General features: G+C 38.7%; 2 protein-coding genes across 2 annotated transcripts; one reads left to right on the top strand and one right to left on the bottom strand.

Moving 5' to 3' along the window:
• The first annotated feature begins 56,376 nt into the window (after positions 1-56,376).
• PLEKHA7 (pleckstrin homology domain containing A7) lies at positions 56,377-199,731 on the top strand. The gene is made up of 29 exons (XM_063289405.1): positions 56,377-56,573; positions 56,726-56,802; positions 57,084-57,141; positions 127,584-127,667; positions 134,680-134,791; positions 137,511-137,615; positions 138,336-138,408; positions 140,369-140,469; positions 147,246-147,424; positions 149,822-150,277; positions 151,826-152,348; positions 153,114-153,200; positions 153,582-153,701; positions 160,052-160,105; positions 163,498-163,578; positions 166,137-166,205; positions 166,297-166,377; positions 170,654-170,803; positions 173,875-173,976; positions 174,787-174,895; positions 175,330-175,568; positions 175,911-176,099; positions 176,248-176,365; positions 181,581-181,660; positions 182,696-182,896; positions 192,508-192,660; positions 195,159-195,292; positions 195,993-196,132; positions 198,085-199,731. The coding sequence occupies exons 1-29, from the start codon at positions 56,485-56,487 to the stop codon at positions 198,174-198,176; spliced, it is 4,056 nt and encodes a 1,351-aa protein (XP_063145475.1). The 5' UTR covers positions 56,377-56,484; the 3' UTR covers positions 198,177-199,731.
• Positions 199,732-214,151: 14,420 nt separating this feature from the next.
• C1H11orf58 (chromosome 1 C11orf58 homolog) lies at positions 214,152-222,641 on the bottom strand. Its single transcript, XM_063289406.1, has 5 exons — positions 222,467-222,641; positions 220,216-220,299; positions 218,362-218,422; positions 216,933-217,042; positions 214,152-215,151 (listed from the first exon to the last, which is right to left on the bottom strand). Exons 1-5 carry the CDS (start codon positions 222,530-222,532, stop codon positions 214,939-214,941), a joined length of 534 nt encoding a protein of 177 aa, XP_063145476.1. The 5' UTR covers positions 222,533-222,641; the 3' UTR covers positions 214,152-214,938.
• Positions 222,642-288,358: the final 65,717 nt, after the last annotated feature.

The following is a 288,358-nucleotide window of genomic DNA, read 5'->3' on the forward strand; positions in this document are numbered from 1 at the left end:
TTATAAAGATCTTGGCAGACACAAGCATGTATGTATCACAGTCCTTTTTGACCAAGATTTAAGTTTATAATTCCTTTGCTCCTACAAAAATAGCAAGCACAATTATTGTACAGTCTTGGCTTCATGGCATTTAATGCCTCAAGCTTCTTTTTACCATATTCAATTCTATTTTAGTTATGAATGAATACTACTGGGTATATCTTATTATAATCAGCTCTAAACAGTTATGAAAACAATAACGAGCACTGTTTTTAGAATCTCTGAGTTAAGGTTTGCCATAATTATTTATGGAAAGCTAAATTGGATGTGAATTAGAAAAAGCCCAGTAGTCAACAGAATAAAAAAATCTTCATTAGGTAATCTGACCTGAAAGACCAAGTTAGGGACAGATCGTCATGAGGAAAATCTATATGGTCACTAAGAGTCAACACCAACTTGATTGATTGAATAATGTAGCCATTAATCAGTGGGATTTTTTAATTTTTTTTTCCTCTGAACCTTTCTGTAAGGTATGCAAAATTCAGGATGTGCAATCATTCTGTGCATGAATCAGCTGGTATCTGGTGGTCCGTTGTGGGACTAAAGCATATTTTTCATCCAGGCACAAATGGCAGGGGGCTCCAGGGTGGGAGACAGTAGTCAAGGAAGTTGATGTGAGGCAGCTAAGAAGGTAGATAAAGAATGGGAGGGCTAGGTCAGCACTTTGCAGATAACAAGAAAGATGGGTGGTGTGTAGTATCGAAGACTGGGAACAATTAAAGTGATCTAGGTTTCAGACCAGACCATGACCACCTGAAATGGTCTGGCTGAACTTCTGAGCCACAATATACTTGCTCTGCATAGAAGAAATTTGATCTAGAAACTACACTTTCCAATCAATACCACAACTATACAATATAATGCTGACTTCCTTTTCTGTCTTATTCCCTGATAGACTGTAATAAAAATTCTGTTGGAGCAGCATGTAAAATTTAGTTGGTTATATCTAACAGAAGCTAAAAATACACATTGCTCAGGAAATGCATGGGATGCGTAAAGATTCAACTCATTAATTTTCTTCTCTATAGATTGCTTTTTAATTCATCACTACTGCTTTTTAATTAGAAGTATATGCTATAATATGGCATTTAATAAATGCTTTATTCCACATCAAAATACGATGAAATCTTGTCCCCATTAGCATGCAAAAATTCTACCATCTTCTGCTTAAAATCATTCAACAAAAATACATTCAAAGACCATTTAAAATATATGCAAGTTACTCTAATTTATATATACATTATTGTAAAATTGAGACTATTAACTTCACAACAGCTGGAATAATAGCTAGTCTGGAATAGTTACAGCATCACAGCCTTAATTTATATATCAGACAATGAAATATCAGGAAGTAATCTAAACATACTATTTTTAGATGCTGAAGGAAGAAAAAAATAGTATTAACCTTCCTAAGGTTAATAAAACTCCATTTATCTGGAAGGTTAGTTGTATGCACGAATTCCAGCAAAATACTAGGAATATTAGGTAACAGTTTTACAATCTGAGAAAGGGATCCAGAATTTTATTTAGATCTAATACATTCCACCGATGTACTATACAAGCTTAGAAAAATTATGTATGAGTTCTAAAAAGTTTGTAGTTGAATCTGTATAAATACGGTAGTATTAATCATTGATTTTCCAATCTAACAATGAATATTTATTTTAAAAAACCTTGATTGGATATTTAATTTTCATCTTGAAAACGCTAATCAAAATTTCAGTATCTCTGTACGTTCAGATTTACCACTTGCAAATACCTCCTCCATCCAAGCTGTTCGCAACCACTGCTTACTCTTTAGCAGAGTATGTAATATTCCATATTACAAAAGAAACTGCCATTAAAATGAACTAAGAAACAGAGAACAAGAAAAGGCAATTGGTATATTGGTCTTGCGTATACAACTATGCCAACAGAAACCGCTCATACTCCAAGAAAATTTTAAAAATGAAAGACGAAAAATAATGTTTTAAAAATTGCCTTTTAATCAGGGCTAACTCCAGTGATACGCTTAGAATCATGGAGTCAGCCTTTGGGTCCAAATTAAAGCATCATGATACATAGCTGACCAGGTTCTGTTAAGAGTGTGTACAATGGTGCCTGCTAGTTTCCACAGGCAGCTGATTCCTTGATTGCAGGTTAGGAGGAAAGTTGCTGTGGAATTTCATTCTTGCATCTTGAACCTTATTCCATGTCTGGCAAAAAGGTTGTGGCCCTCTTAAGTGGGATACTCCTTTAGATATTTGAAGAATGCTATCCTATCCTCCCTCTGTCTTCCCAAACATAAGCATACCCAGTTCCTCAATCTCTCTTCCTAATGGCAATTCTCCAACCCCCCCAAGTCTGTATTGCAGCAGCATTTTTATTGCGCCAAGTCAAACGTTACCAATCGGATGTCAGCCTTTGCAGAACATGCTTTTTATCAGGCGTGTTTAACATACTAAATTAAGCAAAATGTGCTGTGCTGTCGCAACAGAATAAATGGAAAAGCCTTCACTGCTGTCTGCGGTGGTCAAAATACTACTGTATCCCGAAGACCAGCCATTGGGGCTGAGGAGTTTTAAGTAATAACATGCATACTGTATGTGGATACTGCTGAGAAATATCAGCAAAGGTCCCTTTGCTTCCAGCAGTCTCTATTTGGATCCTGGCCTGGAGCATTTTAGAATGCAAACCATGCAGTCAGAGTTATTTCGTTCTTTTCTGCAGCCAATTCTGCTTCATGCTGCCAAGGAGTATATTGAAAAAACAGAGGGTGGTGGTGGTGTTTTCTAAAGCCAGATCAAAGTCCTTGTACTTGTTCTAAATGGCAAAATCCTGGAGTTCATTGGCAAGCCTGTGAGCTGGCTTTCTGCTGCTGCTGTACAGAGGCACTGCTGATTTTATTTTAAAACAGCATTTATCCTCGTTCAAAAAAGGTTGCTGGGCAAGGCTTTGGCATTTCTTTCATTTGCATCATTACAGTCCTGGGCTGGAACTACAACTGGCTGAAGTTGGTCTATCTTTTTGAGAAACTGGGAGCAAGGTTTCCACAAAGGGTGCTCATTTCAGTATGTTGAATCCAAGCTAGGTTAGGCCCACTTAAATCCCAATGAAATCAACAGAAGTTGGCCATTAAACGTTGAATTCAGTGCATTTCAATGTGACAAAAGGATGCCAAATTTTCATTGCAATTCTAAAATGGAGGTTAGGTGAGAAATTTGGTGAAGGAAGAGACCAGATTTCTTCTACTACTTCCTATGACGAAAGAGCTTCCTCTTCACTTTTTTCCTGTTTTCCTTCCCATTGATACCAATGGGAGAATTGTAACTTCACCAGTTCCAGCTTGTGTCAAGTTTAAGGGTTCCTTCCATGGGAATTAGATTGTATGGCTCTGAGGAGCCTCTTGATACAGTGGACTTCTAGAACAGGCTTTCTGAATCCTATTATTAGAGATGAGTTCTGGCCATGTATATTTATTTTGTGTTTTAATTGTTTTAATTGTTTTATAGTTTGTATTGTTGTAAGCTGCTCAGAGTCACTTGCTGAGATGGGCGGCTTATAGCGATCGAATAAATAAATGTTACATCACGCCCATGAAGCATTCCATGGAAGTCTGGGAAAAGGATAACTTATGCCTCATCATTCCCCTCAGCAAGCTTTAGGAAAGTTTTGTTAATCTGGGTTGCACTCAAATGGGCTTATTCCATGTTTAAAAATGAATCTGACTATGACTTTCCTGTTTTGTTTTGTTTTTACATTTTAACAATACTGCAAATCATAAGTCTACTCCCGCTCCTATCCTCAAAAATCAACAGCAGACTTGTTAAATTATTTTTTCCCACTGGGATTTTTAAAAAAGTTATCTTTAGATCTGTTAAAAAATGCACTTCAGACTAATTGCACTGAAAAGCCTGCCATACTTCACTTCCTCAGCAATTAAAAAGCCAGGCAGGACAATGTATTTACAAGATATTCCTTCTTGCTTCTGATTAGAATGTAAGCTGGCTGCCTTACCAACATTAATCCAGTAATTCGTTTAATTTGTTTCAAGAGGTTGACAAGATGCTTCTGAAAAATTGCAAGAATGTCAGGACGGAGATTTGGTAATAATGAATTTATCAGCTGAGCAAGGCAGGGCCATGTGCAAAATGGCGCTAAGTCTCAACAGGGCTATGCACTAAGCAACTCTGAAATGAGGGCGGAGGACACATTTTTCTAAAGGAGCCGGTCAAACGTACCTAAAGCTAACTCATTCCTTGTGAAGTAAGGGCTGCATCTAACACCATGCAAGCAGTCTGCTGTTCATGTGATAAAGTTGCTCTTCCTTTCCCCCTCACAGGCCTGCAACAGCTTCAAGATTCTCCAAAGAATTCCACAGCTGGTAGGGTGTATCCCACAGCCTTGCCTACTCTATTTAAAGAGAGAGAGAGAGAGATTTTCAATACAGTAAAAGTCTATAAAACAAAAGAGAAAGTAAGAAAAATAAAGAACTGAAAGAAGAAGAAAAGATATAGTTATGCCTTTCATGCCTAAGGCGGGACTTTTCTTTCTATTGAGTAATTACCGTCCTATTCTTTTCCCCATCCTCTTTGGCCCTTTTTGAATCCCCAAATCCAGAAATCATCACTTCAGTCTTTTCTTCTTTCAACAAAAAGTCCATATAAGCTTTCCAGTCTTTCAAAAAAGTCTTGTTTTTTTCCCTGAGCCAACTGGTCAACTTCACCATTTCCACAAGTTCAGTTAATTATATAATTCAATCTTCCGCTGCAGGTATTTCATTACTTTTCCATCTTTTTGTATACAATAATCTTGCCACAGCTACCATATACATTGTTAATTTCCCCTATTTTTTTTTTTCTAATTCCACATCCATAAAACCAAGTAGGAATCATTCTGGTTTCATGGTAATGTTAGTCCACAGTATCTTTTTCCTTATTGTATGCATTTGCACCTACTCTGTTTCTCTTCTGCTGCCACCACCTGGAAGTCTGCCAGGAATCCCCATGTCCCCTGGATTCCCTGCTTCTCTTATCAGCACGCTTCCTCTCCATTGCTGTGCTGCTAAAACTGTGTTTCTCAGCCTTGGCAGCTTGAAGATGTGTGGACTTCAACTCCCAGAATTCCCTAGCCAGCCTTGCTGGCTGGGGAATTCTGGGAATTGAAGTCCACACATCTTCAAGTAGCCAAGGTTGAGAAACCCTGTGCTAAAGGATGAACACACAGGGATGGGGTATCTCTGGGGCTGCCCCATAAAGAGCCACATGTTCTGCATTTCAAAGTTTTACTTGCAGGATTGATAAAAACTGTTCTTATATGACATATTTAGCCATAGTTAAAAGAACCGTGTTTTTCTCAACTCAGTTCCTGGATTTGCACAGCTGGGTTTGCAGAACATGCTAGTTTAAAACATATGGTTGCTGAGTTTATGGTTCAGAAAAAGAATGGTGAGGGAAATGGGAGAAAAGACACAGACATCAAATCAAAATAAGAAGTTAAAAAGTATTTCCTTCTAACCCACATCTAATCACATCTAATCACTGCTCTCCCGGTCAGAGCCTGTTTCCTGGAGGGTGAGAAAAAAAACAACTGCCAGCTTTTCAGACATGACCTCCACTCAGGCAGAAAGCTGATTGACAGATGAATACTGTAGATGGAACCTCTCTTAAAGGGACAGTACCTCAGCTTGCTGAGAGGTTTAGAAGGACTGAGCTGGACACATTTCCTCCATCCAGGTTCTGACAAGGGTCATCTGCTAGTGCAACCACTGCTGTCTCTGTTCCATGTTTGGGCCTGAACCCTGACTGCAGACAGTCCAGATAAACCATTTCCTTTAGCTTGCTTTCTGGGTGATTTCCTCTTGATTATGAACACATAACATGTGCACTAAAGTTCCTACCAGAGGTCTCTGTATCTCCCATCATCCAGATTTTTGCTGCCCAGACATGATGGCCTTGAGAAACTTTCTTTGATGTACTTCTTCTCTGAGGTGGCAATGAGCCAGTCACACATAAGAAATGCTCCAGTCCCTTGCAGGAACTGTGTTCTGAAAAAATATTTTACTCTTCAAGCAATGTAGTAGCATCGGACAATTTCTCCTGTATATTTAAAGTTTGAAAAGGGGGAATCTAATTTTTATTCTTTTACGTATTCCCTATGAAGGCTCCAGATATTTTATGATGCTAGTTCATATAATAAAAGGCACCCTAAGGAACACCTACAGGACTGATAGATGATCTTTAGCTCTATAGCTAAGCATCCTGGTTCTTGTGAGTGTGTGTGAGACAAATGAATAGAAGGTCATCTGTTTCAACAGCATAGTGCTGTTTAGATAGCTGGTTTCACTGAGATACTTAGGTGCCACTTTGGGATAAGGCACTGAGTTTATATGCTCAACCAATCATGGCTGGTCCTTTGATTACATGTGGTTTTAGAAGCTCAAAATGACTGTGGATCTTAGCAACTAGGTGAATTGCTTTGTCAGCGATTTAATGAGAATGGGAAATAAATCTCATTGATTACAGTGGAGCTTATTTCTGAATAAGCTTGGGCAGGATTGGGCTGTTCGTGGCATCACAGATGTTATAGGGGTTGTAATGTCAGTCTTTAATGTAATATTTTGACCTTCCTTTCAAGTCATAAAATATTTTGTTAAGGAGTATCTCAGAAAACAATAGCAATGCTGGTCAATTTCTTTAGTTAACGTATATACTGTAATCTTTCTCCTGCCATAACAACTGGGTTCACACATGAATTTGTCTTTCTTTTACTACATTGTGTTAATCGAACCACTGATTTATAAACTTTTTTTTTGCCTAGTATCTTCTGGATCTCAACCAATGGTAATTTATTCAATAAACCATACTTAAATAAACCATGTCTGATCACAATGTATGGATTCAGTCCTTGGCCTTAGGACAATTTTGTTTCTCAATAATCTCTCTATATTGTATGTGGTTTGAGTTGTAAGTTGTCTTTATGGTGAAATTACCCATCAGCTATCAAATAAGCACAGCTCAGTCTATTCAATGACCTCTCTCTCTTTCCCACTGTGTCAGTTCTTTGCACAAATTCATTCATTCATTCAATTTATATGGCCACCTACTGTATCTCACCAAAGCAATTCTGGGTGGTTAACATTATTTAAAATTAAAATACAAACAACAAGGAATATCAATACATATAGTAGCAACCAAGGTAAAACCAAATCAACAACTTCACAGGCTCCAACTAACAGTCTGGATCCCATGCCTGGGAACAAATCCATGCCTTCAAGGCTTTACAAAAAGCTGGCAGGTCAGAGATAATCTAATCTTGGGGAGAATGGAGTTCCAAAGGGCAGGTACTGCAACAGAAAAGGCATGCTTTCTGGGTCCAGAAAGATAACATTACTTAACCAATGGGACCCAAAGCATACCTATCCTACCAGATTGAATGGGATGGGTAGAGACAGTTGGAGAGAGGAGGTCCTGCAAATAACCTGGCTATGTGCCATGAATGGCTTTATAGGTGCCAACCAGCATCTTCAACTGCATCTAACAGTACACTGGCAGTCAATAACTGCCTGTGCTGCTGCGTTTTGAACCAGATGTAGCTTCCAGATATTCTTCAAGGGCAACCCCATGTACAGTACATCGTAATAATTCACTCAGGAGGTGACCAAGGCATGAGCGGCCAAGAACAGTGCCCCTGGTCCAGGAAAGGGTGCAATTGGCACACTAAACAAAGTTGTACATAAGCCCTCCTGGCTAGAGCTGCACCTGCTCCTCAAACAGGAGCCTGCAAGTCCAGGAGGACTTCCAAATTGCACAGTGGTTCTGCTTGCAATTGTGCAACCCTATCCAGGCAAGAGATGGAAAACCCATGGATTGAAGGGACCCTAAAACACAAAGCCACTCAGTGTTGTTAGGGTTGAGCTGAAGACTATTCTTCCCCATCCAGGGCTCTAAACATTGAGACAGAACTTCCACAGCATTACTTGGCCAGCATACTGATGATACCACACCTGGGGCAATTGAATGGCTTCATCAGGAGCTTTATGTGGATGTTAAACAGGAGTGGGGACAGAGTCAAGCCCTGCAACCTCCTGCAAAGCAACAGGCATGGGCTTTCCTCCCATCAACACCAACTGTAACCAGAGGAAGGAGGAAAACCAGTGAAACACTGCATCCCCCACTCCCAGCCCCCAAAGCTGGTCCAGAAGGATATCACAATCAGTGGTATCAAAGACCACTGAAAGTTCAAGGAGACCAAGGATGGACACATTACCCCATCCAGCTCCAGCCAGAAATTATCCACAAGTGCAATCAATACTGTTTCAGTCCTGTACCCAGGTTTGAAACCCAATTAGAAAGGGTCCAGATAATCTGCTTCCCCCAGAGTACTTTGAAACTGCAGTGCAACCATCTTCTTAACAAACTTCCTTAAAAAGAAAAGGTTGGAGACAGGATGAAAATTGTTCAGCATGGTTGAGCCCAGCAATGACTTCTTGAGGAAAGAGCAAACTACTACCTCCTTAAGTGTCAGTGGGACCACCACCTCTCTCAGAGATGCATTCACTGCTGCCAGATCCAGCTACCCAACTACAAGTCATCTCCTGGGAAGCCTTAGCTAACCACAGGGACTGGGGTCTAACACACATGTGGCCAAACTTACAATTTCAAGAACCCTGTTCACTTCACAGGACCAACAGGATCATACTCATCCCAGATATCCAAGCCAGACTGAGCCTCAGTCACCTCCATGGGAGCTACCTCAAGGCCAGAGTCCAACTTGAAATGAATCTGGGCAACTATCTAGTAGTTACCTACCATATTCCTCATAGTAACCTTGCAAGTAGCCACCAACTCCACCTTCTCCAGGAGGGGCACTAAATGGCTATCCATGGATGCAATAAGGGTGGAGAAATATTGCTGTCACCACCCTTGCCACCTCAAAGTATGCCTTAATAGCAGCTCTAGCTCGTGCTTGATTGCATTTACTCTTTGTTTTCTTCCAGCAGTGCTCTAGGCATCTCTTCTTCCATTTCATCTCCTTCATCTCCTCTGTAAACCAGGGAGATCCCTGGGATCCCCATCGGCACAATCTGATATGAAGTCCCAGCCACCCTCTCTTCTAAGTGGCAACCAAGGGTTCAATTGGGCCATGTACCAGACTTTCAGGAACAGCCCCAAGCTTCCTCTGGAACCCAAATTTATTCCTACAATGATGTTATAGGTCATAGGTAGGCCATTGATCCAACTAGCACATTGTTATCTAAGGATTTAGGACAGTGTTCTTTCCCACTCCTACCTGAAGGCATCCAGGAGTAAACTATAAATTGTTTGCATGTACATCATGTGTTCTTTGAACACTGAGTTACAATCCAGCATACCACCTGACCTGTCACTTAGACTGGGACATGAGTCCCATTTATCTCATCTGATTCAGCTATAGCATACCTCAACTTTTCCATTTCTGCTATTCTATGCCTCAGTAGTGAGCTTCTTATGAGTGGCAGCTTCATATAGTTACATAATTTCCTTCAAGACACAGCCACTGGGTATAGCAGCTGGACTGGGAATGGGGAGATCCAGGTTCTTCATCCATAGAGCTCATGAAGGAATTTTGTTCTTTCAGTCTTACGCACAATGTTGTTGTGAAGATATTGATTAAATGAAGGGAGTACCTTGAGTCCTGGAGAAAAAGTGGGATATAAAATCTATCAAACCACATCTAAAAATCCAAATGGATTTACTGACACACAAATATTTGAAAAAAGCAGGCATAGGAGGAAAGTAGGCCTCAAATGCCAGCACATGGCACAGTAGTATACGAGCGCTCTGGCGTGCTAACCTCTGAGTGCAGGCCTTGACAGGCAGCTGGAGGGTAATAAATGTGCTGGAGGTGGGCAGGATTGCAGAGGGGTAATCAAAGAAGACACACTCCCTGGTGGGCAAGCTCCTCCACGCAGCTTTAAGGCTGCCGCCACTTTGTAAGGGAAACAGGAGGCGTCTACAGCTCCTGTTGCTTTCAGTGAGATTTGTGGTTGCTCTAAAAGTCAGGCAAACCAGGGATGCAGTAGTAGATGGTGCTTAAGGTTTCTAGGCGGCTAGATTAATGACTCCTGAAAAGAGCTTTTCAAAGCAAAGTGTGCAAATTAAAGTTGAACGAAAAGAAACCATGGGAGCAAGACAAAGCCAGGCCTTTGCAAACACAGCAATACCCTCCTCCCCCAGATTTCCTGAGGCAACGTGTTCTGAGCGCACTAAATGCTTCAGAGTTCGGGGAGCCAATTTCCCTCCAGCCTTGGGGCAAATAACAGGCCTGTTGATGCCACGGAATTTTTCTCCAAGCGTGCATTTGATGGCTAGAGCGCGAGGGGACAGGACTATGAACGTGCCGTTTCATTTTTCTATGAACTGAGTTATTATTAATAATGGAAATAAAGTGAAATAAAAACAGAAGGTAAGGATAGCTACAGTGTATTTCTAGAAGCAAGGCCTTTATTTCAAGTACTGTAGGTGGGAAATTTTAAAAACAAAAGGCACTGTATCAATCGGTCTATGAATGTGGTAGAAACAAGGAACATTTGCAAGAGAAAGGGATGGAGATGTATAGCCAAACTAGATTTAGGGTTCCTTTTCTTTTCTCTTATTTGCTGCCTTTAATTTCTTCTGCCCACTACCTCTTAATTATTCTTTGCTCTTTGTATAATGCTGCTTACTCTGAAAGGGAACACCTTGATGGGTGTGCATTAATGCACCTTTGTTCTGGATTAACAGACATTGATGAAGAACACTTTGTTTTACTTAGAATAGATTTGCATTTATATGTATGTGTGAACAGGAGACAACAGAGAGGAAATCTTTTAAAAAACACAATTCCTTTATCCCAGGATGCTAAAGTTTTATTGTTTGAAGTGTATAAGAGGAAAGTTTCAGCTGAAGTTTAAACCGCACCACTTCCAATGGAAACAAAACATGTCTGTTTGCTTAAAACTGCTACAAATATATCACTATATTCTTAATTTAAAAAAAAAAATCATTCTTCCTGTCAAGCTACTCCTTGGAAGCAAATGGGGAGATTTGTTTTCTGTAAAATTAAAGGAATAGTTTTGGGTTTTCAACTTGAGGAAATGTTTCTTCACAGTTAATATCTACAGTGGCTTCCTGATTTACATACAGTGATTTCACCAACTTCACCAAATGTCGTGGCACCCCAAGGTCTGCTAGGGCTCTCCATAGTTTCTCATGGTCAACACAATCAAAAGCTTTCCTGTAGTCGATGAAGCACATATAAATGTTCTTTTGAAATCCGCAACATTTTTCCATTATCCATCGAACGTTTGCAATGTGATCACGGGTGCCACAACCCCCTTGGAAACCAGCTTGGACATCTGGCAGTTCCATTTTGATGATTCAAGCCAAGTGTTGTTGTATGATTTTCAGTAGAATTTTGCTAACATGAGATATGAGAGCAACAGCGTGGTAGTTGCAACACTCCTTTGAATCCCCGTTTTTGGCAATGGAATAAACACTGATTGTTTCCAGTTATGTGGCCATGTGTTGGTTTCCCAAATTTTCTGGCCCAGAGCTCTGATAATTGCAGTTGGTACTTTAGGAAGGCCTAAAGCACCTAATCACAAAACTCAAAGAAGAAAGTGAGAAGTTTGGCTTCTTTCTGAATATCAAAAAGACCAAACTCATGACAAATACAAAGAATGGAAACATCAAAATAGTAATTGATGGAGAGGAGGTGGAATGTGTGGAAGAATTCACCTTTTTAGGATCACTGGTCAATCAAAATGGTGAATGCAGCCAAGAAATTAAATGCCGAATCATGCTGGGTCGCACAGCAATTCTGAGCATGAATCAAATTTGGAAAAGCAAGGATGTCAGCTTGATGATTAAGTGTAGACTAGTCCACACTTCAGCAAAGGATCGTTACCTTGTCGTGGTGTAGAGCTTGAGCACCTCAATGATGCTATGAGCTAAACCGTGAAGGGCCACCCAAGACGGGAAGGTCATGACAGAGAGGTCAGACTAAATGCGATCCCTGGGGAAGGTAATGGCAACCCACCCCAGTATTCTTGCCGTGAAAACTAAATGGATCAGTACAACCAGAGATATGTCGGTATACCATCGGAAGATGAGACCCCCAGGTCGGAAGATGGTCAAAATGCTACTGGGGAGGAACAGAGGATCAGTTCAACTAGCCCCAGACATGATGACGCAGCTAGTTCAAAGCCGAAAGGACAGCTAGCGGCCGACGGTGCTGGTGGTGAACGGCGAATCCGATGTTCTAAGGATCAACACACCATTGGAACCTGGAATGTAAGATCTATGAGCCAGGGCAAATTGGATGTGGTTATTGGTGAGATGTCAAGATTAAAGATAGACATTTTGGGTGTCAGTGAACTGAAATGGACTGGAATGGGCCACTTCACATCAAATGACCACCAGATCTACTACTGTGGACAAGAGGACCACAGAAGAAATGGAGTAGCCTTCATAATTAATAGTCAAGTGGCTAAAGCAGTGCTTGGATACAATCCAAAGAATGACAGAATGATCTCAATTCGAATTCAGGGCAAGCCATCTAACATCACAGTGATCCAAATATACGCCCCAACCACAGATGCTGAAGAAGCTGAAGCAGTTCTATGAGGATCTGCAGCACCTACTGGAGAACATGCCTAAAAGAGACGTTATTTTAATCACAGGAGACTGGAATGGTAAGGTGGGCAGTCAAACGACACCTGGAATTACAGGTAAGCATGGCATGGGAGAACAAAATGAAGCAGGACATAGGCTGATAGAATTTTGCCAAGACAACTCACTCTGCATAACAAACACTTTCTTCCAACAACCTAAGAGACGGCTTTATACATGGACTTCACCAGATGGACAACACCGAAATCAGATTGACTACATCCTTTGCAGCCAAAGGTGGTGGACATCTATACAGTCGGTAAAAACAAGACCTGGAGCTGACTGTAGCTCAGATCACAAACTTCTTATTGCACAATTTAGGATCAGACTAAAGAGATTAGGGAAGACCCACAGATCAGCTAGATATGAGCTCACTCATATTCCTAAGGAATATGCAGTGGAGGTAAAGAATTGATTTAAGGGACTGGAATTAGTAGATAGGGTCCCGGAAGAACTATGGAGAGAAGTTCGCAACATTGTTCAGGAGGCAGCAACAAAATACATCCCAAAGAAAGAGAAAACCAAGAAGGCAAAATGGCTGTCTGCTGAGACACTAGAAGTAGCCCAAGAAAGAAGAAAAGCAAAAGGCAACAGTGATAGGGGGAGATATGCCCAATTAAATGCAAAATTCCAGAGGTTAGCCAGAAGAGATAAGGAATTATTTTTAAGCAAGCAATGCGCAGAAGTGGAAGAAGACAATAGAATAGGAAGGACAAGAGACCTCTTCCAGAAAATTAGAAACATCGGAGGTAAATTCCAGGCCAAAATGGGTATGATCAAAAACAAAGATGGCAAGGACCTAACAGAAGAAGAAGAGATCAAGAAAAGGTGACAAGAATATACAGAAGACCTGTATAGGAAGGATAACAATATCGCGGATAGCTTTGACGGTGTGGTCAGTGAGCTAGAGCCAGACATCCTGAAGAGTGAGGTTGAGTGGGCCTTAAAAAGCATTGCTAATAACAAGGCAGCAGGAGACGACGGCATCCCAGCTGAACTGTTCAAAATCTTGCAAGATGATGCTGTCAAGGTAATGCATGCTATATGCCAGCAAATTTGGAAAACACAAGAATGGCCATCAGACTGGAAAAAATCAACTTATATCCCCATACCAAAAAAGGGAAATGCTAAAGAATGTTCAAACCATCGAACAGTGGCACTCATTTCACATGCCAGTAAGGTAATGCTCAAGATCCTGCAAGGTAGACTTCAGCAATTTCTGGAGCGAGAATTGCCAGATGTAGAAGCTGGGTTTAGAAAAGGCAGAGGAACTAGGGACCAAATTGCCAATATCCGCTGGATAATGGAAAAAACCAGGTAGTTTCAGAAAAACATCTATTTCTGTTTTATTGACTATTCTAAAGCTTTTGACTGTGTGGACCATAACAAATTGTGGCAAGTTCTTAGTGGTATGGGGATACCAAGTCATCTTGTCTGCCTCCTGAAGAATCTGTATAACGACCAAGTAGCAACAGTAAGAACAGACCACGGAACAACGGACTGGTTTAAGATTGGGAAAGAAGTACGGCAGGGCTGTATACTCTCACCCTACCTATTCAACTTGTACGCAGAACACATCATGCGACATGCTGGGCTTGAGGAATGCAAGGCTGGAGTCAAAGTCACTGGAAGAAACATTAACAATCTCAGATATGCAGATGATACCACTTTGATGCCTGAAAGCGAAGAGGAACTGAGGAGCCTTATAATGAAGGTGAAAGAAGAAAGTGCAAAAGCTGGCTTGCAGCTAAACCTCAAAAAAACCAAGATTATGGCAACCAGCTCGATTGATAACTGGCAAATAGAGGGAGAAAATGTAGAAGCAGTGAAAGACTTTGTATTCCTAGGTGCAAAGATTACTGCAGATGCTGACTGCAGTCAGGAAATCAGAAGACGCTTAATCCTTGGGAGAAGAGCAATGACAAATCTCGATAAAATAGTTAAGAGCAGAGACATCACATTGACAACAAAGGCCCGCATAGTTAAAGCAATGGTGTTCCCTGTAGTAACATATGGCTGCGAGAGCTGGACCATAAGGAAGGCTGAGCGAAGGAAGATCGATGCTTTTGAACTGTGGTGTTGGAGGAAAATTCTGAGAGTGCCTTGGACTGCAAGAAGATCAAACCAGTCCATCCTCCAGGAAATAAAGCCAGACTGCTCACTTGAGGGAATGATATTAAAGGCAAAACTGAAATACTTTGGCCACATAATGAGAAGACAGGACACCCTGGAGAAGATGCTGATGCTAGGGAGAGTGGAAGGCAAAAGGAAGAGGGGCCGACCAAAGGCAAGGTGGATGGATGATATTCTAGAGGTGATGGACTCATCCCTGGGGGAGCTGGGGTTGTTGACGACCGACAGGGAGCTCTGGCGTGGGCTTGTCCATGAAGTCACGAAGAGTCGGAAGCGACTAAATGAATAAACAACAACAAGTCTGCACTATCGTGTTCTCCATAACTACATATGGCTGTGAAAGTTGGATGATGAAAAAGTTGGATAGAAGGAAAATTGATTCTTTTGAACTATGGTGTTGGAGGAGGCTCTTGCGCATCCCTTGGACTGCAAAGATAACAAATAAAGAACTGTTGAAGCGCATAAAACCGGACATGTCACTAGAAGGAAAAATAACAAAACTTAGACTTAGTTACTTCGGTCATGTCATGAGATCAACATAGCTGGAGAAAGACGTTATGCTTGGAACGGTCAGTGGCAAAAGACGAGGACGCCAAAGAACGCGCTGGTTGGATGTAATCAAAGCAGACACAGGCCAAAATATAAAGAACTGAAAGAAGCTGTACAAGATCGGAAATCATGGAGAGAGCTGGCTTATGGAATCACCAAGGATCAGATACCACCAAATGGATAATTCAATTTGAATATCTACAGTAATCCAGGAAATCTTCCTGTCCACTTGTTCAGATAGTCTTCTGATTCTATGGAAACACTGATATGGTGTATCTCAGACTTGGCTGGTTTGCTTATGTATTATGCCTTAAACCATGGTTTAAAATCTTAATGGCAGGGTTCATGCAAAATGCAACATGCAGATTCACAGACTGCAGTTTGGTTAAGTACATTGTGTGAAAACGTATGGTGGGGTGTGTATGAAACACATTAAAAATGGCAGGGGGGGATGATGGCTAGGGCACTCCCATCTTGGGCTCCTAACATATTATGCAAATACAGCCCCAATAATTAGTTTGTGGATCAGTGTATTATGGAAATTCCAAAACCTAGATTAATTCAGTAAACAGTGGGTATATATGTCATATAAACACAGTAAAATGAAAAATATATACAGTAATCTAGTTTAATGTGTCATGTGAATTTGACCAAAGATTCTTCACAGTAGTTGTAGATATACAAGGCTCTGTTTGAAAAAGATATAAAGGTAAATTTTAATTTATTGTTATACAAATGAGCATAAGTGAGACTGCTTTACACTCTTCATCTCCCCTGCCAAGACTATGGAGAGATCAGAGCTTTTATTTCCATTTTTTACTAAACACAGTTTGCAGGTAGGTCTGAACCAGACTAGCTGTCATAAATAATGAATGGGAATGAGTGTTATCACCCATACACTCATTCCCAGAATAGAGTCAAGACACCAGTTTCTGGGGATTTAAAGAATCAAACTTTATTAGAAAATATAGAACTGTAACATATCAGAGATCCTTATCATTAGGATTATCTTATCTGGGCTGTAAAATCCATATGGCACTACAAAGCAGCAGAGAGTTGGCTTTTTCGGTATCTCTTTTCTCCTCCTACCAGTCATGTAGATTGTTTGTGGCACAGATATGGTAGACCTCTATCCCTGCAGTGCAGACATCCTAGCAGAATAGGAAAAAAAATCCCACTTCTTCTCAACTCATGGGTGAGCTACTCAGAATGAGAGCTCTCCAGGGACTAGATTTATGCCTAACAGCTTCTCACTGCCAGCCCCTCAAAGGACTGGGGATATGTCCTTTCCGCCCCCACCCCACCCCCAAATCTTGATTTGTTGGGGTGAAGCACGCAAAATCTGAGGCGGAGAGCTGTTTTAGGCAAACAGTGGGCATCTTCCTTCCATATGGTTTCCTGAAGTTAGCCCAGTTCAAAACCATTATTTACAAAACTCCATTGCTCCATTATACCATAATTAAAAATAACCCCCGTTTGGGGTTTAGCGGCTACATTGTGCCTGACTGAACATGAAAAGAAGTACTTTTTCTCTACTAGAGGCCATGCTAGTAGAGGAAGAGAGCATCACCAAGTTTATGGGAATTAATTTTGGCAAGCTCCCTCAATGTAGAAAGGAACTCAGTCCCATCGAGTTTTCTTGGCAGGGCTAGGGAAGTAGTTTGCCATTTCCTTCTTCCGTCCTCTCTGTGTAGCTTATTGTTATGTCTGAATGTAGCTATTATATGGCAGTCAAGTATGAGAGTTAACAATTCAATGTATGCTGCCAAGGAGATCTTTCTGATACCATAATATGGTTCTTGCCAATCAATATAGAATTAAGAGCAGTTTAGTCCTTTGAAAACAATAGGCTTAAACCTGCTTAACGCTGTTGGATGTTCAGTGGTAGCTTCTGAATTACACTGGCAGGCCACAGTAGTGAGGGAGAAAAAAAGGGAAAGGCGGGTATCTTTTTGCTTCCACTCTTCAAAGAGTATCAAAGCTAAGGGCTTTATTTATAATTTCTATGGAGTGCATGCATGTAGTAGGAAGTTTGAGGAAAAAGAGATCTTGCTTAAAACAGCTGGGGGAAGGAAAACCTGGAGAGGAGGTAATTTGTAAAGACCTGTTTTCTTCCAGCTCCTTACTGAGGTTCTTAAACACTCTTCTTTTCTTATCATGAAGTGAGCAGTTGACATTTTATATAATTGGTGGGACATACTTGAAGTATGAAATTGGGAAGCTCTATGCAAAATATTTATTCTCTGGACATTGTTATTTTGCTTGCTCGATATTAGCTTGCCCCTTCACATAAATTCATCTGTGGTTATTGGACTGCTAATGATCTCCTAACATCCTCCTGCTCTTTTAATTATTGGCTTGTAATCACATGATGTACTGAACCATAGACTGCCCAATCACATTTTAATCTACTTGTGCAAACCCAGCTTGTACTGTTTCTTTATGGATCAGTGTGTTATGAACTCAGAAAATCGGGTGAATTCACTAAACTGTGAATAAGTGTGTAATGCAGGCACAGACATTCTGTATTACAGACGCTGATTTATTATCTTGGATCTGGGATTGACTGAATATCCTTACCATTCTGTGACTCTACATTTGAACCACATCATGTTTGCAGTCTGGCCTGAAAAAGAAATTCTTAAATCTCAAGGGGATGCTTATTAACAGCTGTTCTAATACTTGTGCTCTGCTACATTTTTTAATTTACAGGTAGTTCACACTTAGCTACCACAATTGGGACCAGCAACTCCATCTCTAAGCGCTGAGGTCACTAAGTGAATAATCATGTAACCATGACAGGCTTATAACATCACTTCCCATTCAGTAGTTAAGTGAGACACAGCGATTGTTAAGCAAGACAACATGTGACTGCAACTTGAAATTTTACTTCCATGTTCTCCATTAACTGTGCTTGTCAGAAGCTGGTTGTGAAGCACACAAATGGCAACCATGTGACTGTGGGATGCTGCAACAGTCTTAAATGCCCACTGGTGTCAAAGTGCCCAAATGGAGATTACATGACTGCAGGACACTGCAACGGTCATAAATGTGAGGATTGGTAGCAAAGCTGGATTTTTTTATACCGTCATAACTTTGAATGGTCACTAAACAAGGCAGTTGGTAAGCAAGACTGCCTGTATTTTTAGCAATTCTATAGGAAACTTCAGTGTTAAAAACTAACGTTTTAGAATTTATTCACAAAAGTCTATGGGTACTGTAAATTAACATAGTGGGCAGAAGAAATAACCTTGAGGAACAGAAAGAAGAACTGCAACCAAGACAACAGTCAGATAACAAAAATCTGAGCCTGGAGCAGAAATGTAACTTCTCCACAGCTTTTCTGTACAGGGTAAGTACATATCAGCAAATTCTTCAGACACATTTGTCCTAGTATTGAAATTGTCAGCCCTGCAAGGTAGACCAAACTTGGAAACCAAAGACATGCAAGCTAATACTAATACTACTCATAATAGGTTACAGTAACAAAATTTTGCAAGTCTGAACATGCTTGCCCCCTCCCTCCTTTTATTTTCATGAGAACTAGGGAGGGTCATATCTGAGATGCAGAAATTACATTAAAGGTCACCTTTAGAATCAAATTCTTTTTTCAGCTTTTCCCAAAAGTTGAAAATATTTTCTAGATTTTTCTCCAACTCCATTTCCAAACAGTCTGAGCATACTTTTAGTATCAGGAAAGTATTATGCTTTTTGAAAAGATGGGTGTGGTAACAATTCTGACTGAAGAAGTTCCATTGCCTCAAATTTGCAACAATTTAATAGAAGAGTATTCATTTCCCACTGCGTGGTCTTCTGTGTGCTAGACTAGCCCTCTTACTAGTGATTGCTAGGGACAGCGGTAGTTTGAATTCAACACTGCTGGAAAGCACTAGGCCGTGAATTATGCTGGGCGTAGACCAGGTGTGTCCAACTGCAGCCCACGGTGTCATGCTCCCCGATCAAACGTTCCCAGAACATCTAATTGGATTCACATGCATGAACGGAGTTAACACGTGTCAGGACTTGCAGGTCAGTAGACCGGGAGGGGGGAACATACCAGGAATGTGAAAGCATCTTGTTTGGACTATCTCTGGTATCCAAGGTCAAGCTGCCGAGCTGTTGGAGACATCTGTGTGGAACTGGGCTGACTGGCACAGAGAGAGGGGATGCATGCCTGAGAATGGGAGGGGGTTTGAGTTCATTGGGTTATACAACTTGGGGAAAATGTGGGAACTTTCATTTGGACCTTTTTCACTGTTCTGTATACTACACTCCATTAAAGTGATTTCTACTAGAAACATGTTGGTATTTGGTTGTTTTGCAAGTGGCAAGCCACTAAGTTACTATGGTAACAAATCACTCTGGCAGAGTCCGAAGGTCAAACTTAAGTGTCCTCAGGTTGGGGTGTGAAAAGAATGACCAAATAAGATAAAGCTGCTCATTACCTAAGGGGAGGCTTGCCACCAGAGAGTTTTTTAGTTTTCTTTTAAGTGCAGCAGCAGCAGCAGCTTGTTCTCCCAGCTCATTTCTACTCAGAGCGTGCGTGGGCATGTATGAGCTTATAAAGCTTTTGTGCCTATCTGGGATATCTGGATATGAAACTGTTTATGTTTTTATGCTTTCTGTAAATACATTTATTTTTATAGAAATGCCTGGTGTGTGTTTTTTCTGATCTCTTGGGCCAAACGCTTTCCAGCACTCTGCACAAAACATGTATGAATTGAATTTGATGGCAAGTTGAGTAATACAGTCATTACACATGGGCCACATGCAGCTCTGAACAGCTAGTAATGTGGCCCCCCAAAATCGTAAACTTTTAACTTTATTTTGCAATTTTTTTCATGACTTGATCACACGGACTTGCTCAAGCACGGACTTGATCACACGGACTTGCTCAAGCACGGACTGTGTAGGTAGAAACAACGGAACACTGTGTAGGTGAAGGGGCAGTGCAATGCTAATGCCACCACTACCCACTACACACATCAGCTTGTGGCGACTTGGCGTTGTATATAATATTTCAGCCTACCTACATGTGTTCTGTGATGACAGGCATTTATTACTATTAAGTGGACATGCAAGTTTTCTTATTTGATTATTAAACTTTGCTTTGTTTATTTGCCTACCTAACAATTTACGATGGGCTTGTTAAAAAATATATTTATTCCTAAATAAATTTATTTCAGCATGGCTTCACTGTCATTTCAACAGAATCCAAAAAAGAAAATACAAAAAGAAAAATCACAGATAAAAGAAGAGTATTCAATGAAAAATAGACAGATGAGTACTTTTTTGTCAAGACAAATACTAAGGCTCTATGCTTAATTTGTAGGGAAAATGTGTCAGTTTTCAAAGACTACAATTTGAAAAGGGAAAAACATGCTACCAAATTTGACGTGAATCAAGGAATTTGTCGTAAAGACAAATTAGTGGAACTGAAAAAAATCTGTCATCTTAACAATTTTTTTTTAAAAGTCACAACTCAAAAGGACTCTATTATAAAAGCTAGTTATTTGGTAGCAAATCTGATTGCAAAAAATTCAAAACCATTTACTGATGGTGAGTTTATTAAGCAATGTATGGAAAGCGTGGCAGATACAATTTGTCCTGATAAAAAAAGCGATTTTTCTAAAATCAGTTTGTCTCACCAGACTATAGCCGGGCGAATTGAAGAAATATTGAAAGAAGTTTGAAGAGTAAAGTGCTAATTTCAAATTGTATGCTTTGGCGATGGATGAAAGTACTGTTGCTACAGATACAGCTCAACTTGCCATTTTTATTAGAGGTATTGATAACAAATATAATGTCACTGAAGAAATGGCTTCTTTGGTGCCATTAAAAGACACAGCTAAATCTCTTGATTTGTACAAAGCAGTAAAAATGACATTAAAGCGATTTTCTTTAACCATTGTCAACATATCTAGTATATCTACTGATGGCGCCCTGGTGATGGTTGGTAAAATGAGGGATTTACAAAATTGATAGAAGATGATGCAAGTGCTGCTGGCAACTCATGTTTGATGAAGTATCACTGCATTCTACATCAAGAAAATTTAAGCACGAAAGCTTTAAAGATGGATAATGTCATGCAAATTGTCATAAAAGCAGTGAATTTCATAAGGGCCAAGGGATTGAATCATTGCCACTTCCAGGAGTTCCTTAAAAGTATGGATGCTGATTATGGGGACATCATTTACTTTTCTGAAGTACGGTGGCTAAGTTGGGGTAAAATGCTGAAAAGATTTTATGATCTGTGAAATGAAATCAAGTCGTTTATGGAATCAAAAAGAAAATTTGTGCCAGAACTTGAAGATGAAAAATGGCTCACAGATTTAGCATTTTTGGTGGATTTGACCGTTCATTTAAATGAATTAAGCATGCATCTTCAAAGTGAAAAGCAACTTATCACTGCAATTTTTCAAACCATAACAGTGTTTGAGATGAAACTTAAAGTATGGCAAGCTCAAGTTATGGAAAATAATTTTATACATTTTAATACATTGGCTAAACACAGTCCTATGAACAGCAAGAAATATGCAGCCTTGCTTTTTGGTTTGATACAGGAATTTGAGAACAGGTTTCAAGATTTCTGGAAAAATCAATATTTTGGTATATTTTCGACTCCATTTTCAGTCAACATAACTACATTACCTCTGAATTTTCAAATGGAATGCATACAGTTGCAATCAGACATTCAACTCAAAGAAAAATTTGATCATGTCTCTCTACTGGACTTTTATAAGACCTATCTTCCCAGAGAAAAATATCCCTCACTTCACAATCATGCCTTATTCATGACATAGCTTTTTGGCAGCACATACATTTGTGAGCAACTATTTTCAAAGATGAAGCACACAAAGAGTAAAATTAGAATTAAAATTTCTGACGAGCACCTTGAGAACTCACTGAGACTTACAACCACTTTCATTGAACCAGACGTTGATGCATTAGTTTCACAAAAACAAGGTCAAATATCCCCCCAGTTTTATGTTGCCCTCTTTTTTTAAATTTTATAATAAAAAATATAAAAAAATAAATGAAGTTTGATTACTTATATACTTTAACTATAGTATATATTTTATGTGTGGCCCAAGACAATTCCTCTTCACTCAGTGTGGCCCAGGGAAGCCAAAAGGTTGGACACCCATGGTGTAGACCATTAAGGGATAGTATAAAGCCATTCAGATGGTGATTCACCTTGGAAGATCTGACTTCAACGTTCAAGTAAGCACATCTAAGGAAACTTTACTATATAGGTAGGTAGACAATATTAAGGCATGTTATTAATCCTTGTGCTAGTCCCCTCTTAATTTCTGCCGTGTAACTGCTACTATTGTTCTTGAGTAATAGGCTAATCTTCTTAGATTTATTTAGATTTCACAGGCCATTGGTTACAGCACACTTTCTAAGGCTCAGCTGTTTGCATTCTTATTCACTTTGGTTTTATAACGAATAACTAAAACTTACTAATATTTGACACTTGTCAGTGAATGTTGTTTAACATACTCCTTTTTTTTCTGAGATGATTAAAGAAAGTAATTATGAATCTTGTGCTCATCTTACAGAAAGAAAAAAAAGAGTCTTTTTGGCAGCAGAGGACACGGAGCAAGTAGTCAAGAGGGTAAATATAAATAATGCAGCAAGAGAACTGAGTGGCAATTCGAACATACCAGTAAGTCGGGGTAACCAAAATAGATTAATTTTGTTTGAATTTTCACAAATATGCAGTACATTATTGTGGATTACTAGTAAGTACATCACTGTCAAACATTTCAGATCCATCTCCTTAAATTCTGTAATATATTATTTGCATCCTTTATTTAGGATCTCCTGTGTATCTATTATGTCTGTCGAGCCATTTAGCTTCCAAGCTGTAGTCTAGGGGTAAACAACCTTTTTTTTCCAGATGTTGGCCTGAAATTCTCCAACCCTTTTACTACTGGCTATGCCACCTGATGGAAACCAGATTCTAAAATACTGGAGGGTAATAGCATGTCTATTGCTGCTATAGTCTTTTGCATAATTTCTTTTCCATGACATTGAAAGAGGTTTTCAAATATTCTTAGCTCTTCCTTAGAAAACAAAAGAGGTGAGAACTCCCATTTTATGTTGGTCAGCACAACTGTGCTATTATCATCAATACTTTTATTCTCAGATGCTGTCAGCAACCCATGATACAAATAAATGTAATGCATCGTTATACTAGTGGAAAGCTTCTACCGCTTGTAAAAAAAAAGCATCTTTGTGCATTTGTCAAATTCAACCATTCTGTTTACAAATGCACTTTTACAAGTCATTGCATCTTAGCTAAATTTGTCAATTTTTTGCATTAGTAATTCTGATAGCATAATTGCTGGTGAAATACCACCATCATAGAACTTTTCTGCTAGAGTTGCATGGAATCAATCCAAAGAGTACAATCCCAATGGGGGAGGGGGGGAGGAGCACAATATAAATTGAAATAATAAGTAGGAATAGCAGGAACGTTGATGAAAAGTGACCATGTAATGCTGGCATGCTCATCTTGGTCTCTATAATTTACACAGAGAGATTATTTGCCTATGGAGAGCCTGTTCCAAATCTTCTAGAACTCACACAGTTCCTTGAAGAACCCCAGCCCAACTTCTGTACCATGGCTCCTGATGAATATCCTTAGTTTGTTTTCAACAATCACAGCAATAGCACATCCGTTCTCTGAACTTGTGATTGTTCGAATACATATTGTTCCTTTGCTTTGCTTTGCTTGATTTATCTTATTTTTAACTTGCTTTATTCTAGTCTATTTTATGTATTTGTTTCTTCCCTGCCTCAAGAGGTTTGGGCAAGATATCATAGCCCCTCTTCTTTGTTAGCTTTATGGTCTTGAAAGCTCTCTGCTACAAGTAGTAGTGTTGTAGAAGCAAACTTCGCTTCTTGGGTGTACACAATTTTTGCCTATTCTGCCCTGGGGAATGGTCTGCTGTAGAGTCCTGCCAAGAGTTACTAAACACGTGTATTTGTTAGTATCCTACCTGAGACCAACACTTTGGGATTATGCTGTCAGAGCAACAGGTTCTGAAACTATCGTAGTTCCTTAGGCTTCCTCCAAAGCTCTGAATGACGTTGATCTATGGAGCTTCACAGAGTTCCATCTTTTCCTCCATGGTATTCAAAGTTTAAATGAAAACACTAGCAGAGATCATCCAGGGTTGGGGAGCAGGGTGTCAGTGGTACACACTCAGCTCTGTTATTTCTTACTATACAAGGAAGCAGTCAGTGTCCTTTAACATCACCTGCACTGGATAACGAGAGAGAAAACACTGAAAGTAAATCCAGAAAAGAAAGAGGCACTGTTAGCACATAGAAAACTGGATTTTGGGTTGAGGTTTGGCCTATTTTACATTCCCTCTGAAAGAGGAGGCTTGCAGTCTGAGAATGCTCCTTGGTGGCAGCTGGAGGGGATACGTCTCTTCCTAGCTGTCAGATTTGGTTATTCAGCTAGCATAATTGTGTACCATTTTATTTATTATGTACCATTTTATTTATTGCAACTTACTGTTCATGGGCCTTGAAAAATGTCTGGAAGTTGCACTGGTGCAATATAAAAAAACCAGGCTACTCTCTGGTACAAATTATAGGGATCGTATCCACTGTTTGTCAGTTGCTTACCAGGCCAGCTTCTGTAGCTGGCTAGAACTTGATTGAATTTCTTAGTACAGAACACAACATGAATCAGCTTGAACCAAAGTCCTCTCTCTGACAGTGTTTCATTATCTGATGAATCCCTTCCAATTTATGGAAATATTTATTATATTGATTTATAGACCTGCCTGTCTTGCAGTTGTGACTCTGGGCAGCACTATACTCACTTCACACACAATGCAAATACTATAAAATGTTATCTGCTACCTTATACTGCTTTATAACTGTATTAGATTTTTTATTTTTTTGTTTTTTTCCCCCTTTTCTTTTAAACATTTTAAAAATCTAATACAGGTAGTCCTCAGTTAATGACAGTAATTGGGACTGGGAACTCAGTCACTAATTGACACAGTCATAATGTGCAACGTCACGTGACCGCACCAACTTATGATGGCAGTTCTGGCAATTCCAGTTGCCATCATTAAGCGAATCCTGCAAGGTTGTTAGGTGCAACATCACATGATTGCCGTTCGCGACCTCCTGATGGCTTCCCCATTGACTTTGCTTGTCGGAAGTGGGCAGTGAAGGTCACAAATGGAAATCACATGACTGCAGGACACTGCAACCCTTATAATTGCCAGCCGGTTGCCAAGCACCCAAATCACGATCATGTGACTGTGGGGATGCTGCAATGGCTGCAACTTCAAGGACTGGCGGTAAGTCTCCTCGTTCAGCACCATCATAACTTTGAACAGTCGGTGAATAAATGGTTGTTAACCGGGGACTACCTGTACTGATTTCAGAGATTGTAAGTTGCCCTGAATGATGCCTTTGAATTAGATGAGCATATAAACATTTATAAATTAATATTTGGGAGAGTAGATTTCAGCTAAGCATCAGGGAAACCTACTTAAGGTAAGAGAAGTTTAACAATAGAACTATTTATGATAGAGCTGGGGCCCTCTTTTGCTGGAGGACCTAGTCATTTGCTGTGATGCTGTAGCTTTGCATTTCTTGTATCAAGTAGAACATTTGAATTAGTCGCTATATTGCCCCCTTCAAATGTTACATCCATTATTCGTTTTGGCATTGCCATTCTCTTTGAAAGAAGCACTTTATTTTTTACTGCTTGTTTTCTCTTTGCAGTTATTAGCATCCATATCACTCATTAAAGTTTGCTTTCCTTCAACCGCTGAAAGTATAATAGAATATTGTAGCTGGCTTTTCCTCCTAAGAAAAATGGTCTTTTTAAAAATAATACTTCCTTCTAAAGACATGGGTACAATTTTTGGTACAGCTGAGAAATATTTATTGGCCCTGTGCATAGTTTTTAGTTTCATATCCATCAAAGAGACCCATTATTATTCAGGTGGCTGAATCAGCAGATTGCATCTGTGCTGTACTGATGCCAGAGCAATAACATTATCAAAGTGATTAAATGTCAGTCATGCAGTTTGTGTTGCTTCTAGCAAATCTTATTGCACTAAAATATAAAGGCTGAAATCCTATGCATGTTTAAGAAAGAACATGTCCCATTGTCTTCAGTGGGCTTATTTCTAAATAGAGTTGTATAGGGTTATCCTTGGAAAAGGCATAATCTTCAGACAAATCAGTTGATTTAATATATTTTTCCATATTAAATGCAAGCCTTTATATATTCTATATGCTGAATATATATTAAGGGAAGCTGGATTGGAAGAAGGTGAGCATGGTTTTAAAACTGGAGGAAGAAACATCAATAACCTGTGCTATGCTGATGACACTACCCTGATAGCTGAAAATGCAAAGGATCTGCAAGCCCTAGTACTAAAAGTCAAAGATCATAGTAAAAAAATGGGACTAAAATCAAATATAAAGAAGACCAAACTAATGACAACAGGTAGAACAACCAAGCTTAAAATTGACAATGAAGATATCGAAGTGGTGGATTGCTTCTGCCTTTTAGGATCAACCATCAACAGTAAAGAAAAAGCAGTCAAGAAATATGCTGCAGTCTAGCACTTGGTAGAGCAACCATGAAGGCCTTGGAAAAAATATTCAAATGCTGTGATGTGTCTATACCTACAAAGATCAGAATTATGCAGGCAATGGTTTTTCCTGTGACACTCTATGGAAGTGAAAGTTGGACTCTGAAGAAGCAGGATAAGATGAGTACAGTATTAACGCCGTTGAACTTTGGTGTTGGAGAAGACTGAGAATACTGTGGACAGCCAATAAAACAAACCAATGGATCATTGAACAAATCAACCCAGAGTTCTCACTTGAGGCACAAATGACCAGGCTCAAATTACCTTACTTTGGACACGTTGCGAAGACCTACCTCTCTGGAAAAGGTTGTAATGCTGGGAAAGGTGGAAGGAAAGAGGAGGATGACCAGCAGCGAGATGGATGGACTCAGTTATGGTGGTGATATGCACTGTTGGAAGACCTGAAAGACCAGTTTAGGGATAGATCATCATGGAGAAAATCTGTCTGTCAAATTTATATGGCCACCCATCTCACCCAAACTGACTCTGGGCTGCGTACAATAAAACAAAAATTAAAACATTTTGTAAACCCTTTAAAGCAATAAATAGATAAAACAAGACTGCAAGAGGGAAAATGTTTACATACAGTATAACTGGTGTGCAGGCTCCCTATTGCCAGGTGATCTTATGTGGTCTCTAGGAATCGAAAGCAACTTGATGGCACATAATCATTAATTTATGTATTCATGAATTAAAACATTCACGGCACATTTTAGCTTTTTTTAGGGAAGAAAAAAAATGAAAAGGCTAAGTATAGGATGAAGGAGACCTGGGTTGGCAGTAGCATGTTGAAAAGGATCTGGATATTTTAATAGAGCACAAGCTGAACATAATTCCCTAGGCTAAGTGTTCTGAGAGTCAGACTAAGGAAGGTAAGAGTGCTATTTAGCCTCGATCTGCAAGTAATTATCCTTGAAAAGAAAAGAGCTTATAAAGCCTTATTAAAAAAAAATATTAGAGGCCCACCAACAGAGAGCAAGAGAGAAGGGTTACACTTTACTCTCTGGCATGTTTGTTGCCTCTTTGTTCGGTAAAGCTCCTGGCAAGCCTCATTGCTCGATTATTTCTGAGGTCTGGGCTGGATATTTCCTGGGCTGGATATTTTGTTCGGTAAAGCTCCTGGCAAGCCTCATTGCTCGATTATTTCTGAGGTCTGGGCTGGATATTTCCTGGGCTGGATATTATGCAGGCAATGGTTTTTCCTGTGACACTCTATTTCCTGGGCTGGATATTTCCAGGCCAGATTCAGTAATGTATCTAAGGTCTCCACTTGACTGGATCTCTGTCCCAATTTTATCAAACTGGTTCCCCATGTCTCCTCTGAAGACTGCCAAACTTACTACGCAGTTCAAAAAAGGTAAAGCAACTGGTGGTGATGTGATCTTACCAGAGGCACTAAAGACAAATGTGGACTGATGGGCCCCAGTTTTGGCATCCCTGTTCTGATCTAGACTGCAAAAATTTGGTGACCCCCCAAAAGCTCTCATTTTCTGTATTGCTTTGTGGCTCAGAAGCGATAGCCCTAACTGGTGTTCTGCATGGTGGCTCCATGTGACATTTAAACTGGAATAGTTTCCCCTATCAAAAGCAAACTACATTAGTGAGAAGGAGAATGCCTGCTCTGGGAATATAATCTTGGTGGTGGATAACTTCTCGTTTTTTAAACTATATTATTTACAAGCACACATTGCAAAGTAAAAGCAGGAGGAGAGCAGGGTGATCGCTCTTTCTTCAGCCTGCATTGCAGAAGCTCTATTGCAATGAGGCCTTTTCAAATGAATGGCAACCAGCTGGCATTGAGGCAAAGGCAGAAGAGCTGTTGCTTACCATGAATTTATCTGATTATTTTTTTTATTTATTTAGTAATTTTATATAGTCGCCCATCTCACTAAATGTGACTCTGGGCAGCGTACAACCAACCAGACAATTAAAAACAAATATAACCACCATTAAAAACAATTAAACATAAATAGAAACCAAGATTGTGGGAGAAGGAACAGTATCGTAAGCACAATGCAACCATCTCACAGGCTCCCCATGGGATTCCCAAGGTTGTTGGAAGGACCATGTTTTAATGGCTTTCTGGAAGGCTGGTAGGGATGGGGCTAAGAAGAAATGATTACATGGCCTGTTTCCTGTGGGAGGCTTCTTCCTGTCAAAAGGGACTCTGAAGTCTGCATATTTCATCCTTTTTTTAAAAAAAAATAGAAAAAGTATAGGTATTTGTGGATGTTTTTCTTGTATTTAATAGGAAAGTCATGCATTAGAAATAGAGAAAATTACTTTTTGACAAGTCCAGTTAGAGACAGCCCCTTCTCTTATCTGAGTGAACAAGACAGGTTTATTTTTTGCACAGTAAAGTTAGAACTAAGCATTGCCTATTTTCTTTTCTACAAAAAGTAGATGTAATGAATATTGGTCATGGAAATAAACATACGCATACCATGGCAACAACTTTACTTAACAAATCTGGACTGGAAAAAAAACGAGGGATTTTTTGCTGTACCTATATTCTCTGTTGGTGCATGGCTTCTAACCACTAGGCAGTTTTGCTTGGCTTAGCTTCTACTAACTCTTTAAATACAGCATTTAAAAGTATCTCTACTTTTTGAATATAGGGAATGCCTATATTCCTCAAGATTATGTCTTCTGCCCATGACAGTGGGTTAAACCCATCCATGAAGTTTAAGGCTCTCAACTGGTAATTAGTCATAACTGCCTATACTTCCAGCATAAAAATAAACACACAATCACATAAAAACACACAATCACCAGGACTGGGCAAATGCAGTGACATACAAATTTGATGAAGAGATAATGTGTCAAATAATGGAACTATTGACATAAATATACTTTGAAGATTTGAATGCTTAATTACTATAAATATTGGATCACCATGAACAGTGCTTGTATTGATCTTCAATAATGTAATTTTAAACTACTTCTTAGAAGATGTGGAATGAAAGAAATAAAGATTACCAATTGTCCTATTTTCTTCATGACAAGGAGAAAGGTGGATTGCATGGGCAAATATTCACAGCTTAATACAACCTATTATTGTGAATACAGACAGCTACTAGATCTTTAATTTACCTGGTTAATCCAGTAATAGGGATCATGGCCATCAGATGTGCAAAGCCTAGTATGTGAGACACATGGAGTATTCATATTCTTTAGTCCTCTTCAGGCTCTAGAGAAAAATCATGCAGGAGGAGGATAAGCTACAGTGCCTAAAATTGTCTTCTACACAACTCTTAAAGATGCCTAGATTAAGATATGCCATAGAATGTAAGGATTGGAACATACCTTATCATGTAAGGAATGTAAGGACTGGAACATAACAGATCATCTGGCCGAAATCCCTCCCACTGCAGGTATACCCTACTATAGCATGCTTGGCAGATAGCCATCCATCCTTTGTTTAAACACCTCCAGCAAAGGAGTGTCCCTCACCTCCCCAGGCAGTCGGTTTCACTGTTGCACAGCTCTTACTGTTAGGACTTTTTGTTTCCTAACATCCAGCTAAATCTTACTATTTACTCTCTTCCCCAGGCTAAACACACCCAATGCCTCCAACTGTTCCTTATAGGTTCTTTCTTCCAGGCACCTTATCACTTGGATTGACACATTCCGATTTGTCAATGTCCTTCCTAAATGTGGTGCCCCAAAATGCTGAAATGGAGTTTCTGTTCGTATCTGGAAACTGTTTGTTTGTTCGACTACAGGACTGTTTCCAAAATATTGCACTGTGAGACTTTTGCTCAACCCTCTGGCAGTTATGCTATAGCCATCTCTCAATGTTCCATGCCATGCCATGGCATTCCGTAGCATCTCCAAAGGTTCCCTATGCTCTTTAATGACATTACTGGGAGATATAATCAAGGGGTTTGAGATAAGGGACTATGAATCTGCTGACAACAATATTTTATTTCTCCAGTAGGATTGTGCCGGCACAGAATCAATAGGCAGCACTGAAGGAGATGACGGCCAATACAGTGTAATTACCACTTCCCATTTCCTCTGGATAGTTGTGAAGCCAGCTATTAAAACAGAGAGAATAGTCAGGGAAGACTGTGAGCTGAATAATGCCCTTCATCTACTAATTAACAAGAAAGCACAAAAATACAATTTATTTAGTGCTCTACCACACATTACTTCAGGGCCTGGAAATAAAATTTCCTCCATCCATATTTTACATATTGGGTTAGTCTGTCTTATTCTCTGCAAAATAAATAAGCAAGCAAGCAAGGTCTAAGCGTTTGAAACGGCTGGCTAGCAGACTATCATTCCTGTTTTACTGAAAAAGTCATTAACAGCCACATGACATGAATTTTGCAAGCACATGATTTTCCAAAAGCTTCTAATGCTGGTTGCAGGCTAAAGCAGCTGGTGAAGTGGCAGGATAGGAGGTAATAAATTCTGAACAATGCTGCACATAGGCACCAGGAACACATGTTAAAGCTTGCTTGTGTATATAAAAAAAGAGATAGAGGTGATCCTGTAACAACCAAAATCCCCTCATCTTGCTTCATCCCGCTGAACCATTTTTCCCCTAAGGGAAAAAAAGACATTGCCCACAGTTCCCTACATATGAAGCAGTTGCTTGAAACTCTCCCACCAAGCAGCCTGATGTATTGCATACCTTCAATTTTTAAAAAGTTGCTTGCATGCTGAAAAAAGGCAAAAGAAAAAAAAGAACCCAAAAGCAAGCATCACTTATGTGCTAAACAAAATCAGACACACATATTCATGTCACATCCCACATTTAAATTATATATTTAAATCATTCATCTATCAATAGAAAAAACAGGAAATTAGGCATATCTGCTAGTATATGCTGTCCCAATTTTAAAGCAGCCCTCCAGAATGGACTTTCTGGAGGTAAAATGTTTGTTCAAATATAGAAAGATGCGTTCTTGAGATCTAGTATAATTGATGGATAATACTATACTAGATCTATAAGATGGATGTCCTTCCATCTTTATAGTAAAAATTGCAATTTTAAAAGCATGGAATTTCCATTTCCATTATCCTTCTGTTATTTTCCAGATCGTTAGTATATAATTCAAAATAACATAAATATCTACATAAACCAAGGAATCTTCCAAAATTAACACATAAATAATGTTGGTCCAAATGGGAGTCACTATAGCAGATCCTTACATCATAAAACAGTGTGGCTGTTTAAGTACCCTCATGTACTTAATTACCCTCATGTACTTAATTATGGTAGCTGAATCTACCATAATTCCTGCAGAGATGCAGTCCAGTAGATGCAATATAATCATCTCTGAGAATTAATCACTATTTTGAAGCTACTGAAATGCAGTTGATAAAGGCCAGTGTGGTCTTCCATTCCATGCCACCCTGTGCACTTGAACTAAGTTGGAGTACAGTATTCAACCACCTTTTATAAATAGCAACTACAGGCTTTTTATTTTGTAAAGGGCATGTTGAATCTTCCAGTACCAGAAAGAGTTCAGAAACACTTAGGGCTGCAAGCCCATATTTAGATTTTTTTAAAAAAAAAGTGTTTTAAGTGAAGATACTGCCACTCTATATTTTTTGGAAATACATACATACATACATTGCAACTCCTCACATAACAACAATAACCGAAGTAATTAATAGTTAACTGCATTTAGTCAAAGTTATGTGGTCTTGTTAAGTGTGACTAAAGGTTTGGGAAGAAGACGACATGAACCTATTAGCTCCATTACTACACTTGATACTGACACTAAAATAGACTTGGATATCTGACCAAAATATTTTTTCTTATCTGTAACATGGAAAATACGTACAATCAAAGCCTTCAGTTTCCTTCTTTGTGCTGTGCAATGTAACACCACACACCCTACAGTAGATACGGAATGCATTACAGGTTCATCTTCCTTTAATACTGAAAAAAGTCTTTGTTAAATCATTAGTTTATGCATATACAATGTATAGACATGTACAGGAGATGGAAGGAGAAAAGAAAAATAAAAAACAATCTGCAGAAAATGTAATGCTGTGTCAGGAAGGCTAACCTCAGAATAAGCTGACGCTCACAAGAGATACTAAAAATAGTTTTAAAAGGGTTCTTTGGGTAGGTTAGAATTAAAAGGAAAGTCAGAGAGGTTTATGTCCATTGTGAGGCAAACATGATGATGAATTGGTAATGAGTGGTGGTAAGAAAGCAGAACTTCTTAATTCCTATTTTGTACTGTCTTCTCTCAGAAGAGAAACGAAGCCCTACCTGGTCATCATCATGCCGATGAGGGAGGGAAGGAATTGCAACTTGGGATAAGCAAGGAAAGGGTAATAGAGAACTTAACTAACGGAACAGAATGTCTCCAGGGCCAGATGGATTACTTTCTGGGTACTGAAGGAAGAGCAGAGGTGGATTGCTGGTAGAGGATTGCTAAAGGACTGGGGGAGTGACATACCGTACCTGTCAGCTTGACATCTGTACCAAGCAAGGTCTTTGAATAGATTACCAAACAGCATGTTTATCAGCATTTGGATAGACCTGCTGCAATTAATAGTAGCCAGCATGGGTTTGTTGCAAATAAATCATGCCAGATTAATTTTATCTCCTTCCTTGATAGAATAACTGGCTTAGTGAATCAGAGGAATGCTGTGGACATGGTGTACCTTGTCCTCAGCAAAGCCATCCCCAGAGTGAGAGTGCCTGTGATAGTCCCCTTAATAAAGTGCTAAAATATGAGCTAGATAATATTGTTCTTGGATGGGCTCACAGAATGACCTCACCCATAGGGTGCTCATTAATGGCTCCACTTCAGCTTGGTGGGAAGTACTGCGTGGAGTGCCACATAGTTCTGTCAGGGGCCCTTCGCTGTTCAACTTTTTATCAGTGACTTGGATGAGGGAGTTGAGGGGACACTTAAAAAGTCTGCAGATGAAACAAAACTGGGAGGGGTGCCTAATACTTGAAATGAACGAGAGGATGCAGAAAGAACTCAGCAGGCTTGAACAAGGGGATGAAATAAAAAGGGTGGAATTTAAGAAGGAGAACTGTGAAGTGCTACATCTGGGAAGGAAAAATGAGAAGCACAAATAAAGAATAGAAGAGGCCTGGCTTTGCAGGGTCATACGTGGAAGAGATCTGCATGTTCTTGCTGGCCACAGGTTAAACAAGAGGCAATGATGTGATGTATATTTCAGGCTTTGGCTCAAGAGGCTGATTTTTTAAAATTTTACTTTGTTTCAGTATTGTTTCAGACTGCCATGAGGGACTTCATTGCATTAAATTATTGGCATTAATATATTTATAAAATGGAACATAGAAAAGTAGAAATAGCTATACTGACCTGAATCCTAGACTCTCATAAACAGGATACCACTCATCTAGTATTCTCATAATTGTTTTATTGTCTCTTCTAATTTTTATTTATTTCCTGTTCCCTCTGCATTCCCTTATATCTTACTCCCTACTTCAATCAGTTCTAGGTAATGGGGTGGTGCACAGGGTTTCAGGACCAAAAGAAATAGTGAAAAATGCTTCCTCACCCATTCTGCAAGAAGCTTCCTCCTGTTTGGATCTAAGGCATGCTTTCTTTTTATTTGCACAAACTCTTTCAGACAGATAAATGTGTAAATGTTATGACAGGTGCAGTAACATTTAGTTTAATGTACTTGCCTTAGTACTGCTGCCAGAAAGCCTGAAATCCAGTTTCCACAAGGATAGTGATAATTGAAAAATTATCCCACAAAATGTATCTACCAAAATGACTAACCAAATTGGATTCCTTTTTATTGTATGGCACAAAATCAAGAATTAAGCACATTTTTGTAGCATCCAGAGTACCCTCTGACTTTACTGTTTAATTTCACTAGCATAAACATGGTGTTTTCTCACCATTTTATAGCCCCAAATGAAAAAATGGAAAATCCTATCCCCATTAATATGTACCTCTTCCCGTTTTTGATCACTGCATCATTCTTTGTATACTTTAGACCTCTCCAAACATTAAATGTGACTCCAAGCTACAAAACATTTGCCCTGCTCGGTCATCTGTCCACTTTCCATTCATTAAGTTAAAAGGTTAATCTATACTTCCTTCATACAGAATTTTACCTTATTTCCTGGAGTCATTCTAGTTTCACTCTCATTTCTTTCACGTCTTTCCTTTTCTTCTATGTTCATTTTCTCCCAAGATCCATTTTTGACACTACCAAAAAAATGGGGTATCCCACATTTAGAATCCATGTAGTATCCATCAGTAATCAACTCAATCTTTCATCATAAATAATCAAACCAGTTATGCTTTTAGATGTGTATTCCTTCACATCTATGTTAATGTTATGTTTCCCTACTACTGTCTGATAAAAATTATTTCTACATACGATGTTGCAAAATTGTGTGTGAGGCATGTAGAATCTGGCACAAGATAATATCTGGGGTCCCTTCCTGAATTGGGCATTTGATTATCAAATTATCAAATTGGACATTTGGTTATTTGATGGATCACAGTTTAATTTTTATCTTTTCTATCTTGAGTGGTTTAAGATTGTAAATGTAAATGTGTGTGTGTAGCTTGATTGTGCAAGTATATTCTCTAATAACAGATTTACATGTTTTTGTATTATTGCTTAGTATCTTAAGTGTTCTATCTGGCTGGCTTTGGCTTGTAATAAATCTCCTCCTCTTCCTTTCATATGTACCCACAAAAGCTTAGAGGAAAATGACACCTATTCACACTTTCTGACATACATTTTGGCCCTTTCTTTCATAATTAAACCTGCACCTTCATGTATTCTACCTCATAAGATCAGGCCACTTTCATTCAGACCTGTTGCATCCTTCCCTCTTTTCTTGGTTTCAGATTTTTATTTATTAATTCATGCTATTGATATCTACTCCTCTTATGTTCCAAGTTGCCATCTTCCATGTGCCATGGTAATCACTAGATGGACCCATAAATATTGACTGATGATGCCCATCATGGTACTGCTCAATCAAGGCTTTCACATAATTATTTTAATCAATTAGAGATGGCATGGACTAGATCACTAACTTAAATCATACCAGCATTCCATGCAGTATTCTCTGCTCAGAGTAAGAAATAGTTACTGGTCAGTTTAGGTACATTTTACCCCACAGCATCCTCAAACAATTCTATCTCAGCTAGGCTCATTCATCTAGAGACTAAATTGCAAGTGAATGTAGTGTGGCTGAGTTCCCACCAACTAAGAGGTACATTTAGTATATTGACATACACTGAAGGTATGCCTTGTAGTAGCAATGAACACATGACAGAGAATCTTGGAAGTTGCAGCTGAAAACATCTGAAGCTACCAAATTAGGGAAAGCTTTGCTACCTACCTAAAAATGCATATACAGATGGAGAACATTGTATACATTTTTACATATTTTTCCTTAATAAAATGTATTCTCACATGCTTTCTTCATTCATTTGAATGTGAACAACTTCAAAGATAGGAAAGAAGAAAGAGAGATGTGAAATCATTGTATGTAAGAGCATGCCTCTGCCAATTTTGCTATGTGGAAGTGAGATTTGGGTATGTCAGTTGAATGAGGTGGAAATTTAATACTTAAGACGTGCATGTGGTAAAAGAGATGGGTCAAGAATGACTGGATGCTGAATGAATGTGGATTAGAGTAACCATTACAAAAGAATTATGTTGAGGTGATTTAATGAGAGAGAGTGGGGAGGAAGAGTGGATGGGGTGAGAGGAAGGGAAGACTGAGAAAATCATTGTTGGATAGGACTATGAGATCCCAAAAGGAGAGGACCATTTAATGAACAAAATGTGACATATAAAGCAGTGTATACTGGTGGTGGAAGCAAGGATGTAAAGGAAGGAGAGGTATAGTGAATTATGCTGGTATACACTAGATTTAACTATGGAGTCCTTGGTGCTCTCTGAGCCTTGTGGTTTTCTTGCAGACATTTCACGGCCAGACTAGGCAACATCTTCAGTGCAAAGAGGGAGTGGGCCTTGCTCTCTGTTTATACAGTATACTGTGGTTTGTCCAGCCTGTGTTGGTGAGGGTGTTCTTCTCTCCCTGGGAGTTCCTTGATTGGGCTGTTGTTTGCTGCTTGGGTTGATTGATTGAATTAATAGTTCCTTGATTAGGGTATTGTGTACTGTTTGATTGTTCATCTGGAGTTAATCCTAATGTTAGTCTTTGCACATCTGGGTGTTGATTGCTGGTGGGGAGCGGTTCTGGTCTTTTGGCTTTTCTATTGTCTCTTTTGAATGATATGTAAATGTTGCTCACCTCTATGTGTCTGTTGATGGCTGCTTTGTCTGAGTGCCAGGCTTCCAGGAATTCTCTAGTGTTTTTGGATTTGGCTTGGTCTAGGATGCTCCCAGTTTCCCAGCTGAAACCATGGTTGAGTCTGTCCATGTGTTGTGCGATTAAGGAGTTCTCACCATGTCTTCTGACTGCCAGTTGGTGTTCATGGATGCGCTCTGCTAGTCTTCTGCCTGTCTGTCCTACATAGTGGTTCTACAGGCCTTATACTTTATGTTGTAGATAACTCCTGTTTTTTCTTCTTGGGCTACTGGGTCTTTTGGTTTGTTTAAGATGTTCTGAAGGGCTTTGGTTGGTTTGTGTGCTACAGTGATGCCATGTGGTTGTAACAAGCTGTTGGTAGTTTCTGAGATGTTTCTGATGTATGGCAGAGTTATCCTTTTCATAGCTTCTGTTGGTTGTGCTATAGTGGGTTGAGTGGTCAGGCACTTTTTGATAAAGTTGGGGGGGTACCCATTTTGCTGGAAGATGCTGTATAGGTGATCTGTTTCCTTTTTCTGGTGTTCTGGGTTGCTGCAGTGCGTTAGTGCTCGTCTGAATAATGTCCTTATGCAGCTCCTCTTGTGGGAGGTTGGGTTGTTGCTTTGGTAATGGAGCACTTGGTTAGTGTGGGTTGGTTTCCAGTAGACTTGTATTTCTAACTTGCCACAATTTCCTATGCTGATGAGGATGTCCAAGAATGGTGGTGTGTTGTTGTTTCCTTCTTCCCTTGTGAATTTTATTCCACTGAAGATGTTGTTGATGGTTTCATGTGTTTCCTTCAGTTGGTCCCTTTTTATTATGATGAAAGTGTCATCCACATACTGGATCCATACTTTGGGTTGTACGCATGGGAGTGCTATTCTTTCCAGACATCTCCGCTATGAGTCCTGGGAGTGGTGTTCCTTTGATCTGTTGGTATATTTGTCCTTCAAACTGAAAGTAGGTGGTGAGGCAGAGGTCAATGAGGTTTACTGTATTATCCTGGGTATTTCTATTTTGGTGTATTTGGCTAGGTCGTGTGCATTGCGTAGAACTGCTGCTATGGATTCTTTTGCTAGTACCGGGTCTGTGGATATGAAGAGAGCTGTGACATCGAATGACATCATAATTTCATCTTCTTCTATATTTAGGTCTTCGATTTTCTGGAGGCACTGTAGTGGGGAGTTGATAGAGTGTTCACTCTCCTCTGTGAGATGCCCAAGTTTCTTTGTGAGCTCTTTAGCTTTGTTGTATGCAGGAGTCCCTGGCAATGATACAATTGGCCGAAGCGGTATGCCAGGCTTGTGTATTTTGCGGCGTCCATAGAAGCGTGGGAGGAAGATGGGTCCTCTGCTTTTCATCTGCCTCTGTTCTTCTTTTGTGATTTGGCCTTTTTTGGTTAGGTCGTGAGGGTTCTTTTGACCTGGTTGTCCAGTTTCTGTATGGGTTGGTGCTCACTGGGGTGTAGGTTTCTTTGTCCTCCAGTAATTCTTTGGCCTTTTGTATATATTGGGATCTGTCCATGATGATGGTGGTGCAACCTTTGTCTGCTGGGAGGATGATGATGGTTTGGTCCATCTTTAGGTGTTTGAGGGCTGCTCTGTCCTCTGCTTTCAGTTGGTTCTGTTTCCGTGTTTTCTAGTTTGTGGTATGATGATCTGTCTTATGTTCTCCTGGGTTTCTATGATTTAACTGTGTTTCTGTGAGTTCCTGTGATTGGGTTTCTATGATTTAACTCTGTTTCCTTTTCTTTTTGTTATCCTTTAAGAAAATCTTACTTCTTACGCCTTTCATTTATTTGGCGTACTGTTTATAACTACTTTTCTGTGCCCTGCATAAAGTTGCTTGGCTGAATGGGAATATCATGATAGGTATGTATAACATTTTAGAACAATACTGAGACAAGATAATTAAGTCCAGAAGGGTACTCTCTTCTTCCTTGCATTGAAGATCTTTTTTGCCCCCACAAAGTAAAACAACAAGAACAATTGATCAGTAATACATTTTGATCACAATTCTTCCTCAATTTCTCAAATCTAAATTATGATCTTAAAATATATGATGTACACACAGCAGCACCCTGATTAAAAAGCTGATAGTTGAGTCATGTAATAATGACAAGGTAGTATGGAGTTTTTACAGAATGCCAAAAAATTATCATGACCAGCTAGCCTCTGGAGACACATTCCTTTGGGAAATGTTCTGTGAACAAGTACTATTAACCTGCAGAGCAGTGACATAGCCTTTCATTTTTTTCCTTAGGGAAGTAAGAAGCATTTCTTGCACTTATAAAAAATGATCATGCTGGAAGACAGAAACTGGAAGATAAGGATAATAAATGTGCTGCATAAACGTACTGAGTTCATCCACCTCCAACTTTGGGACATATATTTTATAAAAATATAAATCAGACAAATGTTATTGCACCACCTCATTTATTTTTAAACTAATTCAAGTTTAAACAAGTTACAGCTGCACTTGAGTAATAGAAGCAGATGGAGGGATTGTTATGTGCAACCACCCACCAATCATTGGAATTAGACACAGCTGGATGCTGCCGCAAACAGCAGAAGATCTTCTCAGAGTTGGGCCCTCTGTTTGGTAAGAGCCATTTTGAGTCTGTTATCAGAGATAATCATAGTTACACCAATCAGACATGTGTGCTTATATGCACTTGTAGGATAATGGTTGGGAAACCAACATCTGCTAAGATTACTTTGGGAAATGATGTCTGCCTGACATATCCTGAAATTAGATGTTTGGGCTGATGTTGTATAGGCAGATCACATTTGAGGGGCAGAAATCCAGGCTAATCTAGAAATCTAGATGGCAGCAAAGAGATGCAAAAAGCTCTAATTCTTTGCTGCCATCTAGTGGTCATTTGGATGTTTGCAGACCAGACATGGTATGCCTAGTTTTACCTCTTGTGATCGCAATTCTTGCTAGTCTTGAACTGTAATGTTTTAAAATGGGGGAAAGTGATCCTGTTCACAATTCTGAAGTTGGAACAAACATCCTTGAAAAAAGGAATGGAAACATATAGAAGTGTGAGAAGCATTGGAGATATAAATAATTTTAAATCCTGGATGTATATGGGTGCTTATTTTGGAAACCAATTTGTCCCTTCGGGAAGGACACTTTCTTCCACAATTAAAGCCCTCCCCCCAGCCCCCGAGGTTTAGCAATTCTCATGAAAAAAAATAAAGGTTTTGATCTTCTGTGTATATAGGGTTTGAGATGTGAGGTGGACAAATGGGTGTATCAGCATAATCCTAATCACCCACCTGACAATCAGTAGTGCTTATCCTGACATAACAAAATAACACTGCAGTGGAATGACTGAGTGATACCAACCTGCATGGGTGCTGCATTGCACTCATCATTTTATGAAACCAGTTTACATATGAATATCAACTATTGTGTTCAGGGATTTTTCTAGGCTTGCAACCAGTTTTTTTTTTCACTTTGTTTTGGTAATGCTTGTCTTTTTAAAGTCTCTAACATTCTTTGTATAAAATGGACTGAATCTAAGACTATCTAATTATTTTGTTTAAGGTAAACCATGGAGGGTGGTCAGCCAGTTGACAAACTTGGTAACTGGTGTAGAAGACAAGCATTAAAATCTTGTCCAGTCTTCAGCTTGAATAAATAATGGAAGTTAATTAGACAGACAGGAAAGATGTCCCCACCCCCACCCCCATGAGAAGAACACACAGAGCAAAGAAAAAATTGAACTGCCCTGTCTTCTTTTTAAAGCCCACCTGGGAGGGGAATATTTCCACTGTTAATTGGTTCTTCAGAATACCAATTTCCCAGGCCCTGATGATCTCTGCCCACTATCTAGAGCAATGTTTCTCAACCTTGGCAACTTCCCGATGTGTGGACTTCAACTTCTAGAGTTCTCCAGCCAGCAAGGCTGGTTGGGGGATTCTGGGAGTTGAAGTCCACACACCATCAAGCTGCCAAGGTTGAGAAACACTGCTCTAGACTTAGGCTTGATCAGTTTTAAGTTTTCCTTTAATTCTTTCATGTTTGGGCTTTGGGATTTCTCACCAGTTACTACAGTTTATGTAATAAACTTACGTTATATAAGAAACTGCATTACTGTATATAATACACTGTGGAGGTTTATACTAATAGTGGAGAAGAATAGAAATTTTAAAAATCTTTTGACCTATATAAATCTTGCTTAATGCCACACCAAATGGAATAGATAATGTCTATACTCTTTGCACCCTGTTTTTGCAGTCATGAGGACTTTGAACAAACAAGCAAACCAATACTGATTTTTCCAGACTAATTTCTGAGCCAAACACTTAAATTTTTTTCATATTAAAAATATATTATGTGAATGTGTGGTTCCAGCCAGAGTGGTGCAATCATTAGGAGAAAAATCCTACTTCCTAAATCCCTGCTCAATATAATGGTGACCTCATTAATATGTACCTTCTCTGGGGATTTACATTCAGAAACTAACTAATAAAACATGTAAGTTTTCTCAAGAAAAGTGGAATCACCTATGATTTATTTTGATATCTTATTTTATAAATAAAAATAAAAATAATTATAGGAACAGATCAGATAATCTAAGTTTCTATTATTAACAGACATATAGAAAATCTTTCTCTCTTTGCTATGCACATCTATCATACACCCTTCATTCATGATAGCCTGAAAAACAACTGAACCAATTGCCTAGCAATCATATTGATTATTCTTTCCTTCCCTTTTTTTATTGCCACAACCTTTTTTTTTAATTAGTTTGGGGTGATGGATTCATCATGTCACCTTCATGCTTCTCTGGGTATGGCATGAGTGATGCTGTGTTAAAGTGTACAAAATCTCCATAAAAATTACTTAACATCGCTGTTTCTGATGGATTTTCAAATATCAAGTATAAGTAACAGCATCAGGAAGCACTCGGGGCTAGTTTATCTTGCATAAGCGTATGTGTATCGGCTTTAATTGTTTCTTTTCCCTTCTTGTATCTTCTTCAGTTTTCAATGTTTTAGGATGCTTCCCGATGGGAAACACCTAATACTACTAATCTATACTTGGGGAAGTGAGGGACGTATGCTGCTTTATGGCTATTTTTTTCAAGCTGCTTCCTCTCCAATCCCATCTTACTGAAAATGTATACAACATTTACTACTTGGATTCCCGTCTCCCCTGTGTTTATTTACTTTTCTCATTTACAAACCACCAGAATCCAATAGCTCCTCCCCACCTTAGACACAAAGCCAGCCAGTCACTCTCTCTCAACCCTACGAAGCAGGCAACGGCAAACCACTTCTGAAAAACCTTGCCAAGAAAACTGCAGGGACTTGTCCAGGCAGTCTCCCAGAATCGGACATGATTGAACGGATAAAAAAAAATGTGAAAACAAACTGTTACTTAGATATGCCACAGAGATGGAACAAATTAAAAAATGGATGCAGAATTTCAAAGAAACAATCACGACAATGGGAACAACTATGGAACAAATCGATAAAATTTACCCCAAGTTACAACTTAAGAGAAAAATGGTATAAACTATTTATAGATGGGATAGAGCTCTGTCAATAATCGCCAAGATAGACAAATCCTATAGTAGTGAATGCTGGAAATGCCATGAGACCGAAGGAATATTTTACCATATGTGGCAGACATTTTTAAAAACTCAGAAGTACTAGAAAGCCATACACAGCACTATTCAGAGAATTTAAGAAATTTGAAATGAAACCATAATTTTTTTTTACTAGGCATAATTTCAAGATATATCAACCAAAGAAAAAAATATTGCAATTTACTAAGAGATGTTTACTAAGTTACATGTTCACGGCCACTAGGATAAACTTAGGACAAAACTGGAAAAGAGATACATTACCAACCATTTCAGACTGGGAACTTAAAAGTTGGAGAATATGCTGTAATTGAAACATTAACAGCATATACAGTATTTGTAACAGAATCTTGACCAAATTTAAGCAAGAATAGCTTCCGTATATATTACATATTATGCAGCAAGGCAAATTTAGAGTATTTTTTAAAGGGGAAAAAGAATTGACCAAAGAACTGAAATCAGAAATACATGAAAATGTTAAGTGTACAACAAAGGGGAAGTTAGAAATGAAATATTTACCTATAATGATTTTAGTAGTTCTCCTTTTTTTCAATGGTATCTTTAAATAACAAAGTAGTGGAGACTTGGCACTCAGCTCAGAGATCCAAAAAGATCTCTAAAATCCCTTTCCTTATTGTTAAAAATAACTTAATGTATTCTGTTTATGTTTAATTTTTCATCAACATACGGAGTCTTAACCGTGTAACTTTTGTAACTTCTTTGTCCACTTATTGATAGTATATCTTTGCATAATTTTTCGTTCTCTTTTTAAAGACTTGATTAATAAAATGATTAAAAAGGAAAAAAAAAAATAAAGTCCGATATCAGTGTGCTCTTCTAAAATATCTGTGCTGGCCATAACCTACAGGTAGGTCATGATTAATGGGAGCTCAAATAGTGCCATATTCGATTTAGTGCAAATTATAAATTGATACCACCAGGTAGTGTTCAACAGAAGCCAAAACTCAGTCAGTGAGACTACTGCATGTGCAGTTGCCGTTGGGGTTTTAGATGCTCATCGTCGTGTCTGCAAAATGGAGAAAAGGAAGGTTCCGTTCGAGGAAAGCTCAAAAAAGAAGAGGCTGGTTTTGAAGAACTGCAGCAAATACAGGAGATAGCAGGTACGCTTTGGATAGAGGTTTATCCCCCTCCTTGTCCTTTGTTCACTTGATTTATTTATTTTAAATATTTAAGAGATCTATCTAGAAGATCTCATAGCAGGTTATAATCTATTAGAAATTAATAAAAAACATTAAAACCTGTAAAAAATAACTGAAGGTGGTGTAGGTAACAATCTTCCTGCATTATCTACAAGATTTCCTGCATTATCTACAGCTGCTGAGCAGTCTTCAAGGGCAGACCTGTGTAGGACACATTGTAGTAATTCAGACAGGAGGTGGCCAGAGCAAGGATTATCGGGCCCAGGCTGTTCCTGTCCAGGAAGGGTGCTAGAGTAGAGCCAGTTCGCCAGATTGGGGATCTGTGGCTTCTGGGTAGAATTTTTGTTTTTATTTTGCTTTCTATAACTACTCTGTGACTTTGTTAAAAACAGATTTAAGTTGTAAGTATATTCTTTTAATCTTTTACTGTAATATTTCATCAATAAACATGTAAAAATTTATGTTTAAAATTGTTCGTCTGTTTCCATTGAGCTGGAACCAATTACCCTATTTTCCACAGAAATATCAGTTCAGATAGTGTGAATTTGAATAATGCAACCATTACATGGGATTCATTATCAGCCCTAATCAAGACCTACCAGTATATCTCTTGGCAATTTCATATGGCTGAACAGATATGAGTGCAATGATGATAAAGACTCCTTCCATGATGTGCAGTCATTAGATCCCACTGTCAAGCAAGCATGTCAGTCTCTAGAGTCTGCTTCAACTGTACATGGGACTTTTCATGTAAAAAACACGTTAGACTTTATACTGATAATGAAAATGTACTTGGACTTGTGTCTCAGCACCTTTCTAAAGTGCAACTAATGGCTCAGTTCCTCTGAGACAGTGTAACTCTACAATGTCGTAAGCGTAATAAAAATACTACTAATAGCAAATATTCCGGGTTTTTTCCTGTTAATTATTGCTTGGCTCATAATTATTGGTAATACTTTAGTTTTCCGTGCCTCGTTTTTTTTCAATACTGTGAACAATACAGCTAATAACTGTTAAGAATATACGTATAACCCTAGATGCATTACATTTTGTTCATACCTTTGCATGTAATGTGTTATGTCTGCTGTCACACAGAGACCGTATACAGTATAAGGCATTTCAAGCCATTTTGCTAGCAAATGTTTACTCTAAGCGGCTTTCATTTTCTTCTGAAATTTCAAAATGATTTGAATTAGTTGCTTGTTGTACACTTGCATGCTAATTTCATGCAGCAGTCATTTGGCAGCAAAATGTTATTTATTTTGATAGGACAGTTTTATTAGATTAAAAATGTCACCAGATGCAAGTCAAAATGTTTTGTAGTGCTATTTTAATAATGCAGTAGCTAGCTTGATAAATAACCCAGATTGTTTACACTTATGTTGCTGAATTTTCTTTTCTACCAACGTAAGAAAACTACAGGTTTAGCGACTGTAATTAGGACTGGCGACCTGGTCGATAAGCAAAGCAGTCGCTAATTGAAAATCACGTGACCGCAACTGTGCTTATGGTTTTACTTCAGTTTTCCTTTACTTCTTGCTACTTCCTTCAGCAGAACTGGAATTCTTTCTCTTCCTGTTCGAGGACATCTTGGTATGGGGTAAATAAGCAAGTGAAAATAAGAGCAGGGAGATGCTGAAAAGGTTGTAAATGCTAAGTTGTTTTTTTACCACCATTGTAATTTCAAATGGTCACTAAACGAGGCAGTCACTAAACGAGGACTACCTGTATTACCCTGTCAGTTGTTAAAAAATTGTAGGTGGTCTGCTCAGTTACTTAAAGTTGCCCTTAATCTTTTATGAAAAATTTTCCTCTGCTGGAATGCATATGAAATGCCATTATATGCCTGTGTATCTGTTCCCATTTTTTTTATCTTGGATTAAAATGAGTAGGTAGAGATAAACATTGGGATGTTACATTCCAGACCTGCTACATCATGGATATTCTGTGCTTCCTGAAGACAGCTGTATGATTTCCTCAACACTCACTCACTATTAATCCTAGAGATGCCTAAACAAAACACTACATGTATTTTAACTATTCATTTTAATTATGAACAAAGCATTGCATGTACAAAAATGTTCATTAAATGCTGTACAAAACTATAGAATCAGACCCTGCCTATGGTTTATGAGACACATTGGATAAGGACACTACATGGCATCTGTCACATAGCATATTCTACATCCACTAATTTTGCCTACTGGAAATTGTCTCCTGGGCCATCCTGGTGGGTTCAGCTAATTGTTGAAGATGTAGTCTCAAAATGTAGCATTGGTTCAAAAGCTATGGTTATGAGTAATAGTTGCTCCCTTTGGGATAAATGTTATTTTGCATACTAATTTTATTCTGGAAGACTTAATAGTTTTTGTAGATGCGTATGTTCCTCTGAATTACACACCAACCACTTGGAAATGAACAGGAAAAATAGTATAAACTTTTATGGTGAAGAAGAAGAAGATCCTTCAAAGCTTGAAGGACACAATTCCTTCCATATATGCACATAAAATTATTAATTTTAATGAAATGTAAGTGAAATCAAATCAAATCGTATTTATTTATTTATTTATTTAATAAATTTATTCACCGCCCATCTCTCCCCTATGGGGAGAGTTTAGTTTTTCTCCTAGTCACAGCCATTACTGTTTAGAATGCAATCCACAGTATATAATTGAAAACCAAATGCAAGGAAAGGGGGCACACATTTGCATTAAGTGCTTATTTTTCTTGTGTGGTGGAATCCTCATAATTGTGCCTGTGGTGGGATACAGGAAATCTAATCTGCCTATAGTTAAAATAATTATTATTTTTTTATATGAGGGAATGGAAGAAACCCATTTAGCAGACTGCCAATGTAACAGCATTTAATATTTCCTAATTTATTTTTTTCATTTATATCTCATCTTTTGATGTTAAAATATAATTTAAAAAGACACAGAATAAAAACAAACATATAACATGAAACATCTTTGCCAAGTCTAAAAACAAATGAAAGCATGAAACCAGCACAAAGCAAATTATGCCTATTTTCATCACCTATTTCCTCTTCCAGGTTGCTTAGTGACAAATAGTCCCTCTTCAGTCAGACCACTATTGATTTAGTACATTTCCTGCCCACTTACACTATATATCAATCCATTCTAAATATTTAACCATCATAGCTTTTCTTACACATCTGTGTTCTAAAGTTGTTTATATAAAGTAGCTACCTATGCCTCCATATGTAATGCATAGAGGGAGGTAGATGGCTTGCCTATAGACACTAGATCCCCATGATGGTCTGTTTTATCTGCCTTCATAGTATAATGTAGGGAGACTAGCATGGAATGGAATGGAATGCACTATTTGTGTATACTGCAAAAAGTACAGACGGGTTAAATGTAGCTTATGAGAAATGTTACAAGCGATAAGTTCCTTTTAATCCACAAAACTGATTTGATACTTGGATCTTAAGCCATATTTCCAATATATTGCTTTGTGTTGCTAGCCTTTAGCTATTCTCTACATTAGGGATATCCCCTGTATTAATATTATAAAGGACTATTGCTTAAGTGATAGTAGTGTGAAACATTCAACATCCCACATAATAACGGTTAATGGCTCAAATAAGTGTGTAGACATTTTACTGGAGAAACAAATAATGTAAAACTCTTCAGCTGAGTATAGAGGAATAATTATTGCTGCACAAATGGAATTAGCTTTATTAAGTTCTCACCTGATTATTTTCATTGTAACTGAATGACTCAATAGGCAAATCCAACTTAAAACTTCTAAAAAAAAATGTATGAAGCGTTAGGCAACTTGCCAAGTTGTACTGCCATCACAGAAGAAAGAGCAAGGAAGTGCAACAGTGTGGTCCGCTTTTCTTTCCTTACAAATGTAATATAAATTCCTCCACATCCATGCTTAGAGTTACTTAACAAGCTTTACACCTGCAGAGATGAGCAGCGACATGCTAAAAATGATGTGTCACTTAGGATATCTTTGGCAGTCAACTGTCTAAACTGTACCAAGCCATTGATAAGCTGTGTCACAGAACCACCTCCAGATGTTGTGCTATTTACATGTCCTGTCATTTGAAAAAGCAAGAGACCCCAAACATTTTGAATCTTGGCATAGACCTGAAGGCTCAGGAAAGTGCTATGCAGAAGCCAGCCAACTTACTGTTGCTTGTGGGAGCGGAGCGGTTCCTGACAAGCTGAAGGGACATAGTCTGTCATACATTTTTTTTCTGTAACCCTATTAATTTATATTCAATACAATCTCTTTGGCATTCACCCTGGTGTGAGCCTACTGTCTCTGAATCCTAGAACCTATTGGCTACCAACTGGCCACTGGTGCCAACACACAGGTCTTTCCTCTTTTCCATTTTTCTGTGTAGGAATCCAAAACAGTTATTAATGAACTGTAATTATGCTATCAGGGCAAGTTATTATTAGTCAGATGTGTGTATGTCTTTATTAATCATCAAAATAATTTGCTATAAAGAGTTTTGAAACAATACAAGTATGTAAATATAGATAATATATAGAATTTCTATGTGGCAATTTCCAATGCCGTTCTACATTTCCTTGTAGATAAAAGTCTGTTTTGTCCATTTAAATAAATGGAACATCTCATGCATGCAGTCACTCAAGCTTCTGTTAAGCATCCATTAACATAAGGTCCTCAAGATTAATTGGCAGGTAGGACTCTACAAACTACAGCTATTCTAATGAATTTTTGCTTGTAGAAGGTAGGTGTACGTATGTGTGTGTGTTATGTATATACAGTATGTATGCATACACACACACGAAGGCATACATACCCATATACAGTATGTTATGTATGTTACAACATAGTCAACTAACTGATGGTATTCATTTGAAGTTACGTGTATAGGTAATTGCTGGTTAATTGAATATATGATATTCAAGTCATCTATTGCATATAAGGAGGGGCATATTTTAATAAATTAAGCATCACAATTTAAGCTGGGAAATACTTTAATTAAAATAATACAAAACCTTTTGAGAGCTTAGTGTCATATTAATAAACATACTTATTATGCAGTCTATACTGTCAGTCAGTCTGACATGCCTGTTTTTTACAATCTACCTGTAAATGAAAGATGAAATATGTATGCAAGTGTTCTAAATTACAGAAGAGAATTCTGCACCCTACTGATCTATTCCATTATACAGAAAGCTCATGTACAGAATCTATTTTTGACCTACTGTATGGAAAAGAAATTCAAAGGGAAAAATTCTTCTAGCTTAACCTTTACTATAGCTGATTGATTCACCAGTTATACTTTTTTTCATATTACATAAACATGTATTTCATTGTCTACCTCAACTCATGTCTATTTATACAGCCAAAAAAACAAAATTATGTCAACCGCTAGTGCCTATCCATACTCCAGGAAATAAAGCCAGACTGCTCACTTGAGGGAATGATATTAAAGGCAAAACTGAAATACTTTGGCCACATAATGAGAAGACAGGACACCCTGGAGAAGGTGCTGATGCTAGGGAGAGTGGAGGGCAAAAGGAAGAGGGGCCGACCAAGGGCAAGATGGATGGATGATATTCTAGAGGTGACGGACTCGTCCCTGGGGGAGCTGGGGGTGTTGACGACCGACAGGAAGCTCTGGCGTGGGCTGGTCCATGAAGTTATGAAGAGTCGGAAGCGACTGAATGAATAAACAACATACTGTATCTTCAATCATCTTCAACATTCCTTTTATTATTTTATTATAGAGCCAGTTTGGTCTAGCGGTTAAGGCAACGGGCTAGAAACCAGGAGGCTGTGAATTCTAGTCCTGCCTTAGGCATGAAAGCCAGCTGGGTGACCTTGGGCCAGTCACTCTCTCTCAGCCCAACTCACCTCACAGGGCTGTTGTTTTGGGGAAAATAGGAGGAGGAAGGAGTATGGGGTATGTTCTTCGCCTTGAGTTTTTTATTAAAATAATAAAGGTGGGATAGAAAATAAATATTATTTTCCTTTTTTTAAAGGACACAGTCATAGCTGTTCCTCATAAAACTAATACTGTTAATCTGTGTTACTCAAAGAAACAATTAGGCAGATGATGGTCATAAACAAACTGATTCATTAAGTGTATAAACATGGCCTATTTCTCAGGCAGGTTTCAGCAGCTGGCAGCACCTGACTTTAAATAATTTCAGAAGCCTAAACAGGGTTGACCCTGTTTAATATCTGGATTGAGACTGCCTGAAATTCCAGAGCTGTGAACAAAGCAGGGAAGGTTTTTTTAAAAACCTGATGAAAGAAGGCAGTAAGAAACCACCTAACACTACATGGGTGTGGTCACCAGGCACTGAGCTCAACCTGAGCACATATTCATCTTTTAATTCATCAGATAAGGGATCTTTTGAAAGCATGACTGCTCTATCTACCTATGCATGGTTCCAATCCAACTGGAGTTTCATGAAATCTCCTAATGATTTACTTTCTAGACTTGCAAAAGAAAAATACAGCACCAGAAATAACCAAGGAGACAGTATCATTATAAAATTAACTTAGTACTAAATACCCATAGAAAAACCATTAGTATTCTTTCCAATCAAGTTTAAGACAAAAGCTTTCAGTAAAAAAAAAAAAAAACGTTGCAAAGCACTGGCCCAGATCTTCCTCCTCTTTTGTAAGAAATTCAATATTCAGGCGTGTAGCTTTCTAGCCATATTCTCCCTTTTTCATTCTCCCAGAATTCCTGTTTTTTTTTTTAAATCCTCCATCCTATTCTGCTGAGATTTTCATTTCTTTTCCAAGTGTTCATGCTCCTACCTGATATCCAGTTTGTATACTAGGATTACTGCCCCTTCTCATGCAAAAACAGAAATAAAATCCTATTTTTGTTTTTCTTTCTCCATATTTTTATTGTTCAACCTGAAGCCATATTGCACAAGTCACCACCAGAATCCTCCCTTTGATTCTTTTCTTTATCATAGTTAAAAGTATAATTGTGATTTAGTATATTACTTCAACAAAATATTTGGATTTTTTTTTACTTTTCTCCATTTCTGGGTATTGTACAAAGGAACTCCCTTATACACCCTTAACCATCACAAGTTAAGGGTGATGTATGCTTGCTTGCTTGCTTGAACCATTCAGTCATGTCCGACTCTTGGCAACTTTACGGAGAGCTCTCCATGCAGCCCTATCAAGCACAGCTTCTTTCAATTGCTGGATGTTCATCTTGGTATCTGTTTTGATGGGATTGAGCCAGCATATTCCTGCCCCTTCTTCTTGTTCCGCTAACAATTCCTAGCATCACCGACTTCTCTAGTGAGTTTGCATGTATGACATGGCCAAAGTAAGTCAGCTGTAGTCTTACAATTTTGGCTTCTCATGATGCATCAGGTTTTATATGTCCTGCACTTCTCTGTTGCTTACTCTGGCTGTCCATTGTAAACGTTAACAATCTACACCGGCATAATTCAAATGCGTCAATTCTTCGATCGTCCATTCTTACTGTCCAACTCTCACACCCATACACCATTATGGGAAAGACCATTGCTCTAACTAGTCTGCCTTTTGTATTTAGGGCGATATCTTTGCTCTTCTAGATCTTATTCTTGCTGACCATTGCAGTGCAGCCTAAATTTATCCTGCATTTTATTTCAGGTGCGGATTTGCCATCATAGACAATGTTTGATCCAAAAAGATGAAATCCTGGACTGATTCAGTTTCCTCATTATTAATTTTAAAGGTTCAATCCCATTTTTTCTTGATTTTCAGAATCATTTTTTCCAGGTCTTCCTTATTTTCAGCCAATAATGTTGTGTCATCTGCATACCTCAAATTGTTTATGGTTCTTCCATCAATCTTCACGCCAATATCAAGCAACTCAAGGTCTAATTTCCACATGATCACTTCAGCATAGAGGTTGAAAAGGAGTGGGGATAAAATGCATCCCTAACATCCTTGCTGATCCTGAACCAATCTGTGTCATCATAGAATGTTTTCATGGTTGCTTCCTGGTCAGTGTACAGTGATCTAACAAGTCTGATCAGGTGGGGTTGGACACAAAATCATGCAGAGCCCCCCATAGCTTATTGTGTTCTACACAGTCAAAAGCTTTGCTGTAATCGATAAAACACATATATAGATCTTTTTGGTATTCATGTGCCTTTTCCATAATCCATCTGATGTTGGCAATGTGATCTTGAATGCCACGCCCCTTTCTAAAACCAGCTTGAACATCAAGTAGCTCCTTATTGGTGACAATCTGTAGCTGCTGTTGTATAATCTTTAGTAGAATCTTGCTGGTATGAGAAATCAACGCAATTATGCGGTAATTGGAGCAGTTTCTGGCATCCTTTCTTCGCTAATGGGATAAAAACTGATCTTTTCCAGTCCCGAGGCCATATCTCTTGACACAAGGCAGTGATGACGTTGGCTGGCACCGGTCTTAGTAGTTCTGCAGATATCTTATCGATACCTGGGGCTTTTTTGTTTGGCAATTTCGCTGTGGCCCATTCTTCTTCTATTTATGTATACTTTTTTTTTTTTTTTGCTTTTGAGTCACTGTTGACTTCTGGTGACTGCTTGGGCTAGTCCCTGAACTGTAGTTTGGCAAGGTTTTCAGAAGTGGTTTGCCATTGCCTCCTTCCTAGGGCTAAGAAAGAGTGACTGGCCCAAGGTCACTCAGCTGGTTTTGTGCCTAAGGCGGAACTAGAGCTCACAGCCTCCCAGTTTCTACCCGATGCCTTAACCACTACACCAAACTGGCTCTCAGATATATTTGGTTAATATGTACTTTAATTGGAATAGAACCAAGGTCATATTGGAAAAAGCTTTTCCCTATCATAGCATTTAAGCTAAACTTTCACAAGTGTTCAAGCTTCAGAAGGGTTTATTTTCTGAAGCGTCATTTACAGACATATTTGGAGAAATATGTCCTTTGTTAATGGGGTAACATAAAAATGTGAACTTGCTGTCTTGTGTTTCATGTCTTTTTTCCAGTCATTAACCTGTTCTTTCTCTGCATTATCATTACTCCATATTGAAAAAAGGATAATTTTCTGCATTTCTTCCCATCCATTAACTTTACTGATTTGTTTAAAGTACATCTGAGAGAGCTTGATAGGGCTCATTCCTTATTTAGTACACACACAGTATAATTTGTTATTTCTATTTCATTATCCTACATATAATAACATCAGCAGGTCCCTATGTACTGTGGCTTATAATTGAAAGAAACAGGCAAAGGAAAACAGCACATAAAGGAGAGGAAAATAAAAGAGGGTTAAAAGAGGAAGGGTGATATTAAAAAAACGGTTTGAAGACACAATTGAGATAAATGGATATGGATACACAAAGATATTTTGAGAAGTGGTCAGATCCATAAGGGCAGAAAAAAATAGCAATCATTTCATATAATTTCATCTTTAGTTAAGTGGGGTAGTGAAACTAGGCAAGAAAAGTTCGTAAGAAGTGGACAGGTATTACAAGAATAGAGAGATAAAGTCGGGGGGGGGGGCGGTCAAGACCATGGATGGTTTTAAAGGGAAAGGCAAAAACTTTATACAGGACACAGGAGTAGAAGGAATAGTGTACAGAGTTTTAAAATATTGTCTGGGTTTTAAAACTCAAACATGGTCAGATTTAATTAGCTTTTGGATGGGAGAATAACAAGGAATAGTATGGGCTTTCTTCACTGCAGCCCTCAGTTTGTCTCCTGTGCATGAACAAACTGGAAATGAAGCCAGCTTAAGAAATCTTTTTCCAGATTTCACTCATTCCTCCACTCTGGCCATGGTGATTAGCCAGGTGTTCTGTTCGAAATGCAGTTAACCTGGCTCTGATTACAGGATTCCTGTCTTTTTAACTCCTCCACCCATAGCAGGAAAACAAGCAAAAATGCTTTCTCTTCTGTGGATGTATCTTCAGACAACTGGTAAAAACCAGTTTTACATTTCTTCCTTTCATTCTAGCTGGAGGTGAAACCTGGCAGAAGTCTTGTCAATTTTACCCAGTTGAACAATGAAGAAAGGAAGAAATGGGACTGGGGGTGGGGACAAAGAGGGAAAAAAAATCAGACGGAAGTGATCTTCCTAGTGGGCTATGAGTAGGTTGAGGACAATGTCATCAGATGTTGCCCTTCCAAAATGGTAGGTGGCCCAGTCTTGTGCTGGGGCAAGCAAGAAGTGTGAGTCATCAGCCCTAAGACTGTGAACTATATTGGGAAATACAACAGACCTTGGAAGAAAGCAGCAATAAACCATTTCCATACTGTTGCCCCCCAAAACTGCATAGGCATGTCCATGGAGTCCTCAGGATCTGAGCTCCACTTCATTTTTACATGAATCTTGATTTAGTGGTGGAGCTGAAAAAGAGTTCAGAAGAAAGTACTTCTTCTGTTCTGTATGATGAACACTCCTAATTATTTTTATTGCTTACATTATTTACTGATAAAAATTAACTGTTAATTTTAAAGCACCAGATTATAGAGGAAGTATTGGAATTAATAGCAGTTTCTGTATAATTTATAATTAATAAATTATATTGGAAGTAAATTGAAGTTACCCTTACACAAAATGAAAAAATAAAAGTATACGCTGTTTGCATAGAAAATGTAAGATATCTTTATACAGGACTTCAATATTTGAAAGATTATCAGTTATTTTAAAACTATATCCATAAATGATCATATGTATGTGGATGAAGAACTTATCTGTGGCATAAATATATTTATTTATTACAAAGATTTCTGAATTGCCAATTGTAAGAAATCTTTGTGCTGATGCATGTTGTTTGTCTTCTGAATTGATGGACAAATGTCAATCAACAATGTATTTTTCTTTTCTTTTTAAACTTTGAGTAATACTAAAATTTAAATGGGCTTTTTGGAACAAAGTTAACACAGGAAGTGAAGAGTTCTCTTGGGTCATATTCTAAAATAATAGAAAATTTAAACAAAACTAAACTGCTAGACATGTGCTTACTTGCTAATGAACTTAGAAATGCTAAGATATACATCAAAATTGTATCTGCTAAAATGTACTCTTTGTCTCCCATTTCTGGTAATCTGTAATGTAGTCCAAGTCTGCAGGCAAGATGACAGTTCTCGCAATGAGCTTCAACTGTCCTATGTTTTCAGAAAGAATGAAACAAAGTTATATTCACTCCCCATTTCTCCAAGTCTAATTTTTGAGTTTTTTCTCACACACACACAAACACACACACACAATTTTCAGCATGAACAGAAGAAGAGAAAAATAATTTATGGAGAGTAAGAACAAGTCACTAGAGAGAAGCTTGTGCGGATCTGGTCAACTTACATTAAGTGAACAATTGTGTATCGTCTTGTCTGTCTGTTAGTAATTCATGTATGATAGGCTGGAACAGAAGTCCACCAAAATATTTGAAGGGCCAGAAAAAACTACTTCATTTAACAAAGTTACAGAGCTAATTTTACCACGTGGACTACATTGCAGGCAGAGAAGCATATGAACTTCAAGTTCTTAAATTTTGTCCTCTCATCAGATTATGGTATAAAAATCAGGGCCATAATAATGCCCTCTTGGAAAGACCAATCTTTCTGCAGGATATGTTTTGTTTAAATAGGCAGAGGTTTATGTTTAGTGCTATAGAGGAAGAAGCGACTCAAGAAAAGGAATATAGGCTATCTTCTCACAAAACCTATCTGTTAAACCATGATTATTCAATTCAACCGATTTTCTGGGTTTGCATGACACAAAGTCTAAACGCAACACACTGTACTCATGGTAGTTTGGGGTTCTGCAAACTGACAGAGCGTTGCTGGAAGGAAAGGAATAGCTTTGCTCAGCTTTGTCATTCTAAGCACCGCCAATATGAATTCTCCCTTTCTTTAAATTATGCGACCTGTGTGGAATTTCAGCCCGGCATACTTTTGCACCCAAGGTAGTGTTATCTGGTAGTAGAAGTTAAAGACAGCCGGGTAGACGCCAAGTCGAAGGAGGCACCAACAATGAAGCCTCGGACCTTAAGAGTTGTTTTCTTCGAAAAGCTCTGTGCTCAGAGAGAAACGTCTGCCTCCGCTCACTTACATCAAGCCCTGACTTCACTTGGGAGTATCAAACTTTGAAGATGAAAGGGCACAACAAAGGGGGGAGGGGCGGCAGAACCTGTTGCCCGGATCGCTACGGGCGACCGAACGCTCTGCGCCTGCAGGCGGCTTCGTGGCTTTGCAAGGCGGGCAATGGACGTCCGTCCGGGCTGCCCGCGTCCGGGGAAATCTGCGTGTGCTCCCCTCCTCCCCACACGCCCAAGGGGAGCGGGAGGCGAGGCACGTTGCGCGGGTTTCGGGGCGTGTGCCTGCGTCTCCTGCTAACCGCTGCCCGGTGGCGCTGCTGAGCGGCACCGGGGCATCGGGCACCCGCCTGGCCTGGCCTGCCCTCCCGTTCCCCCGCAGCCCCCCTCCGGCGGGTAGGAAGGGCGCGCGGCGAACATGGCGGCGGCCAAGGCGGTGGGGCGGGACACTCTACCTGAGCACTGGTCTTATGGCGTCTGCAGGGACGGCCGGGTCTTCTTCATCGAGTAAGACACCGGGCGGGAGAACCAGGCAGGCAGCGGGGGGCGGGGTTGCCGCTCAGCTCGTCCCTTTCCCTCCGCTCCCCTTTCCCTCCTTGCCGACTTCTCCTTCCACGGGCTGGACTAACAGGTGCATGTTTGCCGCTTCTCCCTCTTAGCGACCTGACCCGCGCAACTACTTGGCTGCATCCTCGCACCGGGGAGCCCGTCAACTCGGGCCACATGATCCGCTCAGGTGGGTGCCCTACCCCGTCCTCGCGGAGAAAGAGCCGGCGGGGGACTCTTCGCCCCCCGCGCGTTGCTCCCCCTGGCGCGCCCCACGCTGGGTGTTTGTGTTTGCCTTTCTCTCTCTGGGGAAGGAGTGCGGGGGAGGATAACGACCTTTGTGTGACTGGGAATTACGCTCGTCTGTCTCCAGGGCACAAACATCTCACTTCTCTCCTCTTGGCCACTTTCTTTCCCTGCTCCCTCCCCACCCACCCCCACCCCGTCTTTCTTCTTTTCTTTTTCTTTTAGATCTGCCCCGTGGCTGGGAGGAGGGATTCTCGGAAGAGGGAGCCAGCTATTTCATTGAGTGAGTATTTCTCACTTTCGAGGCATTCGTTTTCCTCAGGGAGTAAACCGTACAGTAGTAGGAAAAAAGAACAATTGTGCCAGATTTTGTTCGGATTCCAGGCATCTGACTTTCGTTCAGTTGTCTCGACATCAAGGGTGGGGGGTGGGTGCTGTGTTACCCAAGTGAAATAAATAATTGTTTTTGTTAATGTGTAAGAGATTGTGGATTCTGGCACTTCTGTCGAGGGATACTTTTTTTTTATGTTAGCACCTCAGGTGTGCATATTTGTTCCTTTGAAACTTCTTTTGTGTTCTCTGACACACGCACCAGGTTTCACCTTTGTCGTTGTTTATATTGCTTCGAGATTACTACGGGCTGCGGTGACTTGTGGACTAAATGTCAGCCATACTTGGTCGAGTGACTTACTAACACACTGGCTAGAACCTGTTGCTACTGTTGAGTTGAATGAAGTGTTGCAGGGACATTGGAAGAAGGCAGGGTCTTACAATATGTGAAGGATTGTCCATTTTTATGCCAATAAGGGGTTTAGAGCAATTAAAGGTAGAAGCTATTAAAAGCATAATAAAAGGCCATTCTGATATATTACAAAATGCATACTGAAGATGCAAGATAGGAATATAACACTCAGTAATAGCAGAACAAAACACTGGGGGAAATAATGTAATGAAATTCTAACAGTAGCCTATTTAGAAACAAAACCAAAGAGACTTAACAATTTTGTAGCTTCTGTATTGCAGAAAGAGAAGCAGTTGTTTTCTTGGAGAGTAACATTTTGCAAGGCATAATGTCTTCATATTTATATCTGTTCAGTGATCTCACTGTTTTGAATAAAGCAGAGATATTGCTGCTTACTCTACTTATTCTGCTGCCATATAGAGCTGAATCTCTGGAATTACTTTGCTTTGTGACTTTCTTGTGTCACTGCAGCCAGCTTCCTTGTGGCACTGAAACTAAAACGGTTTTTGTTTTTGCTGTGATGGAGACAAGGCTTGGTTTCTACATGTATAATAGTCTAAAAAAGTTGAGAGAGTAGCACATTGTCTCTATCGTGTTATTACATAAAAGTATTCTTCCCATGATTTTTTTTGATAGATCATTTTGTAAAAGCTTGCATTCGTCTTGACAGATATATGTGCAGGAATATTTTTTTGTACCTGTTCAATACATAACACGTTAAAATTATTGAATTCCCATGAGCTGTTCTAGGGCTACCTTATGAATAAACTGATGCCTATGAAGGCTGTTTCAATTGAAAAACAATAGGGGTTGGAGGTGATTGGCATACTTGATTTTAGAAATTGTATTATGTGGGTTTTAAAAACGGGTTTGAGATGTATTTGTCATGATGTCTTGCTGCTATTCATAAATTAGCTTGCTGGTTCAGAATACAGCGTAAATGGAAACTTGGGGGTTGAAAATGATTGGCATACTTGACTTCAGAAGCTGTTTTTGTCACTGTGTCTTGCTGCTATTCATAAATTAGCAGGACCTTTCCATTTAGCAAGTATTATATGTTTACCTACTGTAGCTATTTTTATCTTAAGGTTAAATGTATAGTACATTTTGAGCATTGATTTTGGCCCCTTCATTGTTCCTTTGTCTCAAACTAGAATGCTGTACTTCATACCTAAGAAGATATACAGTATATTTCAACTGGTTTAGAAAGTGTTATCAGTTGAAGAATCTGTTTAGACATTAATCTAATAATTATCTGCTTATTAGAGTTGCAAACTTTTATTAATTGGGGAAGACCAATCTGAACTGTACATCTTTGTAGCTAAATATATATAAGAGTATATACATAAATTTGTCAAACTTGATATAAACATCCACTATACAATGATAATTCAAAGCTGACTGTTTAGAAATTTCATCCTTTTTCATGTTTACTTTTCTGTCATGGTGTGATTGTGTGTAGAGTCTGAACAACAATTCCAATAGTTTTTCTTTCTTTCTTTTTTTTAGATAGCCCCCAGTTAGAGTTTTTAGCCAGTATAATTTGTTTCTTTATGGATGTTTAGCCAAGATTTGCCTGACAGAATAGTGAGAAGGTACAGGGATGTAAAAGAAGGGAAGTGGAGAGAGTGTTAGGTAAATTGTTGAAGATGTAAGTATTGGATGTGGAGGGGTTGGAGAAGGCAAAGGGATCTTTAGGATAGACAAAATATGTCAAAAGAATTACAAACTAGAGAAGAGAGGTGGCAGTGAGACTCACACCCAGACCTGACTGGGAAGTAACAATACTCTCAGAGTCCTAAGACTGCAGTGGTGTTGGTGAGAATCAGTGAGCTGTATTATGGCACTGTCAACGCACTTTGCTGCAAGAGGATGGCAGAGGAATGTGCCAGCCACCATTAGTAAGTCAGAGATGATAAAGAAGACATTGAGTTGCCTGGAGAACCTGACCCCTGCTTTGAATCTAGGTGCCTTAGAAAAAGTCAGCAAGAGAAACACTTGAACAAAGGACTGGATGTGAAGTATGGTAGAAAACAGGGAATTGGAATGGCTGCTGGCAGCATAACAGCTTTTAATGCCTGGTCAGGAACGATTCAGCAGTGGGCGAGTAGATGGAGCAGACAGCTGAAAAAGCCCATAGAAAACAAACTTGGATTTCCTAAGGTTTTTTAGATCAAACCCCTCAGGTTAGGAAGTTCTTCTCTGTAATGAGCGAATGGGGTGGTAGAATTAGCATCTGTCATGTGTCCTGCTTACTGCACCTTAGGCTGGTACATGATTAGCAGGGATGGGGCTGGAAGGTTAATGAGGTATTTGTAAACTTCAAGGGAGAGATATGTAAAATAGAAAGATTTATTGGATTGGAAGATTATATCAGTGACTTTTCTTGGGTTGGAGTGAACTAGGGTGTATGAGAACCAGGCTTGGCCTGCAGAGGTGCCCAACACATAGCAGCCATGTGATGTGTCAGGGCCATAAAGGGATGGGGGATGACAAGTCAGTGTAGGATGCTGAAGTTGTTGCAGTGGGATCTCATATTGGGACTGTGATGGGAGAGAAAAATATAGTGAGAGTTATTAAATAGGCTGTTACAGGAGAATGGGATTTCTTGCTCTAAGCCAGTTGCCCCTATCCTGAGCCTGGATGGCTGAATTGCCAGGCACCTTGGTCTCTGGCTGCTGTTGGAAGTGTGGAGACCTGGTGTGTATTACTGAGACTAAGCCAGGCAGCAGTGGGGACATAGCTCTGTTGGAAATCTGTCCACCTGGGTTTCCGGTCTTGCAGCAGCCACAATGTCAGAATCAGAGAGGAGGGCTGGTTGTGATAATTTATGAAATTATTGTAATGACCAATAGCATTGCCTCTGAAGTGTCTAATTGCACTTTGCTGTGTGTTAAACTGGGCTGCAGAGACAAACTTGAGCTACTAGTGATGTACTGACTCCCTAGCTGCCTGGCAGTGGTGCTTCATGGGCTGGTTTTGAAATCCTCAGATATGATTTGTTGTCAATCTCCTTGCCCTAGGAGGGATTTCGGAGTGGCTTGTGAGTGCATAGCCGCCATGGTGACCATATCTTTTTCACAAGTAATTGCAGCTCCAACAAAATTAGGCACATGCATATGATCTGGTCTTTACTTGAGAGCAGATGAGATATGATCTGGATATGAAGGGCTTTGTCATCTGTCCTTTGCCATAGTCACATCATTTTCTGATCAAATTGTGGATTGTGAGCACCCTGATCCTCTGCAAAGGCCACATAACCTGGACTCTTATAAGAAAGGGGAAATGACAAGCTGCCTGCATGTCATCCATATGATTTTGGTAGTTTTCTTCTGAATAAATACATATTTACTCTGGTTGTACACCATTTTATGTTTTCTATTCATGTGATTTATCTGTCTATCTAGTCTCTAGAAGAAGTCATAGAAAACGACTTGATGGCACATAATAAAAAAATGTACACTATTTGGGCAGAGCCAAGTAATGTAAAGAAAACATCTTGTGTGATAATCTGGAATTCTCTTGAGTTTCTGGAACATGTAGAAATAGAAAGGGTTTTCTGTAGCCTGACCTGTGCAACCTGAGGTGTTCCTCCTGGTACCTTCTAGCTGTAGAGTGGGTCATGGGTGGCTCGATTTGGGAACTGGTTAATGCTTCTCTGAGGGAGGCTGGTGTGCCTCTGCAAGAGGTGGTAGCTTTGCCCTCTCTTGAAGAAGCCATCTCTCAATCCAGCTGTATTTTACAACCTTTGCCCAACCTTTTGTTTTGGGGAAGGTTGTTGGGAAGGTGATGGGAAATCAGCTACAGAGAATCCCAGAATGAATAGATTATCTTGATTCTTTCAGTCAGGGTTCAGGCATGGCCACTGATCTCCCTACTGGATGACTGTCATTGGGACCTGGATTGGAGGAATGTGCCTGGTCCTCTTAGGCCTCTCAGTGGCATTGATACTATTGACTGCCTACAGGAAGGATGGGGGACAGTTTTATGGTGGTTCCTCTCCTGCCTGAGCGGGTAGTTTCAGATAGGAGAGGAAGCATACCTGTGGTTATGGGGGAGGAGTACTCAAGCCCTTGGCTGCTCTAAAGTGGGTTGTGGCAGAGCTTGGTCTCCCCTCCCATAGTATTCGGCATCTATATGAAACTGCTGTGAAATGTCATCTATTTGTTTGGAGTGATGTGCCATCAATATGCCGATGACACTCAGTTATAAATCACTACCCTGGCCTGAGCTGGAGATGCTGTGGAAAACTTTAATTGGTGTCTGGAGGCTATAAGAGTCATGGCCAGACAGGCTTTTGCCTAGCTGCATCTAATACACCAGTTATAGCCCTACCTGGACTAGGAAGCTCTTCAAAAGAATGACTCTTGCAGAGATCACCATGTGACTGGGCTATTGCAATGCATTCTGCATGGGGCTGCCTTTGAAAACATCTTAGGGGCTGCAGCTGGTACAAAATGAAGTGGTGAGGGTCTTTGCTGGGAAAACCCATGGCAGCAGAAGTGTATGCATTTTAAAGCCACTGCACTAGCTGCCAGTAAGTTTCAAGGCTCAAAGGAAAGTGTTGCTTATTATAAAGCCCTGTATGCTATATGACTAGGATGTATCAGGGAACATCTTTCTAAACACAGTTCTGCCCCAACTAACCCATACAGTAATTGAGAGGAGGCCTGTTGAGAATCCTTCCTCCACAGGAGGTGCAATGGCCTTGGACAAGAAGTTTGGCCTTCTCAGTAATAGTCCACACACTTTGAAACATACCGCTCCTGGAAGTACAGTAAATTTGGCCCTGATTCTTCTCAACGTTTAGAAATGCCCTGAAGGCTGTTTAATTTCAGCTGACCTTTGGCCCACAATGAAGCTTATCATTTATTAATTATTAGTCACTTAATTATTTGCTATGTTTCTCATTGGATTCTTTATATTAGTTGTCTTTTGTCATTTTGCTATACAACACCCAGAGTTGTTTGCTTGGAGTTATAAAAAATTGTGAAGCATACCAAGAAATCATTTTCAGTCACTGTAATGTCATACTGAGTCATAGTTAGTATACACTTATTTTACACCATAAATTTTGATTCTAGTTTATGATTTATTGGAAACAGTGGGTTGTCAAGTTAGTCACCTGTCAAATCATATTTATTAACAATGATTTAACATAATGTTGGAACTCAGCCTATAGCTAAAGTATCTTTTACATTTCCAAAAACATTCACAGTAGCTTATAGTAATTTACAATCATGCAGTTACACTATAAACTAACAGTAATAGCAAAAATAACAATTAAATATTTAGACATGAAGACTGAAATTCTGGAAATTGGGAGTACTTTATTTCTATACTTTATTAAAGTAATCACTTGGCTGTTGAAGGAACCAGGAATTGTCAATACTGTCAGTGATGTATGGCTGGTTTTTTTTGTTTTTTTTACAAGATTGCTTTGCTAGGCTTGACATACGTATGACTTTGGGAAGCTTACATAATAAAACCAATGATAAAGAACAGACAATTAATAAAAGAATAACACTAAACTTTATTTATTTATTTATTTTAGAAGGCTTATAAGTGATTCCAATCAAAATGATGCTAAATGGTATTTAATTCCCATCTTCATAATTCAGATTATTATTAGATAATAACAATCCAGAGAGCCAGTTTGGTGTAGTGGTTAGGGTACAAGGCTAGAAACTGGGAGACTCTGAGTTCTAGTCCCACCTTAGGCACAAAGCCAGCTGGGTGACCTTGGGCCAGTCACTCACTCTCAGCCCTAGAAAGAAGGCAATGGCAAACCACTTCTGAAATCTTGCCAAGAAAACTTAGGGACTTGTCCAGGCACTCACCAAGAGTCAACACTGACCTGAAGGCACCTAAATAAATAAATATAAATGAAATAACAATCCAACAAATCCATAGAACAAATAAGATGTAAAAACTAGGAATATACAACAATCAAGAGCCCAATGCTAAAAACACCAGAGGGAGCAGTTATCACATTCTGCCCCCAACTCCTGATGAAACAGCCAAGTTTTACAGACTTTCTAAAAATCAGGAGGAAAGAGGCCATTCAGATGTCTTGGCTGTTCCACAGGAGGGTCACTGTGAGTTAAAAGCTCTTCGTTCACAATCCCTGCAGATGGCAGTCCCTGAAAGAGGGGAAGTGAGTGTGCCCACTCTACTCTATCTTACTGGACAGAGAGAAGGGATTGGGAGATGGCTGTCCCATGGATATCCAGACCCTGAACCATGACAGGCTTTAAAGGTGAAAACAACACCTTGATCTGTACCAGGAAGCCATCTGGTATCCAGTGCAGCTCTTGAAGCAGAGGCATTACCTAAGCATCATGAGGATGCCCATTATTGGTGGGTCTGTTGCAGAAAAGTGAACAGAACTGACTAAACATAGCAGCAGCATTCCCCTCCCACCCTCCACCTCCAAAATTATGATCCAAGGGGATTGCTTTCACTTCCATCCTGAAAGTTAACAGGGAAGAAGTCATCCTTACGTTGACAGCAAACTGTTCTGTAAGGCTAGGGCAGGTTATGATACTGTACAGGTACTTCATTCATATTTTGCCTGCAGGAGTACATTCACCTGCTTCTCTGTAACTGTAAATTAAAAATCATGCACACTCTCCCCAAGGCCAGTGCCTCCTAAATACTGTATTTGTGTATCTAGACTTAAGTTGCTTGCTACCACTTCTCTTTGCATGTATATCCCAATTAAGAACATTACTGTATATGCTGAGAATTTTTTTTTATCTCAGTGATGGAAATGTTTAGAGTTATTCTTGGCTATTGCATCATACATAGCTTTAAATAATATTTATTTATTTATTCATTCATTCATTCGAACATTCAGTCCTTCACAGTGGAAAGTGGGAGAGTGCAGGAAGGAGTGCCTGCGGGATTCTCTTACTCTATCAAAAGCCTCTCCCTCCCCCCAGACGAAGTCTTCTAACTGTGAGAGATTTACATTATGGCCAATCCAAAAAGTCATAGTAAGGAGGAGGGACTCTTTGGGGCTTCTTAGGACAAAACATAATGCTTTAACAGCTTTCTGCATCTTTTCATGCACAGTAAACATTGATAAAACATGTTTTGGTTGCTTACCACCTATTTATAGCTTTCTAAATATTTTGGGAACTTGCAGCTTCAAATTAATTAAACTCTCCAAATATTGAGGATATAAAGGCTTGAGTATGTGTTGCCATAACAAGAAATAAGCAAACAAAAATTCAGTTTTTTCTACTTGGTAAAAGTAAATAGATCTTATGATCTGAGATTCTGTGATTTCTGGCTGAAGGCATTGTGACCAATCTCTCATCAGACTTTTTTTTAAAAAAAGAATTACTATATATTGAAACTGCTTCTATTCAAGGACAAGAAAGGATACTGTGGTCAATGGCAGTGAAAGCCAGGAAACCAAACAGTTGGACCTGATTCTCCTCATGTTAAGAAAGGCCTCGAAGGCAAATGGGCTTTCCGTACTTAGTTCACAGCATAGATAATCTTCCAGGATGATCAAAACCAGGCTTGAAAAACACCTTGAAAAAGATCTAGATAAATGCTTTAATCCAAGAGTCAGTGGAACTTCAAGGCCATCAAACACTTCCTAGGAATCAACATGTTAGTGATCGAAGGAGAGCCAGTCAAATCTGTGTAGTACAGTAGAGGTTTTTCAACAGAAAACAAAACTATATTACTTTGGTGCAATTTTGTATGCTGAGTCATTAATACTCTTGGTTAATGAGTATCTCCAAATCTCTTTAGGTTGCTTTCACCAGTTAGAATGAACAAGATACATTGGACCTTTCTTCTCCAATGATTCTGTTTATGTCCTCAGGCTGCACAAACAAAAGGTAGCCATCAGTAAAAGATGGCACAATGACATAAATCCTACATTCATACAGGAATTTGTTGGAATGTATTTGTTTGTTTGTTTGGACAACAAAATGTGTATCACTTGAGTTCACAACCTTTATGAATGACTTCAAAATTGAGGGAGGAGATAGCACTAAATGGTCCCCATTACTCTACCTTCTTTTCCATCATATGTACTCTGAAATGTGAAACTGCCTTTGCCCAACATAGTGTTTTGACTTGTTATAGTTGACAAGGTCTACCACATTCTGTAATGCTGCTCTGCTTATATAGCCAGACTCTGCATAAGCTATTCTTCTTTCTATACACTCATGTAGATCATGGTTTGCAATCCACCCCCCCCCCAGCACAATAATGATCAGTGGGTACCAACAACTACATAATGTTGCCAGTGCAGAATTCAATCTGGCCATGCAGTGTTTAATTGGTTCAACAAGAAGTAAATAAATATTAATCATTTTAAAATGGGAAGTACTGTATTTCTCATTGGTCAAATACCTATTGATTCGTTCCATACTGCTTTCTTTATTTAAGAAAGGGTATTTCCCCTTTCAGTTGGATTTGTAGATTAGGATAAGGCAAAAAAAACCTAGTTTAATTTTATACAATGAGCCATTCTTATTTTTGTTCATTTCATTCCTTTATGTTTTACATATTTGAAACTTTGCTTTTACATATATTTGCTCATTTATATAAATGTTATAATAAATTTAGATTCGAGTTTTTGTTAATTATGAGTGCTTATTGTTTATATCTTGAAGTGTGCAGAAATTTTGTCTTTTTTCCCTTCAGTGAATTTTAGATACTAAAGCTATTGAAAATATTGTACTATAAATTGTAATTTAATTACTGTAAGCGTATCAGAATTGGTAATACCCCATAGAACCAAATGGTAGCTTACTGTAGTTGATTAGACTGTAAAATTGTTGAAAAGCATTTTTGATACAAGTATTAATTTGGCAATATAATTTCCTACTGGATATGGTTAATCAACAACAACAACAAAAGATTAGAATGATTTGTTGCATATCAATTCATTGACTGATAATTACATTATAAAGGTTTGGGATAGATAAAAATTGATATAATGAAAATTGAAAATATATTCAGTTTCAATTTATGAGGAAATTATTCTTTATTGCTCACATATTTTGAATCTGATACAGAGATTTAGCTATATATTACTGAGTTACCATAATATTACCTGAATTACCATAATATTGGCGAATTTCATGGTTTTTGCATGCACATGCCATTTATAAGTACCATCTCGTTTTTCCATATTGTTTCCCATTTTTACAAATCTTTAATGTAGTTAGGATGGTGTTTTCTTTAAAATTTCAGTACGTTTGTCTTGGCAGATAGATTTAAAGAGATTTTGGCATCAGTAGAAATGCAGGAACATGTTTTATCACTGAATAACAAACTATTTTAAGAGGATATTTCACTGTTGTGTTTCCTAGATGTTACTTTATTTGCTAAATAGAAAAGAAATGGATTGATAAGTGTGCATGCTGCTCAGGAATTATAAACCTGGATTTAGAAAAATATTTAAAATTCCTGGCTTCCAACCTTTTTTTAAGGAGCATGATAAGCTTGTTGAACAGCAAAAACAAAAACTATCAGCCTCTACTATGAACCTGCAGTCCATTGAGGTCACCTTTATATTTATCCTTCTATATTATACTTGTTTTTTTTAGAACTCTATTGAAACTACAGGTGTTACCAGGAAAAGCAGAGGTTGTCCACAACAACTTGCTTATTAAGAAGTGACTGAATTAAAAGGCTTGCTGGAAATTTTTATCTTCCAATTCATAATTCTCTTTCTCATTTTTGGCCTTCGGTGGTTTTTGTTTTTGTTTTTTTAGTATTAATTATATTAGATTCTAATCATGTTTAGACATTTTGTTCATAGTGCAACTGGTCAAATGCCATTATAATCTGAACAGTTTTAATATTACAAAAATAAAATCCTTTACTGCACATCATATCTAGGCCATCTGTATGAGAGCTGTTATCTTTACAGTGCTTCTTGTATTTTGTGAGATAGCTTGTTCTCTGTTCCCAAAATTGGCTGTCAGCTGCACAGAATCTTAAAACGATTTTCTTTTAAAATAGTATGGTTGTGTTTCCATTGGTCAGCTGTTTTGTGAATTTCATATATCTCCAGATTTGAGGGAGAACCCAGTGCTGAAGAAGTAAGTCTTGATGTGCAACACAAAGGCTATTGTGTCAAAATAATATGCCAACAGCCTGCAGCTTCAGAAGTTGTAGTTCACTTTTCATCTATCTTTCAATGGCATAGTTGATTTCTTTTGTGGTGGTTTGATCAGGTAATATGACAACATATGGCCTATAAGCAAGCAAGTTTGTCATCAAAACATAAGATAGCAAGGCATTATTTCTTGAATGATTATACAGGCATACCTCAGAGATATTGTGGGTTTGGTTTCAGACCACTGCAATAAAGCGAGTCACACAAATTTTTTGGTTTCCCAGTGCATATAAAAGTTATGTTTACACTATTAAGTGTGCAATAGCATTATGTCTAAAACAACAATGTCCATACTTTAATTAAAAAATACTTTACTGCTGAAAAATGCTAATTTTTAGATTAATTTCTATTTTTTATAATTTTTAGAGAGCCAGTTTGGTCTAGTGGTTAAGGTGCTGGCCTAGAAATCAGGAGGCTGTGAGTTCTAGTCCCACCATAGGCATGAAAGCCGGCTGGGTGACCTTGGGCCAGTCACTCTCTCTCAGCCCAGCCCACCTCACAGAGTCGTTGGTGTGGGGAAAATAGGAGGAGGAAGGAGTATTAGGTATGTTTGCCACCTTGAGTTATTTATAAAAATAATAAAGGTGGGATAAAAATTTAATAATTAAATAAATAATAATCATCTGAGCCTTTTACACGAGGTATTTGTGCTATTGATTCCTTGTGTGTGTGTGTGTGTGTGTGTGTGTAGATTCAGATAAAGCTTTGCTAAAATACTTAGTTGAGTGCCTTTTCAGAGCCATTGTTCCAATCCCAGGGGAGTTTTTCTAGCTTCAGGACCTCATCTCATTGGTGTCTTTATTGACAGAGAATAGAAAAGAACTATTTTTATGTACAGAGAAATACAGTTCATGTACCCAGCTGTATCCAAACAGTGTATACCAAATTCATTGCCACTTAGCTTTAAATTACATAAAAATCAAGTACTGTATAGCATTGTATGTGTTCTGTGTCTGCTGGATTAATCAAGGAATATTCTAATGGGTTTACAGTATCAATCACTTGCCTTAGTTATGTAGAGCAACTGAGATGTCAACAGTATTTTGACCAGCATTGTTGCGGTCTTGGATATGGCTCAGGTAATATGAGAAAAACTCAACTTAAAATATATTAAGATCCTTATTGTTCAGCTTGTGAAATGTTTACCAAATGTTTTGTGCCTCAACTGAAATAAAGAATCCAGATTCCACAAATTAAGTGATCCTAACAGGTTTTGCTACTTCAGCTGAATAATTTGGAGGCCTGCTTTTAACAACATTCTTGTCAGATTTGGCATGACTCAATGTGAAAATATGTTTTCCACTGCTGAAGACACACACTTTTTGCTTTGTTATGTTATGTGAACTTAATGCCTTTTTGTACCACAATCAATGAATCTTCCTGAGTTGCGACCAATATCCAGGTAGCCTATTGCTTATATGATTCTTCTAAACATCAGATTTATTTTTTTTTAAATGTGCAAGTAAATGAAATTTAAAAAAAATTCAAAGAAGATTTAACATATAAGGAGAATGTTAAAATGAAATGTAACTTAAAAAAATCATTGATGAATATTTTATATAGCTTTATGGTATATGTCTAAATGAATATTTTGAATATTCAAATAATTTTGAAACTTAATCAGTTTGCTTATAATAGCATTTTAATTCATTACTACTAAATAACGTAACAGAACAAATGGAAGGCTCTTATTTCTCACAGGAAAAATGACTGAAACATCTGATGTTTCAGTATTATGTTCAATAAAGAGTAAATTCTGTTAAACTATGTGGGATATATTTCTGTGTACAAGTGTTGGGACTCTTGGAATAGGTTTGAAGGACTGTCAGATAAAGTAAGAAACCATGTTAGATCAGCCTTTCTCAACCTTTTGACACTGGAGGAATCCTTGAAAAAAATTTTCAGGCCTCGGGGAACCCCTGCACATTCAGGTTCAAATATAAGCCAGAAGGTACAAAATTATTACATTTGTTTCATGTGTAGGCCTGCATATACTGTATGCACTAACAGTGTTCTTAAACTAAAAATAAAGAATGAAACTTACCTCTTTAATGTGAAGTTGCCCAATTTGAATTAATTTTTTAAATAAATTGTGATCTTCCAGGGAACCCCTAGTGACCTCTTGCAGAACCCTAGGGTTCCATGGAACCCCCGTTGAGAAACCCTGCATTAGATTAACAGATTTGTCCTCATTCTTAGGATTTCTGCTCTGATTTAAAAATCTTAACATGTTCTTGTTATTTTTGAATACAGAATTTCATCTTCTGATACAGATAATTTATTATACTCAGGAAATATGAAAAATGTTATGTAACAATTTTTATAAAAACTGAATTTGTTTAGGCACTGAGTAAGTAGGAATTACTAGAAAGTATAATAAACAAATATGAGGATTGTGGAATTGATTAACAACCAGTGCTCCAGTGTCTTCATTTTATGAACAGTTATGCCAGCCAACATAATCCCTGTATTGGGTTAATAATGTATTAACTGTATTTAACTTTGGGGGGGAACTATTTGTGGGATAGGCACAAAATGTAGCTGAATCCCAAATTGAATTACTGTAGGTAATTTCCATTGTACTCTTCACATGGTAAAGCAGGATTCTTATGGTGCCATATAGGTGGCATCTGTGAGTTATTAAATGCCTTCAGGTTCTGTATAACAACTATCAGTTTCTAATTCTACAGTTTGGGGGAAAAGTTGAGAAAAAAAGTTGAGGAATATAGGTAGTCCTTGAGTTATGACCATTCATTTAACGACAGTTCGAAGTTACAGTGGCCTCAGAATGGGTGCTTTATGGCCTGTAAAGCACTTCTGAGCATCACAAAATGTCACACCACCCCTGCAGTCACATGATCGCATTTCAGGCACTTGGCAACTGGCTCACATTTACGACCAGTTGCAGTGTCCTGCGGTCATGTGATTGCATTTTGTGACATTTTTTGCCATTTTCCAGCAAAAGCCCATTGGGAAGCTGGGTTCACTTAATGACCATGGTGATTCGCCTAACGACCACTGTAAAAATAGTTGTAAAATTGGGTGTGGTCACATGGTGACTTGACTTATGACCACAATGATTTACGATGGAAATTCCGGTTCCAATTGTGGTTGTAAGTCGAGGACTACCTGTAGGTCCATCTTCTAAACTCTTCATCAGAGGCTGTCCAATCACAATGCTTTGATTGCCAAGAGTTTGGCTTGCAAATGTTACTTTGTTCAAAAAGAAAAGTTGTAGGTATCTCTCTTGTTTTTAAAACTTCAGAATGTAAAGTTATTTAGTTGCCAAACTCCTGAACCACTTCTCTTGTAATTTGACAGGTTTCTTTCCAAAAAGCATCCCTACACTGTCTGCAGTTTTCATGGACATTACCCTTTAAACAACAGGGGACATTAGAAAACCTTTTGCCCCCCCTCACTATGTGGTCTTCTCTTGTGCAAAAAGCTAGGCTGTGTTTGACTCCCAATGAAAGCTCCTGTAAATGTCATGATTCTGTCCAAATTATTTTAAAAAAACATTGTAATATATACTATCTAAAAAAATCAACATTTAAAGGCTTTTAGCTCTAATCTCCCTGCAACTGTTTTTGGATGCAAATTTCATCTCATCCTGAAGACAACAACAAAGCTTGGTTGTTCATTCATTAACAAGTCATGCTTTTATATTAACATCTGTGACTCATCTTTGCAAGAATGGCAAATTGAAGGAGGTTCTACAGTTAAGAATCATCAAAAATATAATCACTGTAAAATTAGAAATTATAAACAACAATAATACATTGAATATTAATGGCTTGTAGAAGCTGTTTCACTTCCTTTCAACATTTTTAGAAGCAAAATTGCAACTTACACAGTATCATGTATAAGTGAATTAAAGAATGAAATCTTAGATGTTTTGGGTGGTAGTGGCAATGGATAACTCAAGCACTTATTAGCATTGGCATGATCTGTTTCACTCCCCTTTCTGTAACGCCTATTGAACTGTTTCCTTTCCCCATCACTGTATTCTCTTTTCTTAGCAGTTGTATTATGAACTAGAATTAGAAGGCTCCACTTCTTGAGCCAACTTAATAGGTGAAGTAATTTAGCATGCCTTGTTAGCTCAAATTTATACCCAATACTTGACGGACAGCAAAACTGAAATCAAAGTATTTAAGAGGCCATAAAGAGTTGGTTTTGTAATTTACTACTGCAGAGGACCAGAACATTGAAAGACACCAAGATTTATGGCCTTTGGATAAGAAAGAGAATCATCCTAAAGTTAAGATTTTTCTGGAAAAGTGAGGCATGCCAGGGCTGCAGTGTCCTCACTTATCCAAAGCAGTGTTGTGACAATATAGTTAATAGTCTTCTAACAAGCTAGCAAGTTTTGTTTAAACATTAAGTGCTTCTTAGCTTTTAAAGCAAAAACTTTTTTTTGTTAATCCTAATTTTAAATTTGGGTTTAACTTTAAAATATGGTTATATTTCCATAAGGTAAAGTAGACCGACAAAGGAAAAGTGTACACGTAATGGTTTTATTGCAGTATTGCCAAGTGTGTTAAAAAGAGATGATGGAAAATTACATTTCTTTGGACAGAAAAAAATATTTACATCTTTCATTTGGAGCATGTAATAATTGCTTCCCAGGGTCTAACAATGTTGTCTTTATGGAGCAAGATGTGGGTTGGAATAGATTACTGTGGGTGTTGAGACTGAAAACTTGAATGCAAACTGTTGTCTTGTTTTTTTAGTTAGCTCCCTATTTTACCTTTCATGACCTCAGTGTGTTGAATTACTACTTTACACCTCATGGATGCTGTAAATTCCGAACCTATTGTAATCAACACAGTTTGTGCATAAATTGAAGAACAGATCTTGTATGAGACAAATTAAGCTTCATTATGTGTGCCTCACAAACTCTATTCATGCAACAGGGTTATAATCAACAGGGAAAAAGACAGGAAGGACATTGTAGAGAGGAGCTGTCCCCAAGCTACAAAGTTATGCAGAAACAAAACAGTGTATTTGGGCCAGATAAGAACCACCTAATAAGAAAAAGCCCAGTAGTGAATTTAAAGAACATTAGATCAATTGTATTGCAAAGTGAAGTAAAAAAGGATTGAAAGATCCACTTCTAGGTGACTGAAAAACGAATGAAACACTTTTAGGACAAACTATTTGTTTATTCAAAAGGAGTTGGTATGACTTTAATTAGAAATCATTCTGAATCACTAGATCCAGACATACAGTAAATACCAAAAATCACATAGGAGTTTTTAAAATTAAATTGTGCTCCCACATTTTCTTTCTTTCTTTTTTGCATTTGAGTCAGATTTGATTCCTGGTGAGTACATGGACAAGTTCATGCAGGTGGTTTTCAAATGCTTTCTTGCTAGGCTATGAGTGAGTGGCTGGCCTGGAGTTGGCCAGTTGGCTTCCATTCCTAAGGCAGGTCTAGAACTCAGGTTTCCCTATTCCTAGTTCAGTGCCTTAACCACTAGATGAGACAGGCTCTCCACAATTTTTTACCAGATGTTTATTAACTATAAAATAATAAATACATTATATATTTTTCAGTATATTAAGTATACATTTTTTAAAAAAAATTCAGACATGTATTATGGCTGATTCTTTCAATAAGACGAAGAGACAGTAGGAGAAAACTTCTTCCACAGCAGCATTTGTAATGATAATGTAAAAAGAGAATATATACAAATTAGGCTAATAGTTGATACATGGTATTTTTCAAAAAAAGCTATTGTTAGAATGCTTTTGGAGCCACTTTTGTTCAACTCAGTTAATGCTCATTTCATTTTTTGAATGGATTTTGCTACAATTGCACTTAAGAGTTATTAAATGTAAGAACTCATATTTACAAACTCTTTTTCCTAATCAAAAACATAGTGAGGGAAATATGGACTGTTTCATTCTCTTGTGCACTGGACCAGGATGGTGATTGAGCCTGTTCTGTTGGAGTGGGAATGTCTGTTGTATCCAGCCTTGGCTATGTGTGTAATGACTGTGTTTGTTATATTGGCTTTATATTGGTTGGCTTAAATTATGAGCCATAAATTATGAGTTGGGCAGCAATACACATTGGACAAATGAATAAGGCCTTTCAGTAGTTATCTCAAGAGTAGCTGACCAAAAGTGAAAAGTTTATTGTGTTCACTCCTATAGTTTTTACTGAAACTCCTGCCACGATAACACACTGCCTTCCCAGTTTATGTGTTTGCTCAGTTCTTTAAAAACCATGTGTTTCTATGCTAATGCTAGTGTTGGCACTACTTTTGTTTTCTTGTAAAAATATGTAGGGATACAGCTGATGGGCTTTTGTAGGGATACAGTTGATGGGCTATGACAACAATGTATTTACTTTTAATTAAAGTCCAGAGTATTTTCATTGAATGGTGAGATGTTTATTTGTTTGTAAATGAACATTCTCATTATACTCATGGGAAATGGGCCTGCAATTTAAGTACATGATAATAGTATAATGTTTCATGGTACTTTTAACTTTTTATTTGTATTTCTTTTGCAGTTGAGCTTGAAGTTAAGGACTTTAACTTAAACTGATATTCATACTTTTTAAAGAGAGTCACTCTGTCAAAATTATTTCAAATTTGTATTGAGATTTAGTTACAATTTCTTTGTAATCACGGTGTTTTAAAATATCTGGTATTGTTAATGATTCTCAAATTGAGTAATACATATATAATCATAGAAAGAATTAAGTAAGTAAATAAGTTCATTGCTGTAACCATAGGTCATAACATAATATAAAAAATTATTTAACCCACGCTATATTGGTCTTAAACATCTAATGAAAATGATGATTGGGTTCTTTTAAAGACTGTGAATCCCTTGAAGAAGTGCAAACTCTTGTGGCACAAAACAACAGAATGAGCTCCCATCCCATTCTGCAGAGAAGCATTAATTGCAGTATATGCTGCTTTGTTAATAAATTGAGTATCTGTGTTTTAATGATTTCATATATTTAAGAGGCTTTAATAAGGTAAGACATTTAGGCACTGTAGGTTTTTATCCCAAAGTGGCTACTGCAAGTTTTGAGCCAATTGCTCATAAATGGCACCTTGAATACTAAGGATTTACCTTGTCAGTAGTTTAGATACAGTTCTAATCCAACTGGGTTTGTGCAATATAGATCAAGGCATATCACCTTTAATTTCTGCTAGAATGGACTAGATCCAGGTTTGGGGGTCTTGTTGGCATACTGTCCTCTGATAAGCTTTCTACATTAGGACTCCCATTATCTGCCCAGACTGATTTGGGTAGCAGCAGGTGTACGATGATCTGTGCCTGTAACCACTATTTTAATTACGTTGAACTGGAACCACGAATATCTAGGTTCAGATCTTCACTGAATGAGGATGAATGAGGTCACTGTGTGACTTTGGACCAGTCATTCTCTCTCAGCCCAACATACCCAAAATAGTTTCTGGGAGATAAAATGAAGGGAAATCTCAATGTACACCACATTAAGTTCCCAGATAAAAATTGGAATATAAATGCAACAAACAAATAAATTTAGTGCCAATCCTGGATAATAGTGTTCTGATGTCTATTCTATTCTTGAGGGCTTACCCACATGTCCAGGTTGGTGTGGCACAAAGAAGCTCCAGTAACTGTGTGCTATCTTGTTGATCTGCATCTGGAATGACAGAGATTAGACCTGGGTCTTTTATTTGCAAAGCAGAAGCTCTACACTTTAGCTCCAGCATTTCCCTTCATCTTGAGAACATTAGGAAGCATTCTGTAGACAGGAAGCATATAATCTTCAGAGCATATTTTTGAAATAGGGAGAAATAGACATGCTTGGCCAGGGCTCTCATATTTTCACAATGTTGGTCAGCACTATTTTTCAATTTTATCATTACTTGAATTTTATACTGAAGAAATGCCCTTGGCACTACATGTTTGTCACTAGAGCTGCAGATTTTATGCCTGATTGCTCATTTAATAAAGAAAAGTACTGAGAAAACAGATATACAATTTCTGGTAGTTTTGGTAACTGAGCAGCCTGAGCAGTAGGTCTACTAAAATAAATAATCTTGAGCTACAAAAATTGGTATTCTAGATCTCTTCTTGAAAAAGTACGTAAATCTGGGGTCTAGGGAGTATCTTTCCACTGTGATAATCCTGAATTTCTGAATATTGTTTTTCACTGAAGCATCAAATGCTTCCCAATAGCATTTTTTTAAACTAACTGCTCTTCCAGTAACATCCTTTTGTGGGCAGGTAGCTTTCCACAGTGTTGAAGTGTTTTTAGAGAGAAAAGATAAAATTGAAAAAAATATGTTTGCAGAAGGAATCTTGCAGACTCAGTGCTTGCATGAAAGAAAATAATAGCAAGATACCTTTTGTTTAGAAAGTGGCATTGTGATAGAAGAGTTCAAATTGGCTGGCCTATCAGTATCCTGGTATGAGTGTGGTGTTTCTCCATTAACAGAAAGGGAGCAGAGAATATTGAAGAAGAGAGAGGGAAGTGATGACAGCCTTAAGAATAACAGTCTGACCAATAAGAGACATGATATATAGAGACAAGAAAAGGAAGAATTTCTGTGCAAGGAAAGGAGGTGAAAGCGCTCACTTCCTCTGCTAGCTGTCATTCCATCTACTGCCCCTAAAGGTCACTAGGTTTGTAAAGTGCGAAATTCTGCTGCAGTCATTGTTGAATCTTTCAATGCCTTATCCAGAAAGTGTCCTAGTCATTGCAAGAACACTGAAAAGTAGGAACAAGCTATTCTTATAAAGCAAAAGTGTCAGAAAAGGTAATTACATGTTTATCACTTCCGTTGACTTCATAGAGATTACAAAGGCATTGAGAAGAACATCTGCCCTCCTGCCCCACTCCTTGGAGATGCTGAAACACTGGTGAAACAGTTCTGCATTTGTAACAACAGTAGCTGGTTGCAAAAAAATGACTTTGCTTCTATGCCATAAATCCCAAACTAACTCCCAATAGCATTACACCAGAGAAATGTGGATTGCTAAAATAGTGGCAGCTCCAAACTTCATGAGACCCAAAGCCCACATCACAATTAGATCCTGCCAGGATACTGGGTTTCTATATCATCCTGGAACTGCCAAGTACTTATGAAGACTCCCACTTCATATTGGAACTGAAATAAGTAATTACAATATTAGATTCATGTTTTTTCTGGAGCAGCACTAATGTACTGGGTTACTAACAGCACAAATTCTCTCAAGGTTGTTGAGTTAGTCATAATTGGCATATCCAAACTTTTTTTTATTGAGGCCCAGATTATATTTATAATGAATTCAATTTCCATGTTCAATTAGCCATTATAATAAACCAGGATGTTATATCAGTCTTGCAGGTATTAGTACCTAGCATAATTTTCAGCAGTGTGCTAGATGACCCAAGAAGATACTTCTAGAATGTTTATTTGACCTCTTACTATAATTATAGTCCTACGGTCCCCAAAGTCTCCCATCCTAGCACTAAACACAACGAGATAACTAGCCTTTAAAATCAGTTTGGTAATTACTGATTTTTGTTTGCATATTGAAAGTTTTAAAAATTCATGTTACATTTGTATTACAAAGGGAACAATAAAGAGAGCATTATATAAACAATACCCTATCATTCAAGAAGAAGTTAAATGAGTATAAGTTAAAGAGTTATAAAAATAAACTATATATCAATAAAATCAGGAAACAGCACCAGATAAAGAATCAGAGAAGAAACGGTGCTCTAATCAGGGAACCATCAAGGACAAAGTCACACCCTCACTAAACTGGCAGGGTAAACTATTATATATGAATAGCCAGCAGACCCCACTCTCCCTCACTCTGATGGTGTCACCTAGCTTGGTAATGAAAGGTCTGCAAGAAAAACCAAGCTCAGAAAACACCAAGAACTGAGCAGTTCAACCCTGTACATTGGGGAGAGGGAGAATGAGGGAGAGAGAGAGAATACACATGCACGCGCACGCGCACACACACACACACTGTTGCCAGGTTACTTGAGGGACCATCTCATCCCATTACATCAACCCATCCCACCCGGTCAGGCAGAGAAGGCATGTTCTGGACCCGGTCCATGAAAGAATGTCAATTGGTGGGGCCCAGGAAGACAGCCTTCTCTGCCATTACCCCCACCCTATGGAATATTCTTCCCCCAGAGGTAAGGCAGGCCCCCAGTTTCCCAGCCTTCAGGAAAGAGGTGATGGGTCTGCTATCTCACGTGGGGCATGAGGAGGGATAACCAACCCTGGGGGTGGTCAGTGCCCTGAAGATGCTCCCATAAATTGAGAACTTTTTAACATCTACATCTTGGACTATACTTTTTATTTAAGAATATTGTTTTACTGTATTTTAATGACTCTTGTTTTATTGTAAACCACTCAGTCGCTCTTTTCTCTAAATTATTTATATATATATATATATATATAATCATATATAATATCTATAATTTATACATAATACTATATTATATATTATTGTATATGTAATTATATATGTTATATATATATATTATATACAACTGGGGACTACCTAAAATAATTAATTAATTTACTATATACTATAAACTACTAAGTAATTATATAACATAATTATATAATATTCTAAATAAATAATAAATAAATAAATATAATAATACTTAAAAACTATAAAAGAAATGTGTCAGTTGTCCTCACTGTGCAAACTTTATATATATAAGTGCTAACCATTTAGTTTGGAAATTTCAAAAAATAATTTGAAAGACTATATTTTTCAGTTTCTAAGATTAGGGCGAAGTGAATTATTCAGCCATTCAATCATACACCTGTCCTTTATAGTATTTATTCAGAATTTGTCAGAATGATCAGCTTATTAAAAGTGTTCAGGTGCAAAGTGCAATAAGTCTTTGAATCTACATAGACGGGGCAGCCTAAGATGGTAGAATAAATTGTATCATTTCAGATCTGGATGTCAGGACCTTATTAATGTAAAAAAACTCTGCTTATAAAAACCTTCACTTTTTTCCACTAGATAGATATGTAGAGTAAAACTGTAATTATATAAATTTATCTGTAGTATAAGTAAAATGTAGCATTATTCCTGTTATGTAAAGTGATCCTGTCTATTTGCACCATCACCCCATTTAAGTAAATTCTATTTGAGTTCTCTATAGCTATCCAGTTCTTTCTTCTAAAATTGCAAAGATTATTTGGTATCCAATAATACCATGAATAGCCTTCTAAATAAGGTCTTAGTATTAACTAGGCTGTACATTTTTTTTTCCTAGTCTGTGTGGTACATAGCAAAAAAGGGATTGAGGGGTGTATTTCCATGCTAGATACAGAGTCTCATGTCCTCTGTTAGACACAAAGCATTTCAAAGCACCTCATTTCTTTCTACCAGCCACTCCGTTACCTGATGGATATATGTCAGTGAAGATTCTCAGTCATCCAGGTGGAATTGTCTGTAGGTTGAGTCATGGCAACTGGATTTCTTTCTTTTGGTAGAAATCCAAAAGAAAGAAATCCAGTTGCCATGACTCAACCTACAGACTTACCTGATGGACTTCCTGGTTTCCTGTGGTTTCCTGTGGTTATACCTTTTTTGGGTTGGTAAGCACATTTAGAATTTTGAAGAAAAAAAAAAGTTGTGGACACTCACAGAAACTGGTGAGGTTATTTTCTTCCTGCTTTCTCTCAAACCCTGCCCCAAGACAGGAAATTTTCTACCACTCCTGTATTCCTTTGGCTTTGTTTTTCTGGGCAATGGGTATTCTGGAAAATAATGGAGCTGTATTCACCCACCATTTTTACTTTTGAAGAATGTGGGGGCATAGACATTCTTGAGAAAAAAATTGCTGGAAGGTAGTGCTTAGAACCTCATTATTATTCTGCATTGTTGCTTGATCTTGTTCTAAATAATATTGAGAAACTCTATTCTGAGAAAAAAAGTGTCTGTTGCAAGAATTGTGAAGCCACTTTAAATGATTGCTTAGTAGATGTTTGATACCTTTATTTAGTATGTTCAGATATTTGAATATATAACAGTAATAATCCCAATACACAACAACTCTTTTTGTGAGTTATTTCAATTTTATATAAAGGTTTAGCCATTATCCAACATAATTTCAGACACAGAATTATAGAATGTAAGGGTTGAAAGAGACCTTGGAAGTAAATTATTCTAACCTCCTGCCCAATGCACCAACCCACCCTTACAGATCCCAGCAGACGCTCTTCCTCTTGAAGTATTCTGTTCATTTCTAAACAGTTTTACTGTTAGGATTTTTTATCCTGATATCCAGCTAAAATCTACCTCCTTGTAATTTAACAAGGCTATTCTTTTTGTCCTGTCTTTGGAAACAACTCTGAACAATTCTGCCCTGTTTTATACATGATAGCTCTTCAGGGAGTTAAAGACAGCTCTCGTGTCTCCCTCTTTTCTTCTGCAGGCTAAACATACCCAGTGCTCCCAACTGTTCTTTATAACTTTTTCCACCTAGGCACTTTATCATCTTGGTTGCTTTCTTCTAAACATAATTCCTATTTGTTAGTATCCTTTCTAAAATGTGGTGCCCAGAACTGGACACAATATTGTAGATGCGGTCTGACCAGCGTAGAATAGAGAGGAATAGTGTTTTCTCTTGATAGTTTATTTCTCTGGATGGAGCACTGCAGGGTTGGCTCATGTTTGGTTTGTGATCCATCAAGACACTTTTCAGTTGTTTGCTGTCCACTCTGTCTTTGTACCATGTGCATATTTGATAATCATATTTTCTAACCCTTCATCCAGATCATTTATGAATACGTTGCATAGCACAGATTTTGAAAGGAGCCATGTGGTACAATATTTGATGCTTCCTCCAGCTTCACATGGAATCATTTATTTATTTGTTTGTTTGTTTGTTTTCAAATTTCTGTTACTGCCCATCTCCCCCAAAAAGGGGGACTCTGGGCGGTTTACAGTAAAATCAACAATTAAAACCATAAAAATACAAATTACAGTATAACAAACCAATAAATAAGAATAAAATCATTGTTATAATTGTTGGGTGCAGCTTACCCTACATGAAAAAGTTCAAATGACAGTCTTCTTTCTTATTCAAATATATTTCCTCACAAGGTGTGTGGAAAATCATTGGCTTATATTCAGTGGAGAAGAATACCACTTTCAGGAACATATGTACATTGCATTGTTTCTAATAATCAAATGCAGCTTCAATTCTTATATTTAATTCCATTTTTACTATACAATATGGACATACTAAAATAAAAATACATTTTTCTTACAGTACTATGAACCTCTTAGTCATAAGAGTGACTGAGTCATAACTTAGTCATAAGAGTGACCAATTTAATCAGCAATTTTGAATTTTATATATAAAAGAAGTAGAAATCTTTATTGCAGTCAATGAATAATCGATAATTTAACTTGATAATATAGCAAGTTAATATAGACAGAGATAAGTGCTAATTGTAAAACTAAGCATATTAATACATTTTACATATAACACAGTAAAATTTGGCTACCCTTAAAATAAAGAATACATCATCTGGGGAAAAAGTTGTGAATAAAACTGACGGGGTGATTGGAGAATTTCTTTAAATTTGAGGTTATCAACTCTAAGAGTGTATCAACATAAAACCAGCAATATAATAAAACATGATTTATAGTTTTAGTAGCCTCTCTGCTGCATTGTTAGTCCAAGTGAAATGCCCTTCTGTCTCCCTTATAAATCTGCTGCAGCTAGGACAGATTTGCGGGGGGGGGGGCGGTTACCTTCGAGTCAGTGTTGACTCCCAGCGACTTCCTGGACAAGTCCCTGCAGTTTTCTAGGCAGCATTTCCCAAAGTGGTTTGCCATTGCCTCCTTCCTAGGGCTGAGAGAGAGTGACTGGCCCAAGGTCACCCAGCTGGCTTTGTACCTCAGGCAGGACTGGTTTCTAGCCTGGTGCCTTAACCGCTACACCAAACTGGCTGTCTATGAAGGAGAATGCCACAGTTTAGGGATTGTGATTTGGTTTAATTACCTGGCAGGTCTAAGGGTAAAGGAGCTAGTCAGGAATATTTCCTTAGGAAGAGATGCAAGATCTAGTAGAATACCGATATCCTTAATCCATTGCCTCAAAGCTGCAATTAGACACAGCAATACAGTTCTGCCACCTGCCTCATTTCTTTGCATTCACATTTTAAATTTAGTTCCCCTTTGAAGTAAAATCTTTTGTAGTTTTTCAGTCTGCCCATATGGAAAGTACAAAATGTTTTAGCCTTGAAAGCATGCTTCCATTTGGATTACTATCTTATCACTGTCTGTATTGACTTTTTTTAGTTTACATGACTAAATCTGTAAATTGAGCAATGAGAAGAGCTATCAGTTTACGCAAATTGATGTATGCTTACTTTCCAAATGTTTTTTATTATTAAAAAACAATTTCAGTAAAAGCTCTTTTGGTTTTTATTAGCTTCAGTGAGAAATTTAAAAATTGTTCTTGGAAATGAACAATACCAGTCCAGTAGAAAATAACCTGAACCTGGGCAAGCATATCTAGGGAGGACATCTGTAATATCTAAGCAGCCTAAATGGTCGTCCTGCCCAAATTAGGTGGAAACTATATGTAGTTAGTTCTGTCCCAATGACCCTGCCCACTATTCTAGCAGATTCAGTTAGCATCAGTTACCATCTATATTATAGATAAGAAGGTGAAAGATACGAACAATATACTGTACTGAAAATATGAGATAAGCAAAGCTTATCTTCAGAGGTTACATTTGTCATTGATAGTAAGTATGGTAAGGTGTATAGTTACATATACGTATATCTATATTGCCATCTTTCTAGATCTATAATTCCATAATGTAGGAACTTGTATATCATCTTATATATGACAATGTTCTGTACATTTGACAACGTATTAACATTTTCAGCCACTAGCAGAAACATCTGTTACGTCTCTAAACCCAAGACTTAGCAGAGCAGTTTACACATACTCAGAAGGAGAGCTATGAGGATTACCTTTGAAAGAGTATAGAGAAGACTGTATTCATCAGCTGGGAGATTTAAGCCTGTCCCTTTGGATGAAAGCCTCTTCTGTAGCCACAGAGAACCGCTAGCAAAACCAAAAGACATGCCAGTAAAGTGATGTTTAAAAAAAAAAAGAGGGATATAAAGTGAACAGAATATGGCAAGGGAAGATCAGTTGCTCCATAGCCAAATGCAGCCAGACAGAATGATGCCCACAACTATAATGTAGAGTAAAGCCAGGCTAAAGATAGTCCTAAGTAACTTCCAACACATTAAAATCAGTGGGACTTTTAAAAAAAAACTTTATTTCCTTTCCCCCCCCCTGATAATTTTGTCCCTATAGCCTCAAAGCATGTGCAGCAAGGTTAGCCTAAATGAATGTGCTGAATGAATAAACCAATACTATGTATTCTGTAAATTCAGTGGGATTCACAATGAATTTATGCACAGAGAATATGCACAGAATCTCCTGTAACTAAATCTGTGCGTTCAGACTCACAGATGCGACCCTCATATAACTGCGGATGTACATTTAACTATCCTATACTTTTTCCTGTTCATCATGTTAATTCACCTTTGTGGGGGGAGGCGGAGAGCTCCTTAAACAGTAACAGATTGGAAAACAACAAAATTTAAAGAGAATATCAGTTATTCTCTCCCATCTGAGATCTCTTTTCTGCACTAGAGTTAGATTCGAAAAAATATGTAAAATAATGCAGTTTGACTGTTTTGAGGGTGAATTGGCCCGCTGCAAGTGGTTTGCACTAAAAAAATCTACTTTACATCCACAGTAGTTCAGATCTGAAAAACGTTACATATTCTAAACCATTCATAACCTTACCGACAAATCTTAAAAGTGTAGAATTTGTAGCCATCGCTATAACTTGTGCTAATGAGCATACCCTGGATAAATACTTCGTTTTGTCTGTCCTGAATCTGTCACCCATTGGTTTTGTGGGATTATCCCAGGTTCTAATATTGTAAGAAAGAGAAAAAAATATTATGTTCGTGTATTATCTCCATGCGGGTCATATTTTTATAAATCTCTATAATAACAGCTTATGTCCTTTTTTTCCCCTAAACCAAAAGGCCCCTTACCTTATAAGAGTTATAAGGTAAACCTTTTTTATCTAAATCAAGTTTGGTTATATTCTAGTCATGTTGGAAGATATGGCTTTTTTAATTTGGAGAATTTATATTGTTTATCTAGAAGATGAGGAAAGTAATTTTCTTAAAATCAATTATCTTGCATATTTTTCATGAATAACATGTCAAAATAATTTGAGGATGAGAACGATAGATCAAATGATTTTTCATTATTTTGTAGCTATATTTATGGAGATGTAAATCACTGCCTATGATTCAGAGGAATGTAATGGGAAAAGATCAAGATCTATTTGGAAACAGAATGTGAAAGTCGCTGGGGCAATTCAAGTATATAAATGTGTGCATCATTTATAAACTTTTTAGATTATTGAGGAAGTTCTCAGGTTGAATGTCAAAGTTAAAAAAAAGTTCATGAGCTAATTACTGCTTTGTGCATACAATACTGTGAAAAAAGTAACAAAATGCAGTGTCTATTACAATTAGACTGTATGTACTGTATGTACTGCATTCATTGTAAATTTGAACAAATGTTTTATGCATAATGTCAGCATAAGTCTCATTGAAGATTAGATGGCATTATGCATTATATGCTTTTTTCCTTGTGTTTAGTGAGAGCTTTTTCATATAGTCTTTATAGAAATTAATCTTGCTATTTTTCTGATTTTAGTTTGTTAATAGTGGAGCTTTTCCCCTTGGTTTCCAGTTGTATAATCCAGCTCCACATTGGTCTACAAATCTTATGAGCCCACTTTCCTATAAATGTTGTTCATTGAGTGGCCTTAAAATGTTTGGGAGGAGGGGGAGGGTAAGCAGAGAATCATTCTTCTTCATTTAGTTGCGTAAAGAAAATTCTTTCTTCCTGGCAGATAATGTGATATGAAGCTTACGAATAACTTTGTAAAAAATGCTTCATATAATGCATTCCTGTCCAGCTTATTGTCTATGCAGATGAAACGTAGCTTCTGTGTAACATGCAGGAAAGCTTTTCAATTCAAGGTATATTTCTTTTTCCTGTTATACTTCTTATTCTAATTCTTCAGTAAACCATCCTGTATCGAACCAGTAAACCAACTATAATTAAGGAATTTAAAAGCCATCAAAATAATTCTGTATATAAAATAATTTTGGTTCTCTGCTATGGTACGTAAATTATTTGGCTTAGATCTCTGCAATTAAATATACTGGTTGTTGATGACTCATAAACTAGAGAAAAGTTCTGTTGCTTATAGCCTGTTTCAGATTTTTGTGAACACTGAGGCTGTGCAAAGCTTTGAATGGTACTTCCTGTCAACAGTGCTTTGAATACTTGTCCTCCTTATGCTCACACCACATTGCTTTTCTTCATATTACTTCTGTGGCTTCCTTGGGTACTTCTAAGAACCAGAAGAGGCTTGCACAAGCCTACTGGACAGTAAAAGATACATTTCAGATATCAAGCTGTTATATATTTAAGAACAAAATTTGGCTAGACTCGTTGTCACCAGATATGTCAGATTTGATTCTTCCAATTTACCCAGCAGTATTGCCGGTGATTGGATATGTTGATCTTTTGAAACAGTTTGAGACTAAGAAAACAAAGACTCCATCTGTATTAAATACCAAATATAAGATTCTATATATTATTTGCAAGAGTGGAAAATATTAAGAATCAAAGTATAATATATAAATATAATTGTATTGAAATAACATATTGTACCAAAACAGGGACGCGGTGGCGCTGCGGGTTAAACCGCTGAGCTGCTGAGCTTGCTGATCGGAAGGTCAGCGGTTCAAATCCACGTGACGGGGTGAGTTCCCGTTGCTAGTCCCAGCTCCTGCCAACCTAGCAGTTCGAAAACATGCAAATGTGAGTAGATTAATAGGTACCGCTTCGGCGGGCAGGTAACGGTGTTCCGTTTAGTCATGCTGGCCACATGACCATGGAACTGTCTACGGACAAACACTGGCTCTTCGGCTTGAAACGGAGATGAGCACCGCCCCCTAGAGTCGGACACGACTGGACTTAATGTCAAGGGAAACCTTTACCTTTACTACCAAAACTGAGAAGATGGATCAATAGATGGTCTAGATGGCTAGAATTAAAAGTATGTTAAAAGACTGAGCTAATTCTATATTAAATATATCAAATGAGAATCCAAATAAATGAACCATTAACAGAAGCCTTTTTGAAGCCAGCCGGATTTTTAAAGCTGATCTCTGGATGGGGGCGGTTAGATACTGTAGCTGAACAGGTGCCTGATGATACAAATGCTGTTGAAGGCCGAAATGGTCTAACCAATTCTTGCAGAGACATGGAGAAATGTGAAGAGGCAGAGGCAATAAACAGATTTCCGCTTTAAGGGAATCTTTGAAATTCTCAGATGGTTTGGGGAGCTGAAAATTATAATGAACCAAAACATTTAAATATAGTTGCATAAAATAAGACTATTTTAATTATTGACACACAACCATTTAATACTATGCTCAAAGCCAGTATCATGCTTAAGTTTTTTTATACATTTCATATAGACAAAAAGCTTTAAATACAAGGATTGCAATTCCAGCCTTTAAGAAAGAAATGATGAGTTTTGCTCATGCCACAAGAATAGCAGGCCGGTTTCTGTTCATAAAACCAGACATCTTGCTGGTGGGCAAAACCACAAAATTCCGCCTTACTCATTTTGGCCATGTCATGCCATCAAACTCACTGGAAAAGGCAGTTATGCTCAGAATGGTCAGCAGTAAAAAGGAACAAGGCCACCAAAAAACACGGTGGCTAGACACCATCAAAGCCGACACCAGCCAGAGTATAAAACAACTGAAGAAGTTGTACAAGATTGGAAAATGTGGAGAGAGCTGCTCCATAGAATCGCCGAGAATTGGATATGATTGAACAGATATCATCATCATCATCATCATCAATTCTAAATTAACAATTTATGGATATACTTTTAGTTTCTACAAATATCACCCATTTAATCACTGTTGTGTATATTCTTTATTTTATTAGCATATATACACATACACTGTGTGTGTGTGTATTTTTTATTTGTGTGTGTGTGTGTGTGATTATATATACATAACAATTTCAACAATCCTAGTCCTTCAGAGAGAGTTTGCACTGGTTATCTCCTCAGTTCCTCTCCAAATGGCTGCTGTTAAGTGTAGCCTTGACTACAGAAATTCCTTTGGGCTAGAAACACATAAGCTGAAGCAGGGATGAGATGAGGTCTAGAGTAAAACAAGGATGGAAAGAGCAAGAAGCCTGACAACTAAGAAAGGAAGTTCTTAGTTGGAATTGTTTGGGCTTTTCTTTCCAGACACATTCCTACCAGTCTGGGGACAGTGTGTAATATGGTATTCATGTTTGTTTTCATAACCAGCATTGATGCAAAAATGTCATGTGAAATGAAATGTGATGCTACATATTGTTCTGTATAAAAAATAAAAGCAATACAGAGTAAGTTCATGGCTAATTTAATTGATTGATTTTGTGCTAATGCTTATCAAAATAATTGAACCAATTTCAATTTAAAGCAGTCATGACCTAGAAGAGCATGTACATTTTAAATTTAATCTTCTAAAAATGTCTAGTTTCTTTCTGATATACAGGAAGTCCTCACTTAATGACCATTTGTTTAGCGACTGTTCAAAGTTACAACAGCACTGGAAAAAGTGATTTACAATTGGTCCTCACACTTACAACCTTCACTGCATCTCTGCAGTCACATAATTGCAGTTCGGGTGCTTGGCAACCATTGCGCATTTATGACAGTCATAGCATCCTGCCGTCATGTGATTACCATTTGTGACCTTCCTAGCTGGCTTCCAACAAGCAAAGTCAACGAGGAAGCTGGCAGGAGGTCACAAGTCACAGTCACATAATGTCTCACTTAACAACTGCAAGTGATGCACTTAATGACTGCAACCGGGACTGCTGGAACTGCTGTTGTAAGTTGGCATGGTCACACGATGTTTCGTTTAATGACTGCTTCACTTAGCGATGGAGTTACCAGTCCCAATTAGGGCCATTAAGTGAGGACTACTTACATATATTTTATAGATATATGTACAAGTACAGGTATAGATATGAGATTTTCCTGTGGGCTAAAATGACCTTCACTGTGCTCTTGAAGGTTGGAGCCAAGCAGTAAAAGTACTTCAAAATTTTTATCAGGAATATTTTAGACTGTGGAACTGTTTGTAGCTGAATGTCAGCCAACAGTTTCCTAAGCCTTAATAAGGAAAACTAATTTTGGAAGCTCTTTTGTTATCAGCCCATTAGGTCCAGGAGCTTTTCAGAGTTCTATCAGTTCCTGTCAACATTTCAGTGAGGTTTTTAACTCAGTTTTAAAATGTAAACACTTGTTGACACCTGTTGATTATTCCTTAAAAAATGTTAAAACTTTTCCATTACAAATACATGGTTTGAATATTGGAAGTATGCATGTGGTTTTGTGAAGATCAAAATTAATATCTAAATCGAGCTTTTTGAAATGTTAAATCTAAATTCTTAAACTAACTCAGGGGTTTGGCACTTCAATTTCTCCCTCCCATTTGGTGCTATCCAGTGTCCATAACTGCCTGTCTGGATAGCATTTTGCTTAATTTGTAATTAAATAAATAAAAGCACTTTGAACGCATGATCAGAAAGAAAAATAACAAACATAAAGCTTTGCAAATTTTACTGGCGGCAGACCTAAGGATCAACAAATGAATAGGGTTTTTGACCTTTTTGGAATAGAGAACTTTCTGTCTAATACAAAATAGATTCCTTGAATTTGGTTCAAACTCCATTTCACTGTAAGCCTAGTAATATCATCTGAGTCTTTAAAATCTTCACAGTCTTCCTCAGCATGCAAGCTATGGTGGTGTAGATGTATACTGTTTATGATAATAGAACAATAGAACCTGACACTGGAGCACTTCTTTCTACTCCCAAAGCAGTGTGATAAAACTTTTTTTTTTTTTTTGCTGAGTTAGGATAAAAGGAGAAAAAAAGTTTTCTCATACTACATTAAGGATGGGTGCATTTTTGAATAGAAGCATGTAGCAATCATTGTCTTATGGGATGGGCTGATGTTGCTAACAGCGAGGCCTTTTTTTAATCCCTGACAGCTATTTTGATTTCTTGTTGAATTGTCATCTGTGAGAGGCCAGTTACAAGCTAGTGGGGCAAATAAGATGAACTGCACTGTTTGCATCTACATCTTAATGAAAGAATTTGATCTTTCCTTTGAAATAAAGGGTAAAATAGATTTCTGTCTAAAGCCACTACTTGTCATGCAAAACTAGTTATATATTACTAGAGTTGAACTGGGATCTTTTTCATGATAAATTCTTTAGAGAAGAAAAGATCATATATTCACAGAGTTGGGAAGGGCCTTTTAGTCCATTGAATCTAATCTCCTTAAAGCATCCTCAGCAAGTTCTTCTTCTTGTTTTCCACGCTCTGCTTGAACACGTTCATCTCCCTGGTTAATTAGTTCCACTGGCAAATTGCTGTTACCATTAGAAAGTTTTTCCTATCTTACAATTGGAATATGGCTTACCATAGCTTAACATCATTATTCCTTGTCCGCTACTTTGGATTAGTGGAGAACACATTGTGGCCTTTTGTGGTTGGGGTCTTCAAACTTTTTCAGTCAGAGGAACTTATTACTGTAGTTAAAAAATATTCCCAGATCTCTGGATCAAATGGCAAAGTTCTAGTAATAGAAAATTGGTTGCATTTGAGTGAACTTTTTTTGGGGGGGGGGGCCTTAAGCTCTCATGGAACCCCATCAAGTTCTCATGAAACCCTAGGGTTCCACATAGTTTGAAAAACCCTGTTTTCTGTGGGACCCCACTTCATGTACTGAGAGAATAGTAACAGTTATCTTTTCTCAAGGTTAAACATAATCAGTTCTATCCATTCTCCTCATAGGACTTCATTTCTCCTCTTACTATCCTTTCTATTGCCCCAGTCTCGACTTGTTTGAATCCTTCTTAAAGGACACATTATTCAATACGTGTTTGGAAATAGTATTTCTATTCGATGCATCCTAATTTATTATTTTTTTTTGCAGCAGTTTTACACCGCTGATTTATATTTAGGATGTGATCAACGAACGTTCCAAGAAAATGCTAGCTGGTTGTTTTAACACAGATTTATATACTATACTAGTGTAATGATTGCCTATTCAAAATCACTATCAGACTCACACAAGGGTCTTACGGATATCTGATTTAATAATGAATAGTATGCAGGATCACAAGCAAAGCTGAGAATAGTAGAAGTGCGGGATGTCTCCCAATAAAACCCCAAATGGCTTCCAGTCCCTCCCGCCAAAGTCAGCACAATTCCATGCCCTGCAGGTGCCCCTAACGGTTCCTGCCGGTCTGCGGGAAATGTCCTTGACCAGGCAAGATAGCCCAAACATGCATTCTTCCCTCCTCGCATTGCAGCCTGGTACAAGGAACAGGAGCAGCCCCCTCCCGTACAGCAACTCGTGTCAGCACCATGGCATGGGAACCTGTTACAATGTTTTCCAGGAACATTGGAACAGGGACCATGACAACTAGCATAGTATCACAGTAAAATGGAATGTATGTTAAATACCACAAATAACTTGGGTTTCATACTGCTACTTTATTGATGTTATTAACCTTTGTTCAGAATATTATAGAATCATAAAGTTGGAAGGACCATATATAGGTCATCTAGTCTGATCCCATGCTTAGTGCAGGATCCACTAGTGCATCTCTGACAGATGACCATCCAGCCTGAATTTGAAGACCTCCAGTGTAGGAAAATACATCACATTGTGGAGCCTGTTCTACTGGCTGACTGTATAGTCAGGAAGTTCCTCCTGATGTCTATCCTGAACTTTCTTCCTTGTAGGCTCTGATCCTGCCCTCTGGGGCAATAGAGGATAAGTCTATCCTCTTTATGTGATAACCCTTCAGATATTTGAAGACTGCTACTATATCTCCCCTCAGTCACCTTCTCCGTTAGCTGAACCTGCCTAGATCCTTTAGCTGTTTCCCATAGGGCTTGGTTTCCAGTCTCTTGATATCCCTCTTCCGAACTTACTTCAATTTTTCACCATCTCTTTTGAACTGTGGTGCCCAGAACTGGAGTTCATATTCCAGATGGAACCAGAGAAGGCCAGAGTGGAGTACAACAATTACTTCTCTGCTTCTGTTAATGTACTGCAAGAAAGGCATTGCATTTTAGCAGCTGCATCACACTCTGGATTGTGTTTAACTTGCAGTTGATAAGGACAGCCAGATCCCTTTCACATGCCAAGCCAGCTCTCCTCCATCCTATACTTGTGTTTTACCTTTTTCCATCCCAGATGCAGAACTTTACATTTCTTCCCATTAAATTCCACCTTGTTTATTTCAGCTGAAAATTTTGGTGTTCAGGGAGAAGCAATCAGATATGCAGCCAGAATTCTAAGACCAGCTCAGAATGCACTTGGGTTTTCTTTGGGTGAACAATTTCTGTACAGATGGATGTGTGTGTTAATACTTCACTTTTAATACATGGAATTTGAAAGAGATGTGACTCCAGTATATGAAATGGGAAGTCAGTCTGGATTTTCAAACTCTGTTTCTTGGCCCGAACACCCATAAAGTGCAGTAAATTTCACCAGAGAAATTAAGCCAAAATAGTGACCTCTTAATATATTGAACATTAGAGTTTAGTAACTCTGATTGGTGTCAGAGTTGCCCCCCCCCCAGTATTTTAAATAAATTATTTTTTAAATTCATAAATCATACCAAAACGTCAAGAGATCTTACTAGAATTCAGAGATCTTGCAAGATTTTTTAAATTGTTTAATATTTTATATGCATTTTTTTAAAAAATTGGAGGTCAATACGTACCACAGCACTCAGTGCTGTTACTAACTCCACTTTTCTATTACAGACTCTTGCTGCTGCCTATATCTAAGATTAACTCTCCAAATATCTAAGACAGTGTTTCTCAACTTCAGCAACTTTAAGATGTGTGGACTTCAACTCCCTGGCTAGGGAATTCTGGGAGTTGAAGTCCACATATCTTAAAGTTGCCAAGATTGAGAAACACTGATGTCTCTTACAGCAACACCTGAAGCAACACCTTTTGCTTTACCAGACTGGTAGAAAAGGCCTTCTTGAAAATGCCTCTGCTGTCAGAGGTTTGTTTTTCTGGCATTCAGAAGGGGGCATTTCCAGGATAGCTCCTAGGCTATGGCGAGCACTCACTGTGAAGTTGGGTTTGGCTCAACACTCTCAGTGTTTAAGCAACATTACATTTTTTTTCACTACGCTTTTAATTGTTAGGCTATTTTAGCAATTATATTATTGCTGATTTTAAGCTGTATTTTCAAATTTTTATATTCTGTTTTGCCTTTGTAATTGGAGTCCTTGCCAGAGCAGAAAAGTGAAGTTAAGACAGACAGACAGACAGGCGGACAGATATTCCGGCATTTCCTTTTTTTAATTAAAAGCAAACTCTGACTTTCATTAGAGGGAAAGATATTACTTAACCCTTTTATTCATTTTTTTTTTCTTGCTGAGTGTTGGAATAGGTAATGGATATATGTGGATAAGACATTGTCTCTGTTATTGCTGTTTACCAAGTTAAATTTAAACATTTGGCTATGAACAAGAAAAACTTGGATAGGAGATACTCATGATTGAATGAACTGTCTAGCTTTGGTCCTTCAAACACTTGAATGGAGAGTTCAAGAGCAGACTTCAGGATATCTCTGTATGTAGAGATTACAGTCAACAAGGAGTTTCTATAGAAATTCTTATCATAGCTAATGAGAAGCATCTGAAAAGAATGATCTTCCGAATATTCTAAATTCTGTATGAACTTAGCATAAGATGTTATTGATCTTATATAGCAGAAATAAGATAGTAAGGCTGCTATATGTGAGATAGGTTGGAATCAGACTACATGACTTCCAGTTCCTGAATCTGTCTGCTGTGTGATTTCCATGGTAGCAGTTAACATATGGAAGCCTTTCTGTGTATTTTTCAGGCTCTTAACACTTATCCTTCCAGTTCCTTCCTTCTGCTTATTCTTCAAACACCCAGCAATCAGGGAGGTATGGGCAATTATTCTCTGTTCCTTACATTGTTTAAAATGTTTAAAATATACAAAAGAGAGAGAGAGAGAAGGAAGAGGACTTTAAAAAAGAAAAGAACAAAGAACAAAACACATTATAATTTAACTTTTATACAAATCATTAAATCTTGACCATACAAAATAATATTCATCAGTCCTTCCATCATGTTGTTAAAGATCCAGCTCATAAAAGGAAAATCTGTCTCAGGTCGACTCTGCCTTCCATCCTTCCAAGGTCGGTAAAATGAGTACCCAGCTTGCTGGGGAAGGTGATGACTGGGGAAGGCAATGGCAAACCACCCTGCTCTATAGTCTGCCAAGAAAATGTCACAAAAGCAGCATCCCCCCAAAGGGTCAGACTTGACTCAGTGCTTGCACAGAGGACCTTTCACCTTTCATAGCAGTCTAATTATCAATTAAAAAATTCTCAGTTCTCATTTCTGCTTCTCTGGCAGCTTCATAAGGAACGTTACTCTATAGTTCTGCTATTTCCAAATCTGTGATTCCTACTCATATTACCAGAATTTCACAATCAGAGTCACCAAAATCAATTGCCCCAATTCTGCATATCTGGAAGCAGGCATGAAGCCCATGATGATCAAGTCAGTGTATTCCAGCTCATACCTCTGTAAGGACTTGGCTCCAGGTGAGTCAGACATTTGTCCAACCTCTGCCAGGCTGCTTAGGAGGGCCACTTTATTTCAATCTAACTCATTTGCTGTTTCTAGACCAGATGCCATTGTCAAAGGTTCACTGAATCCTTTCTCTCTCTGACCTTGAGAAGGCACAAGCACTAGTGAACATAAGGCTAAACGTTCTGAAGAATCTCCCCATTTTGGTGTTTATCTGGTCACTCTGAGTCATCCTATCCCTTTCTTACACTAATTTTGGACATCCTTTGTTCCCTTTTCCACATCCTTGAAAGTGTCAGAAAAGTAAATTGTTTCCATCATTCAGGAAGCTTATTCCGTAGGATTCAGCCCCCTATCCCCCCACATTGGACCACTGGTTTTCATTATTTTTCTATTTCACAATTGCAAAGAGGATAGAAATGCTTTACACGTTGGCATGGTTACATAAGTGAACATTTTGCCCCTCCTTCATTTTGAGGACTGGTAAACTTCCTGGACCTTAAACTTGCCAACTTTAATATTTCCATCTGGAAAAGCTATGAAGTGTCCTGTCTTGTATTTGATAGCAGACCCAACTCTGTTGCAGTTCTCTCTTTGGCTTGGTAATAGCTTCATGGGTACTGACCAAGTGTATGACAGTTGCTATTATACAACTTTATATCCATATTTGGAAAACTGCTTCTGGTCACATCATTACAATTGCCTTTATTGAGATATCCATCCCATCTGTTGAGATACTCATCTTTGAAGCCCTGAGCCTTTTTGTGAATCAGAAAAATTTACCATTCCATCCATAACAGGTACAGCTGCAGAGGTACATGGGCACTGTCTTAGATCCCACAGTTAGAAGAACCTTCCTTCTAAAAGATGAGATTTGGACTGTAATCATTCTCTCTTTTCTTTATCTTTTTGAATCTGCATTAGGTGGCCACTTTCCTTCGCTGATAGAAGATGTAATGTGCATTGTGGTTTATTTACTGGTTCTGAGCCTAGCTAAGGGGCCGTTTGTCTAGACACAGCTGGGTTTGCTACCGCAATTGGCTGTGAGAATAACCTTGAGGAAGAGGAGGAAGAGCCACAGCCAAGGCAACAGTTAGGTAAGAGAAATCTCAGCCCAAAGGAGGAACGGAATTTGAGAAAGCATCTCAGACTTGACCCTCCCTAGTTCTCTTTAGGATAAAGGCAGGGGAGGGGGGAGGCACATTGAGAATTGGAAGATTGGTGTCAGCCCTTTGAGGTAGACCAGACTTAAATACCAAAGTCATGAATACTAAAACTACTTTTATTAGAGGGTTACAGCAACAGAATCTTGCATCATGAGGAAGCTCCTGATTTGAGCAAGTGCATGAAAGAATATTCACCTTTTTGTAAAAGAGTTATTTGAAACACATTTAATAGGAATCTTTTTATAGACCTTATAACAAATTGTCATACTTTCCTTAATTGTATAATTGTTCAGAAAGGATATTGTCCTTGATAACGGCAATTACAAGACTGGCTGACTACCTGTAAAGAGGATATGCTTCCTCAGTAATGTAAATGGAGAGAAGGGAATCCATAAAGAAAATTACAGTCTCATACTTGTATCTTTGTTCTTTCTCCTTTAGTCATGCCTTCTGAATCTCCTCCTTCCCATCGGCACAATACCCCTTCCTGATATGAAAGTAATTACTAGGTAGTTTTGGATAAGCAAACAATGCCTTCGAAAGAATGTCAACGTATTGCAATGAGTTGAGTTAAATCAATTTATTTATTTCAGTAGTGGATGCATTTCCAAGAGGAAACATAGAGTACAAACATACATTATATATTATGAGGCAGATTAATTGCAAATTAATTTCAATATAAATATCCTTCTCTGTACGAATTTTGAAATCTTCCCAATTATACTGGCAACGTCCTTCACTTTAGGGCTCTCTGATGGATTAAGCTGAAATCTCTATTTCCAGTGTGAATTTTCCTTCCTTCCTTCCTTCCTTCCTTCCTTCCTTCCTTCCTTCCTTCCTTCCTTCCTTCCTTCGTCTGTTACCTAAAAACATTGGCTGCATTTTCCTCTCTATGAACAGAATCCTGTTCATAAGCCAGCTTAATAAACATTACTGTATGTATACTTTTTTCTTCCTGAAATTCAAACATTTTTATTAAGGTTTTCTAAATGTGCATGTTCTGTAATCCGTTATGTTTTCTTGTTGCTTTAAATATTGTAACAATTTATTGGGGTTTGGATGAGGAGGAACAAACTTAAGCACAATCCTAACAAGATCAAGTGGTTGTTGATATATGGACCATCAGGGCCCAGGGATTTTCCATCTTTAGTTTTGAACGGGGTTGAATTTCTGTAGATGGAACTGGTGTGCAGTTTGGGGGTCTTCCTGGACTCCTGCTCAAAGAGCAGGTGACTGCTGTGTCCAGGAAGGCTTTTGCATAGATTTGTCTTGTACATCAATTGTGCCCATTCCTGGACTCAGAGGTCTTGTTCTCCATCACTCATACCTTGGTCAACCCACATGTGGATTACTGCGGTATGCTGTATTCAGGGCTGCCCTTGAAGACTGCTTGGAAGCTTCAGCTGGTTCGGAAAGTGGAGATGTGATTGGTTTGGGGCATACCATAGTATACCCATATAACACCTCTGCTCTGTGAGCTGCATTAGTTACCTGTAGGCTTCTGGGTGTGCTTCAGGGTGCTGGTTGCCACCTACAAAGCCCTGCATGGCATAGGACCTACTTGTTTGAGGGACGATGTGTCTCTCATTGTTTCTGCCTGAAATGTAAGATCAGGCAGAGTTGGCATGCTCTCGGTCCCTTCCGTTAAGTAATGTTATCTGATGGGACTCAGGAGCACATCTTTGCTGTAGTGGTGCCTGCCCTCTGGAACACCATTCCCCTAGAGGGCAGAATGGCTCTGGTTCTGGTCTCCTTTAACCATGCTCTGAAGACCTGGATTTTCCCCAAGCTTTGGGCTGGGATGGGATGTGGGCTTCCTCTGTGAGAGGTTTTGCAGCCTTTTAGTGGATGCTTGTTCCACTGGGATGACCAACCTTCTCTTCCTTCTGGTTTGATGTTTTATACCTTTGTTACTAATTCTGTATGTCATCCAGAGTGGTTGATGAATTGGGTAGTTTTAGACATTAAATAAATCGCTTGCAATTTCATTTTCTGGGATTTTTTTCAACTTCCTGTTCTATCTTGGATACTTTTAAATAATACAGCCGTCTCAAGAGAAGTTATTGATTGTCAGAAGACCAGATGAAGACCCTGACAGAACATTGTATGTAGTGAAATCTCAAGACAGAAAGAAAACTAAGACCGGATCTTTAGTGATCTTAGGCCGACAGTTACTTCAGACATTTGAGAAAACTGAATATTACAAAAACATTACAAAATTGATCTTTTGTGAGCATGATCAGTCACAATGTAGTTGTAGTCAGATATTGAGAGCAGCTTCTCCTCATCTATTTCTCCGTGGAAACTATGTATTTGTTTCTCTTTCTCTGACACAAACATTTTCAAACAGAACATACATGGAGTATACATAAAACAAAAGCAAATTTCCACAGTAGACATTTTTTCTTAGGCAAAATTCTATTCACTTGTATGGGAAGGATGCTACACTCTGAAAAATAGTATGAAGGTGAAGTCATTCCTGCCAAAGAGATTACTCGACAGATATGCCAGATATTTTTCAGCAATGCAGTCCCCTCCTCCCCTGTGTGCAAATAAAAGGATACCACAGTATGACCTTGTAGGTTCAGTGGGATGTATCAGGTGCAGGGAATATCTGTGTGAAGGCCATGCACGCCAGTCTCTACCAAACTCTTTCTTTGTGAAAACTCAGTGCTGTTACCTCGTAGTCTTCATTGCACCACTGGGCTTCTGAGTTGCAGATATGCTGTTATACAAATCATTATGCGTGGCAGCGATTGTCATCCAAATGGATTAAGTGTGCTGCTTTCAAACCACAAATCACCCTACAATAAATCCTCCTGCTTCTGTTGTGTTTAATTTTGTAAGGAATGTTTTGAAAATGTATTTCTCCTTAGCATATTAAACCCAGCCCCTTTTAATATAGTGTAATCCTGAACAATGTAACCCAGTGTATCTGTGATGCAAAAGTTTTGCTGGCAATGGATAATGCAGAAGAGGTTGGGGGAGAGGGAGAAGTGGCTGTTGCTCGTACTTTCTCTTGATAATTCAATTTATTTTTATTTTCCTCTGAAGAGATACAAAATAGAGACATTGCAAAGAAGGCAGAGCTTAATTTTGCACTTAATTTTACCTTCATTTTAAACCAAATAAATAAATGAAAAAAATAACATTAACACGAATTTACATAAAATCCGTAAAAATGTATGCATTGATTTATATGACCAAAGGCCTGATATTTTAAACGTACTTGGTTTAGCCGAAAGAATCCTTTTATGGTTATGAGTATGAAGAAACAATAGATCGGTTGAAACAACAGCATACATAGTACCATTCGGTGCAATTTATTTATTATTTGTTTTACAAACCAATTGCCTTACAAAATTCAAGGTCATCCGCCTTTCTTGTCCTGGAGATAAAATCATCTTTCACCTGCAGTCTTGATCTTCATTAGCTGATAGGGGGGATTTGCAGCATTGGCAATAAGTTCTGCTGGTGGTTGGCTGGCTGCCAAACCAGGCTGCTGTTTAAGATCTCTCGCTCTTTTCCTCGTCCTTGTTCTCCCACGACAGCATTCTGTGTCCCATCCTTGCAAAAAGAATAACGTATAAGGATTTTTATTCACTTGGAAAAGAGATGTTCGTTGTTCCTGCTTGAGAAATTAGACATCTCTAATTTTGTGATGGGTGCTCTTTAGGAGGGATTTGATTGTGGGAAATTTTGCTGTTCAGGAAGAAGCAATCAGATATGCAGCCAGAATTCTAAGACCAGCTCAGAATGCACTTGGGTTTTCTTTGGCTGGTCGCTGAGCGATTTCTGTACAGATGGATGTGTGTGTTAATACTTCACTTTTAATACATGGAATATGAAAGAGATGTGACTCCAATATATGAAATGGGAAGTCAGTCTGGATTTTCAAACTCTGTTTCTCAGCCAGAACATCCATTCTTCCAGTTTTCCTGCAGGTATGTACATGTTTAGGTTTTTGTTTTGTTGATGAATTTAAACTGTGCTGTAGTGCCTTGTTTTGCCAGGAGCCATATGAATAGTTGCCTGAAAACTCTTTGAATGAAGAACAAAGGGAACATTTAACAATACATTTCTGATGTGCTTTTCTGTGCTAATCTTTAGTTGCTTTTTTAAAATAGAAAACAGTGTTGTATATTAAACAGGCAGCTGATCATTCATGACTAGCTGTTCTAGGCTATTGTTTTCTATTGTTGCAAATAGAATTGCTTCAAGAGAGATCCTTTTACCATAGTGTTTTCTAAATGGTATACATTAGATGTGTGATAGTTGTTTTGTCAGGCTATTGCACTGCACCCTATTGCACAAATATATTTATTACATTACTCCACTAAAAACATTCTTCAGTCAATTTATGTGTCCCCAGAAAATCAGCTCTGCAATTACTAACTTGATTATACTTTCAAAGGTTAGAGCAAGATAGGCTTTAAATATTTTATGTGGAAAAATAATGAAGATTGATATGAAGAATTGTTGAATCCCTTTGTGAAAAGTAAGAAATAAATATATTTAAAATCTCTTCAGACGTACCTTTTGTAGGCGTGTTGTGACAAGACTTGTAGGTTTCAAGACTTAAAGAAATGACTTCTCCTTGTATTGATGTCTGAAGTATAATAAAGAACAAAAAGGAGCTAAGCAAGTCATATTCTCAGCTTTCACTAGCTGTCTTGGGTTTCTGGCACACCTTTCTAAAGGAATGCAGTCTTTGTTTACTATACATTTGATGCCTATGTCTCTCTAGTGCAAGACTGAAATAAGTGAGAACTAGAGTTTAGCTAGAGTTTCTGTACAATTACTCATGCATTTGAAATGTGTTTGAGGAAGAAAAAAAATCAAGTTAATCATTAATGCTTCCAAAAGACAATAATGTATTTGGCAATAGAACTTAGAATGTTTGCACTTACGTTAGTTTCTATTAAGTCTCATAAATCAATCATTGAAAAGTATCATGAATGGAGTACCTTGTTGTCCATAGCCCAGTTCTACAGTGTGAAGAACATCAACCATTCCTCTTCAGTCTGAGTTTCCACCAGTTTAGAATGAGACTCTAAAACTAAGATAGTGGTAAATAATTGGTGCATCCTCATTTCATGGATGTGTACAGATTTATAAATAAAAGAAATAATATTTTAAAAAATTCCCAGAAAGGTCTTACAGAAATCTGTATCCTTCCAGGATTTATGGAATGTGGCCTCACTGTCTGACGTTAATCTTTCTACTTCACATTGGATGGCAGAAATGGGAGTACCTGGGTTTAGTGCTGCATTTTCTTTGGGATGTTGAGGGACTTGATTAGCAGTTACATCTGTGCTAAAATCATTTGGAAAATAAAAAGATGTTCTGCATTGGGAAACTGACCTCATTCATTGTTTGATCTAGATGTTGGCAGTAGCTCTGATAGACCTTTTTCAGCCCAGTTTGGATGTGGCTTGCAAATCACTTCAGCAAGAGGCTTGTCCAGTTTTGATTATGGAGGCAGGGTCTAGTAGCATAGCTGATAACGGTTCCTTATAATAATCAATGAATCTGTGGCTATTTAGGTGTTTACATTTGATTTTTCATTTTTCATTCCTTTTTATCTAAATATTTCAAATAAGAGATGGGCAGTTTGAGACTTCAGTGCCATGTATTGCTCCCATTTGGATGGGAGGGGGCTCTATAATTACAATTGCCAAAAATCAGTGGTACAGTTTTGTGTCATGCTGAAGTGGGAAAAAGTGAACATTGCAGTGAAAGTGTTAAAATATATTTTATATGTTAACAATTTTTTTTTAAATTCCAAATCTCCCAACCCCCCCAAAATAATGATGATCGTGGACCCAAAACATCCATGACACAGCCCCATCCACTTTGTATTATTGCTGAGCCCAGTGCTGCCATTGTCTCCTCAAAACATTGTATACTTCCTGGCCACCAGAACTTTGCCCAACTCTGCTTTGGGATGGCTAATATATCCAGAAAGAGAGAGAGAGAGATACTACAGGTTGCTCTTCTGGCCTTATTGATAGACAAGCATTATTATTATTATTAAAATTTTTGTGCCAACTGACTCCCAGAGACTTTGGGCGGTTTACAATTGTTAAAACATTTAAAAATAAAGAAACGTTAGGTGGTGTAGAAGGACGCATATGATACTAAATAATGAAAAATGCTTTTGGCACCCTCAATTTGAGTTTACCTCCTGGTGATGTTATCTGTGCAGTTTTCTTAGCAATGTTGTTGAAGGAGTTTGCAATTTCCTACTTCCTTTTTGACTTCTCAGTATAGCCTACTATGTAGATAAGTCCTATTCTGCTTTGCAGTAACTTTAACATTGTTGGAGATAATTCTAGTGATCTAATGTCACCATTGTTCCTCTAGACTTTGATTGGAGAGATATTCTGTGATTCTTTTTACTCAGTATGCCACCTCTTAAAATATTCTAGATTAGAAAACCAGGTAAAACAGACTTTTAAACAACAACTTTCCTTTTAATTAATAGCTATTCATTTGGAAAGAAAAAGAGATGGAAATCAATTTTCAAGTATCAGTTTTCAATAGGACTCTGCACTGATCTTTTCAAATGTATATTCATATCTGCATTAAGATGGGACACATAGCCTTGAAGGCAAGGTAAATTGTCTCAGATTGAGCTCAACTGTTAGTGACTACAAGTAGTCCTTGACTTGTTGTTGTTGTTTATTTGTTCAGTCGCTTCCAACTCTTCGTGACTTCATGGACCAGCCCACACCAGAGCTTCCTGTTGGTCGTCAACACACCCAGCTCCCCCAGGGACGAGTCCATCACCTCTAGAATATCATCCATCCACCTTGCCCTTGGTCGGCCCCTCTTCCTTTTGCCTTCCACTCTCCCTAGCATCAGCATCTTCTCCAGGGTGTCCTGTCTTCTCATTATGTGGCCAAAGTATTTCAGTTTGGCCTTTAATATCATTCCCTCAAGTGAGCAGTCTGGCTTTATTTCCTGGAGGATGGACTGGTTTGATCTTCTTGCAGTCCAAGGCACTCTCAGAATTTTCCTCCAACACCACAGTTCAAAAGCATCGATCTTCCTTCTCTCAGCCTTCCTTACGGTCCAGCTCTTGCAGCCATATGTTACTACTGGGAATACCATTGCTTTAACTATGTGGACCTTTGTTGTCAGTGTGATGTCTCTGCTCTTAACTATTTTATTGAGATTTGTCATTGCTCTTCTCCCAAGGATTAAGCGTCTTCTGATTTCCTGACTGCAGTCAGCATCTGCAGTAATCTTTGCACCTAGAAATACAAAGTCTTTCACTGCCTCTACGTTTTCCCCCTCTATTTGCCAGTTATCAATCAAGCTGGTTGCCATAATCTTGGTTTTTTTGAGGTTTAGCTGCAAGCCAGCTTTTGCACTTTCTTCTTTCACCTTCATTATAAGGCTCCTCAGTTCCTCTTTGCTTTTAGCCATCAAAGTGGTATCATCTGCATATCTGAGATTGTTAATGTTTCTTCCGGTGATTTTGACCCCAGCCTTGGATTCCTCAAGCCCAGCATGTTGCATGATGAGTCCTTGACTTATAACCATTCATTCAGTGACCATTTGAAGTTACTGTAGTGCTGAATGAAGGATTTATGACCAGTTCCTGAAGTTACGGCCATTACAGCTCCCCCATGGTCATGTCAAAATTCAAGAGCTTGTCAGCTCGCCCGCACTTATGACCTTAGGGTGCTTCTACTCCCCCTGCCTATCCCCCCCCCAATCTATGCCCTCTGCCACCCTAGCTGACCTTCACCATGTTCTTGCTCCTGCTGCTGATCAAGCATGCCTGGCCTGGCTCTTCGCAAGGCAGCTGCTGGTCGCACGAGGCTTTCTTCCCCAGGTTGCCAAGAGTGGTTTCCTTGCAAGACTTGGGGAAGATGGCCTCAGGCGGCCAGCAGCTGCCTCGCAAAGGGCCAGGCCAGGCACTCCTTGTCAGCAGCAGGAGCAAGAGAATGATGAAGGTCAGCTGGGGTGGCAGAGCACAGGTGGCAGGGACCTCGGAATGCAAGGTGGTGAGGGCTGCTTGCAGCTGGGACTGGGCTGGGGCAGCTGCAGCTTCCCAGAGTGGCTGCGGGTTTGCATTGTGTTGCTGGGGCTGGGCTTCACGCTGTGGCTCAGGGGTTTCTTGCAGCCCCAGAGCTGCGGCACACCTAGAAGCTCCTGAGCCATGGCGTTTCTGTGGCTGCTTGCCACCCTGCAAGGCAGGGTGCAGGGCGGCCAAAAGGGCAAAGATGGGAGGGAATAGGCAGTTGTGGGGAGCTGAAGGGGAGGCAGTCCCTTACCTTGGAAGAAACGAGGCTCAGGGCTGGGAGGGACCAAGCCCAGAATGGCTTGGATTGGGATGGATCCTTGGCTAATGACCTGTGGAACTCAACGGGGAGTGCCGGGGTTGCTGTTGCTAAGCAATGTGGTTGTTTGATGTCGCACTTTACGACCGCATTGCTTAGCGATGGAAAATCCAGTCCCAATTGTGGTCCTAAGTCAAGGACTACCTGTACATGAAATCCAAGATAGATTTGGAATTCTCATTGTACTACTTTTAATGCACAGTGATTTAAAAGTTTATCTGGTGCTGTTGTTTTGTTTTCCTTTTTGTTTTAATTATTGTACTTTAAAATTGTAACATAATTCATGATGGTTTTTGTCTATCAGGCTATTAAACTATATTAAATAGATTGTATTTAATATAAGATATATCAAGAACTATTGGATTTGGCAAAAGCTACATTTCTATCTGGGTGCCTGGTTGAGAATGGTGGTCTCTCTCTCTCTCTCTCTCTCTCTCTCTCTCTCTCTCTCTCTCTCTCTCTCTCTCTCTCTATCTATCTAATTTGTCACCGCCTATCTCCTCCCACCAGAGGGACTCTGGGCAGTTTACAGCAAAATAAACAATAAAACAGGGGTTTTATTGGTTTTTATAGGGGTTGTTTGCAGAACTGACATGTCACTAATATCTTTATCAGTTTTTTTCATCAAATTCTGGCAAGACTTTGTGTGCCTTATATCGGTACCTGAGCACAATAATGTACCAGAGAAACAAGGTAATAATCGGAAGCTCAGTGTAGATAAGACGGATGACATAGTAAGTGATGTTAACTTTAGGCTATTCTGGAAAATGCTATATTCCGATAAAGTATGAGAAAATCTGCTAAAGTTTGGTAGTCTTGCTGAGCCAGCAATGTCATTAAAGCTGCAAATTGGCTAGGTAACTCTTGAGTGTCTTTTATATGCCACATATGGCCATATCTGGATGGAGCTAGTCCCTTTCCAGGCCTAGTTCATACACAGTTTTAATCTTTAATAGTTTAATGGTTGGGCTGCAGCATATCAGAATGATTATCTTTTTTATGTATATTTAACTAAGTCTTTGTGATCTGTACCAGAGGTTATTTCCATGAGTATCTGTTAATGCAGTAAAATGGATGCTGCCAAACTTTCTTGACAATGGTGCTCTAGTTGCATAATACCATCTACCAGAGACACTTGCCTGATGCTACTGTCACATAACTTCAGTGCTAGGTAAAGTTTGGCGGGGTGGGGTGGGGATTAAAAAATATTTTTAATGTTGCAAAGCACTACTTACCTGTTGCATATTTTTAGTAGTTCATTTATATTTGTCTCTTAAAAACTTTTACTTTGGAAATTTTTGCACTGTAAACATATTATGACACTATAATTGTAATTTATTGCATATTATCAATCTGATAACAAAGTAGTTGTGGAGTCCTTGGTGCTCTCTGAGCTTGGTTGTTTTCTTGCAGACGTTTCATTGCCCGACTAGGCAACATCTTCAATGCTTTTAGTGGTTTTGTGTAATAAGTAGGATTTTCTTCTAATCCTCACTTTAATAGCAAAATCAATAACTATGTTTTGGGTACCATCTCTATATAAAAGCAGGAGGGGTAACATTCTTGGATCTAACGGGTTAGGGTTTTTTAAAGGGGTGAAATGGGTGTCTTAAGCCTTGTAGATCTTAAGGCACCTGTAGGCTACTTAACCCCCTCCCTGATGAGAAAAAAAACCCAATTTTCTTTTGGATTTTCATTAATCTTAAGAAGTTAATAGATACCTTAAGGCTATGCAAAGTGGAAGGCATTTATTTTGCCCCTTAAGCTCTCAACAACAAAAACAACAGAAACTTGTATGCCACCTGACTCTCAGCAACTCTGAAAAGTACTGAAATATTGGTTCCATCCATACTGGAGGTGCTAGAGGAACCACAAAAGAGATGTTGAAGGGCTTCATGTGGGCCATGGGTTGCCGACTCGTGCATAAGAAGGTAGTATTTCTGGCTTTGGGATACTTGAAAAAAATAAAAGGCAGCCTTTCCCTAATTACTGAAGACTATGTATGCTCATTGACATTATGCTATTATGCTAAGAATTGGAGGCATAGTAGAAAACTCACAGAGAGGTAAGCAGAAGAGAGTATAATTACTATCATGATAACTGGCTGAAACCCCAAATAAGACATACCAAGCAACAGTGTTTCGTTGTGGAATCATTTGCATTGTTCTAATCAAGACAAAAAGTGGTGGGAGTCAGTTTGAGTCCATGGGGTGGGAAACTTTCCTGAATCATCCCAAAGTTCAGTGCCCTTGCTGAGCATTGCTATATTTTGCTAAGCAATATGCTGTGGTTTTTTTGTCTCCAAGTTATCGACTTCTTCATTTTGCGATTTCTGATTCAGCTGTAATTCCAGTTCTGCTCTATTTGTATAACATAGAATAGAAATGAGTCTGAGAGGAATTCTCTTCTATTCCTGATAAAGGCAGGCTCACCAAGCTGCAGTATACTATACATGGCTGAAATTTCAGCAGTATTTTAGTTAAGTAATTAGTAGGTGGAAACTTCTAAGGTTGGAGGGGTGAGGAAAAGAATTCATCCTGAAAGGATGGCAATGTGAACAACAATATTAATAATTAAATATTAAATCACCAGAAAAAAATGTGCATTAATTGAATAGACCAAGGGGAGATCAGATTTAGATTAGTCAGAGCATGATTTCTACCAATTGATAATGATAATTCCATTTCTTAATAATGAGTACAGTGTGTATATAGTAAATTTTTAAAAATAATAAAAATGCAATGTGATATAATCTAATACATTCATTGTTGGATATAGGAGCAATTTAATTAGAGAGTATAAAATATCTTTGCATGACAATTTAGAAGATTTATTTTGGGAAAAACAGTTTTGGCAGATAGTTAAAATGTAAGCATTTATTTAGACAACATAGAACAAACAACACATTTAACAATTACACATTACCAAAAATAACTTCTAAGCAGTAATGTACTGAAAATAAATACTAGCCCTAATTTGCTTGAGGTAATGAAGTCCTCAGAGTAGACAATCACCTCATGGGGAAATAATAGTGGAAGAAAATGTTTAAAATGTTGAAATATTATTTTGAGGTTTTGGAAATCAAAGAGAATGAGGGACATGAATTATTGTGAAATTCAATTAGTTGAATGAATGTTTGTAATTAAAGTGTTATTTTTCAGGCCTTGAGCTACCTTGCAGAGGATAACATATATAGAGCTTGTCAGTTTGGATTTTTATTAGAAATATCACAAAATAATTTCACAAATGTCAAAATTATTCTAGCATATAAAAATATTTATCCTATTATATTAATACATAATTCTGTTTTCCTGAAACAATGCACAGGTACCCAGCAAATGCTCATTAAAAGACCTGGCATCAACCTAAAAAGAGGTCTTTAGGGTTACGTCCTAGACTGTGAACTGTTCAACATTTTTATAGATAATTTTCATGGGTGTGGAGAGGGATTCATCAGACAGCGTCATAGAAGACAGAAGCAAAAGGATCTTCACGTGTTGAAACACTAGGCTAAGAGGATTTGGACATCTTAATTATAAACTAAAGCTGAAACAAAGGTGTGATAGTTAAAATCTAATATGATTCTGGGAGATGGATGGCCATATAAATTATTTAAATAAATGATGTTAGATTATATTGACATAGGTTTACTCAGCTCTTTCTGGCCAAAGACCTTACTTGATCTTCGAGTATACTGGAGACTGCATGCCAAAAAGTAGTGGAGGGAACCAAAACAGCGTTTAAATTAAATTATACTTTAAATATTATTAATTACTTTGTCTTCTGTCACATTACAGTTAAGTAACTACCTTTGGTGGTGTTTGGGGGCCATTTCCAAGGCTTTTAAGGGTGTAAGTTTTTTACCTTTGCAGTAAATGCATAGCCTGCATAGTTCCAGATTGTAGAAGCAATAGTTCCTCTCCTGTTTTCTTTTATTTAGGCTATGTTTGTAATACTATCTTTAACCAAGGTGGTGCAGGGACTGGGAAAATAAGTCCTAGAAAGAATATTTCAACTGTATGTTTGGCTTAGAGAAGAAAGATTTGGCAGAATTCCTCGACTCACTGTGCTGTTGTATTCTTGGCTATCTGAAGTCACTGGATTTGCTTCAATGGAAGCCCTGCATAAAGGGAAGCACAGTAGGTTGTGAGAGTTGCTCCCAAAAGTCGGACTAGAAATCATGTGTGAAAATTATGCATGAACTGATTTCGGCTAAACATTTAGAGAAACTGTATTTAAGCAGAGATCCCAGTTAATCCTGCATTGTAAATCCTGCACTGACCTCTGAAAGTTGGATTAACCCCTTCCTGTTCATTGGAGCAATGATAGTTTGTTGGTTTTGAACAGTTTGAACACATCATTTAACCACAAATTATTAGCCTCCCCCTTTCTAGTATTTAGCATGTATTTTGTCTGTAACATTCACATGTCCCAATAGTTCTGTATTATGAGACAATACTTTTCAGTAGTACAACAGAAACAGTTCTTGCCAGAAATAAATAAAATGCCAAAGCATCCAGTGCCAGTGTACTTTGTTTTTAATGTGTTGATACATTAATATCTAAAACGAATTCTTGCAAACCATCACGTTGTTAATGCATAATTCTTTTCCTTTACATGGATATATAACAAAAGAATAATGGCTTTTAGAGTATAAAATACTACTTGAAGATTGCTTAAGGTTTATTGAGAATCAGAACTTATGCTAATTCATTATGTGCATAATTTAATCCATTTTTGCTGGCATTTCAGTTTTAGCGGTATTAACAGCTGAAAGTCCTGACGCTTTGCACAAATTCACTAAGGCAACTGCTTATTCTAGTATTCTCAGAGAATATAGTCCAGTCTGGCTGAAAAATTGGATCTATGTTCCTGCAGGAATGCAAGGACATGATATTAAGAAAAGCTTTTTTCTCTCACCTTTGCCATCACCACTGCCTCAGAATAAGCTCTACAACGGGAGAGAAACCAGCTCCTCAGCTTCAGGAATTCCTTACCTTGATTTGCCATTGAGATTTGATGGAATTTTGAATGCTGTAACTTCTGAGAATTGTTTAAATGTAATGCTTTCTTAAGTTTTTTAAAAGAGTGTTTGACTTTTCTAGAATGTTTAGGATTATTTATTTTTCCCTGGGTATGCTGTTTTTTATTCATCAGAAGAAGTCTGGAAGCACCTTTACCATATCAGAGCATCTGATGACATGAGCTCACAAAAGCTCATGCCTTTTAATAAAATCTGTTGGTCATAAAAGGTGCTACTAGATTCCTCTAATTTTTGGCTGTCATAGACCAGGGTTAACTGTGGGTTAACCAGGGTTCCTTGGACCCCTAGGGTTCTGTGAGAGGTCATTAGGGGTTCCCTGGGAGATCACCACTTCTTTTAAAAATTATTTCAGATTCAGGCAACTTCACATTAAAGAGGTAAGTTTCATTCTTTATCTTTAGTTTAAGAACACTGTTAATGCATATATACAGGCCTACACATGAAATGAATATAATATTTTTGTACCTTCTGGCCTACATTTGAGCCTGAAAGCGCAGGGGTTCCCCGAGGCCTGAAAAATATTGAAAGGGTTCCTTCAGGGCCAAAGTGTTGAGAAAGGCTGCCATAGACTGACATCGCTCTCCTTCTACAATGCTCTTAGTTCACATGTCTTCTGATGTGTCTGTTAAAGACAAAGAGCAGCCTCTCCCTCCTCTAAGATAAACTTTTCTGTTTGGGTATGTTCACTTTGCTTTTTCCTCTGCATTTCCACTATCATCTCATCTGTTTTATTCCTTTCAACTTTCTGGGAAGCTAAGGAATAATCTCCCCAGAAAGAAGCTATTTAGAAACAATTACGTCTACTTTATATCAGAATGTCAGAGTTGGATGAAATCAACAGGTGCATTATCATCAATGTGGACTAGTAACTAACTGCAGGAATTTAGCTGCTTCCTTCAGCTGTTTCCCCAAACAGTTTATCAGATTGCTTACTTAATTGAAGTTCTATCCTATTGTCAGCCCTCTAAACCCATCCATACAAGGTCATATATATATCCGCATACACCCTGCAATAAATATACCGCTGTTCCTTCAATTTGTAGGAGACATACAGGTTAGAAGAAAGAAGCTTGAAATGCTGCTTTTCTTAGAGAAGCAGAGAGGAAAAGGCTTTTTAGCACAATTTTTTTTCCATTATGCTGAGAAAACAGATAAACTATTCTGATGACCTGACAGTGTTTTATTTTTCCTCTTACTCTAGTAAATGTGTGGTTTCAATCTTTTTAGTACCAGCTGCTTGTAAGTTTGTGATCAGAAGTGGGGGAGGGATTATCGAAGGAGCTGTCCAATCATCCTTAGCACTTTATCTCCCAAATATCTGGTTTTACTTTACTGGAAACCAGAGATCTGCATCCCCTACCCAACAACTTAAAGTCATAAACCTTAAAGCTGCTGGTGCTCCTAAGCTCCACACAGTATTCAGTAGACAGGGACCCTTATCCCTCCACATGCTTTGTTGTCTTTTACTGTCAGTTCTTTTCTCTCTTTCTGGAAAAATGTGCTTCACTGCCTCCTTGCCTTGTCTCCCAGTCAGTGTTGGTTAGGGACTGGCTGGGCTAGGAGAGGAGGATACTTTCTGCTGACTAGCTTTGAGCATCTTTTGGCTATTCAGACTGCTCCTTGTGTCACTGTCCGCTTGACTGAAAGAACCACGCACAGTGAGATTCTCTGTACTGAATGGAGAGGGTTCTATTCTGTTAGTATACTTTTTTTTAAATCCGTTCAGTCATGTCCGATTCTCAGAGACTGCCTGGACAAGTCCCTGCAGTTTTCTCGGCAAGATTTTTCAGAAATGGTTTGCCATTGCTTCCTTCCTAGGGCTAAGAGAGAGTGACTGGCCCATATTCACCCAGCTGGCTTTGTGCCGTAGGCGGAACTAGAACTCACAGTCTCCTGGTTTCTAGCCTGATGTCTTAACCACTACACTAAACTGGCTTTCTGATACACTATAGCTGTCCATAATAAAATTAGCTGCTGTCTTTTCAGCTTCAAGAACTCTTGTTATATCTTTACTATACATCAGAGAGGTGTGAGGAGGATCAGGTAATAGTATAGGAGATGGAAATTAGTTTCCCTCCCTATTCCATATTTACAGTTAAAATTACATTCCTAAGTCTGTTGCACCATCAGAATTTTCTAGTAACTCCAGGCATTTACATCTATAATTTATTTGTATCTAATCTCAGAAAATTGGGATCAACATTTTCTTTACTTTCATGTAGAAGAGCTATCTCCTCTCCACACTACATGCTCACTAATAAGCTGTAAGAAATAGAAAGGTAAGGAATACTCCCAATAACAAACATCTGTTTGTTATATGTGTGTTAGCATTAAGACTTAGATCTTAATGCTAACCTGCTCCTTAGTACTGAAATAAAAATGCTCTTAAATCAGCTAAAGCCTGGTAAAGCTCCAGGCAATTACTATTACACCCAAAATACTACGCAATAATTTGGAATGGTGGACCCCTGTTCTTGCTTCCCTGTTTACTTGCATCAATCACACTGCGCAAATTCGAGAGGACTGGTGCCTAGCCATTATCGTGCCCATCTACAAAAAGGGCTCCTGAGACCTAGCTGCTAATTATAGGCCCATTAGCTTGTTAAGTATAATAAGTAAGCTCTATGCTAGACACTTATACAACAAATTAGTTGATTGGATTGAGTTAGAGCATACATTGGCAGATGAGCAAGCGGGCTTCAGGTCTGAACATTCTATCTATGGACACGCCCTTATACTTCAACATCTGGCTGAAAAATATACATCTAAAACAGGCTCAACACTATATATCGCATTCATTGATTTTAGGTCTGCATTTAATCTAGTTCCCAGAGCAAAGCTCCTGCATACTACCATTGATGGACAGTTACTGTTGCTTATGCCTAATCTCTATAAGAACTCTAGAATCAATGTTCAATGCAGTATGCAGGGCCACCATACTAATGAGATTCCAACTCACAGAGGAGTGAGGCAGAGATGAAGTTTTAGTTCCTCTGTTGTTCGATATATATATAAATCCACTCATGGCCAAAATAAATCAGTCAGAACATCACCCTCCAAAACTATCAAACAAACGTATTGCAACTTTGTTGTATGCAGACAACATAGTATTTCAATCACAAATACTAATCAGACTTAAATGAGCTCTGAATGCTCTGGCCAGTTACTGCTCTGAAGAAGCACTTGAAATCAGCTACAGCACAACTAAGACTTTGATCTTTGCAAAGAGACCTAAACTGCGCGCCTGGAGGATAAATGGCCAGAATATTGAACGAGTAAAATCCTTTAAATACTTGGGCATGGTTTTCCATAGCTCCACTAAACGCGGTGTAGACCAGAACGATGCTATACAAAATGCTCAAAAAACAGTGGCCACAATTCAGTCCTTTCATTTTACCAGAGGAGCACAGCATATCCCAGCAGCACTGAAGCTATGTTCAGCTGAGGCTCGTGTACAACTACTCTTTGGTGCCCAACTGGGACCTTACCCTTCCTTTACTCCTCTTGAAAGAGTTCAGTCTAAATTCCTAAGGGTTATATCCCAGGTAGCCCCCCCCCTTTCCAAATGTAGTATTAAGGCGGGAGGCAGGGTTGTCTAAAGTTGAAACAGGCTCATGGACTTGTATTATAGCACATTGGCTGAAATTACTGTTCTTCCCCACAAATTTGAGCTCTTTCCTTATTGAGGACAATTATAAATCAGTATGGTTCAGGACTATTTCACAAAAACCACAACATCTTGGCTTCTCCAGGGAGGTATGTCTAATACTGGGCTATGAGCATGCACTTAGTGCATTTAAACAACATATCAAAGATCTGGAAGTCCAATAAGACCAGTTTGCTCTACCTAAGAATGTTTTCCTGAGCAGTCAAGCCCATTTTTATAAACCAGCGAGATACTTACATTATATAACTGTCTCTAAATTCCAAACGTTAACTCTAGCACGTTGCAATGTTCTTCCCATAGCAGTTTTGGAGGGCCGATACAAAAAAGTTCCATATGAGCTGAGATTGTGCCCCTGTGGACAAGGGACTATTGAAACAACAGCTCATGTCCTGCTATACTGTACCTTCTATAAGGACTCCCGGATCCATTTTAAACTCTTTATTTTATAAAATACCCAGGAAATTCTAATCTTTTGTTTGTACAGTTGTTGCTATCTGACCAGTATGATTCAGTTTCTTTGAACGTAGCTACATTTTGTTATACTGTCTGTAAAATTAGGCAGACTCTGATTGCCCACTGATGATCCCACCATTAATATTATCATGTCTTGTTTTATTTCATTTTAATGCATTTTTATTTGTATTTGTACAAATTTGTATTTTATTTGTAATTCTGGTCTGTGACAGTAATAAAATACTGATTGATACATGTGTCATGCTATACTTACTTTGCTTTTTATGCCATTAAAGTTAGATTAGAAGATGATTGAAATTGAAAAAGTGGTGTGAGAAGACATGCCAAATCCGCTTCTCCTGCTATGACTTTTTCCCCCTGGTTGAGTTTTTCATGTGGATAAAACAAGTTCCTTATTCACTTTAAACAATACGTTCAAAGAAGCAATTGAGTACTTTCCTACCATGTATTTGACTCTGAAGTAGAGGATTTTTTTTCTTTTTACTAAGATCACCTGAGCTAAGTAAATTCAAGTACTTTGGCCCTCATATGTTAATAATCAACAAATCATCTCAATAAAAAATAATTGGTAAATAGCATAGGCATAAATTTCATAAAATGTAAAAATAAATTTGTGAATTTTACTCATGGTGCAACTTCACTGAAATTTTAATTACATTGGCTGTATCTTTACTGTTGGCAACATTTTAAAACATTTTGATTTGAATTGTAGAATGAATGGGAGTAATTAAAATTTCTGTTCTCTTTCTAGTTAACAGAAGGTTTTTATTGTTGCCATGGTGATATTTGAGTGGCAATATAAAAGTAAATAATTTTTTCTAAGAATGATTACAATAAACTTAAAATAATTTGCTGAATAAAAATGTGGATGTTTGTTTAATGGGCTTCTTAAAATTTCATATTAAATTTGTGAATTAGTATACTGGAATATTTGAAATACTGTGGCTGCTTTACCATACAGAAGCATAGATAAAATTCCTGATTTTTGTGTCATGCTTCCCTAAAGGACTTGGTAAACCACTCAGAGTCCCTCCATGGGGGGAGATGGGTGGTAGTACAAATTTGAGGAAGAAAAAGAAAGAAAGAAGTAAGCAAGCTACTTATAATAGGAGTTTGAAAAATACTTTAGCAGTGTCTTTATCCACAGCGATTAGAATTAGAAGTTATACATACTATAAAAATTGTATCTGATAATCTTTGCATATTAACCTCCTATTAAATTCATACTAAATTCACAAAAGCAGGCCAACACTGTTGTTGTTGTTACTGTTAATCTGTTTTGACCATAGAAACCTTAATGTAAGATCATAAAGCCAATCAAACATGTGATTTTGGTACCAATGTTTGGTACTAAACATTCTGGGACTATAATTTTTGTGTTCCTCAACTCCCACCCACATAACCACCTGCTCACTAAGGGGACAAGTTTTACCTTGTCTCCATGAAAATTGGCATATTTTCCATTTCCTATTTGGCTGTTTGGAATGTGGAATAAGCTAAGATCTTAAATAATTCTAGATGATGATTTCTCCCTTTTTCAGTTAGTTTCCATCCCAGGTTGTTATCTCTTCTCCCCTAAAATGCAAACTTTTAATATGAATTCAATCTCAATAATTTGTTCTTGTTCATTTATCCTTCCTATTGTAATTGTTATTATTTCAATTAGTACAGTACTTTAGTTTGGCTTCATCTTTCTGTTTGTCTATTTATCTAATTCTTGTGTTTTATTATTTTTATAGGTAGCATCCATTCCCACAAGTACTATGGACCTATTATTACATGTACTTTTATCCACATCCAGGTTCTATGCTGTCTTGTATCCTCTGTTCTCTTGATGAAACACTAGACTCAGAGATACAGTCACCAATAGCTTTGGCTCAGAGCATTCCTCCTCAAAAATTAAGTAGACAGTATTTGGTGGCCATGGTATGTAGTCCTGCGTACACAATTTTGCTTCTTTACTCAGAGACAGGCAAGAAGGAGGAAGCAGATAGCAGGGCTACTGATCTTGTTGTCACTAATACAGTTTTGGCAATAGCAGCTCCAATATGTCTGAAAATATAAGAGTGATTCAGGTGTTACAGAGAAGTACAGCTGGATGCTTTATATCCATTTGAGACGAGATAGCACCTACTGATACCTTTTGGCATAATTGCCAGGTGTTTGAAAAATAATTGTCATGATTTTGTCTTATATTAGTCTTATATTTGACTTTAAAAAAAATTACAATAATCAACACAATTGTGAAATGTTTAGCTTGAGATTTAGTGCTACAGAAAATATGTTTTGAGAAGACTTAGATCATTGAAAGTATTTGATTCCTGATAAGCAATGCTATAAATAGATTTCAGATATGTAGTGTGAGGTTTTGGCCAACCGCTGACTCAGAAAATGAAACCCTTTCTGAGTCAGAAGGGGAAACAGAAACTTACTGGGCAGAAACCAGGAAAGCAAAACCCCGAAATGACTCAGCAGCACGCGAAAAGTCACAGGCGCTGATTGGCCAGTCTTTGGAGGAGGATTTGAATCTTCCAATCAGCATGCACGAACAATGTGCAGAAAAGCGCATGAAGGAGAAGGCAGCCCGATTGGCTGCAGAAGGGAGTAGGTGCGCAAAGGATTGGTATAAAAGGCAGACGCGTGAAGAGCAAGCTGCTGGAGACAACCGATTCTTCGAGCTTGCAGTTCCAGCAGAGGACTCCTTAACCTGCATCAGAAACCTCATCGCTAGCCAGAGGGGAATCAGCGCCAGTGTTTCCTATCAGAGAGGACTTGGATCCTGCACCCACTGCCACAAAGGATCTTCTCCCTGCCTAACCCAGCAACCTCAGCCTTGTGTCCAGCTTCGGATCTCTTTGTCGTCATTGTGCGCATTCCAGATGCGTTTCCAGCCTTGCTTCAAGCTTCCAGACATGTTCAGAGTCCTCAGCCCAGCTTCATTGTGCTTCAAGTCCTCAGGCTTGCCCAGGATCTCCAGTTCAGCCTTATCACGCTTCCAGCTCCCAGCCTTGTCCCAAGTCTCCAGTACAGCTTCGTTGTGCTTGCGACCTCCAGCCTTGCCTTGGATCCCCAGTCCAGCCTAGCTGCATCCCAGTTACTCAGCATTGTTCAGGAACTTCAGATCTATCTTGTGAATCGGGTTTTCAACTTAGTCTAGAACCTGTGGTCCAGTCCAGCCGTGTTTCAAGCTCTTCGCCTAGTCAAGAACCTCCAGTCCAGCCTAGTCATGTGCCAAGCTTCCAGCCCAGCCCAGAATCTCCAGCCAAGTCCAGCCTTGCTTCAAGTTATCTGCCTTGTTCTGAGTCTCCAGTCCAGTGTACCCAGTCCAGCCTGCGTTGCCCAGTTCGGTCCAGTCCTGCCTCTAGAGCAAAGCCTTGCCCAGTGGTTCCAGTTCGGTCTCATCCAGTTCTCTGGTGCCAGCCTAGTTTGAGTGGTGTTTCAGATTGTGGATGATCATCTCCAGTTCCAGTGGTGCCACGTGCCCTAGCTTCTTCCAGTTTTCCAGCTCCTGTCAGCAAATCCTGCTCCACTGTTTTACCACAGTCTCCTTCTGCAACCTTGCCGGTCCACCCATTGTTACCTGGGTAGTCTTGATCAGAACCAGCTGCCTCTTGATCATAAGGACTTATTTATTGTAAATAGTTACCTAATAAAGAGTGGTTTTGATAATAAACCTGCCTGGCCACCTCATGGTAGTCTGTTCAGCAGGACAAATATGAGAAAGCACTTTCTATTCACAAGGAATAGGAATATCTATTCATTGGTAGTTAGGCACTATCTAACTGACCTATATTCCTTGCAACATATGGACAAATACTGTATGTTGACTTTTTTTACCTGTCTTTAGTAATAATTTGTACCCAAGGATATTCCAGTAATGTCTTTAATCCAGATTCTCCAAATTAATAATTTTCAGTTTTGTCCATTTGTTTTCAATGTCCAGCTTTCACACTGGACATTGGAAAGACTATTCTTTAATTTATCCTTTACTTTGATATCATAGAAATATCCTTATCTTTGTGGTCTTCTCTACATTTGTCATTGACTTCCTCTCCAGGATTAATCTCTTTACTTTTCCATCACACTTTTCTTGTTATCTTCCTCTATGACATTCTTGACTGGAATATCTTTTTCATGTCTTGCTTGATGTTAGAAATCTGTGTTCAGGCAGTGTACATGTTTCTTAGCTTTCATCCTCAATCTTCCTTTGAATAGTATGATAGCGTGTCCTGAAAGCTGCTTGGATCTTTACCTGTTTGAAATTTCTGTTTCAATTTTTGTGATATGGTTTATCTCTTCGCATAGTTCCTTGGGTTCTCATTTGCATATGCTAAACGTACTAACTCTGTTCCTTGCACTGATCTTATATTCTGACCATAGGCATCCATGGCAGAGGGCAGGGAAGGGAAGTGATGAAATATGTGTCACAACATTGCAACATAAATTCTGCATCTTACGTACTTGCATGTGATATTGCGACAGAAATACAAAAGTTTGGATTGCGATGTCATGAAACATATTTCCTAGTGTTTTTGGATTTAGCTTGGTCTAGGATGCGCACAATTTCCCAGTTGAAACTATGGTTGAGTCTGCCCATAGTCAACTGGGAAGTCCATAGTCAACTGGGAAACTGAGCATCTTAGACCAAGCTAAATCCAAAAATGCTAGGTAATACTTGGAAGCTTGGCATTCAGACAAATCAGCTATCTTACCAAAATCTCAGTTATCAAAAGTTCTGGTATAGTGTTTTGTACTACTTGCCTTGTATATGTGAATGTATAGATGTCCATTTGGCAAACAATGACCACAGCTGCTCTGTGTAATAGTAAGCAAGTTTGTTTTGTTTTGAGAATGTAGGACACACTTATGGGGGATATATATGTTGTATTTTTTTCCGTGAGTCATAGATTCTTCCATTTAACAGTTACAAAATCCTTAAATATTAATCCAACTGTGTACAATTAGCTTCTGCTTTGACATTTTCATGTTTTCCCTGCTTGATGCTTCTCATATTCCATGATCAGATTATATTTGTCTTTCGGTGCCTTCCTTGTGGATCCTACCATACAATCATTGCCTTCTGACTTCAGGATTTCATTATATGTCACCAAAGGCTTTTAAATATTAAAGCCATGTTCATACAGTTTTCTTGGTATCAATATAGAAGTGGTTTTCCATTCTTTTGAATTTCATTTTGGAGTTCCTTCTAGTTTGGCTTCTTTCAGAACTACATAGCACTGCTCAGCTTCACCCATCCCCTTTTGAACATACTGTGAGGTTAATACATTAATGTAAATGTATAAGGCTATTTTGGAATAAGGAAAGCACATTCAGGTAGTTAACTAATTTAACGTATCATGAAGATAGGTATTACCATTGTGTCTGTTAGGCAAAGTTGATGGTATCTCTTTTGAGATAGTAAGTTAGTAACAGCCAGAAAACGAAGGAAATGTACATATTTAACAGAATTGTATATAGTAAAATTTAAAGAAATAACAAAGTATTGAGGGTTCCCCCCATAAAAATTTAGAGTATATCTGTCTGTGCAGCATAATGATAATACTTTGTTCACACATAGCATCCTGTTAGGGAAAATGTTATTGTGATTTCTTATATCAGATATCTGGGATATCTGTGCTTTTGGTTTGCATGAGAATATCCAGTTAAGACATCTATAATCACTTGGATGATAAAATATTCTTGCTATCTTAGATGTTTTTAGATATTATCAGTTGATACAGTCAGTGCAGCACTACTGATACAATGCATGGGGGTTTTAAAAGTTGAAATTAGTGCAGATATCACAGACACTCATAACTCTGTATTTCAGAATGGTAAATTCAGAGGTCCTGCCATAATCAATTAAAAATCAGCCCAAATCACTCTGGGGATCTAATCTTTATTATGCTACATTTTTCCTAAGTTTATATCTGTAGTTAGTATTGGAAGGGTTTACCACAGTTTCTTAAGGCATAATTTAATGAGGAATTGCATGTCCCATGTGGTTGATTGTATATATGTACATGAGCATCAGTTGATACAAGGACTTATACTTAGGTTATTCCACACTCAAGTGAATTACTTCAGCTTTCCATGCTCATAGGCTTTCTGTTCTTAGGCCCGTTTTATTCTTCATTGTCTCTGTTCACCTGCCATAGGATATTGTGCTTCCACTGTTTTTACTTCGGCTGTTAAATCGTTTGGAATTAAATAATCACTCGCTTGGGTTCTGTCCTGACTTCACATGATTCATTTGTAAGAATCATTGTGATTATTGCTCAGGGTCTAGCTGTGTCTTTCTTATATGCTTTAGCACAGAAGATACTTTACAAATATTTTCTGTTGCATAACAGCTATAAAGGCCATGGGTACTTCTACAGCAGCTGTTGTACCTTTGTATGGAACCTTTGAAAGATAGTGCTATAGTCCCAAGTGCCCAGTTTTGTGAAACATTACCATTTGGATGTTGCATCCTTTGGGGAACACTACCTTTCTGAATACTGTCTTGAGGCACTTGTCCAACCATCTGTTGGTAAACTTACTGTTTTTCTGTATACGTAATACACAAATGTAATAAAGAGTCAGAGACTGTTTACTCGTAAGAGTAGTCATTTCACACAACCCATTTCTGGTTTTGCTATAAATGCCCTAGGATCTAGTGGTTGTGTTGGCAGTTTGTAGGAATGGTACAAGAAGATGAGAGTAGATTCTTACCAAAATCTCAGTTACCAAAAGTTTGGTATAGTGTTTTGTACTGATTGCTTTGTATATGTGAATGTATAGATATCCATTTGGCAAACAATGACCACAGCTGCTCTGTGTGCAGTAGTTAGCAAATCAGTTTTTTTTCTGAGAATATAGGGCACACTTATGGAGGATATATATGTAGTATTTTTTTCCATGAGTCATAGATTCTTCCATTTAACAAAGTCCTTAAAGATTAATCTACCTCATTTCTAGAGTCTTTTTTTAATGTAGAGCTACAAATCAGTAACATTATATTGACTAGATATCTATCCCTAATCCACTTTGATGGAAAACTGATAGCAAATAATATAACCTTTCTAAAACTCACATATATACATGAATAGCCAGACTGGTCTAGTGGTGAAGGCACCAGGCTAGAATTCAGGAGACTGTGAGTTCTAGTGTTGCCTGAGGCATGAAAGCTGGCTGGGTCACTTTGGGCCAGTCACTCTCTCTCAGCCCAACTCGCCTCACAGAGTTGTTGTTGTGGGGAAAATAGGAGGAGGAAGGAGTATTAGTACCCCTGCCTTGAGTTATTTATAAAAATAATAAAGGGATAAAAAAAAAATTAAAAAAACCCTCAACTGAAACATTCATCTGCTGTGATAATACTCCTGATAAATTAATTTAGGGTACACTTTTAAAATCTAGTTACTTTCCCATTCTGCTAAGAAGCATTAATCACAGTGCTTTCACCCAAAAAGGGAAACATGACCACACTCTTGATCCCCAAGGATACACTAGTTGGCACAATCCAGGATGATTACTTTCCATGCAGTAATGCACCAAAATAATAGGTGCAAAAATTTAAATTGTTCTGGAAACAGGCTAGGAGAATGAATGCTGATTCAGAACAGAACTCTAAAAGTGCCACTGGATTTCCCAAAATAAGGTTGAGTCCCTACTTCCTAAAAAAGGGACACAGTGGCGCTGTGGGTTAAACCGCTGAGCTGCTGAGCTTGCCTATCAGAAGGTCGGTGGTTCGAATCTGTGTGACGTGGTCAGCTTCCATTGCTAGTCCCAGCTCCTGCTAACCTAGCAGTTCGAAAACATGCAAATGTGAGTAGATTAATAGGTACCGCTTCGGCGGGCAGGTAACAGCATTCCATTTAGTCATGCCGGCCACATGACCACAGAAGTGTCTACGGACAAATGCTGGCTCTTCGGCTTTGAAACGGAGATGAGCACCGCCCTCTAGAGTCAGACAGGACTGGACTTAATGTCAAGGGGAACCCTATTTCCTACCTTTTTAATCTTTTGCAAAAAGTATTTTTCTGAATGTGGAAGGAATGGTTAAAATGTTAACCACTTAATTTGCCAGTTAAAGGGGATTTGCAGTGCAATACATTTTCAGCAAAGTGCTTATAAAATATATTTTTTGCTCAGAAGGATTTTAAGACAGGATATCTTTAGCCCTTGACTCAATGTTAACTCCTGTTGATTGTTTGGACTAGTCCCTACAGTTTTCTTGGCAAGATTTTCAGAAGTGGTTTGCCACTGCCTTCTTCCTAGCATTGAGAAAGAGTGAATGACCCAAAGTCACCCAGCTACCTTGGTACCTAAGGCAGGACTAGAATTCAGTCTCCTGGTTTCTACCTAGATAGATAGATAGATAGATAGATAGATAGATAGATAGATAGATAGATAGATAGATAGATAGATAGATAGATAGAAGATAGATAGATAGATAGATAGATAGATAGATAGATAGATAGATAGATAGATAGATAATTTGAGCCTGGTCATTTGTGCCTCAGGTGAGACATCTGGGTTGATTTGTTCAATGATCCATGTGTTTGTTTCTTGACTATCCATGATATTCTCAGGAGTCTTCTCTAACACCAAGGTTCAAATGTCTCAATGCTGTTTCTGTTCTACTTCTTCAAAGTCGACTTTAGCTTCCACAGAATGTCACGGGGAAACCCGTTGTCTGCATTATTCTGATCTTTGTAGATACAGACACATCAGGGCATCTGAGGCCTTCAGTGAGTGTGTGTGTGTGTGTGTGTGCATATACCATATGTATGTGTGCATACCTTTTGAGTGACCACTGTGGATACCTGAAGTAAATTAAAACTGCAGAATGGAAAGAAAATAAAACAGAAAAACCAGAACACTGAAAATAAGTTATCTAAGACTGAACACACAAAATGAGGCAGTCATACCAAATGATGTCCGTAGGTTGAGTCATGGCAACTGCATTTCTTTCTTTTTGGTAGAAATGCTTGGTAGAAACGTTTCACTGCTTGTCCAAGTAGCTTCTTCAGCTTCTTGGACAAGCAGCAAAACGCTTCTACCGAAAAGAAATCCAGTTGCCATGACTCAGCCTACAGACAATTCTACCTGGATTACTGAGAATCTTCATCAACATACCAAGTGATGCTAATCTGTACCCAGCAGAAAAGAATTGTGGAAAATAAAGAGGTGGTGTCCTAAGCACATGTAGTTAAGTTGATACTTTCCCACATAAATGTAACTCTAGAACATTCATGAATGAGACACCAAGCCAGAACAAATGACCCCTTGAAGTACCAGAATTACTACTATGCAACCTGTTGTTATGAAAGATAAAGGTATAATTCTGTAGCTGCAGTTGAAAGGTTACAAATAGGCATCAGCTGCTAATACTTATGCCTATAGTTATTGTCTTTAAAATATTCAAAACCTAGCAACATTGTTCTTCAGCAAAGGATCGTTACCTTGTCGTGGTGCTGGAGCTTGAGCACCTCAATGATGCCATGAGCTAAACCGTGAAGGGCCACCCAAGACGGGAAGGTCATGACAGAGAGGTCAGACTAGATGCGATCCCTGGGGAAGGTAATGGCAACCCACCTCAGTATTCTTGCCGTGAAAACTAAATGGATCAGTACAACCAGAGATATGTCGGTATACCATCGGAAGATGAGACCCCCAGGTCGGAAGATGGTCAAAATGCTACTGGGGAGGAACAGAGGATGAGCTCAACTAGCCCCAGACGTGATGACGCAGCTAGCTCAAAGCCGAAGGGACGGCTAGCGGCCGACGGTGCTGGTGGTGAACGGCGAATCCGATGTTCTAAGCATCAACACACCATCGGAACCTGGAATGTAAGATCTATGAGCCAGGGCAAATTGGATGTGGTTATTGGTGAGATGTCAAGATTAAAGATAGACATTCTGGGCGTCAGTGAACTGAAATGGACTGGAATGGGCCACTTCACATCAAATGACCACCATATCTACTACTGCGGACAAGAGGACCACAGAAGAAATGGAGTAGCCTTTATAATTAATAGTAAAGTGGCTAAAGCAGCGCTTGGATACAACCCAAAAAACGACAGAATGATCTCAATTCGAATTCAGGGCAAGCCATCTAACATCACAGTGATCCAAATATACGCCCCAACCACAAATGCTGAAGAAGCTGAAGTAGAGCAGTTCTATGAGGATCTGCAGCACCTACTGGACAACACGCCTAAAAGAGATGTTATTTTCATCACAGGAGACTGGAATGCTAAGGTGGGCAGTCAAATGACACCTCGAATTACAGGTAAGTATGGCCTGGGAGAACAAAACGAAGCAGGACACAGGCTGATAGAATTTTGCCAAGACAATTCACTCTGCATAACAAACACTCTCTTCCAACAACCTAAGAGACGGCTTTATACATGGACTTCACCAGATGGACAACACCGAAATCAGATTGATTACATCCTTTGCAGCCAAAGGTGGCGGACATCTGTACAGTCGGTAAAAACAAGGCCTGGAGCTGACTGTAGTTCAGATCACGAACTTCTTCTTGCACAATTTAGGATCAGACTCAAGACATTAGGGAAGACCCACAGATCAGCTAGATATGAGCTCACTAATATTCCTAAGGAATATGCAGTGGAGGTGAAGAATCGATTTAAGGGACTGGACTTAGTAGATAGGGTCCCGGAAGAACTCTGGACAGAAGTTGGCAGCATTGTTCAGGAGGCGGCAACAAAATACATCCCAAAGAAAGAGAAAACCAAGAAGGCAAAATGGCTGTCTGCTGAGACACTAGAAGTAGCCCAAGAAAGAAGGAAAGCAAAAGGCAACAGTGATAGGGGGAGATATGCCCAATTAAATGCAAAATTCCAGAGGTTAGCCAGAAGAGATAAGGAATTATTTTTAAACAAGCAATGCGCGGAAGTGGAAGAAGACAATAGAATAGGAAGGACAAGAGACCTCTTCCAGAAAATTAGAAACATTGGAGGTAAATTCCAGGCCAAAATGGGTATGATCAAAAACAAAGATGGCAAGGACCTAACAGAAGAAGAAGAGATCAAGAAAAGGTGGCAAGAATATACAGAAGACCTGTATAGGAAGGATAACAATATCGGGGATAGCTTTGACGGTGTGGTCGGTGAGCTAGAGCCAGACATCCTGAAGAGTGAGGTTGCGTGGGCCTTAAGAAGCATTGCTAATAACAAGGCAACAGGAGACGACGGCATCCCAGCTGAACTGTTCAAAATCTTGCAAGATGATGCTGTCAAGGTAATGCATGCTATATGCCAGCAAATTTGGAAAACACAAGAATGGCCATCAGACTGGAAAAAATCAACTTATATCCCCATACCAAAAAAGGGGAACACTAAAGAATGTTCAAACTATCGAACAGTGGCACTCATTTCACATGCCAGTAAGGTAATGCTCAAGATCCTGCAAGGTAGACTTCAGCAGTTCATGGAGCGAGAATTGCCAGATGTACAAGCTGGGTTTAGAAAAGGCAGAGGAACTAGAGACCAAATTGCCAATATCCGCTGGATAATGGAAAAAGCCAGGGAGTTTCAGAAAAACATCTATTTCTGTTTTATTGACTATTCTAAAGCCTTTGACTGTGTGGACCATAACAAATTGTGGAAAGTTCTTAGTGTTATGGGGATACCAAGTCATCTTGTCTGCCTCCTGAAGAATCTGTATAACGACCAAGTAGCAACAGTAAGAACAGACCACGGAACAACAGACTGGTTTAAGATTGGGAAAGGAGTACGGCAGGGCTGTATACTCTCACCCTACCTATTCAACTTGTATGCAGAACACATCATGCGACAAGTTGGCCTTGAGGAATCCAAGGCTGGAGTTAAAATCTCTGGAAGAAACATTAACAATCTCAGATATGCAGATGATACCACTTTGATGGCTGAAAGTGAAGAGGAACTGAGGAGCCTTATGATGAAGGTGAAAGAAGAAAGTGCAAAAGCTGGTTTGCAGCTAAACCTCAAAAAAACCAAGATTATGGCAACCAGCTTGATTGGTGACTGGCAAATAGAGGGAGAAAATGTAGAGGCAGTGAAAGACTTTGTATTCCTAGGTGCAAAGATTACTGCAGATGCTGACTGCAGTCAGGAAATCAGAAGACGCTTAATCCTTGGGAGAAGAGCAATGACAAATCTCGATAAAATAGTTAAGAGCAGAGACATCACACTGAAAACAAAGGCCCGCATAGTTAAAGCAATGGTGTTCCCTGTAGTAACATATGGCTGTGAGAGCTGGACCATGAGGAAGGCTGAGCGGAGGAGGATCGATGCTTTTGAGCTGTGGTGTTGGAGGAAAATTCTGAGAGTGCCTTGGACTGCAAGAGGATCCAACCAGTCCATCCTCCAGGAAATAAAGCCAGACTGCTCACTTGAGGGAATGATATTAAAGGCAAAACTGAAATACTTTGGCCACATAATGAGAAGACAGGACACCCTGGAGAAGATGCTGATGCTAGGGAGAGTGGAAGGCAAAAGGAAGAGGGGTCGACCAAGGGCAAGATGGATGGATGATATTCTAGAGGTGACGGACTCGTCCCTGGGGGAGCTGGGGGTGTTGACGGCCGACAGGGGGCTCTGGCGTGGGCTGGTCCATGAAGTCACGAAGAGTCGGAAGCGACTAAACGAATAAACAACAAAAAGCAACATTGTTAGCTTTCAGCTGCCACTATCCCAAATAGGCCATAAAAATGAATCTTTAATATATTTCTGTCAGGCATGGCTGGGTGATCTTGAATTCCTAATCCTCAAATATATCTGTTTGATAGCAGCACTAGCTTTACACGTGTTTTAGCATGGATAGGGATAAAGGGTTTAAAATAACAGTTATATAAATACGATAAAACATAAACATTGGATTGTGTTTTTGGAATCACCAAAAAGTGATGCAAGTATAGAAGCAATATTTCAGAATTTAGCTATGCAGTAGGCTTTTGGGGGGAGGTGTCTTAGCATGATAATAAAGACATAATAAATAATCTGTGCTTTTAAATTATATGAGAAGTTAAAAGTTGGTTTTGGAAAGCTAAATCCAAAATGATGAGGCAGTTTTGTCTGAATGTATTTTATTCAGTAGAAATGAAGACAGTGAAGAGTCTTGTGACACCTTAAAGACAAATGTATTTGGAACTGGAAGTTTAAACATAACCAGTTTTGGCTTTTCTTTATTGATTTGTCTGCAGTGAAGAGAAGGTTAAAGAACTGGCCACATAGATTCTGAATATGGTCTTGGTACAAATAGCTAAAAACCTAAGAACGCTGATCATTATTCATACAGTAGATAATATAGTTGTTTGTTGTTCAAAGGAGGAACTGGCAGAAGAAAGAAAATTGCCATTCAAACAATTGAACTTGCTTAAAATTGCACGTTAGACCTTGGCCCTAGAAAATTGTTCTATATAATTCAGAATCTTTCAAATTTGGTTATTCTAAATAAGCGACCTATATTACAATATTTTATATGGATGGACTTGCAGCACTTTATATTTAATTCTGTGAATTCAGCATGATGAATCTCATTTCGTATTTCTATGTACATTTTTATGAATCAGATATAAACTTGGTTTTTCATGGATACCTCAAATTTTAATTAACAGATAAAAGGAAAGGGATGTGGGAATATATATTAAAAACAAATGAGGGTTTTTATGTTCACGCGGGAGTTAACCTGTCAAAACGTGGATATGCACAACCAGCTGTAAACCTTTTTCTCTGAATAGTTGTACTCAAGCTGATTAGAGCCTACTCTTCAGAAAATCACAGTTAACCTTGAGCCATGCATGAATAATTAACCAGGTGGAAAAGAAAGAATGTCAAGGCAGCTTACTGGCGGAAAAGAACAGCTGACCTCCATAACCAAGTGTGTCTTGTTCGAATGAACTTCAGCCAGTTTAAATATTTGTTCAAATTATGTGATGCAGTGTGTGTGTGTGTGTGTGTGTGTGTGTGTCTACGTATACATGCCCACGGGCGTGTATGTATTTTTCTATAAAGCAGCAGAAGCTAGTATTCTACTCCCCGCACATCAAGTATCGCAGCAAAGTAAACTTATCCAAATAAACATAAACGCAGCAACGGTGGCAGCTTCCCTGGTGTACATAGCAACTGTCCAGTTATCTCTGAAGCCTCCCCAGAAGTACACAAGAAATACCGGTGATATGGAATTCTGACAAGATTGAAAGTAAGCAATGAAAATGTGATTGTGAAGTGGAACTGCAATGACTTTTAAAGAATTGAACAGTGGCAGACCTCCTGCAAGATTGCAGGATGAACCCGATAAAAGAAAATATCTGTAGCTCAGGATTGAACTGCAGTACAACCTTGGACTCGTCCCAGTTCTCCCAGCTTGTCAGTTGCAGTTTGCAACCCCAACTGAAACCAGTTTAGAGCTTCCTCTCCCTAGTAAATGTGTGCATGTATTGTGAATCTAACTGAATGGTGTGCAAGTTTTCTTTCTTTTTTAGTGCCCTGGGACCATACTTGTGACTGTTCATTTAAATCTGCTTTATGAAGTCCAGGCATGGGTTTGACTACTCCTATGTGCCTATAGTGCAACAGGGCTTCCATTGGTCCGGATCCAATTAATTTTGAAAGTTAATCAGCTCAACTGCTGCTCCAAAAGAAAGAATAGCAAAAAAAAAAAAAAAGAGTGCTTTGCAGTGTTTCCATTGGAACTGTGGAAGGGGTGGTTGCCCATTGGCAGAACTTCCCTCTTTAGCCTACCTTGTGGCTTCTGAGGTATGCCCCCCTTCTTCCTCCAGCAGTCAAGGTACTGTGATGCCTGGTGCTCTTCCTGCCCTCCCATCAGTCTGTTCCATCCCATAGTATGGTGGCATTTGCCTTTTTTGCCCCCTCACTGAACTGTCTAGTGCTCCAAGTCTTTCCCTTATTTACTGGCCCATTGTCGCCAAGGGAGGATTCTCTGAAGTCATAGGGTGAGGACGCTCACATGGTGCAGCAAGTGCAGCTACAAAGGTTTAGGAGATACAAATGTTAATAATTTAATCTTTCAAAAACAAAAGCAGTGTATTTGAAAGTGAATATGGAAGCATGCATTGCTTGGTATTCTTAAATATCAGAAGTGGGACATAACAAATGGATCCTTGTTACAGACTTAAATAAACAGTAGTAGTAGGTCTGTAATACATTCAAGAAACTACTAGTATCTCATCTCTCCAGCTTATTTCAAGAAACATACCTTTACAAAGCAGAAGCCATTCAGATGTAATAATATTTTTGTAGAATGTTACTTTATGATATTTGTGCTTACATTGGTATTGAATTAGATTTTGATTTTCCTTTTAGCCACAACCACCAAATGACAACGTTTAAACATCCAGTGACTGGTCAGTTTTCCCCAGAAAACGTGGAGTTTGTTTTACAAGAGGAGTAAGTAGATTGATTTGTCTTACACATCTAGTTACTATTCTTAACCTCCAATTAGTGGCTGAAGTTCTACAAGCCTACTCTCTAACTGCTCATTAGTGTCTACTGTTGTTTCATTCCAATTGCTTATCAATGACTGGTGGAACAATTTTTTCCCATTGTGCTGATTTTTCATTCCAGGCTCCGAAAATAAGGGTACTGTCTCCATTAAAAAGCTGTTGCTGAATTATATTTTGTAATGTGACAAGGGAAAAATTATTAGATACATATGGAATAATAATACATATATTAATTGATTGATTGAATGACAGTGAAATCCATTTTAGTTTTTGTTCTAGTCCTAGTCCACTGTTTGTCCTGGTGGTCTCCCAAGGCAGTTCTCACCATGCTATTCAAAGGCCAGGTAAACCTCTCAGCCTGAAAAGGGTTGTGCACCCCTTTTCAAAAGGTGCAGAAGTTAGCAAAAAAAGGCAGCCTTTAGAACAGGGTTTTTCAACCAGGGTTCCATGACACCCTAGGGTTCCACAAGAGGTCACTAGGGGTTCTCTGGGAGATCACGATTTATTTAAAAAATTATTTCAAATTCAGGCAACTTCACATTAAAGAGGTAAGTTTCATTCTTTACTTTCAGTTTAATGACACTGTTAATGCATACATACAGGCCTACTCATGAAACAAATATAATATTTTTGTAACTTCTGGCCTATATTTGGGCCTGAAAGTGCAGGGGTTCCCCGACGCCTGAAAAATATTTCAAAGATTCCTCCAGGATCAAAAAGTCGAGAAAGGCTGCTTCAGAATATTGATTTGTGCCAAAACAAGGATAGATGCAAATGAAATGGAACTGTTTATGTAAAATACTAAAATATTTTCCTCAGATACAAACATAAGGAAACAAAGGCTTTTGTAACACTTATTAGATGTATCAGATGACCTGTTCAAAATTGTTACAAATATTATAGTATGTCATCCTTCTTTCAGTATTTTTCATATATAATATTGTATTTGGGATATTTAAAAATGTTTTATACCTTTAATCAGATGCTTTGTGATTGTGGAAAAAATAAATATTGCATTTAAAAACACCTCATATACTTCAAGTATACAATCAGTTAAATTGCTGAGTGCTGAAAACACATTAAATTCAAAATAGATAGCAGTTAACCTTCTGCTATCTTGAGTGAAACCATGAAATTCATTGTCAAGGTTTCACTAGCTGCTTTCTCCTGATAGTTTGCTCTTTTATAAGAAAAATAATGAACAATGACCCAATAATTGTTTTAGCTGCCTGTTTTTATGTATTCCTTGATTGAATATCAGTGACAACAATGGAAAAATTCTGGACATCCCATTTGTCAGACCTTTTATTTGGCTGTGTTGAGCTAGATAAGACTAGTGAGATTTCAGTGCAGCAATATGTTGTATTCCATGGCTTCGTTCAACCATAACCTTCAGTGGAAAATTCTGTTTGTCATGTTGCTTATTTGAGTCTCATCTTTCCTTCTGCAACCTGTGCTGTTGTCTGAAGATTTAAAATGCAATACAAGTAGTCCTTGACTTATGACAACTGCATCGCTTAGTGATGACAATCCCTGCAGTCCCAGTTGCCATCAGTAACTGAATCACAGTGGTCATTAGGCAAGGAGCTCCTTGCAACTTCCTGCCAGCTTCATACAACCATAGTCAGTGGGAAAGCCGGCAAGAAGTTGCAAGTTGCAGGCCGGCAGGCAGGTACGTGGCTGCTGCCAGGTGGGGGAGTCGGGGTACATGGGGTATGGGGGAGGGTCAGGGAGAGTGTACAAAGGTGTGAGGGGTGCATAAGAGGCACCATGTGGGTCAGAAAGGGTGTGCAGGGGTGAGTGAGAGGTGCCACATGGGTTGGGGAGGGTGCGTGGCGGTGTTGCATGGGTCAGGGAGAGTGTGTGGGGGTGCAGTGTGGGTCAGAGAGGGTGCATGAGAGGTGCCTTGCAGGTTGGGGAGGATGTGTGGGGGTACAGCATGCATCAGGAAAGGTAGTGGGTGCGGCATGGGTCGGGAAGGGTGTGTGGGGTGTGCAAGAGGTGGGGGTGCAGGTTGGGGAGGGTGGAGGTGCATGAGAGGCACTGTGTGGGTCAGGACAGGGGAACGGGGCACGGGTCAGGGTGGGTATAGGGGGTCACAAGTGCAGAGGGACTGGGGAAGCCAGCAGGGAAGGTTGCGAATGGCGATCACATAATCACAGGGTGCTTGGCAACCAGTTGTAAGTGCGAATGGGTCGCCAAGTGTCCAGATTGCAATCACGTGACCGCAGGGATGCTGCAACAGCTGTAACTTTGGGGACAAATCATCAGTTCCTTCATTCAGCACTGTTGTAATTTTGAACGGTCTGTAATGACCAGCATGCTCGAGCATACTCTCAGGGACAGTCTAGAGACTTGGGCTCAATTAACTGTTTAATGAAGCGAAGCGTTCTGATACAAAGAAAATTTGCGAATGGCCGTTTCCCACGCATTCTACGGTTTAAAATCACAAACCTGTGATTCCCCCCCCCACTCCCCGCCCAGTCATGCACCCCCTCCCTGGTGCCAGCAGATGGCTTGAACGGTTTCTGCCCGTTGACCTTGGCAAGGGTCATCTAACCCAAACAATATAATTCACACTCCAATCTTGCTTCCCTTCCCTGCTAGCGACTCACGGTCTGCTGACGCGGTTTCTGGATTTCTTAAAAATGGAAGCGAGTACGATCAGATGTTGTGGTAACATTTGGTCAAGGAGTCTGACACAGTCGCTGAACGAATGGTCATAAGTTGAGGACTACCTATATGGCATAAGAACTTTAATATAATATGGAAAAATAGCAGTAGTGGTTGATATTCTGTATACATTCCATATTATGAGTTTTTATAACCTACAGGATTTTCCTGCAGCAAAAAGATAATAAATTCAAATTAAGTAAGAACTCTGTAATAAATTAAACTTTTAAAACGCAATGTAATATTTATTTTTTTATGCAGAATAGGTTTAAAAGGCAAAAGTAAACTTTTAAATTAACATTTATTATTTCCATACATAAGAGTATCTTCATTCAGGAAGATTTATTGTTATACTGTATAAAACCCAATTTAAATTTATTAAATAAATACATTTAGATAAATTTGATTTTGTTAAGACTTGATTCTGCAAGAAATAATTAACTTAATGTAGCAAAATTTTTGTGTTTGTACGACAGAGCATCCTTGTTACTCTCCAAAGTTATTGTTCTTTTAATCTATTTTCTTCCCCTGAGTCCCCAAAATACTTAAGAACAAAACATAAAATAACAGTACTCCTGCTGGGTCATCTTAGGCTATATTTGCACTTATCATTTAAGCTGCTCCTATCCTGTGTTCATCTTGGCTTGATTCTAAGCTGGTGTAAGAAAATGCTGTCCAGATTGATATACTTTGGCAACAGCATGCCAGGTATTCACTCTGGAATACAGACTACAGTACCACATTGTCCCGTTGAACAATTCCTTTGCTGCTGTGACTTCCCAAATTTCTGTAGGTAGATCTTCCTAGAGAAATATAGATAGATACTTTCTTATCAGAGAAGATGTTTACAAAAACAGGGGGAAAAAAAAGAAAATGAAAAAACTGTAGCCTCAGATGGATTCTGTAAGTGGTCCATGTCCATGCAGATTGGATCTATCAAGGAAAGAGGTTGTATTAGTTTGTCCAAGAACTCTCCTGAAGCTTTCTAAGAAGAAAAAGCAAACCAAAAGTTGCTTCCTCATTTTGGGACTTCTGAGGGTGGTACAGTGAACTGAAGATGACTCTGCGAAAGCGGAGTGAACAACCATGGCAAAGACCAAGGAACCAGTGAGTAAACCGGTTCCTTGGAACCCCTCCAGATAAGGAGAGAATGGGAGATCGCTTGCATGTGCTCCGGATGACTGTTCCTCATGAGGAGACCTCAGGAGAGCGGTTTTCTGATGGTTTGAGCACCGGGAGATGACGGGATCAGCCGTCTTGCTTGCAACCACGGTGGACCCTTTTAAAGGACACTAAATTTGCAAATCTCCCTTTCTAACCACTTTCAGAAATTGCCTATTAACTATCTTAAAGCTATTAAAGACCTTCGGAACGACAAATTTGAAAAGTCTTCATCGGGTGAGTTTATCTTCAACTCTGAACGAAAGAAAAATTAATTACAAGCTTAAGAACTTAAAGTTTTTGAAATAAGCTGCAAAAAGCTAAATAAGATGTTGACCTAAGGAAGTTATAAATGGATTAAAGGTCCAGATAAATTTGGATTATTGACTTTTACTGTAAGATTTTGGAATTAACTATAAAAAAATAAACAACCTTGTGGAAAATAGACTTATTTTGGCTATCCTAGTTATTGCAAGTCATAACAAAAGATAAGTGATGATTTTAGAAACTGGACACTAGAGGGGACTACTCAGTTGCCTCCTACAGCAAAAGCCATGGTCTGCAAAGAGCTTATAAAGCATCAAAGGGATCTCATTGTTGGAAGGAATCATTCAGGAGAAGGGTAGAAAAAAACTTCCAAGGCATTGGATATACCATGGAACAAAGTGAGGACAGTCATCAACAAGTGGAGAAAATATGGCACAACAGTGACATTACCAAGAATTGGATATCCTTTCAAAATTGATGAAAAAACAAGAAGAAAACTGGTCTGAGAGGCTGCCAAGAGGCCTTGTTGTTTATTCGTTTAGTCGCTTCCGACTCTTCGTGACTTCATGGACCAGCCCACGCCAGAGCTTCCTGTCGGTCGTCAACACCCCCAGCTCCCCCAGGGACAAGTCCGTCACCTCTAGAATATCATGCCAAGAGGCCTAGAACAACATTAAAGGAGCTGCAGGAATTTCTGGCAAGTACTGATTGTGTACTACATGTGACGACAATCTCCCATATTCTTCATATGTCTGGGCTGTGGGGTAGGGTGGCAATATGGAAGCCCTTTCTTACAAAGAAAAACATCCAAGCCTGGCTACATTTTGCAAAAACCTACATCAAGTTTAACAAAAGCATGTGGGAAAATGTGTTATGGTCTGATGAGACCAAGGTTGAACTTTTGGCCATAATTCCAAAAAGTATGTTTGGCGCAAAAACCACACTGTGCACCACCAGAAGTACACCATACCTACAGTGAAGCATGGTGGTGGCAGCATTATGCTTTGCAGCTGCTTTTCTTCAGCTGGATCTGGGGCTTTAGTCAAGGTGGAGGGAATTACGAACAGTTCCAAATATCAGTCAATTTTGGAACGAGACCTCTGCTAAAATGCTGAAGATGAAGAGGAATTTCACCTTTCAACACAACAGTGACCCAAAGCATACCTCCAAATCAACAAAAGAATGGCTTCACCAGAAGAAGATCAAAGTTTTGGAATGGCCCAGCCAGAGCCTGGGCCTGAATCCGATTGAAAATCTGTGGGGTGACCTGAAGAGGGCTGTGCACAGGAGATGCCCTTGCAATCTGACAGATTTGGAGTGCTTCTGCAAGGAAAGGTGGGCAAAGATTCCCAAGGCAAGATGTGCCATGCTGATAGACTCCTACCCCAAAAGACTGAACGCTGTCATAAAATCAAAAGGTGCTTCAACAAAGTATTAGTTTAAAGGTGTGCAAACTTATGCAACCATGTTATTCTAGTTTTTTTATTTTTATTTTTTTGCCCTAAATTGGTGTTGATAGAGAGCGAAAGATCAGGCCTGCGGCCCCTCCTTTGTGGGGTGCCACAGGGTTCGGTACTCTCTCCACTCCTTTTTAACATCTACATGAATCCTCTTGGCGAGATCATCTGTCGCCACGGGGTGAGGTATCATCAATACGCAGATGATACCCAATTATACATCTCCATTCTGGTTACTTAAGTGATGCTGTGACCACCCTTTCTCAGTGCCTGGAGGCTGTAGGGTTCTGGATGGGGAAAAACAGGCTTCAGCTGAACACTGGTAAGATGGAGTGGCTGTGGGTCAAGAGCTCCCTGGAATCCAGGAACTTACCATTGTTGGCTCTGGATGGGGCTGCACTGCCCCAAACAGACCCAGTGCGGAACCTGGGGTTCTCCTGGATTCACAACTCCTGCTTGAAGGACAGGTGGCAGCTGTAGCCAGGGGAGCCTTTGGACAACTTCGTGTTATGTGCCAGCTCCACCCCTTCCTGGATTGGGAGTCCCTCCGAACAGTCACTCATGCCTAGTCATCTCCCGCATAGACTATTGCAACACGGTCTACGTGGGGCTACCCTTGAAGAGTATCCGGAAGCTACAGCTGATTCAAAATGCAGCTGCACGAGCAGTTTTAGGAGCCCCAAAGAGGGCACATATAACACCATTGCTGTGCGAGCTGCACTGGGTGCCAGTTTGCTTCCAGGTCCAGTTCAAGGTGTTGGCTATCACCTTTAAAGCCGTACATGGCACAGGTCCAGGTTACCTTAGGGACTGCCTCACCCCCATTACATCGACCCGTCCCACCTGGTCAGGCAGAGGGGGCATGTTATGGATCCTGCCCATGAGGAATTGTCGATTGGCAGGGTCCAGAAGGAGGGCCTTCTCTGCCGTGGCCCCCACCCTCTGGAATAAGGTACCCCTGAAGGTGAGGCAGGCCCCCTCTCTCCCGGCCCTCTGGAAGGGGGTTAAGACCTTGTTGTGCCACCTCGCTCGGGGTGGGAGGAGGGTAGCCAATCATGGGGGTGGTTGGCACCTTGATGGGGCCAATGATGAGATCGTTATTCACCATTTTGGATCTTATACTTTATATTTTGCATTTTATATTTAGGTGTATTTATATTTATGTTGTATGATCTTAACAGTATTTTAATCTTTTATTATTAATTGTTTGTAAACTGCCCAGAGTTGTCGTAATACGAGATGGGTGGTAAAAAAATATGATAAATAAATAAACAAACAAACTGGTAAGCTAGAAGCATGGAAAAGTTTCCAACACCATTTTATCCTTGTTCCACAGTTACACGTGAAGTTTTTTTAAAAAGGCTAACAATGAATTAAATTGTAATTTATTTATTTCAGTCATAATTCACATATGTCCAAGCATCAGATAAACCAAAGACCTTCAAGTATGGTCAGTGAAACATCTACTGCGGTAACTACATCCACTACAGATATAAAACATGGATCCAAGGTAAGTTTTAGTTTTTAATGAAATTTACAAAATGAAAAATATTTAGAGAATGAGCTGGATTTGGGAGCAATGTGCTAACTGTACTATATTAAATCCCTAGAGGTAGTTCATGGATGAGTTTAGATTTGAACTAGACATTCCCATGTTATGTATTTTATGTGTCCTTAAGGGTTTGTTTGTTAGTTTGTTTTTGTCCTAAGTGCGCATTGCTCTTGTACTATTTACCCTTCATAAGCATTTCTTCAAAATATTCAGTATACTTTGGTGCTAGGCCCCACAGTTTACTCCACTGGGCATTGTAATTTTATGAAAAATTTCTAAATCAAAGATAAGAATAACTGTCCTATTATACAACATAAATAGACATTTAAAAATAACAAATTGAATATTTTTATATTACATTATTTTATTTTTCTTACAAGCCCAATTATAAATCCCAAAATAACTTGAAAATGTTTCCAACAAAATTCTACCATAGCACCAGATGGCCCCTTGTGGCACTTTTGTACAGTATTTAGCTTATTTGCTTTCATTTATGAATGGAAATTTATATCAGGGCTTTTTTGTCCAAAGTGTCTTTACAATTTTACTGAAACATTATTCTGTAGGTTCGCATGAATATAAAAACAGAAAACTAGCAGTGATCTATCATTCTGAAGTGTAAAAATGGGCATATAAATTGGACCAGTTATTTAATAATATGAAATGACATATATGTTGTAATTTAAATCCATCAGAATTAATAGCTGAGATAGTTTATGTTCTTGAATGGTAATAGCACAACTCTACAAGCTTGCACTGAAGTATGTCCCTTTGGATTAAGTGAAGCTTATTCCCAGGTAAGCAATATAGGGAAAAAAAGTTACAGTAGTTGGAAACACACCTAAAATAGTTGCAATTTGAAAGAAATTATTTTGAGAGTTCAAAATGTCTATGTTGGCTGGACCAATGACATTTATCTTTCTTAAAAGATCATTGTTATAGAGGGTTTTTTTCAGAAAATATTTTGCATTCATTTTCAGTGGTTTCTTTTCTTCTCTGCAATTATCAAAGTAAATACTTGTCCTAATTAAAGTAGTATCATTTTCATTTTAATGCACTGTTGTATACCTTTGGCAGATTTAGCTTCAATTAGACTTATATCCCACAGGGTGGGGACGCGGTGGCACTGCGGGTTAAACCGCTGAGCTGTCGATCGGAGGGTCGGCAGTTCGAGACCGCGTGGCGGGGTGAGCTCCCGTTGTTAATCCCAGCTCCTGCTCACCTAGCAGTTCGAAAACATGCAAATGTGAGTAGATCAATAGGTACCGCTTCGGCGGGAAGGTAACGGCATTCCGTGAGTCATGCTGGCCACATGACCCGGAAGTGTCCCTAGGGACAACGCCGGCTCTTCGGCTTTGAAACGGAGATGAGCACCGCCCCCTAGAGTCGGACACGACTGGACTTTACGTCAAGGGAAACCCCCCACAGGGCACTTTTGGCCTTTACGTGCCAAAAACGTAGGGAGAAAATTTGAAGCCTCATATTAAGGGCTTGCTTTCTTTTAAAAAAATTATGAATGTATTACAGCATAATTTAGCATATCATCAATTATTTCTCCAATTCAGAATACAATAAACTATGCAAGGTCTTGACATCTAACTAAATATTGAACACTTCCATTCATAGATAGGAGTAGCAGAGAATCCCTTTGGCAAAAGGATAAAAGAATTTTCTATGATTCCTCTGCAACCTCTATTCTCATCACATACCCATACTGTTTCAGAGGATCCTCACAACCTGTTATCAGAAGCTCAGGAAATTTTGGAGGGAAGGGGAAAAAGATGAAAGCTGACTTCTTGCCATTGACAGGAATTTTTATGAGCATAAATCTACTTGGGAATGTTCTATTAGCCCAACCAATACATTCAACCAGTAGGGGTTAGGGTGAAACAAAAGCTCTGAATACGTTGACTGTTACAGGTGCTCAGGGGAAAATATAGATTCAGGTATTTGAAAACTATTTTGTTTTGATCGGTTTTGGTTCTACCCTAAGACATTGAGGCAGGCACCTCAGGCAATAGATGATGGGGAGCTTGAGGTGACAGCAGAATTGTTCGTGCTAGCTTATTTTTATCAAATATATGTACTAGAGGTTATTGTTGTTTCACTAGGTTGAAGTAAGAATCAGCTTTCAAAGTAATTTTCTGTAAGTGGATTTGGATAGGAGATATTATCTACTGGTTTATCTCAGTGAAATTTTGAGGGAGTCACTAAATCTATTTCACTTTAGACTTGAAATGGAAATTTACTTTGGTTTCCCTTTATTTTCTTGCTCTGAAGATATACATTTCAGCAGCTGTGAGAGGGGAAAAATAAATGTTCCATCTCAAAAAATAACAGAGGTGGAAAAGACACCTTACAGGCCCCCCATAGCCTCAAGGATCCATGGATCTGTACTGCAGTTTACTTTTTAACCACCTCCCAGTCTGCAGAGAGATCAAGCAATTGGATTTGAAGGGGGGGAAAGTTGTGAAAATGTAATTTAACAGTTCATTGTTATTATGTCAAATGTTTGCTTCTGCTAATTATTTTGTTAGTACTTAAGTCAACTACTACTGTAGTGTGAAAGACACAATCACTAGTAGAATATCAATGCTTGTATTTTTCCACTGTTGTTTCTTTGTGGTAATCCTAAATATATTTTGTACTTATTTATCCTCTGTATGCTTTTTTTTAGTTGGTAAAATCTGGCAATAAAATTCATAGCTTTGGGAAAAGGGATCAAGCTATAAGGAGGAATCCTAATGTTCCTGTTGTGGTAAGAGGCTGGCTTCATAAGCAAGTGAGTATTAAGCATTTTTTTAAAAATTGCTTTAATTTACAAAGAAAAGGGAGAGAAAAGAAGAAATGAATGATGAGGAAAGTCATTCAACTCACTTTTTAAACACATCATTAACACATCATTAAACCTTAATCACATTGAATCTTACTGATCAATCTTTCTGTTACACCAGTAGAGAGTCAGTTCACATATACCACTGATCCAAAACTGTAAATCTGGGGCCATATTGAAGGGTAAACTTTTTTTAATTGCACCCCATGTTGGTAAATCCAAAATTCTTCATAGTGGTAAATTCTACTTTTGGGATAACAACTGTATAATTAAGAAGTACATTCATGCTGTTAAACCATACTGATATTCATACTGATACATTAACAAATTTAAGAATATGAAACTACAGTGGAACAGTAGTGGGACAAAACATTTCGTATGAGTGTCTTCTGCATGTCTACTATCTGTCCATTAATCATTTCTGCCAAGATACAGGCTCTTCTTCCAGTGTGCTTTACTTTATGCTAATTTCTAACTTTCCCTACCTTCTGGAAGAACTGTAAAAACATTCCGAAGTTGGCTTGATAATGGTAAGCTACTATAGCTGCCTGTTTTTTCATACATTAAAGAGGCATATAGTCATTCTAAACTTTATTTAATACATTTCTGTGTTATTACTTTTATTTTATTCTAAGTTTACCAGATACCTCTTGTCATTTGTGTTTTCAGGATAGCTCTGGAATGAGATTATGGAAAAGAAGATGGTTTGTGCTGGCCGATTACTGTTTATTTTATTACAAAGGTTAGTGAATATAAGTCTTTGTTTAGCGATATTTCTGCAACTGAAAACTACTCCACGTTGCTTCTGTTGCCCAAGGTAAAAAAACAAAAACAAAAGTAATCTTCTCTGGAGAATATAGAAATCAGCTTTTAATTTATGCCTGTCTCCCACTTATCATATTTACCGCATATTAAGAGAAGCTTTTTCCCCAAATAATTACCAATTAATTTGGGAAGCTGTGTTGCACTCCTTAAGAATAAAATACAGCTGTTAAAAATAGTAGAGGTGCAAAAGAATACAAATGTTGTTAAAAGGAAGCCTGAAGAATGGCTTGGGAAGAATTATTTACCTAGTGAACTTAACTTTTTGTAAGGTACAAACAGGGCTTCCTTCTTTAGTCTTTCCTGCCCAGCCCAGTTCCTTCCCCTTTCCTCATCTCCACCATTTTTCCTTCTTTATTCTTCCTGCAGAAACAACAGAAATTAGGGCTATTATTTTATCATTTTTGTTCGTGAGAGTGGTTTGAAAGAGAAAGGTTAGTATATGCAGATGTGGATTAATTAATGTTAGACAAGGATAACCTATTTTTCAGACAATTCATTTTAATTAGTTATTAATTTATTTAATATGGGTTTTGTTCTGGCCTTTCTCCTTTTTTGGAGTGAGGCTTATAACAGCTATATATACATGTGTAGTGGTTAAGACTCCAGTCTAGAAACTGGGAGACTGTGAGTTCTAGTCCCACCTTAGGCACGAAGTCAGCCGGGAGACCTTGGGCCAGTCACTTTCTCTCAGTCCTGGGAAGGAGGCAAGGGCAAACCATTTCTGAAATCTTGCCAAGAAAACTGCAGGGACATGTCCAGGCAGTCTCTAAAAATTGGACACGATTGAACAGATTTAAAAAAATGAATTTAGGTTTGTCTTTTGTTTGGGTGAATATGGTATTTGAGGAAAGATTATCCTTAGTGGTTTTTATTTTGTATATGCATCCATTTCTGATACTGCACTGACAGATCAATTATCATATATAGTCCTCAGTGAGAAAGTAAGAATTACTGTTTATTTATGGAAGTGTAGCACATATCTTCACTGACACTCTTTTTTGTTTTGAATACTTTTAACTTTGAGAATGATGTTACATGGTCTCATTGAAGAATGAATAATCACAACAATCTGAAAAATACAAAGGCCTTGACCTTCTTATTCTGATGTGAAGTGGACTGTTAATGCATCAGTTCCTCATACATAATCATTTCTCTAATATGTTAGCTCTGTGCTTTTGTGTGAAAAATGGATGACAGTTTAATAAAATGTGTAAATGAATTACAAGAACATATTAATGTAATCGTTTAGATATTGACATGATCAAAGAACTTGAATTGGTATGAAAATTACTGGGGAGGGGAGACAATTCCAAGATGGGAAATGACTATTCTATTCTCTGCTGTAAGCTTTCCAGGATGATGTGGTCACTGTTGGAAACAGGATATTGGACTATATTCTTTGATATTGTTGGGAAGTAATTTGCATGGAATTATATATTGCGGAGTATTTGCAGAATATTTAGCAATGTAGGCAGAAATTGAAATCTTCTTTATACAAGGGTAGATAACATTTTATTCCAGTTCACAATTGACTACTCTTTTTATTGGAAATTCAAAAGAACGAACCTAGGACCTCCTGCATGCAAGCATGTGCTCCCGCACTGAACTATAACTGCTCCTTAGCTTTTGTAGTACTCACTATCTCAACTGGAATGCAGCATTTGAGTCTATTGAACATTTAGTACCTCAGGTGCTGCTCGTCATCTGGTGGAACTATCATGTGCATGTATTCTTGCTTTATCACCTCAATCCCAAATGAACCAGGTAAGTCGTTCACCTACTAGATTTAGGTATCTGCACCACACAAGTTAATTGTAAGTATATTGTGTTTTAATTGAAAAGTGGAAATTAACTTGATTATTTCTTTCATTCAAAAGACAGCAGAGAAGAATCTGTTCTTGGAAGTATACCATTACCTAGTTACGTAATTTCACCTGTGGGACCTGAAGATCATATAAATCGCAAATATTCCTTTAAGGTAAATTTAGTATTTGCAAAATATATGATTTCTTTTAAACAATCAGTGCATTGACTTTTGAGATATATATTACTTTTAGAAATTATGGGTCTCACTTCATGGTATATATTTAAAGGAAAGAATAGAATTGAAACATCTCTGTACCATTTTTTTCAACATAGTCCTTGTATTTCCTGGAAAAGCTGTCATAGAAAAGCTAGTTGACCTTCCGATGCATTGGGACAACTTGCAACTGAAAGAAAATCTAAAACACCTTTGAACAGATCTTGCAAAATGATAGGTTTTAGGCATTTATATTATGATGACATATTGTTTTTCCTGACTGGGCCCTAGAATTGAACCAGTCTGGTGGTGATTCCAACTGGCAAATTACATGACAAATTCTGATTTTGTAGTTAGAACAATGTATTTATAAACATTATTTAGCCTGTTTTTAAGCAACAAGCTCATTAAGTAAAGAGGATGGCTTCTGAAGTTTTGCAATAGCAGTCTACAAAACTCCAAAGTTTTCCCCTCCATGCATATGCAGGTTTTTTTTCTGCTTGCCAACAGATATGGGATTAAATTTAACACAACTAGCATTAGTTTGACTGCATTTAGAAAATCATTTCAACCTATAGTTAAATTTAGGATTTCTTGCTTTTACTTAATCTAAAATACTCAATACTCTGGCTTCACATTAAAACTCAGAAACATGTAATGCTGAATTTATAAGTACCGTAGATGTGAATTTATTAGCTCTGAACTTATGTAATCCGGTGTTCTTATCTTGGTCAATGTTCTTAAATACAAAACAGGTCCAAAAATGAATTGTAAAAAGTAAGCAGAAGTATCAGATTTCTTTTGCCGTAGGACTCTTTCCACTGCAGAAAGACTTCTTCTATCAGGAAGAAAAAAATAACTTTGGGATATAATACATTTAACCTATCTGAAACAAATAAATAATTACATAAGAGATGGGATTTTGAAAACCGGCCAATAAGAATGAGAGACTATTAAAATGGCAAATTGAAAACTAGCATTGATGGGGGAATAAAATGGTATCTTTTCAAAGAGAGAATGGACAGTTGGCTGAAATTCTGAATAAAACATTCCATGTTGCTTCAACGAACGTATTTATGATAAGATACCGTAAATACAATATTTTGGTTGGAAGTATGTTAACTTAAAAGAAAGTCTAAGTCAAATTAAGCATAGAGTGAAAGCCACTGAGAAAGTTAAAGCAATAATCTTGTTACTGTCTTTTGGAAATTAGCATTTTAAAAATACATGGCAAATACATGGCGTACTTATTTGTATACTGCTTTAAAAAAAATTAAATGCTACACTATATATAACACTGAAGATTTTGGCTAGGTGCTTAACAATAGAAAAGTGATTTAAGATAGCTCCGTGGCTACCTTTCTTCATTTTGTTTCAGGAACTGTTGTTAGCAGTGAATGTTCAGCTATGTTAACATAAACAGTTGTGAGCCTAAACTGCAGTTCTTCTGATTGCAAAGTGGTTTGTTGGTTTTATTAAGAACAGTACTGTTAGTGTGCATAATGCTAAACCGCAAACTGCACCCAAGCTGTAAGTAAGGCAGCAGTGCCTCGAGAAAAGATAATAGATTTATCTACCCATAACATACTCCCAAAAGTTAAATTACTATGGGTAATTAATTCGGCGGTATTACATTTTACCAGTGTGCATATTTTATAAATGAAAGAGGGATTCACATTTCTATGTAGAGTATATCTAAAAATATGATGTACAGGTAATCCTCTACTTAGGACCATTCATTCAGTGACTGTTTGAAGTTACAACAGTGCTGAATGAATGGTGATTACAACTAGTCCTCGGAGTTCTGACTGTCCCAGCATGTCCATGGTCACATGATGGTGATCTGGGCACTTGGCAACAGGCTCCCACTTACGACCGGTTGCAGTACCCTGCAATCATGTGATCGCTATTTGCATTCTTCCCTGCCGGCTTCCCCAGAAAGTCGATTCCCCACCCGCTCACCCTCCCCAGCCCCTCTGTGCTCATGCCACACTGGCTACTCGTGCACCCTCCCCGACCCTCGCCATGCCTCCCTTGTGCACCTCCATGCATCCTCCCTGAGCCTCACTGCACTTCCCTAACACCCTCACTTACCCTCCCCAAGCTTCCCTGTGCCTCTCACCCTCCCTGACTGCACCACACCTGATGCGCCCCCTTGCACCCTCACACACTCTCCCTGACCCTTTCCACGCCTCCCTTGCAGCCTCATGCACCCCCGTGCATTGTCCCTGACCCTCACAGACCCCTCACACCCTCACCCTCATTGTGCCTCCTTTGCACTCTCGTGCATCCCCTCTCACCCTTGCCCTCCCTCTCTGAGTCTTGCTGCGTGTCCCTCATGCATCTCTGTGTACCCTCATGCTCCTTCCCCCACCCTCACCATACCTCCTTTGTGCATCCTCCCCAACCCTCGCCGTGCCACCCTCGCATACCCCTGTGGATCCACACGCTCCCTCCCTGAGCTTCGCCACGCCTCCCTCGCTCACCCCCTTGCAGTGTCTCTGACTCTTGCACCCCTCACTCTCCCCCACCCAGCAGCAGCCACTCGCCTGCCTGCTGGCCTGCTTGCGAGCTGCCCAGGACTTTGAACTTCCTGCCAGCTTCCCCACCGACTTGGTTAGCCACTCACAGTTACATATGTGAGATGGGCGGCTAAATACTTTTACCAAATAAAATGAAAACTAGAATAAATAGAAATTTAGCAGTCAATGAAAACAAAAACAGTTAAAAAAAAGACAGTACCAATATACAATCCAAACCTCACCTTCATTGCCCTCTGTGAATACTAGGTAGCTACAACACCCTATAAAATAACTCAATTTTCACTTCTTTATAGAAGTAGGTCACTGATGGCACAAGGCTAATTTCTAAGAGGAGGTAGAGGCCATAATAGAGAAGCTTGACCTTTGGGCCCCCACCAATGTAAATTCTCGCATTCTGGGTACAGATAATATCCCTAGCTGTTGGATGGGATGGTTCTACCTAGAGCCAAGCCATGGAGGGCTTTAAAAGTCATAATTAACACTTTGAATTGTACCTGGAGACTATAGATAGCCTATGCAGTGCCCACAGAATATGGATAATATAGCTGATGAAGCACTTTTCGCTCTCCAGCATTCCCGGCATTGCATTCTGCACCAACTGCAGTTTCCGAGAAGTCTTTAAAGGTGACCCAAAAGAGAGTACATTGCAGTAGTCTATCCTGGTGGCAATATGAGCATGAATTATAATTGCTAATAAATTGTAATAACAGTATATTGACACATTATAATTTGCTATTCACAGGAAGAAATCGTAGAATAAACAAATAGCTTTCTCATTTCCTTGGTGGAAAATGTAGTATCTGAGTGAATCCTTAAAAGCAATCTGTCAGATCGGTTGTCATTATGCAACGCCTTTCTCTTTTCTAATCCTAAATCTTGAGCTCAGTGTAATTTATTTTCCACTGTTGCATCCAAATCAGTGTATGTATTAATTTAAATTAGTCTGTTTTTGAAGTCAAATACTTCTGTTTAATACTTCGCATTATTCATAAAAATTTAGGCAGTTCCTTTCCAAATGTTTATTTTGTCATAAATGCTACTTTCAGAATTATTTATCCTGTTGTACTTCAGCTTTATTTCATGGATAATATTCCAATACATAGATTATTATTAAATAATGTTAGTAGTGCAATCCCATATGTTTTCTTAGAAGTAAACCATACAACAGGACTTACTCCCAATGGCTATAGGTTTCCATTTAAAAATTAGAGAGTCCCCCCCCCGATTTTATGTAAGTTAGAAAACTGATTCCATACCTGAAAAGTATAGTTTCAAAAGCACTCTACTGCTAACCCTTCATACCTTCCTTCCTTCCTGAAATAAACTTTTTTCTCTATAAGAATCTGTAGAGTCCAATATGTATTCTTTATTCAGTAGCCAGAAAGCCTAGAGTCTACATTACATGGGTTAATATGAGTAATATTAGTTGGTGTTCTGTATTGTATATGAAAAAAAATCAGAATAATATATTGCTTATTCCTTATCTTAGGAGACTTTGCCCTGATCTATCTTGGATGGATGGAAATCTGAAAGGCACATTGCTAGAAATAATATGGCCTTTCTGCACTTTCTATTTAACTGTCTTCTCAACTGATTCTTAACTTTTTCTATCCAGGACTATCAACCTGATTTTATTTAGCGATCCTGCTCTTTTTCAATTCCAGGTTTTTGCATGAGAAAAATTGTGGAGGGCGGTATTTTAAATGAATTTCTGAGGAGTTAAGAGTCTATATAAGGCATTTTGTGAAAAGAGTGAATGGCTGTTTCTAAGGGTTTGAACTTACACCAACTTCCTATTAATGATTTAGGCTTCCATCTTTTTAACTTTTTCAACTTTGTCCTTGTTTTGTTCTTACTGATGTGTGCCTTGGGTTTGTTCTCCATTTCTTCTTCTGTGCAATATGGGAAAGAGACTGCCTTTCCTTCTCCCTCTTTCCAGAATAAGGGCATCTGAATGCATGAATAGGTACCAAATATTACTTTTTCATCCCTGTTGTGAGTGTGTATATGCTGTATTTAAAAATGGTTGTGAATTAGAATTATGTATCCTAATTTATGGTTCACAAAACTCTTGTGTGTTTTGCTGTCACTGATTGTCTCTGCACTTACAACCATAGCTTTTTACGTTGCTCATTTGGTGTGCTGCTAAGAGATAACTGGCATATATTTAGACATTGCTGTTTTATGCTATCAGCTACACAGGCTGGAGATAGTCTTTCTAGTGGCAGGGTAACATGCTGATAACATGACATGTGTTGCTTGCTCTAATTGTGTAAGCTTGCTTTCTTTTACTACCGAATGTGGATATTGGCAAAGTTCTGCTTGCTGCTATTTTAACTAGGCTATCAATGAAAAAACGTATGGTAGCTGTCCTATGGTCCCTCTTCTGGAAGAAGTGGTGTGCTACACTAGGATTCAGTCAATCTTTATTATGATTGTATGACCCATCTCAAAATTCAGAAAACTCATAACCGATAACAAATACAGTGTACTTATTGTTATCAACAGAAGCTGCACATGGCTCATTAGATCAGCTATGGTTCCTTTGGTCATTCCCACCATTACTTAGATATCTGTGGTAATTCTAGGGCTAATACATCTTGACGAGGACTGTCCGTGCTATTGTCACTAATTCATTAAAAAAAAATGAAGAGGCTCACAGTAACAAAGTCTATTCTAACAAAACGAGTTTCCTGTAATTTCATTTAAATGAAAAATAACCCACGTTCTGACATTTTCAGTGCTGATCTGTAAAAGAAGCATTCACCAAATACTGCATGTAGTGGAAAATTTGATTCCAGTCAATAAATAAATGTGCTCTTATCTATATGGTTTGGGGTAGTTGTCTTTAGGAAGGTTTAGTGGTCTGCTAATGGCCAGACACTTTAATCTCATTGTTCATACACAACAAAACAGATTAGAATCACCAACAGCTGCTTTGACAATATGCAATACTAAACTATATATGTGAATAGGTTTGCCCGTAGAAGGATAAGTGGAACTGAGCATCTTGACAGTGTTTCAAGATAATGAGCTTCTTCCAGCTCTTTGTTTCCATGAATATATGTGCAGCCTGAAAGTTGTGTTAGGAATTTGCCGAAAAGATAAAAATTGTTCCTTTTCCCATGGATTTTAAGTCTGTAAATCCCACCAGTTTATAAGTGCAACTTGCTAGCTTTATTTACTTACCCACACTTTTTCCCTCATGTTAAGGCTATGTGTTGGATGTAGTGTTACTATATGCCTCTACAACAAAACATATTTAGTTGTGGCATTTAATTCTCTCCCTTGTCTATGGTAATGTTGCATGCATGTATCTAGTGGCATCATAATTTGAACTAGTTTGTATGATCTTCCCTCTTGTTCTGATTCCCCCCAAATACCACATTTGGCCCTGTGTTTCACTGCATGTTGTGGCTCTTGGCAGCATGGCATGTAAACCCACTGTAATAAGAAACCGTTCCTTGTATGTAGGTTGCTCCAGATGTGATGTGATTCAGAGGTTGCTGACTATCACTATCTTATATAATACCATTATATTATGATATAATAAGATATAAGATATAATAATAATAATAATAAAAATGATGAGTTCTACACTATATTACAATATTTTGCATTGCGCAGTAAAATATTTTAGTCAAACTGTTGCTGCTCATACCCAATCTCAGTATTTAGCAACAGTTTTTAATAACTTTGCTTTATATTTTAATAAAAACAGCAAACAACTCTTTGAAAATACCCATTCTAAAATAAAATTGATGGCATTGTAAGGTTTTTACTTCTCTTCTTCTCAATAAATTATTCTTTACACAGCAATTTAATATTTGTTATTATAACCAAGGAATGAGCAAATGTAAACTCTGCTGGCCTATTAGTGTAATCCTTGCCATAAATTTCCTTGAGATAAGAGGACTGTTATAAAATGTTAAAATTACTAATGCAAAGGCCAGAAACAAGCTGTAATGTCATTAGAATTATATGAAAAAACCCACAAGTTTGCCCTATTACACAGAAACAGCAGGTGTTGTGCTGTAGTGATTTTTATATTTTGTAACAGAGGCCATACTGATTATTTTAAACATTTTGCAATGCTGTGGCATTTGAAACAGCTGCTCTACTTTCATAAGCATGGAATTTTGCATATCTTCTTTAACATTGCCTAAAATGCCTCTGTCTCTCTGTTTACAGGCTGTCCATACAGGCATGAGGGCTTATATTTGTAATAAGAGTTCTGTTATTGGCTCTCAGGCAGAGCATTCAGGGATGCGCACATACTACTTTAGTGCAGATACTCAAGAAGATATGAATGGCTGGATCCACGCTATGAATCAAGCTGCTCTTATGCAAACACATTTTTCACCGAAGAGGCAAGTTCAAGTATTTACATATATTTTAAATGAACAATATATTTTGAGTTGTACTAAAAAAACATTGTCTTTTTTTTTTTAAACTCTTTAACTTTTAATTTTAAGGTATCAGACATCACTGCCACCTGCATAAGTCTTTGCCCATTTATTGACAATAATGAGCAATAATAATTTCCATTCTGAAAATCTTGCCAAGAAAACTGCAAGGACTAGTTCAGGCACTCGCCAGTAATCAATACTGACTTGAAGGATAAATATAAATATAAATTGAATATAAATATTTTTTAAAAGCCTCATAGAAGTTAGCATATAATTAAAATTTTCTCTCCTTTCTCTTGCTCTAAGGTTGTATTAAATTTAATTTTTTGGTTTGGTAATTTTTGTATCTGAAAGGATTTCTTTAATGATGTGAGATAATTATTAAGATAAACATCATAAAAATAAATAATTACCAAGCATTAGCAAAGATTGGGATAAGTGGTAGAATAATAGGAACTTGAGTAAACTTTTTATTGAATTAATTGTATTGCCAAGGTGAATTTCACCTTGAAGTTTTTTTCTAGGAGTCTTTCATAATCAGAAACCTATTTCCATTAGAGTTGTTTATAAAAAGCATATAACAGATTTTTTAATAAGTAGTAAACATATGTATTTTGAATCATTTAAAACTCTCTGTCAAGCCATTTACAAATTGTTTAAAATAGATATTTCTGTAGTTCAGATACTATGATATCTTTATACTGTTATGCTAGAGACTGCAGGACTCTAGGTCCTTTGAATTAGTCAGAAGCATGTTCATCTGGCAAAAGAAAATACTGCAGGGAGAGTGAGTATCCCAGTTTTTCTTATTGCTTAAAAGCGCTTTATCTGAAATCTTCACAGGATCATAGATAGGTGATAACAGACTGCAGAAAAATAAGAACTTTTTATTTACTGGGTGGAAAATAAGTTCTCTGTATATTCACATTTTAATCCCTTTTTGACTGCCTAAACATTCTCCTTTTGCTAAAATAAAATATAAAAATAGATAATCAATAGATGCATGTTTATTCAGGCTAACCCTTGCAGTCCTTAAAATGGTTATCTTGGGATGGAATGGGGCAGATTTTATAGCAATTACTTAAATAATTTTCTCTTTAAGGAAGTGGGGATGGTCTTTTTAGAAATTACTTTAAGTGGGTCTTAAAAACTTTTGTTGTATTGGACCTTTTTTAAAATTTCCATGCAAGCAATATGTTAGGATAATAGGTTCTCTAGTCCTGACTGCCTTTTCCTTACTCCAAAGTGCCTTGCCTTTAAAATGATCAGTCAAAAAGTAAGCAGTAACAGCAGCTGTTTTGATGACAGCATGATGGAACAACACTGAATAATCTTACTCAGTTTCCTTCCTGTTCAGATTAATAATTGCATGGGCCAGGGGAAAGCAGCTTCCCTGTTTAGAGGTCAAGGCACTGGGTTAGAAACTGGGACACCGTGAGTTCTAGTCCTGCCTTGGGCACAAAGCCAGCTGGGTGACCTTGGGCCAGTCACATTCTCTCAGCCCTAGGAAGGAGGCAAGGGCAAACCACTTTTGAAAATCTTGCAAAGAAAACTTCAGGGACTAGTCCAGGCAGTTGCTAGGAGTCAAAAATTACTCAAAGGCAAAAAAAGAGAAAGAGGGGTATTTGAATAATTGAGAGGACAGGTTACATTTTGTAACCTCCTAGTTATTCTAGACTTATCACATCTGGAGAATTCTAGTCTTAACATATCTGAAGGCGTCAACTGGGGTAAGCTGCTTTAGTCGCTAGAATGAAAAATAAATTTGCAAATTAAAATACGCACTAATACAAAATAATGAAAATATCTTAAATATCAAGAGATCTTAAAGAATATAATAACTGAATATTCTTAATAATTTACACTTTTAGATTTCTGTCTTTGGTAGACTGTAGATCACAAGGAAAATATATAAAATAAATTCAGAAGGCTGTATTTATGTGGCACTTCCCCCCATATACAGTACACCAAAGCAATGTTTTGTTTGCAAATGCTCTTATGTATCATGCTAATACTCCGTGCTAATATTGTTGTACATGGTTATTCTTTTTTGCCAATGCTTTGGGACTGGCAAAATCACAAAGGAACCTGAGACTTCTAAAACTTATATAAAATTAAATTAATTGTAAACATTTTTTAAAACTCCTATTTTGAGATGAGAATGTCAATTTCATGAGATTTTGAGAGGGACTCGAAAGATAAGGGGAATTGAAAGGCCTGGGACCAGAAAGAATCGCCAGCCTCTGCAATAAAACAAAAAACTGTTCAATTAAATTATAAAACCTGATCAGAACATAAGTGAATTTTTACAGTCAAAATACTGTGCTGATTTTAGTGCCTGTGGATTTTTTTCCCTAGAGAAACAGGAAAAACAGATCAGCAAGCTGTCCCTCAAGCTAATCATATGGATGCCTGCAAAGAAGTTATGAAGTTAGAACCTGCTGATGCAAAAAGAGGCTACAGAAAATCACCCGAAAGCTCTGCATATGGCAAGCATGAAGAAATGAAAAAAGCAAGAGATGATGAACATTACACTGTAAGGAAGAACGCTGTGGATTCCAGATGGGAGAAACCTAAACATCAGTTAGAACCTGGTGGAACACTGAATCTGGCACCAAGTATCTCTCGGCCTCAAGCAGCTCAGACTCTTGAGAAGAATGGAGTGTTTCCCAATTCAAGTCCAGTAGAGCAGAATGGTGTCAGTTTCTATAAAAGAGGCTTTGTTCCCAGATCAACACAAAATGAGACACAAAGGAAAAGTAACATGGCTCACATAGAACATTGGGTAAAAGTCCAGAAGGGAGACCCCAAAAGGTTAGTAAGCTAGGACTGTTCGTTGTATACTTCACTGTTTTAAAATAGAGGCTTGGTACTTTTCTTAACTCCCCCAGTTAATATTCCTGATCTCATAATTCCCCCTTCTACCACAATTCTATAGGAGCAGCAATTTTTGGAGGAGCTCTGCGGTGCTACGCGGAGCCTCAGGATATATACCTCTGCTCTTTCGCTCTTTCGTCTTTCTTGGAATTGAGGAATTAGGATGTGCAGACCAGTGTAAATCCTGTCCATCTCAATGCCATATATATTCATACAATATTTAATTTGTCATTTTTTTCACGAAAGCCTTCTTAAAAGAACAACTCAGAGCTGTAAATTTTATATAGTTTTGGGATGCATGTTCTTCAGAGTTTCTTGGAAAGGAAAGTGATGGTAGTAGGAAATATCTCCAAAACATGATTGGGCATCTCACGTAGAGGAAGACGGTGATGTCCATATTATGAAGTCTAGAAAATTGGATGGGAAAAAGAAGTGCCTAATGTTCCAGCTGAAAAAACAGAACTATGGAAGTTTTAAAATCTCACGTTCATCAAGGATTGCACCCATTGAGAAACTATTGAAAGAAGAGAACAGGTTGAACCTTATCATCCTTTAATCCATTTTGGCTCTGGGTCAGAGCTGATAATGTTATAGCTTGTATAGACCACAACTTTAGACTAAAATATAATCGTTTTGTGTTTATTGAGGCAGTCAATAATTTTTGTCCATTCTTACCTGTACCCTTCTGTAACTTTACTTTGGGCAAGAGGTCATGCTTACCACTCTTAATTAATGTATGCTGTTGGTTGCAGTTAGGTTTTACAAGGCCTTCCTTGACTTCTTGAGGCATAAAGTCAAAGCGTTTCTCTGAAACCATGATTAAAAACCCAGAAGAGTTTCTGGACTTATTAAGTCAACCATCTCTTAATTGTGCAAAAGATTAGACTATGTGAGTTTATTACTTGTCATACTTTTTAATTCCTTTTGTCTTGGACCATAAACAATCATCCTGTCATGAAGCCAAGTAGTGAAATGATATGTTTACACTTGGACAGCAACTTCAGTTACTCTCTTTGTTTTTGATGAACGTCATATTTTAGCAATAGCTTTCCCCAGATAACATAATAAATATAATATAAATAAATGATTATATATACATAAGAGCTCTTTCTCCCCACTTAAATTCAGTGTATATATACTGATTGAGTAGTTAGGCTCTGGAATGTCTTTTTTTCAGCTTCAGTTGATAAAATGCTTTGTTGAATGGTATATTCCACCTCCTAGTGGCTAGTGTTCCTGGTGATTGTATACAAAACTGTAGTGAGACATAACACATTTGAGATTGTTATATTTTTTAAACACCGCAGTGACTTCTGATAAATACTGTTTCCCGTGGATTATACACTCTGACCCATTGTTATCTATATTCCAAACTTTGCAAAAATCTGCCAAAATCTGTTGTAAACTTCAATTTTGCAAATGTTTGGCTTTTTAAATTATAGCTGTTTGTTTGCTTAATCCTAACAAAACAATTTTCTTACACAGTCTTGCATCTGACCAGACTCTTATTCGCCAAGTACCAAGCCATTCTGTATCCTTTCCTGAAAATTATCATACTTTGCCAAAGAATACTAGGCAGCCTTCAGGAAGCTCACCTCCCTCAAATCGTGATTTGCCAAGTGACTACAAATATGCTCAAGACCGGGTAAGCCACCTGAAGATGTCCCATGATGAGAGAAAAGCTAACAAAGATGGTACTGTATGGCAGCTGTATGAATGGCAACAAAGAAAACAATTTAAACATGGGAGCCCAACTGCACCTGTTTATATCAGTTCTCCAGACTTTACAGATTGTAGTAAGGGAAGAAGTTCATTAGAAGTTCCACGTTCAGTTTCTGTTCCCCCTTCCCCATCTGATATACCTCCACCAGGACCACCCAAAGTTTTTATACCACGAAGACCACACACTCCCGCAGAAAGGGTTACTGTCAAACCATCTGATGGGAGACAAACAATAGATGTCCCTTTTGTTGGCTCGCCAAGGAAAATTCGAAACCAAACTGTAAAAGTGAGTAAATTGAACTAATTGTTTTTCTAGTTTACTAATCAGTTAGTTAATATTAATTGAATTAAATTACAGCATTTCTTAATCTGCAGATTATCTGATAATTGGGTACCATCAACGGCTTTATGCCACTGTTCTTATCAAGGTCAAATTCCCTGCTTTTCAGCACGTGGCAAATTATAGGTTTAGAGAAACAAGATTCACGGAATATGGGCTTAATTGCTCATTAGACCGAAGTTATCTGAATGAGAAACAAAAAAAAAATCTTCTTGAGAGAGAGAGGGTGAGAACACTGCATGATTATAAGCATTTGAACTTAATCTCATTGATTTCACTAGTTACTAAATTGTCCATGAGTAAACTTTTGTAAAGGTAGCTCATTGAATCAGGATTTAATCAATTAGATCAAAAGTATTTGTTATCAAGCAAAAGGTTCTTTTAATTCTTTAAAAGGCTGTTTAATTCTTTAAACAGCAGTACAGTTCTTTAAACAAAACAGTGATAGTTTTTAAACAGACATACCATGCAACAAATCAGTGACAATTCCACTTGATGGCATGATATACAAATTATACAATGATATTATGCAAAGATAGTAAATACTTTATATATTGTAAAATAATGTGTTATGTAATTTAATTAGCAAATTAATATTTTCTTGCTTGGGAAGAAAGTTGTATAAATCAGTTCAGGGTACAGTGTTAAAGAACAGAAAAATATTTTTCCCTCTTGAAATGTCTCTTTAATGCTGCCTTTCTATTTATACAGAATTCAGTACACATAGATAGGCGTTCCATGCCTACAATGGGATATATGACCCATACTGTAAGTGCTCCAAGTTTGCATGGGAAATCGGTAAGCATTTACTATATATTTCCTTGTCTGTGTACTAGTTGATTCTAATAGAACTTCTAAGGATATTTGAATCCAAAAGAATCTTTATTGATTTTTCATATCATGTTTATGGAATGAAGTAATTTGAATTTCCTGTCATTAATGGTGCCCTGGACTCTTAAGCAGAACTGTAAATGGAAGGGAGAGGGATTGGCCCTATTTTGTTTCTCTGTGTTCTGACATAAATTTGCAGCATTCAAGCAAAAGCAGGAAAATATAAAATAACTGCTCAGTCATGTCAGATAAACATTTTCTTGGCATGTTTAGTAAAGAATTCTAACTATGGTGACTCTCCCTGAAAACTGCTAATTTCCTCTTTACAATGTGTCCAAATACCTGCAGCCTGAAGAGCTAACATTGCTTCTCATTCGATTAAGGAGACATCAGGCTAAGTTGACTCATATACGAAATTACACAATCGCCCAATTACTACAGCACTTGCCAGCTAATTCCACTTATCAGGTCAGCAGCTAATTGGCTCGTCTGTGCTGTATATGATGTTCTGTGACTCTGCAAGTGCTTCCCTGGTGCCATGCTTGAGTCTGTGCTTTCTTGCCCATTCTTCACTATGTTCAAGTCCCTGGATCATTCATAATTTTACTTTGCTCCTGCGTGCAAATAGTAATCATCGTTTTTAAATTACAGATGCTACATATGAGTAATTGCATTTTGGCTATTATTTTGCTTTGGTGTTATTTTTGTGAATGCGTTCTAAAAGAAATCTATTTAAAAAGTAAGTTATTATTTTGCAGTTTCATCAGTTTTGACTGAAAAAAGTAAGCCATTCCAATAATTTACAGAGGAAACCATCATTTTTTTCCCTCTCCCTCAGCCAGATATTTTAACAATGAGACAAGGTCTATATATACCAGCATAGTTATGTATATTGTATTACCTGAAAGGATGCTGACCCTGAATTGTAGACAATCCCACCGGAAGTAAGAGTAGGCAGAACAAATGCATATTATGCAGCCTGGCAAAATCCTGTGCAGTATCCTCACTGGGTCAATCTGGGGTAGCCGATTCTAGCTGAGGCTAATCTTAGAGATTTCCCATTCTCATTACCCAATGTATTGGTGGGTGGGTGTGGCACATTTCCATATATGTATGTGTGTTTCTGCCAGAAGCCACACTCCAAAAAAAATTATATTAACTGAACTAATAACTTGTAATTAGAACTTAATTGCCTATAAGATAAGGTACCAAATTTACAAAATTAATTGATCCTCATTCTGCTGTTATCAGCCATTCCCTCTCACACAGATTCTCTTTCTCATAATATTATCTGTCTCACCCACAACTATTCTGCCAGAAGCTACATTCCAAAAAAAAAAGGGCAGGGACAATATATTTGTAATACGGCATATTTTTTTAAAAAATATATGATTTATTGGATTGTTGTAAACTACCATAAGCCAGCTTTCCTAGGAGCATTAGAATATATAAATACTATAAATGAATAAAATAACATGTATATTAATTAAATTAATAATTACATCTACCTTTGTCAAATATGCATTTGCAAACTGTAAAGTTTACATTTACCTTTGTAAATTATATTTGCAAAATTAACTGGTTCACACCTGCATATAACAGCTGTTCTTTCCTGCACACCTGTACACATGCATGTACACACACAATCATCTCTTTCCTTGTGATGAAAGAGAAAATTAGGATGGCAATAGAATTGGAGAAAAGAGTTAAGGGAAGGGAAGGGAAAATGATGGAAACAAAACCAAACAGAGATAAGGCAAGTAAAGAAGTAACTGGATAGTGAAGGAAAAAAAGAGAAGCCCATTATATATGCTTTACAATGTAAAATGACCCAATTTTCAGATATTTATTTGGAAAAAAACTTTCCTCTTCTTGTTGGGTAAATATGGTATATATTTCAGAATTACATCATTCCTTCATGCAGACATTAGTTCTTTTGCATCACAGACCAACTACAATTAAACACAGAGAAGTTTTCACAGGTGTTTCACATAGTTCCTATTTATGTTAAGCTAGGAATGTCAGTTTGAAGTTTGGACTAAAATAAATCATACAGAAAATGTTGGCCATCTTTTATAATTACTTTTAGAGCTGTGCAGTGCTTTAAATTCAATTCTGAAAAGGTGCATTAGACTGTACAGGAATGCAGTTGTTACAATTGTCAGCAACTCATTAAAAGAGTTGTGTCTGTTTCCAGGATCGTGCGGCTGCACCGAAAAGTGCTATATTTACACTTCTACATGCTTTGGAGCACTTTTTGGAATCATATCTTAAGAATTGTACTACCCTAGTTTTCTAATATAAATATGTGTGTGAAAGATAAAAAATAAATACTAAAATAAGCAGAGAGTATGCAGAACATAATCATGATACAGTTGTGACTTAGAATGAAATGTCATGATCTTGATTGCAACAGGCCTAACATAATAAAATTAAATTTGTGACAATCCACACAGTATGTTTTGAAGTTAAGAAATTGTGTTTCAAGCAATTTTAATCAACCTAAGAATTTATCTTATTTTAGATCAGGATAGCAAATTCAGTCATATGCATAAAAGGTCACACTAAAATGAAACCAAAACACTAGTACAGGTAGTCCTCACTTAACGACCGTTTGTTTAATGGTGGTCCGAAGTTACGACAGCCTCAGAGAAAGTGCCTTACAACCTGCACTCGCACTTAGGATTGTTGCGAAATGTCGCACTACACCCGCAGTCACGTGATCGCAATTCAGGCACTTGGCAGCTGGTTCGCATTTACAACCAGTTGCAGCATCTGGAGGTCATGTGATTGTGATTTGTGACCTTCTTTGCCAATTTCTGGCAAAAAAAAGTCCATTGAGGAAGCTGGATTCACTTAACAATCCATGATTTGCTTAATGATTGCAGTGATTTGCTTTACGACCATTGTAAAAATGGTCGTAAAATCGGGTCCGGTCACCTGGTGACTCACTTAACGCCCGCACTACTTAACCAGTTTTCTGGTCCCTGTTGTGGTTGTTAAGTGAGGACTACCTGTAGAGGAAAGAGCAGAGAAAGGTACCAGGAATGTAGGGGTTGGTATTCATAAGTATGACTCATATCCTAGGTTTCAGCATATCATGGCATCATGAGCTTGTAGCATTCTGTTATGAATTACCTATGCAAGGATTCAGCTGACCTACAATTTGATACTAAGAATGAAAAAGCAGCATGATGTATTTGGTCATATAATGACACAATCACCAATCAAGTATAATGGTTCAGAGAAATTGTGATGACCTGCTTTTGCCCATAGCTCCCTAGCCTCACATCGCTACACAGAAACCCAGAGAGACAATAAGTAAAAGCTGAATGTAGGAGATAATGTAGTTTCTGGTACAGAGATTTCCCCAAAGGAGAGAGATAAGAAACAGACTAATTACACCAGCTGGCATTCTCTCCTCTTAGACTGCATTGGGTCAGCTCCTGTCTGGTAGAATTTGGCCTCTCTCCCGCCTTCATCTTCTGGCTGCCCCCAAGAGTCCTCTGAGCTGGGTAGTTTTTGTCCCACACTGGTCTGTCAGTCTTCACCAGGTCTTTGGATCCTCCCACTCCTCCATCACTTCAAGAGACTTGCCTCAGGCCCTCCTCAAACCTGCAACCAGCCCATTCTAGTTCACCAGCCAACATTGCTCAGTACTACAACCAACAACAAGTTTGCAACAGCCAACACTGTCTAGATCCATTGCAAGTTATCAGCCATTATACCTCCTCCTTCAGAATTCTCCCTGTTTTCCAAGACTCCACTTTCCTTTGCCAACTCAGCAGCCCCCTTTTCCTTCTTCCTGTTTCAAGGAATTTCTTTCTGGCCTTACTATCCTTCGCCAGCTTCAGTTCTCATTATGCCACATGACTGAGGTTTTGATGCTTTTCTTTTTTGTGTGAAAATGTAGTCAAATAAATTCTTGGATCTAGAACTTTACTGGTCCTGCTTTCTTTCAGCACATCAAGTTTCTCCCACACAGCAGCTCAAAAGTGTTGAGTCCTAAGGAAGCCTGGGGCACTTCTGTATATGCAAAGAATATATAGGGAAGCCAGACATCCCAGTGTTTAATTTTGCATACTTTAGCTTGTTTTTCAGCATCTGATTTAACCTCCCAATCCACCCACAGATGTTAAGGAGTATGGGCAAGAATATTGCCTCCGGGTCCCTTGTTGCACAATCATAAATTACCAGGATGTATATTTTTTTAATCCGTTCAATCATGTCCGATTCTCAGAGACTGCCTGGACAAGTCCCTGCAGTTTTCTTGGCAAGATTTCAGAAGTGGTTTGCCATTGCCTCCTTCCTAGGGCAGAGAGAGAGTGACTGGCCCAAGGTCACCCAGCTAGCTTTGTGCCTAAGGTGGCACTAGAACTCACAGTCTCCTGGTTTCTAGCTTGGTGCCTTCACCAGTACACCAAACTGGCTCACCAGGATATACTGTTGTCTTTAGCTGACTTTGGCATGGGACCAGCTATGCCCGTGGCAGTTCTGGAGAATGGAACAGGAACCAAAAGGATTTCTTCCATGGGAGTCTTGCTCTGTTTCTCCTAATATTTTATGTGATATTCTGGGCAGGATTGACAATGGGTTTCCACATTTTTAGTAATTCCTGGCCTCAGTAGAGTTTTTACTTGCTCCGTGCGACCTGTAAAAGGGGTTTTCATGGGCATGTTTTAGAACTTTTGCTTTGAAACTCCGTGGAACTACAACTTGTCACCTTTTTTTTTTTCCAGAGGGGAATCTCCTCTTTTTCACAAAAACAGGAAGCTCTACCCATTCATCCACTACTCACTCATTTTCATTGTCAGCCACTGCCTTCGTACAACTTCCTAAGAAAGGTCTGTTTCTTGGAGGGGTCTGATGTTCACCTCCCATTTTGCTATAAAAGCCGCTCCTCTGCCTCACCCATTTCAAACCTATGTATAGCTAGATTCCTATTTTCCTGTTGCCATCTCCTGGGATAGCTTTTTTATATTTTTAGGTATCCAGTGAGTTTTATTAGGGTCACTCTTCTTAGTTTAATCTGTGAGGACTTTGCTTTGGTGGAAAAAGGAAGCATAAACTGCCCACAGTACCCCATAATTCCCAGGAAGAATCTGCTTGATGTTTAGATACTGCATCTGTGGATAGTTTGTGCCATCTATGAATCTCAGGTGATGCCGTTCAGAAAACTCCAGATAATGCTCAATTTAGCCATGCTTTCCTGAACTAAAGAGAATTTGAAGGGAAGTAAGATTCCGGAGAATGCTTCCTTACCCCCCACTTTTTCCTACTTAGGTGACATTTTTGCCTGTATTCCAGCCATGGCTGCTGCAGTGTAGGCCTTTTAGCTTCCTATTGTCTGCACAGTGGCAGATCACTACCAATGACTACTTTCATATAACAACTTCCTCACAATAGCAACAGTGATCTTCTGTTTCAGCCCTGGGATTTGAATCTAGGCTTCAACCAATGGGAGTTTTCTAGTTTGCCCAAAGACAAACTAGCGACGGCCTTTAAACCTATTCTAGGTATGCTTTTGACTAGATGTGGCCTGACTAGATTTTTCCCACTGCAAATGTCCAAGAGGATTGAAAGAATCTGACACTTGTAATCCCAATAATATTCTGACTCATGCACAAGTTCAATATGCAGATTCCAAATTTATTGAGAATGTACGCAGAACAAAGTAAAAAGCTGCGACTGGAATTTCCCGCCTAAACTACCTAGTTAAAAGCGAGCAGACCAGCCAGCACCCAACAGTCCTGCATGCCAAGCACAGATGTCTTCTGTTGATACGACCTTGGGTCTCCCCGTTAGCCCAAGCAGCATTCTTTCACACACCTGGCTGAGTCCCCTCCTTTCTGGTGCTTGACACACGTTGACTCATCATGGCAGATGAACACAGTCAAACGATTCATCAATCCTTTGATCATGGATTCAGACAAGGATTCTGCTTCCTAGCTAATTACTTTTATGGGTACCATTCCTACTTTCTGTTGGGAACTATGCAGAATATAATTTGGATATTTTCTTAGGCAGGCTTGGTCCTATTTTGGCACTATTATGACAGACATTTTTCCCCCTTTTGCCTTTTCACCCTCCTATGGGAAACTGAGCTAACTCCTATTCTCGGTTTCTACTTAGCTGACCAGAATAGAACGTCTGTTTGGCTTGCTGGAGGGCTCCATGACGGGATGCTAATGAGCAATAGTGGTGGTCGGCAGACGGTCCACTTTAATATGCTCAGACAACCACTCAGTCCTTTTGGTTTCCTATAATAAAGTTACCCCGAAGAAAGATACATGCTTTACATAATGAACTTGGCTAAAAATGATGACTGTGGTGTCATGTGATGAATTTAAGCGGTGTGGTATTAAACCTACTTCCTAAAAGTGAGTTTGTTTTTAAAGTAATTTCAGATGTACAGATCTACATAGCACTGCACGTCAACCAGTTCTGTAGCTAACAAGTCTTTATATTTTGAGTGTTTGCTCTCATTGATTCACTTGTTCACTTCTCATTCAGCTGTACCTATCAATTTGGAAAAGCTGAGAACAAACTATTCTTCCTTGTTGGATAGTTTTCGTTTATATTCAGTCTATCAGATCTGAACTGCAAAACTTCAGATGATCATAGATAGCAGCAGAGAGAGACAGAAAAGCTCAAACTCTTTGCTGCTCTATAGTGGTCAGCAGTATTTTTGCACTCCAGATCTATCACTCAAATATGTACATTTTTGCAGAAACATCTAGAGGTATTTGATAAACAGTTACAGAGTCTAATTATGCAGTACATTATATTTTACTATTGTTACATACTTTTATTTGCAGGCTGACGATACCTACATCCAGCTGAAGAAAGACCTTGAATATTTGGATCTGAAGGTAAAACATATCCACATAAAATGTCATTCTAGTAATGTTATTTTTTCTCATTTCTTCCAGATATACTTCCATAGTGTGTTATGTTACACCACTGACTTATAAGTCACTTGTTAATTAGGTTTCCTTTGTGTATTTTCTTTTAATCCATTCAATTGTGTCTGATTCTGAGAGACTGCCTGGACTAGTCCCTGCAGTTTTCTTGGCAAGGTTTTTCAGAAGTGGTTTGCCATTGCCTCCTTCCCAGGGCTGAGAGAGAGTGACTGGCCCAAGGTCCCCCAGCTGGCTTTGTGCCTAAGGTGGGACTAGAACTCACAGTCTCCTGGTTTCTAGTCTGGTGCCTTAACCACTACACCAAACTGGCTCTCTCTTTTGTTTATAGCTAGAATAAATTATAAATAAAATATGCATTGTAAAATGAAAACAAAATTCAGTCTGTTTCTTTCAGGAAGTTCCATGCAAAAATTTGAAGGTACGTCCCCTAATTACTAGGAGGATGGATTTCTGCATTTTTGTCACCCCCTCTTTAGCTGTTCCCCCACCCTTTGAACCAGCTTTTTAGATAGAAAAAGAAAAAGAATGCTACAAAGGAAAGAGAGAAAGAATTCCACCTGCAGTTGTCTAAATAAATCCACTGTAATTTAATTTACAAATTAAATTTGTAATTTCCTAAGGAGGGCAAAATTGTAATTATAATTAAAATTTAGTGTTAGTATACAGTCTAGTGTAGATCCCCCACTTTAGACAATTGTGCTATAAGTATAGAATCACCTTTCTTTACTTACCAGCACAACTAGGAAAAAGGAACAGCTGCTCTCTGCTACTCTGTGTTAGACTGGACATGTGAAGGTAATGTCTAAACATGGCTACCAAATTGCTTGCTTCCTTCTAAACAAAATACAAAGCCCCCATGAGTATTTCTAGGGCAGGAGAAAAAATTAGAAAAAGTATGATAACATCATCACGCAATTGCTGCAACTTAGATACGTGTAGGTGTTAGGATGCAATTATATAATCACAACATTTTTGTGGTTATGTCCCAAGATACTGGAAGCTCCATCTGTGATTTATTCAGTGTTACCTGCAAACCAGAATCCTTGCTTTGCTTTTCCCAAGCAAGCCAATAATTGGAAGTAAAAAAAAAAAAGCCCTGACTTCAGGGTCTGGTTTATGAGGAGAGGAAAAAGTAAATGATCCTGGAGCATATATAATGTTAAGCAAAGCATAGAAAAGAACACCTGCTGGTTTTCATTTAGTTCAAGATTAACAACTTCCTTTTTTGGGGAGAATTCTATTTTTTCTCCCTTTTCTAAGAGCCACGGGGAGGAGGCTGTAGCAAAGCAGTCAATTGCGTGGCCCATTTATCCTTTTGGGGATTCTGGTATTAATTTAAAAGGAAATGAAATCTGCAGAGCTTTGATGCACTTATTTGCCAAGCGCGACCACATTTTTGTGTTTCGCTGATGAAATTCAGAAGTATGATCTATGCGTCTCTAGGGCCATAAAAACAGAGGATAACTGAACATCCCACAAACCGTATCTACAGCAAGGAATACAAAATGAGTAAAGCAGTTGATAACTGTGTATTAGCAAAGATAATAAGAAAATAAGTCAAAAGTATCTGTCACAGGGGCGTGGCATAATGAGCTGTTTCATAAATGAGAAAGAAAGCCCTTGGTTTTAAAATATTTTGGGTTTCACCTCTGTTTTTTGTTGTGCCCGGAAATATTCAGAAAGGCAATAAGGATCTTTAAGCATTAGAATGGTATGTTTAGTAAAAAGAATTTCCATTAACAATCTGCTACCATTTCCTGTAGCATTTGAAGTTTTTGAATGTGTCTCAGATAAAAACTTAACACTGAGCATATTGCAGTAAATCATCCTGGAGGCTGCCAAGGCATAGGTTACTGTTAAAAGATCATCTTTCCCCACGAGGAAATAACATGGCACATTTTTAGTTGATGAAAAGTGTTAGCTAGCCACGGATGCCATTTGGGTATCAGTATTCAGGGACAAATTTAATAGTGTTCTCAGGAGGTGAATCTGGTATTTTAAAAGAACTTCTGTCCCACTGCATACAGACCAAATGCCATCTTAACCTGACATGACATTAGGTCTCCACATTATGTGGATTTTTTTAATGGAATCCATCACTGAAGATTTTTGGTCCAGATTTTAAGATAACATTTTACCAAAAAGAAAACAGGAAGTGTCCCCTAGAAGTTAAGTTCAACTTCCAGTTGTTCCATAGAAACACCTATGTATTTTTCTTGGCAACCAGGTCTGATCCGTTCTAGATTTTCAACAGGAACCAGAGTTGGCTAGGTGCTGCATTAAAGCTACAAGACTTCATTATCCTGATAAATATTTCTGAAATTTTGCAAGCTCATGACTCTGGTTTTCATACAGGAAAAAGCAAACTAAAGTACAGAGTAAAAAGAAATACCTTCTCCTAGCAGCCCAGATTTTATTAATGTTTTTAATTTAATATACAACTCTTTTTCTAAAATACACATTTTTATACAGGAATGGTATTCTGTTTTAAATTTTACTGGTTTTGCTTTCTGTATGACTTTAGGGCACAACTTCAGCATTTGCTCTCAAATTCCGAAATTGTAGTGGACTGAGCATCCAGGGGATAGAGGAGTATCAGAATAATAATGCAGGATGACTGAGTGAATCTCCTCATCCTTTTCAGGGATTTGATAAAAATGAAAAATAGACTTTAGAGTCTTCTTCCTGATAGCCTAAAAGATTCAGTTAGATGTCAAGGAGCTTGCAGATCCTCATACCACAACAAGTGGTGGAGCAGAAGTTCAGGTATTTCTTTCTAGAATCTATATACCTGTTGGATTGGAATGCTTTAGTTTAGATTTCTATCTTATTCTGCATTGCTCAGTTTGCCTTGGATATACAGAGGGAACATTAGGTATGGCTGTCCATGTATTTTTGTGTGAATAATCCAGTATCTGGTGCTCCATTTACAGTTATATTACATAGATTAACTTGTATCATCTTAGTATTTTCAAAGTCAGAAACAAGAAGTACAATTTGTAAAATTTCAACAAGTTTAAAACTTTTTCAGAATTCAGTAGATCATTCTGCTTACACTGGTATCTTTATCAGGAGACTTTTACATGGGGCTTACCACATAAGTTTAGGATTGCAGCATAACATTCGGAGAACAGCACAGAAGAAAATAAGCCTTTTGTCCTTCTTCCCCTACCCTTTTTTCCTGTCACTCCAGTTTACAATATGCATTATGAAACTGCAGCAAAGAAAAACAATGCTAATAAAAATCATACCCTATTCTGATTTCTCTGTTTTTCATAGACTTCTGATGTCAACTTTTCCTCTATAACAAGATATGTATATGTAAATTTTGTTTGAAACAGATAAAAAATAATGGACCTCTGATCAACATGGTTTACAAAGTGCTAAAGAGCTCAGCGCAAGGGTTACTATCCAGTATAAATGTAAGAGTGCCTGTAACAGAAATGTAACCATTCCATTGCTTTTCGAGTGGCCGTCAGTGTTGAAATAGCTTAGCATTCACAGGTGTCTCATGACACATAGATAACACCAGAGCTTTGTGCAAGCTGGGTGATTTCGGGAGGCTTTCTGCAATATTATTGGCTGGCCTGATAGTGCTTGGTTTCATTTTCTCATGTGTTGGGAGCTAGTGGTGATGATTCCATTTCTATCTTTACAGAAGTACAAAGCATGCTCTTGTGCTTTAATTTTGCTGCCTTGACGATGATGTAATTTTACATGTCTCAGTATGTGATATAATTGCATTTTTTTCCTTTGATTTAATGTGTATCCCTAGGTTTCAAAAAGGTTTTGTTGCCTGCACATTTGTTTATATGAATTGTATTCTGTTATGTCAATATGTATGTTTCAATTTTTGCTTAATTTAGAAAGTTTTAAAATTACAAAATATTTTAAGCAAGTTTTAAAAACAGTACTTTATCACAGTGAAAAGCACTCAGTCTAGTTATTTACAAAAGGCAATAAGCCCTCCTGTATTTGATAATCTGGCTTCCGTTTTATCAGTTTACAATGATGGGAACTTGAAGATGGAGCTGGGACAGATAGTCATGAATGGTAAATAGAACTAATAATAGTATTAATATTAGTTTTTAAATAACAGTTTCTGAATGTTCAAAACACTTTACAAACATTATCTCAATATTTGCGACAGACTTCTAAGGTGAGTTCAGCATTGTTATATACATTCAACTATATAGTTGCAGTTCACAGGTAGTAATTTCTGAAGACTCAAATTAATCGATGAGATGAAATCTGAATTGATGATTTCCCAGCTCACTGCTTGTGTTTAAGTGTTCCTTTTCTGCTTCCTGAAGAATGAATAGCATTTTAAAATCCTTTATTTACCACAAGATGATTTGTTTCTTGAATGAGCTTACGTGGTCCACTTCTATACAATTTATAACAAGATATGGAAAGAATGCTTAGCTACAGTTTTAGAATAAAACAAAAACATTAAAGTTATCAGAATGAAATACTCTGCAAGTTAGTGTAATATCTATAAATATGTATATCCTGTACATGGAAAAATGCAGGTAAATTTTGCCCAACTGCACATGCTCAGGAACTGAGAAGATTTCCAACATAGGCACCAGCTTTATTATAAGCCATTTGGCTTGTAAATTAATTTAAAATAACCTTACATGACAACATGGTTACCACTTTGCCAAGAATTTTACTTTTTTGTAAATCACATAAATTCTCAAGAAAATTGTAATGGAAATAAGAACTGCACAATGATTCCCAGCTTTTTACTGATAATGTATAGAACAGTATGTGCAAGTCTAGAATGATACATTTCCTTGTGTATTTTTATAATGTATTATAAGGCCTTTTCTAATCACATGCAGTTACTGAAAGTGGGAGCTGCAGTAGAGCTGCAGTATTGTAGTATCTAAAAAGTGTCCAATAGAGATTAAAGACTCTTGATATTTGAAGGGACCCCTAAAGAGCACCAAGTGCATAAAGTTTATTTAAAAGTTTTGAAAGATTTTGAAAATCAAACAAATCTTCATAAGTTTTTTTATCTCTTCAACACTCTAAACTTAAGAGGACATTTTTGTATATGGTCCTCTGTACTCTTGTTTTTCAGAGATCAGTCCTTATCCTTTAGGAAGCAATCTAAAGCTTCACTGTAAAATATAAGGCCTCCATCTAGAATTGAGGATATAATATCATGACAAGGTCACACAATGCAAAAGAGATTGTGTCTGTTCCAATGGACCTTTCAATCCAATATAGCACAGAGGTTTAGCACCATAAAACTCCATAACTTTTCATTCAAGCTAGTAGCTACATTGGGTTTGTTTGTTTGTTTAGTTATTTATTTATTATTTCAATTTCTATAGCTACACATCTCAATACATGACCATGGGTGGCTTACCACAATTAAAAGCAATATTTAAAAAATATTAAAACCATATAAGAGGGCTATATGACACAGTCCATAACTGAGGTATAAAAACACTCAACAACACTCAACCAGTGTACAGGCTCTACCACACACCTGGATCCTCAAGCCCAGTGGCAAAGCGACGTGTTTAAGGTCTTATGAAAGGCCAGTAGGGTTGGGGCCAATCTTGTCTCTGGGAGGAGGATGTTTCAAAGGGTGGGTACCACAACAGAAAAGGGTCTCTTCCTGGGCCCCACCAGATGACGTTCCCTAATAGAGAGAACCTGGAGCAAGCAAATGCATTATCACAAATACAAGTTGTTTGTATATAAAATTTGCCATATTGAACCCAGCCAAATTTAAAGGAACCATGTAGACCTAGAATTTGCTAGTAATGTATTTTTGGATCATGACTAATTAGTAGAGAAAGGTATATACAGTATACTTTTTAAAAGTATTTAGCTATTCCAGAAAAACATGCCAAATAATTCCTATAAGAACACAAAAATCATTTTTTTGCAGAGAAAAGGATGCTTTTGTTTGCTACTAATATCTTAATTTTTACTTTTAAATCTTTATTCTATATTTTAGATGACAGGGCGTGATACAATAAAAGAACGACACGCAAAACCCATCAGAATTGGAGAAAGTGATATTGACGTAAGTGTAAGGTACCATCTTTCTGATCCTTGCAAAATCTCACTCTGTTTTATTGATTTAACCTTGTGTGTATATATATTCTTATTTCTAGGTAAAACTAAGTGTCTTCTGTGAGCAAGACAGGATTCTGCAAGACCTAGAAGACAAAATAAGAGCCCTTAAAGAAAATAAAGTAATCACTTTTGGAATTAATAACACCATCTTATTTTTGTAATACTCTGTTTCTGGGGTATGCAACTTCTTCTGCCTGAAGGCCCCATTTGGTTTTGGAGTATGTAGCAGGTGGGGCTAGAATTAGATTAAATGCAATTATCTTTACATTAAAAATGTATTCCAAGCTAAAAGTGAGTAAGATGATTACATTCAAGTTACATATTTCATAATTTTCTGTCTCATTAAAGATTACCAAATTCTTGTGGAGTCTATATGCAGTCCTGGGCCTCAGGCTGTACACTTCTGCTCCATATAATTCAGTGAAAATATCACAATTACTTAGTTTTGGATATTGTGCTCAGCTATTACATTTAAAATAGAATATTTATTAAAATAAAATAATTTGTAAATACATAACGGAGGGATCATAAATTTTTTTTCCTCTGAAGGATTTGAAGATCTGCCATGTCTCATGAAAAAAAAATAAATCAGTTGTTTGTTTTGAATAACTTCCCAACTGGAAGGACTCATTTTAAAAAAGCCTAGGAAGATGCCTGAATGATGCCAGTATATCTGTCCTCATTTCCACCTAGCTAGCTTGCAGAGAGCTGGACTTCAGAGAAGTTGGAATGACCTGGTGTTATCTGATTTAAAGATAACATTGCTAATCATTTGGCTATTTTGAATCAAACATTTTAAATACGTTTTTTAATTTCTAAAGTTATCCTGTTTTATTTTTCTTTCTTCAGCTTCATCCCTCTCTATTGTTAACTAGGAAATATAATCCCTTGTGTAGTAGAAAGATAGTTTATGTCCAAAGGAATGAGAAAAACAAAATGGAACACTCAGAGACCTGACTGAATTTTGAAAGCTTGTAACACAAAATTTGGAAAACCTGTTGAGGCTTATTTATAAGTTGTTACTGAAATATGATTCAGAAACTGAACAAATCAAATGACTAATCAAATGTGTGATTAAATTGAAAACAAAAAATTCTTTTTGCTAATCCTAGAGCCCAAAAAACCTATCTTTGTTCAGAATGTGTTAAGTTCCAAATAGATGGTATATAATTTAATACAATATGCATGTCTTTAAAAACCAAAAGATTTCTCAATAATTCTATCAACATATTGTATAACATTACTCCAAAAGCAATGTAAAAAAAGAATATCCCCATAACATATGAGTAAAAGTGCCCTCAAATTTCTTACAACACCAACATAAATAATCATTAGTCCATCCCTTATGAAACATACTAGATAGTGTCTAATAAATATGAAAAATAATATTTTAGTGAATTAATTTCAGCTTTAAATCACAGGATATAAACTTACTATTCTTTAAGACTTGAGTCCATTAGTTTGGAAGGAACAGAGTTTCCAGTTCTTGATCCCAAGATTTTGTATACAGTATTTGTTATAGATATTTTGAACTGTTCCTTTAATTTTTGACAGAAGAAAGTGGGTTTAGATTCTAAAATTAAATTCTTCAGTATTAATAATATATCAGGTATGTTAAAAGCTGCCAAAGCATCAGGTCCGTATTGAGCTGTCAAAACATGTTTTAACTGACTATATCTCCATTGTTGCATTGATAGTAAAAAGAATTCTGTTTGCAGTTCTTGAAAAGATTTGAAGTAATCATTAAACAATAATTGATTTAATGTAATTATATCCTTTGGTGCATATTCTTTCCAGTAAAAAGTTTTACCACCAACTTTAAGAGTAGAGTTATTCCAGAGAGTTAAGTATTTATGAGATTCTGTATCAAAATTAAACCTATCACGAAACAGGCCCCACATATTTCTTACCACTAGCAAACCTGGAAATACTAAATTACTCCTGATAAACTTTGTACCTAACAGCTGCCAAGATTTAAATGGGTAAGTACAATCACTTTCCAATTTAGCCCATAGTGGCAATTTGTCAAAAATACTCTCATTCCAGTAGAATATTGATACTAGAATATAAGCCCAAATATGTTTCTGAAAACCCAGAAGATTAAAACCACCATCTGTCACAGACAAACATAATTTAGAAAGGGAGATTCTAGGTGCTTTATCTTCTCAAATAAATTTTCTCAAAAGCCTATCAATTTGATCAAAATACATTTTTTGAAATAAGCATGGGTATTGCTCTTAAAACATAAGCCTAGGACTTACTGTATATTCATTTTAACTATGTTTATTTTACCCCACAAAGTTAAAGGTATTTTATACCATCTAGCAAATTCTGGTGCAATTTGTTCCAGAGTAGACATATTAACTTGGACAAATGGTGAAATATCTTTACAAATATAAATCCCTAAGTATTTAAGAAAATTAGCAGAAACCATAAATCCTGTCTCTGGATTCCAATGAGACATCTGACCCTAAAGGAAATGGATTAGATTTACCCCAATTAATCTTATGTCTAGAATATGAGCCATATGACTAAATTTTACTCATTAGGGCTGGCAATGAGGAAGTACAATTGCTAAGCTCAACCAACATATCATTGGCATAAAGAAAAATCTTATATTCAAGAGAATCAACCTTTGTTCTGCTTATATCAGAAGATGATCTGATGTACTGCTAATGGTTCTAAGACTTAGTTGAAAATGGGGGAGGGGGGCATCCTTGCCAAATACTGCATTGCAGTTCATATGGTTCACAAAATATCTGATGTGTAATAACTCTAGCAATAGAGTGAATAGGTAAAGAATAATGTATTGACATCTATCTAAGAAAGATTATAGGAAATCCATATTTAATGATAACCTGTTTCAAGAAATTGATATGAAGTGATAGTAGTACCATGGAATTTAAATTATTTTGTGTTATTATTGTTAATAAATCAACAAGTAAGCATATATTATCCAAAAGTTGTCTAGATTTTTAAAAGCCAGATTGGGAGGGATGAATAATATCTGACAAATTTATTTATTTATCAAATTTGTCACCACCCATCTCATCCCACCAGAGGCACTCTGGACGGTTTACAGTTGATTGTAATCTTTTAGCTGAAATAGTTAAAAGTTTGCTATCCACATAAATTAATTCTATAAGTTGTATAAGCTTTGTAAAATGAAGCCAGTAGTCTTCCCATTTTAAATGGTGTCTTAGAAAGTTCCAATAAAAAGGGTTCCTCATACCTGTTTTAAGTTTAAGACAAAAAGGTGGGATTCACTGCAAGCACAACAGTTTTCAGGCTGCATCATCTTTCTGATTATATAATTAGAGGAGATACAGGATTCAAAGCCTTACCAACATGAAATTATGATTTCAAAATCAGATTTTTAACATTTACCAGATATCTTAGAAATTTGTTTCTCTGGTTATCTTAGAAATTTGTTTCTCTCACAACAGGCATTTAAGGAAAACTGCTTTTGACGGTTTTCCTTGTTTCTACTGTATGTGGGGGAAAGTTGATTAAGATGCGCATTCCCACAATAAATGTTGAAAACTATTTATGCCCTTTCTTTTGGAAAGTTCAAGACAGCTTAAAGTTGTTGTTTTTTGAATAAAGAACACATTTTGTACATAAATACTGGACATAAACAACAGCAGAAAATAAAAGCATGAGAGCAATAAAAAAATTAAAATATCCAATGGTTAGAGACAAATTGCCAGTAAGAAATTAAAGTTATATCCAAAAAGCTTACCTGAAAAAGAAATTCTTTGCCAGTTTCTGAAATTGTATTAATAAAGAAGTGACAGGTGCCATCTTTAGAAGGGATTTTCAAAGGTAGATTGCCGGCTTTGAAAAACTTTCTTCATAGTCCCATTTAAGCGTATCTTTGGGGTTGTTAGAACATACAAAACAGCCTCAGATGACTACTATAATAAGAGGAAAGATTTGTACCAGATGTTCTTGTTCTAAATTGTTCGCAAATACATTAAATGGCACTCAGAAACAAACTGTAAACTTCATCCCTATTAACAAATTGATTACTATATTCTGAACCAATACTCTTTGAGAAGTCTCCCTATATAAAACTAATCGCAGTTATTAAGATGTGATGTATATTATGTGGACTAGATCTTCATTTTCCAGAGATAAGACTAGTTGAGCAAAGATTTCTCAACTTGAATATTCAAATCCAAGATGGGGTCTGAAGAATCCAAGATCTTTGGATCCTGGGAGGGAGGGAAGGAGGGAGGGGCAGACAGAAGATAGATGGACAGATATGTTAATGTTTGGTGTAGACAATTTAGCATTTTTAAAACTCTAAATTAAAGGAGGTTCTTCTAAAATGTCCTCAAACTTTGCTTGTACAGAGTTTATTTTTTAAAACTTTTGAAATACTTCCTTTAGGATCAGCTGGAATCTGTTTTAGAAGTGTTACATAGACAGATGGAACAATACAAAGACCAACCACAGCACACAGAAAAAATTTCATATCAACAGAAACTTTTGCAGGAAGATCTCATACGTATTCGAGCTGAAATATCCAAAGTATCTACAGTAAGTAGAGTGTGTTCTTAAGAATTAATTTTTTGACAGATAGTTTAATATACAATCATAACTTCTACATCCAAGCCTATTGGAATTGCAAGGCAATGTAGTTTAGTGGTTAAGCTGTTGGTGTAGGATTGGTGAACTATGAAAAGCCACTGGGTGAATTTAGGCTGGTCACTCAGTCTCAGTACAATGTACATCTCAGAGCTGTGGGTTAGGAAAGGAAGCTTGCCCCTCCATGTAAGCTTCCTTGAGCTTCTGGAAAAAAGGAAATGATAGAAATGAGATGAATAAAAGTAGGAATAAGACTATATGGGAACAGTACTTACAGTTGTAATCGAAATTATTCAACCCCCATTGCAAATCAGGTTGATTGTCAAAATGTACAGACTTTCAGCTGTTTGCAATGAACAAATCAAACAAAAGCAATTGAAATAGCTCAGCACAACAAATGCTTCAAGTGGTGTCCCCAAATTCAACAGAAAATGCAATTTATAATGACTTCTCCCGTCTCAAAATTATTCAACCCCTTCATGGCAAGCATCTTCAGTACTTAGTAGAGCATCCTTTTGCTGTTATGACCTGCTGCAAATGAGATGCATAGCCAGACACCAGCTTCTGGCAGCATTCCTGAGGAATCTTAGCCTCATGAGTAATGGCCTACAGTTCAGTAATATTCTTGGGTTTGTGTGCTGCAACTGCCTTCTTCAAATCCCATCAGAGATTTTCTATGGGGTTCAAGTCAGGTGACTGTGATGGCCACTGTAGTATCTTCCAGGACTTCTTCTGCATCCAAGCCTTAATGGAATTTGAGGTATGTTTGGGATCATTGTCCTGCTGGAAGGTCCAGTGATGCCCAAGCTTCAGCTTCCTTACAGACGGCATGACGTTTTTTCCTAGGATTTCCTGATACTTCAATGAATCCATCTTGCCATCCACATGCTGCAGGTTTCCTGTGCCAGAGGATGCAAAGCAGCCCCAGAGCATCACCAAGCCACCACCATGCTTACCTGTAGGCAGAGTGTTCTTTTCAGCATATGCTTCATTCTTCTTCCTTCAGACGTACCGCTGATCCATCAGGCCAAAAAGTTCCAGTTTTGTTTCATCGCTCCACAAAACAGAATCCCAAAATTTCTGTGGCTTATTTATATGATTTTGAACATATTGGAGCCGACTTTTCTTGTGCTTTTGGGTCAGTAGTGGTATACATCTTGGAGTTCTGGCATGGAAATCTTCTGTGTTTAGTACGTGCCTTACTGTGCTCACTGAAACCTCAGTGCCTGTTGCACCAAGTCTTGCTGCAGGTCTTTTGCAGTCACTCAAGGGTTTCTCTCCACCTGCCTTCTCAGAAATCTGGTTGCAGCCATCGACAGCTTCCTTTTTCTGCCCCATCCAGGTAGTGTCACCACTGTTCCTTTAACTTTGAACTTGCGAACTATGCTTCCATCGGTGTCACTAGGAACATTCAGTGCCTTTGCTATCTTTTTGTATCCCGTTCCTTGTTTGTGAAGGGCGATGATCTCTTCTCTTACCTTTTTGGACCATTCTTTTGACCTAGCCATACTGTATTTCTAACATGCAGTCAAACGTGACACTCAAAAAACCCCTAGCCACTTCAGGTATTTCATGTGTTCCAGCTCAAGCACACCTGGTGCAACTAATGAAGCCCTTGATTAGTTGCATCAGGTGTTCTTGAGTCAACACCTGTTTTGCATACTGTATGTGTGCTGTTGTGACAGATTCTACTCAGGGGGGTGAATAATTTTGAGACTGGAGAAGTCATTATAAGTTGCATTTTCAATTGAATTTGGGGACACCACTTGAAGCATTTGTTGTGTTGAGCTATTTCAATTGCTTTTGTTTGATTTGTTCATTGCAAACAGCTGAAAGTCTGTACATTTTGACAATCAACCTGATTTGCAATGGGGGTTGAACGATTACAACTGTACATTGTTTTGGATCTTGAGTCCCACTAGCAAAGAGGCAGACTATATTAGCAAAAAGGTAGAACTGAGTAAGGTCAGATTGAGTCAATCAGGTCACTATGGCCAGGTTTATGTATTGTATACATAAGGTTTACATAAGGTTTATCTGTGCACTCTGAAGGAATCCTCCTTGATATGATGCTGGGCTTCAGAAGAAGATATTTTGTATACTTTTAACTTTGATATGTAAAGTTGAAGTGCAAAACTATTTTGTCATGCAATATGCTTTGGCTAATTGTATTTAACCAAGATTTTCAAAACAAATAGTGAATCCTGTCCTTTGAAGGCTTATCTTGTTCTCATATATGATTATCTTTAAATATTATTATTAATAATAATAATAATATGTATATGTCGCCTGACTCCCAACAACTCTGGGCATTAGTCAAGCCACGAGGTGACTAAGGCATGAGTCACTCTCTGAAGGGCCCCCTGATCTAGAAAAGGACGAAACTGGCACACCAGATGAAGTTGTGCAAAGGCTTCCTGGCCACAGCTGCCACCTGCTCTCCAGGCAGGAGCTGCAAGTCCAGGAAGACCCCTAGATTGCACACCAACCTCAAAGGGGGAAGTGGTACCAAGGTCAAAGATGGAATATCCCCAGATCTGGGTGGCTCAAGCACCCAGAGCCACTTTGATTTGCTAGGATTGAGTTGCAGGTATTTCTTTCCCATCCAAACCTGCACAGCCCCCAGTCACTGGGACAGACCCTTGACAGCCTCACTTGGCTAGCCTGGAGTTAAAAGATATAACTGGGTATCATCAGCATACTGATGAAACCGAACCCCAAACCAGTGGATGACTTCACCCAATGGTGTCACATAGAAGTTGAAAAGGAGGCTATGCATTTATGTTATATGCCATTGTTTTCTTTTATATGGTCCAATTTATATATATAAAAATATAGCCTTCTGAGTCTAATGAAGGTTACTCTGAAGTAAGAGCTGTGTGCATATATTACAGCCTAAAGTACTTTTACTTGTGTTTACACTTGCATAAAGTACTTGCTTAAATATTTATATTAACCAGCAGCTTCATGGCTTTTTATTGCTTATGAAAGGGCAAAAGTGAGTTTGTTGTCTTTGCCAATAGGAAATGGAAAATGCCTGGAATGAATATCTGAAATTGGAAAAAGATGTGAACCAGCTGAAGCAAGCTCTGCAAGAACAGATGAATAGATCATGTTTTTCTCAGGTCAGGCTATTTTCAATCTTTTCACTTTGCAGTTTGAAGGTTTAGTCAGATCTTATCTCACTGGGAGATCTAATTCTTGATGGGAAATAGAGTCTTTTTTTTCTCCTGTAGAAAGAAAAAATGCTTTGCATGGATATTATATCACAATATGCTGGAACTACCTATATACATGCAAATGTACTAAATCTTTATGATAAGCATATGATGTCCCATTCTTTGGCCAATCATTGAATGCTATGGCCAAAATCATAAACAGGACCTTTTTTCTGAGGTGACCAAACATCTTTGAGTTGCCAAGGAAATTTTCCTGGGAAATATGAGTGGTCTCTTTGATCCAGCATTTAGGAGGTTTTCAGTACTTATTTATTTCAGTTGGAATTATGTTAATTTATTGCTGTCAAATGAAGCATTATCTGCTGATGGCACCTTATTTGGGGAGTTTTTAGTGATGTTTATGTTGAATACTGTTTGGTTTTATAGTTTGGCTGCTTATTTTATATTTTAAAATACGTTACGATAGTTCCTTAGAGATTTTATCCTGTAAACAGCCCTATCCTGTCCTCTCCCTTTAAGCAACCAATAAAGAACAAGCATGACAGACTTCCCATTCATTGTACTTCTCTGTACCTTTTCAGAAGCAAATTATACAAATTATATGCAAATATATTTTTCCTAGAATGCTGAATAATGTAAGAATTATTATGTTGTGTGCTGTTTTCTAGCAAAGAAAGCCATGTCCTCAATTTCCATTTTCTATTTCTGTAACCAATATTGATTTTCCTTCGCCCCTCTCCCCCACCCTCTTATTAGGAGAAAACTCAAATGCAAAAAGATTTATGGAGAATTGAAGATGTTACAGCTGGCCTAAGTGCAAATAAATCGAACTATGAAGTCATAATTGAATCCATCAAGAATCCAGGTAAGAAAGCTTAATACAAATATTTCCAATCTAGCTACCAGAATATTATCAAATGCAGTGAATCTAGAATGAAATCTAGCATATATATGTGTGCTTCCATCTTGTGTTTTAGGCTAATGATATCTGAAGCATAGAAGGAACTCCTTGGCCCATTTTTTGCCATTCATAATGTTTCCAACAAAAAACGAAGCTACCTTTCCCTGATGACAATTGTTTTAGTATTTTATCATTAAGTCTTCTACATAATAACTTATTGATGGCTTTTGTTTCAGAGATGGTGTCCTAAAGCGCTATATGTGTTGGCATATTTCTAAAAACCAGTTGAATAAATTTTAGGTTTTTTTCTAAATCTTAGATTTACTTTCCTGTTTATTATGGAGATAAGTTATTCGTATTTTTGTGTTACATCTGAATGTAACGTGTGTTTTATGCAGAACGAAAAACAGTGCCTTCATTTTCAAAGCCTCTAGTGCCTTCATCATCATCTACTCTCATGTCAACAGACAGCAAACTTTCTACTCAGCGAAGTCCACCATCTAGTCCTGTCAAGCCCTCATTGGAAGTCAGACTTTTTCCTCAGCCTTATACACAGCCCAGAATGTTTTCTCCATCCCAACAAATGAAAAAAGTTGAACCTCCAATCCAGTCACCAGTAAAATTAAAACCAAAGGTTGTAAGTGTCATAGTTCCACACTCTTGTAGTTAGTGGTCTAAAATGCACTGAGAATGGTAATGGATTTCCTTGTGTGTAGAACATGAAGTAATGAAGGCTGATATCAGATAAATGACATATTGTAGGTTTCTTTACCATGTTCTTGATTGTGATCAGTTAAAGGTTTTGACTTAATCTGCTTATAAATGACTTGCAATTGAGGAAATCCCAGGAAAAACTCTTGAAGGAAAGTGGGGTTAAATTTATATATATTATTTTGCTGTGATTTAAGCAGGAGAGTTGGTATTGGTTATTTTCCACATGGAGCAATGAACACATGTTCCCTTTTTCATGCTATATCAGGAAGATGAAGCACCACCAAGACCTCCTCTCCCACAGTTGTATAGCCCTGATGATAACCCACCAGCTGTTCCACCTCTTCCTAAAGAAGCTACTGTAATAAGGCATACATCAGTGCGTGGTCTCAAACGTCAATCTGATGAAAGAAAACGAGACCGTGAACTTGGACAGTATGTAAATGGAGATTACAGGGTAAGCATTCAGTCCCAGGTTTTATACTATATTTATATAGTTCAAACATTACTGTAGTTCTAGTACAACCATCCAGTATGTGTGATTGTGGGGAGGCAGTATATGAAAAATGTTGCGATCTAGTTTAACTGTATATTTATCCATGTAGGTAGAACTCCGCTCATATGTGAGCGAACCTGAATTGGTAACAATAGGCGGTGATCTGAGCCAACCTTCTATTGGTTTTCTTGGTACTGACAGCAGATACCAAACATTACCTAGCAGAGGTGAGTCAACAGACCGATATTTCTGTATTTTATAAGAGTATATTTATTATGGTTTTGCATTTCCAAATGATAATATTGTTTGACACATGGCCTTGTTGAAACTCCAGATATAACTTAAAAGGGCAAGGTTTGAAGAATCAATTTGTTTGTGTGTGTGTGTGTGTGTGTGTATTCACACATGCATAAATCCTACTGCTGAAACACTAAGCCATGTAATTCAGATTACAGGATCCAGGAAGCAGAGAGATATCGTAAGTATAGTGATTTCTGTTAAAGGCTTAATGAATACAGTTCAATGAAGAATTGAGTAAAACATTTAGATCTCTCAGATATATGACATACTGTGGTGTGGAAGGAAGGAAGGAAACACAGTGATAGAAATGTCCACATCCCTTCTCCAACTTCTGCCTTTAAAGGCTCTGCCCTTGCCAATCAGTTGAACTGGCTCTTTAAAAAGCTGGCCAACTGTTAGGGATTCATAGCAGCATCATGAAGAGAAAAGGCTGCAGTGGCTGAGAAGATGTGATGGCAGAGTGGTGGCTGTGTGAGTAGGGCAGTGTCAGCAGCAGAGAGCAGTGACATCCATAGGGTGTCCCTGAAGGCTTTGACAGATCCCTCTCGAGTAGCCCAGCCACTGGCCTTTCTAAGTGGCCCAGAGTACTAGCATTGGAAAAGTGGCCCAGACTTCTGGAAGTTCAACAGTCCTGGCATCCTGAGAGGTGCCCCAGAATGCTAGCTACCCCTGATCCACACCCTTTAAAGGCCCGGAGCACTAAGAGCTTCAGGAAGCAGACCTAAGGACACTGAACCAGGCCTAGAGTGGCACCAGCATAAGAAAGGAGACTGCCAGGATCCCAGCTGACAGCTGGCCCAAGCTCTAGGCCCCATGTTCTAACGTACAAGTGACTGATGCAGTAACGATACGCAGACCTACTGTAGACCAGTGTTTCTCAACCTTGGCAACTTGAAGATGTGTGGACTTTGACTCCCAGAATTCCCCAGCCAGCAACCTGTAGACTATATAAAGGCATTTCAGCATTGGCAGTTTTATTTTCAACCACTTTCCTAATAATCCGTAGTGTGGAATTTGTCTCTTTTGTAACTGCTGCATACTGAATCAACTGCTTCATTTTGCTATCATCGTGGCACCAAGGGTTTTTTTCCTGATTTTCCTGAGACAGCTCAGACCCAGCAGTGCCCATTGGGAGCTCGGGTGGGGTTGGGTGACTGAAGCAGCATCATGGCACTGCAAAGCAAGCCACACACCTTTTGTACATGTGCTCAAAAAGGGCAGCTTGACACAAAACATGCATACAGGGGATGGAGTTTGCAGCATGATGCCATACAGACACTGATCTTCCAACCTTATCTGTATATACAAGTAGTTAGGGTTGTTGTTGTTTTTTTACCTCCATATGCATCATTTAAGTTTACTTAAATTGAACTATATCTGCCATTTGGTAGATCATTCATCTAGTTCTACAGCTCTTCTTTTAGTTTTCAACACCCTGAATAATTTCATATTGGCTGCCAATTTGGGTAGCTCATTACTTAAGCTACGATTGTTAATGAACAACATAAAAAGTACTGAGAAACTCTGCTTTTTATCTCTATTGTGAAAATTATCCATTTATTCCTGTTCTCTGCTTTCTTTTTTTTAACCAATTAGCAATACAGAACTGTACATTATCCCATGAATACTAGGTTTATTCAGGAATCTTGGTGAGGAATTTGTCAAAGGGTTTTGGAAAATCCACATATGCATTGTTGACAGTGCTACCTCCTTCCATGTAACTGGGTTAATCCTTTCTTACAGTGTGGAATATATCGTAGTTGACCTTAAATTATTACGTTTTTAAATAGCCTTCAGGCATTATGGATAGATTTGGTCATCATGACTTCTCTTTTCATCTCATTTTCATCAGCTCCCTCATATTTGAGACTGTGTTGAACCCTGCCAGCAGTTTCCAAATTGTCGGCATGCTAAAAGTAATAGCATTAAAATCATTGCTTCCAGTTGGTTCCACAACAACTGATCAGATCTTATTTGTTTGTTTGTCATATTTTTATTACCGCCATCTCCCCCACTCGGGGGAGTTACCAGATCATGGTCCCTATTTAGGATTAATTCTAGAGTTTCTTCATCTCTGGTCAGTTTTAGGTTACCCATTCTATGACATAGTCATTTAGGGTACCTAGAAATTTTGTTTCTTTATAATTGCTTGAACTTGAATGTCCCAAGTCCATGTGAGGGTAATTGAAGTCCCCCATTATTACAATAATTTCTGACTTGCAAGCCTCCTTGATTTGACTGTCCTAACATCACCTTTAGCACTTTGGTCAGATGGGCAATAGCATTTCCCTAAGTTTAATTTACTTTTATTGCCAAATATTGCCACCCAGAGTAGTTCTGAGAAAGAGTCCAGTCTTCCAATGTTTTCTAACCTTACACCTTCTTTTAATATGCAGAACCATGCCTTCCTCAGTGTACCCTTTCCAGTCCTTTCTGTTAAGCTTATATCCAAGAATTACTATATACAACAGGTTCTCTCCATTCCACCAAGTTTCTCTTATACACACTAAATGTTCTCATTCACAGTCAAGTACTCTGACTCCATTGTCTCATCCACACTGAGAACTGTGAGCTCTATCTGGACATAAGAGTGCTACAGCGACAGTCGTGGATCTCGGTCTGCTACTCAGCAGCTTCAGTTTGGCTTCCAGGATTGCCCAGCTACATTTCACAATGTTTTTAGGGGTAGCACAGGCTGTGACCGTGGCCTCCTCCTCAGCACTGTGTAGTAGCTTATCTGAATAGAACATGACATCTGCCATCGTCACACTGTGCAATCTACACAGCATTACAACGCCACCTTTCTGCACTTTTATCGATCAAATTGTGATCAAATTTTATTGATCAGGTTCTCACATCCTCAGAGGCCTTGTCTGTGTACCTCTCTGCTTCTCTAAGCATCTCTGGCTCAGCCACCTTGGCTTCAAGGGAATAAACCTGTTTCCTGGCAGCCAGGAACCTGTTGCAGTGAGCACATAACCACAATTTATGTCCCGCGTGCAGACAGTCATACATTTGACTCTGTGCAATAAACTGGAAAACATCCTTTCTCCAGCTGGCCTTCTACCTGAACACTATTTATTGTTGGTAAATTTGATTTATCTGTGTCTTTAGGAACTGTTTGACCTAAAAACTAGCCTCTGTGTTCTACAGACTTTGAAATCATAGCCTTCCCACTCGGTTATTAAATTCACCTTGATGCTTAATCTCTAGAGGTGGGAGATCAGCTTGCTTCTCCTCCTGCTCCTCTCCCTCACAGAACTGCACACAAAGCTCCTTCATTCTTGTTTGCTGTCCTGTTCACCCACCATGGTCTCAGGCTCCCAGCTGCCTGTTCTCATTCTGGGACTGAGTTGGTATGGTCAATTACACTAGACTTAGTTTACCTGAGACAAAGTTTTCATAGTCTTCTGCCAAACATTCAGTATATGCTATACTTGTTGCTTTTATTTGTAATTGTGGGAGGAAACTGGAGTGCTACATATGCTGCTTTGAGCTCTTGGAGGAAACATGGGGTATAAATCTAAGTACAGGTATTCCTTGCTTACCGACTGCCTCGTTTAGTGACCACAAGTGACTTATACAGTGGTGTAAACAAAAAAACAGCTTTGTGACCAATCCATAGTATCCTGTGGTCATGTGATTGCAATTTGCTTGCTTCCCAACCGGCTTGCAACAAGCACAGTTAATGGAGAATGCAGAAGTAAAATTACAAGTCACGGTCACGTGATATTTCACTTAATGACCACAGTGACTCCCTCAGTGATTGAATGGGAAATGATGTCGTAATTCCATTGCTGTCATGGACAGCTTAGCAACTGCGGTGGTTAGCAATGGAGTTGCAGGTCCCAATTGTGATAGCTAAGTGAGAACTGCCTGTAATAATAATAATAATAGGAAAATTGAAAAATAATAGATATATATAATCTATTAATCTATAGATATAATCTATAGATATAATCTATAGATATAATAATATATCTATTATTAATTAAACAATATATATATAATATTATAGCATAATATACAGTTACATACAGTAACATCCTCTTGCATGATGGAATTTTTCCTTGCTCCAAATATATTTTATTTTCATAACTTCTCATAATATATACTTCGATTCCTGTGTTTGCTCTACTTGGTCTTCTTTACTCCTGTTCACTTTGGACTCCTCTCTGCTTTGGATATGTCCTATTCATATATTACTGTTGGGCCAATTTTTTTCTGTGGCACACTCAGGGCATTCTCAGACCTAATAAAAAACTTCAAGAAAGAAGACTATGACTGTAGCAATGACTAAAGGCTCTCTCCCATGCCCCTTGCAATGTGCTTTCCTCCAGTCCTTGGACAGAAGAAAAATATGCTACTTGGGAAATGTCTGCCCCACAGCATTCCTCGTGCTGTACCTCAGAAATGGGGCCATCTTCTCTGGCTATTGCTGCTGTGGAGCACAGAGGCCAGGAGTGGAATGCTGAGGGTGCAGGCAGGGATCACTATAGTAGGAGGTGGTGGCAGAGATTTCTGGTAGGAATAGTAATTGCATGTTATATATTCCACAAGCTCACTGTTCCTACCAGAGCCCCCACCCCACCCCAAATAATTAGCTGTCAGCAAGGCTGTCAGATGTTGTCCTCCAACATCCAAAGCAGAATTGGCCAGGGAGGCACAGTTGGGAAGGGCAGTCCTGCAGCAGGCCAGTTGAGGTCCTGTAGGTCACCAACCACTCTCTTCCCTGCAATGTAGAAAGTTTGAAAAGAGGAGAGCTTGTTACTTTTCTGCTGGAAAACATCAGTTCCCTGCTGGATTTTGCTGATGTGGCCTTAGCCTATCTTAATAGCAGGCTGGCCTTGAGAGAGAGACTTAATTGTGAGGACATGTTTTCCACAAACAACCCATCTCAGAGCTGAGGCAAAAAGTGTGTGGATAAGCCGTAAGAAGACAGCATTGTGCTCCAGATTACAGATTGTTTGACTTACAGTAATTTAGATTTAATCAGTGGAATACAAAACTAATATTCTTACAATAACAAGTTCTGTGATCTTCTAATCTTGCTACATAAATTGAATCGATTGCAAAACCTAGACTTAAAAAACACCAGCTGCACTTTTTTCTAAGTAGGGTTTTTTTCCCCCTTTTTTAAAGGATTATCTGGTTCAGCTTCTAGACTCCATCAGTCATCAACAATTTCATCATACTCAACACTTCGAAGAGATGCTTCCAAGGTAACATATGTTTATTAAGGATGCCCCTTGTTCTGAACAACACTTTAATGTATGTCATTTTGCTTTAGTATTTGATAATCCACTGGAGTTTAAAATTATTCACCTAGATGGATCATTCAGATTTTTTTTTCCTATCGTATGGCATAGCAGTTTGGTGTTCATGCTGCTTTTTCTTGCTGGGAAGTCCTTGTGAGGTCCAGCAGCCAGATATGTAGCTTATTTAGCCGTGACAAATCACATTGCCCGGGGTGCACCACGAGGAGGCTAGTCTACATTGCATTGAGTTGGGCTGAGAGAGAGCGACTGGCCCAAGGTCACCCGGCCGGCTTTCATGCCTAAGGCCGGACTAGAACTCACAGACTCCTGGTTTCTAGCCCAGAACCTTAACCACTAGACCAAATCATTCAGATGGTGAGTGCTTTAAGACAGTCGTGCTACTGCATTCATGGATTTTTATGGGGCTGGGGATCCAGATACTGTTACTTCCCATTTGTAATTCTCCCATATTTTCCAACTGCTTCTTCCCTTTTCCTCAAGTTTCTTAAGGAGGGAAAGACAGAATTGCTGCATATTATCATTGTCTGGAAGCACCTTAAATCTGGGTTTATTCACAGCTCAAGATAAGTTTGTGGATATACATCCCCACTTTAGGTTAGGTTAGTTGTTACAGCTTCTGTTATATACTTGTTAATTGTATACTCTTCTTCTGAAGAATTAGGAACTTGTAAATCATCCAAAGCATGTCCATTGTCCAGAGGAAAATTATAGCCAATTTTTCTATTTGATATGCTTCATCCTAGAAATTTAATCAGATATTTTTCCAAACTGTACACTTTACAAACAAAGCTGACAGTTTTTCTTGGGCAGTTTGCATTGAAAGAAAATAAGTGAAAGGATAGTTCTGTCATCTTCAGCCTCTTACACTAACATAGTTCTGTGTCAATATTGTCCACAGTAAATTAGTAAAAGTAGTTTGGAGTTATAGTAACTTCTTTAAAAGTTTTCATTAAAAACATGTTCTGTATCATTTTCAAGGAGAGACCAAAGAGTGCCTTGGAACGCTTATACTCTGGAGATCACCAAAGAGGAAAAATGAGTGCCGAGGAACAACTAGAAAGAATGAAGCGCCATCAAAAGGCAATAGTTCGTGAACGCAAAAGAACTCTTGGTCAAGGAGAAAGACACTCTGTCTCATCACGATCATTCATCCAACCTGGTTCTGCAGACATAGGCTCAGTATGTTAGACATGCCTTAACAGGACTAGATAAAACAAAACGATCTGTAGCTTCTCTAGTAAGCACTTTTATTTGAGAGTGCATGTCACCTTGTATTATTTAATTATATTATGATGTTATTTCAGTAACTAGGGTGTGCATAACAGAAAATGGCTTTTAACTATAAATACTGACAGTTTAACATAGGAAGTAGGAAATAAATTGGCATAAGAAAAGTATAGTGAGAAGGAGAAATATATTTTAATGTAGATAATGAGTTGGTCTTATCATTTTTTTCTTGCTAGGTTATGAATATAGTATTTTTTTTCTGATTGCACCATAAAAGAATGAGCCCAGTAGACAATATTAGCACAATTAAAAAAAATATTGCCCGTTTTGTATATATCATAGTACCTATGGTTATTTAAATAAAGATTTCATAGGCTATCATTTTAGGTTTTCAGAAATTTTATAGATTAACTATTAAACATAGGAACAAAACTAATGGATTCATATTGTTGCTAATGCCCCTTGATCATTTATGTTTAAGGTGTGAACAATATTCTAGCAAGGTTCTCCATTCAATTAGAGAAAAATAATTTCAAATTAAATATAAACTGACAATTACTCATTTTTGGCAACTAAGCAAATACTCATTACCACTGCAATCATTGCTGCTTTACATACTCAAGAAATATATTTATATAAAAGAATATTTCAACAATGCTAACATAATTCATTTACAAGAAATAGCCATAATCCATAGAAGTGACCTGTTTATGGAGAAGATACAATTCCATGGAAAATTAACTAGGGCTGCTTTTTTGATTGCCAAAAAGAGGCGTGTTGTTGGTCTTAGAAATGGCCACTGTCTGTGATAGAACTAGTGACTGAAGCTCTTACTGCAGGTGCCGGTTTCATTTAATTGTCAAGCCTTTTTTTGGATAGTAAAATTTAGGATTAGGTTACCAAGATGTTTTCCTAAATAAGGGAATGAACTCAGATAAATTCAGTGGGAATGATTTCCTGTACTGTCCTCAAACCACAGCACACTTCCATCTTTTACGGTTTGGAGTTAACAGAAAATAAAAAAGTCAATTTAAAATTGAAATAACATACTATTCAGTTATAACTATGAAAGATTTTACTACGAAAACATCACTATAAGTTTTACTGTTTAAAATGGCCCTAGGATTTTAAAGGTAGTAGACCATGTTTTTAGGATTGTGAAAAATTGGAGGTAGCTATATTAATCTGTTACTGCAAAAACAACAAAATCCTGCAAATTTATTATGATAAGCTTTGGGGGGGCTAGAGGCCAGTTCATTAAATACATAATCTAAAAATCAAGCTAAATAATAAATTAAATATGAGAATGTATTCAGTAGATCAGATTTTGATTATTTATGTAAGAGATGCATGACAGAGAGAGAGAAATCAGGATCGGACCATTCTAATACCCTATCAAAAGACATCTAATTCTGTTCACACACATGTACAAAACTGAGGCTAGTTTGTTCCTAAGGAATGTCTATTCTGAACATAAATATTTTTTTAAAAATAAGATGAGACTGTGGGAGTGCAAATGGCCTATCATCTGTCCTTTTGATATAGTTACATGGATAAATAATGGCTCATATTGTTAGTTTCCATGGTAATATTGCTCTCAGATAGAATCTCTCTTATGTACCATCCTCAAAAAAGATCTTTCCTTTTGGTAGTTGCTAGTAGGAAGCTTGTTTTATCTTCTTGGTTCTTTCTTGCAAGATAGCCCCATTCCCAGTTTTAAGTAAGAACAAACTCTGAATACTGTGTCATAAACGACAGTGTTTCACATTGATTTGATTGTCTCCCTCTTTTTATTGATACATCATCAGCCTGAATCAATCCACTGCAGGATGAAAGCCTTTTCTTTGAGGCTATGGACGTAGTCTGCCCTGCTGGTCCAGTATGGGATATATAGACGATAGATGCTTTTCAGCTTCCCAGGCTAGGGCTGCGAGAAAGTGTGTGTCTCAAAGCCATTCTAACAGATTCCATGCCTGTGAGGGAGAACTAAGACCTGAGTCTGCTTACTCTGCATCTCGCCCCTTAACCACGACACCATGCTTGCTCCCATTCATGCGTAGTTTATTCTTAAAGGTCCGACACTTTGAACAGGGAAGAAACGTACTGGTCTCATCTTTTTTTATAAAGTAAGCAAATAATGTTATTCTTTTCCCTCATTGTTGGTAAGATAGGCTATGGTCTGTGAAAGTTAGTCTTTGAAGTGCCACAGGACTTTTTCTTATTTAAGGTTTTTAAAACTGAGGGTTTATGCAATCACTGTTTTGTCTTCTCCTTTTGGCTCACTAGAATTATGCTCATCACCTGCCTAATTCATTGCACAAGATCTCTTGCTTTTAAAGTCACTCATCATACATAATGGCATTTTTTTTTAGCTTCTAATTATTTAAAACTATTTCTAACTAAACTGCTCAGTTTCTGCCAGGCTTAATTGCATTTTGGTATCCTTTTTGTTAAATTTCTACTTTTGTTGACTTTTCACCCTTGTGTTCTCATTTTAAATTGCTGTTTGGTTGCACTAATTGACAAGGCACTCATGAGCCATTAACTTAATAAGTATACATGTAAACACTTAAAGGAAAGCGGCGCATTCAGATATTTACCTTTGTGGTTATTTTTTAAAAAAAGAAGTAATATTAAAACAGGAAAAATAAAGCCCTGCCATATCACATACTTAAGTAGCAGAATTGAACCTGATTTTTAAAAAACCATGTGGCTCTCAAACTTATAATTATTTCTGATGCAAACATTTCATAGCATTTTAACAATTGAAACAATGTAACATATTTTCATACCATATTGGTCTTCATTCTTGCTGTAAAAATAAAAATAGCACAGCCCGAGAAAAAAAAAAATCCTCATTTATCCAAAGGGCTCCAGTGCACAAAAAGTAATGTTTGAAAGCACAATTTACAGCACAACAATAACTTAACAGCCAAAATGGTAAAAATGAAATATGTAATTAGATTGCACAGTTTGTAACATTACAAAAATTGTATGTGTAAATCTACTTTTAATACAGTGCACTGATATTTTTTTAAAAGATCAATTTTTAAATGTAGTATGACATTAAAATATTAAGCAGAATACTTGGATTGTCATTAAATTTTGATGTAAAGGATTCCGTATCAACACCAATAAAAATGCTTCTTAATACTGAATTCATGTATTTCTTCTAGTATAACATGCAGTATTAATATTGCTTTATATTATGTTTATGGATGCAATCAGGCCTGGCTTGAATATTGAGTAGGCATCTGGTTACAGTGTGCTTTAACTGTGAAGGTGATTGAACTTCTCCCCCAGAAATCCTTCCTTTTTAAAGTCTGTAATTTTTTATTTGGGCAGTTGCCTTCAAATTTAGCAAATGTTCCTATTGCTAACAAATACAAATGTAGGTATGTTCTGAGTGAAAAATCAAGAGCTTGTGCATGAATAATATATTTTTTTTCCAAAACACCTTAGACTGGATCTCCAAGGTCGCTTCTGGGCAAACAGAAGGGTTCCTTGACTGATACTTAATGGAGGTTGTTGCTGGAGTAAGTGGAAGAAGGTAACCTCCACTGGGTCTCCTGCACTCTAAAACAGATTTATGTGCACTACAGGAGAAAGGAGGGAACAGTCAAAATCAATTCCCCCTTTTTCATCCAGTGGGAAAATCCTGAGTGGAATTCTGTTCTTGGGTATTCAAGATACAAACTGTGTTGAACCAAAAAGTTGGAGGGAAAAGGTCTTCTACTGTGCAATGAAAACTTTATGCAGTAACACATTTTTATGTGATCAGTCAAACAGTAATATTCATGCCATTTGAGTGCTTTGCCTTCATGACAAAGGGGAGCGGGATGTCCAAGGAGATAGGATATTGTTGTGTGGCTTTACGAAATAACACGCTATTGAATGGGAATGTGAATGATCCACTTAGGACAGACTGTGATCCCAAGAGTCACTATGCATTTTCTAACTCATGCAAACACAAGACTACACTTCCTTTTGCTTTGGAACAAAAGGCCCATTTGTTGTATCACATATTCTGAAACTTGCCTATTTCAGAAGTTACCATGATAGAAGGCTTGTTTGAACAACACAGTGCCCAGAGGTCCAGCCCCACAGAGGACGTTTTGTGTAGCTTATGGATTGAAATAATGCGGCTGAGAGGGAAAATACAGTATATCACATTTGCAAATTTATATGTCAAAAATCCCTTGTATTTCATTCAGGCTGCCCTTTATTTTATAGTAAAAGATACCTCTGAAATACTTGTAAATGACTGAAATACTCTATTACTGTATGAGTGTTGTATAGTTAGCATATCTTAGTCGGAGGATGGCTTTATAGGACACCTGAAACTTAGCTTGTTCTGATAAAAAGATATAATGTAAAATTGGAAGTAATTGACACATTTCATGTATATTTGATATTTATGGTAATTCTGAACTTTAATTTTTTTCTGTCATATTTTGAGGATATTCAGTGGTTCTGAAAACAATTGCAAATTTGTCATTTTACATTGTGCTAAAGTTCTACCGTTCTTGAAAAAGCTAAAAAATATTTCTTGATTAGTATGGAGTGCTTCTAAATAGTAAGAAATGTAAAACATAATGACAAACATATATTATTTGATTTTAGTAGATAGTTTTCTAAACCACATAATATATGAAACAAAGCCACAATCCAAAATACTGGTTTGAAATGTTGATGTCCTTCATAATTTTTATAAGCTGTTTAATAGAATAACAGCAGAATCTTTTCCCTAGATGGTTGACTTGCAGGGGTTGCACACTTTCTACAACCAGCAGTTATTTAATTACTCCTTTTTAAATGAGTCCTTGCAAGAAAGCTCTTACTTCCCAGTTCTAACTGGAAAATTTGCCCTTTCGAATTCATTAGTTTCAGCTAAGTTTGTTTTGTTGCACAAAGGAAGCTGAGTCTAGGAGTTTTGTTGGTTGGCGCCCCTTGATTCATTCCCTTATAAGAAATTGGCTCCCTTTTTTATCCTTTTGATCACAACTTACTAATCCTCAGGATGACATTCTTCCTTTTTATTATTTAATGTGTTTAGTGTTTTAAGTGCCCCATTTCTGTCAAAGATTTTTTTTTAATGATGTGATTTTGCTTGTCTGCTATCATCTTTTACTGCAGGCATGTAAAAATGACGTCTAGCCATGACTGACACAGAGGTCAGATTTTCTTTTACAGTGATTGGTAAGATGTCATCCCAGAATTATGTTATGTGAATAAGTCAAGTCCATCCTTAGAAGGTGTAGGGACAACGCATTTCAGTACTTCGTATGTACTTGTATATGGTCCCTTATGCAAACTTAAGATCCTAAGAGGACATTCTACAGCATTTCTTTACTACTTTTCAATTGTTCCACAATTCTCAGTAATTTAGGTAGGCTAGTTTTCTTAGAGTAAGTCCAGAACAAAAAACGTGATTTCTTTTTTTATATATTCAGTTTTTACTAGAGCTTTCAACATAGGTAAAGGATAAACATGACAATGTATAAAGAAAAATTAAGAAATAGAAAAAAGATAAACGTGCAGGAAACTACAGATAGAAAAAGTTACATAAAGTAGCAACTTCCGATCTTCTTTAGAGCAGTAACAACAAACTTACCATCCCTCCTCCCTCTTTAAGATTACATTAGATGGTCCCCTTCTTCACATATTCAACCCTTTTTGAACCAGCAAATCCATAAATTACCAATTCCTTTTTTTCCATTTTCAGCAAGAATTCCGCAAGAGGTTGCCAGTCTGTTATAAATATACTTATTGTTTTATCCCTGATCAAACAGGTCAATTTTGCCATTTCTGCGAGTTCCACCATCTTCACAATCCACTTGTCCATTGTGGGTGTTTCAGTGTTTTTCCATCTCTGTGCATATAGTAGTCTCGCTGCAATACAAAACCAGTCTTCTGTAAGTTCTTTCTAATTGGCTATCCATAAGTCCCAATAAAAAAAGTTCTGGTTTCATCTGAATATTAATCTTTAAAATTCTTTGCATCATCACATCTATTTGTATTCAATATTTTTTGCTTTTTAGCAAGTCCACCATGCATGGTAAAATGTCCCTTCATGTTTTCATGTTTCCAACATTGATTAGAAGTACCTTTATACACCTTAGATAATTTCTCTGGTGTCATATACCAACAATATGTCATTTTATAGAAGTTCTTTCTTAAATTATAACACAATGTGAATTTCAGTCCTTTTAGCCACATTCTCTCCCATTGGTCCTTGTGTGTATTATAACCAAAAGCCTATTTTATCATGTACTCTTTAACTTGTTTTTCTGCTTCAAATCTCAACAGAAGTTTATACATTTTAGCAATCACATGTTCATCATTTGTACTTAATTCAGTTTCAAATTCCATCTTACGTTGTTCAATTCCAGCTCCTTTATCTATAGTAAATCTCTCTCTTAAGTGTGCATATGAAAGCCATTGAAAATGATATCCCTCTGCAGTCAATTGTTCTCTTGACCTCATCTTAAGTTCTCCATGTTCCTGTACTAACAAACCTTGATATGTTAACCATTTCTCTTTGCCCGCTGTTTTTTCTGTAAAATGCTGCTTGTGCTGAAACCATTAAGGGTATTTTTGGACATAGCCTGGGGTTATATCTATTCCATATTCTTACGTATGGCAAGTCTATTAGTTTTTCTTTAAGTCCTTTAAATAATGTAACTTTGTTATCATTTGGGGCATATATTCCCAATATCATCATCTTGGTTTCATTCAAATTAATTTCAACTCCCACATCTCTACTATAATCATAAATATCAATATCAGTATTAGTCATAGTTGTGGGTTTACATACAACTCCATTTTTCTTACTTGTCCCTGCCAAGATAAATTCTTATCCCAAATTTTTATAAATCAGAAATTTTTGTCCTTTTTTCTTATATGTGTTTCTTGTAAACAAATTACCTCTTGTTTTAATGTTTTCAAATAGTGAAATACCTTTTTTTCTTTTTTTGCAGAGCATTTGTCCAATTTATATTCCACATTAGGTGTTTAAAATCCATATCATGTTGTGAATGTAGAAAAACCTATACCTGGAGCACCCAAAGTAGTAGTCTCTTGCTGTATTTGCTGCATTTTTGTTTTGTATTTGTTCAGTCGCTTCCGACTCTTCGTGACTTCATGGACCAGCCCACGCCAGAGCTTCCTGTCAGTCGTCAACACCCCCAGCTCCCCCAGGGACGAGTCTGTCACCTCTAGAATATCATCTATCCATTCCCCCTTGGTCATTTGCTGCATAGCTCCTTTTTGATCCACTTGCATCTCCTCCAATTCCTCTTTAAACCTTCCAAGGAAATCTCTCGCCTTTTGGATTGAGTTAAGTTGAAATCTCTGCTGCTTAAAAGTTAAAATCACTTCTTCCAATTTGTCCCAATGGAATGGTATCTTTTTCTGTTTCAGTTTGTCAGTCAGAAAGGTATATTCTTTTCTCTTACACAATATTCTGATAGGCATTTCTTTGAGCAGAATTACATCTGAATTATTAATCCTTAGTTTAGTATTAAAATGTTGTAGAACCTGGTCTCTTGTCTTCATCCTGATGAGGTGCACAATCTTGATACAGTTCTTAGCTTTGCATATCTTGTATGAATTTTGTACACCTTGTCCACTTCTGCATCCACATTTTCTTCCTTCCATTCCAAAAAAAATTAAGGATTCAACTACCCTCTTCCCAATATCTTCACCAATCTCAAGCAGAATTCCAGTAGTGCCACGTTATCTAGATCTTTTTTCATCTCTCTGTTTATTTCTGTCTTATTTTCTAAAATTTCTATTTTTCCTTAATTTGTTTAATCTATACACTCATTTGTATTACAGACTCTTCACATTTTTTATTCATCTTCCATATTTGCGAATCTCTCTTAACAGATTCAGTCACTGATGCTGTCACATTCTTCCCCAATTCTTCAAACATCCTTTGTAAAATCTCTGGCATAATCCCCTTTTCTGTTATTTGCTGTCCTAACAGCCAGGAAACACGCTGAGACAAGGAACTGGTCTCTAATATTTATTGCTAGTACTTAACAGGAATCCTAACAAACTGAAGAAGCGTGGGAAAACCCAGACATATAAACCCCAAAGGTTAAGGCGGTCCCGATCTGTGTCTCTTTGAATGGCTGACCAATTCCTCAGTGCTACGCATGCGCTTGACAGTCTGGATGGGAGCCCCCTGCTCGCCATCCTTACTCATGACATCTGCTCTGTTAAAATCCGCTCCTCCCTCCTGTGATTTTCACTGCTTTCCTAGGAGGAGCCATTTCTCTTTTTAAATTTAGAATTCAGAAAGGAAAAATAAAAAGGAAAAGAGGTTTTCTTCCCCTTTGTCTATATCCTTAACTCTTTAGTCCCATCCAGCATGCCATAGTTCTATGGTCACATGATCTTTCACAACTTTCCCTTATCTCAAAACCAGCCAATCGTTCCTCTTAGGAAATTTAAACAGTCTTCATTCCCATGGAGGCATGTATTTATTTAATTAATTCAAAAGTACTTTAAAATAAATAATATTCCAAATTTGGCTGTCACCTTAATCTGTTTTAAACTTTCATAGTTCAAATTCTTGGCAAGCTTTTTGCTTTTAATTGTTTTTAAATCCTTATAATTGTTTCCTCATTTTTACTTCAATTTTGCCCCAGGTTGAAGGAACACTCACCAGGAAGTTTAGTTGCTCTGCTGCTCGGAAGATCTCTGTAACTTCCAAATGTGAGCTAGAAAGTGGAGTTTTGAGCAAACTCAGTGTCCTTAAAGCAGGCTCTGTGTGAGGCTGTGAGCTTGATATTTCTTCCTCCTCTCCTGGCGCTCTACTTGCGAGTCTCCCGCAGGTTCCCTCCAATTACTGCGGGTTTCATCATGAGGAGCTGCCGAAGCACAAGTGGTTGATCCCCAAGGTTTTTCCTTGTCCGGAGAAGCTCCGCTGGCCTGAGCCCACCACCCAGCTGCCAATCTCCACCTCAGCAGCATCTCCACTGTTTGGAGAGGTGTTCGCCATTTTTTCCACCTGGAAGTCTCAAAACAGAACATGATTTCATTTTGTTTATGTTTAACTACAATTAAATGTAGTTAATATGATTACTTCCTGTTTCATTCACTTAAAGAATTACAATGTGATAATACCTTTTGGAGATCTTGGGGCTACATCTGATCCAAAGTTTTCAAGAACTGTGGGTTGAGTGTCATAGGCAAAATAAACGCCTATTTCCCTGGTCAGATACCATATTTGGGAAGAGCTTTCCTCAAGGAATACATTTTTTTTCCTACTGCAGTGGAATATAAATAAATCTAGTTATCTCTGATTCCTAATGTATGGAGTCAGAATCTAACTCCAATCTACTGTCAACTTTGACCTGACATTAATTTCTGCTGGTTGGAAAGGTTTCAGACTTCATCAGAGCAGCCATCAAGTGAGAATTCAGGAAGAGAGATTATAGTAGCCCTTGGTTTCCATTTTAGCTATTCAGAAGTTGAGATAATGAGAGTCAACACTTGCTGAAAACTTACTACTCATATGGTCAAACATGTCATTGTTTCCTGTCTGTTACTAGTGGAAGCGGGAGCAAGAATTTGACTTGCAGTTATTGGAAAGAGCAGTGTGTACAGAACAAAAAATTGGAGATAATTGGTTAAAAATCGAACCTGTTGCAGTAACAGAGACAGATCTAGAGCCTGAAGATTATAACTTGGATATTAGCAAAGAGGTAAGGCTAGTTGTTGGTATTATATATAAAGTCTTGTATTCACTGTTTTCCAAGCTTTACATACTATTTTGCTCTCCATTTGTTTTCTTTAATGTCAGTTTTCAACAAGTTTACACTTTAAGTGAAGTAGGGGAGTTTTCTGAGGCATGTACAGGACTCTTCTTTTTGGTATGTATGTAGTGGCATGAAAGCTATGTTAGGAAAGTGACTAAAATGTTTGAATCTGCAGGGGAAGAATGCATGGTTTTAGAGACAATTAACCCAGGCATCCTGTAGACCAGTGTTTCTCAACCTTGGCAACTTTAAGATGCGTGGACGTCAACTCTCAGAATTCCCCAGCCAGCATGGGAAATTCTGGGAACTGAGGTTCACGCATCTTCAAGTTGCCAGGATTGAGAAACACTGCTGTAGAGTTACTAGGATCTCACAGCTTTCATCAGAAGGACAAAAGCAGCATCATGCCACAAGCTCCATCCCTTTGGGTGTCATTCGCTCATGTATTCCCCCCATGTGGGGGAGATGGGTGTTGATAAAGTTTGATAAATAAAATAAAATGTAGAAAAGGATATGGATTACATCGTGACACCATGATGCTGCTTGCATTACTCTGACCCTCCTTGCTCCCCTGTGGACACCACTGTTTCCTACAGTATTAAAGCACTGATAAAATAGAGCGAATAGATTTATTTATTTATTTATTTATTCGAGCGATCGATTAATTAATTAATTTATACACAGACCATCTCACTATAAAAGTTATCTGGGCAGCTTACCAATAAAAAGTTGTAAAAAACCATTATAAAAATACAACATTAAATTAAAAACAAACACAAATAGGCTATCAATCACAACTTTTACTGAATGGTGATATATTAGAAAAGGTTGCACTGTTCTCTCCAGCAATGGGAAGAAACAGGCTGAAGTAGAACCCAACCAAAAGCGAGTTGCTCCGTGTTCATCACGGTTCTTTGCAGGCTCCAGTGTTGCCTATCAAAGGGGTGGCGCGGCTCCGGAGGGAGCAGGTCTATGAGTTGGAGATCCTCCTAGACTCATGGCTACTGCAAGATGGGCAGGTGGATGCTGTGGCCAGGAGCTCCTTTGCCCAACTGGCTGGTGTGCCAGTTGTGGCTTTACCTGGAGGAGGAGGACCTCTCAATGGTAACTCTTGCTCTTTTAGTTTCCCAGATGGACAGCGGCAATGTGCTCTTCAGGGGGCTAACTTTAAAGACCACTCAGAAACTGTACTTGGTACAAAATGCAGGGCCCATCTGCTAACTGGTATTAAATGCTGAGAGCACATTATACATGTGCTTCAGACCCTACACTGGTAGCCAGTCATCTTCTGAGTATAATTTAAAATACTATAAAGCTGTATATGACTTCACACCATGGTGCATGCAGGATAGCACCCTCCAACCACAATCGGCCTGTCCAATTTGAACATCCCAGGAAAAGTTGCTTGTGATTCCCCACTTTCATGAAATCAGGGAAGCTGAAGTCAAGAAGTGTTTCTCCATTATGGAACAACTCTGCTGTGGACATTAGACCTGCCCTGACACAGACAACCTTTTGGAAAGGAGTCTTTCTGGAGATCACCACAGACAGAATATCATCAGATTTTGAGGGTTTTCCCCCCCTAACAATATATTTAGAAACCTACAGAGCCATCTTGTGGCCCAAAAGAAGAATATTTTATTTCACTGGCATATTAAAGAACAGCAAAAACAAAAACAAAAATACCTTGCTGAATAAATGGCCAGTTTAAGATAAACTAACAAAATAATAAAATAACATAAAATAACTTTATTAATTCTAGATATGTCAGTTTGGGTTTTGTTATCCAGATTAAGCTTGTATTATGATCCCTGAAGATTTCTTGAAATAACAAGAGGTATGGGAAATTGTTTCTTAAATTGAATTCTCAGAGTCTATTCCTTATACAGTAATTACACCTAAGCATTTCCCTGAGATTTTTCCCACTAGTATTGTTTGTACATTCCTTAAAAAAAAAGCACATTTGTGATAAAATGAAGGCATAAGGGAAATCTGAATTTAGATATTCTATATATTTTTCCTTTTAGCTAGATTTTAGCTAGAGCCCTATACTTGGTACCAATACTTCGTTTTTCTAATAAACTTTATTCTGAAGAAAAAAAACAATGTTGTATACTAATTATGATGTTGGGCAGGTGCCTCTCCCCCTGCATTTACACACACACACATACCATATCTACTTCAGAGAGTTTTCAATTCTTCTAGAGCAGATATGAAGTATGAGCAAAGAGAAGAAATACCTGTTTCCCCAAAAACCATTTTGGTTGACAGGCACTATTATATGACACATTTCACAGGAACCTTGCAGCGAATGTACAGAAATATTAAACTGTTTGTTTCATCCTTTTCCCCCCTTTTGTGTATTTGAATGTACAAATGGTGTAATGTTCTGTATGTAGTATAGTAAACATTTATAATTATTTAAAACTCATCCCCATTCCCAGTTGTCAAAACCAGAAAAGGTTGCAATCCCCGAACGTTACGTTGAAATGGAGCCTGAAGATCCACTCACTCCCGAAGAATTAGCAGCAAGATACTATAAGGCAGAAAAAATAAGGCATATTCTGACCAAATCAAGGTAAGGCTCTAGGCATAATTCCTCTTTATTTGTAACATTAGGAATTATGAAAAGCCATATTATGTATGTATAATCGATTCTATTGCTTCAGCCTATCTTGTAGGAAGAGGCTACTAGAACAGTAAATCTCACTTGTTTCTGCATGTTATAAAAATAGACCTGTAAAATACTGGGTCTCTGTCCACATTTTGCAGCTGGATGTTTCATCCAGGAACCGTTTTCTGGTTCTAGTCCAAATGGCAAACTGATCTATGGGGCATTCCATTGCTGCAGATACCTGCCAGAGGGAGTGTTTGGTCGTAAATTACCTGGGGTAGCCTTCCCAGCAAGGCCCTTTAAGAGCCATTCTTTTAAGGCATTTAAAACTTGTTTTAAGCTTCTCCGTGTTTAAACTTTTTGCTGTAGTAATATTTTTTCTGCTGATTGTATTTATTTAGCTATCTTGTGCATTTGTGGATTCTGTTATTCTTTTGTTTTCTTATCTGTATTTTTAATACTCAGAGGATATTAATAATTGATAATACACAAATTACGTAAAGGAATTTTAAAAACTGAGATATTATATACCCCCAGATTCATAACCCTGAAGACTTTTTCTTTCCATGATGAGCATGTATTGGAAAGTGGTGGTGACTCTGAGTACAGCATGTGCCTAAGTGCAGCAGTTTATTTTCTTCTCTTCTTTTCATGTTTACCCTAGTATGCACAACCTACAGCCTCCAATTCAGGACAAATACAACTCTTCTGATGTAGAGTCACAACTACATGAGCAAGAACGCATCATTACCATATCATATGCGCTGGCTTCTGAAGCCTCTCAGCGGAGCAAAGAGGTAGCAGGTATTGCTCTATTTATAAAGCAATGGCTGTGGCAATACATTGTCTTAGTTACCCTGCTACATAATGTGCATTTATACCTTTCCTCTGGGCTAGTTTAGGTACCAGGGCCAACACTAAGACCGTAACTTCTTATGTTACGTTTAGATGTCCTAATTGGACGGCTTCCATTGTAGATCTGAACCACTGGATTTGAACCATGCATTGCACTAATCAGTATTTAGTGCTGGGCATCGTTTCCTCCTATTTGACTAGGAAAGATTATGATACGGCACACAAAATTTTCTCTGCAGCAAGTCTGCATCTGCTAAGGCACTTTAGAGAATGCTACGTCATACATTAAGATTAAATGAACATTTTTGATGTCCAAAGTTTAGAAAGATCTGCAGACATCAATATGGTAGAGATTCCAGTTGGAACAAAATATTAGGTAGACATTTGAAGATGGAAAATTAGTCAGCAATTTGCTCCTTTTTCAGCTCTGTGAACTCCTGTGCTAGTGGATTGTCTTCATACTGAAGGCAGTCCTTGGCTCAGTAGAGGAGCACTTTCCTTACCTATGCCTTCAGTGGGGCTATTTCCAAAACAATCAATATTGCACTGGGTGTTAGTTACGGAGTTCTCTTTGCTCTGAGACCATTGTTTTATCATCATATCTTGCACAGCATCTCATCTATTTTTCTGTTCTCATGTTCAGGCTTTTCAGTCAAAATGCTGAAAACCTCATAAAAATAAAACATTGAAATTTGACTGATTGATTGCACTATTCCAAGATTTAGAATTGCTAATTGGCTTGAACTGGGCAAATTATTTTTGAAAATTTAGTACTTTAATCCTCCTAGAGCATGATGGGGTTCAGCTAAAATTTTTGTCTTCTTTGGAACTAACAGTGTCTACAGAAATAGCAGATGAGGTTGTTATTGCTCAGTGGTGCTTCCTTTCTATTTTAGTCTTTCAATGTGTTACTAATACAGCACAATATGTTCACTGTATATAGCAGGGCCAGTACTATCTGTAGCCTGCCCAGTTGATTTTCTATTTTTTTAACTGACTTCAGTTTCAGTTTCAATTCTGTTGTAAGTCGCAACACAAAATCACAAGCTATCTACATTTATTTTGTGATGTCAGTAAATCCTCTCTAATTCCTTTGATTTTTTAAAATATTATATTAAAAATTGGTTATTGCAAAAGCCTTCTCAAACAGTAAGGCAGCACCTCAAGTTAATATCCACGGCAGATTCTGTTTCGTTTCTGAGAAAAGCAGATTCCACATTTATCTTCGAGAAAGACACTTTTGCTAGAATTATTTCCACTTTGATATATGTATTTTTTATCAAATGAATCAAAAGCCGAGCAAGAAATCTCAGTGGAGCAAAGTGTCTTAGTGAGAGCAAACACGTATAGTTTGTTTATTCATTAGATTTATATCCCGTCTTTCCTTTAGAAGCTCAAGAGCACGCCCTCCTCTCATTTTTCCCTACAACCACAACCCTTGAAGTAGGCTGGGCTGAGAGAGAATTACTGGCTCAAAATCACCCAGCAAGCTTGCATGGCTGAGGATAGACCTGAAGCTGGGTCCAATCACCGCACCGCTCAGGTTCTCAAAAAGTTCCACAATCTCACCATATATTTTGAAAGAATCTCGGTTTGCAAGGTTTTGTAATGCGCTTGATGGTACTCAACCACGCTCTCATAGATAGAGAGTAGAGTTCTTCCTTCCTTTTTGAGGCAGGCACAATGAAGAAAAGAAGATAAAAATGTTTTTTTGTATTGTAAGACTAAATCTTCTTGGCACAGAAAGTACATGTTGATTTGCAAAAAGTACTACAATGCATACTGATAGCTGGCCCTGCTATCTTGAAGTCAAGCCCGTTAAGCTACGTATGTCTGTGTGTGAGAGAGGATAACCCAAAGAACAATTGTGGTGCCTAATTCCTTTGTATGATCCCTTCTAGCTCTGCAGTTGACTTACCCACCTAAAGCACCCTCACCTTCTGTAACTCAGCCACTCCCCTTAAGCAATGGATTTCACTACACATTTGTCTAAACTCCTTGAAAGTAAGAACTGACTGCTCTTGCTGCCTATTTTGCCATTAATGATATGCTTCACCACTGTTGGAGCTCTCTGTAAATGTTATGCCTGCATGCCAACTTTAGTGACCTAAAGTTTCTTTACTCCTTCAGTTAAGAAAAATAAAAACTCTTACAAGGTACATTTGAACTTACGGAAATTGTCAGGAACTGCTGTGAGATTGCAAGTTGTTTTGATTTCCCTATCACATTTTAAGATGAAATGTATAGAGGTGGTTTTGTGGTAGCAGGACCCGCATGTTGAAGATTACACCATAAAAATGGGAATTGCCACAAGCCGTCTCTCGTGGAAACGAGAAAAAACCTAAAATAGTAAATAACATTTAAATAAATATTAACTATGCAAATTATGTTGACAAGAAAACAGATATTATTATTGGTAGCAGAAATAAAAGAGCCTTCATTTCCCTACGACAAGTCATAAATTGAAGAATAGTTATGGCAATTATAATTACAGAAACAAACCCTGCCACACTTTTTGGGGATTTGCCCTGGCAATGAACCAAGTTGTACATAGTTTCATAGGGTTATTCTATGTTTAAAATATATTATCTTTTTTGAAAAGAAAAGGATGTTTATTCCCAAGTCAGTGTGTGTTTCACATTAGAATATCAGAACCATTGCCTTTTATTCATGATAGTGCTATAATGTAATTGAGTGAACTGATCATGCTTGGGGGATTTCTTTTTTTATTAAGATTGATTAACAAAACAATTTTGTTTTATTTCTTGGGTTTTCTGGGGGAGCGTCTGTAAAATATCAGGTATGTAAAAAAGTTGAAGGGGGGAAGCGATGTGCTTTATAAGGTGATCTAATCTACCTGCCCCATCATAAGCCTCTTCTGTTCACAGCCTAAAATTACCTATGTGCACTACTAGTTATTAACAGCTATTGAAAAATTCATTCTTTTTCACAAAGTTGTTTCAACAATATGTAACTGCATTATGTTTTTCTTTATGCCAGCCAAGGCAGTAACTGAACAGTGATTCCTGGAATGTGTCAGTAACAATCACCTAATGAACAAATGCACAAATGCAACCAGGACGAAGGAAGAGGTGTCGCCATGCTAGCTTTCTCTCCAAACTATTCTTATTTGAACACATTTTATAATTAAGTACAGAGAACGTTTGTACAAAAAAGAGAGAGAGAGAGAACAACTTTGTATAAGAAAAGAAACCAGATAATTTAACAGTACTTTTAATATTCTATGTAAAATATGTGCAATGGCCATAATTCACCGCATGGTCAAGCATATTCAGGTCCTGCTGATGTTCATAGATTTTAAAGGTTTAGTGTGCTGGACTAAATGACAATGAATTTTTAGGAACAGAATATGTATTAGATTTGTTGTTAAAAAAAAAAAAACAAGGGCTGCATATGTTTAAAAGATTGGATGCATCCAATAAGAGGCATCATTATTTTCTTTGGATTTTTGTTTTTAGAAAGGAAAATTTTGAAAACCATTATACTGTTAGATAGATATACAATGAGTTTATATATATATATATATATATATATATATATATATATATATATATATGGCTTTGTGACCACTGTTTAACAATAAGGTGCAATTTTATTGAAGTAATCAGAATTTCAATAATTCTGGATTTCATACAAATGCCAACCCAGATAAAAAACTTGTAAAAGATGGACCCATTTTAATAAATAAATTGTATAGCCTATTGTAATTGGGAATAATTACAGACCTCTTTCCCATAAATACGTGACAGCACTAATCTAACAACCTGTTGTTGTAAAAGCAAATCCATTTCTTTGTATCAACTTTGAGTCTGGGCAATGAAATATTTAAGACGCAGTCCAGTTCCGATCCCAGTGTAAATGCAACTCTTAATACAATTTCTCCTCCAGCACTTTTCCCATTTGTTAGACTGGGAGCCTAAAATATATATGCCTGGATCTGAGTTACTTAAGCTTCACACATTCATCACATTTGTCACACAGAGGGCGTAAGTTACACACAAAATCTCATTTTTTTGAAAAAAGGACTGCAGTGTAACGTATTCAGAAGGAAGCTGTTCTTTATCAATCCCTCCAGTATCTAAGGGTCCTGCATCCAAAGCAGGATTAGATGAAATATTTAAAGTGACCAATACAATGATTAATATATCATTTTACTCAAATATGTATTTTCTTTATAATCAGTGTTTTCAGCAGCAGCAAAAAATGACTTATTGTCAACTATGTATAATTTACTATGCTGATTTAGCTCTTGGCCCAGACTACTAAAATCTGAAGTACAGTATCTCTTCTTGGGCCTTGGGCAAAAAGCAGGCTAATAAAAATAGCTAATGGTTTTTTTTAAACTTGAAGGCTTGTGTGTTATATTCAAAACGTGGGCTGGCAGCTACCCAATATTTTGTTCATACTGACTGCAGAAGTGAGTTCACACACACTAGCAGTAAATTGTTAATGTAGTACAGCTTTCTGTTACAGTACTATCCTTTTATACCAAACCTATTAAAAAAAAATCCTAATCATTTGGAGTATTTATGTTTTAAGCCAAGGTGGGCTCGGATTTGGGTTGGAGACAAGATTGGCCTCTGGGAGACTCTTTGGACCTGCACTAAAAGATGGGGCAGTGACATACTCACACCTTCCCCCATATATATCTCTTAAGGTGGGAAGAAATTAATCCTGCTCCCCAACTGTGATCTGATGTGCTATATTCCTGCCTGTAATATCAGCAGGAAAAGAGCAGCTTTATTAGGATTACTATAGGGATACGAAAACGTTTTAAACTCTTTCGTTCCTCCATTGCAGTGATTCTGGTGCAGGGAAGAACTTAGAGGGAGATGAGAGAAAAACCTCCCACCTGTTTGTCATGATGGAGGAACAGCTGCCAAATGCCAGAATATTTCCTTGAAATGGAAATATTGATTGAAATTGGTGGAATGAAATTAGTGAGTTGGCACAAAGAGAAATACGGTTATTGACCACAAAATTACATTGTAGTTTTCTAGAAGCCACGGTTGCCTGTGTGTAATAGAAGTTGTTGCCTTAAAACTGGCCTATAACATCACTATCTCTACATGTAGACTATCTTTAAGACTATCTTTATGAGGAAATCTCCACACCACACCTAGCTGTGCTGTAAATGATGCAGACATCCATACTGATAGCTAATATAGATGTGCCGCTGTTCACAGTTTTCCACAAGGCAAAAGTAAAGTGGCAGAGTCTTTTATATAAAAGATGAGATATGTCGTTTTTCAGCTGCTTACTACATTGTTTGGCATAATGCGAAAACTGACAGATAAAGGAAATGCCTAAAATTTACTGTGAAAAAAACACATCTGGGTATGGAAGACAGAATTTTGCAGATAGCAAAGAACCTGTGTTCATGATTTTCCATACATCCTTACGATGATAGCCATTAATGATACCCTTGAGTTTTAATGAGTTGTGCCAATGCAGAGGGAGTGTAATAAATGAGGAGTTAATGTGTGGAAAAAATAGCTCAGGATATCACATCCATGCTGGCTTCCCAAAACAAGATTTGCAGAGACCTGCATGTCGTCTTTGATTTGGTGTTTGTTCTTTGAACGGGAGCACACCAGCCAGCAAACTAATTTTGAGAGTTTGAGGTACTTTAAAAATCTCTTTGTGATGTTTCCTTGCAGCTACCATTCAATGAATAAACATTTCCAGGAAGGTATTCATAAGAACAAAACACTTTCTGTAGTACAGGCCATACTTTTTATGTATTTATTTGTAGAAGTGAGTCCCTAATTGTTTCAGATTGGAATGGAATTATTAAAATAGATATGGAAAATTCAAATATCCAAGAATGGGCAAAGTTAATACTTGGAGAGGCACATACAGCTCCATCTGAGGAAGATGCTATTAAATTTAAACCAGGTCTGAATGAAGTAACATTATCTCATTTTGACATTTTTAAAAGTCAGTGAGTGTTTTCCAGCTTTATTCTGGACAAAATTCTCCACCTATCCCAAGTAATAGCATAGTTTTTCTTACAGCAAAATAGTCTCTCAATGAAAAATTCATAAGAATGATAGGGTTAACTTTTCCCGTAGACTTATTTTTATTAATTGTGTTTGTTGAAATATTAACATGATCAAATACAAGCCTGCATTGCTAATTCCTTTCCTTAAGGTTGGTCAAGAAATGTAATCTGATATACTTATTCTAGCAGCTAAAGAAGAATTACACGAAGGGAAACATTCGTTTCTATTTTCCTTCATTAAGTTAAGAGATACAATTTCTACTTGACTTAGGACTCTTATCAAACGGTAACTATGTTGAAAATGATTTTTTAAACTCATATTCTATTTTGGCTATATTTGGAAACTATTCTTGATAAATGTATTTAGAAAATACAATATATTTTAATTGAATACTGCCAGCGTCAAGCATGTAACATTTTGTCAAAATGATACTCCTTTATTTTTTTTCCTTCATTAAAATGTTGAAATATTTTGCAAGAAATTTTTAATTTAAATAAAATGTAACAATTTGGAGACAATATATATGTACATATTAAACTATTAACATTATACTTGATCTGCCTTTGGACTTCCATCCTTTGTTCCTCAAATTTTGGCTCCAATTGAGTTGCATTTGTTTTTTTACCATCAAAATATTGTCCCTGGTTCTCAGCTCCACAATGAAGCACATCACAGTTTTTCTCTGCCTTCATTCCACAGGATTTGATTCCACATCTCCCGTATCCATAACACAGAACTCATGCAAGTTGCTGAGTTGCTTGGCAAATATGTTCAGCTGACAGCTGATTCCTTATCTCTGTATTAGACATTGCACTTCTTAATGACTATGTAATGTAACATATTAAAACTTCTTAATGCAGTAAATCTGGCTTCAACATAGCTTTTGCTTAATCTGTAAGGGCTATGCAAGCATCAATTTATCTCAAGGCTTTTGGGTTAGGAAAAGCTCCACAGGATTCAGAAACACACAGCAACATCATAACTATTTTTCTTACTAATGTTAACACCCACCCTCCCAGCTTAGCGTGGGCCAGAATTTTTCTGGTAAATATTCACTACCATCCCCAGTCTGAGTTTCCCAATTTGCAGGTACATTCAGTAGTGTTTTCTTATCTAAATATAACCTGGGTTCAAGATTAAGGTGCACCGTGAATGAATTGCTGCTTATTCCAATTTATTAGCAACAACGAAGTATACTTTTATGTATACTGTTTATACTCAGTTTAGGTCTAATTTATGACTTTAATCATTATCAGACCATTCATGGCAAATGAGTTACTCCCTGTGTCTAGCACAGCTTTCTGTCCCCAGAAAGTTTTTTAAAAAGGGTAACAAGCTATACTTAGTTTCAGAATAAAAAAACATCTAATAGAAATGGCTTCCTCCAACTAGATATGAATTAATGTTGCTACACTTGAGAGAGAAGCACAGCTTCAGAGATCAGGAAAGCGTGTTTTTGAGGCTTGGGTCTCCTTGATTTCTGTCTGTCTGTCTGTCTGCCTTTTAAAGCATTTGCAAATGACACGTATGTGTGTGAATTGCATAGTTATCAAAAGCACAGAGAAGGCATAGAAAAATTGTTGTGTGTTTTTGCCTGATCAACCTTGCTATTGGTGAGGCACATTCAAAAGATGAAGACTTTTACTGCCTACTAGCAAAAGTAACCTTTCTTCATAGTGTTCAGTACAAAGGAAGAGCACAAAATGTACATACATCACAGTGACTGGAATTCTGTTTGAACAAGTGTATTGATTGGGGCTGACCTCTTTACACTTTTTTCTATTATTTGAAAAGGTGCATCTAAGTGTGGCTGAATTGAACCAAGTGCAATGAACTTTCCATGAAAACTTCTTGAGATATTTCTTTTAGTTCAAAGCTTTGGAATTTTTAAAGGGCATTTTTAATACAGCCTGTTGAGGTATTCTGTGCCCAGGACACACTTTGAATGTTTTAAACTACAGGTAAGTCTGAGAAGAAGGAAAAATGAAGGCATTACAGCAGAATCATGGTCTGGGGAAGGGAAAGAACCCTTTTGACCTGTGGAATAAATAAAAATGTCAAATAATGCTTTGAGAGAGAACTTTGTTCTGTCTTCTCTGTGCTGCGTTAGCATGGTACTTCAGAACAATCATTTAGAAAGGTACCTGAGAAATACATCCCAATTCACTGAACCGCATTGTGACTCTTCACTCAAGCATGCCTCACATACTTCTTCCAGGATTTGCTTCAGCTATTGCTAACAAAAGAATTCACATCTGCAGTGGAAAACTGTTTCACATTTAAAGTAAACCATTGGGTTGCATCAAACCACATGAATGCACAGGTGGAGTCACAGATCCTAACAGAAAAGTATATTTAACTTCTGAAGTATCTAATATTTAATCATAAACTGAACTGAAAAAAAAGAACTCCTGATTTCCAATTTAATTAGTGTTTCAATTAATGATGTCCTTATGTATCAGTACGAACAGTTTTGAGACAAAATTCTTGTATGGAGAAGTGGGAATATGTGTGACTAGTTTATTTTGTTGAAAGAAAACAACTCTCACCCTGCAAATCTTATATAGATTTATCTGGAAGTAATCCCATTTGCTTACTCCCAGGAGAAAGAAAGCAAAAGAAAGATAAGGGAATGTGTGGTAAACATTGCCAAAATATTGAAACCCGGCATCTGTAGAAGTTATAAAAATTTCAAATTGCTGAAAAGTTGGTCATACCGAGAAGATTATGGTTAGGCAGAACAGTTGTCCTGTATATTAGATGTGGTGATAAGGGTATTTGGGCTGTATTTCAATATGTTTGAATGGAAGCACTGCAGTCTTTAAATGTTTTTCAAACCTTTTGTCTTTAACAATTAGAAAGTGGTATACTGTAGAAAGTATTAGCTTAACTCAGGTTAAACATTGAGGACTATATATGCATAACATCTAAAACTATAGTGAAATTACTAGTATTGGAATCTATGAGCTGTATCTCCCCACCCACCATGCTATTTTTCATGTTGTAAGTTGAAATAGGTTATTCCTGAGATGATTTTTGGTCTGTGATGATTTGCATGTCTTTATATTTTATAAGGGAGTAGCTGGCTAACCTCATTTGGGCTTGAAAGCTAAATAGGGTTAGACTGGACAGTGCTTGCATGGGAAACATCCAGCAAATACTAAGGCTGTAGGCTACACTGAAAAGTAACACACACACACACAAACACACACACAGAGCAAGAAGGCGGCAAAGGGAAACCACTTATGTATTATTGTCAAGACAAGTACATGGATATGTCCCCAGAGTCACCAGAAATAGAGCTTGAGTCAAAGGATATATTACTTTTTAAATCAACATATTTAATCAGAATATGTTTAAGACAGTTTAAAAAAAATAAACCACTTGAAATTGGGAGGTTGGTCACAACTGTAATGAAGACAACCTTGGCCATCCTGATAAATGACTAATGATAGTTTGTTCACCTTCATTTCTCAGTTCCTTTTAATACAATCACCCATGGTATCTTGGGTAAGACAGGAATGACTGATAACATATTTTTATTCAGCAAGGTTGGTTACAGAAGACATTTGGGAATCATGACTTTACACTGTTAACATTTGTTGACAAAGCCCCACAATGTTCTGTCTCCTGTCCTTTTTAACATCTGAAGCAGCTGAGTGAGGTAATCTGAGATGTAAATCTATAAAAAAGGGGAGGCCATGCTGCTGCCAATATTATATTCATTGCAAATTAAACTCTTTCTTTTGCTCAGTCATTTTACTTTTAAATTCTGATTTTTAAAATTGGCTGAAAAAGTTTGTACTCCTCTGTTTTATGGCAGTTATATTTGGGTTGTTTTGGTTTTCATTGTACAGAATATTTTATTTTTTGAATATATTGTCTTAAGCATATTTTTTAAATAGTGTAGTTTACAGATTTCAAAAATACGAAGGACTGAACTGGTAGTGTCCCCCGAGGTCCATATTGTCCTAACTCTACTGGCCTGTAGGAAGGAACTTAAGACCTGGTTCGGAGTTACGCTAGTATGTGGTCATGCTAAATACCAGCAGTGGTGTAGTAGATTTGATTTTGTTTCTTTCCAGCATGGTGGTTTTATAGTGTTCCATGTTTTACAGTTTCTAACCTTTGTACACTGGCCAGAGTCAACAAGGGGGTGGCTTTAGAAACTGAATAAAGAAAGAATAAAGAAATCCGAACTCCACTGTAGCGTAGTGCTATGTGTGAATGCTGCCATTCTCTGACTACCTAACCCCAGGTACCACCCACAAACGAAAGCAGGCTTTGCAAAGGTCTAAAATAAAACAAAACCCACGGTTCAGAGAGGTAAACAAAAAACAAGGGCAACAGCCCCAGTTCACAACAAACACAATCCGTGGCCACAAAATGTTGGGGAGAGGGGGATACATACAAAAGTAGGAAAACTGGAATGGTATAACTGAAAAACATTGAGATTGCCACTGGAACCATTGGTACCCCATTTCATTGCTGGTATACTTGTACAATGCAGGTATTCTGGGACGGAACAGTCCCTGAAGAATTTTGGAATGTTCATTTGTTTTCTTATCCTAAGTTGGCTATGGAAGCCTAAGCTACAAGTTTCTTAAGAAATAATAAAACTAGTGATAAAAGGAGTGTCATAACTGGCTTTTTAAAAAATCCCATCAAAGAACTTGAAGAATAGAATACTTAATGCCTCTGTATTCTTTTTAGTAATGTAAAGTATCTTTTCTCACAAGGCTATTATGAAACAAGGAGAGCAGAATGCTGTTTCTAAACTGTTTGGCTGTTCCAGCTCCATGCCTTTTGTCTTCTTTCGAATATATCCTCATCATGATGATCAAACATGTACCAACCACCTTGTGGAGAAGGAAGGATATGACTCCTTTTCAGATGCCACATGCAAATGCTTGAAGTTTCAGGGGAAAGTTTGATAAAAGGAGATTGCTTTCTTCAAACCAAACACATCTCCTGGCCTTTCCATCTTTGCTGAGCGCTTGCTTGCTACTTTTCTCCCAATGTTTCATAAGGCCTCAAAGCAAATAATGATGCCAAGCTTTGATTAGGAAACCCAGCTGTGGCATTGATTCTCTTTGTCTCCATGTTATAGAGCTTCAGTGCATAATTTAATCTCTTCAGGGGACTGTAGTAAACCCACAAGAGATTTCTACCAGCAGCCCTCCTTGACATGAGAACTAACATGCACATGATCTTTGATGTGAATTCCCTAACCATTGCCTTAGAGGACCTGTGGCCTTTGATGCTGCCCTAAAAATTGGGCTTTCTGAACTAAACTTTTGAGCCTCCTTTCTTAGAAACACCTGATGAGATCCTATTTTCTGGAGCCATAGAAGGGGTTTTCCCCATAGTGAAGTGCAACAGAACATGTTTTCCCTTGGCTATTAGACTCCTTTTATTTTTCCTTTTTTTAACTGATATTTCCTCTTATATTACGAATGTTGAGAAGTCTAGGTATATCGTGGCATTTCATACCATAGCTGGACAGGACACACATGTCTGCTCTATATAAAAGCACAGCCCTAACAATACATGAAAATTATTTTGGGGGGGGGGGGAATCAGGCTCCTAATCTCCCTGGTAATTGCTTTTCTGTTTTCACAATTATTTCTGTGAAGAGATTTCCTTCCTCCCCCCCTCCCCCCCCCAGCCTTATGAATCCTTGCCCAAAGAGAACATTTAAGAAATAGACCTTGACATATAGTTATGTCATACTGCTAAAATGACAGTTTGATCAGGCATCCCAGCCTTTTCCCCCCTTGCTAGTGGGCACATGCGGCATCTGGAATATGGAAGACATGCTATGGAATGTTTGGAACATGTTTGTGGCCAGTATCTTAACCAGAATTAAGTTTAGGGTTTCAAGCATTCTTTGGTGTTACTCACACATCATGAAATGCACTTCCTTCACATACAACACCTTTTCCATATTGATGAAGAAACCAAACTTCAGCCAGGCTCCTTTGAGTTGCCTTGATGGTGACTTTGTTTAGTCGATGTATCTCCCACTTTTCCATAGTGCTCCCTCTACCTATTTTTCCTCACAGCAACTCTGTGAGGTAGGTTGGGCTGAGACAGAGTGACTGACCAAAGTGGACAAAAACCTGGGTGTCCCCAGTGCCAGTTCAACACCTTAAGCATTGCACTATACTGGCTTTCATTTTAACTCCTGTTGATGGATTTTGTGTGTGTTGTTTTAAAGGACTAGAAGCATTCTACACTTCTGAGGGTAAAAAGTATGGTTATCAATTAAAATACGGGAGGAGATGCTACTGTTTGCTTCAAGTCATATATATTTGATATTGAAATAATTTTACCTACTTTGTTACTTGATTTCACTGTTGGGGCTAATTTTTTTTTTATATCGTTTCAAGAAGCAGTTACTATCTATGATTTGGTGAGAGTAGAGCTGCTGATAAGGTGGCTCCTAATAGTTTTCTAAAGTACAATTTAAAATTGAAAGCATAGCATGTTGTTTTTTAAGGCTGGCCAGTTAAGAATATGTGAAGCAGCAGCATAATGTATGAAAATTATGAGTGTTCCTGAATTTTAAACCATGATTTAGCAATGAAAAAGCAACCAAACATGAAAATTAGTTGAAACTTGCTTTAAAACTTGTAGACCCCTAGCATACGTCCCTGAGCAAATAAGTTCCAAGATCTGGATGCCACCATGTTAAAATGCCACCTCTCATATCCTATTCTATTGCCCTTTCAGGGCTGAGAACGTAAGTAGAGCCCTCTGAATTAGGTCAAGCCCCATCCTAGCCCAGCATTTTGTTTCTCATCAGCCCAGATATTTCTGGGATGCTGACAAGCAATTGATGGAAGCATACACCCCTCCTATCATTGGTCCCCTGAAACTAGTATTTTGAGGTATGCTACCCCTGACTCAAAGGTAAATTGGTGACTTCGAGACCAATAGTCTTTGCTAGTCTTGTCCTCCATTAATTTCTCAATTCCAAAGTCATTCAAGTTAGTGACCATCACCACAAGTTGCTGTAATAAATTCCACAGGATACTTACAGTATATGTTATGTGAAGTATTCTCCTTATTGGTTTCATTGGCTCACACCTAGTGATTTCAGACAGGGTCTGTTTTCTCCTTGCCATGCAGGGTTTTATATATCTCAATCATGTCCCCTCTTACTTGCCTTTTTTCCTAAGTACTCAATGTTCTAGCTCGGTCTCCTAAGGCAAGTGTTTGATTACTAAATATTTTGTTTTCTTTTTCTTACTTTTTGCAGCTCTAGTATATATTTTTTCAAATGTTGTGACCAGTACTGTACAGTATTCCCAAATTAAATGTATAAAGGTATTACTCTGTACATTCTTTGGTGTTACACATCATGAAATGCACTTCCTTCACATACAACACTTTTTCCATATTGATGAAGAAACCAAACTGGTGAGTTTATTTTCAATCTTTCTTAATAATTCCTGAATGAAATTTGCCTTTTTTTGTAGCTGCCAAGCACCTTCATTAAGCTATTCACTATGACCCCAAGAGAATAGTAAAGTTAATTTGCCCCAGTGTGCATCATTTTACACCCACTTCAACTAAACTGCATTTTCTGTTTGGTTGACCATTTGCCCATCTAAGAGATCCTTCTGAAGCTCTTCATAAATGAGTTTTCACATTAACTTTTGGAGTCCATTCCACATATTTAAAAAAGGGTGTCCAGTCCTTTTGAAAATCTTCCATATTTTTATCGTTTAGTTGGTCCGTTAGTTTTGCCATTCTTCCACAGATGGGATTGATTCTTCTTTCTACTTTGCGGCGTAGATAATTCGGGCTGAAGTAATCAAATACAGTAGAAGTTTTCCATAGTTTTTTTCCAAATCTTTGTTCATAATAAGTAGAGTTCTGGTAATTTATCAATGTTAACTGCCAACATTTTACAAATTATATTATGTATAGATGACCAAATTTTTTTAGCTTTTTTACAGGTCTACCACATATGGTATAAAGTACCAATTTCTTTTTTACATTTCCAACAAACATTTGACGTATTTCGAAACATTTTCGATAATTTTTCAGGAGTAATATACCACATGTACATCATTTTGTAAAAATTTTATTTTAAATTATAATGTAAATTTTAATCCCTTAGTCCACATTCTTTCCCAAACATTGTATTCAATATTGTATCCAAAAATTTTCTCCCATTTGTTCATACATTGCTTAATTTGTACATTTAGTATTCTCATTTGTAGTAACATTTTATATATTTTAGAGATCATGTGGTCATTAGTAGCATAAATTTGTTCATCCCACCAAGATAGTTTTTTTGTAAATTTGTAACTTTTGGCATCTATTTTAAATTGTTCTTTTAATTAAATATATGTAAACCATTGACATGAATTTCCTTCATTTTCCAGTTCTTCTCTTGTCTTCATTGTAAATTTGGTCCCTTCAAATTTTATTAGATCCGAATATTTTAGCCATTTATGGTTTCCTATTGTTTCTTGCCTTACAAAAGCTTCTTGTGGGGAAATCCATAATGGTATTGTCGATGTTAAAATAGATTTATATTTTTCCCAAATTTATATATTTTTTTAATGTATTTTTTTAAATATGTGGAATGGACTCAAAAAGTTAATATGAATATATAGTATGTAAATAGCAAATTATTTTAATTATTTAATCTCTTATTAGAATTAATGAAGGCAACTGAGAGAATTAAGGAAAAAAAAATAACATGCTAGGATACTAAGCTGTACCATCTAGAAAGTTGGAAACCCAAATCTATTTATTTATTCATTTTATCCCTTTTTTAATTATTTTTTTAATTTATCTTTTTATATCTTTTTTTCTTTTTTTCCTTTCTCCTTTTTTTTTTTCTTCTCTCTTCTTCTCTTTTTTGTATTGTAAGATATTATTGTTTGTATGTAATTTTATGTTTATTCAAATAATTAATAAAGATTCATTAAAAATAAATAAATAAATGGGTTTTCACCATCCTGAATAATTTGATATAATCCATAAACTTGCCTAGCTTCCTGCTTACCCCATATCAAGATCATTTAGGAAGAACTTAAAAATTACTGGTCCCAACTAGGATTCTTGAAGGATTCCACTTCACATTTCCCTCCATTGAGAAAAATGAGTACTTATTCCTATTCTATTTATGGTTTTTAACCAGTTAACAAAATACTCTGGAAGATTGGTAGACAGGATTTACTCTTGCAGAATCCATACTGATTTTCTTTCAGCAAGGCTTGTTGCTCTAAACAGTTATTTTTTATTATTCTTTCTACAGATCCAAATTTTATTATTCTTTCTACAAATCCACTCAGAACAGACATTAAGATGACCAGCCTGTGATTTTCTGGATCTTGCCTAATTTCTGCTTTTAAAAATTGGTGCCATGCTGGCTACCTTCCAGTGTTTTTGCTAAGAGGTCACATTTGAGTAAAAAATATTCACCAAGACCATTTGAATTTTAACTGTATAGTTTCTTGAGGTATGCTAGAATATTTTTTCATTACCTCAGTTCATTTAGTTGTTCCAATTGCCTCCCTGTGAAAATCTATACCTATTCATGACATCCTTTAAAAAATCTTGTTGGTCATCATGTTTATCCATTAATCTATTTCCCTCACTGGTCTTATTTTCTTAGAGTATTTGCTGCAAACTCTTCTGAATCAGATGCTGCCCAACACCTGTCAGCTTCCCCCTGGGATCAGTTTAAAAACTGCTCAGCCACATTTTTGAGGGTTTGCACCAGCAGCCTGGTTCCATTTTGGTTCAAAAAAGCCTGTTTCTCTTGTACATGTTTGACTATCTCGAAGGGTTCTCAGATACCTAAAAAATCTAAACCCATCCTCCCAGCAATGCTACCTCATCAATACTTTAAGAGTCCTGTACATGGAAGAGGTAGCATTTCTAAGAATGCTAGCTTGGCAGTCCAGGGCTTCAGTCACTACCTAAAATCCTCTGAAATTTGGCTTCTGGGACTGGTCAACATTTCCTGATGTCACTGGTGCCAATGGGAACCATGAATGCACCTTCTTCAACAGAACTATTAGTAGCTTATCTAAATGATGCATGAAAAATGCAACCTTTGCCCCAGGCAGCCAAATCACTGGAAGATCTACATGCCCATTTCAATTGGTTCTCAGCATTTCTAAAGATCACAACCAAAGGATCTCTGCCCCCCTGGAGGAATATCTGTGGTTCAAGATGATGTGGGCTCCTCACCTCACTGGATCCTTCTTTGGGAACTTTTGAGTCTTCCTCAATATGCTCCCCTTCCCCAAGACTTTCATTCTGGCTGAAAGCAGTTGTCATTCTGGACATCGGACTAACCTATCACATCCTGCTTCTGCAGTGCAGCTGCAGAATTGATTTCAAGGGAACAGGGCCAGAGCTCATTGTACCAAGTAGAAACTCACAATTTATGCCTAATAGTCAGATACTTGTACTTTCATGTGCAATTAACTGGTAACCCTCACTTGTCTTCTTTGATCGTACCAATTAGTAGTAACATTTGGCTTTCTTTCTCTTTAGGAACTGTGTAACTTACAAGGTATTCCATGCTGTATAAGTTGGAGCTCACACTTCCCCCAGACAGTACTAATTTTGTCTCGATGTTTAGTCTCTGGAAGTAGGTTTGCCCTTCCCCTTTTAACTTCCTGACCAAGCTCCACTTTTGTCAGAATGGTCTTGAGGCAACCTTGACTGGAAATAATAATCCCAAAGAACAAGGCTCTTAAGGAGCCAATTAATAGGATTTCTTAGGAAACATGTTAAAGGAATACCACAAGAATTCCAGCAACTCCTCTAATTTCAAATGAGTGAATCTGTATTTAGCAAATAGAGACAGCAAGGTTTGGGCCTTCTCCTGCCTCCCCCCACCCCCAAAGGGGAGATAGCTTGTCTCTCTTGTCAAGGTGTGGCAATCTAAACCTGTTATGTTGGAGCTATTATATTATCATCCTAAGACTAGCTCTTATACCCTGTTTGTCTTTGACCTCTTTTTGCTGGTTCTGGTTATGGCTCCCAAATGCCTCTCCTCAACCTCAACCTTGAGTGCTCACTGCCACTGAGCAATACTTTCTCCCCTGTACTGGTCACTTGATCAGTGAGTCAATTGTAGCTGCAAACTCTTCCTTCTCAGACCATTGCTCAGTTAGGAAGCCACCACACCCAACTCAGCCAGAGAAAGTACACAGTCTCACCCAATTAGCCAGACAATTCTACTTCTTCACACTTGATCAGATCTACAAACTCCTGCTCCCCTAAAACTACCGTTTCCATTTGCCCTCCTGTTCACTCCCTCTGACCACAAGCTCCCAAATACCTCTCCTCTTTCTAAAGAATAGTCAAGTCAGATCTTAATACATATCTATGGTTTGCTGCGCCATGAAATTTTGAATGGAAATCTTGGAAGGGCTGCAGGTGCTACAGAAGAGCATTACGAGAGCCAAGACGGATAGAATACCTACTCTAGCACAGAGGGCATGAATAAGCATTAAGTGAACAATAAATTAGGGATCCTTTTTGTGTCAGACACAAATTTGTGCACTAGACAGTATCATGGTGTTCAACTAATTCAAGCCTTCATGTAGTGTTAGGTATGGAGGGCAGGAATCCAATTTTATTTTATGCAGGACAGTGAACAGGTATGATTGACCGGTGCTAAGAAGAACTAGTAAACTATATGAAATGTTATTCTTTAGGTCATCTGGAGGTATTATGCAAAAATATATTACTATGTAAATCGTAGTAAAAGCAGTACAAATGCTGTAGTCTGACTTCTTCGACCAAATGACCTCTAGGTATATAATAGCCCCACCACATTTGAAGGGCATCAGTTTGGAGGAAATTGCTGTAACCAAGCTAACACACACACACAGGTGCACACCCTAGTATGTATGCTTTGTTTTGTAGTACTTAAAAACAACTTGGATAAAAAAATATTAAAGTCAATGGATTTTAATGAATCTACCAATTAATGAATTCTGAGAAAACTGGGTAACATACATTACAATACTTAAGATTTTCTTTTCAAGACTGAAAAGAAAATCAGCTTATTTTGTTAAGATTTTCTTTAATGAGATCATACCTGTTTAGAGTTGCTGTATAGGCACAAGACAATTTACCCATAAATGCCTCTTTAAAGAGATGCCTCTCCTCATTAAAAGTCTGCTCTGCCATTCCCTATCTAGACATTATTTTGAAACTAGTTAATTCATAAACATGCATTTATCAGAAGTCTGGAGTTGCCAAATATAATGCAGGACATATCCTAAAATGCTGTCTCTTTTGGATGATAAGCAGGACAAAGGAGATCCAATTCTCACTTTTTAATAATCAGACAGTACCATCCAAAATCCCAACACAAACTGCTTTAAAAAATAAAGCATCCATAAAGACATTAAATGCCATTTCAGTAAGTCATTTAACAAACTTAAGGAAGATTCAATAGCCTTCATGGAGTATGAAGAGAGAGAGAAGAAGAATCTAAAAGCAGGCTGAGAACTAGGTACATCCCCCACTCACTTTTATTTTCATATTTTACAAAACAAAATGGGCAGTCATGCTGATAAAAATAGCTTCTTGGTGTGGTGCTGCGAAAGCGAACACTCCTCTTTCTCGAAAAGGCCTTATTAAAACCACCAAGGGAGGGTCTGTGCTGTAAGCAGTCCGATACTTTGCGCCGTAACCACGAGGCTTCCTTTGCCTAAAGTTAGCTACCTTCTGCAGCTAGGTGCCACTGGATTTCACAAACATCATTTTATAGCTGCTTTTGGCATCTTTCTTGGCTTGCGGGTCCTCAGCATCGCTCTGTTTTTCAGCAGGTGGTGGCTCTTCCGCAGCTTCGTCTTGCTCAGAGTCAGAATCACTTTCGGAGTCTTCTGAACTTTCTGGCTCCGGGGAATCTTGTGTCTCCTCTGGTGCGCCTTTATCCTCCTCCAACTAAAATAAAGATTCCGATTAAGAGAACTGTTTCTGCGAGCTTGTTTTGCTTTGTTTTTTGAACAGATCCCTTTCTGACAAATTGTGGCTTTGCTCCAATATCCATACATACAGAAATAGCGGCCTGGTTGATACCATGTGGAGGGTAAACTGCAACTTAACCGCAGTTTAATGAATCAGATGGGTTTTCACGATGTAAGTCATAAGCCTGAGTGCCACAACTATAGCCTGGGGAGCTACGGAGCCTGCTGGCACCCCTTTCTTATCCTACTCAAAACAGGCCTCAGCTCTGCTTACTTTTGGAGTTCTAGCCCTTGATATGCCACACCAAGCTTGGTGCAGCAGCCCTCAAGCCAAAATAAGTTGTACCTCTGGCTATAAATCACATGTTAAAACCAAACAAAACTCAGGTTGGCTTAACCCAGTACAATAACCCAGCCAATAATGTATAAAATGCCCCTTGCAAAATAATGAGGCTTTTTACATTTCAGCAAAAGGACCCTGTTGGCATATCCTACCTACCAGATTCATTAGCAGCCTTCTTCTGCAGAAACCAAAATGTGTTGTTCTTAATATCAAGCATTATCATCATGCTTTGAACTTTCTGTATGTAACCTACAGGCGATCATTTCATGTTTCAAACATCCAGATTAGCATTTGAGAATATTTTTTGAAGACCTAACATAATGTATGTTGTCAGCCCTACCAGATGGACAGACCAGGAAAGTAACTCCACAGGAAGACTAGAACTCTACTTCGTTGAGACAGAATCTCGGCACCTGCCTGTGTTTTCCCTTCCCTCCCTCTTATACTCCAAGGAGTCAGGGGGGAACCAGCCTGAGTCTCTAACACTTCCCAACCCCACTGGGCTTAACACATCCTTCTTCTATGCCTGTTGCTGTCTGAATGGCTTCTAGATGGCTTCCCCAAGGTCTCCTCCACAGCGCCCCGTGCACACGCATGAGACTGCTTTGGATTGGTCTGATGATCTCCAGCTCATGCTCACTTCAGCACCACATACATTAAAATTGAAATCACGAGCTAAAGAAAAGAAGCAGCCTAACTAGACTGATTAGCAAACGAAACTAACTTGGCCAGGGATAAGCATCTCTCCCTGCCACCTGCTCTGAACCAGCCAAGGCCAGCTTCTATTTCGGCATGTTTGGAGCCATTAAAATCCACAGAGTAGCTTTTAGTTAGCATCCAGCTTTTACAGGTATCATGATACAGTTGGTACTATCCAATAATAAAAGCACCATAGGCACAACCAGGGTATTTTAAGTATTTTGGAAGTTGTTGTTTTTCCCCCAAAATCTTTTATCACCTCAAGAGTAAACTTGGGCAAGAGTCCAAAAGCTTTCTTTTGTGACCCTGGCCTGATCAGCTGGCTTTTAATTAATTACTCCATCCCCATTCTCACTCTCTACAATACACTGTTAGGAATCCACAATGGTATCTGATTTTGTATCTAATCATGCAGGAGAATCAAGCCCAGTGGATCTTCAGAATCAGCTACTATTGTTGTACAGAAATTGTCTATGCTTCAGAAACAGAAGCCTAATATCACCATCTACAGGAAAAAAAACTATGCTGGCTGTGAAGGATGATACCTACTAGCTATGTAATACAATGAAGAATGAGCATATTTGTGCACTTCCACTTGTGAAAGTTTGTCATAGCTAGCCAATATAAAGTGTATTATATAATAGGTGTGCTGTACAGAATGTCCGATCCCCAAAGAAAGACTTCTTGAGTCACTGTCTCAGTCAAAGGAAGATTACCTCACTGAAACCAAGTCCACAATGCCGCCGGTTCCTTCCCGACATGGTGCTATCCATACTTTGCTGAAACTGAGTCTCCAGCTCATCATTCATTTTCTTGTCTTCTTCCCCTATATGTTTACATAAGCTGATTATCATACAGTCAAGTAACAAATCCTGAAGTCCAACAAAAGAGGAGGAGCATAAGACTTTTTGGATTTGGAGCAGTTCAAGTGAATCAAACTGTCTTGCAAGTAATTAATTATGGATTAAAAGTCTCAGACAGGATGATTGAGAAGGACTTGCAAAAGTTATCCTTAGAAAAATTCTGCTTCCAGGGATGAAGGAAGATATGGATCCCTGCTAAACATTATCAACAAAATCTTAAGTGAGACATATAAGAATCCACTCATGAATTTATCCAACCCACAACAGAGCTTATTCCTTCATAGCACAGGGTCACCTCTCTCCCACTGTTTCTCTCCACATGGTACAGAGCAGAATGGGTGAGCTCCATGTCCTTTCTATTAACTGTTGCCATCTTGTGGGACCTAGGAAGCATGACTTCTCTGTCGCAGTCCTCACCCTCTGGAGCAGCATCCACCCCAGATATATGGATGGCCCCCATTCTCCTGGGGTTCCAAAACGCCCTTAAACCTGGGCTTTGGTCCCAGGCCTGGGGTTAGATGTGTGTGCAGGGAGGCTGTTGTGCTGTGGTTTAATGGCTGTTTTTAGTGTGGGCTGTTTTGTTTTGTCTATGTTTTTAATTGTTTTAAATTAGTGGGCAGCTATAATACACTGAATGAAATAATAATAATAATAATTATTATTATTATTATTATTATTAGTAGTAGTAGTAGTAGTAGTATTTGAGGACAAAACTAAGATGTCACCTGTCCTAACAGTCAGGAACCACGCTGAGACAAGGAATAGGTCTCTAGTGTTTATTACTGCTACATTAGATAGAAAATCCTAACAAACTGAAGAAGCGTGGGAGAAGCCCAGACAGATAAACCCCAAAAGTCAAGGTGGGTCTGTTCTGTGTCTCTTTGAATGACAGTTCAAATTCTCTCTACTATGCATGCGTTTTCCCCCCTGGATGGGGGCCCCCTCCTGCTCGCCATCAGTGCCCATGACATCACCCATAAGCAGAACTTTCTGATATCCTTTTGCACAAAGAGAACCATGACACTTCAAGGTACAATAAGCCAGAGACTATTCTGGTTTTACACCGCTACATTACACATGGAGCAATATGGTTCCTCAGAAGGATGCTGCAGAGCCAGCAGCAGTTAGTAGCCAAAAAGGTAGCTTTGAGCATGAGAAATATCAAATTCTATACAAAACATATGGGTAAATCAATCATAAAGGGAGAGCCCCTTAAAAAACACCCACGTTTAATTCAAACACATGGACACTTACTCCCCTTCAACACTTCAGTTAAACTGACCTGTTCTAAAATGAGAAGTTGATCGGTGGTCTCCAATAACAAGGCGTCCAGTATGTTCTTTCTAGAAGAAAACAGAAATTATTATTCCAACACAATAGTTCTATTTTTCTATTGTAGACTGACTTATTGTGGCACAGGCTTTCAAGGTTAGAGACCATTTCCCCCAAAGCAGTATTTATCAGTAACATCAGTTACTACACCATGTTTCAAATAAGTATCAGGCAACTCTAGGGAGACTTACATATGCCATTGACCAATAAAATCTTACTCATATTACACAAATCAGCTTTAGATTTTTGTGACCATTGATATCTACCTTGAGATGCAGTGCTGGTTACCAGCTTGTCCGGCTTCAAAAAAGGGTTGGACCAATTCATGGAAGCCATGGGGATCAACAGCCATTAGCTTTGATGGCCATGTGGCTGCCTCTGAAGGTCATCTGCTGAGAGACTAGTGGGCTTTCTTGTGCACTTGGTTGACCAATGCAAGGATAGACTGCTAGACTAGATGGACCAAGCGGTCCAATCCAGCAGGGCACTGCTCATGTTCCTATGTTCTTAACTTGTACTACAATTTCCAGGATTTATATTTGGGAAATGACACAACACTTTGAATTAGCAATTAAAATAATTCTGCCAAAGGAACAAAAAAATTATTTAACACAGCTACCCAGATGCTACTTGCAGCACAGATTCATAGTAAACTGAGACAAACCGAGTATTTTAAGTTTTTTTAAAGAAAATTCATTTTATTGTAGTTCCACAAATTCCTTTTGAAACTTAGTTACATCCACTTCCATTTCAAATTTCAGATGAAAATGATTAAATGAAAATTAAATGAAAAACAATTAATTCCCTAACTCTAAAGCAAAGTCAGGAATGTGGTATCTTCCAGATGATTTGGATTACACCTCCCACAACATTTGTCCCAGGTCACACTGACAACATGGTTCAAAATATGCTTTAAATACCAGTTGCTGGGAAACAAGAACAGAAGAACACTGTCAATTTCATGCTGAAGGTGTGAGCTTTATTACTTAAATGAGCTTTTGGCTCATTTTACCAGCGTTTCTACCAATTTTGTACAGAATCATAAACAAGGTTATTATGCATCTCATTGAAACTCCGTGTATTACAACAACAGTGAGTTGGTGCAATAAGATTCATCCACTTCACCATGCAATTAGTTAATATCTCCAGTCTTTTTTGTTCATCCACATTCACTGAATAAAATGAATTTACACATTAACTGTATTTATTAGAAACCAACTTTCTTGTTTAAATGGAAAGCCATACAGCAGTGCTACTTAATGCTGTTAAAAAAATTAAGTTGTACTAGCTGGGTTATGGTCCATAGATGACTCTTTTTGTTACCAGAAAAATGAATACTTTACAATGACATGAAGATGAATGGAAACTGTACTACTGAGATGGTGTAGCAGCCATGACCTGAAAAGGTCATTCACATAAAGTTGCTACCAAGAGCAACAAAATTCTCAGTATTAGGCATTTAGAAAGATAATTGCAAGATTCTGTAGTCATATACAATTACAGAAAATATCTGACAAAACACCGACTAGGTAAATGTTAATTCGTAAGAAAAATGTAATAAATTCTGGCACAACTATTCCATCAGGTATTCTGATTCTGACCTACATGCCATAACTTTTTGCTTATGTTATACTTTTGAAATTTTACTTAGTAGACTGTAATATTTTAAATTACATGGGCCACAAGGCCTTGTACTCTTACAAAAAAAGACAGAAGTAAAATCAAGCAAATCTGCTTTGAAAGTTGTTCACTATAAATCCCTTCTATAACCATTACACTGCTAGGTTGAGAGTTAAAACCCTACCTTTCCAGCACCCATCAGCCTTAAGAATTTTTGTTTCCTTTCTTCATTACCCAAGTCGGCGGCTTCCCAGCTACCAGCTCCAAGCTGAGAAACAGAAGATAGTTTTTAGGCACACTAAAATAAAAGATCAGCCAGTTAGATTATACAGATAGTATAAATATTTATAGTACAACTTTCACTACAGCTATAAACATGTAATACGCTCCATATGGCTATACCATATTTATCTATCTACTTCACATGAATTCCGTTTAAAAAAAAATCCTGTCCTGGGTTTCAAGGAAAATATTCCAATTCTGGATCATACACTTTTAGCAGGCATCATTAGATCTCAATCAGCAAAGCTAGGACTGCTGGCAACAGCTTCCTGCTGACACCTTCCAGTGACTAATACAGATTATAGTTCCAAACACAAAATATGGAAATAATGCAAGAAACGGATAAACTCCCTTTCACAAAAGTGGAGAAATATAAATATGATAAAAATGATTAGGAATACCTTTTCAAAGAGCGGGGGGGGGGGGGCTAATTAGGAGCCTGTTTAGCTACTTCTGAATGAAGCAGAACTGCTAGCAAGCCCAGCATCCATATGACTAATGCATGTGAAAATACATCAAATAAAGCTAAAATGGAGAAAATCGTTGGGTTGTTTTCTTGCAGATGCTTTTTTATCCAGATAGGTAATATCAGTGTGAGGGGAAGTAATGTTACTTAGCCAGATAATGAAACATCTGCAAGAAAACAACCAAGTCCAGAGAATACCAAGAACCCAATAGTTCAACCCTGTGCTACAAATATTCTCTTCTATTGGAACAGAGAAAATAAATCAATCTTATTCATAACATTGTTAAATTAAAAGCACTGTTTCAATTAATTGAAATGGGCCATCTATTTTCAACCTTGCCATGAACAGTTCTCTTCTTTCACTAATGCTGCTATTTTTTTATCCATTCAATTCTGTCTGATTTTCAGAGACCGCCTAGACAAGTCCCTGCAGTTTTCTTGGCAAGGTTTTTCATAAGTGGTTTGCCATTGCCTGCTTCCTAGGGCTGAGAGAGAGTGACTGGCCCAAGGTCACCCAGCCGGCTTTGTGCCTTAGAGGGACTAAAACTCCTCGTCTCCCAGTTTCTAGCCTGGTGCCTTAACCACTACACCATACTGGCTCCTTAACGCTGCTATATGATGTTACAAAAAGAAGAAAGAAACATCTTGTTCCTATCTGCTGGAATTCTGTTCCAAAAATGTGAACTGTAGCTCTAGAAGTCATTCTGAAAATAAAAATCATACACCATCACAGGTTGCCCATGATGTACACACATGCACCATATTCACCTTCTGGTAGAAAGAAGTTTTTCAGAGTTATAGATCTCCATGATCCCGCATAGAAAGCCTATGCCAGATTCACATTTATACTAAAAATTATTTGCATCGGTCAAATAAACTGGTAACTGGGATGGCACCTCTAAGCTTCTCAAAGACTGGAAAAGCAAGTTTCATGGACTGAGGATTCTATAGAAATAATCTATTGTAAATATTTATATTGCATCTCAGACTCTTCTTTTGAAAATCTGTTATCAACTCCTCCACAATATGCAAGACTAACCTGTTCTGTTCCCCCACTTTCTATATTGTTTTGAACACTTACTTAATTGCAAATGGCTTTCAGGTCACTCAACATTAGATTATGTCCAATCTCTCCCAACCCTTATCTACATGGGGGGGGGGGGGCTGCCTGCATCATGCCAAGGCCTTGCTCCTGAGAAGCTGGGACTCAGAGACCTGTTCCATGCCTGGATTTACCGTTATGGATCATACGCTGCCTTGAGAAGCTCGGCGTCCTGGAAAGGGGCGAAGGGGTCTCAATCAACAGGAGAAACCTTATTCTTCCCAGGGGCGGAAGTGGGGTTTCCCCAGGGCCTCCCTTCAGGCACAACGTGCAAGGCAAGGGCCACCTAGGCTATTCTTCTCGAATCCACTCTTATCCAGATGCATCGGCTGACAACTGCTCATACAGCATGGGAGTTGTAGTCCCCCACTCCTGCAGAAGGGCGGGATGAGTGAGATGTACTACTGAACCACCCCAATCGCACCCAAGGGGAGAAAATCCTCCTACATCAGCAGCGGAGCAAAAGGAAGAGATGATGGGGAGGGGACCCCCTATTCTTCTACCGCCGGCCCGAGAGCCCTCCTGCCCTGACCCCCTCCCAGCTCCCCGCCCCGCAGCGCCCAACTTCTCCCTGCCCTTATTCACATCGGGGGAGGCCGCCCGCTTCACGCCGTGGCCGTGTTCAGGTTTAGACTCCCTGGTGGCGCTCATCTTGCCGCCGCCCGACACACTCCCTTGAACGGCCACTTTCTGGCCCTGCGCGCAGCTTCGCCGTCTGCTACCGCCACCGCTGCTGCTTCCTTCTCGCCTTCTTCCAAGGCTTTGCACAGCGCAAGCGCGAGAGGAAAACATTCGGTGGATCAGGTCACCGAGGCCTCTCGGGAGTTGTAGTTTTTCTCTCGCTAAGCGGTGGGGAAACGTTTGCGGTGGAACATCTCGGACAGGGGAAACTCCAACTCCCAGAAGCCTCTGTGGCATGGAATTGGGCGGTCTTCCTTCTCCCGTCCTCGCGCTCCTCCCTTGTGGTTGGTTGTAAGAGAATTAGGCGGGGAGGAAATTTGATCAGCGATTGGTCCCTAAATGAAGATTTAGGGCTTTTTTCCCTCCCTTTTTTCAGGGGTTAAATTCATTTTTTCTCTCGCTTCTTGTTCCAGTGCGTAGCAAGAGTTTACTCTGGATCGTGGGATTAGATGGTAGCATGTGCTTGGAAAAGATATAAAATAATTCGCCTTTGCCTTCTAGTCCCCTCTGAAAATTCAAAAGAGGAAAGCTCTTTCTCAAGATACTGCACGCAGCTGGGACAATAATCAGAGAGTATTTTTGCAAAATAAAGCAAGATTAAGGTTACGACTTCTGGACTGCAAAAATCCGGACAGCAACTACACTCGGACTTTTATGCCTCCCTTTCCTGCCGCCTAGGGGTCGTCTGGATTTTTGCTGCCCAGGTATTGCTGCCCAGCCCTATACAGGAGTTTGTGTATCGTGGAATCTACGTGAATGGGGTGTGGATATTTATTTATTTAATTATATCCCGCCTTTATTATTTTTATAAATAACTCAAGGCGGCGAACATACCTAATGCTCCTTCCTCCTCCTATTTTCCCCACAACAGCAACCCTGTGAGGTGGGTTGGGCTGAGGGAGAGCGACTGGCCCAAGGTCTCCCAGTCGGCTTTCAGGCCTAAGGCGGGACTAGAACTCACAGACTCCTGGTTTCTAGCCCGTTGCTGTAACCACTAGACCAAACTCGCTCTTTTTGTGAAGCTTTATGTTGTGGTTCCAGTTTAACAGTGTCTCAGCATTTGTTAAAAGGCCCAACAAAGACAAAGTTGGGAAGGTAGTTTTGAACTCTAAAACGATTTTGTTATCTGATTTGCTCCCCTTCTCCACACTGCACTTCCAGTTTGCCTCAGGGTTTGACTATGACAAAGCCATGAATATAATGATATTAAAGATGGTCCAAAGCTGACTTTTCCAGTCTTGTGTTGTTTGTACGTCTGCTGAGCTTCTCCATTTGTAAGGTTGATCATTGAATTGTATGATTTAGGAGAAAGATATTTGCAGTTTTTAAATGGAAAGCAGTTGCTGCAGATCCAATCTAATTATGAGTTATCCTTACTTCTCACTTGCCTGTGCTGATGCTGGTGCCCTTGCCTGCCTCTCAGAAGAAGCATATCGTGGTCCATGGCCGATGTCTTCCAAACATGCACAACCTCACCTTTTCAGCCCATGTCATACCTCTTTGTGCGAGCAAAGTAAGTTTTCCTCTCCTGGTGAGCCATTATCGTCTTGATCCAGATTGGATATCAGATATTATTCTGAATATTAATAATAACGATATAGCTACATGATATGCATTTAATACGTATTATACTTAGAAGGGAAGAGCCATTAAGGACCTGAATTTCTTATCTCTCTTAACTTTACAATTAATCTCTTCTATCTCTCTGTCATATTTCAATGTCTTTTGCAGTAGGATTTGAACCAAGTGATTTTTTTAAAAAATTACATTTTTAAATAGTTTGACCTTCATATTATTTCGATTTAGGGCAAAACTTGATTCTCTGCACAGTGTTTGGTACTGATAAACAATGTGAAATTAACCTGTTATTGAGAAAGATCATAGAGCAATGTAAGAAATCTCTAGCCTGGATTTCTTTCTTCTATACTGTGTATGTATTTTCGGGGGGGAATGGAAGGGAAGGGAAGGGAGGTGGGATGTACGGTATTGTATGTGCAGTTGACTGGATGGTGAATGGGTGCATTTGTGGGTGTGTGTCATTGGAAGAGTACTGAGATCACATGCCTGCAGTGGAATGCATCTTTGGGCTATAGAAATATCCACTTTACATCATTGGCAGGTCCTCTGACATCCCTGCCTAAAATCTGTTTAGCCTTTGGATCAAAATAGGCCCCTATCCTCCGTTTTTACCTTGTTATAAAGGGAGTGACATTAACTGTTATGTGGTTTCTTTTCCATGCCACAGGCTTCTGCTGAGCAGTGTTACACTACAAATGCTAATACAAAAATAACTGTAAGGAAAAGAATATTATTCTATATAAAATGAAACACATTCAGAATCATTCTTGTCATTCTGGGATGATTTTGGCAAAGTTGTTAGCAGGGCTGATCTGCAAGTCATCTGACTGAAGTTCTGAGTCCTATTAAAAAGCATAGTTTCATTTACTTCCTTACCCCTCACATTTGAATACTACCTCATAAAATAAAATCCTTTGGGCAGCTTACAATAAATAAACCTAAAAACTAATCTAGACAAGGATATGATAGAAACTGGGAAAATCAGGAAAGCAGCGTAAAATGCAAGAGCAAAACTCACAACCCCTATGATAAAAATCACACATACTCAAAACAGAGAAGTTTAACATACACTAGTAAGTTAGTATGTCAGCTTTTACAGTGTTGTTATGGAGAGTTTTGAAAACAAGGTTGCCTAATTTCTTGAAAAGAAGTATCACTGAATAAAGTGGAACACAGTCTCAGGATGCACTGCTGTGAACTTGGAACTCTTAAGCCTTCAAAGTCTTGGCTGGCCAAGTGGGAACATTTACTGATTGATTTATGGCTAATATTTCTATACTGCCACAATTCCCAACAGTTCCTGGTGGCTTACATCAGAAAATCATACAAAAGAATATCAAATAATTGTTGGAAGTGTGAAAAGGAAGAGGGGACTTTTTCCCATGCGTGATGGACTTGTGAAAAAGCAAAGGAATTTTGCATGGAAATTTATACAGTGATGCAAAAGATAGTACGGATTAATATTACAATGGAACCAGAATTATTTTTATTGGGCTTTATGGATGCTGAACTAGAAAAGAAATATGGGAAACTAATATTGTGTATGGTAACGCAAGATTATTGTTATGTACAAAGATGGAAGAATAATGAGATACTCACAGAAGTTGATCAGATTATAATACTGACGGAGCTTGTGGAAATGGCAAAGCTGACCAGTTTGATCAGGGAAAAAACAATTAAGACCTTTTTAAAAGTTTGGAAGCCTTATAGGGACTTTTTGTTGGAAGAAAAGACAGGACTGATGATTTATGGATTTGGGGATTAGAAAGTGTTAAAGAGGGGAAAGATTTAGATGGCAATTACTTGATAGAAGGGCAGAAGTCAAAATCCTGTTTTCTTTCTTTTTTTCACTTTCTTTTATTTTTCTTTTCATTTTTATGCTTTTATTATATTGTAAATTCTAATATATGCATATACATAGAACGTCAGCATGGCAAGAATAAGATTTCTAAAAATCAGATATAAAAGCAACAGATGCAAATAACTATAATTATGGCGAACTCACTCTCCAAATGCCCCAAGGTTCCTAAGGAATTTCTGGAAGACCATCTGCTAATCTAAGAAGAAGGCCATTTCAAGGAGTGGGTCCCTGGGCCTGCGGGATCACCAACAGATTTTGATGGGGTGTGGTTGGGAAAGCCATGTCTACTTGGAGAAGGAGTTCCTGTAGGTACCTAGGAACTAAGGCATATATGGCTTTTTAGATTAAAACCAGCACTTTGAACTGAAGTTGGAAACCTATTGGTAAACAATGCAGCAACCACCAATTAGTTGTTATATGATTACTATGATTCTAATAAGCCACTATATGGCCTGCTGCATTTTAGACCAACTGCAGCTTCTGGGTGATTTTTCAAAGGCAACCCCATGTAGAGAGCATTATAATCTTTCAGCCAGGTTGTCATAAGAGGGTGAGTTGTAATTAATTGCAAAACTTCCCATTCCAGGTGGGATTGTAACAGGTCTCCATCTGCCTGTTGCCATGTGAGTCTAGGAAAATCCTCAAGTTGTGGAGCTGCTCTCTGGGGGAGTGCTTGTCTCTTCTGCGAAGGCAGAGCAACAAGAACCTGATGACTGTTTTGAAAATGGCTGTTAGATTTTTTATGAATGTGAAAAGGAGCTCTTACCTTACCACCCACTTGTAGTCCCCTTTCTCTTCCGGGTCCCTAGAGAAGCCTGGAGATTTTCTCCTTTCTACCTCCCCACCCCTTTTTTTTCCTGTATCACAGAGTAAGAAGAGAGTGAAATTTCCCTTTCTTTTCAGAAGAAGTCCCAGACAGGGTTGGGGTTCAATACTCCAACATCCTGGCCAGTCAATTCAGTTCTGTAGCCCTCTTCCCAAATTCCAGGGTATGTGTAGGGAGAATGAAACAGGAAAGCATCGCTGTTGGTTGTGAATCAGGGAAGGGCAGAGAATGAACTTCCAGTTCAGGCTGAGAGGCAGTCATACCATCCAGAAACCTGAAGATATCCGTTGCTGCTCTGATTGTCATGGTATAAGCTTGAACATGAGTATGTACCTGTGCTCTTTCATATTGACTTTTATCTTTCTCTAGGTGATTCTCCTGTCACTTCATCTCCTAGAGGTCCCTAGTAAACCAAAAGAGAAATGTTGCTTGGGAGCGATCATGTCAAATACCCTGGCCACTTCGTGATTCCAGGATTAAGCCAGGTGCCAAACAAAACTGCTGGCCAAATTGTTGGGAGATTCCCCCAGTGCCCTTTGGAATCCATCCAGATCCATTTAGTTCCTGGGTTGGACCATCTTAATGGGTCTATCCATGTGTGGAAGAAATGGGCAGCAGCAAGTCTCATCTGGACCAGTCAGTGATCTGACCATGGCAAAGGACTCAGTCTGGTGTATCTGCTCCTCTTAAAGTCAATAACATGTTAAAAGTGTACATAATGCAGTGGGGGGAACTAACTTAGCTCATCCTGCTTGATGTTGAGTTTGTCCACCAAAATTGATTGGCTATAAGCTCAGGACAGACATAACAATTGCCACATAATTTTAAGTGATAAGGCTATACCCAAAGTCACATGAGAATGCTTCTGTTTATGCAATGGGAGTTTCCCTTGCTTTCCTTCCACTGCGTTACCCTGTTGAATCTAAACCTCACTGGATCTATAGAAAGAACCTGTTACAAAAAGCTGATCCAAGAATGCATTCTAACTAGTGCAACTGGTAGAGTGCATTCTAACTGGTAGTGCAACTCCCAAACATCTATATTTAAGCTCTAGAGCAGAGCAATATTAAGTTGGATGTAGAAGGTGGTTACCTTTTTTGTGAGCTTTCCAAATCAAGGCCATCCTTTTCTAATGAAATGCATTTTCTCAGCCTTTCATATCTTTTGCAAGTGTGAAGTCTCAATGGCACTGTGGACAGATGGAATGGGACAGTGATGTGCCAGCAAGCATCATAGAGACCCCTGGTGTTCAAGAAATGTTGAACCGTCAGCATGTGTAGATCTTGGGTTTCAACCATTGGCAACAGTAAGGCTGCCTGCTGGAAATTGGTGCATTTTCATGGCTTTAGTGGCTGTTGGTATTATGGGAACACAAAACATTTCTGCCATCACTGCAGTGTAACTATAATCAGAAAATGAGATATATTTTGCAAAATAAACTTCTTAAATAACATACGAAGAACTGTTAAAATGCCATCAATATTTCATGGACCACAACTTTTTTTTAATTGGTTAATGGCTGGATTATTCTGGTCAGACAGCATTGGAAAATGTGGTTTGGCATTCAAGGCAAATGGCAAATATCATCACTTAAAGCTTTGCTCCATTTCTTTCTTCCATTTTGAACCTTTTAAAAAAGACATATGCAGTTCTTCTTTCCTTTTCAAAATCTGAGAAATTTACTGTCTTCCTATTACCCATCAACCAAAGTGAGAAAAAACAATTTTGGAGCACTCCTCCAGTTTTGGTAAAAGCCATTCTGCATCATTTATTTCCATCTATTTACTTTTTTTTCCACAGGAATTACAATAAAGGTTTTCTATTTTGCCCATTACAGCACAGTGTTTTTCACATCTGAATAGCTGCATCAATATGAATCCTTTATAAGAATCTCAAAAACAAACTTTGCCAAGTCCCAGAACACAGAAGCTAATTCACAAGCCCAGTCTTCAGCTGCTTCATGAATAAGGGAGACTGTGTGCCTGACCCTTTGAAGTTGTAGCTGTTAAACCATACAGAATATTTACCTCAATAAATCATTATAAGAAACTAAGGTACAATTATACCCACCGAGAAATAAGATTTAAAACACTGATTTATGTAGTTCAGTTGCCTGTTCTCTGTTCCATCATGTTTTGAATTTTATGCATGTTTGTCATCTTTGGCTGTTTCCGTGTGTCTTTAAACTAATGGGGCCAGCCTTTTTTTTTTAACACCACTCATTAGATTTGTTTTTTACACTTTGACATCTAGGCAGGATTTGCACAACATACAAGCTTGGCATCTAAAATTAATAATACTTTAAAGTATAGGTGTAAAAACAAAAGTTTTTAAAAAGGGGGGAAAGAGCTTAATTTCTTTCAAGTTCTAGGAAAGTCTACTCAATTTCTCTGTCAAGTGCCCATTTTGTTTGAGAAACCCTAGCTTGCAGATCCTCCTGCTTTGATGCTTTGACAGTCCATTACAAAACACAAGTAGTTGCCATAATGACAAGAAGGGTTTAAATATGAACCCTGCCTTTGAATGCAAATTGGTATTCCAAGGACAGCTTACAAAAAATAAAAATATAACTTACATCATCATCCATAACAGAAGTGATGCCCTCAAAATACGGAGAGAAAGAGACAGAGAAAGCAAACTATAGCTTAAAAATGAGTAGACGTTTGCAAGATGGAAAATGCAAGTGCTTTGAATTGTTCCCAGAAGCACACCAAGTGAATGAAGTTTTCAGAATGAATTCTGCCATGAAAACAGAGGTTCACTCTTCCATCTGCTCCTTGAGCTCCTTGCGAAGTAAGCTAGGATAGGTGCAGGAAACTATTTAGGCAGCCCCAGCATTTCTTCTGATCCTGGAGTTGTGGTTTCCAAGCTCCCTGGGAATGTGTGAGTGGGGAAAACTAGCCCACTTCTACTCACCTCCTTTAGGCACAGTTTTATAAATAAAATAAAACTGTTTAGGCAAAGGGAGGAAGGGTCCTGTAAAGATGCTAAGACATCCCCCTATTCAACCATCAACTAAATGTCGAGGTTTATTGAGAGAAAGAAGTGACGAGATAGTTAGGTGCACAAAACTAAATATAATCTTATACCAGAAAGCTGATCTGACATACTGTATGTTGATACTGAGTAGCTGCTCTCTCTTCAATAAACTCAGATTCCTGCTTTCACAGCTTTCCATGCACTGGACTTTGATGGTTTAGTTAGACAGAGACTCCAGAGGTAGAGTGGAAAGGAACATTAGGATTAGTGTCAGATTTCACTGAGGCAGGTAAGTAGAGGGGGCATAGCTAAGGGACAAACTCTCTCAACCAAGGTAGAAGATATTATTGTTAAACAGGATTGAATAGCCAGAGATGGCTTTGTCATAGATATAAGATAATCTCCCTTTTGAACCAGCAGTTCAAACTAGTTGAACTAGTTGAAGCTTCCAGGATGTCTTCAAATGCACAGTGCTGAAATTTTTCTAGAAGTCATCAGAGCATGAATAACTGAAGCTGAGTGGGAAAGCCATGGGAAGCCAAATCTGTCAAGGCAAGCTGGCTGCCACACAAAGTACAACTCGCAGTAAACTACTTCCACTAACAAAAACTGAACATGATCTGAGGGTTATGACAAAGCAACCCTAACCCTATGATTCCTACCCATCACTTCTGAGATTCAAGGTCAAGGTCCAGTAGAGATCCAAAGCCATGATGTTGCTTAGAAAGAATATGTCTCTTTTGAGCTTGAAAAACCTGATAAGATAAAGCGTCTACCAAAATTCCTTGGTCTCATCAGGGTTTTTCTTCAAATTCCAAGTGCTGGTGTGATACATTCCATGCCGCTCTTAAATGTTAGAATTAAATGAGTCAAATGTCTTCTGCGTGTGGCAAATTCCAGACAGTGTCGGAACATGAATAAATAGCAAAACATAACCATTGTATGGCTTTATATACAATATAGATAGAAGAGAAAGAATAGTGGAAGAAATTGATGTAACTAGCCGAAAGATTTGTTTCTATGAATGTATGTTAATATTTTAATGAGGTTTTAAATATGTATGGGGACAGGTGGACTAGACATTAAGCAGTCCATTCATTAAAAGGTCAATGTGTGGCATAAAAATTAGCCATTTCATCTGCCACAACTAGAGTTTCTTTACATAAGGAAAAAACTAGCTGATTTGTAATTCTATTGTGTAAGCAATTAACAAGAAGCTGAGAATTCAAGGGCACTCACATCGATGCACTTGTACTTAAACTGTTATAGCTGAAACTCAGTGGGATTAAACTATCATTAATACAGGCCTAGAAGTAGAATATCCCAAGTGTTTTCCAAATGCCCAAGTTTTAAAATATTTTATTTTATGGCAGGAATATGTTCAGGATCCCCCCCCACCCCAACCCCACATGCACACACTTCTTTAAACATGTTGATTACTTAATTAGTTGCATTGTTTAAGCATCTGGCAAGACTTCAAAAGACCTGGTATCCTTTGTGAGATATACCAAAGAAACAAAGAGTAGCTGTCTGCAGACAAAAAACCTGTTTCTTGCAATGTGCCATCTTATTTTTACGCCTTGAATTGGCAGGCACTGAGAAATGCATTGGGCCAAAATGCTACCTCTGGATTTTGTGGGACACGAAGAAACCATCTTTCAGTACTCTGCAAGAATGAAAACTCTCAAGTTGTTGAAGATGTTTTTCGAACCAATAACAGATTCTGATTGTACTGGCTGACTGGGAATTGTTTTTGTCCTGTAGATCAATCACCCACATACACATAATACAGAGAACCGCTCTTAAACTCAGAGCTGTGTGGAGACCCCCTAAGTCATTCCAAGGCTCTGGAAGTCACCTAGCTTGCCTCCAGAAGGGGATTAGGGAAAGAGAGATTAGTGCTTGCCTGGAGGTTTCTCCCTGTAACATTTTTTTAAAAAGTCCCTCTCAAGGAATTGTGTTTTGGTCCTCAATTATTTATCTGACAAAGCCACGGTGAAACAGCCAAGTGCCTTTTTAAAACCCTCTTTTCCAGGCAGGCAGCTTATTAACATTTCTCTAGAGCAGTGTTTCTCAACCTTGGGAACTTTAAGATGTGTGGACTTCAACTCCCAGAATTGGGAGGGGAATTCTGGGAGTTGAAGTCCACACATCTTAGTTTCCAAGGCTGAGAAACACTGCTCTAAAGGCTAAAATAAGTCTTTTTAAAAGTAGGTGCCATGTGTCATGGCAATGCCATTTCCACTAGCATGGAAATAGTGAATGAGACACTAGAATGAGACACGGGGACCACAGTTTTGTGGAGGCCTTGATTGATTGATTTTATGTGCTGCCAAAATTGTGCTCTATTTGAATTGGGGCAGAGCCAAGTAGAGTCATTTGACCATCTAGGAAAAATCCGCCCAAACTCGACTGCATCTGGCTTTGTTTGCAATCCTAAAATACTTATTTAAGCAAAAGGCTTCCCTAAAAGGACATATCAAGCTGTTTCTCCCTTCCATCATCAGCTTTTCCCACTTGGGGCAGTTGTGTCACTCTGCATTAGGCTAGAGCTGGCCATGATTCCCAAGTAAGGCTGCCCTTTGGCCATAACAATTGAAGGACCTTTGTCAGCCTCAGTTAGCAAGGCTAAGAAGGTTTCCTGAATAGTTGTGATCGGGTGAGAGGACAAAATTCATCCAAGCACAAAGAAAATAATCTCTGTAATTTATTTACTGTGTTGTAAAATTAAAGGAAATACATATGGGTTTTCAGAAATAATATATTAAGCAGTTGATGCTGACCAACTAGAGTCTGTCCTTGTGACCTTCAAATAATGCATACTTGATATATAGAGCTATGTTGCAAACCTAGGTATTTTAAATCTTTGAACTGGGAAAGGGGGAAGTGAAGCCTCAGTGATGTGCATAAGACAATTGATGTAGGGATAGTAGACCTCTCAACTGGAGCCAAATGTAACTACCAGGTCTCCTCATCCAAACTGCAGGGCCTCAAATAACTCACCTTCTCTGAACCACATGTCTGCCATCCACCCACCTTTATTTCAGTGTAGGAGAAGATAAGACTTTATCAAACTCTGAATTCTCCACAGGATAAAGGTGGTTTCTTCCAGTGACTCCTGTTGTGCACTGTGAAATGTACAACATTCATGGGAATGCAGGGCGGGAAGCAGAATGACCTCCTTCCATCTAGTCTTTGTCTGAGTGGGGAAGGATGGTCAGAGAGTGCCAGACAGAGAGTTCAAAGCATCAGGTAACCAAAAGTGTGCAAACAAAAGGGGCAGACTACTGCTTGGCCAGTACGGGCCTCTCACCACTTCCTGAGTGCACTCCCACTCCCAGCCCATTGCAAATGTGCCCTGTGTCTGTGGTTTCCAGCTTCAATTCACAGTTGCTGTCTTTTGACCTGATAGCCTTCAGAGCATATGGCCTCCAGTACATCGTTCCATTCTATAGGTGGTCCTTGTGTTATGACCATTCGCTTTCTGCTGGTCAGCTGTTGCTGCTTTTTCATAATACAGAAATTGATCCAATGATTAACTTCATGAATATCTTCAACTCCAGAAGCTCATGCTCCATACAACCCATCTGCCAGTGGGCATCTTTTGGCTTTCACCCAGACTGGGCGAAGCATGCTCCCTTTGCTTTCCCACTTCCTGCCCAAAGTATTCCCTTTCCTTCCTTCCTTCCTTCCTTCCTTCCTTCCTTCCTTCCTTCCTTCCTTCCTTCCTTCCTTCCTTCCTTCCTTCCTTCCCATCCATCTGTTTATTTACATCTTTAAGTTGCAGTGTAGGAAAGTTGCTACTTTGTTTCTTTGAAACTGCATGATCAATTTTTCCTTGGTACAAAGCTTTCTTTCTACAGAGGAATATAGAAATGAAAAAAAATCTGTTCCCTTATTACTGTACGTTGATTATCGTAGCATCAGAGCAATAATGGTACCACAGAGGGAAAAAGAAAAAAAAAGGGTCTGATTTAGTGTCAAAGGAGATAATGTGGGTAGGGTGTATCTGAAGGCATCCAGGTGTGCAAACATCTGGAAAAGCAAGGGAATGGCATGGGGACTAATGAGAAGGGGACAATCCCTAGAAGGAAAAGGCAGGATTGGTAGACCATCCATGCAGGAGTCTGCCAGCAAGGCTTGTCTTCCCTGAATGGATGGGAAGGGCAAGACTGACCAAGCAGGTCTTGCAGTGGCCAAGGTCCAGCCTGAGCAACAGCCCAGCCCTGTTGTCAGCCCATTGCGATCTAGATTGGAATTTCTGAAGTTGGCTTAAGAAACAGCTGGGAGCAGCGTGGGAGACAGGCAGCTTAGGCTGCAGCACAGAACTGCTGAAGTCTGACCCTTTAGCTAGATTCTAACTCCCTGATCAAGTTGATGTAGGCAGAAACCATTCAGGAAACTCCTGAACTGAAGTCCTTCTGATTTGTCACTCAATACAGAGAGTATTTCCTCATTTGTATCATAGTGGAAATGCTATGCATCCTCTTCCCCCTCCCTCATCCATTATATTTTAGATAAATTTTCATTATGTCTGCAAAGCATGGATTTTGCATGATAAATCACATATTGAAAAGCTTGGTTAAAAATAAGTGAGTCTGTGTATTAGAAATGTAAGTCAAAAGTGCAAAACCCATTGTGTTAGAATCTGTCTTTTGCACATATATTGCAATTACAAATATGCTAAAAATACAATGTTTCTTCATTCTTTCATCTCCACTGGATCCAAAAGTTCTTAAAATCTGCTGATCCTTGTCCCCACCCACCCGCACTGCCACCTCTTGCCCCTCCCACTGAAATAAAAAATTGCATATTTTCTGTTCTCCATGGCTTACTCCATAAAATTTAATACATACATATTTACTTTAATAGGGAATTAGAGACTGCAAAGTTTGGCTCCCCCAAAAGAATTTTCACACAGTAATGAAAATATTTGAAAACACATAAAACCTAAAATGAAATGGTGCCATTTATTAACCACTGCAATTTGGTAATATTCCAGGGATTACATTTACAACTGTTTATTTTGTCCAGTAATGGTGCTTGAAAATCTAGTTAACTTTTCAAAATGAAGTGTAGCAAACACAGACATACATTGCTTTGCTAAGGATAGGACAACACTTACATGGGCTGCCCCATAAATCACAGGGAAAAAACCTTATACTCAGTACCTCTTTCCTCAAAAAAAAAAAAAAAAGCCTTCTCTTCATCCCTGGTTTTTTTGAATATTCTGTGGTGAATTATTATTTAAATTTATTGGCCGCCCAACTCCGGTGGGCTCTGGGTGGTGTACAAAACTAGAGAAAACATAAAAACAGCTAAAAACATTCAATCAAACAGACAGCCCAGGCTAAAATAATCTAATAGACAGCAGAATCAACCAAATGAAACAGGGGCTATTGAACAAATAACATCAGCCCCAGGCCTGGGACCAGAGCCAAGTTTTCAAAGCTTTCCAGAATCCCAGGAGAGAGGATGCTATCCTTATTTCTGGAGGGATGCTGTTCCAGAGGGTGGGGGCCGCAACGGAGAAGGCATACTTCTTAGGTCTCACAAGATGGCATTGTTTCAATGCAGGGGACCTGGAGCACACCCACTCTGCTGGTTTGTACCGGGTGGGCAGAAACAGTTGGAGATAAGTGATCTCTCGGGTATCCAGACTTTATGCCATACAGGGCTTTATAGGTAATTACCAGCACATTGAATTGCATTCGTAAGTTGAAAGGCAGCCAACGTAGCTTGCGTAGCAGTGGTGACACATGGGCACACTGAGGGGCACCCGTTACTGCTTGCACCACTGCATTTTGAACCAGCTGTAGCTTCTGGGTGATCTTCAAGGGCAGCCCCATGTAGAGCACATTGCAATAATTCAATTGTGAGGTGATGAGGGCATGAGTGACTGTTGAGGAAGGGGTGCAACTGGTACACAAGATGAACCTGGCAAAGGCCCCCCTTGCCACAGCCACCACCTGCTCTTCGAGTAGCAGCTGTGAGTCCAGAAGGACCCCCAAGTTGCACACCAAGTCTTGACTAGGGAAATGCAGCTCCATCCAAGACAAAGAATGTAACAACCTGAGCTGGGGGTGCAAACAGCCACAGCCACTCAGTCTTGTTAGGATTGAGCAGAAGACTGTTCTGCCCCATCCAGACCTGAACAGCCTCCAGACACTGAGCCAGTACTTTGAGAGCTTCACCTGGGCCACTTGGAGTTGAGATGTAGAGCTGGGTATCATCAACATGCTGATGATACCATACCCTGGACTGGTGGATGACCTCACCCAGTGGTTTCATGTAGATGTTGAACAGGAGAGGAGAGGGGAGAGCGTCAAGCCCTGAGGCACCCAATGCCATCTCTGTACCATACCTTGGCCTGAAGCCAGAGTGAAATGAGTCCAGATAACCTGTTTCCTCCAAGATCCTCTGTAGCTATCATCCAATCACCTCTTCCACAACCTTCCCCCAAAACGGAAGATTGGAAACTGGCTGATAATTCTCCAACAGGAAAGGGACAGTGGAGAGGTGCCAAAAAAGTCAAGAGGGACCCCCCCCCCCGATGCACATATAAAGCCTAGGGCTTCAATTGCATGTTTGTGGTCCCCATCCATTCTGTTAAATCCAGGTCTAGCAGAAAATACCTGGGACAAAGACTAAGAGGAGAGCTCATCCAAAAATGAAAAGCTGAGAGAAAAGGTGCTTGAACTAGCAATTTGATGCCTCTTCCATGCTGGTAACAAGATAGCATCCTCTATTGTTCAGAGATACAGCAAGGGACAGCATCCACCATTTTGTCCTGTAACCAGGCATTACCAGCTTATTTAGGGGAGGGCATGTCAAGAAATGGAGGAAGCCGAAAGAATTGTGAGCCTCTTGGTTCCAGGAGAGGTCCATGTAGCCCAGGGCTCCTTAAGCCTTGTCTCATGGAACACCAACGTTCCTCTGCCTGCTTGAAGGTGTTCTGCCAGTTGACACAAAGATCCTAGAGAAAATTTGGGGTTGGTTTTAGATCCCTTCAAGCTCGTTAGCCAAACAAAAATCTGTGAATGAATGAATGAAGAGGAAATATTGGCAGATTTCTCTTCAGAGGTCACATTGTAATTATTGGGGATGGGTGAATCCCATTAATCATGGTAAGACTTTTGGATCAACAGTGACAGAAAATACGAGGTTTTGGTGAAAAATTAGTGATGGTTCTACTGCCTTTTCCTTCAACATCTCTTTGGGAAAGCACTCATGTCAAGCAATGCCAAATATTGGAAAAGGCTGGGTGTTATACCAATTCTTTCTTTAATAAATGTCATTTCAGACAATGATGAAATATGCCTCATCCCATTAAGATTTATACCTGATGTTTTAAACAGAATGAAAACTGAAACATGCTATTAAAACGTGTTTTGTTTAATATTCCACTTGCATTTTTCTTCTAAAAGAGATGATGATGGTTGTTCCACATTTTAAAAACGACTTGGAGGTCGGCAGTCTCCAGACATTTAAGACATTTAAGAAACACTGACAGAGCGCTTGGCCAATGAGATCATCATCCATGACAGATTGACAGCACCCCACATGAACTGCTAATGTTGCCATTACATCTTGAGGATGGCACTGTTAACCATGGCTGCTTCAGACACCATCTTGTAGCCTCCTGGCATTTGGTAACTGCCTCATTCTGCTGTATGGTAGGGCTGGCCAGTGAGGGCTGCCTTATTTGATGGTAGGGGGAGATGCACTCTGCCCCAGCTCAGGATCACTTTCACTGAACCTAATTTCACATATTCTGAAACTGATCCTTAGCACTGAGAACCAATGCCCTGCATCTTCTGCAGCTTTACAACACTGAATTGGAAATTAAAAATGGAAAGACATTATTCAAATGTTCTGTTTCACAATGAAACCTCCAAGAGTTACCTGTAAAGACTGCTACTTCCTGCCACCTAAACTAAGCACTCCCACATTTTCACTGCCCTGCAGAGATCAATAATGGATATTAATGTAAAAATATCAACAGCAGCATCCCTTAAACCCTGTTTGCAGAAACCAAACCTCTTGTCAAATCAGAATGATGCATATTTATTCATTTTGATGGAGGGAAGAAGAGAAAGTCAAGCTCTTCATGAAACAGCCTTTGAAAAATGTTAGATCCTGATCCTTGAAATGAGGCATTATGTTAATCTATCATAGGAATCTATTTCTAAGAAAGAAACAGCCTCAAGAGCACCAGAAAAAGGCTCTTCAAAGGTGAGGCTATAAAATTGAAAATCGGCATGGCTAGATCTGTTTTGCTTAGTATGCCCAAGTCATTAAATTGGGTAAGGCATAAAAACAATTGTTTGCATCTTAATTATTTGAAACATCTTTATATTCCAAGGCACATTCTAGATAAGCTGCACATGCTTATCTTTTGTACAGCAACAGTTCAAGGTACAGCTAACCAAACTCATGGACAGTCTCTTGGGGACAAGAGGCATCCTTCTGTCCTCTGAGCCCGCCCTCCTGTCCCTGCCCTTTTCCTCTATGCACCAATCTGCACGGGGTCATGCTCAGCAGCATCATATGTTCATTTGTCTCAGAAGCTGAACTTATGCCAGGAGTGGACAACTCTTTGGACCATCCGAAAGTTTTTTGGGTGGGCCTTAAAGTAAATAAACAAAAAACAAAAATGTTAATTAAAAATATGACCCTGTCCAATCAAGAATTGCTGATGGGTAAGACGGGCTTCAAGATTGAAAAAAAATGTTAGATATTTGGGGGTGATTTTGTCAACTAAGAACAGCATGTTATTTCAGAATAATTATGTAAAAATTTGGAATGATGTGAGAAAGGATTTGCTAAGTTGGAAAAAATTACAATTATCTCTTATGGGGAGAATATCTGTAATTAAGATGAATGTTTTGCCTAGGATGTTGTTTCTTTTTCAGACTATACCAATTTTGTTGACAGATTTACCATTTAAACAATGGCAGAGAGATATTTAGAAATTTATTTGGCAAGGCAAGAAACCAAGAATTAAATATAAATTTTACAAGATGCCACAGAATGAGGAGGTTTGGATTTGCCTAACTTGAAATTGTATTTTGACACCTGTTGTTTGCTTTGGATGAAGGAATGGATAACCTTGAAGAATAAGGAATTATTACAGCTTGAAGGACATGAATTAAGATTTGGGTGGCACGCCTATTTATGGTATGATAAAGTCAAAGTAAATAAGGATTTTAAAAATCATTTTGACAGGAGTGCCATATTGAGGATTTGGAACAAATATAAGGTAAGATTGTCTCCTAATGTACCATTATGATTGTCAAGAAGCATTTGTTAGAAGAGAAAATGTGGGAGGAATAAGTTGGTTAAAGTATAAAGATTTGTTAAATTTTGAAGAGGGTGAACCGAAACTTAAAACAAGGGAAATGCTAGAGTTGGAAGGTTTTACATGTCACTGTTTTACTTATGTGCAATTGTCAGAATGTTTTAAAGTGGATAAAAAGAATTATAAATTTGTTAATGAAACAACTCAATTTGAAATGGAACTCTGCACAAATGATGAAAATGTGATTACCAAGATGTATAAAATGTTGTTACAGATGAATCTGGAAGATGAATATGTCAGAGAATATATGATTAAATGGGCTAAGAACTTTGGATATGATATTATGTTGGAGCAATGGGAAAATATGTGGAACAAAGGTTTGAAATTCACTTTGAATTACAATTCAAAGGAGAACTTTTATAAAATGATGTATCGCTGGTATTTAACCCCTGATAGGTAAAGGTAAAGGTTTCCCTTGACGTAAAGTCCAGTCGTGTCCGACTCTAGGGGGCGGTGCTCATCTCCGTTTCTAAGCCTTAGAGCCGGCGTTGTCATAGACACTTCCGGGTCATGTGGCCAGCATGACGACTTGGAATGCCGTTACCTTCCCGCCGAAGCGGTACCTATTCATCTACTCACATTTGCATGTTTTCGAACTGCTAGGTGAGCAGGAGCTGGGACGAGCAACGGGAGCTCACCCCGCCGCGTAGTTTCGAACCGCCGACCTTCCGATCGGCAGCTCAGCGGTTTAACCCGCAGTGCCACCGCGTCCCCTTACCCCTGATAAGTTGTCAAAAAAGTATAATGGTGTAATTAATGTTTGTTGGAAATGTTCACAGGGTGAAGGAAATTTTGATCATCTTTGGTGGACCTGTGAGAATGCTAAAAAGTTTTGGGATCAAATATGTACTGTTAACACCAGAAAAAAACTAGAACTGTTTCTCAGGGGGTTGATGGAGAAGGGGTTAGAGAAACAACATGGAACTTTGCTTTTATATATGATTACAGCTGCAAGACTTTTATATGCACAATGATGGAAAGATCCACAAATACCTACAGTGGAAGATTGGGTTATTAAATTAACGGACTTGGCACAAATGGCGAAGTTAACAGCTTTAATAAGAGAGGATAATTTATCTGGATTTGTCTGTACTTGGCAACCACTTTTAGGCTACTTGCTTGTGTTGGAAAAAAATGAAGCTTTAATTGTGGGTTTTAGTGATTAAATGGTTTGTTTTGATAGAAATAATGTTAATACGGTTTAATTAATGGTAAGAGATTATATTTTTAATTGTATCTATATCTGTATTGGACAAGTTGGAAGCCACCTTTTGTTTCTGTCTCCTATCTATTTTCACTTTTATAGTTTTTTCTTCAGTTCTATCTTCTTGCTTTTCTATATTTTTTATTTTGTATTTTAATTATATGTTTTGAAATTTAATAAAGTTCTTATAAAAAAAAGAAAGTTTTTTGGGTGGGCCAGAACCATGATGCAAAATGGAGGTGTGGGATCATGCATATGGGGAGGGGGGGAGAGGATTTTCTTTTATTATTATTACTTTTTTTTAGTTTCACAGGGAGGGCTTTGTGTTTTAAACTGTACGTAGTCTATTTGAGGACTGTATTACAGCTGTCATATATGACTAGCTTTCAATTGGGATAGAATCATCATTCAGCAATGCAGTTTTAGGGCATTCCAGAGATTATGAAAAAGAAGCGTGGGGAGATAACATGCACCCTTGAGGATGTAGGTGGCTCACCTGACTTTTTGCATTGCTACTTCATTGGAATTTTGGATCTGCCCCCATTTACCTGCAAGATTTAAAAGGCAATATACTAAAATACAAATGGAAGCAACATTGGGAATTGAGGAGGGGTTTTTGGCAGGAAGGGTATATACTCAAACCACATTATCCATATCACAGGACCTGGGACCACTTGGAGTCTTTCTCCCTAATCTAATTCACTGTGATGTTATGAGAAAGAAATGGAATAATCCATAGGATGCCATCCTGTATTTTGTAAAGGAAGGGGAGATGCAGATATTTTCCTCAGCTTTTTGCCCCTAAATCAGAAATTGAATGTTGATTCCTTGCATTACTCACGTTGGAATTTTAACACATGTTAACCTGTGCAAGGCCTGTCAAACAGAATAGACTGATTTCCTAGTAGTCGTGCATTGATTATTCCTCTAAACTTCAATCAAGGATTGTTAGAGTTGCAGAATGTAACCAGTGATATGGTTTTTAAAAAACATATTTGAATATAACTTGCCATATAACAAGCTTGTTAGCTATACAGTATACAGGATAGCTAATATTTTAGAAAAAAAATGATCCACTAACTTAGTTGGCTTAATAAGGGATTTATCTATCTATCTATCTATCCATCCACCCATCCACCCATTCAGAGAAAGCACCTCTTGCTCAAACACTAAGCTGCTGTTTTCTTTAGAAAAAGTTGGTCAACTAATATTGGACAATCCTATTTCCTGCAGTGTAGTGAAGGAAGAACTTTGGACATGGTGGCAGAAGGTTGACCCTGTGGCTGGCAGATGAAACAGGGGTGACTTTCTTAGGAGGTTGAAGCAAACCTCTAACCTATGTCCAACAAGGCAGTTAGAGGTTGTGCAGGGAGACCAGAGGAGATCCTGACCTTTCCCCAATTCCTAAGTGCTCTGTTGAGTTGGTGGGTATCATTTATATCATTACTATGTTGAGGTTTCCAAAATAGAAGCAAGGGGAATAGAACCAGAATCGAAATAGAAATGGAGCTTTTATTATTCCCTAGAAAGCAGTCAATTAAATAGTTCCTGAACCAACTGTTTTCCATGTATGTATTCATTTAGACCAGTGTTTTTCAAACTTGGCAATTTTAACATGCTGGCTGGGGAATTCTGAGAGTTGAAATCTACACATCTTAAAGTTGCCAAATTTGAAAAACACTGATTTAGACCTTCATTTTCATTTTCGGCCCTTAGGTTTTCTCACTTACAATCTTCCTAATAGATTCTCCATCTATAGTAAAACTTGACTTTAAATATGGCCCTACATACAAAATGGTGTCCTCCTGATGCTTTGGCCTACATCTCTCTCATTCCATGATCACTGACCATGTTAGCTGGGTAGATTATGGGAATTATAGTTGAAAACTTCAGGGGAGTATCAGTTTGATCTAGCTTGGATCAGGAGTTCAGCCCTCTGCTTCGTTAGGAAGCCTATTAGGTGGCCTTTGACAAGTTACTAACTCAGAGGAACAGAAGTAAGATGATGATGATGATGATGATGATGATGATGATGATGATGATGATGATGAAATAATAGTTACTCCACTTGACACAAGGCTCAGGTGCCCTGGAAGTGCCATGACAGAAAGGTTTATTATAGGAATAAAATGGATCAATTCATTTAGCTTCTTGATTCCCAAGGAGAATTCCATTTTCCTGCATCCTTATCAATTGCTTGCTTAACTAGCTGTCCAGAATAATGTAGTTGATTAGCTAGTTCAATTTTTCCTTGATTTCAAAGGAATCCAGGATTTCATAGTGCATAATGCATAGAGCTATGTATAGTCAGAATCAACGAAGTTATAGAAAACAATATATATTTAGGTTGCAGAGTCAACATTTTTTGTAGTTCTCCAAACTGCAACATTTAAAAAACATTTATCTTGCCATAGGTTCAAACATAAATCAAATTCCATAAAATTTTATTGAGATTGGACTAGCAGACCAATTCAACTGCAGTCAGCATCTAAAATGAAGACTAAACAATTCATACAACTGCCTTTGGTCTTGCTTTTATTGTTTTCAGAAATACATTTTACAAAAACATTAGAAAATAGACATAAGAGAAATAACCCCAAGTAGAGATGAGAGATGTTACAGTCTCGATTTATGAATGTGCCATGAACATTTAGGGATTTTTGCCAGAAATTTATTCATCTGCACTCAAGGTCCAATCTTTCTGGGACTGATCTGAGAGCTAAAAAGATAGTGACTGACAAGAATGTTTCTAACCCGTGAACGTCTAGCAATATTTGGCCATCATTTCTGTGGAAGCAGATGCCATGATTGAGTGTTGGGCACTGGATAGTTCATTCCTTTTATCCCCACTCTCGGTCTTTGCAGATAATATAGGACTAGTTCATGTTTCTCCGATCTTCAGCCAGTGTATGCACATAGATAGTAAAGAATCATGTGTAGGAAACATCTGATACTCTTTTCATAGCTTTGGACACCTGCTGCATGGGTGCATTCACACATACACATTTGAAATATGTGTATGATTCAGAGAAAGAAGAAATCCTAGGGGGTGACCAGACCTTAAGCCACAGGGGAAAAGCGATAGAGCAAAAACTATGCATGCAGAGTTTGGGGTCTAACCCATCACATCTCAGTTCTAGCCCCCACCTTATTGAATCACCTCCCCTGCCCCCCCACAAGTCTAGCCTGGCAAGAAAGTAATGTCTTTCCACCCAGCAGTAAAAACTGAGCTATGCTGTATGGATCTGGGGACTTAGATCTCCTATTTTAATGGTACCTAGAGGAGACGTGAGAGCCAGTTTGATGTAGCGGTTAAGGTACCAGGTTAGAAACCAGGAGATTGTGAATTCTAGTCCCACCTTAGGCACAGCCAGCTGGGTGACCTTGGGCCAGTCACTCTCTCTCAGCCCTAGGAAGAAGGCAATGGCAAACCATTTCTGAAAAACCTTGCCAAGATAACTGCAGGGACTTGTCCAGGCAGCCTCTGAGAATCAGACATGATTGAATGGATCAAAAGAAAACTGTGGCTGGATTTTTTTTAAATTGAACTATTCTTTTTATGGTTGATTATTTTTTTATTTATTATGATTTGATTATATATGGGTCTGTTTTATTATGAGTTGCAATATTCATTTGCTTATACGTCAGATAAATAAATAATAAACCCTAACCCTGTCTTAAAACTGTATCGGCTGCTTGGGAGGACCACACAGTCTATGGACCATGTGCAGAAACCTTCTGAGTAACCTGGGAGCTGCCCCTGCTGCCTCATTTAATCCCACTGTGCAACTCTTCAAAAGAGAGGGGAGGACCATATGCTAGGGAAGTCATCCTGCGCATTCTTTTTTCCCATCACAGCTGTGCTTCTTGTAGCTTGTCAAATAGCTGCTGTGTGAGCTGGAAGATGTGTAATGTGCATGGAAACAATGTCAATTTACATATGGAGGTGTGACAGTAACTAAGGTGAAGGCTGTATACACCAGCTGAGCTGAGTTCACATCTTGTACTATTGGCTGAGTTCACAGAACTCACTTAGCCATAAACCAAATAAGCCACATTGTGTTTTAGTGAATGTGAATGCTGTGTGTGTGGAATGGGTGCAAAAGAGAATGCCATGCCTGGCCCCATATGGTGCAGGCTCCTGCCATATCTGCTGGCTATTGTCCCCGTCCCACCGACTCTTACTGCAAGTCCACTGAGTTACAAGACCCCTGGGCCTGATTAAAAGGTAAGGCGGCTTCCTTTATAGGAACAGACAGAGAAAAAAGGGTGCTGTCTGCAAGACTGGGCAGACAGGTGAGAGAGGCCGTGAAAATCTCCGTTGACCCATGATCCTCTGGAAGTCTTTCTGCCTTATCTTTTTTTAAAAATTAAAGATGTGGAAACGTGGAAATGGATGTTGAGCCACATAAACCCCAAAGAGGGATGATTCTGTGTTGTCCATAGAGTTAAAAGTCCACTGCACATTCTCCATGCAGCTGTTTCGTGTTAATTCTTGCCTGTGTTGGAATCTGGTAATGCAACGTGGCCCTCGGTGAAGCTCAATCAATGCCAATTTTAAGGCACTTTATCCTATGAAAAGTGCTCTCCGGATGTGACGGTAATAATGCTTGGTAAACAATCAATGGGAATGACAATTTTCCACACATCCTCCTGGCACACTGAATAAAATAACAGCTCTTGTAATTGCCTTGCAGTACAGCATGGAAGGCGGCATTATCATTCAGATTATCATGTGCAGCAAAGGTGTGGAGCTGAATGTGAGTTTTGTTTGTGGAAGCCCCCAGCACCTGGGATCTGGGCAGAAGGAGAAACATGCTCTCAGATTGCTTTTAACATGCTGCTCTCCGGCTGCCTTTGCCTTGCTAAGGATCCCTTGTCATTATGAGTGCATTGTGCACAGGCCCGGTATGCAAATGCAGAGCATTCAGAGAAGTGAAATCATTCTATCTTATTATTATCTTTGTAAATTACATCTTAAGAGTTGGCTGGGTGGGTGTGTGCATATGTGTTTGTGTGTCTGAGGACCGTATGGTGACAGTTTAGGCTCTGTCATGTAGCACAAAGTATTTCTTTCATTAGTAACAATAACTGAGCCAATGAAAATGCTTTTTGAAATGCCCCAGGCAGGCCCTTCTCCAGCTCTTCCTCCTTGACATCCACAAACCATCCTTGAGCATCTTACAAACCAGCATATCAAACAGCTTTATAAGCATCTGCTTTTCCTTGTTGATTGTCAGGAAAAATGAGTGAAACATTTCTTTTGTAGCCTTCCATAACCTTCCATGTAGAAAGCGCCAGCTTGCCTCAGGGACGCAAGGAGCTGTTTACTCTGATTCCGCATCCCAGGCCTGTGACTCTCCTCTCCTCTTCTGCGCTGGCAGGGGGCCGGCAAGGGCTTGTGGGGGACGCCTACCCAGAGTTGCTGGGAATTCAGTTTGAGACTTTCTGCTTACAAGGCGTGAGCTCTGTCTCCAACCTTTTCTTGTCTAATACAGGCATTTCTTCCTTGGTTATGAAGGACCATACCTCAGTTCAGTTGCACGAGGGTGTGGAAATAAGTTTTGCATTAAACCTTGCCCCACACTGTGGGGATCTTTATATCTACATCTATTGGGCCTTTTATATGGGACAAATGAAGAATTTTACATATATTTCGGTAGCTTTATCGTACAGGGATGGCATCTACAGTATTTGAGAAAATAACCTTAATAAAATATTCATAACATACAAAGTCCTGAAAAAAATTATGTAGCTGAATCTCGCCAGAAGCTGGGATTGTTCTCTATAGTAAGCTCTCTACTGAAACCTATATGCTGTGGAAAAGCAGGCATGAATAACTGCAAGAAATCTCAGTGTATTTATGTTACAAAATGCTATCTATAGTATGGTATATCTTATTGTTTCCTTTAAAAAATATCAAAAATTTATTGCCACTGCAGCCTGTCTTTAAAAAATTTGCTATATTTATAGAATTAGGTGGAAAAGCAATATATTCATGAAAATGTTCTACCATCCTAGAACCATAAATAATAATAATAATAATAATAATAATTTGAATTTCATATATATATTGATTCACTGAGCATTAACTATTTAGAACCACACAAATATGTTTCTCTGTGTATTTATTTCAGTATTAATCTTTTTGAAATAGAAATATATTCAATTACTTGTTAATTTAAAATTTTAATATGATGCTATATCATTTTGTTAATTCATTGGCTCATACACATTAGAAACACACCACTCTACTTATTTTATTTCATTTTCCTCTTGCACTTATTTATGCTAGTTGTTTTATTGAACTACTGTAGGCATAACCCTTGTTGCTGCTTGCAAAGCCATGTAATTAAAATGCAATTTTACCAACATCCATACAATAATTCCAATGATCCCTAAAATTTATACAGAACAGTAAGAGATAGAAAGGGTCAGAACTAACATTTTATGATAAAAGCTGTGTTTTAAAAGTTCAGGTCCCATCATTTTATAATCTAGGTACAAGCATCAGCAAATTTAATTTTAAATAAATTTACATAGCTGTAACTCATTATTGTGGAATTAAATTTTAGAAAACACTGCTTGCTATATCAAGTTTTAAAAATATATATAATTTATATTTTTTTATAAACTGAACTTTATACATTAATGCTATGGCATCCTTACAAAACCTTTCAGGATGGAAGGAACGAAAAAAGAAGGTAAACACAATAACTAAATAGGTGAGAAATACCATTTGTACATATAATATACTAAAAAAAATGCCTACAAGGCTATAATTTTTGCTCTGATTTGCTGATCTACAGTGTTTGATCTACCACATGTGTCCCCTGCCATTCACACTTTCAAGTGGGGATGTTAAACTGACAGTTGGGATAGCCTGTAGAATAAATCAAATAACAGTATATGCGTTTTGTGCATAAGTATCCATGTCACAAATATAATTCTCAACAATGAATATGTTTTCAGAATGTCAAGTGACATATTGCAAAGGTTGCATACTTACTGTGCAATTAAAAATACCCCTATATGTCAAAAGCTATTTTGTATAAAGAGTTTTTAAAAAAACAACGCACAGCTGCCTATTTCAAGTTGCTTGTCACCAGAGACTGAGAAGATTCTATCTGAAGATTTTATTTCAGAATACACTGCTCTTGCAGTGTATTGAGTACTTTTAATGTCTACAGTATTTCTTACACTTTCATTTATTAATTATATTTCCTCCAGAAAAATTCTGTTTGTTGTTTGTATCTGTACAATTAAGAACCAAAATGGAAAAGTTTGAAAGAAATGGCAATTAAAAGAACTATTACATTTAATTCTAGCACGTTTTTTCCATTAGTCAATAAGACATATTTCAATAGGACGAAGGTATACAGTATAGTATACCAGAGTCCCTCCGGTCGGAGGAGATGGGTGGTGACAAATTTGATAAATATAAATAAATAAATAAATAAATAAATAGTAGGTATAGCTAATTCCTAGGTAAATGACAATTTAATTCATTTTAACAGTTCTGTGGCTATAACAATGCACATTACTATTTCAATGTGATTAAAAACTTTCCCTTTCTGCCTCTTTTACTAAAAATCTTTAAGACCCTGCTTATAGATACCTACTGGAATATCTTCTTGAAAGTAAGTCTCACTTCAAACAACGTCAGCCAAAATGAAAAATTGAGTAAATATGCTTTGTAAGACTATAATGGTTGGTCCATTTAGATTAATCCAAATAAAAGTTGGTTCTACTTCTCTTTCACTGATTTAAATAGATGTAAATTACAGCTTCAGTCTTAGAATCTAGCTGAAGTGCACAAGAAGGAGGGATAGGAATTTTCAGAATCAGGCCCATTTTGCAACAATTTTGCTACAATGCATTGTTTTAAAATGATTGTTATGGTAATTGTGTGCAAATGGAATCAAAACGTAAGTATAATAACAATGCACATAAACAATCACATAAAAAAGATATAGAAACCATTTCCAATAACATGTTCACCTCCTGGTATCTACAAGAAACTGATGCAAAGCACAATCCATCAAATGCTATTGAGATGTTAACGCATTTTAGCACTTTTTATTTATTCCAATGAGATCTGAATAGATAAACTTTCCAGTGCATTCTGGTTTTAACATTCCCACATGACTGTGTAGACAATGAACATTAGTTCTATACATATTTAAGCTTATAAGTGTTTTTTTTAATCTACTGGATCTGTCTCCTTACAGATGTTGCAATATAGCTGTAGCTTGATGAACAGCTACCACTGAAGCACAGATATAGTATCAATTGATTTTAGGAGTCTCTTACAGTGCTCAAATAAAGTAATAGCTTGATTTATTTGAACATAGGGTGAGCTGAGTGAAATGGTAAGCAAAGGAAAGCCCTTTGCTAGCAATCCAGATTTACATAAATCAATGAAACTGTGCCATTGATTTTCCAGAGATGTGGACATTAACCTATGTTTTAGTCTTCCTAGAAGCGATAAATGTCTATTTATTTATTTTTTAAATTTATACCTCATCTTTCTGTTCATTCCAACACTCAAGACAGCTTACAACAATCAAGATCCAGAGTATAAAGCATGATGAAATTAATGCAACTAAAATCAAAATCCTAATTAAAGTAAAACATTAAAATAATTAAAAATTAAAATCTTGGCAAAAGGTATGTGTTGTTACTCTCTTCCTACATACTGGAAGAGTGGGAGCCAATGCCTCCTTTTGGAACACATTCTGTATCTTACAGCCACACAGGAGAAACCTCTTTTCTCATCTCCCCAAAGCTGGTAGTTCAGCTTTGGGGAGATGAGTCTCAGAAGAGACTTTCCTGTTGATGTAAGTATCCAAGCAGGTTCATACAGGGAGAGGCACTTTTGCAGGTAATCACATTTGTAGCTGTTTAGAGCAGTAACAATCAACCTCAGCATCTTAAGTTGTGTCTGGTAAGCAATGAGTAGTCAGTGCTGTTCTTTCAGCATAGGCATCATACAATCCCTGGATGTTGCATCAGTCAGCACCTGAGTGCTACAGTTTGCCGCATTGCAAGTTCCAGACACTTTTCAAGGGTGACCCCATGGAAAGCATGTTGCAGTAGTCAAGACAGGTTGTAATTAAGGTGTGGATGGCTGTCACCAAGTCCAACCAGCTCAGGAGGAGTTGCAGTTGATGTTCTTGCTGGAATTGTGCAAAAATAGCTTCCCCCACAGCCACTGCCTGCAAATCCAGCTGAGAGTCAAGGAGTCCTCCCAAACTGCAAACTTGCTTTTCCCGTGGGAGTGCAACTGCATCCAGAAGAGGCTTCATCTCTGCCCCTCCCCCCAAGTCCAGTTCTCTGTTTACCAACAGTCTCATCTGGATTTGGTTTGTCCTCCTTCATCCAGCCCATGGTGGACATTAGGTAACATTCAAGAGCCCTGGCTTCTTCCTTGGAATTAGAACATGGGGAGGGGTAGAGGAGTAGACTTTGGAATACATGTTTTGCACAGGGGCATTTTGTAGGTTGCCCTCAAAAGGCAGGACTAAAAGGTCAGTGATACCATCATGTGGTTGTGTTTTATGTAGATACTTCTATGACCTCTGGGTTATGTCTTTAGCTAGTAGAAAAATCAGCTGCTCTAACTCACACTATGAAATCAAAAAGTAGTTGTAATTCAGGCCTTATTAAGAACTTACTTAAGTTCTTAACTTACTCTGGCCCCATTTATTCAATGGACTGAAGACCTGATTGCACTTGCTACTTATGAGCAGATTGCCTAAAGACGTAGACTTTGTACGGACAAGTATAATGAAATATGGGACTCATTTATACAAAATACAGTAGATAGAAAGACAGACAGACAGATATAGATATGTCATATAAATGTATTAGAAATATATATGCATCTGAATATTTGCATTAGAGATATACAGATTTGTAACTGTTTACTATTATAATGATATACTATGCCAAGTTTTTTTCCTTTGTTGTATTTTTTCACATTTTTGTAATAGCACTTTTTAATGTTTTTATCCTTCTTCTTGATAGTGTATGTATCTTTACTATTATTATTGTGTTTTCTTTTTCTTTTTTGTTATTAATTAAAGAACAATAAAAATTATTTTATAAAGAACTTACTCTGGAACATGATTCTACTTTTGTTATGGTTCCATTCTTTTTTTTTTCTTTTTGTAACTTAGAGTCAGTCTTGACTCCTGGTAGCTACATGGACCAGTCTGTTCAGTTTCTTGGGCAACATGTTTGGAAGCGGTTTGCTATTGTCTTCTTCCTAGGGCTTTGAATGATTGACTGGCCCAAAGTTGGCTTCATGCCTGAGACAGGACTAGAACTCACTCAGTCTCCTAGCTTCTAGCCCAGTGCCTTTAACCTGCAGAACCACTACACTAAACTGGCTGTCATAATTCCACTGTGGAAAGAAATAATATACCCTCACTTTATGATTGTTCATTCAGAAAGTAGCCTACCCTATCAGCATGTTTGACTTCCCAGGGTAAATGCGCATAATAATGTGGCCTTCTTTGTAGAGAAGAGATGTTAACATTTAACCAGAAGCTTTGAGTGTTTACTGTTTAGCAAAACCATCTAGGAATAGGGGTTCTTCATGGAATCTTCATGTTTTGCAGTACTAAGAATGGAGAAATGTCCCAAGGAAAGTTTTCAAAATATTAAGATCAGTTTCAGAAATATCCAGAAATCTCCAACTAGGAATTCTGGGCTATCTAAATCAGATGGGGAATTTATTTAATTTTTCATTATTGAAATGCTTACCTTCATTATTCAACTATTAGCTTTCCACTTTTGCACCTGTTAGTGTTCACTTATATTCCCTTTCAGAATTACCAGTTATTAATCCAACCATAGAAAAGAAATTAATATTTCTCCAGATAAAAATGTTGGCCAGAGAGGTAGCCAATTTATTCCCCTAAGTTAAATAGGAGACCTCCCATTGTAGTGTAGTACAAGCAATCCTTCCTAACTTTAAGTTTCATATAGGGTTTGGTCCCAAACTGTATTGCTTTCAAGCATATTTTATTTAATAGCATTACAGCTGGAAAAAATATTGCCAGACAAAAGTGTAGCTCCCAGATTCCTGCTATGTTTTATTAGTATTATATATATTTAGCTGGAAATAAACCCCACTGACTAGCTTATTGGGACTTAGTCCTAAATATACATGCACAGGATCCCACCTTACAATATTATTTGGATGTGAGGTGCAGGCTGACTGAAATTGATTGCAGAAATATTAGGGAGAAAACCCCACTAAACTCAATGGGGTTTATTCCTGAGTAAAGTACACAGTGGACCGCAATGCTTAGTGCAATTCAATGCCCCGTTCCTTGAATTAAAGATAGGGGACTAACTTCTGAGTAAACGAGTAGAGGATCAGTTGGCAAGATCTAGATACCTGCCGAACTGATCGGAGGGTGTCTGTCCTGGCTCACATAAAGGTGGAGGGCAGAGACTCAATAGTATTGATCTCCCCCCGCCCCAGGGCACCCACAGCCCAGGATGGGAAGTACAAACCCGCTAGATTTTGAAGGCTTCCTCAAGCCAGCATGGTCAGGTTTGCAGCCTTTGATGATTTCTTCTCCCCATTCATCAGACTGATGTAGTTAAGCGCTTCTGCCATTCCACTCCAATCCTTTGTTGGCCTTCCTATCATTATTTTAAAGGTCAGATCGTTGTTGCTGCTGCTCTTACGGTTGTGGTGGTCTTGCAAAGCCTTCATCACTCTGACTCCTCCCGCCTGCCACCCCCCGGGCTGCTATTCGCGGGCTGGCCTCCAGGTGGCGTTTTAGGCACGTCAACCCGAACGCTGCCAGGCGGGCGGCAGCAGCTGGGCGAGCGAGCGTCTTTCCCCAGCTTATCTCTTATTTGACTAACGGTGCCGCTAATGTTTTGGTTTTCAGATCCGTCACGTCCGCCTGCCTCGTTAGAGAAGGAAAACGCTTCCAGAGAATCCTCTAACTTTCCTTGCTCTGCAAAGGAGCAGCGCACTTTCGCCCAAGAGCCGCAGCCACAACGATCGAGCCCTGCCTAAAACACAGCGGCCCTTCTCTCGTTACCCCGCTCCCGCCTTCCCGCTCCTCACCTGGCTCCTCTTTTCCTTGCTGGCTGCTTGACTTTGTACCATTCTTCCCCAACGGAGCGCCCTCCATAAGTGTCGGACCTCAATTCCCACCGTCCGCGGCCGGGGTGTCTAAGAACGATGGGGGCTGTAGTCCAACCCGTCTGAAGAGGACCCAGTTAGGCCGGCGCTCTGATGCTGAGGAAGGGCAGACTGAGACTGCACAGGGCCACCTTCTCAATGTTAGGCAGCGGGTAGTGGCCCAGACAGGCTAGAGCGGAGCCCTGGGGGCCTGCTGAAGACCCAGCCCTATGTCAAAGAACCCAAGGCGGAGAGCTCAACTGACCTCCCCAAACGGAAGGGCAACTCCAGATGCGGAGGAAGGGACGGGAGCTGGCTCAGCTGCCTCGCGCTCTTGGCCCGCCGTGGGGCAACTGAGCCGGCCACTTCTCTCGCCGTCCCACCGCTTCCTTCCTCCCCCTGCCGCCGCCGCCGCCGCCGCCACCTCGCGTTCCCCCAATTCAGCCGCAGCTCAACCAGAAGTCAATTGACAGCGCCCCCCACCCCCGCCGCCCCAGTTCGCGGCCGCGATCTTCTCCGCCCCCACCGGGCCCTGTCCTCCCAGAGAGCGCGGACCAAAAAGCCGAGGGCCGGGGCGCCTTTTCGCCTGTAAGGCGCGCTTCTGAGATCCAGGAAGCGGTAAGGATGCCCAGGCGATCCCGCGAGGTGGAAAGAAGGCAGCGCGAGTGGGGAGGAGAGAGGGCGGGGGGGGGGGGTGGTCCGTGAGCGGTCGGGCTGAGGGGAGGGGGGGCGGGACTGTGAGCCCGGGAGGGTGTTTTAAACCACTTTTCAGAAAGCCGTCTCTCCTCCTTGGGCTTCAAAACATCGCCGGCCCTGGATTTGGATCAATTCCTGAAGCCACACACTTCCGACACTTGAGGGGACTTTCTACCCCACCCATTCACAGCAAGTGTCATCCTGCCTTTTTCGGGGTAGGTGTGGAGGAAGTGTATGAGAAGTGGGGTGGGGGGTGGGAAGAAAGATGAGATGGGAGGCGACAAATGGCTTTTTGAAAAAAGGAAAGTTTGTTCTGAATTTGCCCCCTGGAAGTGTGCACAGGCTGGGGTCTCAGGGCTGTTACTAGAGACTACCTGCCTGGAATGCCTCCGTTATCGTCGGTTGCTTTAAATGCAATACAGTATATGTTTTTGCCTTAGAGACTATCTACTATTTGATTGAATTATTCATTTTTCTTTCTCCCGCCCCTCCCCCCCGCTTCTTTTGGTGTAGACTGCATCTGGGGACTCTGATGTGACGTGTAGACTTCTCCTTTTTTTGGCAGGAACAAAGGGAATGTGGAAATGAAAGAGAAAGGGGAGCGAGGCTGGCAGATGTGATGAGCTGCGGTGAAGGTGTATCCAGTTTGGCACTCCCCCCTCTCCCTCTCTCTCTCCCTCTCCCTCTCTCTCCTCGCAGCGTCGGTGAATCACAGCCTTCTGCAGGCAGTCTGCCCTCTCGCACTGTAAGTATCCCCAGCCTTCTCTCAGCAGCAGCAGCGGCGGCAGCAGCAGCGGGAGACACCCCCCCACCCCCACCCCCCGCGCGCCCCACTCCCGTCGCTTTCTCCCTCCGCTTGTCTTTGAACTTCACGAGTGGAGCCGAGAGGGATCTTCCCGAGCAACTTTCCCAGAGAGGGGAAAGCTGTCGCGCGCAACTTTCCTGTGGAATTGCCTCTGGCGGAGGGGCGTCGGGGAGGGGGACCAGATGATCTGCCCGCTTTTGTTTGTTGGGGGAACCTGAGGGGGGCAGGTAAAGGCGGGGATGTGACAGAGTCTTGGAGACGCTTTGGCTGTAATTGCTGCGGTGCCTCTTTCGCTGCGGGGACAAAAGTCGACTGCAGAGACAGGAGTCCAGCGATGTCTCTGTGTGCATAGGGATGAGGGGGTGATTTGGGTTGATGTTCTTCTCCCCCCCTCCCCATCTCTTCGGGGAGGAAACAGTGGCGGGAGGGTGGATTCAGAACGACTGACGGGGGGCTCGTCCGGAGGACTAATGTGCTAGCTTAGCCTGACAAAACTTTTTGCTACTTTTGTAGCGGTTTTGTTTTCAGCTTTCAAACCTAGGAAATATATTTGGGTCTTGTGGTTCATTCTTAAAGTTTTGTTTAAATTGTTAACCATGTTTCAAGCGCTTTCCTTCCTTCTTCTCACATGAACTCCTTCCCCCATCCCCGAAGCACCAGCCAATATTAGATAGGGAAAAACTTTTCCCTATTATCTCTGTAGTCCCGCTGAACGTTTATTCCAACGTAAGCCCCGTTGACTTCCCTACAGGAACGTCTTCCCGCTAGTCCTCCTACTGAAGGTTCTGGGAGCGGACTCAGGGACCGTCTCTTCCAAGGGACCCCGCCAGATGCAGTGGGCTTGACTCTCAGGTAAAAGGGGCTCTGTCCTTGCCTTCCGCCCCTCTCCTCGTTCGCAGCCAACCGCCTTGTACTCCCGCCCTTGGAAATCTGCACCAGGCTGCCCCTGCGCCCTCCCTTCCAGGGAGACCTGTTCGGGACGGCACTTTTCGCCCCTGCTTGCCTGCAAGACCCTTGGGGCTTTCTCGGCGTGGAGGGGGTGAAGGAGACGGAGGGCGGGGACGCCTGCCTTTGTGGAGCGACCAACGAGAAGTGGGCGAGGGCCACCGGGCTCGTCCACCTTGTGGGGTGCGTCGGTCCTGCGGAGCTGCGTTCCCCAGTGCTGCTGCAACTCGACGTGCCCCGGTAGCCCGCCACTCCCGCCCTTGCTCTGTTGGTCCCTGTCCGTCTCAGCCACGAGACAACTCAGGGGTTGGGGGATGGCGGACAGCCTGGTAGATGCTCTCGGTCCGTCAACCCAGCACCCTAGCTTAGGAGCCGCGGCTTTCCCCTTCCGTCAGCTTTGAAGTCCAGAATCCAGCCGCGGGTGGTGGGCGAATAAAGTGTCCAGGATGCTGAGACGTGCTAGGGGGCTCGCACCTTTTACCTCGACGAGACACTCCCTTGAAATCCGTGGGTTCCTCCGGGTCGGGAGGGGCAACGAGAAGGCGCCACACTCTCGCTTCCTCTCCGATCTGGAAAAACCTCGGATTATCGGTTTTGTGCTCCGCTCTCCTCGAGAGCAGGTCTCTGGTGGGCGAAAGCCATACTGTAGCTTGAAAGAGGCTCCTTTTCAGCGCACTTTGCTGGAATCAAATTAAGCGGGCAGGCGTGCTAAATTCCCACCTGAGCCCCATGCAACAAGTATGCATTTGTAGCCGCTGTTCAATTTAATCCTACTTTCTCTCTGCACCCCCCCGCCCCCAGGTTAGCAAACATCCTTTGCACTGTCTCTTCTAGGTTCAAAAGATGTTTCCAAATTGGCCCCTTTCTGCGTTGGAAATGCGTTTGGTTACCAATAAATGTTTCCCACCTGATGCTTTCTTGGTGCATTGACTGATAACATGCCTGACAGTGCGCTGACAGATTGATCGAACAGCATCAGATATGTGGTGCATTTGACTTTGGACCTGCTTTTACTCATCTGGATGTAAGAACAAGACGTAATATGTTGATATCACAAAGTTACATATTCAAGAGCTAGATATGTGAGCGACGAGTGCTTTTACTAGACAAGCATCCACGGGAAAGCCACGGGAATCTGCGCATTTGTGAATTACACAGGTCGCTTCATCATCTACCGATTTTTGTCGGACCTTAACCGCGCTTTGTACACTGTTAACATTCTCTTAATCTGTGTGTCAACTTTTATTACAAAAAAAGGACAGTGATTCAAAGAAGACCTGCGCACGTTTTCTTTTTAAAACTGTGTTACGTGTCCCCTCTCTTTTTCAGTACGATGTGATACTGTGCAAACTAAACAAGGAGAAATGTTGCACAGAAAAAAATCATTCAGGGCATTAGGCGCAAACTGTAGGTATACAGACAGTCTGAACTGAATGGAAAAAGTAGCTGTAAATAGGTTTTGTTACAAAAACGTGACCCGTGGAATTACAAAATATCTAGGAAAATTACGTATATTATAAAGTTCTCATCTTCAAAAGAAGCAGAACAACTGTAGATACAATATATTATTGGGACACTCCCTTTTTAGTTTGGAAGGAATATCAGATTTAAATTTTAAATCACCTATTTCTAGTGATCCTGAATTTTAAAACGCTGGCATTCAAATGGATCAGAATATTTTGGAGAGCCTTGATCGGGAGTCAGAGAAGAAGAGTTTTTATTGGATTCTAAAAATTAACAGGCACCCACACCCACCCCTTCCTCGCCCAGCTGGATCGAAATCCAACTACAGCAGGGCAAACTCCCACAAGCTTTCTTTGCCATTAAGAGAATTTGGGGATATTTGTCGTTCTAGGCTTTGTCTTGGCGAGTTTCAGGGTTCTTCCCAAACCCACAAATCTGGGCTTCAGAAGGGTTCGGTGGTGCGCTGAGGCTTGGCCTTGGGAGCGGGGGAGTGGGAGGTCTTTTAAACCAGAAAAGTTTCCCTGTTACGACCTGAACCTTACGGTGCGGGGCGGGGCGGGGCAAGTGGAGACCTTTTGGAAGGGGCGGGGGGTGGCAAAGGCAGAGCCCGAAATACAAAGCCGAAGAAGCCAGCCCCGACGCTCTCTAGTTTTGTAGGCTTGGCGCCTGCGTCCCGCGCTAAAAACACTTGCGCCTGGGTGCGAAGAACGTGAAAAGGGAAAGTCACTTTTATTTCCTCCTGTTAATTCTGGCGCCTCCGGAGACTGTGAGGAGCCCCGTTCAAGGACTGACTTTTTGGGATGGGGAGGACTGGAATTGCAAAAAAAAAGAAAAAAAGATTGAGAAACCCTTTTCTCTTTCAAGCAACAGGTTGTATTTTAATCTCCCTTCCGTCTCTTTTCAGCGCTGCCTTCCCTTCCTTCGCCTCGGTGATTAAGGTGGAAATCAAAGTTCCTAAAATATTCAAAATTGCTTTGCGGGCCGGGAAGATGGAGTGGGCGAGGCAACTCTTCCCAACTCCCCCCGTCACAACCCACACGACCCGGCCAAGTTCCTAGCTCTCCTCTGCCCAGGCTGTTTTTTAGGCTCCCCTCGCCACTTTCACAGGCCAATGAGGACGGAAGTGACTGCAGCGCGCGGCGGCCGAGGGTGATTACTTCTCCGTTTAATTCAAATACTTTCCCTGTGCCCGTTTGCCCCGTAGTAAAGGTCTGCCTCACTTTCTTAACGCGCAACTCTTTCTTAGCGCATTCGTCTCCGAGCCTTTCCGCAGTTACTCGGTGATCAATAGTTGAGATGGCTGCGGAGCCTAGGCACCCATCTGCCTGATCTGGCCTTTAGCACAGCCTGCTTACTCCGGAGTCGTTCCGGTGGCCTTCCAGGGAAGGCTTTCCCGGGACGTAGATTTGGGGGTCGTCGGTAGAAGTGAAACTGTTCGTGTGGATCTTTACGGAATGGTCCACATCGCACCTTCTTGGGAAGTGGGTAGGGGGGCTTCTTCCTTGCCAGAGAGTGAGGCTCGCTAGGCTCAGCAGAGTTAGCTTATTCCACCAGAGGATTAGAACCAAAGGCCTCGCTTCCTACCTTAGCGGGATTCTCCCGATCTTATTTTAATCCCCACTCAGCCTTCTCTCTCCCTCTTATTCTTAAATGTAACTCGTCCTTCTTTTGGGTCTGAGTGGTTCCTCTCCAAAGGGAATAATCTCACGCTTTTTCCTTTCTGGTGCAATTTACAAGGCGTCTCCCCTCCTCCTCTCCCGCCCTCCCCCATTCCCCCCACTCAGTCTTGTCTCATCAACCACAGTTGATCCCAACCACATCCCAACTTCAGATATGTTTACTCGAAAGTGAAGTGAGAGTTTATTAGGGCTTACTTTTCAGCATCTAAAGGTACCCAGCAAGGCTCCAGGAATCAACAGTTAATTCCATACCCACCTAAGGGGAAACCGCCCGCCCTCGGAGTGAGTCCCACTGATTTCAATGTGCCATCAGGACAAACGCTGAACTGAGCGATCTAAGCGGGGCATCCAAATCGACCCATCCACAAGGATTGTGCGGAAGGTTTGTGAGTGTTCCCTTATCATTGTCCTAAATCTCCGACTATTTACTGGCGTGTATTAAATTGTGGTCGCTTTGCTCTGATTCCAAATATGTTCCGAAGGGTGAAGGTGAGTGCGTGGCGACCTGCTGAAGAAACGGTTCTGCGTTAACAACCACCGGGTAGGACTGTGAAGCTGCGGGCGTCTGTTTCCCTTGATTTAGGGCTAAATCAGCGAGACTCGAAGAAAAGGTCGCAATTGTGAAGCGCCTAATTATGCATATAGGACTCATAGAAATCAGTAGGAATTCTGAAGGCAACCAGCCCAGGCATGTGCCAGCCAAAAATGAAGTGGTGGCTTAACTCTGCCATTCATAAATAAATGGGACTGGCGAAAAAAGCTGTTTAATTCGGAGTTGTATCCATGAATTGTTTCCATAGAATTGTGTTACTTCTAAATTATTTTTAAATTAACTGATCTAACTTCTAGCTAAGGATACGTTATTGGAGTTAGCACCCTTGATTGTCCAAAGCAAAGGTTACTTCTGAGTAGACCGATGCGTCCGGAAGCTGTTTATTACGTCCGAAGAACGCTTATTGATGGATGAGCCTCACAAAACGCATTTTCTTGGTAACAACCTTAGGAGCTTTTATGCCAGTCGCATCGGAAGTATGTATGTTTACAGCCGTATTGCCTCGTAGTTCGCTTGCAGGTAAAATTCCCCTGTGGTGGACCTTACTCTCAGGAAAGTGGGAGCGCTACAGCCTTCCGCTTAATAGCTCTCCGAAGGGCGACGGCAACCGATCAGTAGGAAGGGTGGGGGGCGATGAGAGGTAGATGGCTTGTGGTTGGGAATGCCTGCGCGCGTGCGTTGGGGGGTGGAAGAGAATGAGATTTCACTTTCTCTTTGGCGCTCACTTTCTCTCCGGCCCTTCAATCCCGCTCTCCCTCTTCCCGCTCCTCAGCGCGTGCTGCCTTTGCCTTTGGGGGCGGGAGCGACGGTAACAGCCCTGCCTTCTTTCGCCGTTCTCCGATCGATGCCCCGGCCACTCTCTGATGTTGCGCGAAGGGAAATGCTTTGAATACTTACGACATGGCCGCTCGTATTGATTTGCAAGATTGACAGGAGTAAAGCGGCGCCTTCACTTGTGTGCCTTGTGTGTGTGCGCGCAGGAGGGGGGGGGGAGGGACGGCGGGCGGGAGGCGGCCAAGTGGGGGAAGCCAAGCCCAGCAACAAATAATACTGACTCTCCGATTGTAATTAAATCTCCAGGCAACCCGTCAGCAAACTTATCTCGAAGATCTGATTTTTGCAACATAACCATGGCCTGGAGAACCATCAGCAGCGGCCCGTTGCGCTTGCTTCTTTCGCTAGTATAATATATTATTTTGCAGTTTATTCACGCTGTCCTACAGTCAGTCACGCTTCTCCTGTTCCTTACCTTCCGTCACTGCACAATTGTTGTTTTTTAAAGGAAGACTCCAAGGCTTTTTTTTTAAATCGACACACTGGATCTCGAAGAAGGTAACTTGGCAGGACACCCAGGCAGCGCTTATTGTGTTGTTAAGACCTGTTGTTGACTAGAGTTGCGAGTGCGTGTGCATGTGCGTGCGTGGGGGGGGGGGACAGCTTGGCTTTGGTGTGGGATCTCTCGGTCCTGCTGTAAGAGAGTCTTCCACGTTTCATTGGTGTCGACGTATACGAAGAAATACGGTATTCTCTCGCGCTGTCTTTAAGGGCTGGTTAGTTGCAATTGACCAAAGCAGCCGCCGCGACAACAGCCGCCGCGTCCGGAGGTAGCTTGTGAAGTTGAGAGATTTCTGAATGACTCCCCGGAGCAGTTCCTTACTCCTAGGCTTTTTGGGGAGGGTTGCCTTGGTGGCGGCGCTGGGGATGGGAAGGGAAACAGCAGACTGACGGAGAAAGTCCTTGCGCTGCTAATCTGGGGTGAGTTTTCAGAAAAGATCCCAAGTCTACGTAAAGATCCCGCTCCTCTGCAATTCTGCAATCACAACAATGCTGCTTCTTTTCTCCTCTCCCTTCCTCCCCTCCCTGCCTCTGTCTCTCCACCCCTCCCGTTCCTTTCCCTTCCGCCCTCCAAGTGGCGTCTATTTTAAAACGTAGTGACAGATCCATGTTGTATTTTAAGATCACCCGCTGCCTGCCTGCGAACACATGGCGCTCGAGAGAGATCGTGCGTAAGAGAGATACTAGCACAGGCAGGCGAGGGAACAGGAGAAGGAAAATAAAACCCTAACATCAGGTTTGGGGAACACAAAGCGGCTGTCATTCCTCCAAGAGGCGTCTGCCTTCGCCCGCAAAGCTAGCAGGAATGGGGGAAGGAGGAGGTGTGTTAGCGCCTTGAGTCCCGTCCGCTAACTTTGAGGTGGGTAAACTTCTCCAGAAGTTCGGCGCTGGCGTGCTTTATATATCTGCCGAGAGATCTTGAAGGAAGGAAGGGAGGGATCGAGGCAATGCTGCGTTTGGCCACGGAGGGGCAGTATATCGAGGAGTTGCCGTGTCCGTGGCGCCTTATCTCTCTGCAGGCAGAGGCTAGGATAAAGTTATACCGAAAACTTTAAAATTGATATCACACCCTAATTTGTGTTCTACAGGGAGGGGGAGAGAAAAAAAAAAACAGAGCTCAAAAACACACCGGGCTCTGCTTACACCATGAGAAGGGGAACTCTTGGCGGCGTTGTGGGCTCGCCCTACGTTCAGCGGGGGATTTCTTGCTGTGTCTTAGCTCTCGCCGGAGGTCATGCAAATCGACCTTAAAAGAATGCATAAGCCATAAATTAAAATAAACCCCGTAGCCACGGACTGATCCGTAAGTACACAACAATACCTAACCTGGACAAAACGGCTTTCTTTGCCAGCTGGAAGAAAAGGATAGCGCCTAAAGTAATCGTAAAGTAAGTTCCCAGGAAGTCTTGTTTTTTTCTTCTTTCTCTTCTTTCTGGGGCTTCATTGTTGTTGTTTTTTGTTACCTTTCTATGCAGCCCCAGTCGCAAGGAGGCTGCCAGTGGAGCTGTAATTTTAAACGGGCTTGCAGAAGGGGGAGCGCGGCAAGGTGTCTGAGGTTGGTCTCTGCGTCCCCTTTTCCCTCAAAAGTGTTGCTGCTACTGACTGGAGACGGTCCCGGTTTTAGTTATGTGTATGTAAGATGTACTGATTGGAAGATTGTTCGGCTTTTGGCTGTTTTGTGTAATTCTGCCGGGTCTCGACAACACACTTGCATGCTGTTCTTCGGGGACTGGCTGTGGAGTTTAAACCTGTGATGCCCTTAGGGTTGCGCCCGCCACCCCTCCCCCGGGCATTGTTGTAGGGAAAAACATGAACGCGTACGTGAATTTCAATTTTTTTGTCCGAAGTAGTGAAACTAAAGCTGTTCTATGAGGCGGGATATAGGGACCAAGAGATGGGTGCGCGCGCGTGTGTATGAGCGTGGGATTGAAGGCAACGGTCCGCTCTGGCACAGCATACACACGACGCACTCGCAACTTGCACGTGAATAATTTAAGCCGCTTTCGGTTGCAAGGAGCTGCGCAGCGCTTCAGCGTCGCCGCTGCCATTCCGGGGCCTCGGATCCGCCTTGCCACCAGAATCGCTTGCTGGAGGCGCGCGGGCCTGAGCCAAGCAGGCCCTTGGGCTCAATCAGAGGCACCTATCATCTTGGTTTGATTCATTGCCGCTGCCTTTACACGGGGCTCGTTTCCTGGGTGCTTTTTAAGGACGGCGAGAGAAGAGGGGCAAATGTCGAAAAGGCTACGGAGCGTTGTTGTGTCTGGGTGTCAGGGAGATCTTGCCCGGGCTTGGGAGCCTGCGGATAGGAGATTAGTTGTAGCCTCCAGGGTGTTTCCCCCAAAACACAGACCGGGAAACTTTCTGAGATAAACAAGCCTCTTTCGGTCTGTTGTTATGCAGATTAGGAAACGTTTTGCGTGTGGGTTTCTTTTTAATAGCCCACTGACGTACGGTAGGCAAGTTTGGACCTAATTTTAATTTTAGTGGGGAGGAGGAATTCATTTAAAAATACCGTAAACTTTCACTATGATCTGCCTGAAAAGAATGGGCACCTCTGGAGAAAACAGTGTCTAATCTTTTGGTAAATCGTAAAGGAACGTGAAGAGAAGGTGGGAGGAGAGAGAGAGAGAGAAGTGGTAATAATACACATACACACACACAGTTTTTGTACAACTAGACTGCACTTGTACTGAAATCTTTGCATGCTCACCCATTGCATTAAACAGGCCCTGTCATAAAGCAGATCATTTTTAAAATGGACCCTGAATAGAATGTACAACTCAAACCTTTGTTACCCAAAAGGTATGAAGTAGGATGGGTTTTTTTTGTACCTTTGCCTTCTGTATGTGCACCTTTGTTTTATCATAGTGTCTGTATCTTAATCTTCCTTAAAAATAAATTCGATTTGCCCCCCTCCCCCTGCCTTCCCTTCAAATGTATTTTTAGGGAGGTACATGTACTAAGGAAAATAATTAGGGTTACTTAGATTTCGTTTGCAGCTCAGAGTAGCTTGACACCTGGCAGAGAACTCCTGAAGTGATTTCTTTAAACTCTGCCTCTTTCTTCTTAACTGCACGTCTTGTAATACATTCTTGTGTTAAGTGAGAAAGACTATTTGTAAAACAATCTCTTGGCTGGTTCCAGTGTTGGGTGAAGCTGATCCTGTAATGGCATTTTGTTTTGAACAGTTGCTGTAGTTGAAGTTCCCTCATAAGGTAAGGTGGCACTGGCTCTGCAAGGAGGTCCAAATGCCACATTTATAATTAGACTGCCAATTCAGCACATTGTATCCACTGCTATACAGGGATATACTGCTGTGCCTGGCCTGTCTCAATAGCCTGTATTCAGAATTAGCCAATTCAACTACTTCGACTTTGGAATCAAATTTAGAATGGGCAGTGAGAGAAGGGAAGGATTCCCATCACAGCCCCCCTTTCTCTTTTAGTTTCTGTTAAAAGCCAAATAGCAGGAACGCAGCCCATGCAATGTAGCTGGAATTCATACATCAAATGCAAGTTGGGCAAGGGCTCCCCCCCACTTCTGAAGTATTTCGAAGGAGGGAACTCACAGAAAATATAAACCTGTAGCTTTAGGGGGTTGTGTGTGAGTGAGTGCGTAGGACATCCAGAGAACTGGACAGTTACACCTGCGCTTAGATCTGAACCCAGGTCTCCAGAGAAAACTTTCGGGAAAAATCTTAAGCCATTCTTGGGGGCGGAGGGAGCGCCTGCTCGCAGAGAGGAGCAACCACGGCCGGCCGCCGGGGCCTCTCTGCCGCCACAGTAGCAAAGCTGCAGGGCAGACCCCCGCTGCCGCCTCAGCTTGGGGGTGGCGGGCTGGCCTGACACCCTACGGCTGAGAGAGAGGGAAGGGGATGTCGGGGAGGCCAAGGTCATTTGCATTCGTAGGCCTTTTCCTCCAATCGGCGACTTTCTAACGCCTCGGGAAGGAAGGAGCGGAGCTTTAGGGTTAGCGGGGGAGCCTCGCACGCGGGCGGGAGAAAACTGGCCAGGGGAAGGGGGCTTGGACCGAGCTAAATCCCGCTATATTCTAGACTCAGCGAGTGATTTGCAACTTGCAAGGGGGAGGGCAGGCTGTGGCTGAAGCGCTCTCTCTGCAAAACTGTCTGCTCCCTTGAGAAAGTGTGTGCGTGTGCCTGTGTGTGTAGGGGGGCGATGAGAAGCCCCCAGGAGGTTTAGCGGCCTTTCTGCAAAGTTTTCCCTCCCCCAGTTGGTTCGGCGACAGCTGGAGCAGAGCGGAGAGAAGCGCCTAAGCGGGCCAGCAGGGAAGAACACGCGCCGTTGCGCCTCCTTCTCGCCAGCATCCGCTGAACGCTAGCAACGAGGCGGCGTGTTGGGGTTGCTGCTCCAGCGGGCTGGCCGCGCGTGATCGTCTTTCACGCTCATTCTTACTTTTCCAGATTGGCTTGGCCGCAGTTGGGTGGTTGCCTCCTGCCCGGCGCTTGTATAGTTGTCACAACTCGTTTACACAGCAGTAGTCCCAGGAACCTTAACACGGCCACCCTGACGTAAGGTGATTTGTAGTGCCTGATCTCCAGCAGGGAATGCATCTCAACAAATCTCAGCTGAGTTTTATGTGAATCGTAGGAATGTGCAGGTATTGTCTTGCACTATTACAACGTGGGGTCATCCATACTGCAGGCATCAGTTCAATAATCTCTCTCCCCCAACATTTTGGGAATGTGTCAGCTATACAGACCATCATATTTTAGGAGTATTTTTTTTTTGCTGCTTCTATTGCGAATTTGATTCGTCTTCGTAAACTGGTTGGAGTGCTTTTGAATACCAGGGAATAAATGCTACCCAGGAAATTAATTCCATGTCTTCCTCAACACCCTACCCCTCTTGTCTCTTGCATGACTTAATTAATGCAATAATTTATTGTGGCACCTAAATGTAAGTTCAACATCTACAGACTGGCATGTTTGGTAACCGGAAAAAGTATTTCCATAGGGTATTTGGGATACAGCTAGCCTTGCAACTGGGATCCTGTTGCAGGGATACTTTTAGCCTGGATGATGCACGTTGGTCAGAATTCATCCCCCCAAAGCTTGTTTTAAGGTTCACGGTAGATTCCAACCCACATTAGTGACTGCTGGGTGTATATGTGCATGTTCCAATCTATTCCTCCTTAAAAAAAGAGCAAGTATTTTTAAAAAAATACATGCATGAAGATAATTGCAGTACTTCATGCTGAGCTATTCACCTCAGGCAAAACATAGTTCTTTTTGGTTCAGACTTGCATACCTCCCATCCTAGTCCACTTTTGACCATGTTTATTTTAATGAGAGGTTAATGGGCCAACCTGTTCCTGGAAAGAAAAATACATAAATAAATGCATTTTTCATCCTCGTAATGGGAGGCCTAATAAAGAGAAGGACACCATATTTGATGACAAAGTAAATGTTTTGTTTTTGGTCGACACCGAAATGCTTTTTCAGTCATAACCTTGTTAAGTTTCGGAAGTGCTTTTATTACTCTAAGAAATATCCATCAGCCTTTTAAAAATTGCTCGTATACTTCTAAAACATCTGTGGTCAAGAACTGAAAGATGACAAGCTTCTTAATATATAGGATGTGTCTTAAATGAGAAGCAATGCGTTGCTTAAATATTTTATTACTCTCTATTATATATTCATACTGTGCTTCTGTCATGTATGTAGTGTGCTCGGCAGGTACTTTATATGCGCACGTGTGTACACACACACACATACACAAACCAATGCTCCACAGTACATTTTTAATTTCTTAAAACGTCTTCTTATTAAATTGTTATTGCAAAAAGGTAAAAATAAATTTGGCTAATGGAACTCATCACTTTGTGAAGATGCTAGGATTGGAATTCAATGACAAAAACAGACTTTTGAATTTTCAGAATGGCACTGGAATACTGAGGTATTTTCTCCAATATAATAATTTGAGTGTAATTTATTGGAAGATTAGCACTTCTTTAAAAAATTGTAAACTGACATCTCTTCAGACAATGTTTAGATCCTAAAAATGTCTCTGCCTTTTTCCCTTTTCTACAGTATTGCAACAGGTTGCAACCAAAGAACAAGGTAAAAGTTCATTACCGCACCCTAAATTTATTTACTGCACACACACATAAATATATAGGTGTTTCTCATTGTATCCTTAGTAAGTGGTGTAGAGGAATTCCTTTTTTTTTGAGGATTGCTCTCTGTACTTTTGGGTTGGAATAGATATTTATTGAGAGAGAGAGAGAGAGAGAGTGTATGTATGTGTGTGTGTATATATATATATATAGAGAGAGAGAGAGAGAGAGTAGCTGTTTGCTATGGAAATGATGTGACTTCTCAGACCCAGAACTGGAATTGGGTTTTACGTCTATTATGTCCAACAGCTGTGCAATCCCATCCAACTGTATTTTCATAGATGTAAGCCATGTAAGCCATACTGAGTTTGGAAGATTTACAGTACAATCCTATGCACGTATGCTCAGAAATCAGTCCTACTGCATTAAATGGGACTTAATCCTAGGTAAGTGTGATAGGATTGCAGTCCTACTACTGTATACATTTTGTAGTACTGAACAGTAAATTAAGTGGACTAGAAGACATAGGTATGCTAGCTACCAGAACAAATCTACCAATTAAGAAAACTCCGTTTGTTAACACTGGATCTTTCAGTTCTTCAAATATTTCTTTCAGTAATTGTAAAATATCCCTTTAATTGTTACATTTAATTAGTTTAATATTAACTAGTGTTTTGGCACCGACATGAATATATTATACCAATTTCCAGTTTGAAGGGATTTTGGGGAAAGTTATGGGTTATTTGGTATTAAAGAAACTGCTACACGTACCAGCCATATATTTATTCAAGTATGCAGTGAAATTTTAAATAATTCTCTTTCAGTTAATAGAACAGAAACTTGGAAAAAACTGGATTTCTGTTAAGGAAATAGGGATTGGTACAAACTGATTGTTCCCCTTCCTTGTTGTTTGCTTGACAATTCTTCTATAAGTTTTAGTCATACATGAATTCCTAGAAGAAGGACTTTTAAATCTTAAAACTCAATTTGGAGGTATTTATTTAATTAGAAAGTATCAAGCTTATAAGAGATACTGGTTGCCAGGTGACTCATAATACAAAGTAGATGATCTTACATTTTGAAATGAAGCAAAATTTCCATTTGAAACAGAGAGAGGTGCTATAAATTAGGAAGTACAACTAATCTGGGACCCTGGAAGTCACAGGTGTTTCAGTATCTATCGAATCCTACTCTTATATGTAAAAAGAATATTGTAAGCAAGATCACATTTATTTATGCATTGGATGTTTACTGAATATTTGGCAGAATTTGATGAAGCGATTAGCAAGCAGCAGTGCAGGGATTGTTATCCTTGAAGGTTATTTATAGGTTTATAAAAACAGCATGTTCTAGTTACTGTATTGGCATTCCAGAAGTTGTAATTATGAATAGTTTCATGTTGTGGTGAACAGATTAGACTTGTTGAAATCCAAAATTTTCATGTTAATATAGTTATACAAAATGGAAATCAGATGCAGCCGTGTTTTAACTGTACCACAACAGTTTTACCTACGGAGTAGGTGGTCCGGCTCTTTGTGCCACGGGGAAATCTGAGAGTTTTGCTAGCTGATTTCTGGTAATGTCATGTTTTTAAAAAGTGTAAATTGATATAGAGAGAAGCTGCAAGTAAAACTGCATGAGAACAATTAAGGACCTATTTATACTATAGTAGCATAATCTTTACTTTTAAAGCATCTTTTGCTAAATTGGGAAATGAAATAGTGTTGGGATGTTGCAGTTTGCCATTTCTGTATAGAGGAGGCAAATAGCCCATTTCATCTGCAGTGAGAGAAGACTGAAAAACCTCAGAAATGCCATATGGACTGGATTCTTAACTGCAGGCTTTTGCCATCATTGTTTAGAATATCCAGCTTTGCCTCACTATTAGCTATTCTTTTTATAGTGACACTATGCTTAGTTAAAAAAAAAACTTCTAAGCACTGAGGTCAGGTGTAGAGATTGGATTCTAGTTTATTTTTTATGAATCAGATAAAGATTTCTGTGCGTGAGACTATATGTGAAGATGAGAGAACAAGAACATTTCCATATCAAAGGCAATATATCTGAGGCTGCATAGTAATTAAAATGTAGTGGTTTGGACTCTGCTTTCGCTTAAGTAGAGTATTGTTAGGATCTTGTGCAGAACAGAGGCAGAATTTCTAGAAATACACTTGTAATTTTGCACATACACCAGAGACCAGATTTTGTTGATTAATTCGTATTAGAGCTATTCACCAAATGGAAAGTATATTTTGATTTGAACCTGAAGCATGCCAAGTTTCAGGTGTTCTGCTGAATCTTTCTGAATCAATTGTGGCTTGGCAGAAAAAGATCTTTGTGACAGGAGTTCCTCAAGATTGAGTCATTTTATTGGTCAAAACTTTGGGATGGCCTATATCTAGGCTTCTTCTTTGATTTTTTCTTTTAATCCATTCAGTTGTGTCCGATTCTCAGAGACTGCCTGGACAAGTCCCTGCAGTTTTCTTGGCAAGGTTTTTCAGAAGTGGTTTGCCATTGCCTGCTTCCTAGGGCTGAGAGGGAGTGACTGGCCCAAGGTCACCCAGCTGGCTTCATGCCTAAGGCAGGACTAGAACTCATAGCCTCCCGGTTTCTAGCTTGATGCCTTAACCACTACACCAAACTGGCTCTCATAATCTCCCTCCTTGGATTAGCTGATCGTATACTGACTTGGAAGGAAAAGTCAATCATCAGAATTCCCAGGAAACAGCTTCCTTTTATTTAACTAGAAAAATGTATAAACCAAGGCTGACATTTTTTTTTTTTGCATGAGTATCCAATGCATTGGAATAAAGTGTAAGTGGACACATAAAAATGTGTGCACATATGACTTGCATGTACCCTTGAGTCATTGCCCTTGTCTTCAGTGTAGTGAAGATGGCACTTGCTGTAAAGTTGCCAAGTATATTCTCTTGATAACATTCATGTAGTTCAATCACACAAAAATAAATTGGAGATACAGAGTACAGTATATGGGGAGTGGGGGAACAAAATGAAACTTGTTGATTATTCTTCATGCAGTATATATGAGTAGATTAATAGACTGTTGCTTCAGAAGAAAGAGAGCCTTGCACTGGACCCACAGGTTAACAACAATCCTTGGCACATGAATATTTGTATAACATACTAGTTTTTATCGTGGCACTTCACTTAACTACATTTCAAAGGTGTGCAAAATATTTGAAGCAGGGTATTCCGATCTTACTAAAATGTTCCAACCTCAAAACATGTCAAACATTTCAAACATTTTGCATATTTTTACTACATGTGCACGGTACAGGATAGTACTTGGAAACAAGTTACAGTTGCTGCTTTAAAATGTATATGCTAATGCTAAGCACTTGAAGTTTTATTATTCAGCATATCTACTTTATACATGCTTTCTGCTCAAATCCATGTCATGACTTCAAATGCCATCCACAATTTTTCCCCAGAATATTTTTTGTACTTGTTTCTGTAATTGCATTGAGGTAGCAGGTATGTCCCACTTCAGTTTTCATTCCTGTTTCATACTGAACCAAAATGTTTTGCATTTTCATTTTGGAGTTTACAGGACCAAAGACGTAGCAATTTTAGCTTTCTTGCAAGGAATGCCAAAGGAGCAAAATAAATTTGCTAAAATAATACTAGCAAATACTATTGTTACTACTACAACTGCTACTACTACCATTCCCATAAAAGAATTAGAAAGGAGAAAGTGAGGAGGGCCGATATTGCACATTTATAACATCAAAGTGAAAATCTGCCATAGTTGCAGCCTTAAGCATTAAACCATGAGTGTAATCCTTAATTACAGTACAAAACCTGCAGCATTTGTGTAGAACAGGGCTTTTGTGGATTGGTGCAGTAATTTCAGGAGGCATACAAGGTTTGCTCAACCTAATTTGCCTTTCCAAATGCTTTGTATGAGTGTGGGCTGAGTTATAAGTAGTCTTTCCTTGGCTGATTATCTTTTTTAAGGAGATAGTAATATAGCAAGATGATTATGTAGAGAACAATAAAAAGATTAGGACATGTAATCTTACACACACATACCTGGAAGTAAGATCTGATGAACATTGGGACATGTGAGAAAGCTTGCATAAGATGAAAAGCAAAATCTATTGCAAGTGAATGAATTAAATGGGAACAGAGGTGATGGCAAAACTTAGTTTGTATTCTCACTACTCATTTGCAGTGTGTTATGTTTTAGGACTGGAGAGACCCATGTTCAAATCCATGGGAACTCTTTCTCAGCCTAGAATATCTCACAGAATTTTTATTGTAGGGATAAAAAGGAAGGAGATTCCTCATAAGCTCTGGGAGGAAAGGTAGGATATAAATCTAAAAAAAAAATGTATGATATATTTCCTGTGTGTGCAAGCATGCACTTTGCTCCAAACTTAGTTCTTTTTTATTCTCTTGAACTCCATCTCATGTATGTTTTTACTTCTAATGGATTATGGTCCCATGCATGTTTATTCCAAGCTGAGCTAGTGTGGTTTTCTTCTGAGGAAGTACGTATAGCATTGCTTCCTTAAAGAATGTGCAGTGATACAGATTTCAAGAATATTGATTTGGTGAATGCTTCACAAATTATTGCTAACTTTTGTGTTAGAAGTTAAACAGGAGCACTTAATAGGAGACAAGAAAAATACAGCGTTTTGCTTCAGGCTGGACAGTATGCATCTGAAACTAAAAGAAATGAGACATTGTGAAAGATAAGGGATGGGCATGTTCAAAGAGAAGGAAAGAAACAGAGAAGCTGGAGGCTAATAAATTTTCTCAGATATACTGAGAAACTCAGTATATCTTAGCTGGAGCCTAAACTCAGTCTTCAGTTGTATTCAGCAACAGGCCAACAGTGATTATTCTCTCTCTCTCTATTACACATATACTTGAACTTTTCTGGTGCTATTCTCCTTCATTCTTGCATCACAAACATTAAAAGAATGTCACCCCCTTTTTTGTCCTTATGTGGAAGATCAAATGGAAGTATCCCCAAGGTCTCTCTTGTTCATAATCTCTTGCAACACGTAAGCAGCTGCTGTAATGAGTTCTTTTCTAGAGATACTGTAATCACCTTAATTTCCCTTCCGGGGGTAATCTCTTTAATATGCCAACTCTAAAGTAGAAATATTTCATCAGTAAGGAAACCTTAGAATTATTCTTTATGCTTTTGACTGTGCATTTTATTTACGGAGACTCCTTCTTGCCTGCTGAAGAATTCTGGAGAACTCAAAAGACTGCATGCTATTTTGTGTTCTTTGTGGTGGACAGATACAGTTATGGTAAAATATATTTTGGATTTTTAATTTATTGCCTTTTAATATTGTTAATTTACCTTCTAATCTTTGTCTTAAATTAATTCAACTGCTATCCACAGTATTCTTTATGTGTATCAGATTTATGCTTGCTTAAGTTGCTTTTTAAATAGATAATTTTAATGATAATAATAATAATAATAATAATATATTACATTTGTATGCTGCCCACCTCTCAATGACTCTGGGCTTTTTCTAAAGAATACATAGTACTGTATATGGTGTACAAAATAGAAAAAGTAATTTGACAGTATACAAAAGTATATCAATAAAAATGGTCATCGTCAATAATGCTTCTTATCTGTTAAGACATTTAAAAATATGCTTATTAATTTAGCACTGTTAAAGTGTTATACGAAAGAAAAAGGCATGCCACAGCAAATATTCTACTTACATAATATGTTCTAATTAACTAGCTCCTCTTTTGGTGTCTAACATACCATGTTACTTACCAGTCCCTCTGGTGAGAGATGGGCGGTGGCAAATTTGATAAAGAAATAAATATTTTGGTCATGGTGTTTAACATATGTACACCCATGTGCAGTGTGTGTGGCTAGCTAGATTGACTGATTCTATTAAAAAGCTTGCTTATTTATTTATTTATGCATTTATATGGCCACCCCACTATGTGACTCTGGGCAGTGTACAAAAGTTTTTTTTTTAAACTAACATTACACATTAAAACATACTAAGCAATAACATGGGGAAAAGAACTGAAAACCTCTACTAATGCTTTGCTTGGGGACTTTCTTCAATCCCACCCCAAAGTCCAGGGGACATATATTAAAGGAACAGAAAAATCATTAAGTTCTAGAGTTTCTAACAGCTTTCTAAATGAATTCCCTGAACTAGTGATGTTTGCCTCTCTGGAAAGCAATTTTCATAAGCTGTCGTTCAGAATATAAGTGACCCTTGGAATAGTATTTTCCACAGAATTTGGCAAAGTAGGGGGTCAAATGCATACTGAAGTGAGGAATTTAGCACACCGATAGGGGTATGACAAACATGGCAAGAAAGGTCTGTGGACAGCAGAATGAGCAGTAAACAGTTTGGTATTAGATGAGATCACAAGATCACATTAGAATGAGAATAAAGACAAGGGCTCAAAGTGGAATGGGCATGAGGATGTGGCAGAAGTAAAGAAGAAAGAAGGATCTGATGAAATGTTATAGAAGACAGACAATAGTCACAGTGTCTGCTATAGATACAGTGACCATATGTCCTTTATTATAAAGGACAGTCCTTTATTTCAGAAAGCTGTCCTTTAGATTTATTTATTTTTCAAAAACTAACTTTTATCCTTTATTTTAGTCATTTAACCTTTCCCATACAAATGCTCCCACATAATGCACTGTCTTCCACATTCATATGCAAAATATGGAAATTGAATTGTCTTTTTAAAATAAATTCACATATACTGTTTGATTTTAGATATTTTTATTAGAATATGTGTTTTTGTAAAGTTTTTCTTGGTTTTGCTCTTGAATGTTCCTTGTAAAGCAAAGTTATAAATATAAACAAAAAATTTATCCTTATGAACCTCTTTCAGATTTGCCCCTTTTCAGGTTTCTCCTTTATTTTTTCCAAGGAAATATGGCCACCATAGCTATACATGATTGCCCTGCATGAAATACAAAATTATTCTAGTGAAAAGAAAGGCAGCAAACTTGTCAAGCCTGATGCTCTCTTGAAATGTTGTAGTATAAATCCCACAATCTGTGAGCTCCCAGTCCATCCTAGTTCATTAAATAAGATGGTTATACTTGTCACGTATGTTTTAGTCTCTACAACAGAAAGAATATGGAAACCAATGATTTGTTCTGGAGATCCATCTAGTTGTTACACATTTTTGTCTCTAAAGTATTGCAAGGTTTCCCTTGGATTTCTTTGCATTGTTGTGGGGAGCGCATGTGTTGGCTTTGCCAGAACTGGACTGAACTACTATATCTATGAAATCTTTGTGAGCAGCTTGTGTGTACAGATATGGAACGAATCTGAAAATGCTCCAGTTTAGAACGGGTATATTTTGGAGAATTCATCTTCAAATGTGGCAACTTATTTCTAGGCTCTTCTTCTGTTAAAGTTTATTCTTCCTTTTTAGAACAAGGTAAGTAGTAACTGCAAGTGGCAGGGCTGCAACTGGGGGAGGCAATCGGGGCATGTGCCCCGGGTGCCATGCTGGGGGGGCGCCAATATGAGCGCTGGCGGGGGGCGCCAAAATGGGCGCAGAATCCGTTTGTCCCGGGTGACACAGACCCTAGTTGTGGCCTGGCAAGTGGGGTTGTGTTAACAAAATATTCTAGTCTAAAAAATTTCTGTTCACATTCTCAGCCATACCTTCTCTTCAATACAGTATTCTTCCCTCTCTGGAACAGTCTGTTTTTCATGCCTTTCTTAAAGTTTGCATTCCTCCTCATTTTTTTTTGTCCCCCCCCCCTGCCCCTGGTTGGGACTGGATACATTTTGATTCAATTCCTATTATATTCATTTTCCCTCCTGCAGATTTCTATGGGCAATTTTTTTATTCTTGGAGGGACCTTAAAATAGCTTTTCAATCAAGGACTGAATCATGAATCAAGGACTGACTTATCCAGATAATGGGATAATTCTTGCTAAACTTTTTGTGTATTCAAGTGTCCTTTTGTTGCACCTAGCGGTCAGTTTAGCCCCTCCAATTTATTTTGCTTTCCATCTTATTGTCAAGGTTTCCCTCTCCCCACCCCCACTTGCTTAACACTTCTCACTGTTGAGTTACTGTGGATTGGTTTTTAAAAATCCATTTAGGGTTTTATTCCAAAAAGAATAGGTTCTAATTTGGGATTCTTTATTTATTATTCAAATTTCTATCACTGCCCATCTCCCCCCCCCCAAAAAAGGGGGACTCTGGGTGGTTTACTCACAATTGCTTATACCTCTTTTGTGCATGTAAGTGACACCGTTTGGGTTCAAGCTGCAGAAGCACAGAAAGATTTAAGTTGATTCTAGTTAGTATATGAAGACCACTGCTAGTTTGTCTGTGAATCAATATTGTCTTTATTTCAGTGTACCTTCATTGTCGGTCAGTGAGCTGTTTTAAATTTTGGCTTATGTAAACAGACGCCCCACCCCACCCCTTTTTCCAGGTACTTTTCCCGACAATCACTTGTGCTGCTGTACTGCTTAGTACTTTTAAAGAACTGGAGTTAAAACACCCAAATTTCAATGCTGATTTTAAAATGAATGGCTACTTTCTTTACCATTAATTATGTCCAGTAGAAATATTCCTGTGTCTGCAGTGGTGCCTTCTGCATGGAAATGCATGTTGAGATATATAAAAAAATTAGAGTACTGTAAAAATTTATTTACTGTTGAATGGGAATTGTGGAGTTAGCTGCCATTTTTATAATGGACATATAGTTGGGCTTCTATTTTTAGGATCGTGGTTTATTTACTATTTATTTAAAACTTTTATAGCTCATATTTCTTAAGAATCAAGATAGCAAGTGGGAAAAAGTATACAAAATAACCAAATTAGCAATACAATAAAACAGGACTATCAAAACAGAGGAAGAAGAATGCCAGATACAGCTGCTGTATCTGGCTTGTTCTGTGTTTGTGTTCTTACTGTTCTCAATTTTATGGGAATATTGCTTTATTTGAAGGACCCTTCAAACTGAATGGTGGGTTAAAACTCTTAACACAAATAAGTAAATAAATGCTTGGTAGAATCTGGAGCTTGTTTCTGAACACTTTTTATGATTCAGGCTGCAGTGCTTGAGTGATTTGCATTGCTCAGTTCCATAAAGCTTTTAACATGCATTTAGCCTACTTGCTAGCTGTGCCTAGCTCTGCAAAGTTTTGGTGTACGTTAGTAGAACTGTTATTTATTGTCCTTCGTGATTGATTTTTAATGACTATTCTGTTAGGTATGTAAGGTGTTGTACTTATCTGGGAGTAATGCCTACTAAACATAGTGGAACCCGGAGTAAATATACACATGACTGCCCTGCAAGCCTTTTTGGATCCTGTATTAAAGGCAGAACAAGGAGATGTTGCAGAAGATATGTTGCTGGCTGCATAGCTGTTGCTTAAGTCTGTAGTTGAAATATGCTAGGAATGTGGCTTATTGTGCCTTTGTTGATAGAAAATGAGGTATGCCTGCACAGGTATTGCAGCATGCAACAAGTTTGAATAGGAAGAAGTGTGGAGAAGGGGTCAAAATGTGGGAAGGTAAAGGCCTTACTAATAACTCTGCTGCTGTTTTGAGACTCCACTTCTCCTCCTCCATACACATTGTGAGTTAATTGTTGGTATGTGCTTCACAATTAGTGATATTGTACACTTTTATTTTGTGTCTTACACAATGCTACTTGTGTGAGACAAACAATTCCAATTTCTCTGCCATGCTGGGAGAAACAACAGTAGCAATCCTGCATTTGCTCACATTGATGAAAACACTGAGATCTTGCTGCCATTCGAAAGAACGTGGCGGCCTTTTGGTCAAGGTGCAGAGAGGGATGATTTTTTTTTTTTGCTGAGGCCTTCTTTCTCTTGAAGATAAACTCTTTTACTGCAAGTAGCTCTCCCTCCAACCCAGCCTATCTCAACTTTTTGACCCTGGAAGAACCTTGAAATATTTTTCAGGCCTGGGGAAGCCCCTGCACATTCAGGCTCAAATATAAGCCAGAAGTCACAAAATTATTATATTTGTTTCATGGCTAGGCCTGTATATATGCATTAGCAGTGTTCTTAAACTAGAAATAAAGAATGAAACTTACCTCTTTAATGTGAAGTTCCCCGAATTTGAAATAATTTTTTAAATACATTGTGATCTCCCAGGGAACCCCTAGCGACCTCTCGTAGAACCCTAGGTTCCACGGAACCCTAGCTGAGAAACCCTGATCTAACCTGTACCTGCCCTTTTCCTCCTCTGGAAAAAAAAAGTGCAATATTTTTTTTGGTATTGTTTAAACAGTACAGTGTTTCCATTTACTCCTGTTGATCACTGGCTGAAGTGACAAGAACCATTAGAACTGAATTTATCATTATGTGATGCACACTGTAACAAATATGCATTGGATTCTCGGCCTGTGCCAGTGTTTTGATGAGTAAAGTGCCCTCTGGATCTATGGCACAGAGCAGCTGCAGAACCAGAACTGTCTTTGCAGAAGTGTCTTCTGGGCCTGCACACTCGAGCCTAGAAAACCTGGAGGACTGCCTTGAAATAGCCATGCTCCGTCTTCTAATGATTGCAACTGTTTTGCAGCTCTGGTGCTGCTTTTAATTGATTTGCATAGTGCTACTGTACAGTTCATTTAAAACGTTACTGGAATGTCATCCCTTGTAAAGCTGGAGCTGAAGAATGCCTGTGTCTTGCACATGCATCACAATGGGTAATAGGAACTGAGGCCCTTGCATCAGTTGTGAGTTAAACGGAGGTAGCCACAATTTTAACCTATTTATGCTGTAACTGGTGTAACCAGTTCTAAGTATTCAACAGTTCCACATTTATTTACTGAAAAGATGAATCTTGTGCATTTATACTAGATTCCCTAACAGCTCACAGAAGAAAACAGGGATGCTCTTCTGCATGAGTGAGTAGACTAAGGGTGAAATTAATCCAGCAGCATGACTTGGTAAGCAGCATAAAAGATGTTCAAATGGGGGGGGAGATGGACGGTGATAAAAATTCGATAAATAAATAAATAAAATAAATGTACCACCAGTAGGAAGTGAGAACTATCCAGTAAGTAGGTAGTTCCTAAGGACAGTAAGCATTTGACCTAAAAATTCTGGAAGGAACATATTGATGAAAAAAAAAATCATGGAATACATTGGAAAGAATACATTTTGATGATTCTCTGTTGCCTCAGTAACATACTAAAACATATGAACTACACTTTAATACCAATACAGATTTCCCCAACAAAGTGATCACTGTACATGTGAACTGGGGAAAGAACAAAAGAAGCTGTTGAAAATAAGCATACTAGTAGGAAATGCAAATAAACCTAGTGCTGCCAAGCATGGATTCCTTTGAAAATTAGCTAGAAGGTGCTATAGCTTGGGAAGGTCTGTTTGCTTGATGAATTAATCCTTTGATATGATGTCTAAATGGGGCTTCTCTCTCTTTCCTTCCCTGTCCACTACCTCTGCTCCTTCCCTCATCCCCATCCAGTTTCCTTCCTCTTCCTCTTTCTTCTTCCCAGTGCAGTTAGTCCTTCCCCTGGTCCCATTTCCCTCCCTCCCAGGGTTTGTGCTGGAAGTAGGGGGGGGAAGTATGTTTGCATTTATGTGTAGTGTATGTTTCTGTGTGAGAGAGAGAATACAAGAGAGATAATACAAGAGATATCAGTAACTTGTAAATTGGATACCTTGTTTTACAGGCAATTAATTTTAATTAGAAGTTATTAATTCAGTTACTATAATCACCCTTTTTGGATTGTGGTTTCTGGCAAGTATATATAATGCGTATCTATATGCAAGTTTAATAAATAAATGTGTTATTTCCAGAATTGGGTTTAGCTGGCGTTGGCAACTTTAGGTTGACATGATGGGCCAAGTTGGATACTCACAGGGCTTTTATCTGTTTGTGTATATGTGTGTGTGTATAATGTCTTCTGTTTCTCTGGAGGGGACAATCACTTAAATTCATGGTCATCAACATTGTTTTTAATGCAAAGTTTTGCATAGAAATTTTAAAGAATTCTAAACTGCCCCCTACCCAATGAGAGGAAAAGGTTTCAGAACAAATTAACGTGAGATCAGACTAGTCCTTTTATAAGAGTGAACTTAGAGTTGTGTACATATTTAAAGAAAAGAGTGCAAGGGTCATCCTAGAAATACAAGAAAGCTACAGAGGCTCAAGATCATCTGAATATAAATTCTCCCTAGCTAAAAAACCTCTTGCTATGATCATTGGAGTGAGAATGGTTTCCAGAAAAAAAAGTGTAATTCTCTTCACCATTCTTATGAGGATTTGAATATGAAAGAGACTTCCTCTTTTCCACAAAGTCATATCTGAGGAAGAATGGCAGCATGTTATTACTAGGAATGCACTTCTGGATGATCAGCATAGTGCTTTTTCAGTTTGCAGTTTAGTAGAGGACCTTTCAGGCCCTGTGGTCCAGCCCTAGGGACATCACTGCTATAATTCTTCTGCCTAACCCTGTGGTTTGGAGAAAATGTAGTAGAAACTGAATTTGTAATGGTACTTCAGATCTTACGCTGTGCAGAATGCAAAGCTCAAGGGGGTCTGGAAACACTTTGTTTGCTTCCTAGCCAGGACCTGGGCTCAAAGTTTCTAGTTTGGCTAGTGTGAGATATCATTGTGAGAAGTTCTTAAGGGAATTGCTGCTCATTCTTGTAAAAAGTCTGGAGCTTAATTAGCTTTGGGGAAAGCATGTCCTCCCATGGAGAGACATTTGTAGAGATTCCACCAGGACAAAACTTTGTTTTCTCAATGATGTTTTTTAAAGGTAGATCTCTTTGGATGCTGCTGCTGTTGAGTTCTCCAGAAGTATTGGATCAGGAATGGTTTCCGAGATGAACCACCCACCCCACGTGCACACACTTTTCAGCATGTTAAAGCCCTATTATTCATAGCAGGAGAAAGAAGGCTTGTTCTTATCTAGCACTCTTGTTTCTCAGAGAGGAATTTTCTCTTCTGCATTTCAAAGTTAATCTGCCCTGAGTTTCCTCAGAAGTACAACTGCTGATAAAAAGCAGAGAGGGATGTGAGCACGGAGTTTTCCCTGTGTTTCTGTCTATTAAGAAACTTCACCTATTGCTGCCTTCACTTATTATTAAAGGTATACATCATTATTAAAAGTATACATCATTGTGTATGTTTTAATGCATGTGTGTATATACCCTGCATTCAGAAATTGACAATGAAAAATAAAATTATCTCACACAATCAAAACATTTTTCTTGTAACTTACAGATATCCTTTTTAAGGCTAGAACAGGTACTGTAACAGAAAGTAGTTGCAACCTGGAAGATTGCATACAACAATTAATGACGCAAACTTCTGGAGGAGAATTCCAGTGATAGTAGAATGCTGTGATTAATATGAATAAAATTTACACTACAAGTAAAGTAGTCCAGGCCTTGCTAATGTCCACATACCCACATAGTAAGACACAGAAGCGTTGAAATCTCAATAAATACTGTAGTGCTAATATTGATGGATACAATAATTGTTGTGGCTGGAAATCAAAGTCTTCAATGTACCTTTCAAACAATACTTGAACACAGTAACATGGACCTACTGTAGTATGCCTTTTTCTAAATCCAACCTATTATCATTTTAAGCCTTAGACCACGGTCAGGTCTAGGAGTTTTTTTTGTAGAGGAGCAAAGACTACTTAAAAATATTAAAAAGTACAATCTGAACACATGAGAGAAAAGGCTGCTATTATTTTTGCTGCTGTTCTTGTTTTAACATTGCAATGCAGTGGTTAGGAAATAAGATTGCTATTTAACTGCTTGAGCCTGGTGATCAAATGTAAAATGCCAAATTCCCCACCACCATACCTCTCAGCTCTAGTGAGAAAGTAAAACCCAACTTAATTAACAGCTTATAGAAGCATAAGGAAAGGGCATGACATTTGAAAATGGGATCCTATGCTTCTCTCCAGAATAAAGTCCCAGTCTGTTCAATTAGGATTATTCCAAATGAGTGAACTTTTCCTTCTATGGAAAGGAGGAGAAGATCAAGGTCAGGTTCATAACTTACCAGGTTGTTGAATTGTACCAGGTGTATGGAGCAGCCTTGTACTTCTGGATTGCTGAATGCTGTTCTTAAACACATGATCATTTATAGTGTAAGTGCAGAATGGTAAAAGATAGATAGCTCATCATAGGTTAGTAGGTAGGAAAGTTACATGCTTCTTCATTTCAAAAAGCAGAAAGAGACATCTGTCTTAAAAAAACCCCTCAAGTTAAAGCAATTGTCTGGTATTTTGACTTTAATTTGAAAAGTAATATGATGTAATAGTGATTAAGAGATAATAAGGAAAAGAGAAAGGACCAGTGGAAATTGTAAGGTAGAGACAAGGAATTGTTTATTGTGATGTCTCATTGTTTCCTAAATATTGGGAATAATTTATCCTACAGCAGGCCATACACAGCTCTTCAAAGCAGATAGGATGCTTTGCTGATGCTCAGTGAGACTCTGCCTTTCATAGCACAAGTGAAGGTTACTGAGAAAGCTTTGACCACTGGATGTCCTTTTTGGTTTAGTCAGACCTGTGACCATCATAATATGCTGGCCAAAAGCCCTGGGGGGAGAGACAAGGGGTGTTGGATACATCGTCCCCCTCCACCAAGTTGCTTTTTAATGATGTAGAATAGAGGACAGATCACCTGGGGTCCTACTTTCCATCTTTATTCTGCTGCTGTATGTATAAAAAGGGTTAACCAAAGGCCACTTCCTTTTGGACTATCCATGCTAATTACCCACTATTATTCTAGGGGTTCTGTAAAGCTCTGTCCTACTTAATAGATATAGATAATGTACATTCTTGCATGTTTATGTTTCTTCCTATTTTGGCCTGTCTTTCTCAGTTTTGCCAGTTAACTATTTTTTTAAACATTTGTTCATATTTCATAAATAAACATTGAACTATATCGTTTGCTAGCTGAACTGAGTGGCACATGTGCTTGCTCTGATCTGGATTCAGGGATTGATTGGATTGTGCTGTGTGCAAACTATACTAGAAATTGCCCACAGTAATTTTCCAACAAAGTGGGCATTTTGAAATGCAGTTAGGGGCCTGTCCATCCCCCCTGCTATTGTTTCTATGGGTTCCTTGATTGATTTGTTTGCTTATCCTTATTTGTTTAAGGACTAACAAGCAAGTCATTAATATTTAGTCTCAGAATTCTGTTCTGTTCTCCAAACAGAATTTGGGGACAGAAATCCAGGGGCCATGCAACATAATGAGTTGAGCCATTCTCCACTATTGTTTGAAGCTACCTGAATTGCAATCTATATAGCAATTTCATGAAGCCAGGGTCCAAATAACAACCCGCAAGACCTTTGTATCCAAAGCCTAAAATTATTGAACTGCATCCCCTCCAGATGAATGGGAGTCCTGGACTCACAGTCTGCCAATACTCAGAGAAAAAATTCCCTAGGCAAGAAAAATACTCTTTAGATCTTAGTTTGTGGGTAAATTTATCTTCCTCCCATCAAAGTTCAACTTTTGGGATGTGGGTTATGTTGAATTTTAATTATTATACTTGGATATTTACTCAGCTTGATTTAACCAATCTCCTTTGAGTTGTGCTCATCTCATGGTGGACACTTCCATGCATTGTTCCTAGCAAATAATTCAGAAGTGGTTTGCCACAGTTCCCTGCTGGAATCTTTTTTAATTTATCAATCTAGTCTTGGAATTCCCTAGTGGTGTTCAATCCAACTACTAACCAAGTCCAATCCTACTTAGTTTTTCAGATCAGCCAAGGTCAGCTAGTTGGGCATGTTGTGGGGTTAGGAGTTATGAATATAAAGATATTATGTCTGATGTTTGTAGTTTAACCATATTTTGGAATTTTTAAAAACTCTTTTCCTTCAGTTCAACAACTCCCATCATCCCAGTAAGATTGTTTGATCTTGCCATCTCTTTTGTGGGGGTTGTTGCCTGATGATTGACAGACTTTGATCGGTTACCAAGTGAAACAGATGGTCATAAATATGAGACAATAAGTGAAATGTTACTATTATTAATAACAATAAAGATTTTTTTATTTCTGTCATATTCATATTTGCTCTTCTTAAGACAAACCCTAAGGTAAATCACAGTTCCTTAGTGTGCTTACTCTACTTGGAAGCAATACTGGCGAAAAACACGCAACTAAATTCCAAGTGAGTGTTTTTGCATACCAGTATGGCAATCATTGTACTTGATAGTATTATTTACAAGCAGAGGATGGCTATACTTGTTTTTATTGTAGAAGCTTTCACAGAAGTCTTGGAACTTATTTCAACCTTAGTTGTGTTGAGAAATTCACTTTTATGGTCTTTCTCCATTTGCTCCAAGTTGCTAGTGATTTACTTTCAGTGACAATATTGGATCTTCTATCAGTCCAGTCATGTGATGCTCAGATCTTATGGGGAAGGCTGGAAGATGCTATCCTCCTAGTCTTGTCACTTCTGGGGATCCACCATGGAACTGTTTGCTTCTGATAGCAGACAACTGCACTGCATGTCTTGGTTTCATGCTTCATTACATCTTAGTGCTGTAAGGACTAAGGACTTTGAGGGGCTATTTTGCTGTGACATCAAAGATTTTCTGACAGGCCAGGTGTAGGGTTAGCATGACTGGCCAGGTATAGGGTTAGCATGCAACTGTCTACTAAAATTTTAAAGAATTGAATTAAACATATATGATTGGCTTTAATATGAGCTTGGAAACCATACATAATGCTGAGCTGGTAGTTGAGAGGAAGTGAAGGAATAATCGTTTTGTCCCAGCCTATTTCTCTGCACATCCTAGATCAGTGTTTCTCAATCTCAGCAACTTTAAGATGTGTGGACTTCAACTCCCAGAATTCTCCCAGCCAGCATGCTTGCTGGGAGAATTCTAGGATTGAAGTCCACACATCTTAAAGTTGCTGAGATTGAAAAACACTGTCCTAGATAATTACAGTTTGTTCAAATAGTTTGCCATTTTTAATTATTCTCTGGTTATCAATTTTCTGGCAAATGAAACTGCTTCTTAACAATTATTTTTGAATAACTCTTATTCAAATACCTGCTATAGATTTGAGTTAATGCAGATCATGAGAATTAGTTTATAAAACATGTAGCATAAAAAGATTGGCTAAAGAGAGGCTCTTACATAAAAGTGAAAAGGAATTACATCCTGGAAATATTTAAGGACGTTATTTATTTCCAGAATTAGCTTGGCACTGCTCCAGGTGTTGAGACGACAATTCCCATAATTCTTAAGTAGGTTGAATTCTAAGAGCTACAATCCCAACACATTTTGTATGTGTGTCTCTGTTTGTGCGTGGAATAAATACAGCAACATTTAAAATAACTAAGATGCAGTGTCTTGACAACATTCTAAAAATTTGTTATAACCAGTTGCCTAAATCGAATTCTGGGAGTTGAAATCCACACACCTTAAAGTTGTTGAGATCTTGAACCGCTGGCCTAAATACATAACTAGCAGCAGTAATACCTACTGTATTCATACCTGCTAGGTAAATGTGCTGTTGTAACATCTGGGATTTTAACTGCTTGTTTCTATCCAGCACAATGAAAGAGGGGAAAATAATTATTGAAGAAGACTGGAAAAAAATTAAAATCTGTGGCTGAATGGGATTTTCAACCTGAGAATTGCATACCATTTGTTGAATTATTTGCTACCAGTGTGTGAGTCAAATCCCTTTGAGTAGATCCAAAGGAATCTACAAGCTCTTAATGAATATTCATTCACACCCCTATTCTCACAATCAGCACATATATCAAGATACCCCTTTCTGCAATAGGTAGGGTTGGAACCAATCTCCTATAGGTTGTAGCAAAAGGCCTTTTCAACCTTATTTTCAGGTTTCTCACAAAGAAAGGAGGCTCCCCCACCCCCAGCTGCAGTGTCCCATCCCCAGATTTCCTCAAGCTGCATTTAGGTATAAGAAAGGCTGCCTCTTAGTGCCGGCTGGAGACTTTTTTCAAGTGTATCTATTTTAAGTGGAGGAACAGACCTTTGCAGGCTGGCTGAGGGAAGCTACGTGGCCCATATTTTGAGCCATTGTCTTGGTTACCACTCTGCATTATGTGAATGGAAGGAGTGTCCAGTTACATTCCAGTCACAAATATATTGTTTTGTTAAGTCTATGCTCTTAACATTCATGGAACAAAAAGTTAGGAATCAAATCTATATTTTTGCTTCCCATCTTTTTTTTTAATGTGTTAGCTTTGCATAACCATAGCCCATAGATGAGAGATTTTACTTATTGTCACTTAATATTTTTATTTGCTGCAAGATAGATAGTATGGGCTTCTGATATACTTGTATGGTTCTTTTGCACAAGAAAAATAAAATTCCATCTCAGGCTCTTATTGCGTTAAGTGGTCATTTAAATTCTTAACTGGTGAAATCAGCTTTCTCGCATCAACAACATGGCTATTGTTCTGTTAGGAATAGAATTCTGCAAGAGGAAATATCATTAATTGATTGAAGAAGCTGTATCTGGCTATTTAGATTAAGCTGCAATAATGTTCATTCCACTAGCATAAGTGACAGAATATTTTTAACATGATGCACATTTGTAGCAAAAACTGAAAAACAGTAATTCCATTATAAGCAAAATGCCCTGAGGGAAAAAAAATCCTTCAAAGCTGTAATCCTCCACACTTTTCTTGAGGTGTAAGCCTCAATAAATGCTACAAAGCTTCCTTTTTCGTGTATGAGTATACTGTTATTAACACAAAAGATATAGCTAGTCAGCTATGTGTTCTGGTAGAGATACATATTTGACATAAGATTCTAAGGCAATAACTTCACTGGGGCAGATGGAATAAAGTTTGATCAGTGTCGATAGACTTTTTACAATATCAGGTGTGAAACAGAAACATTAAGTATGTAAGGGGATAGTAACAGCACATTCTATTGCTGTTTTAGAGAGTCAAGAATGGCCCTTGTTTTTAGCAGCTAACATCAGGAGGGGGCCAAATGTATTACCTGTTAAACCAGTTTGCTGCTGTGGGCCTAGATGCTTCAGAAGGGAAGTTGTATATAAATTGCATCTCCCAAAGGAAATCCATCATCAAGAAAATGGCAAAAGAGGATGTAAATTTGCATATTATTTGCATATGCTATTGCATGTGTGTGTAGAGGATCTTTTAGAAATAATTAGCAAATTTACGAATGCAGTGCATTTCAATGCACTGATGGGGACAGGTGACCTGCGTAACTCTTTAAAGTCCCTGGTCTAGCATCTTAACTCTTTATCTTAAACAAACAAGCTGAGGATTGTTTTGGGTTATAGTTAAAAGAGAATGGCTTGATGTTGAGGTTTGTCATCTGTAAAGTAAAACACATAGCTGCCCTCTTTCTGGATCAGATCCCAAAATGCTGATTATGCAGTATATCATGCTAAGTGATATCTTTAATTACTTTAACAGGCCAGCATAGAGGTGCCCCAAGGCTCTTCGTTGTTTTTGTTGCCGCCGTGTTAAGACAGCTGTCCCTTTGGAAAACAACTTAGCCTTGGTGGGGAGGGGACAAGCCTGACTCTTTGAGTGTTCTCCGATGATCGTAAGACTAGGGGGATATGCAATGTAGCAAGATCATTCTACTTAGCTAGTGTTAATTTCCACCCTGCACTGCACAATACCTCTAGCACAAATCAAAGTCAACATGTCTGGTTGAATGTTTGGCAATGTGTGCAGGTCTGAATGAGACTGTCTGCCACTAAAAATATCACTTGTTCCAGAGTGTGAAGACTTGGAGATGATGGCAGTATTCTCTAGGGATATTCTCTGGCAGGTGCAAAATTAAAATAAAAAATTAACTTGAGCCATTTAGTTTTATATTCTCAAATAGCAATTTTTAAGATACCCCTCCCTGCCAAAGTACACAACATATAATCTGTGCATACAGACTCAGAGTGATTTAAAACTCTGCTTATAAAGAATTATTGCTAATTAGCGTGACAGCTTATGCACATACAAAATTGTAGTTAAGGGGATGGTAAACTTTTATAAACGTATAGCAAGGTCCTTGGTAATCAAAATTATTAGTCTAATGTGAAATTTAGTTTATGAATATAATTACACCCAAAAGTGTTATGATAAATTACTTTTTAAAACACTGTATATAGAGGTCTGAGAGAGTAATACATTTTGAGTTATTTTTTCTTCAATTTTTGAAAATGTCAGGTGTTTTTTTCTCTCATTTATTAAAAAAACAATTTGGTTAGTACCATACTGTTGTGAAAATATGTTTGTCATTCTAAATGGTTCAGGTTTCATGGTTAATGTTGATATTTAATGCAATCCACTTTTGCGTCACATTTTGGATAACATTAGTACAGGATTCTTAACTGAGTGCTTGCACAATTCTATCAGTACTTGGAGAGCAAATATTTTTGAGGGGGGTTGTTTTAATTGCTTATTGACAGAAAACGGGGAATTGCCTATCCAGTACTGGGGGCAGATAGCATAAGAAAACCATAGAGTAATGTATCTGGTAAAGAAAAGTCTGTGACATTTTTCTTTTTCCAGTAAAACAATAGAATGGTGCATGTCACCAAGACCAGTAATACTCCATGACAGAAATGTCAGAATCTACATAAAAGGGTATCAGGTCAAACTGATTCTAGATTGATTATTTATTTGGTGTGATTTCAAAACAGAACACAATGTATTGTGCCATATATTTAATCTGATGATAAAAGCTGCTCAAGAGTAATAGTGTTATTCAAAGTCTCATAGCTGGGGCAAAAAACAAATCCTGAAGTTGGTTCAATAAGTGGTGAGGAAAGGGGATAATATGGTCTATTATGGAAGTAGGCAAAATACTGGGTCTTTTCTAAGCTGATACTCTTCTTTCTCATATGTCCGGTGAAGGGTCTGTGCTATTTGTAGATATGAAAAGTAATCAAAACATTTGGTGGCCAGCATCTTATGTGTGTGTGTGTGTGTTTTTCAGTTGTCCCAGTGATACCACCTAGAGCAGAACTAACCTCAAAACCAGAAAATAAAAACATGGCAGTTCACAACTGCCACAGGGAGTATAATCCGAAATGTGGAGTTCTGGAAGATAAATTTTGCTACTGCTAATTCCACTGCTCTTAGGGAAAGTTTAATTCTACCTGCTGATGAAAAGATTGGGAATTATAGAACAAGAAAGGAAGTAGAAATCTTGGAAATGCTCAGCTGTCTATAAAGTATCAGTAATATATTTTGGCTTTCGTAAGCTGTATACGATTTCAGGATTTTTTCCCACCCCATTCTCTGATTTCTTATTCTTCATTTCTTATTCTTTAGAATAGAAAACTAGTTAAGATTGCTTGTCAAAAGTTCTTTCATTATAGGGAAACCTAGAATCCTTCCAATTTCCTGGGTAGAATGCTTGGTGTTTGCTTGCTAGCTAATCTTTCTGTTTCTGTTTAAATAAACAGTAGCAGAACTGATTTGATAAGTGTGTCACTAAACAGATTGTATTATGGCTTTACTTGGGGGATGGGAAAATAAAGCTTAACTAGGCATTTATTCCATTCTTTTGTTTGCATAGTTCATTAAAGAAGGCAGTTCACAATCCAGTTATGAAACAAAAGCTAATAAATATTATTTATATTACTGCAATCTGAGTTGTTACAAGCCAAACGATGGAGGAAGGGAAGATTCGAATGTAGAACTTCAGATTGTTTTGGCAAATGTTCACAGTTCCCTGGAAAGAATACAGCATGTTGACAACTCCATCACCGATACATCACATTCACATCTAATTTTTAATCGGAAAGAAACAAAAATTCCAATCAGGAATATAGCCATCTGTTCCTACCCAACCAAGGAATGTATGGTTATAACTAATGCAGAATGTATTGGCTTTTTTCAGAGTTCACTTTACCATGTAAATAAATGCTATTGGGAGAGGGAGAAATACGATAAAAGTAAGCATACTTTTAGTAACTATAGACCATAATGGATTTGAGCACTGGGCTAAGATTGAGGCACCAACATTTGTTCTTACACAGCATTCCAGGAGACATCTTTCAGAAAAGAAAACGAGGGTTTCAAGTGTTTATGTATTTAGGGATTTATTTAGGGGCTTACAGTAGTTTTCCCTTTTAAAGTTTTAATGAAAATTATTATAGTAATAAGTCCATTTTCCATTGAGAGATTGATTCAGTTATGAAGGGCGTAAATTGCTATATGGTAAGATGTGAGCCTCCAGTTAGACATGTGAAACTATCTTGGATAGACTATACTAATATACCAAAGATTGGTGACCATCAGTCC

This window comes from Candoia aspera, chromosome 1, assembly GCF_035149785.1.
Source record: "Candoia aspera isolate rCanAsp1 chromosome 1, rCanAsp1.hap2, whole genome shotgun sequence".
In the NCBI taxonomy this organism is placed as follows: Eukaryota; Metazoa; Chordata; class Lepidosauria; order Squamata; family Boidae; genus Candoia; species Candoia aspera.

Excerpts from the sequence above, each read along its gene's own strand:
- PLEKHA7 (XM_063289405.1), top strand. The coding sequence starts at position 56,485 with ATGGCGGCGGCCAAGGCGGTGGGGCGGGACACTCTACCTGAGCACTGG. Across the intron at positions 140,470-147,245 it reads ATCGCAAATATTCCTTTAAG|GCTGTCCATACAGGCATGAG; the intron begins GTAAATTTAGTA and ends CTCTGTTTACAG. Across the intron at positions 175,569-175,910 it reads TAAAATTAAAACCAAAGGTT|GAAGATGAAGCACCACCAAG; the intron begins GTAAGTGTCATA and ends ATGCTATATCAG.
- C1H11orf58 (XM_063289406.1), bottom strand. The coding sequence starts at position 222,532 with ATGAGCGCCACCAGGGAGTCTAAACCTGAACACGGCCACGGCGTGAAG. Across the intron at positions 220,300-222,466 it reads AGCGGGCGGCCTCCCCCGAT|CTTGGAGCTGGTAGCTGGGA; the intron begins GTGAATAAGGGC and ends TCTGTTTCTCAG. Across the intron at positions 217,043-218,361 it reads AACTTCTCATTTTAGAACAG|GGGAAGAAGACAAGAAAATG; the intron begins GTCAGTTTAACT and ends GTAAACATATAG.